This window comes from Falco rusticolus, chromosome 11 (assembly GCF_015220075.1).
Source record: "Falco rusticolus isolate bFalRus1 chromosome 11, bFalRus1.pri, whole genome shotgun sequence".
NCBI classification, from domain to species: Eukaryota; Metazoa; Chordata; class Aves; order Falconiformes; family Falconidae; genus Falco; species Falco rusticolus.
This window is the reverse complement of record NC_051197.1, coordinates 28,737,210-29,014,907: the sequence shown is the minus strand read 5'-3', so window position 1 is coordinate 29,014,907 and position 277,698 is coordinate 28,737,210. Positions and strand designations below refer to the sequence as shown.

Here is a 277,698-nt window from a genome sequence, read left to right as displayed (position 1 = left end):
GCGCGCCTCCCCCCTGGGCTGGGGCCGGCCGGCCGGCCCGCGGGCCCGGGGGACGCGGGGTGCGAGGCTGGGGCCGGGCCGGTCACCTGAAGGCCCAGGGGGCACGGGCTGTGAGGCTGGGGCCGCCTGCCCGGCAGTGGGGGCCCTGCCCTGGGCCCTGCGCCTTGCCCCTGCTGTGGGTCAGCAGGCCCCGGGCCCGCTCTCCTGGCCTGGAGCATGGGGGGAGAGGAGAGCCCATGGGCGTGTTGGTGGCCAGGCATGGCTGGCAGCAGTGGCCTGTCATCGTGTGGCTGCATGTATGCTTTATTCCGTACCTAATTGCTAAACTCTCTTCTTTCAGCTTCTTTAATACTAGCGTAAAGCTCTCCAGGTCAGAGCAGAAGGGTGGAGGTTTCGTCGTGAAGGATAATGGTGCATGGTGCAGTTTACAGGACTTAGGCATTTGGAAGTATTTCTCTCTCCATGCTAGCTACTGTTTCGGCAATGCTTTGGCTGTGTTGCTTCGTCATGGATGAGCCACACCACCACTCAGATGCCCTCACTGCATCACGGAGAACTGACAGGATGGCGACAAATTGGCTTGGTAGGAGCCAGCCAGCTCCCAAGGAGCCATGGCAACCTGTGGCTGGACTAACCTTTGTGTGGCTGTCCTAGGGTGGGGAGGTGAGGAGAAGCTCGTCTCTTGAGCTCCATGAAATTCAGCTTCCTTACATGAAATTCCTAGCGACAAGAACTGTAAGGTCATATTCTACCTTCCCAGGGTCATGAAGTGCTACCAAAATACTATCCATACTGTCACATGCACTCAAACTGCTGCAGTAATAATTCCATCTAAAATAGGGGTGGCTCATCCAGCTGGGCTGGTGTGCACTCTGACACAGGCTGGAGTAAATGGGAGAGAGCAGCATGTGGAGCCAGAAATGCCTTAACTCACTAAATTAATGGACTAAAAACATTGGGGAGATCGGGAATCACAGACAGACTTGCTAATAGCACACAACAAAACAGTTCTTAAAATAGTGCTGGGAACATCTGGGGTGTAGCATGGAGCACACATTGCCAAGTCCGGGGCCTCATATGGGCATGGTTACATGGATGTGAGCAGAGGGTGTGTCTGCAGGATGGATGGTCTTGGGCAGAACTGGCCCACATGGATGAACTCCTCAGTGGAGATATTTTCTGGTCTCATTCCAGCTAGAATTTGCAGGGTTTGACACTTATAAATGGTTTGCCTTGTAAACAAAATATATGTTCTCTGGAGACTGTAGAGAAACAACAAACAAAACTCCCTCGTGCCATTTGCAGTTGCCATGTGAGATAGAACACTCTTTAAAAATCAACAGAAATACTGTTTTTCTTTCCTAATGCCTTTTACTTGCTGATGCTAAAGAACTATCCAGAGGAAGGCCATTAGCATTTTAAAAGAAGATGCCAGTGTCAAGAGACTTATACTTAGTGCACTAAGGAGAATTGGGTTTAAACACTGTTCTGATTCCTCGGTTCTCATGAAATCCCTCATTCTCTCTACCAGCTGCTTGTGTGCATATAGCAGCTCGCTGTGGGTCTCACAGCATGGAACTTATCTGACACACAGAAACATCTTTACTGGGCAAGGAGTCAAGCAGGGGCTTTCTAAAAGGCCTGTTAGAAGGGGAAGAGGGCTACAGCATGGTTACCATTTGCTGTTGTATAATAGTATTTTAAGATTATGCTGTACTCTATGAAAAAAGCATCAAAACCAGTGCCCCAGCATTTCTGGTTGTGTGCTCAACAAGCCATACCCTGAGAGTATACCCCAGCTGGTCCTCTCAACAACATCCGTTATATGGTATCACAGAAACAGGGGACCTGCCCTGGTTGGTGACAGCTCTTTGAGAGCACCTGCTAGAAGGGCAATGGGGATATAAACAAGAAACTCCCCAAACTGAAAATTACTCTTGTGCTACTGAGTCACTGATGACACTGAGCCACACCATTCCTCATTGTTAAAACAGGAGCTACTAAGTATTCACTTCACCAAGTGTCGTGGTTATTAACCATGCAAAGATTACAAAGTGCTTTGGAGAGGTAAAATCTGTTTCATTGCCACCCATTATTATCAGCTGTGATGTTATCAGCTTTCACTTAGTATCAGGAATAGGTTGTTTTTCAGAAGGTAATTTCTTTTGAAGAGGTCTGGCACTGTGCATTAATGAGGCGTCAGTAACAGTTACTGTCCTTACGGTGATTTTGGGCTTCCAGTCAATCTGCCATCTCATGAGCTGTTCGAGTAAGGGATGAAAAGGACCTAGGAACAAAGGCAGCACTGAGGTTGCAGTAATGTACCTGATGTGAAATGTGGTATTTCTAGAAACACTTATGAAGTGACTTTAAATATTCACCGTATATCCATTTCTTGAAGCTTCTTCTAAGCACTGACAATGCATTGCTCCACATCCACGGTGTGCTCCAAAAATCACACAAACAAATAATTGCTGGCTGAGCAGTCTTACGTGCCCAGCATTACATGTCATGAGTGTGCTGCTGTCATCTGCCTGAGGTACAGGTTCTGTGCCAGAAGAAGCCTGTGGACAAGTTGAAGGCTCCTAAGTCTAAGTGTTGAGTCAACTGGGTAGGTTCTGTTTGTAACTTAGGAAAAATTGCCCAGCAGTATTCTGTCGGTGGCTTGAAAATTAATTATGGGAGTATTCTTTGCTCTTCTTCCAGCTCATATACCTTCTGTGTATCACAGCTACACAGAGAAACAGATTTGTGTTAAACATTGGTTGGTATTTAGAATACGGATGGTATTAGTTAAGGTATTTGTTAAGTGCCTGGTACAACAGAGGCCTGATCGAGGCATTTGCAGAGTTCTTGAGAGCAGGGGCTGCGTGTGCGTAACATGTCAGGATTTTTATGCTTTTATTGCAATACCTGAACAAGTTGTGAAGCTCAGGACAGCTCCAACTCCCCTGGGATGTCGGCAAAGCCAATAAGTAATGTCCACTAGATGGCCCGTAGCATTGCTGCTCAGTTCCTTGTAACACCCCCAACTTAACCTGCATGAAAACCAGGCAGCCACTTCTTAGCCTTAATTGAGGGTTCTGATGAAAGACTTTAGGAAAAAAAAAAAAAAAAGAAGAAAGAAAGATTTAAAAATCTGGTAAAGGCTTGTGGCACAAAGTTAATTACTCTGCAATAAACATTGAAAGCTTCTAAATTCTGAGCTATTTCAGAAGAGTGTGTCATTTCTTGGTGCAACCCGTACAAGCACTCACTCTTCCATCTCTGATTGACAGCTCTTAAAATGTACTGTCTGCACCCATCTTTCATGGCGCAATAGGTAGTGTTTCAGTCTTGTCTTAAAAGTTATTTCAGATCATTACTATGATTTAAATTAGAATCTCGAGCAAGATAGCTTGAGGTACTCACATGCCTGTTCAATAAGAGTCTATGAACATAAAAGCTTTCTGGGGAAGTATGGCTTTCTAACAGATTTTGCCCAACAGCACAGAAGGGTTCACGTGCAGCCCTTGACAGATGAAATTTCCTGTCAATAACTGTTCTTTCTTCCACCATAGCTAAAATAAAAACTATACACACACACACACTCCTCCAAACACTGCATCTCACCACCCAACTCAGCCCTTCCCTCAGTGCAACCAACCTTTTCTTAGCTCTTCGATGCTGCTTCAGCATTATCCTCATTCAAACTACCCTTCTGATGCTGCCAGCTACTAGTCTAAACATTGACGCCTACCAGGAGAGCGAGCAAATGAAGGGCTCTGTGTGGAGGCAGGAAAGGGCCTGGGTGTACAGTGTTGTAGCAGAAGAGATGAGTGTGTCTGTGTGTAGAGACAGCCAGCTCACGACAGCATCTCAAGGAGCCTGATTCTTCTTTGATGTGTTTCTATGTTTTTGCATTAGGTATACTGTGTAATTCACCATCGTCACAGATGGTAACTGTGTGGCTGGTCCATGTGTATGTATCTATTAACCGCGAAGAGCAACACATTAACTGTGCTGAGGTTTTGCAGGAAGTATACCCATCATGGTATAACCCATAACCTTCTCACAGCCTCCATCAGAGTAAAGCCAGAGGTGGAGAGACATGGAATAAAAAGATTATAGTACTTATTCAGTCATTGTTTTCCTGTCTGATATATTTCTGTAAGTACTACAGCTGCACCACCCTTCCCAAGCATCTGTTTTAAGGCACAAAAGGTTGTAGAAGAGTATGCTAATAGGAACATTAAGAAGGTTGTTTGTTTGCCTTTTTCCATGGAAAATGTTGCCTCTACCAAACAAAAATGATGACAAGTCTCTGCATCTGCTGGGAATTGCAAATTAGTACTCAGCTTGCACAGTGCGATCACTGATGAAGTACATTTGCTGAGGTAATATGAGGTCCCTTGACAGCCCTGGTGATGATTCAGGCTTTTAGGCATTTGTCTGCAGGTGGGTCAATAGGAGTGTTTTGCCACCAGAGTTCCAGGGTTGCCTTAATTCATGTTTAAGAGCCTAATTTTCTTGGTTCCTAATTTGAAATCTTACTAGCTCATTGGACTGCAAAGGGATTCTCTAGTTCGCAGATGGAAGCTCTTCTTCATGTGTTTTCTTGTTTTCTCTCCCCAAACGGTTTGGAGCCAGAGAGCTGACATTTAGAAAAGGAGAGCAAATGCTTCAGAGCACAATATTATACTGCGGTGCCTCTCCATCAATGCCTACGAGACTGACATTACCCCACCTTACATTCCTCTGGTGACTACTGCACTGTATTTGAATTAGAATAACGACCATGATAGTCCAAAACCGAATGAAGGCTACATTAGCCAGAAAAAAAAAAAATCCTTATCTTTTTTTTTTTTTTTTTTTTTCCGAAGACACGCAGCTAAAATAAGACAGAATCAAAATCATAAAACCATTTAGGTTGGAACAGACCACTAAGACTCCAGACTCAGCAGTGCTTCCTCTCCATGCTCTTTGCCTCATGTGCTAGTTTCCCCTTATACCTCCTTCACCTGTCTTCCTGCCTGCTCACACTGCCGCTCGTGTTCAGAATACTTTGCCAGCCAGTGATTTCCTGACTCCTTCACTTCCTTTTTCTGAATCATACTGAAAACCATGTCTCCAAAAGTTGCCCTTGTTACAATAATTAATCTCTCTGTGATTGCACTCCCGGTATTGTTTCGAGTTGTACACACTTCTGAATTTAGTCTTTGATTTTGTAAGGAAGCCTAAGGGTTCAGCTTCTTGCAGGATTGGTGCTCTGTGCATTGCAAAATAAGGATGGCAGGGAACCAGCCTTGCTTTGGACCACTTTGATAAATGCCCACGTGCCCTGGCCATGAATAGTGTCATGCTCTGTGCAATGGTCCTAAATAATTAAATCACTTTTAAAAGTCAGAGTTTCATCTAAAATACTATTATTGTTTCATTCTGCAAAGTCCAAATAGATTCTTCCTTGGCAGGCTTTTTTATTTAATTATGCAAGATTTGTAAGTGATTACTGTCTTTCAAGTGACATTGTGTTCTTTCCTCACACAGTTATGTAGTATTAAATATCTATGCTTTTCAGCTTCCAGCTTTAATGTTATTTCTTTAAAAAGTGCTCAGTAGTGTGAAACGACTCTAAAGAAAAATGAAATTGTACAACTGAAGCAGGAGAAAGCATCAGGGTTTTGTAAGATATTTCTGTGAACACGTATGTATGTGTGTGTGCACAGAATAGACTGGTACCCAAGACAGCAGCATATACATTTGTAATCAAATCTTACTTAATTTTAAAACTCGTTCCTTCTGTTAAACATGCAAATATTGCCATTCTCTTTGCAAATTCTGCTGCTCTGCTCATTACCAAACCTTTCAGAAAAGACACAAGCCCAAATTTTCCCCTGATCAGGCTCTTAGCGTGTTTTGTGTGGTCTTTATTTAGACTATAAACTTGCTGAAGTAGGAAATGTCTTATAAAAAACAACTACACTGTCTCATTTCACATCCAAATTCTTCTCCCATACCAGCTGTGTGTGTTTGCCTAGCAGCAAGTCTTCTGTTAATGAATGACTTGTTCTCATTAGCTTGTGAGGCTGGATATGTAGCCTGTAGTTTCCACTCATACAGAACAGTGCTCCTTCCCTTGTAGCTTCTGGTAAATCAAACAATGAGATATACAAAGCCTTGTGTCTCTCAGTCTGACCTTTGTACTTGTAATCATTAACTAACATAGAATGCCAAAATAAAGTAACTAGCTGCTGGTTAAATGTATTTAATGTAAGCAGAGTCCTACGGACTGCCTGGCATGGTGATTGTTGCAGGCTTTACCATCGGTTGCCACTTCTAAGCTTTCCTTAGAACAGGGGAAAGTTAATTCCCTGATCAGCAGAGCCAGAGGAGTTGCACTCGCTGCATTTGTTTTGTGAAGCTGAGGTCCAGAGTGGATTCTCTGACACCTCGGAGGTTTTCAAAATGAGGCCCTGAGCAGCCTCATCTAACTTTGGAGCTGGCTTTGCTTTGGGTGAGAGACTGGACTGGATGAACTCCAGTGATCCCTGCCAACCTGAATTCTTACTCTAATAAAAGTTGAGTTCATCTGCAGGTTTCCTCCATTCAGAGCATTAATTAAGACTCTGTCCTCTAATTAGGCCAAATTTTTCACAAAACTAATAGGAACTGACTATTCCTGGAACCTCTGTCTCTCCGTCTGATGTGCACAAAAGTGGCCAACAGGCTCAAAAGTTACCGGGAGGTAAAAGGCAGCTGGGGCAGACAGACAGACACTCCCTTCCCTACAGACATAGGACAACTGTGTAAGATTTGTTTCCTTAAGAAAACCTTTCTTCCCTTTATGTTTGTGCAGAAAACTTGTCAAGTGTGCATCTAATGAGGCCTGAAGTCATGCTACATACTCCCATCTGCAGCCAACCTGAAATAATACCTCCCCAGAGCCAACAGCACATTTCATACAGCTGAGGCATTTACTGTGCAATCTGAACTATGCGGAGAAGTTGAGACATTTAGGAGTGAAACCCGGGCATCTTCTTTCTGATAGTCAGAGATTATATCATTGTGCTCACACAAGCGTATGTTTAAGTCTGCCTGGTGCCTTGTCGGTCTCTACCAGCAGACAGAGGAGTGTGTCTGTTACCTCTCTGTGTTGTCCTCAACTTTCTCATACCCGAGAGTGACAGAAAGGGGAATTTGACCTCAGCGTGCTAGAGACCGCCTGGCTGTCTGCCTTTCCCTTTTTGTCTACTCTTTCTTAGCATGCAGTCACACTACAAAATTACCTTGAGTCATCTGTCCTGGAAGTTTTTCCCATGGGTTGCTTGTGATAAAGGGCAGATGTACTAGGCACATTAATGATCTGTGCTGCTAGGGGAGATGCTGATAGGGTGAGAATCCCCTGTGGATTGTATGTGCTTCTGAGATTTCCGTCCACCTAAGCCGAGTTCACATCCCTCCCTAGCCTCTCTGCTGCAAGGGACGAGTTGTATAGCTTCAGTCCACAAAGCTTGCCTGATCAGCTGAGAGACTCCTTTAGCAGCCATGGCAGCAGATTATTCTGTTTCCTTTTCTCCCAGTTTGCAGAGAACACACCTATCTTCCTCTGCTTTTGGTGGCCCTGGAAAACATTACTTCTGTGCTCTCGGGAAAGAGCTTCAGAGCACTTCTATTTTCTGCCTCACAGGGAAGCAGAAACTGTGAAATTATCAGCATCTTCTGTTTGTATGTTCCCTGGAGCTGTTATACTGCGCAGTCTGAAATAGAGATCCAGCCTCAGGGATTTGCTAATGATGCATTCAGTCTCAGCATGGCACATGCTCATTCCTGGGGAGTTACTGAGTTAGCATTTATAGTTCTACACTTTTCCTCTGAGTAGATGAAACCTTCTGATTTTCCCTCAGCACTGAGGTCTTGTGTGTTGGATTCTCTTCTCATGACACCTTAACTGGAATATCACCAGGAAGCTTTCAGCCTGGATCCTTCCTCCTAAAATCATAGACTACAGTAGCGTCATGCCAGTGATTCTCCCATAACTTGGTGTCTGATCAGCAGGCAACAGTAACATGAGGTCTTGTTAGACACAATTTCAAAATAATAAAACAAAAGATTCCTGTGCTGAAGATAGGTGATTGTTGTGGGCGCTGGAAGCCTGTTGCAGCTGGGTAAATAAGCTCACAAATAGGAAGTAAGGAGCAAGCGGTTGGTGAGGAAAGCACAAGTGGAAAAAACTGTGGGGAGTGAGCGCTGCTGTTTGTTTTGGTGGTGCTAATGTGGGTCCCTACTGGAGAGAAATGGCAGCAGTAAAGGATGAAGTGAATGCACAGGAGGTTTAGCCTGTTCTCTGGTTGGTTTGTCAATGCATGGGTCTCCAGCCACTTTATACAATGAGGGATTTTTTTTGTGTGAGCAAGGGTTGAACTAACAGGAACACTTTTACTATAATTCATATTAACTTGCTAGTGAAGACAATACCTCTCTTGCATGACCTACATGCCTGAACTCAGGATCCCTCTCCTGGGCCTGCCATCTTCAGATTTAAATCCTTTAAACAAGCTCAAGTTTTCATCTCCTCATCCATATTCCCAAAGCATGTAAGCCTCAAGGCACTAGGCCAACAACGGAATAGTGCTGAGCACAAAGATGTTTTTGTAACCACATCAACTCAGCCCCATGCAGATCAACTGCAGCAAACCCTGCAGATTGCTTCACCTCCCAGTGTAGTTCCATTATAATCTCCCATTTTTGCTAGTCCTCAGCTGATAGCAAAAGCTCTTCTTTCAGCTTTGTAACTTTAACTTTTATTGTTTCCACTTTCAGTGAAATGCTGTTGAGAGCTGCTGCAGACTCAGCTGTGACATAGATCTCTCTGAATTCAGGGTTTTGGAAGTGTTCCTTCACGCTTGTCATCTCCTTCACTAAGCAAGCACTGCATTGTACTGTCTGTACATTCTTTACTGCTCCACTTGTTGCTATGGCCAGAAATGCCAAGTTTCAGTCCAATTCTTTTGGGAGACTAGACAGAAATCTGGATTTTCTTTCTCTCTGCTTTGTTCATGCGCCTGGCCCCTGCAGTGTTCTCCGTTACTATCACCCAAAACCTCTTTCCAAGGCAGGAAGGCTGGAAGCCACTGCCCTCTCCAGTCTCTCAACTTGTATTACCAGCAGCAGTCTCTCCTTGGCCTGAATCATTGCAGCAGAGAAGGGAGCACATGGATAGATTCCCTCTCTAGCCAGGTATTTCCAAAATCAGGGAGAAGCAGAATGGAACAGATGGGAAAGGCCTTGAGCAGAGAAGAGGGAAGTTTTTGGCAAGGGAGCTGCAAAGGCATGGCGTTGTCGGTCCATATCAAGCTCGGGAAAGGCTCTCGCAGAAGTGAGAGCAGCAGATCGAGCTGCCTCATTGCCATGGAAACAGCCAAAGAGCTGCCTGGAAAGATTCAGAGATGTCTCCTGCTTGGGACTGCTTTTGGTAGATGTCATCTGTCTTTGCAGAAATTAAAAAACAAGAGTGAAAAGAGGAACTGTCCGACACCGAAAGCTGAAAAAGTGTTTTCTTTCTTGGTTTACAATGGAGAGTCAATATTCCATGGCTTTATGAAGATACGTTTTCGTCTCTGAGAAATATGGCCTGGTTTTGATAGGGGTTATTTTTTCCCCATGTCCTCTTATTTGGGGGGGGGTGTCTTTCACTACAGAGATCGTTACACTTTTGGCATTATAATTATAGCTGCTGTTTTGATGCTTCTAGACTTCTCCATGGTGCTCCCCGTGTGTCTGACAAGCACACTGGCTACCTGCATGATATTTCTCTGTAAGATCTCTCCTTGATGACTCTAAGGATCTTATACTCCCTGGAAAGGCTGATCTGTTCTCACCATAGCACCTCAATGTTGTTTTTCCCCACACCTTTCAAGTCAAATACCTTTCCCACAGCCTCATAATGTTATTTTTGAAGACAGTCTAAAAGATTACAAAAAACATATATATTACAGCTTGTGTATGAAAGCTCTGTACTAAGAACATGCTTCTGTTTTTATAGCTGGAGAGTAGAGAAAGCCGTGGAAGTCTCCCACATTAGACAAGTGGAAAAATTGATTACTGCAGTAGAAAGTTACTAGTCTCTATAACCTGCACTTTGCAAAGTATGGAATAGCTAGGGGTGTATGATTACCTGCAAACAACTGTCCTGGGAATCATCCTGGATCAGTCATTCCATGAGCACTCTCTTCCACATCTGTCAGCAGTCAGCATGTTTATACTGTAACAGATAAATAGCAGACAATGAAATAGTAGAAAATACTGGCTTGCACTGTTTCCTCCATCTAAGCACCTTAGAAGCTATGGAGAGAGCAACAGCAAACCATTTCGTATTTACTTAGGGAAAAGAGAAAGGATGTGCATTTTTATGAAATATGGAGAGGAAGAGATTACTACTACAGAGTAGCAAGCAGTCATTAAACTAGATGTAAAATGTCTACTTTTCCACCTGCTGTGTCTTACCTTCACGAGGAATGGTGCCAGCTCTCTAAAACAGCTGGCAGTTTGTGGAGTCACAAGGAACATGTACAGTTGCTGGTGTAGGAAAGGGAAGGAGACACTGGCCAAGTTCAGTGCTGCGTTTCCACAAAAATATTTAGAAAGTCCTTACGTGCAGGAGAGTCAATACTAGTAATTAGACCTGTTTGTTCTGGAACTAATCTCTCTGAAGTCACTCTTCCAGGGCTGGCTGCACATTTAATGCCATGTGTTCCTGCTGAAACAACTTCAGAAACCCTTTCATTGAGGCAGTTCAATATTTTCATGCAATTTTAATAAGCAGCAGAATATGCTGCAAAATAAATCTGAGATTGGTTTGAGCTGGTGTCACAGGAAGAATGATGGTCACATATAATGTGGTTGGGACCCAGGCAAAATGGTTTCTGTGCCTAACAGAATGAGAAAGCTGGTATGTCGCAGAGGGTAAAGAACAGTTTCAGAAAACACAGCTCAGCCTAGCAGGGTTAGACAGTAGTTATACCTATACAGATTCAATACCGTTCATGATTTGATGTTTAGCCAGATGAGAAGGATCTTTTCCTTTTAAAATATACTGAAGAAATAACCTTCTCATTTTAAACAAACAAAACCCCAACTATTACACCAGCCCAACTGGCAAGATTCGTGCCATTACTTCAAAATGGCAGGGAAAGGAAGAATTATTTGCTTCTCAAAAAATAATGTGAGTTTCCCTTTTCAGGAATGGAATCACAGCAATTACACTGGCTGTCATGCCTCCTGCTTGGTCGTGGCAAGAAGCTCAACACTTGAATTTCTGAGCTTGGAGAGGAAGCCAGCAACCTGCTGGTTGGCAGTAGAGCTTCATTTTTTTAAAAGGATGATCTCAGTTCAGTAGCAAAAAGTGATGTGTTGTTTGGGTAAGGATACCACTGCCCTCTGCCGAGAGAGATGCAATTGTTTCTTTCCAACTGTCATCTGCCAGTGAAACCAGCAACTTCATTGCTTGGAAAGTAACTCCATGAGGGATTGCTCGCTGAAGTCAGAGTTTAATTCCGGCTGCTTCTGTATTTCCTTTGAAGTTTGCTGATCTGAATCTCTTTCACCAAATATTTTGAAAACTCTATGCCTCATTTAAGTAAAGAGGAGCAAGGGTGATTACACAGAAAATCTTGACATGATGATAGCAGGAACTGTGAAAACTTGAACCAGAGTTTTTAAAAAACAATCTTTATGATTTATAAACACTTCAGGAATCCTCAACAACGTGATATCTGCTGGAGCTAGTTTTTTGTTTTCCTGCCAAAATTCAATCATCCGTTATCAGATCAGGCTGAAGTCCTCTACAGTTTCCTAAATATATATAATTTTTTTTAGCTGCAGCACTTGCCTGACTGAGTTTTGGCCTCTTACATCCACACCATTTTTTCTCATTATGCAAAAATGGAAGATCCTATATTACTACATTTAGAACCAGCTTTACATTGTAGATCTAACATTACAGTCATTTGGGTTTTTTTAAAGGAAAAAAATAAGTGAAACATAACGATATTTTTAACCACTTGAGGGAGCTCTTTCATTTACACATTAGGATTTTGGTACTGTGCATACATACTGGGAAATTAAACCCCCTACCTTTAAACAGCTTATTATAGGACATACTACACTTTACTGTAATACATGGAAGTACTGAGGTGCTAGGGTGGCTGAATTTAAATCCCAGATAGAAGTTTTAAAGGAATTAATCATGCTGGTCAATAAATGCAGGCATCAGAAGCAGCCATAGCTACTTACTCCCCAGGCTGACTGACACCAAAAATCTTAATATAGAAAATAAATCAGAGTTACACAGGATTAAAAGTAGGCATTAATCACATCTAGTTTACAGCACTACCAAAAATGACAGAAAGGAACAGGACCAGCCATGGATTTTACAGAGGGGTTGTGAAAGCCTCAACCCTCTGCCTCACCCCCCTTGCTGTCCCCACCTCTCCCTAACCTGCCGGGTACAGGCCCTGCTGCTGCCTACCCAGTGCCTCCCCTGGGCTGCTCAAGCCTCTCAGGCACCATGCAGGTGTCGGTCTGCCCTGGCAGTGCATCAGCCTTATCAGCACAGGCTTTTCTTTATGCTCCCCTGGGCATCATGACAGGTGTGAGGCAGGCTCAGCCACCAGCCGCTTCATCAAGCCTACCTACAGCCACCAGCCCACGTGATGACACGGAATGTGCACACCAGGGCCGTGCAGTGTAATGCAGACTGTTGGGGGGGGGGGGGGGCGTGGAGTGGAGGAGGAGGGAAGGGAGGAAAGAAGAAAAAGGAAGAAAAAGGAAGGGAGGAAAGGAGGAAGGAAAAGAGGGAGGAAGGAAGGAAAAGAAGGAAGGAAGGAAAAGAAGGAAGGAAGGGAGGAAAAGGAAGGAAAGGAAGAGAGAGAGAGAAAGAAAGAGAGAAAGAAAAAGAGAAAGAGAAAGAGAAAGAGAGAAAAAGAAAGAGAGAAAGCGAGAAAGAAGAAAGAAGAAGGAAAGAAGGAAGGAGGGAAGGAAGGAAGGAATGAAGGAAGAAAGGAAGGAAACAACCACTGCTGCAGAAGTCAAGTTTCTGCCTGGCACTCGGTAGCTGAGAGCAAGTGAAGCTGAAGCAAAAAGTTGGGATGCCAGGGCCACAGGTTCCGTCGTCAACAAATGGGAACCACACAGTGGTTCAGCCAGGAGTGCTCAGGAACAGTTGTGGTTAGGCAATTGTTGAGCAATGCAACCTGTAGGATTAAGGTACAACACTCTAGAAAAAAGAAGATTGCAAGCACCGTGGTGACAAGCACAGTAAATGATGTATCTGATGAAACAGCACAGCGATTTGGACCAGCAAAGACAACAGCAGGTGATGGGCGTGAGTGGCAGGAAGCAGAGGCGGCAATGCCTTCTTCCCATTTCTTGTGTAAACGGTGGGAAGAAAGGTAACAAGAGCAGCCACTTTGCTTTTCACACTCAGTGAGCTGCAGGTAAATAGCTTCTAAACAGAAGGTGAGGTAGGCTGTGAAACAGCTCTGCTAGGGAGAAGCAGAGAGAGCAGGGAGGGAGCTCAGTGCCCGTCACACTGTGCTGCTTTGGCCTGGGAGATTTGTCAAGAGGTGCTGATAAAGTCTGGTAGCACCTACCTACAGCCTCTTTAAGAAGAAAAGCAATCTGACTCACTCTGAAGGTTAGGTGCACTTTGCTTTCTGTTAAAGGTATCTCATTTTTCTACCACCCAGAGTTAGGGTTTTACTAATTTGATGAAATAGTAAACTCAACAATTTGCTGAACCTGAGGAAACTTTTGAACGTGGGTCTTTTGTCCTTTTTTTAATTATTTTTTTCTGCTTTTCCAATTGCTCACCGAGCCAATGCTGGCACCACAAGACACTTCAGTGTAAATAGCTAGCACAGCACTTTCAGCATGAGGGCACCAGTGATCATGTATAGCCTGACTTGAGCAGCATTGTGTTAAAATCTACTTCTTAAGAACAGGGGCAAAGTTAACTGAAAATTCCTGGTGCTATCACCCATGCAGCTATTTGCATTTCAGCAATGAGAGCTTTTTTATTCTATCTCTTAATTTTTTCCACAGTTTTCCTATTAAGCAGCATGAAAGATGGGTGATGGGATAATAGTGTGAACACGCTTTGCTAACTACATCAGTTTCAGATTTTCTCACTGAGTGGCTCTGCTCAGAGTCCCCACAGATTATTTAAAACAACTTCTGAACAGTTCCAACAGTTATACATGTAAAAAGAGTATGTCTTGGGTGTATGTTGGTCAAAATAAATCTGTTTTATTAACAGGTCTCATAAGGTGTAATGTAATAGAAATGTTTTAATATCCCATCATAGCTTTGTACCTTGGTTTGGGATGAGCTTTCAAGGTCTGGGTACCTGTCATGAAGTCACATGGAGACATAGCCCTGACACATACTTGCTAGTAGGAAATTAGTGGCTTAGTTGTCCCGAGTTTGGGAAAACTTTCCCATTTACACTGAAATGCAGCTACCAAGAGGTTACTGGAGTTTGTTTGCTGGTGGTGACGTGTTCCTGTGACTCACCGTCTGTCACGAGCCTGTGTCTGCCTCGAGAAAAAGAGAAAGCCAGGGTACAAACCCCAGCCTTTTGCTAGTTTTTGACCCTGGAAGTACGGGCTGGGGCTGGAAGGAGAGCAGGAGACCTCTCCAGCCAGGCCCCTTCTCAGCTCCTTGCCTTACTGGTGAGCTGCAGTTTGTGCTCCCTGGGGTACAACCTGTGAGGGTGAACACCCCCTTGCCACAAGACCCCACTCTTGGGGGGACAGGGGGTGCTACTCAGGCTGGAGGCTCTCCATTTTTATTTCCCTTTACAAATATTTGCCCTTGCTCCCGTACTGAAGCCTGGAGGAAGCGTGTGTTGAGCAACCCTTGTGTTCCCTCTGAAGGACGAGGACAGATAAAGCCTCCGGGCCTCCCAGCCTTGACTTCGGTGTCCTCCGGCTTCCTTGAAATAAGTTTTCCTTGGGCTGCGGGGGTGTGGGTTCCTCAGGGCGAGGGCAGGCCTGCCTGTGGGTGCTGAGGGAGCCCACCCAGGACCTTGGGCTGGGGGTGGAGACCCCCCCACGCCCCCGGGGATGAGGCACAACCTTCCCGCCGCTTTACCTTCCGCCTCTGGAGGAGCAGGATAAGGAGGCGGCCGCCTGACAGGAAAGTGGGGAGGGGGGGAAGGAGGGGGGACACTGAGGGTGGCGGAAGGGAGGGTGGGGTGCGCGCCCCACGTGCGCCTCACGTGCGCCCTCCCACCCGGCTTCCCGCCGCCCCCGCACCGCGCGCCCCCTCCCCCGCGGAACGCCTCCCAGCCAATAGGCGGCGGCGGCGCCGCTTTCTCCCCCCCCCCCTCCCCCCTCCCCCCTGCGCGGTGACGTGCGCGAGCCCCGGGAAGAGGCCCTGGCGCGCGGGCGCGCGGCGGAGGCGGGAAGCGGTCGCGGGGAGCTGGCGCGCGCGGAGGCAGCGGCTCGGTCGCCCTGAGGTGACGCTCCCGTGGGGCGAGGGCGGCCGCCACCCCCCCCTACGGCGCCGGCACCGGTCTGCCCGGCTCCGCGGCAGCGGCTCCGCTCCGTCCCGCCGCCGGCTTTAGGCCCGGCCCGCCCCCAGCGGCACCGGCGTCCCCCCGGCGCGGGGAGGCTGCGGGGGGGCGGCTGTGGCCGGCGCCCTTCGGAGGGCCGGGCGGCTGGAGGGGGGCGGGCAGCGCTCCGCAGGCCACCGGCCGCCCTCAGGGCCTGGGCTGGGGGGGAGGGGGGGTGTCTCTCTGCTGACAGCGGCCACCACCGCGTAACACTTCCGTGCTTGTTTCCAGGGAGTTAGTGAGGAGGGGAACCGACTTCGTGGTCTCGGGTGTGCTGGAGCCTCGGCAGTGCTTTAAGCAGCTTCCATTGTTATCTGCAGCTTTCCGTCTTTTTTTTCTCTTTTTTTTTTTTTTTCCTGCGGAGTGTTTGGCGCGTTGCGGGTGAGCTGTGCAATGACCTTAACTTTGTTTTGGTACCAGCCTAGCTCGTGAAGAGCTCTGCTGATACCGAGGATGTAGCCCGCAGAGTTTGCTATTTAATGTTACCCCCAAGAGCTGAAGAAAAACCTTGGAGATGGGAAGGGTGTTTGGGATAAGTTATTATTTAGCGTAAGCGGTATTGGAGGTAGAAAGTGTGCCCTCACGGTGCTTCCAAGCCTTTTGAAATGCGGTGTACTTCCTATAGGATATTGCTTTTCTCCTAAGGCATGCTAATAATTACCGATGTTTCAAAAGTGAAGATAGAGAAATTCAAGGTTTCTGAGACATTTTATGAGTACCGTAATGCAGTCATGCCTATAGGACCAGGGCGTTTCTGCTGGGAAATCTGATAACAGGATGTGTTTATGGTTCCAGGTGTCCTCCAAGTGCTTGGAGTGGGGTGAGCAGAATGACTGTTCATTAATTTTAAGGAGCGATTTCCTTTTTTTGAAGGGGATGATGAGCATTTTGGAGTTACCCTGGCATTGTGTCATGATTGGTTTAGTTCTAACAGAGATTAGAGGGAGGGTCTAATGCCTTCTGTGCACTGATGTGCTGATAGTTGCTTAGGTACTGTAACATACCTCTCTTCATATGGGAAGTAGACTAGGAAAATGCTTGTTTTCATAAGATTTCCCCTAGCACAGTTCTGGTTTCAGTGTGGAAAATGCTTTGTTGTGATCATTTAGCCTATCTGAATTGAGTAAGTCTTTAAGTTAATTGCTTTTAACTTTTTTTTTCTCACACACATGCTTTTTCTTTCCCTCATCCTGAAACTTTATTTTTAACTCCTTTCTGTTAGCCCTTCAGTGAGATACGCTTAACCACTCTGCACTGGAGAGGAAGGAGTGCCGCCTTCACCTCGCGAAGAAGTTGAAAAGTGTACTAAGAAAAGAGTTAAACTCCGTTAAGAGTTGGAAAAACTGCACCTTTAAGGACAGATGTGGCCCACAAGAACAGCTTAACTTGGATCAGGAGGCAGTGGAGAGGCTCACTAGTGACCTGAGGAATAGCTTGTTAGTGCATGATTTTATAAGGCCGCTCAGTTTCCCCCTCCACTGTTCCATAAACCATACTGTGTGATCAGTGCGATCCATTCTTATCCTTTGATAGGGTTTTGGGCATCTCTCTTGTGTAAGAGCAGAAAGATTGAAATGTTTGCCTGTCCAGGATCTCTATGTAGTTGTAAGACCCAGGTGGGCAAAATGATACTTTGCTCTAGCATGATGCAGCTGTGTCTGTACCTAGAACCTTGTGGGAAGGCTGAGAGGTGGAAGGAGTAATGTCTCCATGACAGTGACTGATTTGTGTTTAAAGGCAAGAGGGTTGCAGCAATAACTGTATACAGAGCTGGTAGGAAGTAGCTATGTCCCACCAGCTACCTTTCTGTGCTGCTGCGTGTAGTTACTGTAGGAAGATTTACCATATTCTTCCCTGGTTCTTTCTCTTATTCACGTGAATGCTTTTTGCATTATGTAAACTCTGACAGTATGAGCTATCAGGTATTGCACAAGGCCAGCTGAGAACTTTGTGACTTGTGGTCTTTTTGTTCAATAGATTGTAGACCTGCTGTGATCTCTTGAGACAGAGCCAAGAGGCAATGCTGCAAGAAATGGTGTTGGTGATTGAATTGGTGATTTGTTGTTTGGTGTTGCAGAAGGTTTTTCCCCACCTATGTGCTGTGGTGCCTGAAAGGAGAATGGGAGACTGTTCTACTAGAAAGACAAACACAAGAAGACTCAGGAAAATGCTTGATCATAGTCTTACTTCCCTTTTGCAGAAGTGCCAGTCTCAGTATTCTGCGGAAATCCATCCTTAAATAATTGTTCTGCTTTCTTAGTTTCTCTAAAAGTGCATGAATTTTCCTTGCCTACTCTAATAGTTTATCTGTGCTGGTGCATGTATTCTGTTCACTAGCACAAAACGTGTATTTAAGAGTTTGTGCTAAGGTGAAAAAATATATCAAAAAGGAAAAGTGTTAGTTTGCAAATGTGGTTACATACATGCCTGTGTGATTTTCTGGAAGTCTGGTTCTGAAAATTGTCCCTGGTTGTAGCTACATCTCTGAGAGCTTATTGAACTTCATGGAGAGCATGTTGGAATGTCACTTTGTGACCAAGTTCTGGTCTTCTCCCCTTTCCATTAATGGAGAATTTTTTTCTTTCAGCCTGGCTGTGGTGCTTCAGGTGTTCCCTACTAGCAGCTCTGTCCCCAGCAGTGACCTTTGTCATTGAATCAGGCGTAGTTCAAACCTGATTCTCTTCCTGTTTTTCCATGGTTTGCAATGCAATTGTTGTCTGGCCAAGCAGAGTACGAGGAAGCTGCTCTTTCAGTAAGAATTGAAAACTTGACAGGAAGGGGCTTGGCTCAGACAAAATAATGCGGGTGATTCTGCATCCTACCAGATCTCTCCAAAGACAAATTTTGCTGTCTAGCTGACTGTCAGAAAGGATTTGTGAGGGCCTTTTAAAGATTTCACAAAGACTTACGTTATTTTAAATACTTGGAGGGTCTGTAGGTAACAGAGGGAGCTGTGGAGAGTCACTTTGGTAGTGGTGGGGGATCTTGCCTGGTTACTTTGTTCCTTTACTGCTTGTAGTAAGGGAGAGGAAGTGTGATCTACAGTAAGTGACTAATACAAGTGCTTTATTTCCCTTACACTTGCTCTGAAGTCATGTGGAGGGAAGAAAGTCTGACTTCAGTGTTAGAAGGCTGTGTAAATTTACTCTTGAACAATGTAAAGAGTAAATATTTTTTTTTTTTCATTAATTATTTGCTGTCCTTTTCTGGTCTAGCTAGGCAACAATGGCAGGTGAAGACTGTGTAAGAAAACGCCAGTCTGGCTCCAATACAACCTGCAAGACCCCTGAGAATGAAGAAACACAGAGGAGACCTGAGACTGAGAGATCATTTCAAAGCTCAAGCAATGGTGAGACTTTTTTGCTCAGGATTAGTTGCATCTCTGGCATGTGATCTCCTCTAAGGTGTGCTCTCTAGCTTATGGCTCTTGCCTCTTTGCTCTTTCATTTCAGCTTTTCTGCTCATAGAAAGGCTGCCAAGGTGGAGCTCCCTGTGTACCAGCTGCACCTCTTCAGCAGGTTTAGGTTGTTTGGAGTGCTGTCCTGCAGAACTTCCCCTCAGGGCTGCACACTGCAGTGCTTACAGGGATCTAGAGTAAAGAAAGTGATTAATTGTCACAGGACAAATGTGTGTCATGAGGAGGAGATGCTTTAATGCTGTAAATGGTGCAAATGCATCTTGAAAACAATTCTGAGTCATCCTGACAAACACTTTTTCTGGGGAGTTCATCTTGCTTCCTTTACAAGCTTAAAGTATGTGGCTCCTTCAAGATTGAATAAAATGGTCTTTAACATACCAGGCTAAGCTGGTGTATCTGTCCTGGCAGACAGATGGAGGTAGAATGGCACAAAGGATGATTCTGTGCTCCTGTGGGCCCTGTTAATGTCAGAACAGCTCCCTTCTATCCAGTCTCAATGTTGGATGCCATAAAATAGAACAATAAAACATTTAGGTTTGTATTCATGTCTGTTGTGGTTACCTTAAAAAAATATGTGGCTTATAGTTGGCTTTGTGGACGGGTCACTGCTGCCTCTGTCCTGTCCCTTGAGCTGCAGGGATGGTTGTGGCAGTATGCGTGGGTTTGCCTGTGGACATTGTGACTGTCTCTAATTCCTGGGTTATGCTATACCACATTCCAGCCAGTGATAAGGAGGTTGGTGATGAAATACAGCTTGTTTCCTTTCTCTTTGGGAGACAGAATAAGTAAAAAGCTTAACTGGTTTATCGCAATGTGCCACATGAGTATAAGTTCCAAACCCAGTATAAGTTCCAAAGTGCCAGTGACTCAGGGAGGTAACTCTTACTGGTATGCTTCAGAATACTGTCGCTATTTCATAGTACTTCCTTCAGCTGAAATGGGAGTTGGGGCAAATTTAAGTTTGGTACAAGTCAGATTTCTTCTTGCAAAAAAACACGTTGGAGAGAAAGCCATCCCACAAACTGTTTAGAGAACGGGGATTTTAAGCTGTTGGTGGTATGATCATTTTAATTGAATCAAATGGGACTGTTCCATTACTGCTGTTTTTAGAAAATTGCATGGAGTTGAGGGCTACTGGGAAACAGTTATGATGAGTTTTGAAGCAGACTTCTACCTTTCTACATATTGAAACACTTTAACTTTTCTGCATGAGTTTGAGTTCTTTCAGGCTCGTGGGTAAAGAGCAAATATAGCTGTGCTAATTAGGACTTGATAGGTGGGTGTGCTTGTCTTTAAGAGCCTTTCATTGTAATACCTCAGATGTGGCATAATGTCACTGCAGGTAAGATACTGTGCGTGCACAGCAAGTAAACATCTCTTGAAAGTGTACCGGGCTTTCATGCATGTACACGTGCCTGGTGGGTTGGCTCAGATCAGTGCAGTCTTGTTTTAATACAGTACAAACTACAGTGAAGGACAGCAAGGACAGTGGGGAGGAATCCTGATTAATGAAGGTGAGGTACCCTCTTATCTTCCAGGGTTGCTGCCAATTCAACAGAAGTGTCAGAAGGACTGAAGCGTTAAGTTCTTGCAGACTTTTTGCTCAGCACAGTGATGGGCACAACAGGAATACTGCAGGGAGGTGGGAGGCATGAGCCTGCCTGACCACATTATAGGCCCAGGAGGAAGATGGTCAGGAATTCCTCCGTATAGGGGGGTTAGATCAGGACCTCTGTGAAACAAAGGTTGAAGCCTTATAAAGTTGAAGTGTTCCCATGTTCCAGATAGTGGCCTTTTGATGTAGTCCAGTGTGCTTGCATAACTTGGTAGGGCTTTCTGTGAAAGCACAGCTGAGGTGGAAGAATTTCTCAAAATCAGTAGCCATAGACTTTCCTCACTTTCTTTTGTCCTAGTTATTCACTTCTGAATAGCTCTTTCTAAGGCATTACTCCTGATGTGTACAAAGGCCGCATAAGGCTAATGATCTGCTGTCTGGCAACTTCCTTTTTATACCATAGCATCTTAACACTGGGTGTTGTGTAGAATTTTAGACAAGATGCATGTGTATTGCAGTCAAGGGACTCTAACCAGGTCAAGACTGTCTCCTGTATGCAAGTATTATTTCTGCAGGAAAACTAAATGACTAATGTGATTTCCCATCCTTAATCCTCCCCGATTAGCAAATGCAATCTGCTTTTTAACTTAAGAGTTAATGTGTCAAGGGCCAATTGTTTCCAGAAGTGTGAACTTTCTACAGAAACTTCTAGGCCATTAATCCTTTCTTCATTAAAACTCAAGTGCATTGGCTGATCTGCTTAGAGGAGTAATTTTAATGCATGTATTGGCTTCAGAGCTACATTAGGTCTGACTCTTGTATAGGTTAGGTTATTGTTTTTCTTGCCTCATCAGTGCTTCTGAAAGCTGTCTCATTTCTTGAGTTCTATGACTGAATAGTTTGTACTCTGGTACCCCCAAATTTTATAGCGATGTGGAAATATTCATAGCTTTGAGATTGCCAGAAGAATTCTGTCTCTTGGTGTGTTTCTATCTTCTAATTATTCACTCTGTAATTTCACTTTGACAGGTCTCATATATCACTTCTTGAATTGTCTCCAGTGTCATAATTAAACAACTAATTTGGTCCTGGCATAGAGTCAACAGGTGATCTAGGCAGCAATAATCCCCTGTCAAAAAAAAAATCAGGCTTATACGTTTTCAGCTGGAGATACATAAAAAATATAAGACTTTTCTGCTTAATGGGATGTTGGTATCGGGCAGTACCAGTTTCAGGAAAAAGTACCTGGAACGAGCATAATAGAAACTGCATGGGCAGACCTTTTAAAGTTAGAGAGGATGTGGCTCTTGAGTGTGCTTCTGAGTGCCTCCAAAATGCTAAGGTGAGACTATCCAAAACAGTGAACTGTTGCCTTTGGAGTCTGCCCTTGTTTCCTCAGAAATCAGAAAAGGATTAAAAGTGTCTCTGAAGAGTAATCTGCAAACAGTCTGTGTGGCATCTTTGGTGTGAGTAAGCCTGTTTGGTAATGCTGATCTTAGAAAGGGGTTGTTATCTTCCAGTGAAGAGGTTACTTTTGATCATTCGCAGTGCAAAAGTTCATGTCGCTGCATGAATTGTGTGTGCGCCTGGTGATAGATGGAGGAGGAGGGAGCCCTGAAACAGGGAGCAATTTGGAAAGCTTTAGGGTTTGCAGTCTGACTCACAGCAGTAATTGTTCATTGTATCAACGGGCTATTTCTTACAGATTAGTGAATTTGGCATGAAGCCACTTGAATTGAGTATCTTGGATGTGTTTCTGGCTGATGGATCAAACAGAGCTGTCTTGTCTGAGACTAGCTAGGTTCTGGTAATTCTAGGTGATCTCATGTTTTGCAACCTGGGGGTTTGGTGAAGGCTGAGCAGTTACTTCTGAAGTGCCTGTGGACGTGGTGGCATGACCTAAGACAACGCTGGTGTTTCTTCCTGCTAGTGAAGAGGCTGTTTGGGTCCCATGTCCCTGCAGAAATGACTTTAAACTGAATTTGTTGCCCAACTGTGGTGCAGTGACCTATGGCCTGTGCATTCTTGAGGCAGATCAGCTGAGCTCTGGAAGCAATCTAGTCATAACTTGCATCTTATCTGCTGAATGGCCAAATAAATAACTGTAAGTAAGAATAAGGCTTATAAGCATTAAATTATTAGCATATGTTGTATATGGAAGACTCCCTCTTCGTGCTGTAGCCACACACTAGGTTGGCTTTAGCATTGCTTTCCTTCAGATAACATCTTCAGTGTTTTTGGAGGGAGCCGTTCAATCCAGGTATCTGACAGTAATGAAATCTTTCTGCCTATGTTGATTTAACATCTTGAATGGCAAGTTGTCTGATCAAGAAATAATGAAGATAGTATTTTCAAACTGAAGATAGTATTTTCAAACTGTTGTAGAGAAGGACAGTGTTGGTACAGTTTGTATCTGTGATTTTCCATGAAGATCCTGAAGCTAAACAGATCCTGACATCCTTAGGGGAAAATGCTTCTGAACTGGGTGGTGTGCTTGGTTGTTTTGAGAAGCATGTCTTTTTTTGGATTTTTTTTTGTTTGTTAGTTTTTTTTAAAGTGTCAATAAACTAAAGCCTGTTTGTGTGCTTTTCCTAGCCTCTCTGTGAAGGGCATTTTTGTCTTGAATGCTGTGCAGGGATTTAGATAGCAGTAGTCTCCCTGGGTTGTTCTGACTGCTCAGTAATGTGCTTACTGCCACAATGCAGGAACAGTTTGAGTGGCAACAGGTTTGAGTGCTGGGCTGCAGGCTGGATAACACTGCACGCAAGCCACAGCATTACTCAAATGACTTATTCCCACTTGTGCCCTCAGTGGTAATTGCAGAGTGTAGCGGTTAAATAAAATGAATGCTTTTAAACACAGTTAATTTTTGAGAGCTTGCTTAGTAGAGTGCTGGTTAGTGTCTCACGTAGAAGCTGTTTTTGTTGGATCCCCAGCTGCAGCACTAACAGATCATACGAATGGGACACTTCTCTAGTCATCTCAAATGTCACTTATCTGTAACATATGCTAGAGTAGGCTGAAAAAAGGACAATGGGATCCTTTAAGAAAGATAGTGTGTAAGTCTTCTGTGAAACCTAAGATGCTCAAGTTTTCAGCAATAAGTGTTGGTTCTCAATCTTCAAGTGATCTTTTGTTATCCTGGTTTCCTATGGAAACAAAGCTTACACTTAAATTGCTCTTTTTCTTTTCTTTTCTCCCCCCGCTCCCCCCACCCCCCTTCTGCCTGTTGAACCTGCTTGGGATTTGGGCTGTGCAGGGCTATTGCATCCTACAAGATCAATGTCTACAAGCCCAAAACAAGTGGTCAGCGAAAGATCTTATCAATGTCTTTGGGAAAGGAGCATGACTCCCATTAAGCTAGAACTTCTCCCTGTGAGTAAAGCTCTTCCAAAGCAAAGCCTGTGAAACTTGCTAGTATTTCATACTAGTCTTCAAAGAAGATTTTCTTCCTTATCACTTTAAATATATTTCCCATTTTCTTAAGGTGTATCCCATCTTGTTTTAAATGCTAAGATGTGTATTTTAATAATATTGCTTGTGTTGTGAAGCCTTGAGTCCATTTTTGTAATGGTGTTGCCTTTGCAATCCCAAAGTGACACAGAGGGATCCAGACTTCATTTTCAGCGTCAAAGAAAAATGAGGATTTGGACTTCTCAGCAGTGCATAATTCCTTTTAGACTCAAAATCACATGATGGTTCTTTTCGTGAATGACCTCACAGAACATTAGTAGCAGCTTGCACAACAGAAGATGAGTGATGCAAGAAGATGATGAGTTTGTGTTCTCTGGCATCTGCCTTGTGAAGCAGCTTGAGTTTATGGGGCAATGCAACACAGCAGAATGAGTTGTTGTTTTGGGGTGGATTTTCTTCTACACAGGACTCTGTTCTGGGAAAGAAGCAACAAGCTTGCAGGTGCTTTTATTTTGTTATAGGTGATGTGTATACTGAAGACACGGAGATATCTTGATTTTAAAGCCTTTTGAAAGATGCTGTGCCTACACACTGGTGTGTGGGTGAATAAAGTGATAGGAGGGACACTGCCTACCATTTAGCAATTGCAGTGTCAGCAGGTCAGAGACTGGTCTCATTTCCTCCAACCATTAGGGCTGTGCATTAGGTATCTGTAAAACTGGTATATCCATCATTAAGGCATTGTAAATCAAAAAGGTTGTTTCATTTCCAAAGTGAGCCACTCCTGGGTAGTTATTATAACTGAGGCTTTGAATGCAAGATCTGACAGGAAATAAATGGTCAAAGCAGTGGTTATTTATTTTTAGCTTAGCTTACAAAGGAAATAGTGTAACCCCTTAAATTTCATGTGTCCTGTCTGTCCTCTTTGGCCATGTTGAACAGCTTCAAGCAAACTTGATAGTGTCTTGAAGGCTCACAGCTGGATAAGAGACACAAATTCTTACCTTTCTACAGGAAAAGGTTGGTTGTGCTTTGAGCTCAGTAGCTCTGTCTGGTCTGCTTTCTAACAGGTAAGTGCAAAGTGGTTCTCGGTGTAGGAGAGGGAGCTGTGAATACAGTTGTGGAGTGGCACAGTGAGGGATTAGAGCCATTGAGATGATACGAACAGGATACAGTTCTGCTGCTTCTGGAAAAACCTGATTTGAATTTTTTTTTTTTAATTTATTGGGGGAGAATCTGTTTGAGACGAGCTGAGTGGGACTGAGCGGGACGAGGGACCCTCTAGCAGTATTTTACACTCAAATTGTTTTCCAAACTGCTGCTGTTCAGCAAGTGTAACAGCATGATGAATTTAAATGCTGAGGTAATTTATTTGTCTTGGAGGTGAGATGCTTAGCAACCAGGAATTCTATTTTTGTAAAAATGGATCTTTGCATGCAGCCAAAAATTCATAGTGTTAAGCAGTTTCCTTGTTTGTTGTTGCATTGCAAGGCTGCTAAGTAATAGGCTGTTGTTGCTGGCCTGTTCTTAAGTCTATAGCTTGTGTAGCAGTTTTTATGGACAAAACCCCCATCTTCTTCCTTGGGTGGGGCAGGGGGAGGAATTTGAACAACTGAGTGTAGTTTCATTGAAGATAGTCTCTTGTTTTCTTGTTTCATTTAACTATTCTCCAATATTGGAATTGGAGTCATCTCTGAAGCAGATCTACCCAAACTTCTTATAACTAATTGCTCATGAGAGCACCTTCAGACCAGTGTTCATCATAGAAGCACTTGCTTCTATTAGAGCAACACACTACATTTTGTGTACATAGGCTGTGCACATAAAAGGAGGACGAGACAAGGAGGCTGTATTATAAACTGTGATATTGCTATGAATCTGTTTTTCTTGTCACACAGCAGCACAACACTGGCACTTCTATGGCAAATCCATTAGCTCATGCTTCCCTGGAAATGTTACTAGGGAATCAGTTCAGAACCTTCTTTTTCTAAAAGTGGTAATGTTGTCTTAGAAACTGAGCGTGCAAGTTGTAATGCTAACCATGTGTTCATGTGTAAGGTACTGTTGTAGCTGTAGTTGCCAAACAACAAGCACAAGGTTTGTTGCTATCTTTAAACCTGACTAGTATTTTGGGGGGTGGATACTGCTGCTTTAATCTTGCTTTTCCTTCACATGCAAGGGTCTGTTTTAAGTATCTTGGGGTGTTCTTATTGAAGAAGTGAAACACCAGCTGGCTTGCGAGCACTCTGTAACCATTGCAGACAAACCTTGTCTTAAAACTCAACTAGTCTGAAGTCTGACTTGTATATGTTGTTTCCCTTGATGTCAGAGGCATCTCAGATGTATGTAGTTCTTTATGCAAAAGAAAGGTGATATTTGAGGCTTTACATATTAGCCAGTGGTATTAGTAATGGTAAAAGTTAGATGATGTTCACAGCATGGTTATACCTGACTGCTTAAGCAATGAAACACATTGAAGAATACAGTCAGACTGATATCTAGTGCTTCTCCTGGGGGATGAAAGGAGTGGGAATAGCCAGGTTTGAACCTTCCAACTTGCCATTTAGTGTTTCTTCAGAGCTGGTTATGGTATTTTACAGGTAGTTGTGACTTGACTGCCTCATCTATTGGCAATGCAGAGACCTACAGACAACATCTAGTTCACTGTGCATAAGATAAAGCTCTGATAAAAGATCAGCACACTTGGATATGACCTTCTAAGGGTTGTTCTAATTGCTGTTTCAAGGCTGAATATGTTTAGGGACCTTGGGAAGATTTGCAGAGTTGCTGATGGAAAACAAAGCTTTTGAAAATCCAACATGTTATCAGCTGTTGACTGCCTTATGCTGGGATCCTAAATGTCTGTTGAAAATACTTCATCATAGCTTATGAATTTCTTTCTTTGTTTTGAACCTCCCTTATTAGAAGCCAGAAGCACTAATGAAAAATCAGTGACTGAGCTACTGTATGTTATGCTCTCTGTGTTTCCAGATATGCAGCTCACATTACTGAAAATGCAAGTGTTAACATATTTGCTTTCTTTCCTTAGGCCGGGTTGATGTTGACCATGTGATAACAAGGAAAATGCAGCTAATAGCAGAAGCTGAGGTAAGTACACTCTAATGCTTGCTTGTGGGGGGGAGTGGGATAATTGACCCTGAACGTCTTTTGGAGAGTCGTGTATTTGGAGCACAAATCCCTATTCAATTATAGCTTGAGTGCAGTGACTCTTATACGGCCCTCTTTCTCTCCTTGCCTTCTCTTCTACTTTGCACGAGAGGGGTAGTATTATCAAATACGTTCTGTTGCACTTGACCCCAATAGGTTGAAGTCCAAAGATAAGAATGAACTTTGAGGCCTGTAAATAAAATGGAACTTCCCTTACCTAACTTTTGGCAGTGTGATTATCAGCTAGCATGCTGGCATATTTGGTTTTTAAAATGCTCTGCGTCCTGCTATCCATTGAATAAAGGGTAGTGTGTAGCCTGTATCCCACAGCTTCTGTCGCTCTGGCTGTAGAGATGACCTTCCTGAGCCTTTGACCCATTCTTTCTGTCAGTGAGCAATATCCTCAAAGAAAACAGCACTGAGTATTTTTAATGTAATCTCTGTCTGAGCTGCCATTGTTTTGAATTATGTTAAGGTGATTTATGCCTAAATTAAATGAAGTTAGCTAACAATGAACTGCACCCTCCTCGTTAACCATTGTTTTGTAGTGTGCATGTTCTTCAGGGCAAATCGTTCTGCTCTCTTGCTTCATTTTATTGCAGAAAATTAATTCCATAGTAAAGATGAAGTAATCTAATTGTGCCAGCCTTATGTGAATATTAGGGAGTATATACTTACAAGGTAGAGAAAAATATCTTGCACCTTTGAGATGTTTTCCTGTTCAAGTCTCTTTTTTTTTTTTTTACCTCTATAGGTGGTGTGTAACTTACAACAGATGTAACTAAAGTGTATTTAAATGTCTTTTGCAAAGGGCATACTGCTTTTTGTGCTGAAACTCCTAAAATTCAGCTCTGAATTTTTTCATACATTGCCTTCTCTGAATAATTCTTAGTGGGGACATGATAGAACAAGCCTGTTATCTTTACTCTCCAAACAAAACAGCTACTGCAAATCACTGTGTTGGCAATAAATGCTTGCAGGAGAACACTCTGACTATTAAGCACATGGAGCTTTGTAAGTTCCAGGGAATGCTAGTTGGTTTCAAGGGAACAGCTTCATCTTGGATTTGTTTCTTCAGGAATGTCTCTTGTTTCTAATTTATTTTGTTTTCCTGGCCACCGGCTTTGAGACATGCTAGTCTGTAGACAAAGTAATATCTTATCTGCAAAGAGAATTGAAGAAAACCAGCAAGGTCAGTGGCACTTCAATTACTGAAGTTTCTCCCAAACCATGGGGAGTTCAGGTTTTAAACCTTAAGTTAGGCAGCTGGCAAGTTTGTTTAAGGTGCCTCAAAGCTACAGTAATAGCTATAAAGCTAAGTAAAAACCTCAATCTACTGCAAAGCTCCTGAGAATTCCTGGATACTTGACCCTTTTGTTGTGTGAACCACTGAACAAAGCTTGGATTGCAGTTTTATGTTTTAGGTGATAGGTATCTGAGGTCTAGACAGTAGTTTGACTTCTGCAGAGTGCTGGTCACTGACACTTCCCACTGATTTAAACTGATTAAAAGGGGTTTGTAGGTGCAAGGTGTTAAGTCATGCGTAGGCTGCCTTTGTGCATCTGCAGTCCAGTCTGAAAATCTAGTCCTTTTGTTCATCCTAAACTCAGTTGAGAATGGTTTGTTAAGTCACTTGGTCAGGGCTGGATTTTGTCATGTTTCAGTGACTGCAATTAGCTGATCTGTTTTAATGAGTAAAATGCTGGAGAACTTTTGCAACTATCTCTTTATAAGCAAGCTACAGGGTTACTTCCCTCAACTTTCTCTGACTTCTCATCAATTATTGGTCAGCTTCTGCCTTTTACAGCATAGCATTCTTTTCATACTTGCCCCCCTTCGTGGTTTTGTAATGACCTGATTCTTTTTTTTAAACTGAATGGTGACAGCTGAGTGCATCTGTCCAGTTCCTTGTCTGAGGCTCCAAGCATGCTTTAGGAAGCTCTTGGTTAAGTGCTCTCCACTGGGGGAAGCTACAATGAGGCTGTTTGTGTATCCATGCCCTGTCATAGTGAAGGCTGGTGGGAGGTGCTTCTTTTAATAACTTTTATTTCTCTGGTGACTGGGTGGAGGGTGCTTGGCTTGCTAAGCACTAACAGTTACTCTGTCAATTGCTCAACTAGATTGCTCTTTGAATGGTCGTAGTAATAGTTGATAATACAGTGCGATATATTGTGCAGTTTTGTTGTACAGAATTACAGTTACTGTAAGGTCTATGCTCTGGTTGTATTTTACTTAATCTAATGAGAACTCATGCCCTGCTCTTCCAATCCAAACACGTGCATATGTTTCTATCAGCCTTGGGGGGTTGTATGAGGGGGAGGCAATCTCAGCAGAGTGCTAACTACAGAGAAAAGGTAGTTTAAGGAAATAATTTCTGTTGAACTCATGCTGAGAGATTAGGTTGAAAAAAGGGGAGAAACTTAAAAAAATACAAAACCAAACCACAGTCAAAAAAGAGTTTTGGTAGGAATGAATAGTGCTTTGTTTGGCATGGAAATTTGAGTGCTCCAAGAGGAGCAGGAATTTCTGCTTGACTTTTTTAGTAGCGATACGTGCATGCCAGAGAGCACCAGTGTCTTCTGTTACAGGTTCTAGTTCTAAAGCACTCAGTGGGGTGTTTTTTTAATCCTGTTCTTGAATTAACAAGTCTCCATTTCTTGCAGAGGCAATCTTCTCTGCCTCCCGAAAAAGCACTATTGAAAAGTAGCCAGCTCCTAAGAGCTTCTGTTTCATTAAGCACTGTTGAAGTTTGTTTATTCTGCACTGACCACTGCTAAATAGGGGGGAAAAAATTTTAAGTTAAATATTAATCTGCTCCTCCTAGTGCAACTTCTGTTTCAAGAGATCTCTCTGGATCTGACCGCTACAAAACAGGAGGAATGTAAAGTTCTGAGGCACCTTGACTTCAGGGTCTTCTGGTTTTATGTGATCTCATTTCACATTGTCTTGTATGTTCTGCCAGAGAGTTAAACTTGCTTACTTGGCTGTTGTCACACGAGACAGTAGCATTTTCTAAGAATATATCCTCTATTAATATATTTTGTTAGTCTACAAGTCTTGCTTCTAGAGAAGACTTTTTAGCTTAGTTTTTTGGGTGATCTGTCGTATAAAATCAATTCAAGCATGCTTGGAAAATGAAGGAGATAACCATGGATGGCAAGTGTCCATCAGTGGAAACAGACTCCTTAAAACATAGCTGTGGAAGGAGGTCTATGTAAGAGGCAAATATATCACTGCTGCAGCTTTTAGCTAACATTTTCTTTTGGTTATCTGGCTTTTCCTTCTTATACCTTGTACCTATTCTTTTTTAGCAAAACCAATGCTGCTGCAGCTTGCTGTGGTATGATAGTTAGGCACTGAAACTTAAAACATGTACTAACAAATAAGCTCAAGTGTCACAAATGCCTTTTTGAGGAAGCATCATTTTTGTGCCTAACTTCCCGACTCTTTCCTTCCCTCCTCAAAAACTGATTTATTGGTTTTGTTACTTGTCTTAAGTAATTAAGCCTTAAAGATTAGAAAGTAGGTAGCAGTCAGGAATTCTGAAGGTTATTGGGGAAACAGAAATGCTTCTTAAGCAGGTATCAGTAGGAAGACTAGTGAAATATGTAGATATTATGGAGGAAAACTTGAACCTTGAATCCGGAGGCAGACGAAAAGTCCCAGGCAAAAGGATGGTCAGACAAATGTTGTTAGCACAGTATGCAATTAGATCTGAAGTAGTTTCTGGAAACTTGCCTGTCTCCTGTGCTGAAGATGGTGGCTATCTGGCAGAGCATTCTCAAAAGGTTTATCGTTTAGGAACTGAGGGGTTAGCCCTTACCCATGCTTCATCACTAGGCTCAAGTGTTGGGGAAACCATTTGGTGTCTGAGGACCTGACATTAAGGAACTGAATTCTTAGAAGTATCATAAATCACTGTCTTCGGTAGAGATCTTAAGAGGTCTTAGGATCTTTAGATTCCCAAAGTTCTCACTGAAATACAGTGAATGCATGATGCATTTTTCTTTGCTTGAGGGAATTAATTTTGAATGCTTTTTTTCTAGTCATAAGAATAAAAAGCCACTGTGCAAATCTCAGGATCCTCTCTGCATATAAAGAGTAAGAGAAATTGCACCACAACATAATGCTATCCAGAGCTCAGTGTAGCACTTTCTGCAGAAACAAGTAACTTGAAACATTTTATCATCAAGTTTCTTCTAAATGTATCTACTTTTTAAAACTGCCTGGGGGGTGGGAAATCAAGTTTTTGAAATTTCATGTTATGAGACTGAATAGCAGATCCAACTGTATTGCAGACAGGAAAATACAGGAATGAATTACACATGCTAGTCTTAAGGCAAGACAAAAAGGATGTGGAAACATCATAGCATTTTAGTCTGCCTTTTGCAGGTGAATTATAGCCCTTGTCTGGATAACTTATTATTGGGAGGGTTAAGCAATGTTTTCCTTTCTAGAAAAGAAACTCTTTATCAGATGAAACAAGCAGTCTTTGACTAGGGTCACCTATGCTTTATCCACAACTCATTATCTCCTTTTTTGCACCCTATCAATGCATTTTTCCAAAAATATGGTAGAGGGGAATGCTCATCTCTGATTTTTCATGAACCCTCTAGACGTCAAGGTCTTTAGTAAACCAGATGCTTCAGAAGTTGCCTTTGTCTATTAAAATGAGAGAAGAAAAATATGAATAGGCTAAAAATGGTGAAATTTTGTCACAACTGGCTGTTAATGGAGAAGATAACTTGTATAAAGTTATCCGAAGAAAAGGGAGTGTAGGAGATTCAAGTGGGATATTTGACCCCATGAGTTCTTGAACTTCAGTCTTGCTGCCTACCAGTTTTGTGTCTCTCACTGCTCAGTCTTAACACTTAACAGTTACCTAGTATTTTGCTTTCATGAAAATTTTCTGTACATTCTGTAACTTCAGTCGTATGTGAAAGTTTTCATCCAAACAGTGGTAGCAGTGGAAGGATAAATTTGGTCCTTCTTCCTGCAGTCATGTCATTGAGATCACTTCTGCATTAATGCATAAGAACATCAAGGATGATTGTTTAGCCACAAGCCTGAAAAGATCTGTTTTCCCCTTAATAATACTATATGGACTAAAAAGTAAATCTTGTTCATGCTTGTTTCGTATGCTAAGGGTGTAACCAGTTAAAATTGAGAAATTTTTCTGGGGCTCATGTATTAAATTTAGTTGAACCTTCTTGGCACCATGAAAAATGTGAAATACCTGCCACTCCAGACCAAAAGCATACCAAGAGCAGTATGTTTACTTTGCTCCTCAGTGTTTTGTCTGATGGAGATGATGAACGTTATTCAAAGTCCTCTGGCCTGAGGTACATGAACAGGCCAGGATAAGCCCCTCATCTTGCCCAAGTTGGTGCCAACTGTAGGCAGATGGTACAGGGATGTCTTCTTGATGCCTTGCACTGTTCTGCTCTGGAATAAAAGGGAATATAAATATTTTATGAAAATGTATCCAGGGAATTAAACAATCTTCTACTCTGTTTTTACTGTCAGCAATTGAAGCCAGCTTTCATGAAGGAAGTGGACAGTCACTTCACAGAGTTTGTGAACAGTTTAGTGGCTAAATCAGCACTCCTGGACTCCTCATCTTCAGCCTCCCTCTTCCCAGCTTCCTGTGCAGAGAAGGAACTGCACAAAGCCAAGTAAGTCAGTTTTAAGCTGTTCGTATAACAAGGTTATGTTTCCTGGAAGCCTTATTTCCGTTCTTGTCTCAAATGTTCTCATCTGTGTTTGCAGGACCTTGAGGGCTCCTCCAGAACATGGGAAGATCTTTACTGCCCGCAGGTCCCTCTTGGAGTGAGTTAACTTCAGATTTTCCATTAAATTGATTGAAAATACTAACTAGCCTTTGCTTTGAGGTACTCTCCCCACCACCACCTGTGGTCTTATGTTCAAACCCATGTGGGCTAATCTGTTTAAGCTTCTCTGTTTTTTCTAGTGCAGTTTGCAGGCTTCCCCAAATGTAAACCTTAATTACAGTCTTCTCAGTACCACTGAGATAATGGCTAATTATCCTTTGTCTGAAGATAAATGGGGGAAATGTCTTGTGTACACTGGCACCTAGACTGTACCTTAACTTCAGCCTCTTGAATTGGGGTGGCAGTGATGTCATCTTGCCTTACTGTGAAACACGTTGAAAGCCAAGTACTGGGGGTGTGATGTGCTGTGTGAATGGCCTGATAGCATTTGGATCTCTCCCTCAGTGAGCTGTTTGAAGTGAGTCACATCAGGACGATCTACCACATGTTCATCGCTCTTCTCATTGTCTTCATCCTCAGCACACTTTTAGTAGACTTCATTGATGAAGGAAGGTAAGAATGCTTTGGAAAGGCAGGGATCAGGGCTGGGAAATACTCGCTTCCAAAGCACCAGAGGTACATGAAACCGCAGAATGGTGCGGAAAGGAGGGGGAATCCTTCCTTGGGATGTTGTTGGAAGCGAGGGTTTTCAATTGGGCATACTTAAAATATGTGATGAAGTCCATTGAAGGGGGGGGAAATGATCCCGTCAGATCCCTTGAGGGGGGATATGGTCCCTTCAAATCTGATAGCTAGATATTAGGAAAAAAATACAGATTGGTGTGTTCTGTGAGAATTATGGCCAGCACGTGCTTAGTTCATCACAAGGCTGGCAAAAGGGAGGGGTCATCATTGAATGTAGACTGCTTTAGTTGAATACCTTTAATGAAATGGTGGCTTTCAGCTGCTTGCGTTGTTTGAAGGGGAACTGTGTTTAGAAAAACTTTAAATACTTGAGCAGTACTTCCGCTGTTTAAAAATGACAGTCCTGGAACGCTGTACTCGTGCTTAAATAAAAATAGAACTTTTTGGTTTTCCTGGGGGAAAAAATGTCAAGGGGATTGGCACAGCCTCTGTTAAGGTTGTGCTTTGCAGGTAGCCAGTTGTGAACAAGATTGTGAAAGACTGCTTTCCTCACACTTGCTTGTTGCTATATATAGTATCTTGGCAAGCTGTATCCCATGTACACAAGTAGGATTACATGTTTATCTTGCCAATTATCTGATTTTCAGTGTGCAAAACTGGAGCTGTATCTTGATGATAATCATTGTCCTTCTTGTCCAAGAGTATAAGAGGCTCGTGCGCTATTGAATATTGTTTAGCTGATCCTGACTTAATAGTGTATGGAAATTGAAGGAGAATAGGCATTTACCCCTAAAATTAACTAATAGGAGCAGAATTATCAGATTACTTAAAAAAAAAAAATCATTGCTGTGTTCTGAGCTAGATCTGATAACTTGGATGCAGTTTACAAGTGAGCCTCCACATGAGAACAAATAAATTGGTATACTCTGTACCACCTTCTTCTGACCTTAGTTCAGAAGAGCTGCTTATGTGTAGGAGTAAGCTTTGGTGACTTTGATAGCCGGTAAGGCTGAACATCCTTTTATTTATGTCGTTACGTTTTAAGCTTGATTAGTGAACTAAGTACCTGGCGCACACCAGTTGGACATACTTGGACTGACCATGCAATGACCCGAAGCCTTTTGGGTGACTTCTAAACTGAATCTATGTGGAATGCCTATAGATTTCAGAAAGCAGAAATTAAATTAGGTTTGAGTGTCAGATATTAAAATACCTCATGACTATAGAGGTAGGGAAAAAGCCTCTTTAGGTGTTAAACTCCTGGAAAGAGCTGATTCTTAATGTGATAGTGGTGATGTCTTGGGAGTGTTCTCCAAAAGCTCTTTTGGACCCTGGTTCAGCAGTAGATCATTTAGTCACATGCTTGTTCTTAGCAGGGATGATCTTGAGCGTGCTCTTAAAGCACATGCTGATCTTAAAGATGTGCTTAAGCCCTTTGGGATTTGAAGGTAAGCTGTGCCTGACAGCGTTGGTGGCATGAGTCCTTAATCTCTTTATTTTCTGATGTGTTTGTGGGTGGTCACTTAAATCTGCCACAGACAGCCCTCTGTTTCTGAGCTGAAAATTGCCACAGTCGCTTCTAGCTGGGCTGTCAGTTATAATCTGGAAGCTTTGCATTTTGTATCCACTTAGTGGAGTAGAAGTATTTCTAATGAAACAATGGACGCTGAGTATTGTCTCTTTCCTTGTGCCTTCTAGGCTGGTCCTGGGATTTGATCTCTTGGTCTTTGTTTTTGGAAAGTTCCCGGTTGTCTTCTGTACTTGGCTGTGCATGTTCTGTGCCACAGTTATCATTCCCTACAACCTTTTTGTCTGGTGGGCCCAAGGCTATTGCAGTTCTTCTCATCGCGTAATCCACACTCTCTTCTATGGGATGTTGTTCACACTGTTCCAAACAGCTGGGCTTGGATTTGGACCAACCTATGTTGCTGTATCATATGCCCTGCCCCCGGCTTCCCGTTTTATTGTAATACTGGAACAGGTAGGTCCCTACTTGGTATCTTTGGATATATTGAATCTTGTTTTCAAAATGGAAAGGGTCCTTTTTCATAAGGAGTCATGTGTTGCTTTTATTCATTAAGTCGGGGCTGTGAATGGAGTTTGTCTTTTGACTTGAAGACAGACTTATATGCAGCAACTCTAATGAGAAAAAGTAGATGGTAAACTTCAGTTTGACCTGGAAACCACTTGGGGTTTTTTGCCTTTTTAAGATTTTACTGTGGGTTTTTTCTGAACGTACTTCAAGGCTGAAATTCCATTTACTTCTAGTTGTCTTGTGGATGTTAAATGGTTAAAACCAGTTTTAAGAAGCTGTTGTGCCATACTTCACAAGGAAGCTGTAACATGCTTTTTTTTTAAAAAAGGAGAAAGTAGGTAGTCAACAAGTGGTTCCTGTTTCCCTTTTTGTCCCTAAGAAGCAACCATCTTTGTCCTGTAGTCTTTAGTGAGAGTGGAATTTTCTTTTTTGGGGGTAGAGGGAGAAAAGTGCAAGAGTGTAGGGGACTGGTCAGACCATCAAATTAAAACAAGGATGGTCAGAGATGAGTGTGAGCCTGAAGAATTAACTTTGGGCTAGCCTTCCTTTTGGTCTTTCAGTATTAAAACCCAAAAAACCCTGCTGGGTAGCTGTGGACTATTTGTGGGTCACCACCTTATTCCAAAGTAGTGATACTTGCTGTCAACATGCCTAACTTCAAGGAGTCAGTTTCAAGGCTTTGAAACATACTGGCCTATTGAATAGGGGTTTTTACCTTCAATTTTAAGTTAATGTTAATTGGTTAGTGGCTTGCTGGTGTTATTTGGAGTCCTCGTGTGTGCTGTGGTCCTGTGAATGTGAATGAGATGTGTTATGGCACTCCTGAGCCATGATTGTTATGGTATGTTTCACCCTGCAGTGTCTTAAATTCATGTCCATTAAACAGGCTTGTGGGCAGAAGCAGCCCTTTCCTTGTAAAAGGGATAAATTGGAGAGAGCCCAAGATGTTGAAGGTGTTGCCTTAAAATGCTTGATCCAGTCTTTGCTGGAAAGTTGGGAAACTGAGAATGTTAAACTGACATTCTCATGGTTTTACAGGTTCGTCTTGTTATGAAGGCTTATTCCTTCATCCGGGAGAACGTACCCAGAGTCCTGTCCTCTGTAAAGGACAAGTCCAGTGAGTAACTTGCCTATTTTGAAAGCAGTGCGTAACCAACTCTTGTTTTCCCTCCATTGCTTTCAGCTGCCCTCATGAATTGGAGAGGTAGGATTTGAATAGATGTTTTTTGATGGGGAGGTCACGAGGCTCTTAGGCTGGCCTTCTGCATCATAATTTCAGCCTGAACCTTTTCATCTGGTATTAGCAATGAGCTAGACTGTTATTCAGGTCTAAGTCATCTCTGTATCTTAGATCTTTCTTCAACAGGACTCCTTATTTCTGCTTTTAAGAGCAAAAGGTGTTCAGAATCTGCCTGCATGCCTCCAGTGCTCTAGCTGAAATGACAGCAATCATAAAAGCATAGAAGCCATTTCAGCAAGGCATGCCAGAGCTGAACATGAGCCCACATGTTGATACAGGCCTTACAGCTTCATCTTCCCTGGGAGAAAAGGGAATGTGCTATCAGGGTGTTAGCACTGCGCTACCTGTTAGTCACCCTCACTTGTTAACTACGCTTCGTGGTGGGGCAATTGCATATGATGGGTCTAGTTTATGTAATTCTCTGCAAATCCCATACTTTTTAGTTCAAGTGAGGTTTTTTGCTGTGTTCTGTGTTGTGAAAGGGTACTGGGGAAACTGAACCATCAGTAAGCAAAGAGATTTCAGAGTGTTTTTTTTTTTCCCCCCTCCCTGCTTCTTCCAGGCACAGTACCTATTCCCAGAATTTCTCAGTACCTGTACTTCCTCTTTGCTCCCACCCTCATCTACAGAGACAAGTATCCCAGGTAATGTGAGCAACACCAATAGAACATGAGTCTAAAAGCTGAAGCCAATGTTAAGCATCCCTAGATGTGTTCTGTTCAATTCATGAGTTAGAGCTGTTGTAAAGATCTGGTTAAATCAGAAACTTGGTTGATAAAAAAGGCAGGACTTGATCATGAAAACTCACTCTAATGCTAGTAGTATTTTGATTTTACAGTTCTGATTTTATTTCTTTGGAAGTGAAACAAATAAAGAACTTGCTACTGAATATCTAGTGGTACGCAGCTCCTGCAGTAGGCTTGTGTGGTGGTTTATGTGGTGCTAATAAGCAGCCCTGTCTCTTGAGTTTGAGGAGGCAGGCTGAAGCCTTTAAAACTGGGAACTGCCAAACTTTTCTATACTTTACTGGGTTGCACTTTGACAGTGTCAAGTCAGCAGTCCTTTACGTGACTATCGGGCAGATCACCACCTCCTACGTAATTGCATAATGCTGCTCTCCAGATACTTTTCCATTTATGGAATTGCTGTAGTTGCCCTGCTGCAGTTGAAAGTGAGGAACAGCAATTTGGGCAGATGTCTCTTGGATGTCAGGAGATTAAGAACTCTGGAATTAAAAACCCATTTTTTTCAGAGTATAGGTCAATAAAATCAATAATTGAAGGGAGGGTTTTGCCGCTTGGAGGTCCTATTTGGATATGACATCATGTGTTCTTTTTCCTAGGAATCCCATGATAAGATGGGGCTATGTGGCTACCAAATTTGCACAGGTGAGTAGTGCAGCTTTCTGAAGAACATGCTTTCAGGGATCTGTGTTGCTGAACAGTTCTCCCTTTGGCGTTAAATCACTCTTTTCCTGGTAAGCCTACACCAAGTGAAGAATGCTTTTCAGTGAACTAAAAAAAAAGAAACAGTGATCTTGCTGCACTGATGACTGTGTCAAAATAAAAAAAATAAATCCTTGCTTAAAGAAGCCTTTAGACTCTATTCTGTACAAAAGCTGCATGTGTGCATGGGGAGAGCAATATCCATGCTCTGACATTTTTCTTTACACTGATGCTCTGTTATGCACTGGCACAGCTACCTGTCTTCAGATATTCAGACTGATTTTGAAATAGTGAGGCCTGAAGTCCGGCTCTTCAGTGCTTATTTGAGCTGAAAGTTGACCTGATCTTTGTGTCTCTGGATGTGAGCTTCAGTAGCTTCTTATGGCTTTGTTTCTGAGTAGTGGCTTTGCATGATTGAAATTTATACTGTCACACAGTGCATGGTTTAAAAACCAGCCAATTAAAAAAAAAAAAAAAACAAAACAACAAAACAAACCAAAAACCCAACCAAATTAAAAATGAAGCATGAAAAGACCTTTGGCTGCTTGCTTTCTGACAAAAGAGGGTGACAAAGCCCACACCTGGCTTACAGCAGTTGGAGTGACTGCAGTAAAGCAGTGACCTGCATTTTGACAACTTCCAGAATGTGGGTTCATGAGCCAGAGAAGGCCTGAGGCGATTTGGCCTGTAAATAGCTCTTTTTTGGGATAAAAGAAACTTAAGCTTTAATACTAGCTTTAACTACAGTAAGTATTTCTTAATTATTTCTGCCCTTGTCTTGGACCTAGATCAGAGGGTACTTTCCCCACTCACTTTGGCATTGGCACAAATCATTTGTCATAACTTCTGAGTTGATAGGACTAGGAGAAACTTAGAGCTGCTGTAGTAGAAAAGACAAGTTGATTTTGCTCCTCAATGTCAACATGCTACACAGATGGCTGTAGCTTACTTTTTGCCTGGACCCTTAGGGAAGTTTATTGGCAGCAATGTAAAATAAATTTTGACTAGTGTTGGCAGCTGCTATTGCTCTCCTAGAGCTGTCAAGTGGTGATGTGTTAATTGTGCATTTCTCATATGGAGTCAGACTTTTCTTTTTTTTTTTTTCCAGGTGCTTGGTTCACTTTTCTATGCCTACTACATTTTCGTGAGACTCTGCATTCCTCTGTTTCACAACAGCAGTCAAGAAACCTTCAATCTTCGAGGGCTGGTCCTCTGCATCTTCAACTCCATTCTGCCAGGTAAGACCTGGATTCATGAGTAACTGTTATCCTCATGGAAGAGGGAGGAGGGAGGGGAAGTGCTTCATATGAGAAGCATTCATGACAGGCAAGTACCAGCCAAGGAGGTCTTGTGGGCAGTCTTCAGCATTATGGTGTTAAACTTTAGAATCGGCAGCACAAAAAAGCCTGGGTTTAAATGTAACAGTATTCAAAATCAAGTCCTAGGCTGTGTGACAGCCTTGCTGCTGCCTTCTGGGGTAAGCATGACCTGGTGTGGTGAGAAACTGAAATACTTTGACATTTTCGTGTAGGTAGGACAAAGCTCATCTGTGTCCATGCCTATAAGAACAGTCTTGACTGCGTTACAGGCTCTTGCCTATAGCTGAGACCAAATGCTACAAAACTGGTCTGAATCTACCTTATTTCTAGGTGTACTGATTCTATTCCTGGTTTTCTTTGCGTTCCTTCACTGTTGGCTCAACGCATTTGCTGAGATGCTGCGCTTTGCAGACAGGATGTTCTACAAGGTAAGAAGCGGGAATTATAGTTTATAAAGGAATATATATATAAAGTTATATATAATGAAAAGGAAAGAGAAGGAAACTGAAGGTTCTTATCAAATAAAGCATCCACAGGGTTTTGTTTGTGTTACGCTGTTAGGGTTTAAGATTGTCGCTGTGCTGTAGAAATTGGATCTGTTCTACTTGGCAGTCTGAATTGTTTTAAAGTAGTATACCCTGTGCACAAAGAGAACTAGCCACCAGAGCTACCCAATAGCTCTGTTAACACTCTATTTAGTTCCTCTGTCATCTCAGTCACTGCAGTTTGGGTCAAAACCAAACTTTGGTATACAGAGTAGAACGTTGAAAATACAATGGGAAGCATTATTTCATGGTGCAGCTTGTTATAACTTATGTTAGCTTGGTTATTATTCTGATCGATATTTTTCAACTTGATATCCCAGGAAAGGCCTACAGAACGTTTTATGCTTAATTAGATTTACAGTCTTTCACTTGTGCTTTCAGGACTGGTGGAATTCCACTTCCTATGCAAACTACTACCGAACCTGGAATGTGGTAGTACACGACTGGCTTTATTACTATGCCTACAGGGACTTCCTTTGGGTGAGTAACAAGCAGATATATTCTTCTGTTTTGTTAATTAAACATTTAACTGCTGGGCAAGACAGTACGTTTGTAAAGATGCGGCATCACTGTGTGTTGAGAAGCACAAAAATGTCTTGCCTCAGCTGTTGCGGGTAGAAAACTGTGCTTTTTAGAGATTTGTTGCTCATTTCCAAGACCTTAATGTGTACAAAATGTGGGTCTGAGTGTAAAGGTTGACTCAACAGTGAACTCATGTTGCACTATTTGGATGAGTTATGGTAGATATTTCATGAGTAGGTCCAACCTGAGTACTTACACAGGAGACCAGAAATATGCCTGAAGAAAACCACCAAAAATCCAAGCTGCTCTGTAAAGCACTTAACATTTCACATATGTTTCTTGGCTGGAGGAAGCCCTTTCTAGCTAAGGTTAAAAAAAAATAATAATAAAATAAATGAGAAAACTGAACTAAACCCACAGCAGAGCAGGTTATAATACTCGGTATTCTTCTCTCTTCCAGTTTTTTGGTAAGAAGTTCAAAGCAGCAGCTATGCTGTCTGTCTTTGCAGTATCAGCTGCTGTGCATGAATATGTTCTGAGCGTCTGCTTTGGCTACTTCTATCCGGTTCTCTTCTGCCTGTTTATGTGCTTTGGAAGTAAGTTCCAGGGAGAGAGTATGTGAGTGGCTTGTGGGTTTTATGGCTTTTTTTTTTTTTTTTTTTAAACAAGCATGCTTTTGCCCTTTTGTTAATGATGCCAGTTATTCTTTAGGCACTAACACACAGAACTGTTTTTTGTCCAAGAGTTGCAGCTGTGAGTCCAAAATTTATGAATGGATTTTTTGCAGCCAAGTAGTTACATATATATGTATATATACATGCACACTGGGTTTGCAGGCTTAGGACTTAGGCAAGCAAGGTATTGATGGAGAGGAAGAGAGCTGTATATGATACACTGCTGTTTATGTGACATGGTACATGCTTTAATAGCACTGCTTCTTCTTTGCTGAGCCTTAGTTGAATTGCTGTATGTCAGCAGTTTGGAAGTCTTCTTTAAAGTCATAGTGTAAGGCAAGTATGGCTTTGCTACTGCAGTGAAGAAGAGAGCCTATTTAGAAGGCAGAGCTCTATTGTTTCATTTTGGATTTTGAGTTAGAAAGCTCTAATAAACTAAGCCTCCTCTGGCAGCACGTCTTGGTCAACAGTGTAACACAAACAATATTGATCCCCAGAGGCATACAGCCGGGCCAGCTTGTCGGCACACTTACTGGAGGTAAATGTCAGCACTGGCTCATAGTATTTGCTCTGCTGCCAAGCACAATCAGATTTTCTTGCACTATATTGAACTCACAGAGCAGTCTTCTTGCTCCAGAGATGAAGTGAAGGGAGGGAAGGAGCCAGTGAAATCAGTTGATCTTTGATTCTTGAATCCTGACTCTCATTTCTGAACGATGCTTCTCATTTCACCTCTTCCCCAGTGGTCTTCAACTTCATCCTTAATGACAGTCGGAAAGGGCCCATCTGGAATGTGATCATGTGGACTTCCCTCTTCCTGGGCCAAGGTGTCATCATTTGCCTCTATAGCCAGGAGTGGTATGCCCGCCAGTATTGTCCTATGGAAAATGTGAGTGACTGGCCTTTCCTAGGGGGTAACGGACCCTGCGGGCAGCTTGTCCTTTCTCGCTTTGGGGACAGCGCAGAAGTTCAATGGCCTGAGCCTCATTCATTAGGAGTTAGGCTTAGAAACTGCTTAACAAAACTGCTTTCATTAGTGCTTACTATGCTGATAGTATTTCATGACTGGAAGCCGAGGGTGTTCTTCCCACACTTCTGCAGCCATAAGCCGCGACTTAAGAGTACGCTAGGCCATTCAGGCTGCGTGCATGGAACCGCAGCCCTTGGCCAGCGAGGTCAGGAGAAACTTCGATGAGGCTCGCAAAAACTGAGCCCGTTGTGCCTCTCCCAGGCTAGGTCGCGTGGCAGTGAGAACTGGTTGCTGTAAATGGCCAGTTTGGAGTTTTGTTGGTGTTACTTTCTGTGACTTGTAACTTATTTTCTTGGCAGCAGATTCTGTTCGATACAAAACTTGTTGCTGTCCTAGTTGATTTCAGCTTTAACCAAAGGTATTCTCAGACAAACTCTAAGTTTGATCCTCCTTAGTTAAGAGTTTACGTTGTAAATGACTGGCTTCTTGATACAATATGCTACTAGGTGCGGCATTCACCTGATGTATAAGACCTGAATGTAAGGTGGGTGGGAGGCAAACGGCTTGTTGCGGCTGTAGCTACACTTCCACAAAGTGTTTAGTGAGGATGAGACTAGGGTTGCAGGGTGTAGGAATGTGGTTTGCCCATTCTTTTCTGTGAGGGACAATTTGACTTCAGGAGACCACACCACAGCTGGTACTGTTGGCCTGTAACTAACTTACTGCCCCTCCTTGTTTTGCAGCTTACGTTCCTGGACTACTTAAAACCACGCTCATGGTCATGTCATATGAAGATGTGAAAATGGTACATTCTGGCCCTGTCCTCGCAGAAAATCAGAGCTGTCCTCCAAGTATTTGGATCAATGACCTAGCTTGCTATGGACTTTTTCTAAGGGAAGTTGTGCCTCCAGGTTATTGGGGAGAAACTGTAATTTTTTTAAACATTACTGAGGCAAACCAGTTGACCTGGATTGCAACAGGCTTCATAGGCAGCATCTACCAGGTGCTGTCCCACTTTGAGCCATTTCCATGCTGGCAAAACATTGAGCTGAAGGTGGAGTCTACTGGAATCCTACTCATCCAGGGGTTCCCCCAAGTTGCTGCTCTTCTGGATGATAGATAGGCTAGTCAGATTTGCTATTAGCTCGTTGCTGGCATCCGTCCATCTTCCTTAGCCATCCCTTTGCAGCGTTTTTTCTCCCTTTCGGTAATGGGATGTCTGCAAAACTTCTGTTCTTTGTGATCCTGGCTGCTGCTATGATGTGGACAAGCAGCGGAGCACCAGGATATCTGCCTCCTTGCTCTGAAGATAGCCAAAGTATTCCTGGATGGCTCTGAACCGCATTCTGTGGATGTTGGCTGCCTGCAGATTTAAAATGGGCAGAGGAAGAGGGGATTGTCGGTTTACTTGTGGCTGCATTGAAGAATCAGGTTCAAACGCAGGGCAGTGTTTGCAGTCTTTATATGTCTTTTTAGACTGAAAATTTATGTTTCCTCTGTATTCATTTAGTTTAGCTGACTTACAGCATTTTTGTTCTTTGAAGGCCCTCGCGACTTGAGGAATAGTTTTTCTTCTAGCTCTTCCTTTCTCTTGCTCCAGATAATCAATTCTTTTAACACAATTAACTTGTAAAAGAGCTTTTGCTGTAATTTGGCAGGTGCTTTAAGGTATACAAGTTAAGGCTTTCTTTAGTGAGGGAAAATTTGAAATACTATGACCCAGCTGTAAGAAAACACAAGCAACTTTACAGGTATGTAGCGCGTTCCCATTTGAAACGGCTCGTCCATTTCAGTACGCCAGCGCGCCTTGGTGCCGCTTGCCAACGTGTGCTGCAGCAGCTTCTGCCGTGGCGGTGGGTGGTGAGGGCTGGCCAGCATCTGGAGTTGGAGCTGCTTTTCCATCTGCCTGTGCCTGCTCTTCCGTCAGTGGGGGCTTCGGGGGAAGGTCGGTTTCCTGGGTGTTGCCCCCTCCTTTCTGAAGAGGTACGACGTCCTCCCATGGCCAGTGATAAAGGCAGAAGCGTTACGTGAATCTGGTGTTCCAACATCTACCATTTGGGCAGAGCCCCGTCGGTTTCCTTGTTCTGTCAGATGCTAAGCACAAAAGTGAATTTCCATGGTAGCTGGGTACATCTCTCTCCAGTTTTACTGGAACTGCACCTCCTGGTACTGGGGAGAGAGAGAAACCTGGTGGAGGTACCTTAACTTTGGTCACAGGGATTTCTGAGTTACTCAGACGTTCTTCATTGGCACTTTCTGGTAACAGCTTTTCCTTGCTGACCTGCAGGCTGGGTATTTGATACCAGCAGTGTTGGGACTGTCTATTGACTTGCCTCCCAACCCACTTAAGGTGACTTTTGAGCTTTTGTTTTTACTAACCTGAGTGAAAAGTAATTTCAGGAAAGGTAGGTGATACGGAAACTCTTGCAGGCTTTCAGTTTTCTGTAGGAAGGAATCCCGCCCCTCAGAAAGGACATTGTGTCAGGTCAGATTTGCCAAAGCCAGTGTTTGCGTGTGTGGCTCTCCTCTTAACAGACCTGCTATTGGAACTTGTCTGCTGAAGCAGTTGGGGTAACTGCAGCGGAAGGGGCTCACATATGTACTCAAACGCGGCAGTGTTCGTGTATAAAATCCCGAGAATAGATTACCTTATCCTCATTCAGTTTGATTTAATCCTAAATCTTTAGCCATACCTTTTGTAGGAGGAAGGGACAGTAGTGCTGGAGCGACTAAGCTTCCTTTTTGAAGAAAAACAAACAAAACCTCCCACCCTTTGGCCAAACAGCTTTGTCACCTCCTTAGTGTAGGATGCAATTCAGCCCAGTACTTCTCGGTTGTGGTGCTCAAAACTTACGTACGGATGTAACTGCACTCAAATAGGGTATGATGGGTTTGTCACTTCAGTGCCTGTGTTGGGTCTTGCCACTGTCTCAGTGTTCTCAAAAGGAGATTAAAAAACAAAGGAGCTAAAATCATGGTGCTTCGTGCCAAGTTTTGGTGTTCCCCTCGCAGCTGGCGCTGGCCTATTCCTAATAAAGAGTATCTGTGTTTACTGTGTCAGCGTCCCCGCTGTTTGAAGCCTGAGGGCTTGAGCATCTGGCGAGCAAAACGCAACCAGAAAGGGACACTCGACTGTTGGAATTAGTCTTAGTTTTTGACAGGTTGAGGTTTTTAGCCTTGTAGATCAAGGCATCTGGCAACCGTGCTGTCAGGGCATTGACAATTGGGATTACTTCTGATTTCACGGGGGTTTAAAATTGCTTTTGAATGTGGGCTTATTTCAGTTTTTTTTCTCAAGAGGACTGGAGGGGAAATGCTAAGTCTTTTGCACATTGCTTGTTTAATTAGTCAATTATACCAGGTTTGTTGGAGTTTCCTTAGGTTGTGAGGGCCGGAGCTAGCAGTATGGTGGTCTGAGCAATCGTGAGGGCGCTAAGGTTCACCGCCTGCCCTTTCCAAGTTCTTAATAATGATCTGTACTGGTTTCTGTGGCGCTCTCCTACGTGAGGTTTGTGCGGCTTGCTTCCAGGGTAGCTCCCTTGATTTTTGTGGCAGGAAGCCTCCAGCTTGGGAGTGGTAGCCAGTACAGCTGCAGCTCCTTGCTCGGTAACATCACAAGAATCGGTGTTAATACGGCGTGTGTCCCACTTGTCAGGCTGGTGACGGTTTGGTCTCAGGAAGACTGAACCTCCGCAGAGTCTCTGTGCCCAGTGTGTCCTTTCTGTTGGGGAATTTTGCTTGCAGCCTTCAGAGGCGAAGCAGTCCTGCACCTGAGCTGCCGTCTCCTGTCCCGGGACAGCCATCCCAGTAAGGCATGTGCTAAGTGCTGTGGTGGGAGGGGGCGGAAATCCTGATGTTTTTTCTTAATAAGGAACAGCACGGGTTACACGCATTGGCCCACCCGCTAAAGGCAAACCCAACGCTTTGAGCTCCCACCTTCAGTGTCGATGGGCTGGAAGAACAGCAGCGCGGGCCTGAGCGAGCCCACACGCTCTGCGGCACCAGGGTTACGAGCTGGCTGCCCGCGGCACCTCGGAGCCGGCGCGTTCAGCCTCCCCTCCTCTCCTCCCCGCGCTTGAGCAGGGCCAAGAAGCCATTGCTGCCCCTCACCAGTGGTGGCAGGGGGGAGGATGGGGCCATATGTGCCCTGGCACCAGCAGTCCCGCATACGCAACCTCTACAGTGTTCTGTCAGGCAGAAGAGCTGTTCATAATCTACTGTATTACAGCAGTTGAAATATATTTTGCTATTAGGGGAAGAAAAAAAATCGCCTTGGCCTGTTTCTTCTCTGAGGCTCCTGATTTTGGGGGGAGTTGCAAGAGGGCGGAGGGGAGCGGGGCTGGGGGCAGAGCAAGATCTGTGGGGTTGCCCTCGGGGGAAGGTGGCGGCTGTGGGGAGATGATGTGGGTCAGAGCCTTGTACGGCTGGGGAGGGGGGGCTTCTTCCAGATCGGGGGGGGGGGGGTGGTGGGGGGGGGGGGGGATGGGGGTTGGGGGGGTGTGCGTGTGTGTGGAGAGCCCTGTGTTTCCATGGCGATGGAGCTGGGGGCGCTGGCAGGTATGGGGGCCACCTCCTCTGCTCTGGGGAGGGGGGAGCTGGCCTGCCTTGGGGGGCTGGGGCCGCCTGCCAGCACGCGTGGAGCGGCCCGAAGGTGGCAGAGCCACCCCTGGGCAGGGGCCGTGAGGCTCGGGGGGAGGGCAGAGGGAGGGAGGGAGGGCCCGAGCCTGGAGGCGGTGGGCAGGGAGGGCGTCTCCTTGGCTGGGTGCGTAGGAAGGAACCCTTCCCCAGGAGCTCCTACGCAAGCCCTTCTTCAGGTCCTAAAAAGCAGCAGAAGATGCCGGTGTGAAATGCCAGCTGAGAGGGGTAGTTGGGGTTTTATAACCTGCTGTCGGCTGTGGCAACCCAGCAAGAGGAAAGGATGTCCTTGGAAGTGCTGGCGAGGAGCACGGGGAGGGAGTTGGTGGCTTTTGGAACAGACCAGAGTGTCTAACCTCTCCCTCCTTAATGCACGTTAAATTGCAGCAACTGACAAATGCGTATCACGTCAATGATTTCTGCCTTTATTTTGGGCCTGAAAAGTCGTTGCCTGCCAAGAACTGAATGTGATACTTTCCAGCTGTGTACCACACGCTCTAAAGTCAAGTCTTGACTGTGTCCTTAAACTGTAGCTGCTGCAGAACGGTGCCATTAATCTTCCCATCCTTTCTGGTGGGAATAGCATGTACTGCCAAACAGAGCTGTTAAAGAGGAAAAAAAAACCCAAAAAACAGTTTTCTTCTGTCAGAAATTTTTAGCAAACTTTTTTTATATTTTCTTTCCAAGAAACCATTTTGCACAGCAAGGCAAGAAGCTACCTGGCAAGACTACTCCTGCGTTATACCTACACCCACAAACGTGTGTCTCGAGGCAAAGAAATGTAGATAAACTAATTAGGAACCGCAGTACACAAGGGTATGGCTGATAAGGAGGTTTAATAACAAAAGCATTTATAAAGGACGATAGATATTGGCAAGGCTTGGGCAGGGGGGAAGGCTTCAGAAGAGGATTCATGGAGATTACGAAACTAATGGAAATAGGATTTTTTTTTTTATTATTGGTAAGATATTACGAAGAAGGAAAAGCAGGAAGATTAATAATTGGAGACCGATACAAATAAATCCCTGGCCCAGTTAGATGTATAAAAGAAGCAATTGTTCCTAATGCAGTTTGTAGGCGGAAAACAGAGCACCCTATGGAGGGTGAGCAAAGCGCTGGGGGCTTCTTCCTCACAGATGTACCTGCTGCCAGGTGCAAGGGGTTTTTCCCTATAAATAATAACAAAAAACCCTGTTAACCCTGTGAAGTACAAATGCAGGTTTAATTCTGTTTCTAGATCATTACTGCAGACTTCCTTGGCTGACCGTTACAATAAAATAAGCGTTCACCGTGCCCACGACCGGAGTGCAGGTTCCTGGACCAAAAGCTGGTGGAAGGAAGCGGAGCGGTGCCTGGCAGGTGGGGCTGGGCTGGGGGCTGGGGGGCTGAACCTCTCACTGTCTGTCCTTCCAGCTTCCCCCTAACACCGGGATGCTTCTCTGGTTACGTTTTGCCTTTATTTAGTGGTGGCGGGTATTTTAGGGCGTTCACATCATTGCAGGAAGCAGACTGCTAGCGACCCGCGGGAAGGGAAATGGCTTCACAGAAACAGGCAGACTGCAGTTGTTCACAGCATCCCTCGGTGTCTGTGCCTGGCAGCTTGGCGCGGTCGTGCAGCCGGTGCTTTATCTCCCATCAGTGGAAAGTGACGTGTCCTGGCCTTCGCCGCAGATCTAACAGCGGCTCAAAGTGGGATTAGCTGCCCGTGGTTTAGATCCGGTGGTCGGGTAGGGGAGCAGACAACCTAGTCACAGGTTTTCTCACCCTGTATTTCATCCTCAGGTTTGCTTTCTCCTTCACCAACAGACTAAATGCTGTTGAAATGGTTGTGTCAGGCTCTTTTCCAGGGATCCCCAAGTGAGGGGCACCTCGAGGATGCTTGGCCCCATCAGGCCTGGTTCTTCCTCCCTGGAGCATAGTTTTGTTCCAGAAGAGGTTTTCCAAAGCCTGACCTGTACCAGCAGTTCTCTCTACAGCCCAGAGCGCTTACGGTCCCCACAAACCACCAAAACCTCAATGGGCTGCAGGGTGAGTGTGTTTCCATCTCCTGCCTTTTTCCGTCCAGAATCATCTCTTCATTGGAGGCACGTGCTCATTCCCTGGGCAAAAGGGAAGTTTGCTAGCCTGCTGAGATAAATTTAATCTTATATTGCATCACCTTTTTGACCACGCCATTTGGTGCAGATCCAAAGTGCTGCGTCGCAGTCCCAACAAAACGTGCCTGCACCCTGGGGCTGCTGCGGAGCCCTCGCCCAGGCTGCTTTGTCCACACCGGTTTCTTTAGCCTCCAGACAAAAATAATGACACGGAGCTTGTTTAGGCAGCCACCCTGACCTCTCCCACTCCTGGCACATTTCTCATTAAGCGGTGATGGCCACGTGTGCCTTGTCTTCAGGGCTGCCTGCAAACCCCAGATCGGCTTTGGCATTATCCTAATCGTCAGAGCAAGTTCTGACACCTGACAGACCACCCTGTCAGTTTGACGGGTGCTGGAAGGTAAGCAAAGGAGGGATAAGGAGCCCAGGGTGATGGAAAGATGTTAGAGCTGGGAACATAGAGCGAGATCTCTCCCTGTGCTGCATAATGCGGATGGATGGATGGACAGGCTGTCCCGTCCGAGTTCGGGATGGAGAGGTTCAAGGGAAAGACATTTTGGGAATAACAAATAGAAGAGTTGCTAAATGAGCAGTGCTTGGAGCCATCCTTCCAAAGGATGCCAGGCTCGCAGGGATGCTCTGTGATCCACGATTAAGAAAAGAAGCTCTTCTGGCTTTAATGGACTTAGCAGGGAATAGACTTATGCTTCGTTGTAAATAAACAACATTTAATGGCACTAGGAAGCAAAACATGTTTTGTTCTTTATCGGACGTTGGATACGTACGTGATAGGGTGTTGGCAGCAGACGTGAAAAATGATCTTTGGCCAGGGACAGGCAACACAAGGTTGATCTGCCTAAAACGCATGATCTGCTCTGTCTGTTTTGGCCCAGAGGCACGAGGCCTGGCCGTGAGCCTGGCCGCAGGCTGAGCAGAGCAAACCCACGTGTAGTTTAGTTGGCAGTAAGGGAACAGCAGGTTGCCTGCGCGGTGGGTCAGTGAACGAGCTCCTCTCCGTTTCAGAGATGTCTCTTACCTGTGTGACATTGCAGTTGGCCAAGAAGCTAAGACAGCAATGACTGGCAGAAGCTCTTTTTCTGAGGGTCATCAGGACCAGAGGAGCAGCCGCGGTAGAGTCCCACATGCTCCTGTGAGTGCTGCCATTCAGGTGTTTCTCTGTGTATCACTGGTTTGGAGAAGGGAGGTCCTCATACACGTGTCCCGGTGTTACCCTGACCCTCAAACTCATCAGCTCTCCTTGTGGCTCCAGCCCGCCGCCCCAGTTTGGTGTTAGTTGTTTCAGTCTGCTTTTGGATGTAAATTGTTTCCATCGGGCTCTGGATGCATGGAGCGGGAAAGGGAAGAGCAACATGAAAAGCTGCTACGTGAGCTTCGCTCTCCTGGCTGCCAAACCTGTGTCCTCTGTGGGAAGGAACCAAGAGTCTGCGCACATCTTTCATGTTGGTGTTTGGTGCTCTCCCTCTTTTCCACCCCCAATGAGCAACCTTAGCAGGTAGGCTGGTTCCTGAGGAATTTCACATCGTGAAGAACAGGGGAGTTTTGCCCCTGAAGTACTTCGATGGGTGAGTGATTTCTGGCATAGAAGGGTTTCTCCTCAGCTGTTCAGAGTGGAGAGATAAAGTGACAAGAGGCTGAGGATGCTGCCCAGATACTCCCCTTGCTGGTGGGGAGTGTATAAAAGGGGTGGTTGTGCAAATCCCATGCTAACGACCAGGCTGTAGTTCATCCTGCAGAGCAAGGATGGTGTCCGTGTCGTGTGGGTGTGTGTCCCAGTTTTTCAGACTATGAGTTTTGAATTGACTTTACTCAGCCTTGCCCAAAAAAAAGCTACTCGAGACTCCCCTTGAGTAACTTAATAAATTTAAAAGAGGTTATTTCTCATTGTTCAAGGATTAAAATACTAAGATTAGGAGTGAAATCCTCACAGCTTCTTTGCCAACATGATGTAAGAGAACATCATATTATTTCAATGGTCTCCTCTGGCTGGGTGTGAACTGGATATGTGGTGATTTTCTGGTCACTTCTTGGCCAAGTACCATGAGAGGGAGAAGGTTCCTACAAGATTTCTGTTGTTAGTGGCAAGAAGAAGGAGTTCCAGCTGGGAGAAGAGCTGCAGGAGCTCCGATTCTCACCTTAGGCTCTGGATGCTCCCACTGAAGAGCAGCCCTGTAGACTCTTCTCTACCTCTTCAACCTTCATCAGCTTGTACATGGGCCAAAGAGACTGAAGGAGAGAGCGGGATCCCTTAGCTAGTGCTGGGAGGATTGCTTGGGAACAGAGTTCTAGCGTTTGTGTTTTTCAGTAAATACACAACACTGCTTGAGGACCATGAAAAGAAACTGCAGCTGTTACAATCCATGTAAGTACCACCCTGCTTGGAGCTGTTGTTGGGAGAAAATGGCTGTTTGAATTTAATTTGTTGGGGAAAATATCATAACGTGTTATATAGAACAATGATGTGTCTCTCTCTGGTCTGTCAGGAAACCTTCTGGGAGGTTGGAGGTCATCCAGCTGATGGAGGCGATGGACAGCATGTTGGAAAAAGCTGGAGCAGACAAGCTAATCAGAGTGACGAGACCTTCAGAGGTGGATAACTCACTTGTACCCAGAGAACTTTCTTGTACCCAGAAAAATAACATCTTGTTTTCCCTGGTGTTTATCCCTGTTGTGTTTAAGGTGCCTGCCAGGCACTAGTTTCTGCCCAAGCCAGCTGTCTGTAGGTCTTGTCATAACCAGGGGGTTCCTTTCCTGAGCTTCTCTTCACCTTCATCTGATCCATGCAGAATAAACAGTTAGCTTGCTGGTCTAGGAAGTTACATTTCTGGCAAAAATGCCAGCAAGGAATGCATTTGGCATTATTACTGTGGAGGAATGAAGGCAGTAGCTGTCTCATCCCTTCATTGGGAGGCAGGCCACTGTGTTACGATACGGGCCATTGGAAACCTTCATACACCTAAAAAGCAGATGTCAAAGAAGATCTGGGCCTTGCCTTGCCTTATTTTCTGTTATTCTTGCACGGTGATGGAGAAGGATTTTTGAAAAATGTAGAGCATTGCCTCCACAGGAGCTCCAGCTGGAATTAGTGGAGAAGATCCCAGGGATGTTGATGGGAGGGTAGTCAGGACAGGACATAACATGCTTGAAAACCAACCTGTAAATGCATGCAGGGTGGCTCTTTCCCTTCCCCTTCCTACCTTTAGCAGTGTTTTGCCCTCAAAGGAAAACCTGCTTCAGGAGAAATGAGAGATCTGTGCTGATCTGCTGTTAAAGGAGCAGGCTGGCCAGGCTCTGCAAGGCTGTGGTGTTTCTCACCTCTTTTGCCAGCTGTACAACGTGCTGGAGCTGTTGAAGGCAGAGCAGAACATCTACAACATCATTTCCCATGAGCTGATTCAGCAGGTCAGTGTGGACCGCATGGAGAGACGACAGCTGCTTTCGAAGCTCGGGTCATCGATAGCCAACCCTAAAGCCCCTATTGATTCACGGCAGTGTCCCCTCGGGAGCAGCATTAGCCATTGCCCGTCGTTCCTGATGTCCTCGCCCAGCAAAGCTGGCCCGTCGCAATGGAATTGGCGTGGCCTCTGATGCCAGGACTGAAATAGAATCCCCCTGCCTGGTTAATGACTGGGGCTAACGAACCTCTGTCAGGTAACCTGGAGCTTGGAGCTGGTGGCACTTGATGTTGTGGGCATCTTCTGGGTGTGACATTCAGGGGAAGTTTTCACATGTAGAATAGCTGGTACTTCCCTCACAGCCAGGGTTCCCATGCTCAGATTACCGCAATTTGTAGCAATTAAATTGTTCCAGAGTGTTTAAGATCTCCAAACACTCAAAAATTACCTCCTAAATAGCTTCCTGTGCACTGAAAGGAAAAGGTCTCCAGCTGGCATAAGAGAGATCTGTACTCTCAGGTAAATACCTTTTTTGACTCATTTTACTGTAGGCAGAGGTAGGTGAGCCTCCTAGAGCGGATTCCTGAACAGATGAAGACCCTCTACAAAAAATGATGGCACAGCAGATGATGGACAGACGTATTAGAGAAGAACTACATTGTTTTAAAGAATCTGTTGGACAGCTGGCCAGGTCTGAATTCTGCCTGACCCTAAGAAATTACCTCTATGCCCTAAGCTTAGTCCACTGATTTTGTTCAGTTTTCTAGTCTTCCTCCCACAGGGCCAGGAAGGCAGTGTTATGATTTGAAGCAGAGCTACAATGACCATACTTGAGCCTCCTCATGCTCTCACTGCACCCTCTTAGTGCCGGATAACGTCAAAGCCACCTCCTTTCCTCAGCACGCTGAAGGTGTGCTGCTGGTGGGGGACCACAGAAAGGAGTTGTTGACGTAACATGTGTGCATGGGAGGAGGAGGTCTTCAGGGTGCCTTGCACCCCTGTGTGAGGTGACTGTGTTGGAGGAAGAACGCCGCTCTGCATGATAGCGTGGAGCCCACCACCACCACTTGCCAGAGCAGAGACCTTTGGGTTGGGGTAAGTTGCATTAAGGCTGTTCCCTGCTGTTTCAGCGAGCTGTGTGAGGTACAGGAACATGACCAGAAAGTGACCAAAGAAGCAGAAGCAGCTCAAGAGGAGCTAGCTGCAGCCATGCAGGAGGCTAAGACAAATGCAAAGTAAGTTGCTTTCAAGGCTGAGGTTGGGAGATCTCTGCAGTGTGCTGGTATCATTCTCACGGCGCTGCTGGAAGCAGAGATGAGGACAGGTTTCCTTCTGGGGAAAGAGTGCTTTGCTGTTTATGACAGATGCCGTTATTTTGCTGTAAGTCCTAAATGCCTCAAAGGGATAGAAAGCTTTCTAGTCTTAAAAATGATAGAAACCGTTTCTAGTCTTAAGTCATGAAAGTTGCATTTATTGCTCAGGGCTGGCACTCCCTTTTCTTCCCCCCACATTCACAGCCAGTGAGCCCTGCATAGTCCAGCAGAGCTGCTTTTGTGAACTGCTGACGGGGCTGTGGACATCTTCAGATACCTAACAAATCACAGATGTAGGTGGGTGGTATCAGAGTTGTGGTGAGTGAGTAGGCGCACAGATTTACTTCCAAGAATCCCATGTCATGAAGAAAACGGCTAGTCTAGTCCCAGCAGGGATCTGTGTTCATACTGATTGGAAACTGGCAACGGGAGTGCCAACAGAAAGGTGTGTAGAGGCTCGGGAAAAGGGCCTGTGGATTTGCCGGCTGTGCGGGAGGTGTGCGAGGGAGGAAGAGGAAATATCTAAGAAAACCTTTAGGAACTGGGAGAAGGACAGTGAATATGAATGAGAAACACAGGTGTGCATATGTCATTGTCCTTCTTTTCTTCTAGCCTTGTGGAAGAGCATCGGGAGTTATACGAGTTACAGAGAAGACGACTGAAAGAGCAGGTTCTGCTGCTCGCTCAAGAGAGACATGGAGCTCAGCTGCGTATGACCTGGCTCTGAAGGTAGGTGTGGGAGATCAGTGATACGCAGAAACGCGTGAAACATCGCAGCTAGCGGTCTTGTTTCAAGGGCAGATTTCATCCCAAAGAGCATTTTTATTTAATACAGTTGGGCAGTAGCACATCTCATACTGCCCTGACCTCATTCCTGAGATCTGCTTTATTTCACATGTGGGTTTGTTTTAATGGAAACCAGTTGATTCACATAGCAATTTTGGTACAGATCTCCAAGTTCTGTGCAGGAAGAACTTCTGTGAAATTAATATTTTCATTGGGAAATGGGTTTGACGAAAGAGTTTCCTATTTCCCCATAATTTAGAATATTGTACCCAGATTCCTTACAATTCCTCACGAAATATCATTCTTGGTTAATTGTGTGCTTCCTTGTTTGTGAGTCCCCCTTGTTTGGGATCTCTTACTTTATCTCATTCAATTTAAAATCTGTTAGCAAGAACTTCTGGGACTGAGAGATCAGGGATTTAATTGTAAAGAAAGTGGACTCAGCTGCTTGAGCTCCATTTCATTGGTGGCAAAACTCCTGTGTTACTGTCAGGTGCCTCTCAGAAGAAAACAGGGCAACAAATAATAATAATAATGGGGTGGGTTTTTTCCCCAGATAATAGACAGAAACCAGCTTACATTGGTTTGCAGGCTCCATATTAGTGGAAAGACACTGACCAACATTTTCAAGCATTTCATAGTCCTCTTGGCCTCAAAGGTAAGGACCTGCCTGTGATGGGTGCCTGTTCAAAGTGCGTGTATGTGTCTTTTATGTAGCTCTGAGCTTCTCAGTAAAGCATTCGGTACTTTGGCTGTTATTTGAACTCTTGAATTTTGGTCTAGCTTCAAATGAGCATTAAAATTGGAATGACTTCATTCTCTCTCTGCTTTTCGCTCTTTACTCCATGTCCCCTTTACCTCAAACTACTCTTTTTTTTCCCTGTGTTTCCCTTTTTTTGTCTGTGGCTTTCTTCCCTCTCCCCATTCCATGCCCACAAAACCAAAACAGGTCCAGGCTAGTGTAATTTTGGCCTCATAGGTATGGGGCTGCCTGCGTGGTCTCTCAGTAGCAAACAAGCAACAAGGAGTCGAGTGCTCAGTTCTGGCATGTCCACAGGGGCACTGAGCCACCCTGGTCCTGTCTCAAAGGGTTTGTGAGGGCTGTGCTGTGGAACTACAGATGTTTCCCAGATCTCCGATATGTACGTATCTCAAAATAGCTGGGGCAAAGGGAGAATTCCTCCGACTCAGATCAAAAGAATCACAACAACAGTTCCCTTTTCCCACCCTCTTGCCCAACGCCTGCAGGACACGGGAGACCTGGCTGATCTGTAGGAAGAGACCGAGCAGTTCAGGGAGAGGTTGGGTCACGTCAGAGCAGAAACAGAGTGTTCAGAGAAGTCCAGCCAGGGAAAACTGCAAATTGTCTGCAGTAGCTTCAACAGGCAGCTTCAATACTTCCATAGCAGTGACATGTGAGTGGCTCCAAAGGGAGCAGTTAATACCCTCAACCTTTGCCTTGTGACAGTAGGTCTCACTGGACCAATGCAAAGTGCGCATTGGCTCCCAAGTGTAGTGAGTTTTGGTAGGATCTGCAATTCGCATGCCCCTCACTGCTCTACTTTTCTGCTTGACGTGTTTATTTTGGTAATCAGGTCCCCAACGGCAACTCTAAAGTGATGCTGTGGCTTTGTGGTTGAATTCAGTGGAGCAGGGATTGCCCCCTCCTGCTGCAAACCAGAGTGTCCTTTTTGCAGCTGTCATTGCCATAACAGAATTCCTCTGTTTAGTTTGGTTCCTTTTAACTTGAGTGCACAGGCACAGAGCGTTCAAGTTAAACTTGAGTGTTACACAGTTTCTTTCATGTACAGATACAAGACTCTGAGGCACATGAGGCTCAGACTCCGCCTTTCTCCGTGTTAAGGTGTTTTTGTTGGTTCGTTGTGATATGTTAAATAAAACGAAGCATAAATACAAACACAAAATGCAGAAATATACAGTGTGTGCATTAACAGAAGACATCACTTTATAGATTTCAGTCATAGAGTTAATAAAGTCTGAATTTTGTATATGTGCTTGAATTTGATTTTCATCTTTGCTAGAAGTAACGTATTTTCTTAACTGATGCCCAGTGTTTATGTTACGTTGCATGAGAGAACAAGACTCCCTGGCTGAATAGGGCCTTGTGGTTTTTACTCCTTTTTCAAGTTACAATTTGTATCACAAACTTGGTATGCCTAGAGTATGTATCTTGACTCTTAGTTTTACCTTGGCTACTAAAGGAGTTTTTTCTCTCAGCTCTCATCCCTTCTTTCCCTCTGCTTTAGCTCCTCTCTCATGAATGAAAAGCTACTGGATGAAATCCTACAAGACATAAAGAACTTGATAAATGTAAGATTTTGGGGTTGGACATATTATTGAGTGGTATCTGCTTAGCAGATTACCATGTGTTAGCTGAGCCCCAGTGGGCAGCTATGCCCATCTCAAATGTGAACGAAAACACAAGAGCTCAAATTATTTGTGCTGAAGCTTAAGCTATGAGTCTACACATGAGAAGTTATTGTTGACTGATACCATCGTTCAGCCAGTGCATTAAACATAGTCGTGCATTTGAGCACCATCTGCCCAGCAGCTCTGGTGACTGATAAATCATATTAATCCATAGAAATGCTCAGAATTGTCACCAGTAAGTTTCCAATTTATTGTGCTCTCTACTCGCTGTGATATCTCTGTGCTTATGGATTCCTCACTTACTTGATTTCCATCACCTTTCTGTCACAGCCAAGGGGTGGTCCAACTTCTGGGGGCAGGGCAAGTTTGCTCCTTTTCTTTCAGATGCTCAAAGGAGACCTAGAGCAGTAAGGAGGGGAGGCGTACCTAAGAAAGACTGAAAGTCTGAGGAGCGCTGCCAGCCTGCAGGAACACTGGACGGAGCTGGGACAGACAATGCGGAATCGCCACCGGGACTTGGCTGGAGCACTGCCTCCACAGCACACTGCCCTGCAAGAAATAAACCAAAGGGCATGTGAACTACCAGCAGTACAAGATAAGGATAAATGGGGATAATGGTAAGGAATCACTGATTTTGCAGTTCAGTCTTTCCTTGGGGATGCCAGGAAAGTAGCAGGTAGTAAAGGACCAGTTGACATAATCTGTACTGGGCTTTTCCAAAGCTAAAGTCTGACCCCTAGATATGTGCTGGGAATCAAGAGCGTTCAAGGGATAAACTCCAAGCAACTCAACTCACAGTCACACATAAAAAGAATATCTGAAATTTTAAATGCAATACAGTGCAAAGATCACACAATGCAGATATGGCACAGGGAAGTCATATGTTATGTTCAGAGGGAGTGTGGGCAGTTTGTGATTATGTGGATAATTTATGGAAAAGAAAATAAATGTAAAAGGAAAGAATGGGTGTTGAAAATGTAACGTAAAACCATTTCGAAGATCATTAACCAGATAACACTGTCTCAGAGGGTAATACTTGTTTTTATTACCTTATCACTAATGCAAAGTTATCTTAATCTAGATATCGCATTATTCTGATAATGAAATATGTAAACAAGTGTTTTCTGTGCTGATATAAAGTTACCATGTCCTGTGTAAGATAACAAATAATTGTTGGGTAATTTGCAACTAGCCTTCTCAACCTTTGCCTCTGCAAGACCTTAACTAATTTCTGATTTCAGAATTGTTTCATCTCTGATTTTTTTTGATCAGCTTATTTCCTTTTAGCAGACTAAAACTAAGCCAAACGTGCTGTCCAGAACTGCTACTCATGTTTGCTAAGCTTCTTCTCACACTGTCATTTTATTCTTTCACTTGGGGTTATTCTGTGCTTTTCCCTACCTTTTCTTATGCTACATATTGTATTTCAGCCTACTGAAGCAGCTGAGATAGAATGATAAGTCTGTTCATCCTTAAAAGACAGCTAAAGGAAATTAATATTCCCAGTAGCTCTCATTAGGAAGTGAGAGAAAGGAGGAGCGGGGCCATAACTGGCCAGACATCAGCATGGCAAAAAGTTCACAGCAGATGTCAGAAGCCTCAATAATCGTGATCAGAACAGAGGGCTAGGCAGCACAGCAGACATCTCATCCAGAATTGCTTCAGCCAGTAAAGTCCAGAAAAAGCAATTTTAGATTATTTTAACAAAGGCTTTGGGAACTGGAGCATGGGAAAAGTATTCCCTTGATCCATACAAGGCAGCGTATTTTGAATGGCTTGGATTCATTTTTGTATTGTAATGTAATGGCCTTTCAGTAGAAAAGACATTCTCTTTACATTGCATCTTTGGTTAGAAACAGTGGAAATAAAAGAGATTATAATGAATAGGTAAGAGACAATACTGAGAACATGGTAATTTTATCCTGTAAGGCAATGGCATTCAGTTACCTGAAGTATTTATTATCTTCTAAGATCTGATTACCTGGTCTCAAGAAGCGTATGCCAGAAATACAAAGGGTTTGGTATTTGATGACAAGGATTAGAGATGGAGAGAGAACAATATGTGAGATTGTTTTAGATAGGAGGTAAAAGAAAGGACTTACATGCGATTTATAAGGTCTGGCTTAAGCCTTTGCTATTCAGTCTTTCTTGATCACTTCTTAAAGCCTTCACAGTGTGAAGCACTCACTTTTTTGTGAGAGCAAGATGGTTTTGACTCTGGAATTCGCACTTGAGACTAGAGCAACTTCTCCAGTGAGCTCCAGTTAGGTCTTCTCTTTTGCTGGGGATTTGATGATGTTTGTAAGATAAAGGCAATGACACAGCCAACCTTCCCAAAGCAAGCTGCCATTTAATAATGATCCAGAATACTCTAAAGGCTAACACAGCCAAACGACATATAAGTGATGAGAAGTGGCTGTTCTCCTTCATCCCATGCCCTCCTGAGGCCTCTTCTTTCCTCTGAAGCTGATGCTACATGGCAGGAAAATTTAATATCATTCCTGTCACTTGTCCTTGCCCTCCTGGTTGCTAAAAACAAATGCCTGGTTGTGGAGCTCCCATCGTGTGCCCTAAAAGACTTCACCCTGCAGAGGGTAACCTCCTCCTCTTCTTACCAGGCTGGACAATCCAACACTGCTTCATTGCACTTCAAACGGAGCCATGCATCAAAATCATTGAAATAGTAAAAAAATCATCACCACCACCATGGTCTTAACATGCCATCCTTGCTAGAAGATGTCATGGAGGCCAGGACCTCAGCAGGATTTAAAGAAAATTTAAACATTGGATATCAAGAGCAAGCATTGTTACATTTCAAGCATATTCCCCAACAAATGGAGAATATCCATCAGCATGTGCCAGAGGAGTGAATGAACAAGTAATTTACTACCTTGTCCAGGCACCTGGCACATCTGTGCATACTGCACCACCTGCGTCTTTGAAGGACAGGATTGTAACTGCAAAGCCATTTTAAAAAGAGTTATATTAAGCCTTTACGCAACGAGAGATCCAAATCTGCAGAGACAAGAAGGAAAATCAGGGCTTCAAATCAAACTCATTTTCTTTCAGCTTGCTTTGAATTCAGTGCTTACTAAACAGCTCATTCTTAGTCCCAAGTGTAGCCACTTCCCATGTAGGCTGTTCATCCCTCTTGGCATCCCTCTTTGGATCCAGCTCTGTTTTAGTTGGCTGAAAGAATGATAATTAAAGGTTTGTATTTTCTTTCCCTGCAGGCACAGCTAGGTTTTTGACAGCTTTGGTGAGAAGTATGGAAGATTGGTTATTCAAGGTGCAAAAGCTGAAGCGAGGTTCTGGCACGCACGAAGCTGAGCTGCAGGCATTTTATCACAAGATCCCTGCGTGCCTGGCCCAGGTGGATGCAGTGATGAGCTGTATAGGCTCCAGCCAGGTGCGTGAAGCTCAGTGTGATAAGAAATTGCATTTCTTGTAAGGACAGAGGTGTTAATTGTGTCTGGGCTGGCCTTGTACATTAAACTACACTCATAAAAAAAGAGAAACGTCCTTTTGTGGGGACTCTGGCATGGGAAACTGGCAGTGGGATAAATACGATCATCTGAAGTGTAAAAATGCTTGGTGACTGCCTTTCATTTGCTTTGATTTGGCAATATCTGTGGAAACAGTTGGTGGCTTCAGTATCGCTCCTGGAACATCACTGTCTCCCTCAGAACTGCCACCTGCTTGGGAAATCTTGACATTTGAAGAAAACCCAAAATATGTGATTCATTTACAGTCAGATTTGTGGGGGTGTGTTCCTTTTCATGGTGCTCCATTGTCTTTGGTAAATATCATCAAGACATAAATCATTTGCAGAGCACATGCATAACGTATAAGTAAGAGATGACTTGCAAATGCCAAATTTGCCCACAATTGCAGCATTAACAAACAAGCCTGCGTCAGGTTTCCAGCATACGGTGTACCAAAATATATTGTTTTCCTCGAGCTGGGAAGCAAAAGATGTCTTTGAGACAGGAGATCCTCGGGTCTGATGCACTAGAGATCACTGTTTCTGGATTTGTTTTTCTTTTCAGGGTGGTACCTGGAGGACTTTTTCAGATGATTCAGCAATGGGTTCTGTCCATGAATAATGTGGTTGAGAAGAACATCATGCATCTTAATGAAAACGTAAGCACAAGCCTGAAACTGCTGGGGATAAAAGCACTATATCTAGTATTCAGTCTTTCCCTTTAATTTCCACCTCACCAAAACACGGTTGTGAGGAACGCTTCTTTCTCTTTTGACACCTTCTTTCCTGTTTGAGTTGTGGCTTTTGTCTTCTAGCCAACAGAGCAGAGGAGAACTCCTCTAAATATAGCTGTAAGGTCTCCATACAGTCTATGAACACCATTTTGTTGTTTCATCTTTAGCAAGCATTTCCTCTGGAATAACAGTGATATTTCCTGTTCAGAGAGCTGGCTGTGGCTGCTGGCTCTCGGGTTTTAGTTCTTTCTCCCAGGACTGTAGACTAGAAGCCCTCACTATGCGTTTTTTTTTATATGTTCCTTAAGCGTGGTGTGCGATTTGTGGTTTGTCACTGAATTCCAGACACGAGAGTGTGCCACGCAGCATATGATCCTAAACAAGAACTGGGAGAAGGATAGATCCATAGTAGAAAAAGATGTGTTCATAACGGGAATCAATATGAGAGAAAAAATGGTACAAATAAGTGTTTCTGTCTTTAGGTCAGTTTGCAAATTGAATTAGGGAGGACATTGACTTACATGAAATACACTGACTTCAGACTGCTTGGCAAGACCAGTCATTTATTACATTTGCTCTGATATTTTGTGCAGGTGATCGAACTGCACAGAAACCTGACCCTGTGGCTGGTGGATTGGCTGAGACACATGACAGCAGAATGCTTGTCCCGTGAGCGTCCCCAGCCAGAAGACTCAGACACTGAGACAGATGAGAAGCTCAGACTTCTGAGGGCTCATAAGCTTCAGCATCGAGCTGAAGAGCTGGTTGTGGACATGGCAGACTGGCTGGTTCTATAATCAGGTAGCAACAGACATTTTCAATTTAATCTAAGGGGTTTTGTCGTGGTTTAACCCCAGCTGGCAACTAAGTACCACACAGCTGCTCGCTCACTTCTCCCCCCCTCAGCAGGATGGTGAGGAGAATCGGGTAAAAGTTGTGGGTTAAGAACAATTTAATAGTTGAAATAAAATGAAATATGTAAAAATTGTAATGAAAAGGAGGGAGAAAGGGAAAGGAATAAAACCCAAAGGAAAAAAACCCCAAGTGATGCACAATACAGTTGCTCACCACCTGCTGACTGATGCCCAGCCAGTCCCTGATCAGCAATCAGTGGCCCCCAGCCAGCTCCCCCCGGTTTATATACCGAGCGTGATGTTCTGTGGTATGGAATAGCCCTTTGGCTAGTGCAGGTCAGCTGGGCTGGCTCTGCTCCTTCTCGGCTTCTTGTGCCCTGTGTCTCCCTGGCAGAGCATGGGAAACTTGAACAGTCCTTGATTTACAGTAAGCACTACTTGGCAACAACTAAAACATCAGTGTGTTATCAACATTATTTTCATACCAAATCCAAAACACAGCATCGTACCAGCTACTGAGAAGAAAATTAACTCTATCCCAGCTGAAACCCAGACAGAGTTTTCTCAAGAAAAAATGTGTAGTGTGCCGAGAGATTGATCACGGCAACAGATCCCATCAATTTGGTTGTCCTTGGATCATCCTAGGTCTTAAATGGCCTTAGTGGAATTTGTAGGGAGCCTAGTAAGATAGGAACACCTAAAGACAATGGCAGTTCCTGCTTTATACCTAGTACTGCTATAAAATACACTAGCATCGGTGACTGCATGGACTCTGCCCATGCCTCTGAGGCTGCCCGGCGGAGGATGCACAGGCAGTGCAGGCAGAGTCTGCAGCCCAGGTCACCTGGAGCAAAGCCTCCACCTGATGCAGGATCTGTGCTCACACATCCTCTGTGGGTTAAAACAGCACTGGTGTGGACAAGCTGTCACTGTGTGAGTGGGGCAGGTGAGGATTGCTCTTCTGAAGGCTTCTCTAGTGCACAGGTCTACAGATAGCTCCTGTGCCTTGCTGACGGCAATGGGCTCCTGACTGAAGGATCTTCTCCAGCATAAATGATTCTAGGATTCTAAGCGTTTGAGGGCACTCCTGCAGAGCTGATGACATTCTGCATCTTTGCAGCTGCTGTCACGAGATTGTCAATGCAATTGTTCGAAAGAAACGGTCAGAGGCAGATTTAGAAGCTGATTTTGAGCTGGAGGAGCTGAATAAGATCAAGGTGAAAGGTGCCTGTGTCTCCAGCTGTCTAGGTCTGGGGGTAGATTAAACTGTATTTACTTTGTAAGAGGTAGAGAAAAACGTACGTCAGGGTTTTAAAGAGGAGGAAGACTCCTGCTACTCCAGTGGATTACCCTGCTCCCCCAAGTTCCCTACTGACTCCACAGTCCCGGAAAGCAGATAAACCTGGGTCAGGTCATGTTCAGCTTTAATATTTTTGTTGCCCTGTTTCAGGGTACATATGTAAAGGCTCTCCTGCGAGATTTATTCCATATGAGTGGCAGTAGATTCACCTCTGGTTCAAAGCTTGTCAGAGCCATGTACATCCAGACTTGAGTGGTGCTTAGGAGCTCCTGGAGGTGCTTGGTGCAATATACTTTTATACAGACATGGCTGAAAATTTTTGCAGTCAACTGACCTACCTGCCATCTCCTTATTCTACACTTGCATGTAAAGCTCTTAATCGCTACCACTGTTGTCACCAGTGTTTAGCTGAGCTTCACATGCGCTTTAGGAATGTGAAAGGTAGACCCTTCCTGAAGCCCAAGGCTTCCCTGAGCACAGGGCAAGTGGTGTTACTTCAAGGAATTTAAGAAGCCTCTCTGCAGGGATTGAAAATACTTGTGTTTCTGTTCTGTGTTACCTTAGTGAGCGGAAAAGTTGACCCCTGGGATTTACACTCATTTCTCCCCACGTGGGCTGGGGCGATGGCTATGATAGACATGTTCTACACTGGCCTGAGGAGGAGCTTGTTGAAGGACATAGTTGATGGGAGTGATTAGCTGGTGACAGATGCCGTATCTGAAAGCTTGGTGAAATGTGTCTTCCTTTTCCTTTGTATGGTGAGGATGGAACGGTCCAGGTAGGCCCCTTCCCTTAAATAGACAGAAAGGTGGAATTATTTAACTGACTGAATGAATAGGGTAACAGCTATTTTTTTGTGCTAAATAATCCCTGGATAATCATTTTCTGTTATGTTTTCCCAGACTGAGTGCTGTAATTGGATTGAAGCATGTAGTCTCCTCCTTTCAGAAGTTAAAGGCTTTCCAGTCTCCTTTCTGGATTTAGAAGAACTGAGAAACCTCTTTGGATCAGAGGTATATGCAGACTGCATTTGCTGCTCTAGGTCGGACCTGTTTGGATGAAGGTCTGCTTCAAAACTTTTCCTTAAGGAAGGAGCTACAGTTTCGTTTGAGGGAAGGTTTCACATGGAGACCTGCATACACGCAAAGCTGTAGTTAGAACTGTGAGGTGTTATGACTGTAAACTGGTCAAAAATGACAGTGCTGCTTGTGAGGGCAGGTGTAAGGCAAAACCAGAGCTTCAGTGGAGCTAAGAGATTTTACCCCACTGGTAGATCAGTTCCCAATGGTGCATAATTGCTTTTGTTTCTCCCATTAGGGTGAATTTTGGCTAGAATCTTGGTGGTTGCATTGTCCAGGAGATCAGGCTGAACTTTTAGTGACTAGATGGATGTCTGAGACTGCCTGTGACAATTACATGTGTTGTGTTACCGTTGGCCTGGCATTGGTCTGCTTTCATACAAAACAGGTTGAATTCGGATGACGAGGAAAGGGCTTTAGAATTATTGTCTCGAGCAATTTGTTTGCATCAGTTCTGAGCTCAGCCTCCAAGGAAAGCAATGCTGTTCGTGACTTGTGTACAGCCAGTGCTGTAGCTCATGTGCTGCTCCTCTTTTTCTCCCTGCCGCGGCCTATGGAAAGCAGATATGCCACAGGGGATCCTGCTTATGTAATGTTCAGTAATTAGCATATTCACTTGTGATTTGAATTATATTCATACTCAGGACCTCCTGGGTGGCTGGACTCCAAGTCTAAATACATGCAAGAGAAAGTCACAGACCAGCTGGCTTTGCCTAGGTTATTTGGATGGTTAAAGGGAGCATGCTACTAACCCGATCCTTAGGGTGCCTTGCAGGAATTGCAGTTGAAGCATAAGGACACTGTCATTTCTTCAACTAAGAGTGAGCTTGAAGCTGACGATGCCAACAGCAATAGGAAACCCGTAACAGAGGAAGAACCATTAGAAGTAAAGGAGGAGATTGCTATTATGCAGGTGACTGTAGTAGCTGCAATACACTACTTTCTAGCAGGGCCTTTTTATTTATTGCTCAGTGTATGCAATGTGAAACATGGCCTTACAGCTGCCTTGCATGCCACTAGGCTAGCAGGATCTCCTATTTCTTGTTTCTTTTCTCTCAGCAGCAGCCAGGTGCTGGTATGGAGTATCTGATTGAAGACAATGAAGCCACTGCAGACATGATACATGGGGCGTGACTCCAACATCCACCTGAAATCTCTGAAATCGGACATCATTTCAGTTACAGGGGTAGGAGTCTCCACCACAGCAATGGCTTTAGCCTGTTGGCAGAGATTTGGAGCTGGGTTTTACCTGTCTACTCAGACTCTGTTAATGAGACCCCGTTTAACACTTGTCAGACCTGCTGGGGCCGTGCAAGGTGCTGTGTTCTCTCAGATTCCTCTATTCTTGCAACTTTTAAATAATCATTAGCACAGTTAGCACAGCTGAAATTTGTCCTCATGACATTACTGCCATGGCCCCAGGACTTTCATGAGACCAGTAACAGGTGATGTGTGTAGTCTGAACCAGGACTATCTGCAGAAACTGGGATGGTGAAAATGTTTTGGTGCTAAGCACGTGGGAGAACCTGGAGAGGCTTCAGTGATTCAGGGAGATCTCACAACAACAGGGAAGCAAGAAATTCAGGTTGTGTTGGCCTCCTAGGTCCTTATTTTCTCCATTTGCCTGTGGGATGGTGCTCTTTGATAAAGTTGCTCATCAGAAGTCATAGGGCCTGCCTTCTGCAGTCATCCCCTGGCCAGTCAGTCATCCAGAGTGAAGCCCAGAGGTACAGGAATTGTGGATCTTTAGCAAACTGTCACTGGATGGTCCTACTCCTTAAGTGTGCTGCATTGCTGCATGTGCCTTGCCCTTCATGCTTTAGTTCAGAGTGCCAGTGGGAGATGCAGGAGCATTTCTTTATGAACTTTGATTTGTTTTACAGAAATGAATCACTGGAAATCACGATTATGTTCCAAAGCTTAGAGAAGGAGCTTTTCCATGGTTACTTTTACAGAAAAACCCTGTTTGTATTCTTCAGATGAAGAAAACTGACTTATGCCTGTTGGACCCTGTGAGGAGCTACCTCTTTCTGTTTTCTGAACATCATTTTGGGGGGTTTTTTGCTCCTGGTCAGGCCACAGCCATCTCCAACCTCTGTAAGCTAGTGAATACACCAGCCAACTCAAGACTATGAACCAGTAAGAGTTTTGTGTCAGAGCCAGAAAAGAATTTTAGTCTATTTTTAATGCCAAGATCAGTTCAGTGCCTGAAGTAGCCTCAAGTTTTATGTGTTTTGCTGATAGAGAGCTCTTGTCTATGTTGTGCACTAAGACACCAGCACCAAACCAGGCACATGCTGCAGATGAAATGTGGCATTGTTGGTTTCACATTCACTTATAGAAGGTTTTGCTGTTCCCAACTAGACAGAGATAGCTGCCACCAGGTCATCGACTCCCTTTTCTCAGAAAGAGTTTGAGGCCCTGGCAGTGCTGGAACATCTGCAAGTGCAGCTCCTGTGAGTACTGGGCCTGTGCTAGAGATATGGGCAGGCAAGGTTTCATCCCAGGCAAGTGCCTGTTCTGCTCTCTGATAAGGTTCTGCTTCATCCAATATCTATTGGCTTAGTTCTGTGATTCCTTCCATTCTGATTGTCTCAGGCCATTGAGTGTGTTTTACATTAGCTGAAGGCATGACCCACATCAGCTCTCCTTCATCTGTGTGCAGATTTTCAGTTTTGTGTACACGAGGTCCATTGCAGAGGTACTCATGATGGTTTTCTGCAAGACTTGTTAATACTTCGGGTCCTGTTAGCACTTGCAGAGTGTTATGCGAATGCAGTTAGCCCTTTCAGGGCCTGCTAGTGTCCAGGAGCTTGGCAGGTAGAGCCATGCAATGTTGTGCCTACATGTGGGGAACCCAATGAAGGGACATCCAAGTGTCTCCATGCAGAATCACATCGAGGTTTGTCTTTGGTAATGACTTCTTCCATGCCTAAGCAGGCTCGGACGCTCTGAATTACATTCCCTTACACTTCTTTTTTCGTCTGTGAGCTTGCATTATCCAGGGTAACCCCATCTCATTAGCCTTGCTAGTAGATTTGACTGTGTTCTGTATATAACCTTGCACAGTAAAGATCAGCATCTCACCCTTTGCTGGCAAACACTGAGTTTTAAAATTAATTCACTTTGCAGGATTTACATAGATGTGCCATGAAGTCCTTTATAGATCTTTTAACAATGTCCTTCTCTGAAACCATAAATGTGTTTTACAGAGTCAGTCAACCCCACTGAGTGCTTCAGATATCTAAATCTTTTTTTAGGTATCCTGCCTGCAGCTGCTTAGATTTCAGGTTTCAGCATTATCTATGCTTCTGTGTTTCAGAGAAACAGAGATCCGTGCTCAGAATGCAGAGGAGAGATCTGAAGGTCTTGAAGAAAAGCTGGAAGAAGCTCTGCAGAGAATCAAAGAGCTAGAGTGTGAGCTGGAGAAAGAGGGGAAAGTCATCCCAGAAGCAGCACACCAAGAAGGACAAGGTCAGGAGAATCAATATTCTGAACACTCTCCCAGGCTCAGAGAGGGAAGCAGTCTTTGAGGACACCTCATTCGTCTCCTGTTTAGTACAGGGCCCTCTCCTCCTGGGCACATCCTAGGATTGTTGTCAAGCAAGGAGGCTTTTAACATGGTTCTAGATCAGGGCAGAAAGAACTGCTGAACATGGTCAGTTTTTTGAGAGGAAGTAATTTTGTTTGATTTTGACATATGACACAGGGTCTATATCTAGGAGATCACTGTAATTGACTTCATCTTCCTTGTGAGTGTTCCCTGTGTTTAGGATCACTGATTTTGGGGTAGAAAAGAAATAATGTTTGAGGTCCCTTCACTCTCAGAGGCCACAAATCTTTTGTGTTTATAGCACCAGACACTCTTGCTGTCTCCAGGAGGTATGTGAATACTGCTGACCTACTGATCTCGCCCTTATGATGTGGCAGTGAGTTCCTTAGGTTGCGTGTTTGTTTTGGATGAAAGCATTTCCTTGTGTCCTTTCTCAACTGGATCCACACAGATATAAGATACGAAGAAGGAGAAAGAATTGGAATTAAAACTTCTTTCCTTAGTCCTTCATTGTGTCCTGTCTCTTTGACATCGAAGCTAGAGGAGAGGCTAATTTGTTTGTTAAGGATGTGATGCCCTGGGAAGATTTTAACTCTGGTGTTTTTATTAGCTATGGTTTGTTGTTTTGTTTTTCTTTCAGAAAAATGTTTCCAAGAAAGTGTCTTAGAAGTCAGGGCCTGCTCAAGTCCCAAAGTTTCTACCTCTGGCCAGTCTGAGACATCCAGAAAAAGCAAGCATTAAAGAACAGCAATGCTTTAGTAGTTTCTTAGTGCCCATTCATAGTAACATTTCACCCCGATCCACTGCTGTTACTCCTTACCTACTACCCCAGCATTTCCGTGCCATCCCAGCATTTATGCTGTTCTTCTAGCTGGCTTTTACTGCTTCCAGATCTGTCTTGCTTGTCCTTTACCTCCTCCCACAGCTCTTTACAGCATGTCTTCCTTGTAATACCATTGCTGCCTCAGCTTTCTCTACCCACATCTCTCCTGCCTGTGCATCCTCCTGCCCTCCCCTTCCCTGGTGCTTGCCTCCTGTGTTCGTCAGTCTCTTCTTGCTGCTGTATCTCATTCTGCCTCACCCCTCTTGGATCATGCAAGTCAGTCATTTGCACCTCTTTCCTCTGGTTATCAAGGCTTGTTTTTCTCAGTGCCAGCATGGCCTGGTTGTGTGTCTGATAATGGGTACTTCCTTCATCCTCTCGGCTTCAGGTGATCCAGTTACCAGCTGAATGGTCAAGAAGAAATTGTACAGAAGTGTATGGACAGATTTTTGTTAGTCTTTGAATCTTCTTTTGGAGGTTTTGTCCTTTTTCAGAAAGCCTGAAGCTGTGCATGATCCTAAAGGCTTTTCTTAAATTGCTGCTACAGGAGAAGTGCCTCTAACCAGGGTCACAAAACCAGACTTCAGATGATGCCAGTTTACCTGCTTAGTGCACTGGGATGGCATTTATACACTTCATCTACTTGTGGTTTCTGTGTTTGGCATCTGAGCCCCCTGGCTGCCCATCCACAGTACCCCTACAGCCTCAACAGGCCAAACTGCCCAGTGAGGTGGCCACCCAGGACTTCTACCTCTGTCACGTCCCCAGCCCGGGGCAGTCTGTATAGTCCTAAACCTCTGCAAGGCCAGCAGAGCTGCCTGGGTTCGGCAGGGCTCTGCAATTTGACCCAGTCTCAGCTTGGAAGAGCAGGCAGTGAAACTGTCAGGAATTACATCAGTTCAGACAACCCCTGCCAACTCCCTCAGAGTAAATTCTATTTTGGAAACACCATATATCACTAATCGTGAAGTACATTTTTAAATGATGTTTTCCTTCTGCAAGGTTTTTGCATGTAGGTAAAATGACAAGTTTCTGCCAGCTCTGTATATGTAAGAGAGAGAAGATCCTGCTGGAACAAGGCGTGTTCTTTAGAACTGATGCTCTTAGCTATAATTTGCACTGTATGTCTCTTGACACTCATTTCTCAGATTAAGTGTCGCTCCTTTGAGACATTATCTGTGGAGATGTTGGTCCTCGATGTGCCAAGGAATCTTGATCCATATAAATATGGATCGTTTTACACTGAGTTAGAAATGCAGCCAGAGAAGTGTTCAGAGAAAGAATCATCTGCAGCTCAGTCTGTGTAGCATTACATCCTTTTGCCCTAGGTTGGGAAACAGGGGCCTGTTCCAGCAGCATGAGAAATAACCAGGACCAGCTTTAGAGAAGTAACTACACAGCTCATGTTCGCCAGTGGAAGATTAGAGCTGTTCCACCTCCCAGAGCTAGTTTTCCCTGAGTGGATCGCTGCTGAGACCTATTACAGACACACGGGCAGGAGCCACGGCCATTGTGCCACCCTTCCTGCAGTGGCAGAATGACTCAGATGGGAGGGTACGCCTCGGATTCTTGTGTGATCACTGAGAAGTTCACAGGTGGGTTGTTCCCACTCCCCAGCCACTTGTAAGAGGACTGGTTTGCTGGGTGTCCTTGCTGTAAAAAGACCAGCAAATACTTGTAGAGCAAGTATTATGGGAGCACTGAGTGTTGAGGAGGGGACTCCAGGGAGCTGAAGGGGCCGATTAAATACAGAATACGTGGTACTTACTAGAAGTGGGATCCTTGTCTTTTGTAGCAGCATTAAGCCTGTACGTACAGGCCATCCTCGTGACACAGCGGCATTTAACAGAAATGCTACTGATATATGCCAATGTGCATGAGTGTTTGCCAGCAGGCAAAGAGGGACTGAACAAATGAGTGAAAACACAAGAGTGAGCAACTGGCTGGGTAACCCCTGCTAGGCTTGTGCATGATGGCCAACTACTGTGTAGGCAGTTAAGAGAAGGGCCACCAAGTGCCCTCTATCTTGGCCTCTACAGGCCACCACCGGCAGAAGGTATGTCCTGGGAATGGCTGTGCAGGGGAGGTCTGTGCTGAAGTGCGAGGAAATGCTGCAGGTCAAGTAAAAGGGCAGGAGCAGAGCTGACAGCCAGCCAAAGGGCAGCAGCATCAGAGAAACCGAGTGCAGCGGTAGTTCCTTTGACAGTGCTCTGTATCTTTGCTAAGGGAAAGGATTGCAGTATCTGTAGGTTCCCGGCCATTTCAAATAGCTTTTGGCAGGAAAGATACATAGGAGTTTGGAGGACTTTCTCTGTTCCTTCCCTGGGTACGGAGATTACCAAGGCAGCTGCAGCAGGCAAAAGTATTACTGTTCTCGAGGCTCTTGGCTGGCTTTTCCCCAGTGCTGCTGGATTCCCCCTTGTCAGCTCAGTGGGAGTTGGTTAAAGGGATCACCGCTAAAATGTTTAAATGCCCACAAGTTCAGACCTTGTCCTGCCTCACCCCCCAGTGGAACTGAGCAGCAGCACAGCCTGCCTTTCCTCAGCTCAGCTGACGTGCCTTGCAGGGAAGTGCCAAGACTTAAAGGCTGGCTTGTCCTCCTCTTCCTTTTCCTCCTAATTTAGAACTAGGGCTAAATACCTTGGCTGCCTGTGTGTGCACGTAGGCGCGCACGGGTGGTGACTGAAACCCCACATCCAGGACTTAGTCCACGGGACTCAGCTCTCTCCCTTGTTGCAGAGCCACTAGGCTGGCAGCACCCACCAACCCGCCTGCGTGCTGAGCCGCTTCCTGTTCCCCCACCGACTGTCGGGCTCCCACCCTCGCCTGCCTGGCTCTTCGGGGGGACAGGGGAGCATTTAAGTACCTAGGGGCTAGCCTGTCCTTCCTGCCGAGGTGATGGGGCAAGGTGATCAGAGCGCAGGGCCCAGGCCCCAAGTGCCTCTGGCCCTGTGAAGGGGAAGGGATGATACCCCACTTCCTTCAACCCCCTGCTCACACACATGCCAGCCCTGCTCCTTTTACTCCATATTTTTCCCTTTCCAAAACAAGAAGAGGCTTCTTCCATGTACATCCCACTTTATATTACAGGCCTGGGCTGTCTTCCCTCCTGCCTCCAGACCAGGACCTGCTGGTGGGCTGCCAATAGTCCACCCTTCTTGCGCCTCTCTGAGCAGGACTGACCAGGGGCAGTGTGGCAACCATTTCTGGGACAGCTCTTAGAGCATGGGTGAGTCCTTCTTGTCTTTGGGGCTTTCTGGGAGCTTTATGGTGCCTGTGAGGTGGCTGCTCGCTGCCGGAGGACTGTGGGTAGCCGGAGAGACCAGGTTCATGGCATCCAAAGGCAAGGGCAAGATGAAAGCAGCAGGTTTCTCTGCAGTAAGGGAGTGCAGTGCATGGAGGTAACGGAGCTGAGCAGCCGCAGGGGTGCTGGACAGGATCTCAGCTGCCATCCGCAGGGACTCAGAAGCAGCCTTTTCCCCCTCAGCAGCAATCACCTGCCAAGCAGGAGAATAAGGGTTTCTGTGAGGCTGGGAGTAAGGAGCATGGACTTAAGGGGCATGAAATTCCCAGAGACGGTGTGATTATAACAGTTCTGCTCTCTGAAGACCATGGTATGTACTAGACGTCTTGGTACCCCCAAAAGTTTGGGAATTCATGTCTAACTTGTTTTTTACTAGGCCCATCAGGGCTCATAGTTGGGCATACCTTTGCTGCAAAAGCATGGGAGAGGGCAGCCCCTGGGCTAGCATTGTGGGAGGGGTGCTGGACACCAACCTTATCCAGGCTTTTGCACAGCTCAGTGCCAAGGGATGGAGACCAGCCTGGGCTGAGCAGGGTGCAGGGAACATGACAGTGGTGACAGCCCGGCACTGGGCTTCTAGGGAAGAGTGAAACCCTGAGGAAGAGATCCCTATGGGAGTCACAGTGGGCCTGGGGATAACTCCAGACCTCTGTGTGTGTCTGTGTCCTACCTGGAGACCAGATACCAGATCTGGAATTCCACTGGGCTGGCCCAGGCTCTTGCTGCATCTCCCTTTGCTAGACACAGCTCTTGAACAGGAATTAAAGGAAACATATCTCACCAGAGCTGTATCCTTGTGGGGCATGCCCCAGGGACCTCAAACCAGAGGTGTGAAAGGAAAGAGGGGGGCTTTAGAAGGAGATGAGAAGTATTCAGAGTTGGCATACCCGCACTTTGGCCTGTCTCTGGGCCTCCGCTTCCACAGCCAGGGATTGCCGGACTTCAGCAGGCAGCTGCACGTTGTTGCTGTGGTAGTAAAGGACAGGGATTAGCTGGGCTCTAGGTTCTCCTGGCAGCACTGGATGGTCAATCGGGCTTGGAATGGGCTCATCAGTCACTCTCTGCAGAGCAGTTCACACATGCTCTTTGTTCCCTGGGTGTCCCTCTCCATGCATCTCATTTTAGCCTTGTACTACCATTCCCATTCTTCTTTTCCAGCCTCGTGTTCTAATGATCATGCTTGCATGAACACTAGGCAGCAGAGACATCTCTTTGTGCCTCTGAGGCCTGAAGTCTAAGCTCACTCTTTGTGAGACAGCAGAGAATCCGCTGGGTAGACTGCTCTCGAGACAGGCACAGGAATTTCCTTCTGTTCATAGATTTACTCATGCACTGCTTGGCTCTCTCTTCCATGGCCCTCTATGGGACGAGCCAGTCCCACCTTTCTGCATGGGCTTCCGAATGATGAGCCCATCCCTACCAGTGCTAGCACCCCGAGGCCTTTGATCTAGGGTGGGGCACAGAGAGTTTGGTGCCTGCTGCACCTCTTGGGCTGGCAGAACTGGGTGCAAACTCTGCCTGCAGCAGCAGTGAAATCGTGATGAGATCCCGGCTAAGGATCCTGCCCTGGCTGTTAGTGCAGGAGCAAGCACAGCCCTCATGTGGAAGTTCTACGTGAGGCAGAGGCTGAAAGGGAAATATAGGACAGGGAAAATAGGAAGGCGAGAGGTGAGGCTCTGCCTTCTGCAGAATAGCTGCAGGGAGAGAGCCAGAGGCAAAGCAGGAAGAGGAGCAGGCAGCAGAACAGGTACTTGCAAAGGGCCAGGGAAGTCCCCTCTACCAGCAGTTCCTACCTACATTTCTGTTCTCTCCACTTTGATCCCCCAGCAGCCTGTGACCGCATCCAAAGCCACCTGTGAAGAGGAATAATTTTAGAGCATGGGGAGAACACCAGCCCTGGCCTAGGCCCCTTACAGGGAGTAAGACAGTGCAGGGACATTAATTTAAGGAATTTAACTGCAGGACTGTAAGGCAGATTTATTAGTTTTTGTGTGCTATTATGTGAGGTCCTCAGAAATAAAATTACTTCCCTTACTTCTGATTTGTGTTTGCCTCAGGGATTTAGCACAATTTAACTAGCCCATATAGGTTCAAGTGTGGAACCAATTCAGCTCCATAGGAATCATTCAGTTCCTGACTGGTGTCATCTTGTATGTGTGTCATGGCCACAAAGAACTGCTACTGGATATCCCATGTGTACTGGGTTTATGGCAACTCACTCGGGCTGCAGAATATATTCTGTCTGCTGCTCACCATAGCCACATGTGGGGGCCCACACTGTATATCCTTCACCTAAAGCGATCAGTGTCAAAAAAATAAACAGAAGGAAAATTTCCCATTTTTCTGTGAAGGAAACACATGTTGTTACTGCACCCTTCTGCAAACCGGTGTCTGTGATTTTGAGGGGCTGATGACCTGAGCTGCTTTGTGGAGCCTCATTTCACCCCTTGCTCTGATGCCTCCCCCCTGCAGAAGCACCTTTATCTCCTGGCTGATGCTTTTCCTCTCCAAGAGAAGTTCAGAAAAAGCTCGATGTGCCAGGAGGCGTTTTGTGGTTGTCTGCACCAGCAGCTGGATGGCACTGGAGATGCTGGTCAGGGTGGTGAGGAGAAGAGAGGCATTCTCCAACCGGTAGTAGCAGACAGCATCTATCTCCAAGGTAACCATGTCTTTGGTCACCACCTAAGCAGAAGACATTAGGGGAGATGGAGCTGGTTCTGACAACTCTAAGGTAGCACGGAAAGCACACAAGACAGTGAAGCCTATCCAGACAGTTAAGTCTTTGTAGTTTCCACCTCTGCTACTGACTGACCTTGGGCAAAGGATATAACCTCTAGATCTCAGTTTCCTGAGCAGCATCTTTGTGTCTGTCTCCTCAGTACAGCTGCTGAGCTAGAGACTGTGAGTAGGTCATAACACTGCGTTTCCCTGCACACAGCTGCCTGGTCCATTCCTGTTCTGAGAGCATAGGCTGTGTCCTGAGGTGTGTGCTCGGTTATTGTATCTCCAGAAGGATTTGCTGCACACCACGGGGGTGAGCCTGGAGATGCTATCCCACAAGGACTGTCCCACTGGCAACACAGCAGAACAAACAACATATCCCAAAAGGAGAGGAGGGGCTGTGGCTAGGGACATTGCAGGTGCAAGGGTTAGAAACAAGGGTTCAGCCCTTTCTTCCTCCCAGGCTTATACAGGAGCAGAGTACCACCCTTATATTGTTGTAAGATCTTAGTCTGAGCTTCTGTCCCTGCTGCAGACACTCCTCAGTGTGGTAAGTAAAAGAATCAGGTCCCGTATCTCTGGCCCAGCAACTCTCTGTTGGTCTGTATTACCACTACAGCATGTCAAACTGAATGGGATTAAAAGCAGTAGTTTTAAAAGAGAAGAAAATTCACTCTGGTGAATTTTTAGCCTTCCCTTTCTGAGGTGTTTGAGATGTTTTTTCAGACTTTTCTACCTAGAAATGAAGGCTAGAAGCATAAGGTATAATAATGTTAGAGACATCCAAAAAATTAATAGAGAGAGGGGGTGTCAGCCATACCTGATGGAAGGGGATCTCCAGGGTTTTGAGGCGGAGGTCTATCTTGTGGTATGTATCCAGACAGGGAAGGAAAAAGAAAAGGCCTGTGGGAGGAAGAGAAAGGCAGCTAGTGATCATCAGAACCACAGAAATTGCCTCTCCTGCTTTGGAGAACAGGGGAGGGTTTGGCATGCAGAACTACAAAGGAACAGTAATACATGGGCTCAAATTCTGAGTCTGCTTCTGTGATGGGAAAAGCCATTAGGCCCTTAAGAGGAAGGGAGCAAAGACATCCCATCTGCTATCTGGCCATGCCTGCTTGAAGGGCATTGGCATGCAAGCTCTGGTAGAGCATGAGGAAAAGGAGCAACATGGTTGTGGGGAGCTCAGTAAACACCTTACCAGGCCCTTTGGCTCTGCCGGGAAGGAGATGCCCAAGTCGGAAAACGATGGCTCTTTCATACTCCCGCACTACCTGCAGAGGGAAACAAAAGCTAGGCTGGAGAGGAAGGTGTAGGGCTGGGGAAAGGGGGACTCTCCAGCATGGAGGAAGTCTGTTCTGGGAAAGCCCTGCAAAGTGAGGATTTCAGCAGGTATGAGCTGGTGGCATCACCTCTTACTGAGTCCCTTTACCCTAGCAAAGAACCTGCCCAGAACTACTGGCTGGCCTAGTGTGTGAGCAGCCCACAAGCAGCCCTGCGACGGCCCGAGATTTGTCAAGAGCAGCCTGTGTGAGAGCTGCCCAGGGTTTCCTGGGATGAAGCCAGCCAGCAGCCTGCTTCCTTATAGCCTGGCCAGATGTGAACACCCTGAGCTAAAATTTTCCATGTTGGTTGTTTTCCTGCAAGGGAACCTTGTATGTATACGCACACATGTGTAAGATCTGGGCCATAATACTGATGCTTTTGTTGATAACAATATGTACATGAAATTTCCTGAGAAGTGGAAATCAAAATATGCCTACTTGTAGCCATGCTATAAATCTGAGAAAAGGGGAGGAAGAGGGAAAATGCACTATTAACTGAGAGATCGATCTCTCGTAACATTTTTAATTCAAAACCTATTTACCCTGCTGCTGCAATGCAGCCATCTCTGGGCTGAGTAGGCTAAGGGTTGTGTTTGAAAGTGAATGGATTCACAATTTGTTTTAAAAAAAAGAGGAACTGAAGCCCCAGCCTGTTGATACTGCAGCAGGAGTATCTGACAAGCAGTGGCTGGACCCTTGTGCAGCCCTCAGCTGCAGCAACTTGATAAAGGATAAGTCAAAATTAATGATGAGCTGAAAAAGTGTAAACAGGACCTTAGACCAAAACAGCTTTATGCTCATGTCTGACGCAGGCTGAACCAGTGAGTTACATCCACATCAGACAGCAAATATTAAATCTAGAGAGGGCCCACGACTATTCTCACCTTCAGGCAGAACCAGACAGAAATGGGGAAGGTCATTATGATGAACAGGAAAGACAAGATGGTCAGAAGCCACTCACAGATGCCCAGACCAGGAGACTTTGCACCTAGGGAAAAATCCAACATGACTGTGTTAGGAGAGGACTGCTCCCAAAATACCGATGGCCTGACAAGTGCCTGCACAGATAAGCTTCATTGTTGTCCTTTGCATAGACCCGGTGTATGACCCATTTGGCTCTCTCTGGAGCTGGGTTAAAGAACACCTCCCTGCCCCAGGTGACCAGGAGGTGCTAGGATAGACCGATAGTGTCTGTCTCTGCTTTACTGGCAGAAACTGAGCCATGCTTCTCCATAGTGCTTTGACTAGAGAGCAGCCTTTAGCTTGAAGGCCTGTGGCTACCAAGCCATGTTGAAAGGCTTGGAATGACCAGCTTGCTTGGCTGAGCTGGGATCCCAGAAGCTTATCTGGAAAGATAAGCTAATGGCAAAGAGAAAGATTCTAAATAAGAGGTAGCTTTCAGCATGCACAGTCTGAAGTGCCCTTCCCTGTCAGAGTATCTCAGGTCGTTTTGGAATAGGATTTTAGTCACATCCCAGCCCCCCAACGCAGTGAGACCAAGCCACCGGTGCTGCTGAAATCTCCCTGTGCTCTACAGCGGTCACACCAAAGTGCCAGAGGCCGACTGAGGTGGTCAGCCCCAGGTGAATATTACCTGCTACATCTCCCCCAAAGTGAGTGTGGGTCATCTTGCTCTGGGTGCCCTTTGTTGTGCTCCTGCCTGAGGGAAAATCTTCAGGTATGGCATGCAAATAGATAGATCAAAATAGATACACTGCACTGCAGTCCTTTGGGCTATGAACTGGCATGAGGGCTAACTCCATCCACCTACAGAAGGGCAAGCGAGAAAAGGAAGAGAATAGAACATGAATAGAACTGGGGAGTAGCAAGCTGAAGCGTGAAGGATACTGGGGATGTAACTGGGTATTGCAAAGTTCATTGCTGTGCTAAACAGTGCTGCTCAGCCTGCAGTACTGACTGCAGCAGCTGGCTGGGAGGCTGGCTGGAGTCTCCCATATCCTGTCCTAAGGAAAACCATGACTGTGCAAGGTAGGTGTGATGACACCACGCAGAAAGCGGAGTTATACTGTGACCCACACAGGGTCAAAAAGTCCATAGCTTTCCGTCCCCTTCCCTTCTATAAGCCATACCTTCCTGTTGCTGCTCGCTGTCCAGCAACGCCATTGCTTCCATTTCTTCATCAGATATCACATCATCCACGTCCACCACTGTGGACGTGTGCACCCTACCATCGGTCCCTGTGGTGCTCTTGATCTCCTTTGCTTTCTCCTGCTTTATGTCTCCCCTTCCTTTGCCAGCTTCTCTGCTGCTCTCCCTCTTCTCTCGTTTGCTTGGTGTAGCGGAGGACTCTCTCCGTCTCCTATGAGACTCCCTGGAAGAGCTCCGAGACCTCTTATCCATCCTCATCTATGTCGAGGAGCTTGCAGCTGCCTGTGGGAGTAGGATGAATTCGCGCTTGAATTTATTGCTGCAGGCAGGAAAACCAGGCAGAGGAGGAGAGAAGGGGAGGTGTCAGATCAATGAGACTTGTTTCAAGTTTACCACAGGCTTGTCAGACATAATGGACAGTGAAGTGAGCAAGCTGTTTCCCAGCTGCTCTGCTCTCATTACACACTGCTGTGGAGATGGGAAGGAAGGGTGGACCTGGACAGGGTGGACTCCAGGAGGACATTCTGTGTGCATCTTCCTGCCTTTAGAAATAAAATACCATCAGAAGCCCTCAGATGATAAAAATCATGTAGATGGTTTCAGCAAAGCTGTTGAAAAGCAACCTAAAAGTTACTGCCACACATGTGGCTCCAAAGATCTCCAATGGTGAAAGTGGCCCAGAACAATAAACACGAGGGTGAAAAACTTTTACTGGGGAGACCAGTGGCTTACTCAGGAGTGTTTGGAGGGGGTGTTGCAGAGAATGACTGGGTGCATAGCATCTCACACTGGTCTGCTCTCTAGACACCCTCTGGCTGGCACAGCAGAGGGACATTGGCAGCAAACCCGCTCTCTAGGGTTACTTCACATTTTATCAGGGAGGGAGATTAGCTAGTCTCAGTTCAGCCATGAACTTTCCTGAATGGGTGCAAAGTGTGGAGGCCATTGCAGGGTTAGAGCTCTTGCATCTAAATTGTCAGTGTTTGTGTCTGAATGCCTCCCTAGTTTTCTGCAGCAGGAGCATGGCAGAGCAAACATAGGAGCTTTTCCTTCTCATGCCATTCAGCCTGTGGTGACATTTGCAGAAACATCTGCAAAAAGACACTTTTTAAGTCTTTTAAAGTAACTGACTATACTAAGGAAACCAGCACCTGGCTAGAAATCGAACTACAGCAATACAAGGCTGGAACATAAACCAGTGACTTCCCTGTCAATGGGACAGTGCTGAGCTCAGGGATGCCTGGTCTCTGGTGTGGAGGAGCGACTGAGGGAGCCAGGAAGCTCCCTGGGGAGGTGCTGCTCTTGTTTTTTCATGGATTCCTGTTTTATTGGAGACTTGTGGCCTGCCCGCAGTCAGGATATTGCAGGCAGGGAGGGCAGGAGCACCAGCTCCCTGCTTTCTCTGCTCTGTCATGCTGAGTGCCTTGTCAGCAGGTCACTGCAGAAGGGAGGGATGGAGAGGCTAATGGCAGAGAAAAGCTGGGTGAAGATGAGGTGTATTTAACAGTCATACAGTGTTTGTATTTGCGTTGGAAGTGCTCCAGAACCCTTTTTCGCTTTGTGTTTATCACTTGGTCAAGGTGAAGCAGGGGAAGCTGGTCTCCAGCTGCCAAAGGGCCTGTGGCATTGTAAGCAGCAGCTCGGATCTGGTTTTGGCCGGGCAGCACGGATGCTGGTGGATTTCTTGTCAAAAGCACCATGGCATATTTAACACCCACAAACCTGCAGCTCTCTTAGTTTGTCTGACAATTAATTTGACCAGCAGATCCCAACTCCTCTGTCCCCAGGGGATGTTTTTGGCCACTACCTCAGGACAAGAGCAATACTTTGAAAGCACGTGCTGATGGTTTGCAATCTTTACCATCCCAAAATCCACCGCCTTGCCCCCCTTGTCACACTGAAACGTGTGGAAATCACCCACACGGCTGAGCAGGTTTCTCCAGTGTCTGTGAACCCTTAGGAAATGGCCATCACAACCCAGTTTACCACATGCTTTGGCCTTGGGAAAGTCACTCGGTGTCTCCACTGTGGATTTTCCTCTCAGATGGAACTCAAAAACACAAGACTATTCTTAATAACGTTGGCATTTGGGTTCAAACATTGCTACCTCAAATCGGTCCTTTCTTTTTTTTGTCCCACGGCTCTTCCACGACGCTCTAACTTTGGCTGCTGGAAGGGAAAACACCCCTGACACTCTTACTGAGGAGAAGGCAGAGGCGGCAGCCCCGGGGCCCCCTCAGCGGCCCAGCCCGGCCCGCCCCGGCGGAGGGCGCTGGGAGACCCGCGGCCGCCGCCGCCACAGTGGCCCCGCGGCCGCGGCGGGAGGGGAGGGGGGAGGGGGGGTGGAGCGGCCCCGCCCTCGCGCTCGGGAAAGGCGGGAAAGGCGGCGCGCAGGCGCGGTGGGGCTGCCGGGGCGGGATGGCGGGGTGCGTGAGGGCGGCGGCCCGCCGGGGTCCCGGGCTGGGGGTGAGGGGTACGGGAGTCTCCTCAGGGGGTGGTGACCCTGCTGAGGCAGAGGTCTGGGTTTCTAGGGACGCAGGGATCCCTGTGAGGAGCAGTGAGCCTGGGGGGGACCCTCAGACAGCAGGGATCTCCGTGGGGCGGCAGGGTGTGTGGAGAGCCCTCCCTGGGGCAGGGGTCTGGAGGCGCGCTGGGCTTTGGGGGTGCGGTGCTTGGAAGGGCTGTCACCTCACGGGGACAGGCAGCAAATGCAGGCTGAGTCGGCTGGGGACCAGGGGTGCTGGGGGGTGGCAGCTCGAGGGGTGCAGGCAAGGAAATACAGGGGCTGGTAGGCAGTAGCTGTGGTGAGTGTGGCTTGCAGCCCTCTCCCCCCAAGAGCTTTCAGCAGCTAAGTGGTAAAAAGGCTTTTGCCTGTATTTGAGTAGCTGTGGTACTGAAATTTGGAAGTGAATGGACTCACGATTTGTTTTTAAAAAAGAGGACTGAAGCCCCAGCCTGCTGATACTGCAGCAGGAGTATCTGACAAGCAGTGGTTGGACCCTTGTGCAGCCCTCAGCTGCAGAAACATCTGATAAAGGTTAAGTCAAAATTAATGATGAGCTGAAATTTTTAAAAGATTTTTAAATTGTCTTTTGCTTGCTTTTGTCTCCCCTGTAGTGCGGACACTTCGAAGCAGGTGCAGCTTATGGAGTTGCTGAAGAAGGAGGTGAGATCACTGCTAGTGGCTGCCAAAGAGGGCTTAACCCCGAGGCAGCTGGAGCAGGAGTACATAGCCATGATTGGCAGACCTCTCCCTCTACGTGACCTGGGCTTCCAATCCACCTTGGAGCTGGTGTCAAATATGCCTGAAGTTGTCAGAGTCTGTCCTTATGAGAAAGGCACTTTTATCCTCAAAGGTGAGGTTTTGTTTCCTTATAGATGGAGGAGTTGTTTGCAACCACATACTGGTATGAAGTGATGCCCCAAAACAGGATGTGCAGGATGAATTCCCAGAGCAGTTGGTCACATATCTCGTTATTCTTTTTCTCCTTATAGCTCTGTTTAATTTCTTGTCTTTGATGTTTCTTCTTGTATTTTGATCTGCCTTTTAATGCTTTTCTGCTCTTTTGTCCTGAAGAAGCACACAGGCTTCTAGTTATTTTTTGATGTTTTGCATTCTGCACTTAGTTCAGAAACTACAGTAACGTTTCTTACGTGTACACTAGAAATGGTAAGCATCACCTTTCCTGTAAACAGACTGCTGCAGGAGCCAAAAACAGGGAAGGGGCGCCTCAGGAAAGGCTGTAAATGTTTCCATACCTGACCCCATGGGAGGTTCAGTCTGTATCAAAAAACCTAACGCTTTCCTTTTCTTTGGGGAGGAGCTGTGGAAACAAATGACAGGTGCGAAGAGTTGATTAGGAGGGGTGAAATTGAGTGCTACAGTAGGACAAGAAAAAGTTGTTTAAAAGTGAGGAAAAGACCTGGGCTGCTCTCCAGAGAGACCTTGCCTGGGCAGGTGGGTGCCCTATAGTGAGTGTTTACTGTGATTCCAGCTGAGGGGAGCAATGTGCCGTTTATTGTTTTACCAACAAAATGTGCAGCAGCTGGGTTTCCTCTTGTTGTCCTGTATCCAAGAATTTGACCTACCTTCCTACTTGGATCTGGATTTATAGGTATGAGGGTGGAAATTGATTGTTGGCTGTTAAAAATGGTTCAGGCCAGTTTGCAAAAGGAGAGGAAAACTTGTTGCCCTGCTGGAAATCAGCCACGATTTAATGTGATTGCTTTTGAAGGAGACACCTGCTTCTGAAAAGGGATGAGGGAGGGAAGCAGAAAGAAAGGGAAGGAGACTTGCCTGTGTAGAGCTTTTAATGATTCGTTGTTTCAGTAGTCTAACAGCTTTATTTCTTTTTGTTCTAGCCATTGCAGATGAGACCACCAAAGCGATTGCCAGACTGGTTGCCAGACAGAGGAAAAGTGCTAGGGCACGGAAGAGTGTTGCTGCGAGGGCACATGCTGCTTCTCCCTGTAATAAACCACAGAGTTTCCCTCGGAGGGGCAGAGCTCCTGTCCTGCCAGCAAGAGTGAAGGCTGAGCTGCAGGATCTGCTGAGTTCCTCACCGCTTTTGCTCTTGGACTTTGATAAGGCCTTCTTCAGACGCTTTGGCCGGGCATTCCAGTACACAAAATATGGATTTTTATCCATGTTTGATGTCCTCAGAAGTGTGTCTGATATCATTGTGGTTGAACAGACAAGAGCAGGTTCCTTGCTGACCCTGAAGAAGTACCTGGCAAGTGAGAAAGAGAAAGAGGTACCACAAGGTGAGGCGTGTGTTATTTAACTGTGTTCCTGAGTGTGTTGTTAAGCATGTAGCTCTCGCAAGCACGATGGCCAAGCAGCTGTGTTTCAAGTGAATGTCACTGTGCTTCCAGCTGCTGTAGTAGCCCCAGTTCCCCTAGGTTTTGACACAGAAGGGTGGTGGGGTGCTGCGGAAGCAGCTGTCACAAGGCAGTTGTGTTGGTAACAGAGAGCTTAACTGGAAGTTTTCTGCAGGTTGCCGCCATTTTTTGGTGTGAGGTGAAAGAAGGGACGTTTAGCTTGTTCAGAGTATGGACTTCTTGAATGTGTGTGTGTGTGACTGGAATTTCTAGTAATTCTAGAAAAATGTCTGTTCTGCAGGCTGGTAAAGCCTTTCCAATGCACTTTTTGAGACTGAAGGTTTAGTCCTCGTCTGAACAGCACAGCTACGATGTTCCACAAAACAAAACAGAAGAGGCTGTGGACATCCTCAGTGCTCCCTTAACGGGAGCTATGAGAGAAAGCAGAAAATCACATACAGTTCCTGCCAAATTCCTGACTTTCCTGGGAGTTCATTTTAGCATCATTCTAGCAATTAACCCTTAGCATGCTTACAAGAGCAAGTGTGTTTTGGTTTGGTTTCTTTTACTAATACAGTGAAGGAAGCCTCTCAAGTGAAGCTGTGTGCCTGTGGTGACTCTGAATGCTCCAAGAGATGAGGAAAACAGCACCAGTGCTTTCAGACTTTCATTTTCAGATGTCTTCTCTTTGTACTTAATATGTAACACTGCATTAGTCCAACAAAGAATTAACAGCCAGATTAATGTCTTTGCAGCAGTACCTGCAGTTGAGAAGCCCCCCAGCCAGGGGACAGAGAACTTCTGCCTGACAGCAGAAGAGAAGTCTGAGCCAGTGGAAACACAAGCGGTAGATTTGGGTGATGGCCTCAAACAAGTAAGCGGCTGGACAAGCAATCTGTAGCTTTTTCATGTCTTAATCCAGGGGTTAATAATTTTTTTTCTTTTTTACTGCTTTTATTTGTGGTGTTGATGAACTGCTGCTTCCAAAAATTTTTGTAGCTGTTTTCAGATGAGTCTGGAGGTGACAGACTCATACTGACCTGGTATGTAGCTTTATATGCCATCCAAACTAGGTCTTTTTCTGGTTTCTTGCTGGTCTTGAGAACTATGTTGCACATCATCTGAGGTCAGTTAGGTATAAGCTTGCTCCCTGATAAGAGTGGTGATACATTTTGGTGTGCTTTCTTGAAACTGGACTTAAATAACTTAATCTGAGGCCAGCTGTGTGGAAATTTCCCCTGCTGCAGTAGTCAGGGCTTGAGTGTCTAGCAGAGCTGGGCAGTGGTTCTCAGAAACCTTAATTCCTGCAGTCTCAGCTCTGCTATTTGGTTGGACTTTGAAAATTTTGATTTTGTTTGTTTAGCACTGTATTTTTAGAAAGGGATGGAGAAGAACAGTACAGAGGCTCTGAACTGCCAAACTGGATTGGGAGAATTTTTTGTCCCCCCTCCTTTTTTTTTTTTTCTTTTGAGCATCTTTAGGCCTTCTTGGGAAAATCCTCCTACTGAGAGTTATTCCCTCTGCCAAGCTTGTCTTGTGGCTGTATGCAACTGCACAGTTGGAGCACATAGGTAGGGAAAGGGTCCTAGGAATTCTTCCTGACTTTGGTGTTTTGTGTACTAATGAACTTGGAAGCCTGGGCTTTGCATGGCACTTCATAAAACATACCCTTTAGAGATTTTGGGCAGGCTGTTCTGATCCTTGAAAGAAAAAATTTGGTTTTGGTGTGATGAAGTCCACAGGGAATTCCCCTAGATTAAACTTGTGGGAAGGATGAGAAAGGGGGAATATGGTCCAGGTAGCCCCAGATACTTGTTCTTGCTTATTACAGAGGAAGCCTGTTTAAAGGTCCTTGCAGGGTAAGTCTTGGAGGGTGTTTGTACAACTAGTGTTTGTCATGAAACACCAAGTTTGCCATTTTATTTAAAAAATGCTCTAAAGAGGAGGAAGGCAGGTTGGAATGTGTTAGTTTGGGTATACGGTGAACACTTTTTCATAAGGATGCCGCAAGGTGGAGGGGAAAGATGCAAACTGATAGTTACTCTGCTGCAAGGTATCCAAGTATCCGGTTACAAGAGACTAATAGTGGAATTGTTATGAGGGAAAAGGGCTGAGTCAATCTGCTCAGCCCTGAGAAGGCTGAAGTATATAGAGCTGCTGCTCTCAGCAGCTTTTTCTCATTGCCCTGAGCAGAGGAAAGGATGTCATCCACACCATCTGACGGCTGCCAGTTCAGCTTAGGGCGAGGAGTTAGCCAGTCTTGTAAGCCATACCTCTTGTAAGCCTAGTTTTGTAGTGTGTTCTCTTGGTTTATCCTTTTGTTGCTGCTTTTGTGAACACGTTTTTAAGTAGATGTCTTCTATGTCTTTCAAAGAAATGTCAGTTGTCACCACCAGTGTTTGAGCTATATGATACAGATCATTTGTGCCCTTAACAGTCTGATACGAAGAGCATTCTCAGGGCAAAACTGGCCCTTAGAAATGCTGCTATTCACAGGCAATTCTTAGAGGAAATCCATGAAACACAAGGGGGTTTTAGAGGTGATGCTGCTGCTCAGGCAAGAACTCCCTCGGTTGCTTTTTAACTCAAAAATATTAACTCCACTGTTTAACTCAATATTTTAGTCAAAATTTTTAACTCGGGAAAAAAAAATCCAAGGGCATTAGCCCTTGCTCAGTCTGTGGAAGGAGAGACTCTTATGTGCTGGTTTTAAACACAGTTAAAAGAGCCAGTATTGCAAAACCCCATTGTTTGTGGTTGAATTTAGCCATATAAACAACAGGGGTGTGCTGGCAGACAAACTTCCCATACATTGCCTGGTGTCTAATACAGTGATAACTTGTAGCATATTCATGATGAGTAAAACTGAAACAGTTTTGAGTTCTGATCATTGAAGGAGTGCTGGGGTTTGGCACAAAAGAAAGCTCTTGAGGCAGTGAAGGTAGCTGATGTCTGATTAAGGTTCCCATCCACACTAGTTCAAGAGAAATAATGGTTTTAGTAGTTAAAGAATAATGCAAAATTATTCTTTTGTATAATTTGTCTAGAGTGAGAAAATACACAATTTGTAGGTTTTGTTTGTGTTTATCCTTGGGGAAATAGCTCTAGTGTGAAAGTGAGATGTATTTGTGCCTTCTGTCACTTTTGAAACATTTTCAGATTAAGAGTTTTGTTGGTTCAGTCATGTACCCTTTCATGGTCGTGGAATATAGAAATAGCATCTTTTGGGTAAAATCCAACAAACAGGTGGGTTGTGTTTGGTTTGGGTTTTTATGGTGCGGGTTTTTGTTTTGTTTTAGCCATAGCCATTCAATACGTTTGTCTAAATGTGTGACAAGACTTCAATTCCTCTCCTTTATTCCTTGCAAGAATACGAGCAAGGTATTTTTGTTGTACCCCTCTTCACACTGGAGGGAAGGAAGAGAGAGCATGAAAATGAAGGCTGCTATCACAGGGAAAGTTTTAATCCAAGTTTGCCAGTTTGTTGGGATTCTCTGATAATCAGTAATTCACAGGTCCCCAGGAGAGCAGAACGTTTTTTTACCTTAATGGAAAGGCCAGTTATGTGTATTCAGTGCATGACAAGACATGTGAGTGCCACCTTCCTCTTATCCCTTTGTAGCTTCAAGATTTGGAGCAGTCCCTGCTAGACAAGTTGATAATGACTCCAGAAATCCCTCCAGATGCTGTTCAGGACAAAAGCCTTTGCAGTTTACCACCACTGGAGAGAAGGTGCCTGGTGGGAGTCTCTGTGGAATTCATCATCTCTCCTAGCCAATTCTACATCCACATCTGCAGCAGGGAAACATCTGATAAACTGCAGGATATGATGTTTGAGATGAGGTGCGGACGTGCTGTGCTGATTCACTATTACTATGCACTGTGTGTGTGTTTGTGCCGAGGGAGCAGGGCACCCAGCTGTTAGTGATGGGCACTGCTGGCTTGATTACTTGAAATGGAGATGCCAGTGCTGTACTGAAACACATACTCATAATGCTTACCTGTTCCTTTTAACTAGCAAGCAGTAAGTACGATTAATAGCATTTCATGGTAGTTTGGCTGTGTCCTAGACAGTCCTAAACTTTAACAGCCTGGAAAGGTTATGGAGAGGAACTTATTAGCGTTCCTTTGCACCTCTCTATTGTCTGTGCTATTGTTGCTAATGTGCTCAGTTAAGGCTTTTACTTCCATCTCCAGTGCTTTCCAAAAAGCACAGGTACTAGGCCTTTGTCATACCTATATTTGAAAGCAAAACCCCATCAGTGTCTGTGTCAGTTACATTATGCATTTGGGATACTATTCCACCACAACAGTGCTGCAGTTGCTGTTAATTGTGTGCCAGAGTAATTGCTTGATGTCTGTGGGGCACATGTAAGTGATTGCAGCCTCTGTATACAGATCCTCTGTGAGTCAGTACTCCAGAACCTGGTTTAAAGAAGTACCGACATGTCAAGGTAATGTTAAAAATTAATGACTAGAAAGACTGTCTTTAGTCTCTGATTAATCCCCGTTAATCATCTTTTTGTGTGACCCCAAGAATATAATTCAAACTTTAAAAGTTTGGGTTGGCATTTTTTATGGTCATTTCAGTTTAAGTGTCGCAGAACAGAGATGTAAAGAATCTATTAAAACAATTCCTGAGTAACAATACCATGGGAACTTTGAGAAATCAGGAACTATACGAAGCCCTGTTTATTTTGTGTTCATCTCCTGCATCCTACCAAGCACAGTTTCTCTTTATGGTCTTTTGCAGACAGTGTTACTCAAATAAACTTGTTTCTGATCGTTATATCATGCCTGAATCTTCAGTACAACCTGGACAGCTTTGCTGCGTAACTGACTCAGAATGGTGGTACCGTGTTGTCATCCACTGTGTAGTCAATGATAAAGAAGTAGAGGTGTTCTACCCAGATTATGGAAACCTCAAAATTGTCCAAAAGTCTCGGCTGAGATTCCTCAAGTAAGTAAATTACACATAGGTGACAATTGCAGAATGGGTGAGGGTGGAAGAGACCTCTGGAGGTCATCCTGTCCAACCTCCCTCCCAGAGCAGACTGCCCAGGACCATGTCGAGACAGGTTTTGAATGTCTCCAAGGGTGGAGACTCTGCAGCCTCTCTGGCCAACCTGTCCCACTGCTTGGTCACCCTCATGGTAAAAACTCTGCTTTCCAGCTGGTCAGCCCCTAGCATATCATGGTGCATGGTGGTGTTCCTCCCCAAGTGCGAGTCTTTGTTGAACTTCATGAGGCTCCTGTCTGCCCATTTCTCTGTCCTGTTGAGGTCCCTCTGAATGGTGGTGTGACCCTCTGGTGTATCGGTCACTCCTCCCAGTTTTGTATCATCAGCAGTGTTGCTGAGGGTAGACTTTTCCTCCATCATCCAGATTGTTAATGAAGATGTTGAACAATATTGGATGCAGCATTGACTGGGTGGGGTACACCACTAGTTTGTGGCCTCCAACTAGACTGATCACGACCACTGATCACTCTCTGGGCCTGGCCCTTCAATCAGTTCTCTATCTACCTCCCTGTTTATTCATCCAGCCCATACTTCATTAGCTTCTCTGTGAGTATCTTGCAGGACACGGTGCCAAAAGCCTGACAGAAGTCAGGGTAAACAATAGCCACTGCTCTCCCCTCACCTACCAAGCCAGTTGTGTCATTGTAGAAGGTAGTCAGGCTGGTTAAGCATGACTTCACCTTGGTGAATCCGTGCTGGCTACTCCCAGTCACCTTCTTGTCCTTCGTGGGCCTGGAAACGGTTCCCAGGATTAATTCTCCTTCCCAGCGATCAAGATGAGGCTGGCTGGCCTGTCTTTCTTCAGAAAGATATCTCGGCATGTAGTTTCCCAGAAAGGATCTTGGGTTTTATTTCGTAATGGTGCCTTGCAGGCATTTCCTTGCTTACATGCTAATGCTTGAGGTGACATTTAAGACCTGCTTTGCTGATCGCTCTGGGCCCTTTGCTCATCAGCCTTGTCTATCATTCCCTCACAGGGACTCTGGTCTAAATCCTTTCTTATTGCTGCCGTCGCTCCTCAGTGTTTCCTCTTTCTGCTACTTTGGGGCAAGCTCCATGACCCTTCCAGGGTTCTGTGAATGGATGTAGGCATCCTGAATAAACATTAGTCCAGGTGGGATGTGTTTGCAGTGTCAAAGGTAGCTGTTCTCTGCAATTCAGTACCTTTTCCATATTTGCTTCTTCCCCCTCATTTGCCTCTTTTTATACCTGGCCATTTGCATTCTTTGGTTCAAAAGTCATTGTACTCTGTCCATAACTTTGTAATCATGAGGGGTTTTGATGGGAAGGTGCTTGGGCAAAGGAAGGCTTAAGTTGTTGCTGCTGGTTTTGCTGTGCCCAATCTCTGGCTATGGAGTGTTTTCAAAAGCTGCTGTTGGGTTTCAGTAGTAAGTACAAAATCCAATATCTGTGCCTGTATTCTAAGCTGATTTTAAAACCCAGAAGAGGAGGAAGTTCTGCTCTTCTGCCTGGTTTTGCCTTTTTTAATTTTCTTTTTCTTTCTTTAATGGTGATGGCTTTGTTTTGTATTGTAGGTGGTGCTACCTGAAGTTCCCTGCTCAGGCAATCCCATGTTCCTTGGCATGGGTAAAGCCCGTGGAGGTATGTGTTCACATGCAGTTTCATTTATTGACATATATATGAGAGCTATAAAGTAGAGGTTGGTTTTTTCTCCTGATAAAGAGCAAACATTTGGATTAATTCAGGTTCTATTGATGTTTACAGCAGAATTGCTGCTGTTAATGTTCAGCAGAGGATGACTGCTTAAGACTCTTATCTCTGCAAATGATTTCCCTTCTACTGTTTTCCTTGTGATCGGAGTATTCTTGCTTGTATTGCTGCACAAACTTGTTTCTTCCCCTGCCAGTAGTTTTCCAGAGTCCTTCTGAAGCCTTGGTAGCTCCAGCTCTCTGATCTAAAAAAATTCTTCAGTGACAGAGCTTTAAGTGAGATGGTTTGATGCAACAGTGTAGACAAAGAATTATAGAAGTCGTAAGAAAGTTCCTCTGTGCTGGGAAACCTCTTGGTCAAGAAGCCTGAGAAATACAGTCTCTGAAGTAAGGCATGTGAGCAGAGTTGCTGCTTCTGTGTTTTAAAGATATTATTTTAAAAGTTATTTCCGCAGTTTTTTGAGGCTTAAAGAATCAGTTTTCATTGCAATGAGGCTTAGCAGCTCCTTAAAAACTTCTGACACTTTTAACATTTATAATCATATGATTCCAGGAATTAAAAACAAAACCCAAATAACTGTATTTTAGGCAATTGTGATAAAATCACTGGTGAATGCCATCGAACCATGTTTGGAAAAAGGTATTTAGGGTGAAAGGGGGGCTTTTTGGGCTTTGGGTAGCTAGATTTCATTCTGTGCTGCGAAGCCTGTCTGCCTAACTGCTGTATTTGTCTCCCTAGCCTAATAGACATAGCTTAATTGCCTTTCTGACAAATGCCCACAAGGGAAAGTCGCAGGCGGTGGATGTTGTTCTGTTCATAGGAACTTTACCTTCCTGTTTCTTCTCCAGGGTACATGGTCCAGTGCAGCAACTCTGCTATTCAAGGAGCTGTGTAGCTCCAAGCTTCTTGTGGGCATCGTGGATGAGTATGTGAATGGCATTTTGTATCTCTTCCTGTGTGACACGTCCACCGAAGAGGATGTCTACTTCCACTGTGTCTTGCAGGATGGGGGATGCGCTCGTGTCTGCAGAGAGAACCTCCCTTCGCAGGTGAGGAGGAAGGAGTGTGCTGCTGAAAGGGAGGGCAGGGAAAGGATCGATTGGGCACGTGTAATAGGAAGATCTTTAGCTTGAAGCAAGTAGTTTTGTGAAAAGCAATACTAGTATTCCCTGCTTTCCTGTAACTTACTGTTTTGTGACTGCATCCCACAGTGTCTGACTCTATGGTGAGAGCTGGCTTTTTTGTAAGGTGGAATCTGACGATGCAGCAGAGATGTTCTGGTTCAGTAGAATGAATTATTTTCATCCTTAGCTTGCTAGTATTACAGATTCATCGGGAGCTGACACACAGCTTGTATAAATAACATGAAAAAGTAAAATAGCTATGGATGTTCTGAGCATAAGGCCAAACTGAGCTGGAATTGAGAGGCTGTTAAGAGATGTGTCAGTTACTTCACTACCCATTGTTAATTCAGCCAGTTTTGTTAGTCATAAGTTGAGGCCCCAGATTCATCCAAACAATTAATGAGAGCAAGTTGATTAGGTTTTATTGTCTGCCCCTGCCGCTATGTAGCACTACTTTAAGTCAGTTGAGTGAGGAACAGGATAGTTGAATAAATTATTTTGGCCTTGTCTACCCTAGGCATTGAGGATTGGTTTTGCCGTTAACAAACTGAATTATGGAAATGGTCTTGGTTTAAAAAGTCTCTTACTTTGCCAGTGAAAAGTACAACGTAACCATGATAGATTGCACATTGTGCCTTGGACAGACATTCAAGTTGTAAGCCAGCGCAGAGAGCATTTACGATTTAGGCCCATCTGTGTTGTTATCTGAATGTCTCGGCTCAGTTTCAGTAAGAACCACGTGGATACGAAAACCCTTAGAAAGGTACTGCCATGATATTGTATCTCAGCAGAAAGTCAGGCTTTACAGCCTGGAGCTTGTATCTTGTTTTATTCAATAGATGCAGAATGCATGTTTTGGCAGGATTAGACCCTAGGATTGTATTTTTGGGTGTGTCCAATTTTGGGAGGAGGGAGGGTATTGCTGAGTTACTTATTGCTGGAGGGAGAGGAGTTGGTTTTTATGGTTAAGACAATTCCCGCCAGCATTTGCACCTAACTTGTGGGTGGTGTGCTTCCTCATAAACCTTATTAGGAATTTCCTGAATCCTTTTTATTCTTTGTGGTAGTTACAACATGGTTTTCTTGACTATACTGGGTGGTTTTTTTGTTTGTTCCTAGGAATTCGAGGAACTGAATCCTTCAGCCTTGTACGTTCAGCCCAGTGGAAAGCAGGAGAATGCTGAACCGGTGGACCCAGACATTTGCTTGCAGCAGGAATCTCTAGCTGCAGATAGTGAAATAGCAACCTCAGCGCTGGGTGAGGATGAACTGTGTGACCAGGTGGGAGTTCAGCTGTGGTGTAGCTATCATTCAGTGAAATTGGCTCCAGGGGTCAGTAGACATGTAATGGTTTAGTCCCGTGCAGGTTTTTTGTGGAGTTGGTTGGGTATTTTGAAGACTTGTTTTTCACTTCTTTAAAAAGCAAGAGGAACCACGATATAAAAGTGTGCACCATAAAAGCATCTCTAGCTGCTTGTCCTCTGATCCCTTTGCAGGCTTCAGGGAGTCTGTGCTCAGTGATTTCTGTAACCTCCCTCATGCACCATAATTTTTCAGCTGGAGAGAGAATGGACTCTGAGAACTTAGACCAGTTCCAGATCCTCTAGATCAGTTTGATGTAGCACTTTCATGTTTTGCACCCCCAGGAGCCAAGAAGTGGTTTGTTTTCCCTCTCACATCTCGGGTTTGGCAAAGGATGTGTAATAACTCAGGGTATCATTTCAATGTGGGAAAAGACCAGAAGAACTAGTGGTATATTATTTCCATTAAAGGTCTTTCAGGTAAGTTTAGAATAAGCAAGCGATTTGCAATCCTGGTTGTTGCAGGGGGTTAGGCTACCGTATACAACTACGGCTTGTTACCTTAAAACCCAGGTCTTAAGGGCAAACTACTGTGGTACTGTTAGAAACGCCAGGAACACTTGTCTACTCTCTCGCTCTACTTTTCTGTGTTATTTAAATGGTAGTATTTTAATGACACACTTTACTACAGGGGCCAAAGCACCTCTCAAGTAAGTGTCAGCTGTTGAAGTGTTCAGCTGTGGGCCTGCTCTGAGGCTGCTTTTCTGACATTTCTCAAATAAAAGCTAGTGCAATGTTCGTAGCCTGTAAAGCAGTCATTTTACCTAGGTTTTGTTTTAGCCAACTGCAATTCTGTGATAGAGAAGCTCTAAATAAGCTGTATATCTTGGATAGTAATGTCTGTGCACTGTTGATACATCATCTGAACTGAAGGACGCAAACCAGGAGCTTTAGGTATGTGGAAGAAATTAGTGTGACGAAGACTGCAAATCTGAGTTTACTGTGATTTATTTTTTTTAATGGAAAAAATCTGGAGAGTACCCTAACTAGTTAACTGTAGCAAGATCCATTTCTGTAAATGTCAGATGTAGCTGGTGATTGGGAGACTAGAGGAGTGTAAATGCTTCCAGGTTTTCTTACGTCTGATTTCAAGAGTCTTATTAGAATCCTTTTCCAGAAACCACGGTCCTCTAGATCTCATTGTGTAAGACTAAATGTTTCCTTCTCTGCTGTTCTGTTTAGCTGTCAAAAATGTTTCCTTCTCTTCCTGAGTGCATCACTAACATGAACATCGGTGACTGTTATGAAATGGCTCAAAGTGTTTTGAACTGGAATGAAATGTGTCTAATACAACACTTGTTACAGTTAGGTAGCATTTTCTGGCAACTCCTTTTAAGCAGTGGGTAACTCCCTTTGCCTTGTCCAATCTTAGATTTGCCTAGTCAGGATTAACGACTCCCCCCCCCCCCCCCCTTAAGTGCAGAATGGCTGGACACTGTGTTGTATCAGCTCTGCTACATTAAGACACTTATCCATGGTAAAATTTCTTAAAGGCAGCAAGCAATAACCAGAAAATACTGTTTGAATAAAACTGTACTTCCCAAGTGATAAGTTTTACTGTGGAGGAGAGGAGTCAAAATCACAGTTAGTTTCTTGGTCACATTATTTCCTGTCCTTCCATGTTCTTTCTGTCCTTTCTACTTAGCCCAGACTTCTCCGGATAGAAATGTTAAAACTCTGAGCAGAACAGGAAAGCTCCTTGGCATTTCTCTCTCAGTTAATCTCCCAAGTGTTATCATCTGATGGCTCTGTAATTCACTCCAGTGTGTCCTGCTTTCTTCTACCCATGCTAGCTATACTTTTTCCTGGTTTGTCCATCTCCTTAGCAACTACACCTGTCTACTAAGAAGGAAATATGGGATGTGTGGCCACTTTTGGATGAAGCGAGCATGACAAGAACAGCAGACCAAGACCCTGAACTTGGACAGGAGGATACAAACAAAACTTCTACAGAGCTTATGGCAGTGGTTAAGGTAAGGGCATTTCTCTCAGCTATTGCTGTGAAGAGGGGTTGTTCTTGGTTTTAGATTATTTGAATAACCATTTGATTGCTTTGACATGTTTGGTTGGTTTTTTTTAAAAGTGACTGGCAAAGAAAGAACTGGCTGTTAGCATGGACTCAGAGCTATACATTTTGCTCTTTCCTGTTTCTGGTGTTATTGGTGATTCACTAGGCCTTCACTGACACATCAAGGTGGTGTGGAAACAAGACTGTTTGAGCACTTTATAGATCAAACATGGCCCTTCTTCATTCCTCTATTTCCCCTGCATTCACAGTCCAGAGGGTTACTGGGAGTTATTGTGGGGCTGCTCTGGGCCATGCAGAGTCTTCCTCTTCCCGAGTTAGGAGGGTGTGTTTGGAAGGGCTGCGTTTTAGGCTGTGCTTTGAGGCATTGTGTGGTGCTGGTGTTGTGAGATTGCTTCTTAAGTAGTAGTTGATGATGAGTCTAGCAGGGCCTGCAGCGTGGCATTTTGCAAACACTGTGCTCTGGGTTCAGCAGGGAGCCAGTATCACTCAGGATTTGTTGAGACCCAGAAGGCAGTGCAGAGCTGGAAATGTGAGTATGCCTTTCTAGAGTTACAGTTTCTCTTGCTTATTACAAGAGTTATACAGTTAACTCTTTCTAGAAGGATGAGGGGGAAGTTGGTTCTCAGATAGTCTAGAGCAGCACTGGAAGAATCAGTGTGTCTGAGGGATGTTACCTGAAAGGCGTGGAGAGAAAGTAAGCTGGGAAAAGAGACTTTGAGAGAGTGGGCGAAGAGGAAAGATTCTGGTAGCAAGTGCAGGGCTAAAGTACGATGAGATTAGATGAGATGGAAGCAAGTAGGTAGATAGCTATAGGGTCCTTGTGAGATGACTTAAATGCTCCCCTGCAAGTATTAAACTATGTGAGTTTCAAAGCACCGGAGTTTCCTAGCTGGATCAGAAAAGTCTTGTGTCCCTGGCTGTGATCCCTGTTACAGTCTTTAGAAGAAGTGACAAGAATTTCTATTGAGGAAGACTGTGGGATGAAAAAATAATCCTGCCTACAGCTGTCAGGGCGAGAAAAAAGGCACCAGTCAGCTAGTTATGAGGACAGACAGGAGGATTTCCTTTCTCTGATTCCTGCTCATCTCCTGACCTCAGGGTTTTGTGGCACTTGCAGCATCACTAAATGGTATTCCCTCCTTTTCAGTTTTCACTGCCCATGATTACCTTTTCAGTGGTGGTGTTCTTAATTGTGTAAATCAGAAGGAAGAGTTGATACTGGATATCTGTTCTCATTTGCTTCTTCTGTAAACTGAACAGTCTCCTGTTATAATTCTTTCCATCCCAGCTTTTCCCAGTGCCAGCAGACGTTTTTATGTCCACCCTTGCACGCTGTCTGTTTCTGCTTTGTTCTGGAGTGGCAGTGACACTGCCTGTCTGCCAACAAGGATAGCGTGGGTGGCAAGAGGAGATAATCCTCTTCCAATCTTGTTCTTGTCCTAACATACCTAACACAGTATTTTTTTTAATACTTGTGAGGCAGAGGTTTTCAGTGGAATGGTGGTATCAAGCTGAGTAGCTGGTTAATTAGACTCCAGTGATGCCTGTCAAATTCTGTCTTGGCATCCTGTCAGCACTGACTTCCTGCTGCCCAGCCACGTAGCTGTCCTCGCTGCTTCAGAAGTGCCTCATGGTTCACTTGTGAGGGACAATTTAAACTGCTTAAATCTGCTTGTGTAAAACCAATTGGTTTGTTCTGGGCTAATCCTCTAAACACTCTCACAAATGGGTGAAGCACTTCTGGATGATGATTCACTCCTTCTAAAGATGGATGCCTTTCTTCTGCTGCCTGGACAACAGAAGAAACCTAGAGAGCAAGCACCTAATTTTTTAACAGCTACAGTTGGGCAAGGTGAATTGCTGCTTGTCTGTAGTTTCACAATTTTTCTCCTCCATACTGAGTTAACAAATACAAACATTGGCTTTAGTACAAACATAGCCTGTCTGTGGCTGAGACATGGGTGATCATCCCTGAAACTTAAGTTTCATTTGTATTTTTAAGGAAAAATGCAGAGGGACTTCCTCTGACTCTGTTCCTGCTCCCTTGCAGAAACTCCCTCTGTCCCTCTCATCATTTGTTCAGCGTGGGGCTGCTGAGAGATGAGCCAGCTGTTATTCTTTCCTAAGACATGGTGATTTGTATCTTGTAATAATGTCACTTTTCAGCTTGCTGTGCAGGAAAAGCTGCCCTTTGGCCAAGGTTGTGAATAACTAGTTTTTGGTTGTTTGGGGTTTTTTTCTTATATTGTTTTTTAAATCATCCAGTTGCTGACATTTCAGTTCTTTGTGAACTTTAAGAGATAATAAAGATTAAGGCAGCTAATGAACAGAGGGAGTGTGCACTAATCATACCCTCTCCTGAGTTTTTTGAATACATTTGCAGGCACCTCATGTTCTTGGAGAGTCTTCACTGCCTGCTGTCTTATTCAAGTCAGTGGAAGACTTCTATACGGCCTTTATCTGCGCCAGACAACCAGCAGAAAAGAGCCAAGATGACACAGATCAGATAGAAAGATTTTCCAACAAGGCCCAACTTCGTGAAGCTGTACATCCCTCTGTTCTGCTTATGGCAATGCCATTTATACTGGACAACCGTAACGGTACGAATAGATTTGTCAGTAAAAGTTAACACAGCAGCAGGCTGAGCAGTCTGTTACTGTGCTATGAGTCTTGCAGTCACTGTTGGCTGTCCTAAGACCGGTGCTGCTACTTTGCTAGAACAGATGAAAATGTTGGTGTTTCTTGGGATGGAGATGCAACAATAACAAATAGCTGGATGCAGTACATTGGTTTGACCTTTGTGCAGCAAAATGGGTTTCTAAATGCTTAATGGGAACAAATGAATTGAAGATTATTTCTTTTTGTCTTTTCAAGACTGCTGCTGCTTTCATGCAGAAGTCTTTGTTTCTCTGCTCCATAAGTTAGCCTGTGTTTATTTCATACTGAGAGTCTCTCCATCTCCCAACTGAAAGGGGCAAAAGCATTTTTTTAAATCTCATAAGGTCCCTGCGTGGGTGTCAGTCTTCCATCTTTCCAATGGTGAAAGTATTTACAACACCCATTCGAGAGCTGCTTGATTTACGAAGTAGATCAAGTGACTTGCCAAAGGCAGTGCCAGTTTGTGCCTTGGAACAGAGCTGTCTGCTGTCTGTCTGGAGTGGAGGCCCAGTTCTCCAGGCAGGGGCTACTCAATTCATGTCTGATTTGCCTGCCTCTGGGGAAATGGTGGTGAGCACTGGGAGGAGAGAGAGAGGCTCTTTCTTGGATTATACCATGCCAGGCTCATCAGATAGGTGTGCAGTAGAAAGTCCTCTTGCCATGACCTCGTGAAGCCTAGGCAAAAGGGTTTTTAAACTGGAGCTCTTAGAATTGCCAGTGTAGATACCGTCTTTCTTTTCTGTGTTCCCTCCTTATGCAGATGAAGAGAAAATGAAGAATAAAGACCTTCCCGGGAGTCTTGCAGTTGGCCTGTGTGCTGCCCGTGGGCTGTATGACCAAGGGCCGTCTTGGAAACTGTATGTCCCTCCTACCACACTGTCTGCAGTGGTGGCAGCTGCACGCTTAGCCACTTCCAGTGACTACTTCCAATGGCTCCCCAGCCTGAGAAAGAAGGTGTGAAAAGAGGGGAGAAGATGAAGCAGCTGCCAGGGAAGGTTGCCTCGAGCAGCAAAGGCCTTCTGTATGACCATGCTGTCATTTTCTTTGTTCAGGAACATTTAATCCCTTGAAAAACCTAGTCTGACATCTTCTATAGATGTGCCCAGTACATGGGATGTTACTTTTACTTTCAGGAAAATATTTTGTTTTGTTGTACTGATTTATTGCTCTTTAATGTAATGTTTCAGGAAAACACCTGAGTGTCACATTGTGTTATATATCTTCTAAGTTTAGGAGAGGGAAACTGGCTACCTGTCCCTCCCTCCTTCAGTACTCGGTAAGTTTTGGTATTGGGTGGGGGAGATGGTTTTGGTTTTTAACACAGTGGATGCTCTACACACGCTGCTGTTAGGAGAGAGAGCTGGTTGTATCCCAGCTCAGGCCTCAATCCCTGGAAGCGCTGGTAACTTGCAAAATGAAACCTCCTTCCCCAAGAAGGTGCTCTGATTTGTTGGTGAATTAGGATGCCACATGTATGAAGTGTCAGGAATCCCATGTTACAGGCACTGAATTAAATAAATCTGTAAAGAACCCAGTGAGAGGAAGCTTGAAGCGTGATGCTGGCCTTGTTTATGTAGCTCCTTGCTGTGGCAAGAAATCCTCTTGGGCTTAAGTCTAACGCAGAGAAGAGCTGTGAAAGTACAAGTGTCCTGGTTGTGAGTGCTGGCGTTCTGCTGGCTTGCTGGTGCCTAGACTGTTCCCTCAGATCTTTGGGGGCTTCGAGGGCCGCCCTGTGCCCACCTGCAAACATGCCAGAGGTATGCTTCGCTGCAGGCCACCAAGAAAAGCTCAAGATAGCATTTAACATTAATACTGGACTGAATAAAAGCCCACCATAAGAAGTGTGATTGGACTAGGTCGTTAAAGCTCTCTTCCAACCCAAACCTTTCAGTGATTCTACGACTATTTTAATTTCAGCAGTTAGGAGTGGGTTTGGATGTGAAAGGACTAAAAGAGAGAGAGGGAGGAAGAAAATCTTGGGCTCGTTAGGAAATGACTACACGTTGCAGAGGCACAGAGATACGGAGCTGTGGCTCGAGCAGGGGCTGTAGAACCCGCGGGGAGGCTCAGAGGGTGCCTGACTTCTCTGGTCCCATGTGCAGGCCGGGGGTGGCACCGCACGCGTTTGTCACCTCACGTCGGGGTCAACTGGAACAGAACTGTGGCTGCTCAGAGCTGTCTGGGTGAGGCAGCGCTTCTCCCTGACGCCATCCCCTTTTGGGTTTGGGGAGGTGAGAACTGGGGCTGGGGTGGGGTGTCCCGAGGAGACACCCCCCCCCACGTCCTCCCTGCCTGTCCCCGGCTGCGGTGGGGGCCGATGGGCTGGAGGAGCAGTCACCCTGTCCCTGCTGCTGCCGGGTCACTGCTAGGTGGCAGCCGAGGCCAGCTCTCGCCGGCTTGGCTCCCTTCAGCCTAAAAATCCTCTTTGGGGGAGGGTGGGGGAGGTGAGGAGCTGAAGAAGACCCTGCTGGGTGGGCAGCACCCTCCTGCTCGGCTGGGGCCGCCCCCTGCTCCCTGCCTGGGGCACGACAGATCCCACGGCTGCAGGGAGGTGTAACGGGGGTGGGCGGGCTTTTGGGGATGGGCCCCACCGCTGCTCTTGGTGTGGGCTGTCCCAAGAAACTGGGGACGGGGAGATGCTGGGGGGTCTGGAAGTGGGGGTGTGTGGACACCAGGAGCTTACACGTGTGCAGAAGGGGAGCGGGCAAATTCGTGGGAGGGAGCCAGCAAGGGTGAGCGGTATCAAGGCATCCACTGTGACTTCGGAGCTCCCTAATCTGCCGGTTTCTGAAGGGAGGGAGCATATTCTGGGCTGTCAGCACTGCGCGTCGCCGTTTCTGCACGCTCTCCCTGGGTACCTGCCGGAGGTGGGGCACAGGGCTTTTCTGCCATCCCATGTACCTTTTCTGATGCTTAACTGGTCAGGATAATTTTTTTTTCTTATGAATTTTTGCCATTTGCTCCCCTGCTCTGGGGTGACCTGGGCTGATCTTCCCAGCTGCATGGTGGCATCTCCCTTCCCAGAGCAGCTTGGATCACATTTTTCATGCCCAGCAGGTCCCTGTTTGTAGATTTTTGTTGCTTAAGGCAGTGGAAAAAGAGACAGGCACCTCAGGGACTGGAAAGTGATGCCGTGTTCCTGTCTGCGCGCCGGTGCTGAGCAGGAGGGGAGGAGAGGTGGCTGCGCCAGGCAGCAGGGTAAACCTGAGCGAACTGTGACGTTTGGAGGGGTCCAACCCCACAGAGGTGTCTGATGAAGAGGAGGAAGATGTTCCGCCCTGTGACAGTCTTGTCTCTGCAGGCATTGAATCCCTCCTGGAGCGGCTGGGGGTCCCCCCAGTCCTCCTCGAGAAACATTTCCTTGGGGCACTGGGAGCCCTTTCACTGGAGTGCCCAGTGTGGGCGTGCAACGGCATCCCGCTCCTCCACAGGAGAGCAGCGTGGGGTGGAGCCGCTTTCCTCTCCATTGCCCCCAGTTTCCACCCTCCCCATAGCTATGGGGCAGCGGCGCTGCCAGCAGAGGTTATCGACTGGGAGTCCCCGTGAGAGAAGACCAAAATGTTTAGAGCAAATTAAAAATTGAAAGGCAACGCAGCTCTGCAGCTCTCCCTAAAAGCTGAGGTTAAGCAAAAAAAGAGCAAGGTGTGTGCTCCGGGGACTTGCTAATGGACTTGGGTGATGTGAGGGGTCTGGGGTCAGCCCTGCCGGGTGGATGGAGCCTGGGCAGCCGGCTCTCCCCGCTGCTGGGATGGTGGGAAGTGGGTGCTGGCATTTCAGTGGTGGGAACGTGGGGTCCCCTTGGCTGGGGCCATGCACATGAGAATGGAGCCAGACTGGACCAACTTGAAGGACCCTGGTGCCCCCAGGGTGCGGGAGGGACTGGAAAGGGTAGGGAGTGATGCCCTGGGCAAGGATTTTGTTTTGGGAGAGGGAGGTGGTTTCTGGAAGAGTTTAGCAGGGTGTCTGAGCAGCTGCCTGGCCGTGGCTGTAACCAGGTGCTCCGAGTTGCAAGCGGGCTGTCAGAAAGCGTTCGGCTGGCGGGGAGGGGGCCAGAGGGTGACAGCTCGCTTTGGATGAGCAAAGCGCCGTGGAAGCGGCCCAACGCCTCCCTGCAGCGTGCGGCCGGGCTTGGCAGGAGCTGGGGTGGGGTACCCGGGCTGTGTGCCGGGACACACGGGGTCCCAGGCTGGCCCCTGTGGTGGCTGCTGTCGCTGCGGCTGGTGCTGTCTCAGCGTGGTTGAAATTTTCCAGATCGTTGCATCAGCCTGTCCCCTTCCCGTCCCGCTGTGCTTTTGGGTTGACCCATGCTTTGCAAAGTGGGGTTCAATTCAGTAATTCATTTGGTCTTAAAAACCCAAATCGAGCGCTTCTGACCCCAAAAACCTTTGTCTTTTTATTTTTAGATGTTTTTTTCAGATGGAAATTGAATCTTTTCCTGGTTTGGGGAGGATAAAAGTGCACTCAACCCTGCATCAGATTGCTTCACTTGACCCACAAGTAAATGCTTTTCTTTCCTCTGACCTGGAAGGATTTATTTTTCTTTCCATTTGGCAAGAAAAAGGAAAAAGCCAATTCTCGGTACGGGTCACTGCAAAACAAGGTCTGGAGCTGGAGCTAGCTTTTCAGCCTGAGCACTGTGCCAAAACCCATCAGCTCTTCCCACCACTCCTGAGCACATGCACCGGTCCCTGGAGTGGCTCCCTTTTTCTTGCAGTAAAAAGTCCCACTTTGCTCTGCACTTTGCTGGGAGCAAACAACTACCAGGCAGGAGAACAGCCTCTGGGTTTCAGATGAGTGGAGATGAGGATGGTGCTTGTGTGTTGCTGGCTTTTTGGAGGGTGACTAAGCAGCCACCCCAATGATGGTTCAGGCAAGCTAACTGCCACTTCATCTCTGCAAAAGCCCGTTTGGGGGAGATGCTGAGATATTCCTGCTTGCAGGAAGGAGGGTGGAAGGAGACCTGGGGCAGCAATGCTGCTGGAGCATCCCTCGGGTGGGCAATGGGTCAGTGCTGCCTTTTAGTATAACCAGGGGCTGTGCTCTGGGGTGGACGGGGCTCGGTGCTGGCCGCAAGGGTCTGTGCACACCCCCTCCCACAGAAACAGGGGCTGTGGGTGTCCACCTAAGCACCCACTCGCATCCAAGTGAGGACTCCCGTCTCCTGCCCGCCTTGGACCTGCCTGCTTGGGTGGTTTCCAGCACCAGTGGCACCGCTCCAAGTGCAGTGACCCAAAGGAGAGGGAGAAGGGGGGGGGCGGGGCTTGCAGGTGCTGTTTGGTGCCTTGAGCTCACAGGCAGCAAGAGGAAGGGGCGAGCAGCGCATGGCGTGGGCTGCTCTGCATCCAACGTTTAGGGCAATAGAAGTACCAGCCCACAGGGACCAGTTGGAACTGGGGCTGTTGCTGGTGAAACCCTTGCTGCTGGTGGGGAGAGACTGGCTCCTTTCCACTGGTGATGGGTTGGCAGGGCCAGCGAGGAGGACTTGGGGCGAGCAGCACTCCCCCAGCCCCTGCTGCCCTCACCCTGCCTGCGTGTGGGTTCTTCATCCCCTCCCCACTGCCAGGAGGATTCTTTTCTGGTTCAGCTCTTCCAAAGCAGAAGCTGATTGCAGAGGGGTTGCGATCTCACTTGTGCTTTTAATCCCACTGCTGTCAAGCTCCATTAGGAGGTTTGGCATCATCTTGCTACCTCTGGGGCTGGGCCGCCGCTCGCCCAGCCTGAAATGAGGACAAGCCTGGGCTACACTGGAGCAGGCAGGGGCCGAGGAGGCAGGGATGGTCTAGGGGCCATGGCTGTCTGCGCTGCTCTCCCCAAAGCTTCCAGCTGCTGGGGGGGCTGCAAGCTGGTGTGAGACCAGCTCATCTTGGTGGCCTGGTCGCTTTGGGAGTGGGATGCAGAGAAGTTGGGATGGCAGCAAGTGGCATTCCCCGGGCATTGAGGGTGTTCGAAAACCTTTCGGGCACTGCAGCCTCAGCATGTGCTTTTCTCCACGCAAGGAGCGTGGCTGCGTTTCAGTAACCTGCTGGCGACCTCCCCCTGCTCCCATCGCAGCACATGTGGCTGTTCACGCTGCATGCAGCCGGGCATCCCTTCCCGTGCTGCCGCATGCAGCTCCCAGCGCCTCCCTGGGAGGTAAAACAGCCGGAGAAGGCACTTGCGGGATGGGGAGCTAATGGGCCAGAAACTGGGGCTGAGCATCCTTCCCAGTCTCCAGTCTCGCAAAATGGGCTGCGCAGCTCGGCAGTGGGAGGTGAAGGTGCTGTCGCTCATCCCCCCTGTTGGCCACTGATGGTCTGTGAGCACCTCTGGGGGTTTCCAGGGTGCCAGAGCTCCAGGCTGCGGGGAGGCTGGGGGCTCCCCGAGGACCAGCCAGCTCATCGTCGCTCTTCTGAGCTTGCTCAACAGCAGTTTTGCAGCCCCGTCTGCCTGTGGGCTTGCAGCTATGTGGGAAGGAGTTGATGTATGACAAGAGCACGATGAAGGGCAGGGAAGATGTGAATACAGAGAGCCGGAGCCCTAAAGGTGCCTGGGGACCGGCCGGGTGGTTGTCAGAGTAACATCTCGGTGTTCCCGACCTCCCTGCCAGCTGTGCCTGAGGAGGGGAGAGCTGGGCTGGCCTGCCCGAGGCTCGGCAGGCTCTGCTGTGTCGAGTGTGACTGGAGGGTGGCTGGAGGGTGACTCTGAGAGGCTTCTGGGCAGCCAGGGAGGAGAAAACCTGCCAGGGGCTGCCACCACAGTGGGGTCTTCATTGCTGTGTTGTGCTGGAGTGTAGGGGTGCTGATGCAGGTTGGGTCAGAGCAGCACCTCTGCACCCCCTGCCCCTTGCTGCTGGCCCCTGAGCTTTTTTCTGGCCAGCACACGAGCCTGGCTTTGTCCCCGTGGGTTTGCCACTGCTGTGTGGCATGGATGGCCCCTGGCTGATCTCCGGGAGGATCCTCCAACCAGCCGTGGGGCTTGTGTTACCATGAGCCCAGAGAAGCGATCTGTGTGCGCGTGGTAAGGTCACACTTGGCTGGAAAGAGTTAACTTTCTGCTCTGTTCTTCATTCCCACTCCTCTGAGCATCACCCAAACTCACCCTGGGACCAACAGACTGGGGTGGGCTTGTCCCCATGCCCAGCGTTGGCCCCGCTCAGAGCCGGCTGAACCGCAGGTCCCACAGGGCATGTTTTCCCTACAAACCCAACGCCACGGCTGTGCCCGCAGCGAGCGATGAGCCTCTGCCAAGCAGGGCTGTGGCTTGGCAGGCGCAGAGACCCCTCTGCCGATCGATGTGCCGGGCTGCCCGAGGAAGTCCCGGGCTTGCCTGAGAGCCGACGGGCATCACCTCCCCGCAGCCCCTCTCCCCTAACCAGGGGCTCTTCCCTGGGCACTGGGACAGGGTGAAACCCACGAGGGCAGCTTCTCCTTGCTGGAGAGCCCCAGCTTGCTCGCACGGTGCAGCGTTTCCTTCCCAGTGCTGGCAAAACCTGCTTGGCTCCGTCAGATATTCAGGCTTCATGTTTGTGGGAGGGCAGAAGGGAATGATGTGGTTTGTTGCTGCACCACTAGTGATGGGGAGAGCAGCAGCTCTTTCCCCGTGGGACCCCAGTGTTGGTCAGGTAGAATCCTGCCTCCCCACGGGCGCTGGGCAAAGGGGGGTGAAAATCAACAGTGTTTTTTTAATTTCTCCAAGTTTTCCACGGATGCTGCCATTCTCAGGGCCATCCCAGTGGGTACAGCGGATGTTCTTCCTTCCAGTGTCGCCCCCTTTCCCACTTTTTATCCCAAACTTCCCAGCCCCCCTGCAAGGAAGCCTGCTCCCTTTGTATGGCTCATGCTGTGTCTCCCGGGGAGGATGAACCTGGAGGGATGTGTTTACCCAGCTCAGGGAAAACATCCCACTTTTTGGCTGAACAGTCCAAAATGTGACATGGGACGTTTTCCCCACATCTCAACTATCTCAGGGTAAGTAAAGGGCACCCACAGCCCTTGGCAGGGCTTAGGAGCACATGGATAAAGCTCCATGTTGCACGTTTGCCGCTAAACAAGGAAAATAACAAAGACAGATGGTGAGCAGCAAACGGCTCCTTAACTGCCTTAACTGGGCACTTAAAAATCACAGCACGGGGTGAAAAAAAAGATCTTTCCTGACTGCTCCATATGTGACTTTTAAGTGGCTCATAAATCTGTAAAAGCATCCCTGGCCCGGGGCTGCTCACGCCTGCTGCGCCAATCCCAGGCACCGTGATGCTTCCCGGGTGCCTCGCTCTGCACGTGCCGCTGCTCATGCTGCCGACATCGCGAGGGCCCCTTGGCACTGGGGATGTGCAAGACTCGGGCATCTCGTGGGCTGCACGCGTTTCCCCGCCGTAGCTTCATGTGCTGCCTCTTGATCCCCCTGGGTCCTGGCGCTGCGTCCCGTGCCGCCGGGATGGGGGTACTGAGCTGGCTGGAGGAGGGAAGCTGGAATGGCTCTGGCTCCCAGGCTGGTGCTTGGGGAGCGTGGCAGGTGAGTGCTATCCTGCTGCCTAATTGCACCCCAGGCTGCAAACGGCCCCCCGTCCTGCCCCCAAAAAGGGAGAGGGGGAACGTCGTTGCATCTCTGGATGTAAAATACGCAAGGGCTGAGCAGAAACAGATGCCATTGCGGAAGGCAGCCCTGTGTGTCTCCTGTGCACTGAGGGCATCCTCCCAGCTGGGAGCTTCTAGGTGGCCACATGTGATGAGGAAGGATTATTTTTATTTTTATTTGAGGGAGCGCAACCTCCCTTGACCAGCTCTCGGGAGAGCAACCATTCACCCTGTTAAATGGGCGCGCAGGCACCGCAGCAGGTCTCTCCTCCAGCTTGCTGAGATGAGGGGGGTCCGTGCAGTCCCCTAAACATATCAGATTTGGGGGTGCACAGCTGTGCAGAGACCTCCTGTGACACTGATGCATGGGTTGCAGGATGGGCGCATCCCTGGCTGCATCCCTTTGGTAATGGGGAGAGGTCAGGGCTACTGGGCAGCTCCTGCTGAGTGTTCCTTGTGGGGATGGGCTCGTTTTCCAGTGCTTGTGCAGGCAAAATCGAACCTACCGAGGTGTATAATGACTAATCCACATCTGTCGGGAGTGTGCTGCGGAGGGGAAAGCTGCACATTAACCCTGTGCTCCCCAGAGCCCTCCCCAGGGAGCGGGCAGGCTTGGGAGGCTGCGGTGATCTGTTCCCAGGGCCACGTTTTGGGGGAAGAAAGTGCAATGAAGGCATCACAGCGTCACTCTGAGATGCTGTAACCAGCTCCGTGCATGCTTCTACCCCTGCAACCAGAAACTCAGGAGGGCTGAAGGTTGCTCTGGCTAACTCCCAAGGTCTTTTCCATGCGCTAATGCCCCCGTTTACAGCCCAGGAAGCCTGTTCTTGAGTGCACAAGGCAACTAGATAGCTTCAAACCCATGAGGAGCAGGCTGGATGCTGGCGAGGATGGCATTCTGCACTGTCAGGCTTTTCCTGATTGATACAGTCGCCTCAGGCTCTGCTAAAAATGAAAATAAAAGCAAGATCCAGCATACAGCAAAATAAATCCCCATGCCAGCAGCCGTGGGTTCAGCCTCTGAGCATCCTCCGGCATCAGCGTTTTGGGCGGATGGAAACGATTGCCTGAACAGGAAGGAAATTATTGATGTGCCAAAGTGCAGGGGTGTAAGGTTTAATAACACAAGGGCAGCCGTCAGCACCAGGCTTCATGCACTGTCCACATCTCTGCAGCATGGCTGTGTCTGTGTGTGCGCGCACGTGGAAGGCTGGCAGGGTTTGCATGTGCAGATATTGCTGCAGGACCTGAACGAAGATTCACTGCATTATTTAGCTGAACGTTCACCCTAACAGCTAAGAGAGCGGAGTATCAGTGTGCAGTGGCAAAGTCTGCGGGCTTAGATTTTTTGCAAGAGAGGAAAACCAGAAGGGGATAAAAGAATTTTATGGTTTTGTTTTAAAACTAGTCAGTAAAATCCTTTTCAGTGCTGGGAAGAAGGAATCTCCTAAAACCCACACGAGCTTCCCAGGCTGATAGGAGTTTAGCTGCAATACTTAAAAGCTTTCAAGTCAGTTGTACGCATGGGTACCGCAGTGTCTGGGGGCAGCGGAGGGTGAGAAGCTGGCAGGTTTATGATCCCGAATGGCCAGGGTGGGTGTGCAGCCAGGGCGTGAGCAGGCTGAGCTGCATGTGATGCCCCAGGGAGAGCAGACACCGAGGTGCCAGTGAGGCAGGGGTGCTTTGCAGGGGCTTTGTGTCCCCCTTGCCCCAAAAGAAACTGAAACAAGAACTTGGAAAAGTGTTTTGGATCAAACTGCTCCTCAATGTGTCAGCAGCGCTAACCCCAAGCATTCCAAATGTGCCAGCTGGGCTTCTCAAACCCTGAATTTTATTTAAAACCACATTGACTGAAAAGAACAACTTTGGGTTTAATTTTCTTCCCTGCTGCGGAGCATCTGGCGCTCCCATTTCTGAGTTTTTCCCAGCCACCACGAAGGCGGGAATCCCACCTTTTGTGTTCTGTTTGGTCACCCATGCACTGCTTTAAAAACTAATGCAATGACGATAGGAAACATGGCTTCGGGGCAAAAAATGAGACGGGCAGCAAAATCACATGAGCTGATAACCCTGCTCGCCGGAGCGATGCTGCTTCACGTTTGTTTTGTTCGGATTTTCCGCAGCACTTGCCTGCTTTGGGCCAGAGCCACGGGGGTGATGGGGGAGCGCAGTCTGGATCTGGGCAACCTCAGCCCAGCATTACCAAGTGACTCCTTAATCCCACAGAAACTCTTTTCCACATCCATTCATGGAAACGGTGAAATGCCAGTTCCTGAATTAGCCATAATAATGCCTCCTGTGGCCCTGGCAGTGCTTTCCAAGGGGAGAAGCAGCAATCCCTGCATCCTGGGCTGTCATCACCTCCTCGCATCCTGCCCAGAGCAGCCCAAGAAATGACCTTCTCACTTCTCCTGGCCTCCTCCTCCTCCGTCCTCACCTGGATGTCTCTAATTCACATCCCTTCAGCAGCTCTGGAGCCCACCTAAGGAAAAACGCATCTCTACTAGCCGCCACAGAAATACTCCGCGTGCTCGCTTTTCTTGCTCAGTGCTTCTCCATGTTTACCAGCCCTCTGATGTGCTGGAGTCGGTAATGCGGATTTCTGTATCGGCAGGGGAATAGGGAGGCTTCCCCCGCCGGCCCAGGCTGCAAGCGGCCGTACATGTGCGCCGCGCAGCCGGCAGGCGCTCGGATCCTGCGGCACAGAGGGTAAGTGCTGTGACAGGAGCCACTTATCTCGCCTTTGCATTTCATAATTCGTCCCGCCCTTTTGCAAAAGGCACAAAGCTGTTAGCATCCAAACGAGTGTTTATTTCCTCCTGGCTCAGCTCTGCCACCGGATCCCGGGGAGAAAGCGGGTCGGGCTCCTGGCACCGGCAGCAAGCAGCTGCAAGGGCTGGGCTGGAACACTGGGGAGAGCAATCCGTGCCCAACGGGATGCCCTGGCTGATGGCAAGGGTGATGGAGGAGAAGGTGGAGGGTGTTTTCTCCCCAGCTTTGGAGCTTGCTCTACAGGGAGGAAAAGTGTCGGTGGTGTCCCTTGCTTAGAAATGGAGAAACTGAGGCACAGGAGGCTTCAACTGAGTCACTGTAGCAGAGGTCTTGCATTAATCCTGCCCAGCTGCGCTGCCTCGCAGCGGCTCTTGTGCCCTGTAGAGACCAAAATCAGGCAAAAATAGGTGAACACACATTTCTCCTTGCACAGTAACCCTCAAGCTCACAGCAGTCAGCTGGTGGTGCAAGGCATGAGATTCAATTATCTTTATCGTAGCTCGCAGACGAGAGCAGCTCTCTTGTTTGGGAAGGTGATGCCAGCTGCAAGCTGTACCTTCTCCAGCTTAAATTCTTGGTTTGGAGCTTCAAAGCTTCCCAGCAGCTGGAAACACTTACTGGGGGCAGCACCTTTCTGTGTGCTTGTGTTTGTGCCTCCCTGGTGTCAGCGTGTGCTTGGGGCCAGGCAGCGATGAAGCCGACGTAGGTACAAAGGTGGCTCTGTTTTACAAGCAGTTGTGGGGAGGGGGGCAAACTTGTCTGAAAAATAGCGGGTCGGCTTGGCATCTCCCCCCTGGCCCCAGCTCAGCCCTCTGGCAGCGGTGTGATGGGTTTTGCCCCTGGCTGTTCGCAGTGCCAGACCCCTGCCTGTGCTGGCGGCCAGGAGCTGTCATTACCTGGGACACGGTGGGATGGATCCAGCAGGAGCCACAGCCTCCGGACCCCAGCATGGGGCTGAGGCGGGGACACCGATGGGGCTGGGGGGCTTGGGGGGGGGGGGGCTGCAGGGCTGGATTTGGGGATGCTGCAGGTTTGATAGTGCCTGGGGTGCTGCAGGACTTCGCTTTGGGGGTGCCCTGGGAGTACCCGGGAGTTTGGGGTTGCGCAGGGAATGCTGCCGATGTGTGCCCTCCCCCCCCCCCCGGTGTACGCTGGGGGGCTGCCCCCCTGTGCTCCCCACCGTGGGGCAGGCTTCTGGGGAGTCGGGGGGGGCCGTGGCCCGGCGCCCCCAGCCTGGCTGCTCGGCGGGGGAGTTTCGGGAGCAAAGACGCGTCTGCGCCCCCCTGCAGCGAGCGGCGGGGGCCGGGGGCGGTGCGGGCTGGGGGCGGGGGCTGGGGGCCGGGGGTCGGGTTCGGTGCGAGCTGGGGGCGGTGCGGGCCGGGGGCGGTGCTGGGGGCGGCAGCCCCGGCCCCGGGCAAACTCCTCCCCCGCTCGCCTCCCCCCCGGCCGGCCGGACCCGCCTCGGCTCCCCGCTCCGGTGGCGGTCCCTCTCCCGCTCTGTATGCTCGCCGCCGTCGTGGCCACCGGTACCGCCCCCGGCCCCCCCCGCGCCCCCCGCCCGCCAGCCGCTGCCGCCGGACCCGGCTCCGCCGCTGCCCGCTGCCGCCCGGCCCGGGCACCCAGGTAGGGCCGGGGCGCCCCCCGCCCCCCCCGGCACCGCGGCTCTGCAGGGGGTCGGGGAAGAGGAAGGCGCCCGCCTGACTTGGGGGCCGCGGAGGGAAGGGTCCCGGGCGGTGGGGGCTGCGGGCCGGGGTGCCCGTGGGATGCGCTCACATCCCGGGGCTGCGCCGAGCCCCGCGCCGCAGCCTCGCCCGGCCGAAGCCCCGGGGCTGGGGGTCCCTGCGGGGCCCTGACGGCGGGTCCCTGGGTTACGTGGTCCAGCTCCGCGCTGAGCTGGGCTCTCAAGTCACCGGTAACTCTGGTGGCCGGCGGGTGGGTCGCGCTGAGTTTGCTGTCACCAAAGCCCGCGGCCAAGTTCGGCGAGTCCCGCGCCCGCGGCGCTGCCTCTGGTCCCTCGCTGGTGGCCCGAGAAAGCCCCAACCTGGCCAGCAAACCTCCCCGCGGGAATGGTGGCTGCCTTTGCTGGAGTGGAGGAAATCAAATCCTTTTGTTTCTTCCGAAGGATCTCTGTTTTATCTCTGGCCATGCTGCGGTAATTAAAGGAGACCTGTGCTCGAGTGGTTTGCCTGGCTTTTGTTGGCTCCTAAGGTTATCCTGGAGGATTTTATTCCCTCCAAAAGGGCATGTGGAAACATCTAGTGTTTTCAGCTGGATTTCGGTTGTGTGCTATCGATTGTCTCTCCAGCAGAGAAATTTTCTGAGGTGTGGTGGAATATTCCACCCCGACCACGGTTTGTATTACCGGCCCTTTAGGGGTTTGTGCCTTTCCTTGCCTACCCCCTCGTCGAGTTTCCCCGTGATGCTGTTTGTGGGGTACTGGGTGTACTGGGGCTGCTGGTTGGCATTCGGTGTTGTCCCCATGGGATGCAACGGGCTCTAACTTGGGCTTTGCCAGGGTTGGGGATAAAAGGATTTTCCTAGGAAGGGTTTTTTCACCTGTTGAAAAGCCAAGAGGGGAAAGCAGCAGCAGGCTGGCATTCTCCCTGTTATGCTGGACATCAGATCAGTGAGTCTGATCCCATTCCAGCACTGTCTGCGCTGGGATGTGAGATCTTCTCCCATCTCTTTCCAAAGAACTGGATTTCAGCCCAGCTGCAGGCCTGAGGACAGCCGGCTCCAGAGCCCTGCTTAGGCGAGGTAGCCCGGCCCCACTCTGCTCCAGCTGGGAAGACCCTTAACAGGGTGGGAATCAGGCACACGGGATATTCCACTTGTCAAACCTTCCTCTCCGGAGAAGCGCCGAGCATCCTCCAGCCATTTTACGTGGGAGCATTCGGGTGCACGGACTGACGGGAGATGCAGGCAGCTGCCTGTCTGCCGGGAAGCGTTGGGATGGGGCGTTCGGAGGAGCTCAGCTCCCGGCTGGAGCAGGATCACCCACCTTAACCACAGGCAAGAATGGGAAACAAGAGCTGCTCCCCTTTCTGGGGGCCGCTTTGTGGTCATGCCTCAAATCCAGTAGCCCCTAGGGCAAGTTGTGAACAGAAATAAGGTCAGGCCGTGGTGTTCCCGGTGTTCCCTGCCTCGGTTTCCTCCCCCTTCTCCCCCTCCAGCCCCCGTCCCTGCCGCCCCCCATCCCTCCTGGCATCTCTGCCTGCCTGACCTTCCCCATCGCTGCTTTCCCACCAGGATGAAATATTTATTGAGGCTCCGTTACCCTTGTTTTCTTGAAAGCGAGTTTCACACTTCATTTGCAGGAGACATTAAGAGATTTCACAGCGGGTTTTCCTTCTCGCTGGGCGCATGCAATGGTGTGTGCGTGACCATCCCAACCGGCCCCGCTCCTGCCTGGTCGGGCAGCACAGGCTGGGTGAGGTGGAGCATCTCGAACAACGGCAGAGTCTGTGTCCCCACCGTGTGATAAACCAGCCAGGGATGAAATAGCTGCTCTGAAATCCAGTGAAGAGTTCAGGTCTGCAGAGCTGACCCATCCGTGCCTGGCTGCGCTGCACCTCCTCGCCCCGGCTGGGATGCAGTGGGCGAAAGGAGTGTGAGTGGTCCCATAAAGCAACCATGAGTGAGATTTTCCCGTGGCTTTATGGAAAAGTCGCTCCTGGACCTGATGCTGGAGTGACTCCGCTTGGATTTACCCCAGGTGGCAGGGTAGGGGTCAGGCGCTGTGTCCCTGGGTTGGGAGCGATGTGCAGCTCCAGCTTTCCCTGGATCTGCACAGCCCGTGGGCTGCGGTCCGGGATCCTGCCGGACGGGCCGTCCCGCAGGGATGATTTGCCGTTGGCTTGGAAAGCAGAGCTGCGGTGGGGACCCACGCCTGTCCCACGGGGTGGCTGTCCCCAGGCAGGCTGTTCTGCCACAACATGGGGTCAGGATCCTTGCAGGTACCGCGGGTATCCGAATCGCGGAGTGGGAAAGGGGGCCCATGGCTTCCCCCCCGCAGTGTGGGGCAGCTTTCCGGGGGGAGAAGGCTGCAGGCCGATAGCCACTGAGCTGCTCTGGCTGGGGGGGTGAGAAGGGTGGGATGGGCTCTCCAGCGTGCGCCCCAGGGATGGGGATCCCTGGGGGTCAGGGCAGCTGTAAGCTTCCGTCCCCATGGGTGACGTGGCTGTCACTGGGTCTGCATCCCAGCGGCAAGGAGGGGGTACGTGGGCAGAACCAGCTGGGGCACCCCAAAAAGCAGAAGAGGCAGAGCCCGGAGCTCCTAGTGGGTGGTGGCAGGAGCAGGGGTTTACCTGCAGGGCAGGTGGTGGGATTTTAGCTGGTTTGCCTCCAAGCTGGCTGGTTTGTAGTTCTCCCCCACCCTGGCTGGCCCTGCAGCAGGAGCAGCTTGTCCCTTCCCTGTGCCATGTCCCGCTCTCTGCTGGGGCAACCTGCGATGATCCCACTGTGGGGTCTTTAAAAGCACAGGGGAGTTAAAAACACATGTCCTTAAGGCTGGGAGATTGCCCCCTGCCCCAAAATAGCTGCCGGCCTGAGGCCCTGCAGATGGGCATCAGGCTCAGGGATAGGTCACATCTCCTCCCTGGAGCTCAGGGATGAGCAGCTGGTGGCAGCCGTAGCATTGGGCAGACAGAGGCAAATGAAGACAAGAACAGAGACTTTTCCGGGTTGTTTTTTGGATCCCGACCACAAAGCCATGCCGCTCCAGAGCCAGCACCTGGCTCTGCTGTCTGGCCCCACCGAAAAGAGACAGTCTGTCTGCCTTGTGCTTTCGGGGAGGCTTTGAGAGCCCTCCTGCCTGTAGTACTGCCGCACGTGGGAGGCTCCTCTCTCTGTATTGCTGCCTGAATGCAATTAGGCTTTAATGAGTCATTAAAATAAATCTCTGTTTCTACTCCAAGCGAACATGCTGGGGGGATGCTGACAGTCGGAGCAGCAGGTCTTGCATCATGCAGAGCAAGAGGCTGCGCTTCCCCGTGCCCTCCTCCCCAGGGCTGGGCCACCACACCCTCCATCTCCCTTTCCCACTGAAAAAAGGACATTTCCCAACCCAACCAGGTGGGAGTGGGGTTAAATTACAGCCAGCCCGAGGGTTGGTTTTTTTGGTTGGTTTGGGGTTTTTTTGGAGAAGGGGTGGTCTGAGGGTGGTCTGCTCCCTGATGCTGGAGGGCACCAGCCCGGCTGGAAGTGGGCAGAGATGTAACTAGCCCCGGTTCTTGGCTCCTGGGTTGTTAAAGATGCCGACAGCTGTTGGCCGTGTCCTTTTTAACCCAGATCTGGATCTGATGGGCAGCTGGGGGAGATCTCAGCTGGCCCTGTGGCTGGAGGGAGATGGACGTGAGGCGAGCACCACAACATGGAAGGGAAAGTATGGTGCATCACTGCCAGACATCCATAGGGTTTTCCTGGCTGTAAATAGGAGCCAAGAGGAATGCTGGTGGCTCCTCAACTCGTGGGCAGAGGCAAGGTTTATCTTCCTTCATTCCACCTAACTGGTAGATGGTCCAGTTACCCCTAACGATGTCTTTGCTAATTTAATCCCTCCACAGTGGCTGCCTTGCTGGCACGCTAGCGGGCGGAAGGGCAGATGCCGGCAGGACACAGGGGGACGTCCCCTGTGTGTCCCCAGGGAGCAGCATCCCTCAAACACACAGTCACTGTTTCAGCCACCGGCCCCATCGCGTTATCCAGGCTGCGGGAGGGCACGAGTTACAACCAGGGGTTGAGCAGGAGAATTTATTTTTTATTTGCTTTACTAAAATAAAATATATTGGGTAACGCTGAGGCATGACAGAGCCACCCTGGCACAATTTGGGTGGCATTGCCCAAGCGTCCCATGCTGGGGGGGCTGAAGCTGATGGGATTACAGAGGCTCTACCTCAGCCAGAGCTTTTCCTCTGCACTTTGCTTTTGGGAGCAGAGCTGGCTGCTGCAGGGAAAGGTTTTGCACAAGTCGTGTTTCATACATCAGGCTGGGAGGAACTGGGACAGGGCAGCAAGTACAGTTCCGGGTGGGAATTGGGAAACCGGGCAGAGAATCTTCACGGGCGTGATGGAACTGAGGTGGAAAGGGTGAGATGGCGCCAATGTCCAGGGCAAGGATGTAGATAACAAAGTGGTGCCTTGTAGGAGAAGCTGGCCTGGGGGTTGTTTCAAAGAAAGCCAGTGAGAAGCTGGCTAAATGAAAAAAAATCTGTAGTGAGAAACTCACTGCCGTGCTCGGTTGGATCTTGTCGGGGATGCTCTGAACTGTGTTGCACAATGCTTCCGCTGGGATTGATCCTCCTCTTTCAATATGCACCCGGGACGAAGATGCATTTGATGTCACCAAGTCCCCCGGTGGGATTAGCCCCACTGAGAGCAGAAGCACGCACCTTCCTGTGATGGAGCAGCAAGAAAATCAAACTGGGAAGATTGTATCTCCACAGGGTGTGTTTGCAGCCCCGGGAGGACGGAAGGATCCGGCCGAGGTCATCATTTCCTTGCCCTGATGGGAGGAGCCTGCTGGTGTGAAAATAAATGGGTGCCGAGGAGGTAAAGGTTTCATCCTGGAGCAACGAGGGTGCTGGAGAATGAAGAGCAGGAGATCCTTGAAGGGAGGCTGGCTCCATCATGCTGCCAGGGAGGGTCTCCAGGCTGCGGGATCTGCAGGATCCTGATCCATCCCCTGGACCTTCCCCTGCCCTGAGGCCTTGGTGTGGAATGGCTGGAGGCTGAGCACTTTTGAAGAGGTCCCTGCTGCCGCATTTTGCTTTGCCTTTCCCTGGGCCACTGCTGGGAGCCGCTGGTGGATGCAGGGGAAATACTTGTGCCGTGGTGGTGCTTTTAGCACAGGGTTCAACCAGCTGTGGTGTACCTGCGCTGGTGCGATGAGCTTATGCAGACACCAAGGGTGACACTGGGCTGGAAGCAAACAACCTTTCCTGCTCCTTTCCATGCTCACAAGGATCCCTGTCCTGTGCTGTACGCTGTAAACACCCAGGCGCTGCAGTGGCAGAGGGATTTGGGTGCAAATCAGACCCAAGTCCTTGCTGTCTGGGGCCGTGTCCCCCAGGGATCCGTGGTACAGCAGGATCCCGCCTGGGCTCTGGCTCTCCGCTGGCTGTGGCCATAGGCTTGGTCCCGAGCACGTGTGTGTCACAAAACGGTCTGGCTTTTTGGCGAGGGTCGGTGTCGCCCAGGGCACACCCAGCATTCTGGCTCTCCACAGCCTCGCTGCGCTCCCGGCGCGGTGGCTGCTGCTGCAGCTGCTCGTCAGAGGGGCTATTTGGGTGCTGGGAGGGATGGTGCCCGCAGCAGGGATGCTGGCCAGGTCCTGGCTGGCTCTGGAGAGCCCGCGGGGATCTGACGTGCAGGATAATCTCAAAAGCCCTTCTCTGTGCAACTTGGCTTGATGCCGCCAGTTTTGTCCCTGGTTATTTTGGGACCGGAGCGGAGCAGCTCCCTGGCACGTATACCTGGGGCTTGGCTGCGGCTTTTGGCAGGAGCAGCCTCGGGAGGGACCCTGGGCGCAGTGGCAGGCGATGAGCCATGTGGGTCAGACCAGGGACGTTTCCCTCCTGCATTCCACCGTGGGCTGCCCGTGTCCGATGCCTTCCCCGTGGTGGGTGCCGTGGCTCCCAGCTGGGCTGGTCGGGGAGCCAGCTGAGCAAATGCAGGGGGTAGGAGACACGTGGGAGGATGAGGAGGGAGGTGTCATTTTCATGTTCCTGCCCTGTGTTTTAAGCCCTCCTGTGATGAGGAGGGGTGGCAAGGGGGTGTAAATTATAGAAGGACTTGCCTAGATCCAGGTGTAGCCCTGGCCGTGCCGTGGGCTTTGCAATATCGCCTTGATGTGTGTGCTTGGCAGGGACAGGATGGGGTGACGGTCCCTTCTGTGTCCCTCCGTGCCTCCGCGTGGCTCCAGTTAATCCACGCAGGCAGGCGAGACAGGATCTGAATAGTCGCTTAAGGAGATAAAGAGCAGATGAAGTGCCCAAGTAACGAGATACTGGTGTAATCTGTACGCGAGATGTCCCAAGCTGCAAGGCTGCCCTTCCTCCCAAAGTCTGTGAAGTGCCGGGAAGTCTCGCTGGGACAGGGATGTGGATGTGCTGTGGGTCCCAGGATGTGCCAGGGCTTCACACACCCGGCGCTGCCACGGCCAGAGGTCGGAGGGGGATGCCTGGTCCTATGCGGCTGTAAAGGCAACTGCTGCTGGCAGGGAAGGTCTCCTGGGCTCATGCAGGGCAGGATGAGGCCCGGCATGGGAGGGAGCGAAGCTAGGTTGGCAAGAAGCTGGTTTTTGGCAGACTCTGACGGCCGGGAGAGGTAATGTCCTGGGCTCGGTAGGTCGGGAGCACAGTGTTAGCGGTGCCCTTCGAGCCCGCCCAGGAGCTGGGGTCTGGCTGGCAGCTTCCACCCTTGAAGCGGTTTGATTTTTTGTTAACGGCAATTAACATCTTGCCTTTTCCACAAAGCTTTTGCAAGAGCTGGTTTCCAAACCTTGTTGGTATTTCTTCCTTCCCATCTCTCAGCTGGGCAGGAGCGAGGCAGGGAGCCCCAGCGAGCTGGTGCGGGTGGTGGAGGGAAAGCAAGGGCAGGCTTGCGGCAGGGCACGGGGTTTTCGGTTTTGATGACTGACTGCAAATTGCCAGAGCCTCAGCTGGGGGATGGTGTCACCTCTGCGACCTGGCTGTCCTTGCAGTGGCCAGGAGCAGGGTGCTGGCGGCGCTTTCCCCTGCAAAACTCCCTCGCCAAACCCCGGGTGTCTCAAGGCACCAAAGGGATCGTGGCGTGAAAAAGCCTCGAGTAGGAAACGGGTCACACAAAACGCCCTTTCTGCTGGTAAGAGCCTTGTGTGGTGTTCGCTGCAGCAGGCTGAAACCAGCGTTTTCCCAACAGCTGCTGGGGTTCCTGTCCCTGGGCTGGTCCAGTCTCAAATGTAACCAGGCAGAGCCAGCCTCGGAGCTCAGCACCACTCCCGGCGGTGGGATTGCTGCGGGGGGGGAACGGGCTTGCTCCAGTCACCCGGTGTCAAGGTCAATTTTTATGCCTTAAAGATGCTTTTTCCTCAATCTATGTATTAACATATTAATATCCTATTATTAGCTTATCAAAAATCAGGGCTGGCCCCATCCTGCCCCCACCCCCCTCCCTGAAATGATGGGGCTTAAGCAAGCTTATGTTTGAGGGCAAATGAAAGCAACAATTTGTAACTCCAAAAAATAATGTTTACAGAGCCTAGGGTGGGCACGGGTTCTGCCCCCTGCTGACCCCCATGGATTCGTTAATTAAGAGTTTAAAGGCTTCCAGGTGCCTCAGTGGTTTGGGAGCTGGGCAAGAAGCCCGCGGGCGAGGGCTGGGTGCAGCCCTCCACATCCTCTTACATCCCGTGTTGCCATCGTTCTTTGGGTGAAAATTCAGCTGGGCTTGGCACATTTCGGAGCCGGGGGGCTCTCCTTGTTTCTCCTCCTCCACAGCTTGGCCGGTCCCCTTACGCCTTGCAGTGCAGAGCATCTGACATGCAAGGAGTTTGCAAGGCCTCAGCCTCCCTATGCACCCATCCTGCCCCATGGCTGGGGGAGTTGTGCTGCTCATGTCCTCGTCCCTCGCTGAGGTTTGTGACTGTGGGTTAATCCACCCAAATCCTGCTGGGCTGAGCCCGTGCCGGGCAGGCCACAGCCGCCCGGGAGCTGCCCTGTTGTTTGCTGCTGTAATCTGTTTTGCAAAGGCAGCCCCTGATGCTGTTTTTTTCCAATTAGGCCCTGGGAGATGATTCTGGTGAGGCAGCGGCTGGGCTAATTTACCAGGCAGACATTTCATTGAATTAGCCCGTGAGCTGCAGAGCAAAACCAGGAGAGCAGAGCCCTGGCTGGGGCAGGACTCACCAGCGAGGTTCGGCGTGATGCTGACGGCAAAGAGCCGTGCTGTGCCCAGCCTAGAACCCGCTCCCCAGCTCTGGTGTTGGTGCCTGGCCCTGGTCGGATGGTGGGGCTGAGCTGGGGGCTGGTGGGACGCGCAGGGTGAGGAAGGACGGGAGTTTCTCAGCTGGGCTGAGAGTGCTGGCAGCTGGCAAAATCCTCACCGCCGACTTGCAAACCGTGCAAATCTGCTATGGACGTCATTGGAGGAGAATAAATATAGAAGCCTGAGATGCTACCCGTTCCCAGAGTCACTTTTCAGGCCGTAACTTTGCGCTGGGAGGCAACATCAATTAAAGAAAATGTATCTCTGCAGCAAGCAGTTTTGCACGCCTGCCCGGAGGAGTTCGATACAGCTGGGGACCCTCCCTCCATTGGGGACAGCGTGACACCGCTGCCTAGCATCTCGGATCGCTTCCCGAAAGCCAGGGAGGGGCAGGGAGGGCAATACAGCCCCACTCTTATAAATCCTGATTTTATTCAGCAACAGTTTATGTGCCAGAGTGTCCCCACGCCCACCCTTGGGCTGTAGCCCCCTCTCCCGAGCCGCCCAGGAGCAGGTGAGCGCCGAGGCATCTGCTCAGCGTGGGGTATCTAAATATTTAAACATCTCTCAACTCCCTTTTTAAGCTAGAAGGAGACACGGGGCTGTGCCCCGGGGAGTTCAGCTTGTGCGTCCCCCCCACGATGCCCCTGCATCCACCCCGTCCCGCTGCAGGAGCCGCGGGGCAAGGCTCACAGTGCGGGATGGGGTGGTGGGACCGTGCGGTGCCCGAGCCTGGGGGAGCTGAGCCAGGGGAGCCCAAAATGCCCATTTCCCGGCAGGTTTGGATGTGCTTGGGGAGGGCAGCTGGAAAATGGATGCGGACAGACCCCCAGCAGCAGCGGTGTGGCTGCTGGGGCCATTGCACGGCCCGTGCGAGGGCTGTAAAAGGCTGTTGCAGTTGTCCTGCCCATTTCTGGGCACATTTACCTTCTAGTTGCCAAGTCCACAATTAGTCCTGAGTCTGGGGCTCTTGGTCCTTCCCAGGGAGGTGTTCCATTCCCTTCTGTGTGCCTACAGAAGGGAGCTGTGGGTTAGAGAGGGCTGTTTTATAGGCACAAATGAGCTGCTAGGCTGCTGGTGAGCAGGATTCAGGGAGGGGAAGGGTAGAAAGTTCCTTCTCTCTGAAAGCATCACCTCCAAAGAGGTAGGGAAAGGCAGCGCTTCACTTCTGGTTTGTTTTAATTTTTTTTTTTTTTTTTTTTTTTTCATTTTAACATTCACTGTTTTAATAAGGAAGAGCGCGGCTCCTGAGCAGAGCCGGTGAAAGACTGGTCCCAGCAGCCCCAGGGATGGGAATACCAGAGATGGGGCACGTGCAAGCGCAGCCGCCCACCAGGCAGCACCAGCCAGACACGTGGCTCTTGGAGGTGACCAAAGGGTCCCCAGGGCCGGTCCCTCCCTGCCCAGGGTCGTTTTCTGAGGCCGCCTGCTCGCTCCAAACCTCTGGCTAATTGGATGCTGCTCTCCGAGCTCTAAATCAAATCACGGCTCCCATGAAATGAAGTTTTCTGGATGCGAACGGCCGCCTGCATCATCCATCACTGCCCAGCTCACGGCACGTCCCTCTCGGGGGGTCGGGGAAGATCAACATTTGCTTTCTCCAGCCACCCACGGTCAGCCTCTCCCCATTAAGGGTGGCAGCTGGGGGGGTGAGAACCCCACCAAAGGCTGCCTCGTGTGCCCCCCCACCCCACCCCCAGCGCCCCTCGCTCCTGGCAGTGTTTCAGTGCAGTTGGGTGGCGGGCACAGGAGCCGAGCGTGTCGGTCTCTGTTATTAGCTTTGTGTCGGGTCCCCTGATGGATGGAGATATTAGCTGGGTTATGGTCCTATTGATTTCTCAGGCAGGGTTTTTTTTTTTTCCCCTTTGTTTCGTGGGCGAGGGAGGCTCGAGGAAGAAATCCAATGCGTGCCTGCCTTTTGGCTTCGTACAGGAACTTTCCAAGAGCTGAAAATCAATTTTCAGCAGGCAGGGTCCTGCAGATCACCGCAGCGGAGTGAGGAGGGGGGGTGGGTTTGGGGGGAACCCCCACGGTGCCTGCCGGCAGCGAGGGGCCGGGGCAGAGTTGGGCAGGTCTCGTCTGGAAGCTGCCACCTCTCTCTGTCAATTAGGGCCACGTGGCAAGCAGGTAATTAGATCTCCTCGGCTGCAACCGGCTGGCACTTCGGCCCTATCAATTAGCCTTGCTCTGGACGAGGCACAGAGGGACGCGGGGGCCAGTAATGAAATGTGGTTGTGCCAGGCATTGCTGGAGGGTGAGGGTGATGGGTGCCCCCACTTCTTGGGTGCAGGTCTCTTGCTTTTGCTGAAATTGCAGGTTTCAGGCGTGGGATCATCCTTTCCTGGCGGTCTGGCTTTACCCACCTTTGCAGCACCCACCTTTCCTGCCAGTCTCCCTAAAAAAGTGATTTATTTACCCCCGCTGTAGGGACAGAGGTGTCATCGGCAGGGATGGGGACACTGGGTGGCCCCCTTGGGCAGGGGAGACAAGCTGACAGTGATGGATTTTTCTCCTTGTCTTCCCTCTCAGGGCCGCCGGCATCTCCCTGTGGCCATGCAGTGCTGCCTGTCCTGCCTGGCCACCCCAGGGCCAGCGTGACCTTGACACCCTGCCTGTCCTTTTCTGGGTAGGTGCCTGGGGGTGGCGGGGGTGCCTGGGGGGGTCCCTAGGGCTTGCCTGCCCCAGAAGGGATGGAGGGCCAGAGCTCCTTTCCCAGCGGCACCTCAAACACTGGCTGCTTGCGCGATGATGCATCCGCCTCCCCCATAATTAATCTTAAAGAGGAAAAGTCCAAGTGCTGACTAAGCCAGGCCTTCGCCCTGTGAAGCTGCGTGATTCACGAGCTGCTGTTGGTAGCACAGCCTTGGCCAGCAGAGCGTTCCTCTGAGCTTGGAAAACTTCTCCCTTCCCTGCTCCAAATTAAAGAAAATAATCGTAATTATAACAATAATACTAATTGCCATCATCATCACATCAGCGTCAGCATCTGCAGGACCTAAAATGCTTTTTGCACTGTGCAGGCTGCCAGGGGCGCAGGCACACGCTGAGCCCCATCCCCACAGGACACGAAGCAGGGCTTCCCGCCGGTCCCGAATGGAGGCAGATTCTCGGGAAGCAGGGAAACGCGGGTGGGTGCAAGGGGTGCTGTCGGGCCACAGCTGACCTCTCCCTCCGCTTCTTCCAGGTCCAACGCCTCCGTCACTGAACGTAAGTAGCCCCCCAGTCCCATGGCAGCGGGGGAGCGGTGGGGGATGCTCGGCTTGTGCCAAGCTGACGTTAGATGCGTCGGTGCCCAGCAGGCGCCCAGCAGGGTGCATGTTTGGGGCTCAGACTGCCAGAGTTGTGGAGTTCAAAGGCTCCCCTTTGGCTTTTCCTGGTGGGAACCCAGGTTTGCTTCTGCGTTTTGAAGCAGAGGCTGTATTTTCCGCTGGGATGGTGGAAGTCGGCCCTTTTTGCTCAGCAGGGGGGAGGGCTGAGGGGGACACTGCAGGGTGGTTCCCAAAGACCCCAAGCCAGAGACAACGATGGCGGCGAGGGGACGTGATGCTGCGTCACAGGTGTCCTTGCACTAAGAGGAGAAGAATGATGCTGGGTGCTAGTTTTCCAATTGGGGAGGGAGGAACAGGGATGCAGTATTTTGAGATGCTTCATGAGCATCTTGCCTGTGATACGATGACGAAGCCACGCCAGGTGCTTTTGACGTCCTGGGGTGACGTGTGTGGCCCTGCCTTTCAGAGTTTGATGGAGAATCGGTCGGATGACAGCGGGAACTGTTGTTATCACCGGGGGAATCCTAGCGACGGTGATCCTACTGTGCATCATTGCCGTGCTCTGCTACTGTAGGCTACAGGTGAGCGCCGCAGCTGTCTGTCCCCTGTCTGGCCACGGACCCCAGCAGCGTGGCAGCTCCTCAGGCTCCTGCTGCAGGAGGGGTCTCGAAGGGGAGTTCTTGTCTGTCTGTGGTGGGCAGGGAGTTGAAACCCCCTTTCCCCCAAGGTGCTGCAGTTATGTCCTTTCCTCCTCCGGGCCCAGGGTGTTCCCCTAAGGCTTCTGAGTCTCTGCAGTGCTTGGTAATTGAGGTGTAGGCTTGGCTGGCTTTGCGATACCAGATGGAGATTTTTATGTTTTATTCCACCACCACCACCACCACCACCACCCCCACCCTGTAAATTAAACGAGGAGGCTTTCAACAACAGCTAGCTACAACCTCCTGCTTTTTAAAAGTTAATGTGAAGTCTGTGCCATGCAGCAGTGCCTGTGTGATGAAAAGCACAGCGGTTACTCGGAGGAGTCTCTAACTGGCACGGGAAAACCTCCTCTCCACTCCCAGCGAGGTTTGCAAGGGGAAGGTGGGTTCCCCAGCAGCACGCTGGGATCCAGGCTTTGTCTGGCTTCTGGTGCTTTGCAGGACCTGGGTTCTGATGGAGCAGAGCAGCCAGGAGCTGGCGGAGGGCTTCTCTGGCAGGGGGACGAGGGGAGCGGGGAGGGGGCAGGGCTGGCTGTGAAGGCAAATCTGCCCGCCAGCTGCTCCGCTTCCCCTCACACAGCCCCGTCCCTTCCCTGCAGTACTACTGCTGCAAGAAAGATGACTCCGCTGAGGAAGAGGAGGAGGAGGAGGAGGAAGAGGAAGAGCCCGACCTTCCCACACACTCGCACCTCGGCATGTGCAACGCCTGCAGCTCCCGCATGGTGGACGGCCAGGGCAGCCCCGCGCCCCCCCTCAGCGAGCTCAACCACCACGGGGCTCACAACTACTGCCCGACCTGCTCCCCCTACGGCTCCCCCTTTTACATCCAGACTCCTGACATGGTGCGCAACGGGGGCGAGAGGGTCACCTACGCCCCCGCGTGCTACAAGGAGATGGGGCCGCCCATCAACATGGCCACCCTGCAAAGCTACCCGGTGAGCCGCCACGGCCTCCTCCGCGAGAGCTTCCCGAACCCGCGGGCTATCAGCACGGAGGTGTAGTCACCATTGCCACTAGCACAGGGTGTCCCCAGCCGGCGCATGCTCGAGGGACAGGGCTTTTCACTTGTCTTTTTTTTTGGGGGGGGGGCTCCTGCAGAGAGGACCCCATAAGCCCAGCCTGAGACCAGCACGGTCCTCCTGCTGAACTGCCCGGCACGGCTAAGCTGTACGGGCGAGAAGATGAGAGAGACCTCAAAGGGCGACGTTAAACCGGCCACCTCTGAACCCATCGTAAGTGTCATTATTATTCTACTCTATCTCCTGAAGGGACTTGTCTAACGAGGGCTATGTACAGTACAACCTAATTTAATTACCCCCAGCTTCCCGAGCCCAGAGGGAGGCCTTTGGGGTCCCCACGCGGCCACCCGAGGCGATGCCCGCGCCTCCGGCACACGGGCGATGCGTGACCACCCACCAGCCGCTGCCCTGGCAAATCCCGCTGCTGAGCTGGGACCGGCAGCGCTCCTCAGCCATGGGAAAGCAAAGAAGGGAAGATGCGGATCGTCCTGTTCCCCTCGTACCGTGTTCGTAGCCGCTAGCCGTTAGCTGTTCTGTTTAAGCTAGGACACCGTCTGCCACCTGCTTCGGCCTTCGCACATGCTGAAGAAGTTCAGGACGTGAGTTTAGATCACTTCTGGGGGAGGCAAAGCTGCTCCCAAAACCGCTCACCCACGCAAACAGGCACAGGCTGATCCTTCTGCAGCCGAAGCCCCCACCTCTTCTACTCTTCACAAGCTTTCTTAGGAGCGATTTTAACTTGGACCCGTAAAAATGGCAAGATTTCACCTACGGGAAGAACGACATCCCTAAAGAACTGCAGTTTGGGTCACCTTCAGCTTGCAAAGCCCTACCCGGGCAGCCAGAGGAAGGTTGGCTTTAGGACGGCTTTTGCTTTCAACAGCAACAGCAGAGACCACCGGGTCCTGTCTCCTCCTCGGCAGGGCCCGTGACCTCCCATGGGAGAATGATGCTCAGGTGGTTGGGGTCCCCCCCTCTTTGCCTTTTGGAAGACAAGGGTGCAAGACCCAAACCTGGGTTGACCGGCTCTGCAGCTGCTAATGACAGCCAGTGACTCTGCCTTCTGCAAAAATGAATGTGGGAAAGTTCCTTCTTCCTCCATAAATCAAATTAGGTGAAAAATTACTAAAAGGACATCATCATTCACAGGCACTTCCATAGCAACCGGTGCAGGACCGCTCAGCTGAGTGCTTCCCATTCATGGCAGGGAAGAGGGACCCGGCCAGCACCCATCCCCGCAGCCCTGTGGATGCTGTTGGAGGCAATGGCAGGTGACGTTTGCCATGCCTTTGCGATGTAGGGTATGACTGCTCAGAAATGCGAGTGGTGGGGTTTTGTTTTATCACCACTGCTATTTAGAAATCATCCTGCTGCTCACGGAAGGATCTGGACTTAACCTCCCCCATTCACGCACAGAAAAAGTAGGTTTCAGCATAGAGGCGCACGAGCCTCAAGCATCTACGTTATCGGGCAAAAGGCTAATGTACACTTCGGACCTGCTCATGCCTTGGCACCTCTGCTGAAACTACGCAAAGAAAAGGAGCCAGACAAACGCCAAACGTGGTGATGGTCCTTGTAACCAAACACCTTGCCCCAGCCTGCATTTTACACAGCCTTTTGAGCAAACATTACGCACCATCTACCCCACCTCTGGCCCAGAAAGACATTGTATTTCCATTATCCTGAGACTTAGTCTAGCTGCATCACTTTGAGAGTCTCCTTCCATTCTCCAAATAGTGATTGCAGCTTTTAAATGTCCTCTCACATTAAGGGCAGGCAGGAGGGAAGATGACAGTTAGCAGCAGCAAAGCTCTCTGGATCCCACTGGCCGACAGTCCGTAGCTCCTACTGCTTCCCATCCAGCCCTTACTCCTCCCTGAAAATATTGTAACTGGAACAAAAATCTTGTCTAACTCAGTAAATCCCGTCCTTTCCCACTAGAACATCTGCTCAGCTAGGTCTCATCCTGCTGGGAGCCACGAGAAGTTAATGCCTCGGCGCGATCTGCAGGCTGCTGCCCGCACTGCTCTGCCAGACGGCCCTGCGATGCCATCCCCTCAAAGGGCACAGAGCCAGCTCACGGGCACCGCGGCTCCCGGCATCCAGCTCTACCTCTTGGCACGTAGCAAGGCTTCCCACCACAACGGCAGCACATGCCAGGCCATGACCTCCGGAGGGTGGGAATAACACAGGGGGCTTTTGCTTCTGTGGCTCACCCTTCTGGTGAAAGGAAGGCCACGGTATCGTCATCTTCATCACGTGCAAATTACGTGTGACCTGTCGCTGGCTAATGAGGTGCCAAGGCTGGCCAGGCAGTTCCAGAGTAGCTGGCTGGCCAGGACAAGGGTTTGCCTCATGGCCAACACAATGCCCTGGGTCTGGCACGGCTACAGAGAAACGGCAGAGTCTGAGAGGGCTGGAAACACGGGACGTGCAAGCATGGGTTAGAAGGCTTGGGGGATGGCGGTGGAACAGGACGCGGTAGGGGCAGGGATCCCAGATTTTTTCCACTTCAGGTTTCTCCTGTTACTATTCTCTGTCTTTGTTGCTCAGCTGTGGGTCCAAATTCAATGTCAGAAATAAATGAGGACTTTGAAATACAAAACAGGAGTGGTTTCTGTTCTTTGGCAGGCAACACAAAATGGGGTTTATCCGGCGCTGCCTGGAAGCTGTACTGGCACAAGGACTTTTCCTCCCCAACCCCCCTGCTCCTACTTCTGTTCCTCTTGTGTCCCTCCTCCTTTGCCTCTGGCCTAGGTACATGCATCCCCAAACCCCAATTTTATAGTTTAGTTCTTTATTGCGACACAGAATTTTTTGGTGTTTTGGAAATCGCCCTTGTAGTAGCAAAATCTGCAGGGCAGGGCAGAGAGACAGCTGCTGTCGTCTGCACACCACCACCTCCAACTAGAGCTCTTCAGAGATGATGGCAGCAGAAACAGGCTTTCCCAACTCACTTCTCAGTAGCTTTCTAGGAACTGATGGTTTGTCTTGTGTAAAATCCTCTTGGTGAAGAGGGAACAGTGATGACCAAGTCCTAGGACTCCTTCCTCGCTGAGCAGGCTGGTCTACAGGGACTGGCTCCACAGCCAAGCCAAGTGGGGTGGCTTCAAGTGGTAAAGTCTGGCTCGAGAAGGCTCTTGCCCCTGAACTTGGGAGGGAATTACGGCACGGCAGCAGTCAGGGTGACTTGAGCCGACATGACCAGCAGCAAGCCTTCCTGTAGTACCAGTGAGAGCACAGCTTTACTTTTAGCACCAGCACGCAGTTGGCCGTCGCTTTGTCTTCACAGTCTTCTTCTGGGGAACAGAAGCATCCATGGAAGGGGTTAAAAAGGACACGTGCTTCCCCAGCAGGTAGCTGGGCAGAGCAAAGGGCTCCCAAGGGCTCCTCTCCCTCCCTGCCCGTCCAGGCTCACCTGGTGCCTCTGTGGGGCACGGCTGGAGCTGGCACGTCTGCCTGGCTTCTGGCTTGGAAGTGGGGTCACAGCCCTGAGCCAGCGCTTCCCCCTGGTAACACTTCACCTCACGCAGCCGCACGCCAGTGCCACACGTCTTGCTGCACTATCAGCATCGAGAGAGAGAGGAAAGGGATCATGAGAAGCTTTTTTAAAAATTCTTCTATAGTTCCCAAGTTCTTTCCTCCAGTGAGGCCTCCCAGTCCCTGCTTTGGAGATTCTTGAGAAGGTCTGGGTCAAATCGCACACTGATCTCAAACTTGTGGTCTTTTTATTGCTGGAGCAGAGCCTCCACGAGCTGGGGGTTGGGGCAGAGCAAGGGAGCATTTCATCTCTTCAGTGCAACTCGGAATTGTTTTTGCTTTGAGTGCTGATGCTGTGACAGAAGATGCAAAAAATGGCTGCTGCGAGCCAGGCCCAGCTTCCCCTGTCCTCCCACTCCCTAAATGCTCTCCGGTTAAAACCAAAGGAAAGCAGGGAAAGACAGAACATTGACTCCTGGCAGAGGAGGGGACAGGGCTGTATCCTGTAGGCCTGCAGTGTGGTGGGTGCTCTCGCTTGAAGCACTAATCCACATGCTATAAGGATTTTTCTAGCTTGTGTGTGCCAGTTCCTCCACCTGCTGCCTGGTCTGCAGAAGAGCAGAGCTCGTGGTCCCATCCAGACCTAACAAAGCCCTCAGCAGAACAGGCTGCTAGAAAGCCTCAGGTCCACCAACTCTACCAAGCAGGATTATGAGACCTCCTCTCTCCATTCCCCACCACTCCAAGCCCTACCTGAGACCAGGAGGTAGTGAACCATGTTGAACATGGCCTCCTGAAACAGGCAGCTTGTTCCTCAGGTTTCTGAGAGGCTTCACAGCGCTTCTCGGGGTACTCCCTGTACACACCATTCTCCAGGCCCGCACACAAGACGACCCGGGTCTTCATCCCTCGCCCACAGCTGGCATCACACTGGAAAGAGAACATAACAGCCAGGTAACAAACGATGCTCATCAGCTGCAGAGCTTCAAGTAAGATGGCATCCTGCTCACAAGCAAGCTGCTTAATGCCTGTGCTAGCATCAGCCTAACAGAGGCAGTGCTGCCCAGGTTACAGGAGCAATGAGTGTCTGCAAAGGAGCTGAAGTTCTTCGGGAGCAGGGACAGAAGATGGTAATTAGTGTTTAGCCAGCACCAAGGATGCTGAATTCACCTTGGCTGGCCTTGAGAGCAGCTACCACAAGGGACCTGGAGCAGCCAAAGTAAGACTACAAGAAGCTGTTTCTGTCTTATTTTATGTGTTATCTATGTTCTCAAAAACTACGTAGTATATCTACGTAGCAACCTACATCTCGGAGTACTGACAAACTGGTGGGCCCAAGGGGACCAAACTGGTGCACTGCAGGTGATTTGCATGGACGAGCACTGCTGAGCTCAGAGCTACGTGGGCTTAGCTGGGAGGACCCAGTCTCTCAGGACACCACCAAGAGAAGCAGCAGGAGGCAGGATCTGATTCTAGCTCAGCTCTGCTTCCTAATGTCCACAAAGGCAATTGACAGTTTGAGATTTCACTGCTTTGTACCCTTCTTCACCACGGCAGGGCCGGCACAGCTGGCTTGCATCCACCCTTAGTCATCCTGTGAACTCAGAGCTGATCAGCTGAGAGAACACAGCCAAGGCAAAGAAGCTGGCACACGTAAAGGTGGAGAGCTCAGCTGCTCTTTCAGAGTTCAGGTGAGTTTAATAGCCTGCACACAGCTGAAAAACTGCACTGCAGTGTTGTGTGTGACCCACACCACAGGCCAGAGCAGGAGAAGGTTATGGAACTGCCATAGGTCCCCAGGTTTAACCCCAGTGCTGGAAGGAGACTCAGCTGAATGTAGTCAACAGCTATAAAGGGTAGTACACTGAAAACAGAGGTTTAGCTATGGTTAGAGAGGAGAGGGCTTGGCTGGTTTTCTAAGGAACCTTCTTCCTTAGCGCTTTGTGAATCCATAGTTTGCTGAAGACTTTGAAGACAAAGCCCAAGCCCCACAACTGACTGGATGCTTTCTTCTGGGTGCTCTGGGATTTGGATCAGCTTCTATCTGGAAGCCTAAAGCCTCTAGGCCTTGAGCAGCGGAAGGAGAGTAAGCAGGCTGGCAGAGACTGTTTGGTAGAGCAGGGTACCTGGACCACGTTCGCTGGACTCCAAGTCCTGAGGCAAGTATACAGTTATGGGCTGGATGTGACTTCCAGGGCAGGGATCTGGGCTGTTGGTTCAGGTTTACCTCCAGCTATTATTTATTAGAAATTAAGCTGGTTTTGCTGAGTCTTTCCCTTTAACAGTGGGACCGAAACCTTGCAAGGGGTGAGTGCAGGTTCTGGACAAAGAGCTCTGCTGAGGTGTCTGTAGCTGCCAGCTGGGAGCCAGAGGTGGGACAGGAGGATGGTTTCCTTGGGACATTGGTGCCCTCCCACGGACGTCCCTGGGAAGGCAGCAAATGCCACAAACTTCGAGGTGACCTCCAGGGTATGGGCAGACAAGTGTGGGTATTCGTTACTCCATCCCCCTTTCTAAAAGGAGCTAGGACCGGGGTACAGCTCCGTGGCTGGAGGCTGCACCATACAACCTTGCTCTGTCAGGACAGCGAGGCTCCCACCATCTCCAGTGGGATGTAGGGTAGGAAGGAGGGCTGAGAACACAGCGCTGGGCTTGGCTTTACCTGGTCCCACTCTTGCTCCACCCAGTGTGCGGGGCAGTTCTTGTCTCCACAGGGATGGACAGCCAGGGGCTTGGTGGCTGGGTCACACTGCGAGTTGGAGATCACCTTGCCCTCCAGGTTGCGACACGCGATGAAGCGGCTCATGCGTCCTTCACCACACGAACCTGAGCACTTGGAGGAATAAAGGGCTTTTAGACAATCAGAAAGGAGGAAGGCAGAGGACTCGGAATCAGTGGTGCTCGAAGACCTGAATCCAGAGCCTAAATCTGCCAGTGGGACCGATACTGGACCCCAGGGGTCTTTAGAGATACATTTGGTCAGGGACTTGCAGGTGCCCTGAGCTTCCCAGGTTGTTGAATGGAGCTCAGCTCACAGCTAACCAAAATTTACAGTACAGAGAAGCAAAAATAGAGATTATTCCAGTTTCTTTAGCTTAGCCTCTGCCAGAAGAAAATCAAAAGAGAGCACCAACATGACCGCTCATCTGCTCCCTCGGGCCAGCCTTGCACCCTGGCACTGGGCGCAAGGAGCAGCAGACCCCCTGGACTCACCGGGCCCCAGTCTGAAGCAGTCCAGCGGCGGTCGCAGGGTGGGCCTGTGCACGCCTTCTCACCGCTGGGCTTCCGCGACTCATCACAGAGCGGTGCTTCCACCGAGCAGCGCACCTCCCGCTTCATCGTCCCTTGCGTGCCACACCGGGCCGAGCACTGCAATGGGCATCCAGAGTCAGCGCTGGGGCTCGGAAGCCGAGAACAACGGGGACAAGCAAAGACGAGGGAGGCAGCTATGCCTCCTCCTGTTTTCCTCCTGCTGCACTAGGGAAAAGGGGAAAGGCCCCAGCAGGGACAGAAATAGGCGGGTCTGTCTCTGCTGCTTATTTACTTTGGGTCCTAGAGCTCCAGTGCTCTAAGATGCTGATGCCTGGACTACTGTTCAAAGTCACTGGGCCACTAGCCTAGTCCCAAGCAGGCTGTGGAAAGTCAATAAAAGGGATTCAGACTGGGGTTTAGGTTCTCTATCTCCACGCCACTGTTTTCCCATTCACCCTTTGTTAGCACCACACAGCCATCTAGATCCTCTGGAAGGAGGCAAAGCCTCTCACTGGCAGGGCTTTCATTTGGTCAATGTCCTGCTTGGGAGGTGACCTTAGAGAAAACGTTTTGCAATGGCCTTTGTCTGCTGAGCAGTGCCAGAACGGGGGAACCGTGGGTAAAGGCGGTCCCTGTTTCACCAGGATGCAGTTGGCCAGGGCCTTTCTTGGCGCCCAACATCTGCCAGCCACCTTCCCCCAGGCCCCAGCCCAGCCCTAGCTGCTTACCTGCATGAGCAAAGCTCCCCTGCTGCCTACCTCAGACCACTCGGAGAGCTCCCACTGGGGCCCACAGGCCTTGTTCTTGCAGGCTTTCTTCTCCATGGGCCTGGCCAACCCAGCTGCCTCACAGAGGTCATCGTAAACGGAGCTGTCAAAGCCTGGAGCCAGCATCTTCCAGCAGCGCACAGTGCGGTACTGATAGCCCTCACCACAGGTTCTGGAGCATTCGCTCCACCGGCTGGTCTCCCACCTCCACGAGCGGTCCCCAGGAGAGAGAAAGCACAAAGGAAAACCCAGGTAAGGGGGACAAGGGACACGGGGTGGCTGGGGAGTGCATGCATGCCTGGGAGTCCCTCATCCAGTAGCTGCTGCTATGAATCTGCTCATCGTGTATATGTCTGTTAAGGCGATGCTGGTCTCGAAAGCAGCTTTGCCCTTAGCAGGCAATTCAGACAGCAAATTCCTTCCACCGTTTTGCTTACAAGGCAATACAGGGGCTTAGCTGTTTAAGTGTATCTTCCAGCCCAGAAATATGTTGTCCCTGTGGACAGCTGATGTCGTTTCCACTCACCTAGGCTGGCAATCTCTCCCTGTGCAAAATTCGTGAGTAGGTTCTGGTCGGGTTAGGGCATCGCAGTAAGTTTCATCCACTTCCACCCCATCGTACCGGACACACATCGCATAGGAGGTACTGATACCTGCTGGGCAATCAAGACCCTCTCTTGGTCAGGCTCCATCAAATCCAAAAGCCTCCTCCCACCATGATTAAATTACTGGAGTGTTCACTACATCTGAAACTCTACCTGCCATTTAAAAAAAAATACCACTATTCTCTCTATCAACCGCCAAAAAGGACCTCACATGGTCAGTCACTTGAAGCCAAACCTACCTGAAGTGCACGTGGAGCTGCATGGGGCATAAGCTGAGACTTTCCACCGATACATGTCAGCCAAGCTGATGTCGTCATGGCCCACGGGGCTCACATCAAACTCATTGCTGTGGAAAAAGAAGGTGGCATGAGCTACATATGAAAAACTGCTGCAGACGTAACATACAGTGAAATTCCTCCTTGCTGACTTTGAAGATAGGAAGAAACCCAGCATTTGTCTATCTCCTCTACCTTGGGCAAGATAGATCACTGACAAACAGAGTGTAAAGCCTTGATCCGCCTCCTGAATTCAACTAGCAAGACCTTGATAGCTATGGATCAGCATCCCTCTGAGAGGAGGCATCATTCATAGTGAGTCTTGTGTATATTATGGTCTCTCAACCATCACGGGTGACCTCAGCCTCAGTTCATACTATCACCTTGAGACATACGATGTTAGGTTGGAAAGGGGAGCTCAAGCAAGGTCCCTCTTAGTATCATATAATGTCGTGGGGAGACTTCACATGTGGCTTGCCAGAAATGTTTAAAAGTTGGCCTTCAGTCTCCTGCCAAATGTTTACTCAAGTTACAGCAGCCTCAGAAGCTTATGTGCCCACAGGAATAGGACAGAAGGGGCATGATGTGGTGGTAAATGTGTGTTTATGACATGCTATGGACTCCTGACCTTTACAATCACATCGGTGTTGACCTCACGGGTCCTTCAGCCCCCATTTAAAAGGAACCCTTAGAGGCAGGGGGACCTGAAATACGTTCTGGGAGCTCAGTGTCAGGCCAGCTGTGACAATCAGTCTTTGGAGTAGAAACCACTGGTCAAGCATCTGCCATGGATAGACACTGGTGAATGGGGACATCAAGAACAGCAGTGAGGCTACCAGAGGACTGGCTTGACCCCCCCCCTCCCCAGCTAACCAATGCTCCTGTTTTGCCCAGGAAATCAAGTGCCACCTTTCAGTGCCAGGGGCTTGCAGAGGCTCTGCCTGGCTGATGTCCGCGGTTGGGCTGGCACCTAGCAGAGGGCTCTCCACAGATGCCATCATGCTGTAGTTGGCTGCTTCCCCCTGACTCCCAGCAAATGCCTCCACCTTCAAGTCCTCCAGTGAGTTCTTACGGGCCGGCGCTTTGTGGAGACCCTGTGGCCACCAGGCAGCTGTGGTCCATGGTCCTGCTGTGGAGTTCCTCGGGGCCAGCCTAGCTGCCAGGTGCTGCAGCTCCCTACAGAAGGCAGTGTTGTGCGGGTCTCGGTGGCACAGTCGCCTGAAAAGACGAAGCCTGGAGGATGCTATGCGGCTGTTCTCCGAGAGCTCAGATCTCCTCATGCTGTAGGGTACAGCTGTGCTGATGGAAATCTGATTGAACCTGAGAGCTGGAAGGAAAATACAGGGATGCTTTAATTATACCGGGTGGCTTATACTTCAGCTTGTGGTATTTATCAAAGCAAAAACCATTCAGCATTTGGCCTCAAAATCATAAATTGCCACCAGGGTGCACCAACCAACAGACCTTAACCATCCTGACCAACCTCACACACGCTGTCCATTGCTCAGGAGCTCCATTTAAGCTCAGGCCTGGGCTTTCAGTCCTGGCCTGAGCGATGTTGCAGGGGTACTTTGCTCCTGAATTGTTTGGCTTTTCCAAACAGACCTCAGATCTATCTTGTCACCTTGCTTTCACCTGATGGCCACAGGACTGTTGCGAGAACCTGCTGCTGTCACTGGCCTGCTTGCCAAGCTCGGGTGCTGTGGCACCACCCTGCCTGATCTGTATTGTGGCCACTCTCTCCCAGCTCCCTTTCTCTGACGGAGCTTCTGGCCCTTGCTGCTCCCTGACAGCCTCTACCCCACTATTTAACTCCCTCTCACCCACCCTGATGGTATAGCCACTTTACATTTCAAGACCAGCATGGGATGTCCGCTTTCAATGAATAAAACGGGACAGAAGGAAAAACAAAGCAACCAACCCAGCTCTGTTTCTCTACCAACTGCTGCTGCTTCCACCTCTTCTTCCTCTCCTGCTGTGTTTGCATCGTAGACCTGTCTTATCTGGAAGTCATACTTCTTCTCTTCACCTTGTTCCCAGCCCCAGTCCCGAGTTTGGCTGGTGGAGTTGGTCTGGAAGAAGTGCGGGTGACCAAAGCCTAAATCATCATGCCCTTCTCTTAGAGGAAGCTGTTCACTGGTGTCATCTGGTGACAGGGAGAGCCACGTGGCATTGAAGTCCTGGGCAGCTCTGGAGTTGGCTGGAACGGGATGGTTCTGGCTGGTCTCTGGTAGCTGATGATAGAGAGGTCTGCCTACAGCAGGGGCTACTGTTCGGAGAGATGGTGTCCGTGGTACAGTATAGTCATAAGTTATGTGTGGCATTTTCCCATTGAAGTTATAGTACTGGAGAAAACAGAGAAAGAAAAGAAAACTGTTTTTATTTTAAGGACATGTGTCTCCCAGAGACCTCTTCTAGCCACATTCATTTTGTGATGGATGTTAAGGTGACATCTTCATGAATCCAAGAGGAAACACCCCCACCCCCCCCCCCCAAGTCAATATCTGGATTCCTCAGCCACCTACAGATTCAGGTTTGGCTTGGGAATCAAGTTAATATTCCCTTTGTCTGAGGGAGGCTCACAACAATTTTGGGACAGGCAAGACAGGAAAGCCTAAAACTAGCTCCTCGCATACCATGGCATTCAGAGACTGGTTAGTGGGCCCGTGAGCTATGATATACTCCAGTCCATCCGAGTTCAGGCTCGAGGGCCGCCGGTACTTGAAGATCGTGCCAGCTACCCTGAAGTTCTGGGGGTTGTCAATGGCTGAGTTGCCGTTGAAGAAGAAATGCCCAGATTCATCTGCAAGTGCTTAAAAGAGAAAGAAAACTGATTAATGTGATGCTTGTGCAAAATACCGGGGCTGCACCGGCACCGAGAGGAAACAGCTCATGACTGAGAAAAGCCCAGTAGAAAAAGAACTGCAGGCCCTCCAGCATTCGTCTTCTGCGTCAGGTCAGAACAGCGATGTTCAATGCCTGCTGCTTTCATTTCCCTTGCCAACAAGAGAATAAATGTCTTTACAACAAGGACTGCCCATAGTGAGCTTGGTTTCCAAATGTCCCTCCTGCTGCTGGAGATGCAGTAGCCTTGGTTTATGGAGAGATTAAGTGCCCCTGTGCTACCCTGAAGGAAACATTCACAGACAGATCTCTCGCAGCACAGAGCTCTCCTCCCACCTCCCAGACAGCTGAACTGGGATGTCCACATCCAGCTGGTCCCTCTGCTTACCTAGGATGTTTTCTGTTTTCCTGCGCTCAATGATGAGGATGTCCGTGGCACCAGCAGGGATGTTGGTGATGAACACGTAACCTGAGGAACAGAACAGAGGGTGAGGACACCCTGAGGCAGAATTAAAACATCTGGGTAGGAAAAGCAGTTCGTGGGACGAGTGCGTATGTAGGAGGGCAGTGCTGCCCTTCAGGGGCAGGACACCAAGGACATAAAAGTACGTTGCACCACTCTGTGAGCTCTAATCCCAGCTGCCCTCTGAAGTCCCATTACAGATCACCATGACAGGTCTCTAAGGCTCAGTGAGCACTGCTGGGTTTGGAGTCAGGAAGGAACTGCACTAGTGTAACCGTCTGGCTTTAGATGTGTGGATGAATGTGCTCTTTCTGGCAAGAGCACACAAAAAGCTTAATAGTGATCAGGGCTGACGTTGAACAGAGGATGGGAGAGACCACCTGCAGCGCTGCATTCACCTCTGGGGCCCCTAACATGAGAAGGACATGGACCTGTTGAGGCAGGTCCAGGGGAGGCCACGAAGATGCTCAGGGGGCTGGAGCCCCCCTGCTACGGAGACGGGCTGGGAGAGCTGGGGTTGCTCGGCCTGGGGAAGCGAAGGCTCTGGGGAGACCTTCCAGCAGCACCAGTGCCTGGTGGGGCCGGCGGGGCAGCTGGGGACGGGCTTTTACACGGGCATGGAGTGATAGGACAAAGGGTAATGGTTTCAAGATGAAGGAGGGTAGATGTAGACTAGATACTAGTAAGAAATTCTTTACTGCGAGGGTGGCAAGACACTGGAAGGGGCTGCCCAGAGCAGCTGTGGGTGCCCCATCCCTGGAAGTGCTCAAGGCCAGGTTGGACGGGGCTTGGAGCAACATGGTCTAGTGGAAGGTGTCCCTGCCCACGGCAGGGGGCTGGAACTAGGTCATCTTTAAGGTCCCTTCCAACCCAAACCATTCTATGATTTGTGTACCACTGGTCCCCTCAGCTCTGGACTCAACAGAATTGGTCTCAGGTAGCATAAAAATTGACCTTTAAAGGGAGAGAAAATAAGCAGGCTCTTGAAGTTGTGTGGTTTGGCAGCTAGTCTTTCCTGCGAGAAATGCAGGTCTTGTCTGTTCTGTTAGATTTTAGGACTGAAACGGGAGGCCAAAACTGTACCTGTACTGCTAGAGGAGCTAGCACCATTAGACCTGCTCTGGAAAAGGACCTGAGTACTTTTCTAGTCTGGTGTCTGCAGAGAGTGAGGCAGACTAGTGAAACAACAACAGTGTAAAATGATGTTCTAAAACACCCTCAAACCACGGTTAATTAATTACTAATGAGCATACCACAGTCTATGCCTTCTGTGGGTGGAAAAATGGGCCATGAGGTTGCAAGGGATGAACTTAAGCCCAGTTTCAGAGGCACTGTCCCTCAGCTGCGCCAACCACAGGACTGGGGAAAGCAGGAGACTAAGTGCAGGCTGAAACAAACACTGTGACCCTCATCACAGGAGCTTAAGTTTCAAATGACCACATAGCACAAATAAAAGAAGATTCATTGATCTCTTCACATTATCTGAGGTGAGCAAGATGCCAAAATCAATAGGAACAAATAGATCCCCAGCTGCTTCCCATCATAAAACCGTGAAGGGAAACCTTACCAGCCTAATATACAGCACATCAAACCAATCTCCTGTGATGATTAAGTGAAAAGGGCAAAATACAGGCATTTAAGCAGGGGTGGCACTCTTCAGTCTTTTCCACCAAGCAGCTGGGAAACTCCTACCCGCATTCAAGCCAGTCACCCTTCATGCCAGCTGGTGGTAAGAAGTAGCAGGTGAAGTCTCCAGACTGTGGTAGCAGGGAGTACCTATCTGTGAGAGTGCCTTTCGGAAGCTGCCCGAGACACGGTGGCAAGTGCTGCCGTCCCCTCCACACACCCTGCATCTGTCCATCGTCCGGGGTGAGTACAGGCTCCCATCGCACCCAACCGGCTGCAAAGAATAAAACAAGAGAGTGTTTTCTGAGACCAGCTTATCTCCACAGGTCAGGGTCTTTTCAAGGAAATGCTACCATGCTCTCTTGATGAGGCTGGGGAGGGGAATGTAGGTTAGCTTGGAGTAGAGTAAGAAATGAATTCAACAGCAGCAGAAATCCACCTGTGTGACTTGTGACCACCTACACTGTGCCCCTGAACCTGGGGCAGGAGCTTGGGCGTGTAGGTGAATGGAGTAAGACTCAGGTAAGATGTTTTGGTTCCTCCTGTCTCCGTATTTGGGCCAATCGTTCTCACTGAAACGATGACATACAACATCACTCTCCAGGAGATGCTGCATCAAAGGCAGGCCTTTCTGAGGCTGTAAGGCACCTCTTTGTAAAACTAGATACACCCACCCTTCATCCTGCCATATGAGGTGAAAAATGAGATCTAAGATTTCTTAATTTTTTCTTTAAATTGGATGACCATAAACAAATGTGGAATCCTAGTCTTCTCTGTGCTGGGAGGAAACTGCTGCCACTCAGTGGGAACATGTGGATGTATACAATTCCCTCTGTGTGAACCTCTCTGCTCTCCTCTAGCCTACAGGCATTCAAGACTGAATGTAATCACCCCATGCCAGGCCTCAGTTTCAATTCCTTGCTGGGACTCCTGGCCTTGTAATGCCCAGGAGGTCCAGTCACACACTTACGCTCCCAGTTTCTGTACTGCTTCCTCCCACAGCCTCACCTCACACTTCCCATTGATGCAGACCCCTTGATAGGTCCTGTCCTTGCAGGAGGTACCATCCTGTGCTCGGGCCATCAGCTGCCTCTCTCCACTCCGGGTGGTGCATTGGAGGTCACATGGCTTGTTGGAGATACTGGTGTAGTCATCTAAATGGACAGAGGCGGAAAGTCACCAGGCAGATCAAAGTGCTCAGAGAAGGACAGCGAGGAAGGGGACTTTCCTCTTATCCATACTGATGGTTTGATGTCACATTGGATGCTCTTGTTGCTTGATGTGAGACCCCCAAGGCTAGTTTGTAGTAGTAAAGGGGTCATGGTATGAGGCTGCAGCTGGGGACCATGCCTAGCAGAAATACTTCCTGCTGGCAAACCCTCTTCCTTGCCGTACCCTCTCCCCTTTGCGATGCCATCCCCTGAGCCAGACATGGGAATCTGTGTCAGCAGATCCCAGGCCACACATAAACGTACAAGAGCAAGCAAGACCTGTAAGAGAGGCACTGACTGCGTGGGGCTGTGGCCAGCTACACCCCATTCAGCTGAGCAACTGAAGCTAGAGGTGCAGATGCTCTATGTCCCCTTGGCAGCTAATGGAAAGATAAAACCAGATGGGTCCAGAAAGAGGGTAGTATATTAGGTGAGCTCAATCTGGGCCTCAAGGGACAACTGGCAACCCAAGTGAAGCAATAATCTGTCTCGCCTGTGCAGGAAATGGATGGGCATCCTGTTCAGAACAACCCACCACCAACCCAGTGGGAAGCATGCTGGGTGAGAGAGGCAGCCAAAATGGTAGAAGGCACAAAGAGCGTGAACACCCACTCTGCCAAGATGACTGCTGGTTAGCCAAGACAACTCAGAGAAGCCTGTGTCCTGTCTGCCCACCAATGCTTGCTGATGTAGGATCCAAAACAGGAGCAATGTGGTGAGAGAGGAGGCCTGGCTGGGTGGAGCAGTTCTGTGAAGAGACAGGGAACGATTTCTCCAAAGCAGGGAGCATAGGGAAGCACTTCCAGACCAGCCAGGAGCATCCATCCCTTGTCCCCTGGGACCTTCCCCTTCTCCTGTGTCTGAGAAGATCCTGTGGGTGTTTTCTCACCCTGATCCCTTGTGTGAAGCTGTGAAAACCCACCTGGATAGAGAGGCATCCAGTGGTAGTAGCGCTTCCCAAAGGCTTTGGCATTGAAACTGGAGCACTGCTGCTGTTTGAAGCTTGCTGTGTTGGCTGGGCAGGGCTATGGAGGGAATAAATGTGATCAAAAGCTCCCTGTGTCACAGCCATGACTGTGACAGCTGCTTGTCCCTGCTGCATCCTTGGAGAATGAAAATGCATTGCCCACCCTGGAAGGAATCGGTGATGGACTCTGAGGTGCTGTAACACAGGTAGAAAGGCCAGGCCTCCATTGTCGGGGGCCTCTCAGACAGCTGTATTTAACAGTCCCACAAAAATTCCTTCCAGCAAAGGGAAAAGCGTACTGGAAAAACTTTGTCCCTGGTTCCACCCCAGAAAAAAAACATTTTTATATCCTTTTCCCCCACCTCTCAGTCTCAGAGAGTAGAGCCCATCTCCCATGTCTTCAAAGGCACACCATCAACCATGCCAGGAGCAGATCATACCCCTTGTCTGCACTCCTATGGACCAGTCACGCCCTGAGTGCTGGTGCTCTTGCAGCTCCAGGTGTGACCCCCTGAGTCCCACATCACCCAGTGAGGAGCAGTCAGTACTGGAAGTGGTTCTCACCTGCTGCTGGCACAGTTGGTAGTGTCTGGCTTGACCAACACACATGGTGGTGTTTGTTCCCTGGGGCATATGGAGCCTGCAAAGCAGAAAGAATGAGTTGGAGGTCGGTGAAGTACTAAGGTACTGAGATGACCAAGAAGCCAGGCCTGCCTTAAGGGGGAGAAGCAGGGCAGGCATTTTATCAGAGCAGAACTTTCTGAATCTACACTAGCCAACATCTCTGAAACGCATTTTCAGTGCTTTTAGGTGGACTGTGATTTCAGGCCGTTCTCATTTCAGGGCAGGTTGAGCAGGCAGGGACCAATTCCAGCATCACCACCTCTGTCCCCCTTCATTTCTGAGCTCCAAAAGGGTTGATGTGACAAAAGGACAACAGACACTGATGATCCATCACTCCCATGGAAGCGCCCAGGATTTGCAGTGACCAGGGGAGTTGACTTTGGGATTCACTGTGCAGTAGGCAGACAGATGGCACCTCTCATGGAGGAGACATGGAGGAGACTGGCCACCTTAACAGATTAGCAGGAAAGGCTTGCTGCAGACAATGGACCAAAACCATGGGAATTTCTCAACACTTGATGCTTTAGCTCTGGCCATAGACAGAGGGAGAATGGCCAAGACCATAGATTAAGGGAATGTGGCCTGTGTAATGATGAGCAACAGACAATGTGTTAACAGTATTGGGAACTTAGGATGCACTGTGTAATGAAGAACCCCGCAGACATATTCAGTCTGGACTGGCTATAGGTACTGCAGCTCCCGTCCAGAGCAATGCTCTACATGATGGAGGCAAAGCCTAAATTTTCACCAAAAGGCTTGAAAACTGCCACCTCTTTCAGCTGAAGCAGTGGCTGCCAGCAGACTCAGGCAGAAGTTGTTTCATGGGCATACCTGGCTCACACTTAAGCTGTTCTCCTTAAAGCTCCAAACCCTTTTGGCTGGATTTTACATTGGACTTTTTTTAAAAAATTCAGACTTGATCCCTGGAGTAAAACGCCACAGCAAAGCCCTCCCCTCTCCGGCTGTGGAGTCAAGGGTACAGCAGATGCCAGATGGAGAGAAAAAGGGCTCCCTCCCACCCTCCATTTCCCACTGCTTTCCCATGATGGCCACAGGATGCTGGGGAGGAGGAGTAGCAGAGACATTGGCAAGCCCAGTTAGCAGGGAGGCCACATCCAGACGGAAGGTACCACTGCACATCTGAACCCTCACCACGCTGTCAACCAGCCCACATAAAAGAAGTTTTTCTTCTGCAGGAAAGAGAGCAGGTTGGGGGCCCTGGCTTGAGCCTCCTCCGCTCAGGAGTGCATTCACGCAGAAGAGAAAGAGGCCAAGTGTGGGGGGCAGTGTGGGGTGGGCAGCCCCCGTGGGCTTGCTGTGCTGCAGGATGCCGGCTCTCATTAACATTTCAGGAGCCTGGAGTAGCTGGTTAGTGAGGTGCTAGAGGAGGAGGAGGAGGGCTTGGTGGCAAGGTGACCTGGAGGGGACAGTGGGAGTTCAGGCAGCTGAAGTTCCCCAGCTCTCCCCACGCCCACAAAGCCAGTCCAACTGATACCAGGACTGTAGCAGCTGTAGGGGACAAATGTAGCTGTAGGGGACAAATGGAGATGCTGTCAGGTGACAGCCAAATAAATGACAGAGGGAAAAAAACTTGCAAGCTCTGCAGGGAATAAAGAGGAGAAATTGCTGAGACGTAGCTGAGCTGGCTGCTGCCAGGCGTAAATCAAGTCCCCGTAAGGTGTCTGGGAATAGGTACCCACATCCGTAGCACAGGAACTGGCTACAAATCAGGGTTAGGTTGGTCAGAGCAGCGACAGTTAAGTGAGGGTTTGTGAAGGAAAGGGGAAGAGGAGCAGAGCTAGCCTTCTCCAGCCCATGACCCTGTCACCTTCAAGACTCCTACAGACCCCAAGAGAGGACCAACCCCTTGCTCCCCATCAGATGAGCCCGGCTGAGTGGGTGACATGTTGAGGGGCCCTGTCGCCTGCCCCCTGCAGCATGCTCCTCCCTCGTCAGCCCTCACCACCACCACCACCGCTTGCTCACCGCCAAACCTGTGGGCAACAGCCACCTTCCTTTCCAAAGGGCCACAGAAAAGGGAACCGCTGACCCTGCAAACCCTGAAGGTTCGGCCCCAAAACGCAGGCTGGGGACACCTCGTTTGCCCTCTGCCACTTAAGATCTGGCCAAGGGCTCAGGCTGGGACACAACTCACCTCTGTCGCAAACAGTGCCTCTCCCGGGACATCACACCTCCCCCGCAGGACCGGGAGCAGGTGGACCAGGAGCTCCACTCTCCCCACCACTTGGTGACTTCTTCATCCCAGGGGCCAGCTCCATCTGCTGCCTCACTACTGTCCTGACAGAAACAGAGCATGGTTAGCTGGAGAACCTGGCTCCTCCCCACCCCAGGCAGAGAAAGGCCTTCCAAAGGCAGCTCCCCCAAGGACCATGTCACCTGGATGCCTTCTAAATGGGCAGCTCTAGGACAACTGTGGCAGGATAAGGCCCCTATGACTCAAAATTCAAAATTCTCTCCAAGACTGGGTTATGCATGGGAAGAAGGGTGCCTCTGGGATCTCATGACAGAGAAGGGCTGTTGGGTTGGACATGTGTGACAGTAGCGCCGGCTGCAGCCTGACCCCACAGCATTGCTCCCAGCCTGGGTCGGACAGGGCAGCAGCTCACAGCTCATTGCCATCCCTGCCTGGGACGGACACACGGTGAGGAGAGAAGAGGAAAAGCTGCAGCGCTTGGCCGTTCGGAGGCCTGCCTGCAGGGAAGCTGGGGGTACACATCTGTCACTTCACTGGAACTGCATTTCAACGAATAAACTTTTCTTTGTGACCAGATCAGCTCAGATCCAAGCTCCTCACTCTCCAATCCTCACAAAAGTAATTTTCAAGGGTGCTTCAGAACCAGAGCCTCCTGCAGTTGTTGTTGTCCCCTCTCCCCATGCATCCCACTATGCTCCAAGGAGGATTGCTCCCTCTCCCAGCATGCCTTGCTGGGGCTGAGCCTTTAAATTTGACAAACCTGAGCTCTTCTGGCCCCAATGTGGTCACTGCAGCAGGCTGCTGTCGGCTGTGCCTCCACAATTCCCAGCAGGTAAGGGATTCTGTGTTTTAGCTGGGTTGTTGGGTTTTTTCTTTCAATATTTTCCCATTTAGTGTCCAATGGCCTGAAAGCTCCCAGGGACTTTGGCAAACTAGCCAGTGCAGGAACTAACTTGCTGTTTACTGAAATACAGCTGTGAGTAGCATTGAATGCAGCAATGAGTTTAACACAGGACAGTGACTAGAAGCTAGATATGCTGACAGCGCTTCAGTTCTAGTAGAAGAAAATAAGTAATTTTTATGTGTGTGAAGTCTGCTATGTTAAAGTAAGGGCTCAGGGAAGTTTTATCCGTGCTATTATTAGCAAAACATGCTAGTTTGTGGCAGTGGCTGATAGTCCTGTTGCAAAGAACTGGTCTGCAAAGCCTAACTGATGGATCTGAGAGAAAACTCAGCAGGGATTGCTCATCACTAAATGTGCTCTGTTCACTTTTTTGGTTGACTGTCCCTTGGCTTTATGCTTTTTCACGGTGGTGTAATAAAGCCAAAGCGTTCTTAATCTTGTGTAATTCCTGCCTGAGAACTTGTTGTTTCTACAGCATCTGCCAAAAGAACATCCACTGGGCAAAGGAGATGCAGCTGGTTTTATGCAAATGTTTTTAACTTGTAAATCAGTGTGGTTGAAATGCACATAATGCCTCTTCTTGGTGATAGCCAGGCCATGTTGAAAGTAACCTACCCTGCTGCAAAAAAGCACCATGTTACCTGGTGCTTTACTCTCTAGTGATTACAGTAGTTAATTTTGAAAACAATACAACAAAACTTTTTGTTGTACTTTAGGTTCTGGCTGGAGCTGACTTGCCTGACAGGGAGAAAATGCTGCAGCCAGCAGCTCAGTTGCTCAAGTGAAAAACAAAATTTAAAATAAACAGACATGTTTTCAAAAATACCTCCTCCTCTTCTTCCAAGATCATCCTATTTCTTGTTAGAATTTTTGTCTGCCTGTATAATTATCAGACTGTAAATGGAAATGCTGGCTATGCAGCTTCTGCATTTACAAAGGAAAGAAACCAAAGGCCTCTTATTGTACGTATTTTCCACTAAAATCTTCTGTGACCCCTTCTGTGCTTCTCTGTGATAAGCATCTCAAGGCCTGTGGAGACAGAGCTCTTCACAACTGTGGGGAAGGGGCATGACAATGATTTATCCAGTGCCTGTTCGGAGAGCTCAGCACAATGCAGATTCTTGCATGGCTGGGGTAATAATCAAAGCTGGTGTCTTATCAGACAGAGTAATTAGTTACACCAGGCACATGGACTGCCTGGAGGGAAGGCATGTGGACCAAAAGCTGCAGTATTTACATAGCTTTTTCCCCAGGTAGCAATAAAAATCTGTGTATATGTAACCCACAAGATAGTTCTGCTCCAGAGATCTTACAATTCAAATAGCTGAGACTGGGCAGAAGGGAAACGGGTGAAGGGGAGTGAAATAGCCTGTTCTACCGACCTACCCCTGGACATGGAAAAGACTGTGTGTGTTTGGAATGGTAGAAAGTTGCAGGCTCCTTTTCAGGGTTACTGCTCTAGGGAGTTTTGCCTGGACGTAAGGAGACTTGGCATGTGATGGCAGAGCTGAGGTCTGGGGAAGATCAGCATCTCTGCCTTTGTGCGTCTCTTTCTTATGATTAGAACAGGATCCGTGCCTCTCTGCACTGTGACTTTCAGGAATGACAGGAGCCCAAATGAGGATTTATTGAAGGGTGCTAGTCAAAGAGACTTTTTTTAAAAAAACATAAAATGTGTTCCCCTATATCCATAAGCCCTGTTCCTGCTTCCTCTCTGCACTGAAGGAATCAATCACTTTTTAAGTAGATTGATTTGGCGCTCAGGTTTTCCATGACCAAGCTCCCTTGCCAGTCCTTGCCTAGGAGCATTTATTTTCTTGTGTAAGCAAGGACAACGCTGAGCCGTCCCCTTGGCCAGTGAGACTTAAAGCATGACTGCATCCAAGTCCTAGGCCTGGCGACGTGGAGGGGGAACTTCAGGTATCTAGAGCTGGGGCATCTGATTCCAATCTGTGCTGAATTTATTATATTGTCAGAAATAAATCTGCATTAACCATGACACACAAATGGTTCTTGTTTTTAATTTGAGATACTTGCATTTTCCAGATAATAAGGACTGTAGGAAAGGCTCCAGATTAGATTAGCTCCTAGTTTTTACCAAGCCCCTCTGCAAATCTCAAGAGTTATCTTCTGACCGAGTGAATCTTCCCTGCCCCCTCCTTGCAGAGGAAATCAAAGGGGCTTTACAAAAACTATTTTACACTTTCCTGGTTATAGGCGCTGCTGGAGCTGCTCTTATTTGTGCTCTGCTGCAGAATCACAGAAACAGGGCAGGCTAGAAATGCACATAGGCCCAGACTTTATAATGCTGGTTCTGCCTGGGCTTGGATGAGGGCTCTACTTAAAGGAGGTAAGAGGATCAGGCACAATTCCTTAGGTGATGAGGAATATGAGGCCTAAAATTTACATCCTTAGAATAGACCATACTCCAGTTCAGCCAGGTGCTCTCCACAAGAATCTCCCCCGAGGCATCTGTGGCTTGGCACAGGGTGATTATGTAGCTGCAGCTCTTCCTCTCTGAAGCTAACCAGGTTATTCCTGTGCCTCTACCACTGAGTAGGTGAGGGTTGCCCTCCCCTCCCCTCGTTGGAGGGGCCAGAGCTTTGAACCCCAACCTGCAGGGAACTTTTCAAGGATAAAATATCTGTCTCCAGATCTGTCAATATGAATGACAGAAAAATCAGTCTCTAAGCCAGCATCACTGAAAGCTTTTTCTGTCTAACCCAAGACCCAGCAGCTGCCTCCCCTCTCCCCCCTGCCAAACAAAGGCTGCCACAAACAAAATGCTTCAGCCCTGCGAAGAAGGGGGGGGCCTGGACTGACATCCTATCGGATTTCCAGGCGGTCTTTCTGAAGAGCTGAAAGGGATAAAATAAATTCTCCGCTGACTCGCTGTCATGCTCTGGATCAGCTCTGAGCTATGCTGGGTTTCCCAGAAACCTGGGAATAACTGCAATTACCGTGTCAGTGGCTCAGCCTCCTGCGTTGCTTATTGTTGTGCCTAATCTTGAGATTCATTAGAGCCTGGGTTCTGGAAAAAAGCTGTCTGGGAAGAGAGACCACAAACATGCCTGTCTAGTTCCCTTAATAGAGGAGCTTGTGGGGGTTGGGGGTAGGGGAGGCTCTTGTTGCAGCCTGGCATGCCTTAAGGGCTGGCCCACCACTGAAGGGCACAGTAGCTGTTATAAACTGTTCTGCTCGACCCTCTCTGAGCTTGTAAGACTACTAGAAATGGCAGCTGAAAATGAAATAAATTCTTTACAGATCTTTTCCGAGGCCATTAACTGCATGTCCTCTACCAAAAATTTCCACAATCCCTTTGCTTAAGGGCTTCTTTCCATACTACTTACTGAAATACTAAGTAGGTTCAGATGTCTTAATGCCTGGAATGGATGTCAGATTGTTATCTGGAAATGAATGACCACGCTCAGCTCCCCTGGTTTGGACACCCCATGTCATTCTCTAACTAAAGCTGTGGTGACAGACTTTACCACAGCCCTGAAAAAAAACAGTAGCATTTGCAATGATGTCCCGATGTTTTACAAAAGAATTGGTGTTTGTGTAAAGCTATTTCTCACCCTGTCATTGTTTTATCCTGTTTGGGTAGTCTAGATAGTTTGTATGACAGATTCAATGCTGGAAGCAGACAAACCCCCAAATTTTCCTTGGAAAAGTCAAAACAAGGTATTTGAGGAGTTTTCTGTGAGGGGAAGGTATCCTGAGGTAAAATGAGCAATGCAGAATAATTTTTATGGGATCAGGAAGAACATTAATCTGAGGAGAAGTGGTAGTTTGCTAAATATGTGATATTGCAGCAGATAAGTAACAGAAATCTGAACATATAATGAGGTGCAGATGAGAAGCAAATTAGAAAACCAGTGAACAGAAGCCAGTGGAGAACTATCAAGCACTGTTCATCATCCTGCTGTGACAGAAAGCTCACAGGCAAGTGCTGTATGTCATTACAAAACACTTCATCCAAGCCAGTTAGGTCATTCCCTTCAAGTGGGATTAACACTTGAAGGCAAGCTGGTTGAAAGGATGGAAATCTGTGAAGGGGTAGAAGGGAGTAACAGGCAGTGTGCATGACAGGCGTGTCTACCATCAGGTTTTTCAGAGGCACTGAATGCAGTTAGTCCCACGTAGGAAGGTATTTGCTTACCCCTTCTAAGTACTGAGGCTTTCTATGACACTTTGTATAATCGTGTTGTATATAGAAAACGGGACAGTAAGAGGAACTGCAGGTTAATCCCCCAATGACCATTCTGTGCACTGTCTTACACCAGAGATACCAATCAATAGCAGCAACACAACTTGCACTACTCAATCCTTGATCAGAGTGCTCTGCAGGGATCTCCTGGAGCGCGGGAGTCCTCAGGGCAGACCTGGCAACAGTGCTGGTGTAGCTTTGTCCTGGGGAGGGCTGAGCAGCCCTCCTCCCAGCCCCGGATGCCCTCGACTTAGGCACTGTATAAACACAGTTGCTAGGGGTAGGGAGAACCGCCAGCAGCCAGGGCTTGTGTACACATGTTGATGAAGGAGTCCATCCAGGTCAGCCCTATGCGAAGGACTTCACATCCGTTTAGCCTGACCTGGCTTGCTCTACCTGAAGCTTCTCTCCGACTTATCCCTACAGTTAAGGGGTAAACAGAACAGGCAGCAGAAGCACGTGAAGGTAAAAACCAAGTGAAAATGGGACACTTGAGCTTTAAACTTAAGACAACCCCAGAACAGGAGCTGCTGCTGCTCCTCAAACCTGGGTCATCTGCCATAAATCTGTGGTGTCTGGTCTTCTCAGTGTTTAAGATGGCTCATGTGAGATTTCTTCACCCCAGCCACGGGGAATCTGGGGTGGGAAACACAACCCAAACCCCTCTTCCTTTAGCAGGGCAGAATCTCTTTAGCCGCAAAGAAATCCGGCTGGGTTCCCCTCGGGGAAACAGAGCACGGAGCCACAAAGCACACAGTGACCCGTGAAGGCAGGGGCACAGCCGGTGCCCTGCGAGCTGGGATTTCTGCCTCCCCTGCCACAATATGGGGGGTGATTCTCCCATTCCAGGCCTTGGGAAAGGAAAGGGGGCTGGCGGAGGGGCTTTGGTGCTGCTGCGGAACAAGTGCCGTGAGGAGGGCCAGGCTGTGGAGGGCCTTTGTGGAGATGATCTTCATCTCTTCAAGCAGAGATGAGGGGAGTGTGGGGCACCCCACAGCTCGTGGAGAAAGCAGCTGCCCAAACCCACGCCTGGGGTGGCGGGAGGGAGAGGGAAGAAGGAAATCTGTTTGTTTTCAGTCCTAAACTGGGGTCAGCCCTCTGGTAGGGATGGACGTGGGGGGCACACTGGGGCGAACCCCCAGCCAGGAAAGGCCCTGCTCCCCCACGGCCCTTCTGGTGATGCCGGGCAGCCCCCCCAAGCACCCTCACCCCCCACCCCCCGGCCTTTTGTCGTGCCAGGCCGCCGGGGAGCGGGCACAGCGCCTGGTCCTCGGGGCACACGTGTGGGACGCTGGGCAAAACCCCCCACTCCAGCACCTCACGACTGAAGGGGGGGGGGGGGGGCGACAGCGGGGGGACCCCCACGTCCTGGCTACCCCCTGCAGGAACCAGAACCCTGCAGGGCCAGGGGGGCGAGGGGCCGCCACTCCCCTGAGGCGACCACCCGCTCCCTGGGCCGGGCCGCCCTGCCCCGGTGCAGGCCCGGGGGGGCAGCGACCGGCCCCGCCGGCTCGGGGCGCCCCTTCTGGCCCCGGCCCCACCGCGGCGCCCTGAAGGGAGGGAAGGGGGGGGAGAGGGGAGGCTCCGCCGCCGCGGGCCCACCCGCCGCCGCTTACCTTAGCGCCGAGGGGGGCGGCGGCGGCGCTGAGGAGCAGGAGGAGGAGGCGGAGGCAGCGGGGAGCGGCGGCCATGCCGCGCTGCTGCTGCAGCCGCCGCGGAGGAGGCGGCGAGGCGGCGCGGCGGCCCACCAGCGGCGGTAGCAGGAGCAGCCGCCGCCGGAGCGCGGCCCGGCATGGCTGAGGGAGTTAATGACTTTACAACCTGCCGGGTGGCGGGCGGCGACCCGCGGCGCGGCCGTTCGGCGGGGGCTGGGGCGGGGAGGGGGGGGGCGGGCGCGCCTCAGGCCCCGCCGCCCCGGGGCTCGGCCCCGCGTCCCGCCCGCGAGCTGTGTGGGGCCGGGCGGGCTGCGCCTGCCCCCTCGCACCGCCCTGCCTGCGGCCGCCGCCGCCCGGCCCTTCCCCAGCCGCTCTCGCCACCTTAAGCGGCTCTTACGGAGCCCCCCAGGGGGCGGCGGCGGGAGGCGGCGAGCGGGCCCGCGGGCTGCCCCCCTCCCACACCCGCAAACCCCGGGCTGCCCCGCCAGGCCCTCCGGCTGCTCCCTGCTGCACAAAGGCCGCTTGCTGCCATCTTCCCTGCCATTCCCGGGCGAGCTCTGTGTCTCGGTGCACACCTTTGGGGCAGAGGGGCTCCGGGACGGGGGGCAGCTGGCGCTGGGAGAGCTGCTCCGGCTGGCACCACGGGCAGCCGTGCCCGTGCCATGAGCAAGCCCCATGGCCTGGCCTGGCCTGGCCCGTCCTGGTGGAGGACATGTTTGCGCAGAGGCCGTGCTTCCTTAGGTCACGCACCAAAGCCCGAGCCGCCTGGGAATGTTGTTCTCGGCCGGCTCAGTCTGTGCGCCCTGTCTTTGGGCAGTAATTGCAAAAAATGCACGTTGTGAATCACCTTGATTTTGCTTGAACTTCTTCGCAGCAGCTGGTACTCTGTTCAAGGCCTTCTCCAAAAACCTAGTGGCACCTCAGCAGCCCCCATGAGCTCCCGGAGACATTCCAGGCTAAAGAGACCTGGCAATTCCCATCTCCAGGCACTGCCTGCAGGCTGGCACGCTGTGATACCCAGCTGTGCAATGTCAGGGGAATGAATCTGCATGCCTGGCACCCTCCCTGCTCCTTTCAGGATCCCCCCTTGCCACACTTGTGATCAGAAGGCAGCTCTTGGATGGCTGGATTTGATGATCCTAAAGGTCTTTTCTAACCTAGAAGGCTCTATGATGCTGTGCTGTGAGCCTCTGTGCCGGCATGCCTTGGCCCTGCCGGGAGCTGGCTGCTGTGAGCCATGGACAGAGACTGTGCAAAAATGGCACCAGGTGCCCCCAGCCCATGGCGGGCCTCTGGGGAGCGGCGTCTTCTGCCTGCCAGATATGGGAAGGGGATCTGAGCCCTCTGCACCTCTCCCACAGCGAGGGTTTCAGCCTCAAGGTGGAGGGAGGGGAGAGGAATGATGGAGGGATGTCAGCAGGGGGGAGCAATGGAGGGGAGAGGAATGATGGAGGGATGTCAGCGGGGGGAGCAACCAGGCACCCCTGATCAAAGCTGTTTGCCAGCAGGCGGGGGGGCGAGGGGAGGAGGGAGGCGATGTGCTTCTGACCTGTCAAGAGACAATGAGCGTGAGGAGCACTGACAAATAACATGGCTGTGCCATGAGCTGCCTTCTACAAAGGTGGGGGGTGGGGAGAGCTTCAAAGTCAATTCTTGACTTTCCTGCCCTGCTGCAGCCCTGTGTAATGTCCCTCTGGAGCCAGCTCCAGCCTGGCAGATAAGGAAAGCTGTGGAGAGGCACAGAGATGGGGCAGAGGCTGTGCCTAAGAAGAAAAGGGTGGCTGGCTCCGACTGAGCGAGGCAGTCAGCAGCAGTGCGGGTTTGACGTGAGTTTCAGTGCGTCTGATCATCTTCAGCGCCTCTCAAAGCCAGTGTCTGGGCAGGAGCCCTGGGAGGTGCCAGCTGGCTGTTGAGCGCCGCTTGGTGCAGAGATAATTTGGGGAGGGGGATCGGCATGTGAGGCACTAAGGGAGCGTGACGGGGTAAATCCAGGTGGCCTGTGATGCTTTCCCCTCCAGGGCCCCTCCGTGCCCCCTCTCTCCTGACCTTTCGTGCTAGTCCTGCTCTCATCCCACAGGCGCAACTTCTGAGCCTCTTTTGCTCGCAGAGGTGGTGCAAGTGCGGCGTGGAAGGCAGCAAGGCAATGGTAAAATGCTGCTTGCCATCTTACATCCTGAGTTTAAGCAGTGTGGCTGTTTTCCTTTAGAGGAGATTTTGAATACTCTCAGTCAGTGTGGGCATAAGGGTATGCAAGGTAAAGGTTCCCTTGTAGTCTTGAGGACTCATAACCCCCCACCCCCAGTATATCCTGGTAACCAGTGTATGGAAGGGTTTGATACTGCTATTGAACTGACTAGTACATTTAAAACCTTGCTAATAAACCCATCACTAGCCACTGCAAACAGCTTCCAGTTTTATAATAATTTCTAATCTGCCTTTTCCAATTTGTTGTTTGTTTGGTTTTTTTTCCTACTGTCTTTATTTAGACCATAAAGTTGCCACTTTCTAACTGGGCCAGCTGGTTCTGCTGTGGACTGTATGATGTGCATGGGCAGGCTGAGTTCTGCATGTGCAGCAGCCCTTTGTGGTTTTGCATTCAGCCCTACCATTACAAAAGGCTTTTTCCCAGTTGCTTCCCAGTTTCATATGCCCTGTTAACAGAAAGTAGGTCTGTATTATAGGATTCACAAGGTTGAGGATCTCCCCCTTATTAGCACCCAAGAGCAGAGCTACATTGTTTCATCCTAACAGTCTTTTCATAACCAGAACTGAGCTGGGGCCAGCCAGTGTGTATCGTTGTAGGTGCCGGCCACATTCAAACACATGGGCTGCTCACACGGGACTGATTTCGTACTCATCCCTTGCCTTCTGGAAGCTGCCTGGGATTATTTCAACTTCTTATTCCATTGGATTGGGTTTCATCAGCCAGCTGTTTCTCTGAAAAGCTTCCAAACACAATCAGGAGAGAAATCAAAACATATTGCCTCTGGAAGGGAGGACTGGTGTTTATGGCTGCTGTTGCAGCAGCTCCTGCAGGACTGGAGTAGACCACTCTCTAACACAGAAACAGGATTGTTTAGATTGGAAAAGACCTTTAAGATCATCAAGTCCAATTGTTAACCCAGGACTGCCAAGCCTACCACTAACCCATGTCCCCAGGTGCCACATCTGCACATCTTTTAGATATCTCCAGGGGTGGTGACTCTGCCACCTCCCTGGGCAGCCTGTTCCAGTGCCTGACCACCCTTTCAGTGCAGACATTTTTCCTAATACCCCATCTAAACCTGCTCTGGCACAGCTTGAGGCTGTTTTCTGTTGTCCTGGTACTCGTTAAATGGGAGAAGAGACCGACCCCCACCTGGCTACACCCTCCTGTCAGGCAGCTGTAGGGAGCGATCAGGTCCCCCCTGAGCCCCCTCCTCTCCAGGCTGAACCCCCCCAGCTCCCCCAGCCGCCCCCCCCAGCCTGGTGCCCTGGCCCCTTCCCCAGCCCCTGCCCGGTTCTGGACACGCTCCAGCCCCTCAATGTCCCTCTTGTCGTGAGGGGCCCGACACTGACCCCAGGGTTCGAGGTGCCGCCTCCCCAGTGCCGGGTGTGGGGGGCCGGTCACAGCCCCGCTCCTGCTGGCCACGCTGTTTCTGGTACAAGCCAGGATGCCACTGGCATGCACATGACCTGAAGGGCTTTATTCTTCTCACAACTTGCAGATGTCACAGATGGCAGCCGTCTTCCCATGGAGAAAGTCCTGGGATCATAATTATAGAGGTTGAGAGTTTAGAAAAACACATGTGAGAGACTGGCCTGGAGCTAAAGGTCCCTGCACAGCTCTTCATTTCTCTCTCTGTGTGCATGTGCTTTTCTCCCGTTGACCAAGCTGCTGGAGGGAGCCTGTCTTTCAGGGTGTTGCACTGGGTTTTCAGTCCATCCCTCTGGCCAAACAGTCCCAGTAACTTGTCTGGCTTTACCTGGTGCTTGCCCCAGCACAGGTGCCCCTCCCTGGCCCCAGGAGCAGAAACAACAACTGGACTTTACTCTCCCTCTGAGGAGGAACCTGTGTGCTCCATGGCTCCCCTCTGCAGACACAGGCTCTGACCAGGGAAATGGCTTGGCTTCCTTTCTGCTGCTCTGAGCAGGAGCTCAGCTGTGTTAACATAAAGAGAACAGTGGCTTCATTCAGCTCGAGCTGTAATTGTGGGAAGAGGCTCCTTTGCGGAGATCACCATAACCCAAAACTGCTTCCCAGAGATGCCTGAGTGGTCCCTGGGCTGCTGGGGCAGAGGATGGAGCAGACCTCAATGTGATCTGGGGAAGCTGTTTCCATCCCTTGTGTCAAACCATGCTGCTGCCTTTGCTCTGGCTCCAAGAGGATCCTCAACTCTTGAGTGGCCTCACGAGGGATCTGCAAAGCCCTCTCCTCAGCCTGAGCATAACCAGGCAGCCCAGCCAAAGCAGGCAGAGCCCAGCAGGAGGTCTGCTTAGGGCTTAGCCCCCTCCCTGTGCAGGGAACACACTTGCAAGCTGTATTCTTCAAGCTTTTTCATTGCAGGCTCTTGGGTCTGCATCCCACAGGCTGAGGCCAAGCTCCTTTGTTCAGCTCATTGTACGGCTGCGTCCCCTGAAGAGGCGAAAGGGGGAAATAAAAACAGTTTTAAGCTCCCAGTGTCTGCAAATCTCTTTTACAACGGAGGTTTTGCAGGCCTAAAAGTGACCCCCAGGGGACCAGCCCTGTGGCGGAGCCTGCCCATGCATAGAGCTGCGGGAGGGTTAAGCTGTAGACGAGCTCCCAGAGGTTAAAGCTTAACAGGAGAGATGAGGCTCAGCTGGGTTCTCTACCTGTCTCTTTGCATCCTGCCTCCTTCCAGCTTAGCACATGCTGGTGCAAAGGGGTGAAAAGAGATGTGGCACGATGTGCCTGTCACAGGGACAGGGATGCTGCAGGCAGAGCAGGGTGGCATGCCAAGCCTGCGCAGTGCACACTCACATGTATAATCAGCGCTAATTTGGTGGTGGAGCAGTCCAGACTGGCCTTCCAGAACTGGTTTTGCCCCTTGGTCGAGTTGCTATGTAATTTTCAAGGTAATTTTTAGGGTTGCTGAGCACCCTGTGGCAGCATATCCTTCCCTGCAGAACTACTGCTGCAGAGAGCGGGACTGGAAAAAAAAAAGGGAGGGGGGCACATTGTTCAATAAGTCAAGTAGAATAAGAATCATTTATTTATTGGTTTGTAGTTGAGGAATTGAAAAATGATTTAGCTGTAGCATTGACGTAATGGCAGGCAACTGATAAGCTCCTGCCAAATCCATGGCCTTGCCGTGCTTGGGTGACATGTGCACGCGCAGAAAGAGACGCTCCCGGAGAGATCATGAACCAGGGGTGGGGGGACAGCTGATGGGTGCTTGGGAGGAATCATTTACCTGTGATGCTGCTGTGCTGGACCATGTCCTGCTCCATCCTGGTCTTGTGCTGACCTGTCACAGCCGTCGGAGAGCTGATGGAAAGGGGGAGCTTTGGCTCCTCCGGAGCTGCCGTGGGTGTATCCGCTCTTGGCTGTGCCCCACGTCCTCTGTGTCACCCAGCAGTGTCCCTCACCGGGGGCTCTGCAGCCACTGCACCCATGCCCCATGCCAGAGCACAGCATTTCTGAATTAACTCACAGCCTAGGAAGAAGGGAACCTGAATCCCTGGCTGGGAGAAACCTCGCTGGGGGTCCAGTTGTCCTGCCTGAAGTGACCCCAGGGCCAGCCAGCTGGGGTGCGGGAGGAAGGGGACAGTGTGGAGATGCTGCAGCTTGGCACGGTGGGTGGGAAGGTTGGCCTTGCACCTCTGCGCTGGCGTCTCTCCCTTTTGGGGAGGCACTGCTCAGCCATTTAGGGGACTCACAGGAGGCTCTTGATTGGTATGTATTAAAGATCTTTAATTTGAACGGGCTGCAGATATAGCCCCAAAGTTTTAACGGAGAGGTGCAGTCACTGCTGAGCAGCCTCTGGACTTGGTTTCCCTGCTTCTCTTCAACAGCAAGCACCACTCCCACTCTCAGTTCAGCCTGATTTTTGGAGCAGGTACAAGCATGATGATGCTATTTGCCAGCGCAGATCATGATGACCACATCATCTAGGGAGAAACCACCGTGCACCCTTCTGCCTAGAGACACTCTTGGAGCTTGCTCAGCTACTTTCTTTGGACTTGCTTTTGAATTCATGTGCAAAACTGAAAAAGCAGCCTGGTTTTGGCATCCAGCAGTCACTGCACCTGGTGACACCGGATTTTCATCTGAATCTTTGGGCTAGGACCAAATCTTGTCCTCTTGCATCAGGCAACAGGAGATGAGTGATTACTTCTGGCAATTGATCACATGAACATCTATGTGAAAAGAGATGCCAATGTTATGAGTATTTAGGTTGCCAGGGCCTGGACAGGGACTGAAGAAAATCTGGAATAAAAGGGGAAATCCTCTTTCTTTCTTTTTTTTTTTTTTTTTTAATCCCCATCCCTCTGTTTAGGCCAGAGCTAGGAAAAATAATTCACCATGAACATAAAAATTTGTGTGTGCTGAGGTGTTGTGACATTGGGTGGAACTGGTCTGATCAAGGGTGTTGAAATGAGAAATACTTGCTTTCTGTATTTCTAAAATATTTCAGTTGTCAGTGGACTTTGGTTTAATTATTATAATTAAGCATTATGCAAAACTCAGTATGTTTCAGTCTGGGTTGAATTCAGCAGCTGTTTGCGGGTTTTTGGTTATAGTTGTGCCGTAGTTGAAAAAACTGCAAATGTTTGCCCCCAACAACTGAGAAAAAGGTTGTTTGGAGTTTTTCTGGAAAAAACAAATATTCGCTTTGCACAACTACAGCCCTGACCTAAATAAAACTTTGCCCAATATGATGATCTCTTTTGCTTAATGAAATGAAAATAGCTAGGGAAAAAAACGCCAACAGAATACAGAAAGACTCTAGTATCACTTCAAAGACTGCTGGGTTTTATTTATTTTTAAATAGAAGTCTTGTTTCAGAAGCAAGCAGATATTTTGTCTTTAAAAGGTCATAAAAACATTTCTGTATTAGAACAGCTTGGGTGAATGATGCTTACAGCGACGTGCCCAAGCAGCGTGAAGTTGCCCTTGCAGCCTTGGCTATGCGTTACAAACACAGTACATAAAACTGAGAGCAAGATGAAGTTAAAATACAGGATTCCCTCAAGATACTGGCATAACATGGTTAAGGCTCTGCTGGTTCTTACACCAGCGCCCATTCTGGACTGTGCAGGGCAGAAGCAGTATTTTCTGTTACCAAAGTAGTGTATAGCAATAAAAAGGAGGGAGGGGAGGAAGCAACCCATATCTTGTGTAAAACCATGCCCTGGGCTGCCATTGCCAATGCTGGACTCCAGCAGGTAATTCTCACATCTAGCCCAGTGTCTGACACAGTTAAAACCGCTGTGGTCTTGTCTTCATGTCCCCAGCCAACCAAAAAAGTCTGTTCTTTGATTAGGACATGAACAAATTACCCCCTCCTCTTCCTTCATTTTGTGCCCTCCTCCAAGTTAATGGCCACAAATCTCCTGAGACAGGTCAAGGCACACAGCAGGAGGAAAGAAGAGGCAGGTTGTGGTTTTGGGGTGCAAGGCTGGGCCTCAGCTGAGACATCAGTGGGGCAGGTCAGGAAGGCACCGCTGGCAGGAGACCCGGCCAACACCGAGGTCCGATTTCTGTAAGAAGCACTCAGATGTGCTGCTTGTAAAAATACTGTAGTGTTCTCGATTCGTGTCTTCTTTGGATAGAGAGCCTGGCTCTGCAAGGCCCCAGTCTGTGCTGCTTATATAAATAAGCCATGTTCCGCTACAGCTGCTCCCTCTCTGGCAGGCAGCACCATAGGCACACAGGACTGACACCCGGGGCTGACAGGATGTTATAAATGCTGTAACCCACACCCATCCCCTAGGTGTTCCCCGAGATGGCTGCTCTGCCCCAAAGCATCTGCAGAAATGCAGTGTGCAGGGGCACCACAGTATTTCCAGGACCCAGATTTCTCTTCCTGGGGTGCAGAACAGAAGGCATGGTAAGAAACCAACGTGCTTTGTTGAAGATTTTTAGTGTTAACGCCAGAGATTTTGTCTTCACCAGCTAATCCCAGCCCTGCTCTTCAGCATACGCCAGAGCACCAGCTACCTGGCAGGGCAGGGACCTGGTGTGCAACCCTATGCGGTTTGAAATAAATATCACTATTAACATCTACATTCATCAATTAAAGTTAGCTGGGGAGAGGCAGGCAGACGGCTTCTTGCCCTACACACCGACCAGAGATCTGGGTGAAGAGCAGTCTGTCAGGTAGGACCAAAGCTGACACATCAGCCTGGAGAGACAGGCATAGCCTTGTGCTGGTGGCAAAGGGATCAAGAGCTGACTTTTTTTTTTTTTTTTTTTACAGAAGTAGCATTAAGTTAAACTATTATTCTTTTACCTCCCTTGAGGCTTCACACTATCAGAGCAAGGTGGTTTCTGTCTCTTTGCTTTCTGGTTTTGGAGTTTATTCTCTGGCATGTGGGATCCCCCCACTTCAGAGACATGTTTACGTGCTGACAACCTGAAATTTCTTGTAATTGATGTTTAGGGGATTTCTGAATTGCAGGTGTATTTGAACACCCTATATCTAGGATCTGGTCTTTGGGGGGGTGTCAGTCAGTCTGTGTAAGTGGGACTCCTATCAGGACTGACCGGTCAAACCCTTGCCTAGCAAACTGGTTTTCTTTTTGAAGCTTGCTTTCAGGATGTTGGGCTTTGGGGAATTTGACCTTGCTGTGTTCCAGTGGCTCTCTGCAAAGAGAGAGAAATCTTCTAGATAAAGCAAGTTAGGAGACTGATGTATATGACATCAGCAAACTGAGGGGTAGGGAGAAATGAAAGAGCTACAGAACTGAAGTATCTTTCTGGCATACTAGTTCTGAACATTTCTGTATCTCCTGATAGAAATGCTACCTGCAATGTCCTGTTTTCCCTTCTGCCTCCCCACACAGAGATGTTCTCCCATGCAATTAGCCATCTAAAATACCCACTCTTCCCCTCTGCCAGAAGGAAGCGTGTCATCTATTACCTCCAGGGCTCAGCTGGCCAAATGGCCTTGGATCAGCTTGTACCTGTCAAACTCTTCCCAGGAAGGCAGGAGAAACAAATTGGAGAGAAATAGCACTGGTTGTGCCTCCGCCCGCACCGGAGTCAGCCAGGACTGTCTTTCCAAGCCTTCCTGGGGCTCTGGCAGCCTTTGCCCCTAGGGTTTGGTGTGGACACGGCAGCCCCCCTTCTCGATGCTCTGCACCGGGTGGATCGGTAGGACCAGGTGGGAGATGCGGCTCCACAGCCCGCTCAGCTTGTCAGAGTCCATGCGGTCATAGGAGCTGGGGGTCCTGGTGAACTTGGCCCAGAGGAAGTCACGGACCCTCTCTTCCACCTGCTGGAGGGTGATGTGTGTCTCCAGCATCTCCTCCTCTAGCAGCACGGTCAGCAGCAGGGCCACGTCCTTGAAAGCAGCCCTTTCGTGGTCACAGTACTTGTAGAAGATGAGGGTGGCCCCTGCCGGCAGCAGCTCGAAGCGGTGTATCACCGCAGCACGGCCCCCAGCCTGGAAAGCTTCGCTCAGGTCTGAGTCCACCTCCAGCTTAGCCTGGTCACTCTGGAGCCTGGATTTATCTGTGCCGTCGATCTGGACGGTGCTGGCATGCAGGGCAGCCGAGTAGGTGTTGGCCACGTGGGTGCTAAGGCATCGCAAGGTCCGCTCACCCTTGCGGGCAGCTGTGAAGATGATGATGGCTGGCTGCGTGTGGTGGGATGCATTGAGGTGCTTTTGAAGGAACTTGCGCCCGCGACGCCACAGGTGGGGACTCTGGCCCGGAAACCTGTCCTCAAGCTGATTGAACTGGGACAGGAATGCCTCCACTGTGGGGTTCTTGGGGGCTTGCTGGGAATCAGTTGGGATGCTGAAGCAGAATACGCAGAAGGCGAGCAGTAGGAGGCTCATGACGACAAGCCCTGTTGAGCAGGGGAGAGACCCAAGATGAGGAAGAGAAGTCAATCCCAAGTGACCTGCAGTGATATGCTGGAAAGTATCTACAGGGGCTCTTTTCCTGTTCTCAGACCTTCCCCCCTACACTAGGAAAGCGGTTCAGGTTGGCACATTCTCAGGGGGCCCGGGAACCATGAAGACTCTGCTTGCTCCATGTTGTGAGAGCCATGCTCCTACACACCATGCGGGGGGGCTACAGCTCCAGAGATGGAGGCAAGGCTACAGCTTTGTGGTGGTGCAAAATTTCCTGAGGAAATTGCAGCTGGCCACAAGCTTTTCTTCGTGGCCATTCAGAGCACCTACGTCCACATAGGGAGGTGCCTAACCCAGCTAAAGTGTTGTGTTCACTGCCTTCCTCCTAGCTGTGCTACCACACTTCTGCCCAGAAAAGGACAGCGAGGTCCAGACACAACTGCTTGAGCCCTCTCCATGGCAAAGCAGAGTCTGTTTTGACCAGGAGAAATGCGTGGTGCAGGTGAGCATCACGGCTCCTGCTTGGGGCCCCATGACACAGAGGGGGACTGGGAAGGGGGACCATCAGCGTAGGAGCCTCAGAGCTCCCAGGACATGTCAGGGTACTCCCAGCACGCTGAACACAGTGTGCCTGCTTTTGGGGCTGGAGAGCTGTAGGGAAACCTGCTACTATAGGCTCAAGCTGAGCCTATTTTTAAGGGGATGTTTTTTCCCCTCAAACCCTCACAAAAGGCTGTGAAAGGTCCTGAGAGAGAAGAAGAATTAAATGTGCTTCATTACTTGTTCCTGGAGGATCAGTGCCTTCTGGTCGATGAATAACATGCAAGGGAAGCTTCTTTTCCTCACCTTTCAGCAAGAAGGACCCTTTGGCCTTCTCCTGATCTGTGTTTTGGGTGATGACGTTCTGCAAACAGGACTGAGCGTCTGGCTTTGGGGCTGTGCGCCCTACAGTAAGAGAAAGAAATGCGCGACTCACTGTTGAGAGAACAGGTGAATTGAGCTGTAATAAGAAAAGCAAGAGCTGCCAAGAGCTTCCAGCTGAAGAAAAGGGTCAGAGGTGAATACTGCTTTGGGTTAATGCTGCTTTGAGTCTTGGATCTCTCTGCTTTTTGGGCAGGGGAAGGAGAAGGACAATGCAGAGTACAGAGTGGTTTCGTACCTTCCAAAGCAGGACAGCAGCCAAAGGAGAGAGAGGGAGAGAAGCCAATTAATTTCTTATACCTTCTTTCCTGCTCAACTCCTGCTTAACAATAGGCACTAGAGATGTCACTGTACTACTTCCTTAATGCCGATAGAAAGTGTAGGCATGTGCATGATGGAAGAACAGCAGTGTGCAGCCACCAGCTCACCTTTAGACCCACGTCTGTTCCTTAACGTGCCTTGGGATCCACTCTCCTGTGTTTCTTGCTCTGTGTGCTCTTCTGGCTCCCAGTCCAGGAGAGGGGCACTGGTGCCCTTCTCTTCCAAGAAGCCCTTGGTGATATCTTCTGTGGCAGCCTCATCCAAATGAGTTGTTTTACTGTCAGAGCTTGGTGACTTGCTTGTTGATGAAGCATCTTCCTCTGCTGTGTAGGAGCTTTCACACTGCCTGCTTGTCTCAGGGTCCTGTGTTTCCTGGTGGACAGGGCTGTCTCCTTTGCTGCCCATTTTACCGTGGGCCACCGTGGCTGTGGGGAATAAAATTCGCAGACCTACACTTAGTCTCTTTCAACACAAGAACCAAAAACCCTTTCTCCTCCGCCTCCTCTAAGCAAAGGCTCAGGTTATCAGCATTTTGGAAATGCTGCACACAGGGATGGGGAGAGACTCACGTTCAATCAAGTCATCTTCTTCCTGGGATCTTTCTGAGACACCATCTCTCGTCTTCCCAGATTCTTCCAGTGATACTTCAGTTTCCTGGGGAACATTCTCCTCTGCCGTGAGGACAGCTAAATCTGACAGCATCGTCTCTCCTCCATCAACAGTAGCTGATTTACACACCAAAGAGTTGTCCTCTGGTTTGCAGGAGGTCTCAGGCCACTGGCTTGTCACCTGGTGCTCAGGGGTTTCATGGGTGGGCTCTTGGTGCACTGGAAGCTCTGCTGTGCTCTCCACCTCGTCTTGGACTGGCCCAGCTGTTGGGATGGGAGTTCACAAGCTCAGCTAGCCATACAGGAGTCAAGAATATGCCTCACCACCACCCTGTAAAACTCCCAGTTCTTGCATTTCAGACACATCTACCCCCAGTGAGATGGAGGTGAGAAAAAGTGAGAAAACTCATGGGTCAAGATCAAGACAGCTGAATAGGTGAAGGAAAGGCAGGGGGGAAATCACAAGCAATGCAGAGGCAATCGCTCACCACTTCCTGCAAGTGGGCTCATGCGAGGCCAGTCTCCAAGCACTGGCCACCTTAGAAGCCAGCCCCCTCTTCCTTTTCTCCTGTACCCCAGTTTTCATTGCTGACATGATGTTATACCATATGCAATAACCCTTTGCCCACCTTGGGTCTCTGCCACATCTTCCATCCACCCCAGATTGTTTGCTTGGCAGAGGGAGAGGGGGCAAAAAAGAGAAAGCCTTGATGCTGTGCCAGCACTGCTCAGCAAGAGCCATAACACTGCTGTGTTATCAACACTTTTTTTTTTTTTTTTTTTTTTTTAAAGCCACAAATCCAAACCACGGCACTGTACAGGCTGCTATGACAAAGTTAACTCTACTCCAGCCTACGGCCCATGCTGTCCTATCTTGGGTGGGCAGGCAATTCTTTTAATTAAGTGGTAGGATATATTACCACAGCTTCCACAGATGGTGGGTTTTCCTAGGCTGGTAAATTACAGTGATGGACTTTGAAGAATTTCAAGAATTTCTATGGCTGTTGTTGAGTACTGGCCAGAAGAGTTATGCCAACACACGTCAAGCATCTGTCAAAATGTAAATGTAAGCTTTGCTTGTGCTCCTTCTCTGCTCCTGTTCTGGAGCTGCTTTCCCAAAGAGCTATGGTAGAGTATAATTAAAAACAAACACTGGAGCATAATTCAACAGAAAAAATTTGAGGCTGAATATAAGTGTTTGCAATGTATTCTGAATCTTACAAAACCCAACAGCGCACCTCAAATTTCAGGTGCTCTTTGTGCAAAATTATTTATGAATGACCAAGCACTACAATGACAGAAATGATTCTGCTAAAATTAGAATAAAGACTGACAAAAATGGCAAGGAACTCCCTACTAATTTGAAAATGGAGAAAGAAGCTGCACTTGTCATGTGTCAGAACATGTCCTTCAGAGCATGATTCTTACATTCCTTGCTGCTGATTGTTATGGGAATGCTTCTGACTGCCAAGGACGAATCTGAGCTGGTTATGGCATCACAGTATCACTGAAATACTTGTACTTTAAATACTTGTCTTAAGAAGGTACCTGGAGAATGTAAGTACTTGGTAGAAACTAAAATAAGAGGAACCTGCTATTCAAGCTAGGCACAAACAGTACTCCTTGCCCTGCCTCTTCCAGAGGTTTCCCATCTGCAGGTGGTGGAAAACTGGCTTATTATTTAAGCATCTCTATGGGGGAAGCACTGGGATGTAGGGAAGAAAGCTCTCCCAGCTTGGAGCTCCATCTTTACCCTTCCCTGTGCTGACATCCTGGACACAGAGTCTAAACCTGTTGCTGACAGGCATCCAAGACTGAAAGTAATTTGTTAATCTTTCACCCTTCAAAACGAGATAGCAACTTGTTTTTCCTGGCCTGGAAAAGAGCAGATTCATTTATTTTTTATTTTTGTTTTGGTTAGGTTTCCCATGTCACTATTGAAATCTTCTTGCAAAGGGATTTTCCTAGTAGATGGAGTAAGCACAGGATTCACTTACCTCCTGACAGATCCACGCTTGGATTCTCTTCCATTTTCTTTCTTTCTTTCCTGGAGCTCTGGCTTCTGCACCGTTCTGTCCCACTTTCTCCTTTGGTCATAAAGAGATGTCTGTACCTTCCTGCAGTTCGAGCTGCTGACCAAGTGCTATACCTGCCACAGGCACCATCCTGTCTTGGTCTTGGGACTTGCAACTAAACGTCCATAAACCTGAGAAGCAGAAACACAGGAGTGGTGATTCATGGTGAAGGAGGCTCCTCCCTCCGTGATGACCAAGGTGGTGTGAAAATAGGTGGATGCCACAGATAAGGGTGAACCTTCAGCCCAAGGGCTGTTAGCTGTCTTGCTTCCCAGCAGGCTACAAGCAGTTCAAGAGCTAACGCAAACTGCGGTTTTCTTGGGACAAGCCAGGGGGGTGAGGCACAGTTTTCTCATCTGGATGGACTCCTGTGGGCTCAGCTGTGCTCCAGGATGGCAGGCCTGGGGGCATCTGGGCTCGGCAGGCTGCCCCACATGCTTTCGGGCACCTGGTATCTCACAGCTGGGTCAACACAGATCCATGAGCCCGTTCCACCCAAGCTTCTTTCTGCCTCCTGCATGTCAAACTGGGAGACGATGGTGCTGGAAGGTGAAGCTGCTGGCAGAAACACCACCTGGCTCCTGTGCAGCAGCGCTACCCCCACCCGATCTCGCACCCATCTGAGGGGGCACTTTCCCCCCCTTTGCTAAAGTGCTTTGGGACCAAATGGCTGCACAGCTGTAACCCCAGAAAGTTGGTGGCTTTCACAAGCGCAACGCCTACCCACGGAAAACTGGGCGGCATGGAAAACTCCCAAGAAACTTTCCCTGCTGGAGAGAGGTTTGTGCGGATTTCCGTACAAAAATCTCAAGCCCAGCCTTCCCAGCAGCTCTTCCAGCCTAGGGGGGCACCTTCCCCCACCCGCACTGTCTCTACAGCTGAGTTTCTTGCCAAATGCAAGCTTTGGAGGTGGGGGGGGTATAATTGCTGCTCTCTGCCCCGGACTCTCGTCCCTCCCCACCCTGTGCTGTTCCCTCTGGTGACGCTCTGGCAGAAGAAGGAAGTCAGAGGAACAAAGTGGCTTGCGGAGTCGGATGCTTACCCAGGTCGGTTTGGAGCTGGTCCAGGCGGCAAAGTGAAGCAGAGGGGTGGCAAGGGGGGCCCAGCGCTGGCCTCTCCGTTTGCCCTTCCCACAGGCCTTTTGGCTCTGCTGGTGGCAGGACAGCCGGTGCCCCCACACCCTTAATCCTCCACTGTCAACGTGACAGTGAACTCTGCTCTTCCAAGGGTGCGCAGCAGGCTGCTGGGAGCTGTAGTTTTCCTTCCCTCCTCCTCACCAAAGGCGGGCGGCTTTTCCCCAGGGGACAGCAGTCATTCTTGGGAGCGTGCAGGAATCGGGAACGTCGGGTTTTTGGCTGTATTTCTGAAACTCTCCGGTCGTGCAGCATTTCCTTCAGGCAAACTGGGTGGCCGGCAGCTTCCTGCATTAAATAACAGCGTTGCACGTTTAAACAACGAAATGACAGTGAGGAGGGAACTGTTTTCAGAGTTGATTTATGAAGATGAAAAATACCACAAGAAAAACAACCTGAACATGTAGCCAGCAAACCCCAGATTTCGGAAACGTAACACTATGTAAGTGCTGGGAGGCGGGGGGGCCACAGGCTGTGAAATGGAGCGTCGTTAGCATCAGCCTGGAGGACAAGGGATGGGGAGCCCCCCCAGCGTTCCCCTTCCAGTGTGGTCCAGAGATGCAACGGGGGAGGTCAGAGAGAGTGTGTACAGCTGCCACTGGCCTCATCTGGACAACGATTTTCAAAAAAAATGATCTGCCTTGCCTGTGCCTGCACAGGGTACAGTCCAACCCCTTCCCTATTCCCACCCACCTGCGGCACGTTCCATGGGAAGCAGCAGCACGGAGCAGGGCATGACGAGGGAAAGGCATCGGTGCAAGGAGCCGCAGCGCAGAGACCACAACCGCTCTCAAACTCAGTGTGCAGCCTCTTTGCTAAGAGGAGCTTCCCAGAGGAGCCCAGCAGCAAACAGCTGAGACGAAGCACAGGGAAAGGCAACCAAAACGGTGCCAGTACAGAGCAGGCACCAAGTGGCTGGGACTCCTCAATTTGGAGAGCAGAAGGCTGAAGGGGACAATTTGACTAATGTGTTCACTAAACCCGCCAATGCTCCAGCCCAGCAGGTGAAAGAGGTGAGTGTGTGACAAAATCAGGGGCAGCTCCAGGCTGTGTGCGTTGAGAACCCAGTTAGGGAAAAGCAGCTTGGCAGGTGAATGAATCCATGGGCCCAGGATGTGAAGTCAGGCACCATCACAAAACTGTTACAAAAATGCATGTTGGCGTTGGGTACGGTTGCTTTTCTGCCCTTAGCATTCACAAAGTCATGGGATGGGAGCTAGGATAGAGAATCGTAACTTAACAGGTATGGTCTTTTTTAAACTCAGGTTTGAGGGAGGGTTTCATTGAAATAGGAACAACATTTTATTTTTCACTGCGGAAGAATCACCAGTGACCATGTGAATTGTAAAGGCCATGCTATGTAAGTATTTACACAAGGTAATCATTTAGTAACTTTCTTTGGCAACTTGCAAATAAAGTGATGCTACCTGTAGCTGTAGTTCATCCAGGTCAGAAATCATGAGCCAGTGACCAGCAGGGCGGTCGGGCTGTACTTTGAAACCTCCCGATGCAACATTTGTTACATCCCCTCTTATTTTTCCTTGAGAAAGCATTCTTCAGTGTCCGTGTTCTGCTTTTACACCTTGAAAGAATGGCACTTAACATGGTATTCAGTGCTGGCACCCAAGGAGGTATGCATAATACATCTCAGGAATATTAGCTTGCTTCTGGGTGAGACTGCAACAGGTACAGTGGGCAAGTGCAGCATTAAAATCGTTTTTCTTTTGAAATGTATGCAGACAAGGTAGCGGCAGAAGCGAAGGCTGAATGGCACGTCCCTCACCCTGCCTGCTTGTTTGAGCGCACAGAACTACTTCATTTCAGTACAGGTACTCCATTTGTGACCCAGTCAAACCAGTAACGTTGCCAATGTGAGCGTGTGTGTTCTGGAGCACCGTAGGAGATGCTGTCCTTACGGATGCCTTTTCCAGTACGTAGGAATCGCTCAGAATTTGTAAGAGGGGCTCGGCCGCTGGTTTCCAAACGGGCCTTGGAGCGTGGCTGCCCCGCTCAGTCAGCACCGGCGCGGCGCTCCCCGAAAGCGCTCCCGCAGCTCCAGGCCTGGCCCCGCGGAGCAGACTGGCCACAGGCGGCCGCGCAGCGCCGCCACCGCCCCCCCCAGCGGGCCCCCGGCAGCGGGGGGCGGGGAGCCCCCGCCCGGCTCGGGGCACGGCCCAGCTGCCCGCTCCGGCACGCCAGAGGCCGCGCCCGGGGCCGCCCGAGGCGCGGGGACCCGCCGCCCGCCCGCCCCGGCCCCTCAGGTGCGGGAAGAGGAGGCGGCCGGGCCACCGGCGGGAGCACGGCAGCGGGCCAAGGCCCGTCCGGAGGGCTCGCTGGGCCCGCCCGGAGGGCTCGGTGTTCCCGGCCTCCCCGCAGGGGCCCGGGGCTGGCCGCTCCCCGCTGCCCGGCGGGAGGGGGCCGAGGGAAGGCCGGACGGCGGCCCCGCTCCCTCAGCGGGGGGGGGCGGCGGGGCGCGCGGGCCATGGCGGGCCTCCCGCCGTACCACGTGACGCCGCGGCGCCCCCTCCGCGCGCAGGCGGCGGCGCACGGCCAGGCGGCGGAAGCGGCGGGCGCTGGGCCCGCCCCGCGGCGGCGCCGGCGGGAAGTGAGGTTCGCGGAGCCGCCCCCGCCGCGGGAAAGCGGCAGCTTCGGTCCGGCGTGGCGCGGAGAGGCGGCGGTGGGCCGGGGTGGGGGGCGGCGGGCGGCGGCCAGGATGGTGGGGGGTAGCGAGGGGCAGGCGCCGCCGGACGCCCCCGAGCTGAAGCGCAGGCGGAAGAGCCCCCGGTTGGCGGCGGCGGCGCGGGCGGAGGAGGCCGAGGCGGAGGCTGAGGCCGAGCTCGGCCCCGGCGGGGCGCTGGAGGGTGAGCGGCGCGGGCGGGCGCGTGTAGCGCCCCGCGGCGGATCCCGCGGTTGAGGGTGCGGGGAGCGACGTGAAACGGCGGGCGGGCAGGCTGGCCCCCAGGGGGAGGCGGGGGGCGGCCCGGGACAGGGGGTGGGGACGGGCCCGAGGCGGGGGCGCCCTCCGGCTGGGAGCACGGGGGTGCCCCGCGGGGAGCGCAGGAGCGTGGTTCGCTGCCCCTGGAAGGCTGTCAGGCCCGGTGGGCTGGAACGGAACCGCCGGGCCCCGCCGCGCCTTGCAGCTGTTTCTTGTTGCAGGAGCCGAGCACCCCTTCGGGACCCCGGAGCCCTTGACCCGACCCCCGATAAGGGCGCGCAGGTCGCCAGGTGGGTCCGAGCGCGGGGGGGTTACAGCGCGCGCAGCTCCGGGGGGACGGGGCCTGCGGGGCTCAGGCCTGCAGGCGGGGACATCCCACCGCCGTGGCCGTTCCCTGCGGCGGACCGGAGGAATGCTGCTCCATCTTCCCGAAGGTCGGGGCGTGCGGAGCATGCTGGAGCCCTTAGCGGCCTGTTTTACCCCGATGGTGGTGAAACACCAACCCAGGACCTTGTCACAGCACGAAAATGGGTGATACCTGACGTTGCTAACACCGCTTTGCTTTCAAAGGCTGGATTTAAATACGGTACCTGGAACTGCAAAACCAGCTCGCTTTGAGGCTGTGCTGTGTGCAGTGGGCAGCATCACTTATGAGGAGCTGCATAACTGAGGCTGCTCCAAGCGTATATCCATACTTGCTTCCCAGCGCCGGGCTGGGCAGGCTGATGCATTATCTCTGTGTGGCACCTTCTTCTTTCTTTAGTTGATGAAAACTGCATCCTCCTCAAAACTTTAGAGAGATGCTAACTTTGTGTAATGCAATCATGTGGCTTTAGCCTGGTGTTCCACCAGAAAACCGCAAGCAAGCTGTTTCCTTCCCTTTTAGTTTCTTGGTCTATTTTGAGTTGAGAATGGGGCAACTCGCAGATGGATGAGTTGGCCCAGCCCAAGACTCTCTCCCATCCTGTCCATATTCTCGCAACAGGGCTGTCTCCAAGCTTTTGTTGCAGCTGCAGCACATGCCCTTAATGACGTGGCACTGCCCTTAAAAAGGGCTGCCAGTGCTGTGCTTCAGAAGCAGAATGTCCAGGAGGTGTGGAAAAACCTTATCTCGAGGGAGGAAGAGAGGCTATGAGTATTTCTTTTGGCAAAGTACAAAGGTAAAGCTGTGGGAAGCTGTTGCTCCCAAACAATGGCATAACGTGTGGGGTATTTTCAATGTGGCTGGGCTGCTTTAGGAGGTGCAGCTGAGTGTTGGCTTTTTTTAATGTAGACACCTCTAAAAATGAGGTTGTGGGGAGAAGTGTGCTCCCCCCACCTCCCTGCACTCTTAACAGTGGTATTTGATCATAGTCATGACAGGTGTAAAAGTATAATGTTTAGAGATGCTAATGCTTCCTACAGAAATGAAGGAGCAATTTCCCTCCCCGCAGTCCTCCCACCTGTAGCTATACAGCATTGGTTTCTTGTCTGCTGAGTTTAGGGGAATGCAGGGTCTATGAGGTGGCGGGACAAGCAGGCTGGATTTTTATAAGGATGTAATTGCTATCCTTCTCTGAGAGCAGAATGGAAGCAAAACCACAACTAGAGAAACCAGTTTCTGGCTTCTGCTTAGAGGTTTTTTTAAAATAGAGATTAGGAAACTTGCTTCTAGAGCTACAAAGCTTTGAGAGCCTACAAACCCTGCCTCGAATCAAGGCATCTTCTGGATCAGTGAGCTAAAGATACAGACTGGCAATCTCTGTTGAAATTGTCTTAAAATATGCCAGTAGAGTATATGATTGTAGGAGTTAAAGGCAGGCACTAGGTGGTTTTGGCACTCGAGTTTGTGCTGTCTGCAATGGCTGTGGGATGTTGCAGCAGGTGTGTCGAAGGCTTATCTCTGTGATGGAAGAGGTTGAACCTGCAGGGTTCAATCAATATGTACTAGACTTCATAGAACAAGTTCCAAGGTGTTAAAATAGTAGCTTTATATTTTGGTTTATAAACGTGTAGTTTATGGACTCGCTGATTTTGAATCCCTTTGACTACACCAGTGTATGGAATGGGGATAGTCAGATCATCAGTGTCTCTTGGCAGGTGGCTGGCTTGCAAATTTCAGGTGGATTGGAAAATCCTCACTAGCTGCCAGGGAGGCAGGAATGATCCTTTGGGTAGGAGGCTTAAGGCCTTGTAAGGAAAGAACAGGCCTGTCTGGAATGGAATTTGTGTTTATATGTATTTCTAGGAAAGTTCAACTTGATAAAGGGGGAGTTTCCTTTTCTCTGTGGGGGATGCCATGTGTGCTGTCTGCTTGCACTAATACTCCCTGTTGGCGATACCCGGTGTTACAGAAGGTGCTGGTTCACAAGCTGTGTTTGTGTGAGAAACAAAGTTGTGTGTATTTAAATCTTTCCTTTTTATGTTAGCTTTTAAGGACGCTTTGAGAGACATGGGGTATTGATTGATGCAAAGAAGGGGGCAGGAATGAAATGCGTGGACTGCATAAGTAGCCCTCTTTAGATTCATAGATCTTTCTGGTCTTGTGATTACTAGCTGCTGCTACTAAGGAGATTTTCTTTGCAAAACCTCAATACGTTATGGGTATGTTGTTTGGCATTCCTGAAGCTCAAGTAATTTGGTGAGGATCTTCATCCTTAGCTTGGTGAGAAATAGATCACTCAACAGCTTTTTACGATGGTTTTGAAAATACAGTATCCACCCTGCTATGTGCAAATACTTTACGGTTGTACATGTGACTTAATAGCTTAGTTTAAAACTTGCATTTTTCTCTCCTGTTTGTGTTTTTTGTTTGTTTTTTTTTTCTCCTTTGTGTGCTTCACATACACTGGTGTGCTAAAACTGCCAGAACCTATTAGAAAAAGGTTGTTTTCTTTTCTTGAAGTAAAATTAATCAACACTAGGTGGCAAGCTGTGTGTTGCCCTCATATGTACAGTAAAAGAGCTGCAGAAGAAACACATTAAACCCTGGGAGAACCCAGTTCTGTTAAACGAATACAGGGGCTCAGTGTGAATGTTACAGAGAAGTTTTACCAATTGTATTCTTCCCTTTACCATTTCCTCTGCTTATGCCCTTCAGCTTGATGGCTGCATTGTGGTCTGTGTTCCACAGCTGCACTACAGCTTTGTTCCGTACCAGAACCTTTTCTGGGCAAACGTGTGATTGTACTTTATCCTTTGAAACTTCTTTTCCTGGTGTTCTGCTTTTGACTGCCTTTCCAGCCCCGACCTTTGCTCTGTGACTCTTATCATCTTACAGGGCTTTACCCTTTCTAATTAGTAACATTGACTAAGTTGGGGCTCAGCATCTGAATGGCTGCGAAATTTGGCAAACAGTGTAAAGGTGCTGCTTTAGATTATTTCCAGCTATCTGAGAGGATTAAATTAGGAGCTTAGGTGTCCTAAATTGCCATTATGGCTAATGAGAGAAAGAGACCCAGCTAAAGGATAGCTTGGATTACATAAAAAGGGACTTAAGTTCTATATTTGCTTCTCTCTCTTTTCCCCTCTGTCTGTGGAAGACAGCGCAATTATTGTTTGTGAGTTGTGTTCCCAAAGCTGTGGAGGAAATTCTCTTTACTCCCACATTTGTGTATTTACTGGTTTACACTGAATCCTTTTAGTGTAAGGTGTTTCTTGGTCCGTTTGGTGTCTTGATACCTGGGTTTCTTTCCAAGTGTGTTTAAGCCAACGGCTCCTAAAAATAATTTAAAAAAAGGTTTGTGGTTGTGTAGACAGCTATGTTTGTAGTGAACTCAAATTTACCATAACCTTTTCGAGTCTTAGTTGCTTTTAGTTATATTTTAAGAAAGTAACTCTTGGGAGATCGCAACATAAATCACTGATTTAGATCATGTATGTTCTGAAACTTTGTCTTCATCCTTCAATTTTATGATGATATGAGCACAAATATATATGCACCTACACTAATCCTCTTTTTCTTTTTTATCTGTTTTGCCTCCTAACAGACAGTTCTTCAATTTGTTTTGTTCCAGAGAGTCCAGTAAATGAAAAAGCAGAGGCTTATGACAGTAACGAACCCGAGAAACCAGCAGAGTATCAACCTAACATTTATACGCTGTTAAAAGGTAACAACACTAGTTTTATCAGTACCTTTTCCATGATGTAACAAATGGTTGCTTAAATGTGTTAAATTGCATTCTTTCAGTTCTGTTACAAAAGGGGAGTTGTTAAGTTGAAATCGGAATGGATGAAGAAGTTGGTGTGTTTTTTGGAAAAAAAAAAAAATATTTCAGGGTGTGCTCCTGCCCATGAATTAGATTAAAACTGATTGTAGTATGACAGTCATCTGCTGTGATGTAAAACCTTAAAAGTTCAAGAAAGCAATGTTTTAAACTTTGATAAATACATAGCTGTTTGGTTTTTTGAAAAGCAAATGAAAAAGATGAGTTGCATCATACCTGCTTCAAAAACTGTTATGAAAGTGGGTCTTTAATTGCCTCAGGCAAAGCAAAACAAAACTGTTCTTTTTCTAAACGGATGAGTTACTTTTGACTTTAGCAGGGGGAACAAGTGATTTCAAAGTGAGAGAGCACTTCTGTTCATTGCTCGGGAGATTTTTCTCGATGTGTGTTCCAGAAGCGATAGGGAAATACGAGGAAGAAAATACAGGATACTTTTTAGCCTAGGAGAAGGTAGATGTGTTATTACAGGTGGTTTGAATACATCTGAACAGATACGCTATATAAGGGAGATTTTTAGGAGAAGCTGGTGACTGGTTAGAGAGTAAGGTTGGGGCTTGCATGAATTTGGTCAGTAGCAGTCCTAATCACACAGTGTTTCTGGGGGAGCACTGACAGCAGCTGTGAGTGCAGGCTGACAGAACACAGGCGTGAACCAGGTAGCAGAGATGTGCACAAGAACATGTCGGTGTCAGCCTGCTGTTTGCCGGCAGCACACACAGGCATTTTGCTCAGGCAGTTCAGAACATGCCTGTGTTTGCTGGAGTCCCTCTGGTCTGAGAGCAGTTGTTGTTAAGGTGGTAGTTTTACACTGTTTATTTTTGGGTTTCCATCCTGCCGAATAGTTTCGGTTTCACAAGTGACAAAACTTGTACCCTCCGTTATCAACCAATTAGTGCTGCTAATTTCCCATCCTTTGCATTTTGTCATTGTCACATCATTATTTTTTTAAAGGAAAAATAGGAAGGATAAATTTGTGTCATATTGGGAAAAGCAGGTTGAAGGGCCAAATTAAGCTCCTCCTATTAGATAATAGTAGCTTTCTCCACCTACAGAGGGGTCCAAGAGGCTGGTCTGTGGTGCAGGTTTGGTTTGGCAGCACAGCGTATACTCCTTCCCTAATAACCTTTGAAGATTTCACAGAAAGAGCTAAAAGCACTATGGCTTGTCTGTCTTATTCTGACCTCTGATGTGATAACAGAGTTCTTTCATTTGTGCTTTGGTTTCAGAAAGAAAAGCTGACTTCCTTGAGAAAAATCAAGAGCACTACCACTCAGCTACATCACAGAGTAAGTTGAAAAATAGTTAGTCTTTCCCTCTAATTAAATGAAAAATACAGAATTAAGGTTTTTCTCGTGCCCTGGGGGACACTGTCTGGGAAGGCTGAAAGGGACCCAGGAGGCAGATCCAAATGGAAGCTGGAGAAGGCAGCAATTCCAGAGCCCTTCCATGAGGTTATTCAACTGACTGACCGCATAAAATGACCCACTTGGTGGGGTTTTTTTTGGCTGGGTTAGGAAATGAAGTTGACTCATGGGACAATCAGTAAGTGCAGAGCATGTACTAGTGGCATTGTCAGGGTGAGCTGAGGAAGGGAACAAAACCACCTTTTGGTTGCAGTAAATGTTAAATTAGTTTGAACACATCACCTTCCCTTCTAGCCTTTCCCTGGGTAATGGTGGCCTGCTGTGACTGAATTAGTTGTCATACTCCTGGAGAGGAGCAGCATTTTTCTTTGCTGGCAAACTCCAGTCGGGTCGTGTAACGACCAGTTCTTTGTGTTTCAGATTTTTGTATTTGTTGTTGGCTTTTTTTGGCAGTTTTGTTGCTTGAGTGTTTTTTTTCCTCTTGGAAGAGTAGTTGAAAGAAGAGGAAAAATTGTTCTGAATTCTTAGTAGCCTTCTGCTCTTAATGTCTGGGCATTTGTTTCTATCTTGAACAGGTTTAGATAAACAGAATCTTGTAAAACAGAATTCAGTCTGGAGAACCTGGGGGCATTGGAGTTTGGGGTTTTTTTGTTTTGGTTTTTTTGGGGGGTTGGGGGGGTGGTTGTTTGTTGGGGTTTTTATTAAACCACAGTGCCTTCCGGAAGAGAAGCTTGTCTTGTGGTAGCTGCACATCTGTGAAATGCCTTTGAAAAATGAATTGATGCAGGGAGTTCTCGCTCCTCTGGTACTTTTTCCTCTGCTGTACCAGAGGTAATAGACGCTGCAGAAGTGACCAGTTCTGTATTGAGTGAGAGCTCTGGAGAATCACTTGAAACTCTGAAAGCTCTAAGGTGTCTGCAGAAGTTATGCCTTTTGAGTTAGGCGAGACAAATAATTTGCTTGGCCTTCATGCAGATTGTGTTGTAAATAAGGCAAGATTGTTAGGTAGGATAGGATCTGTTTTTAAGCTGTTTATTGAATACTTTTTCCTTCAGGGTACGAATCACAGCTGTCTCCTAAATATGAAATCTAGTCTTTGCAAACAGGACTACATTGTAAAACATTATAGAATTAGGTGATTTTAATCTGTTAACTATTACAAGACTTATTTAAGCGTAGCCAGTTACAAGCTCCATGTCTGTGCTGTATCTCAGAGTGGGGGGTTGAAATTACAGAATAGTGTAGCTTGTTAAGCTAGTTAAGCTCCAGCTTAAACCAGAGCTGCTTTTAGCACCTTCTGCAATTACATTCATACAGAAACAAAGTCACAGAATTTATTTTAGTGTTCTTGAAATAACTACTGCAGGGTGTGTTTGTTCAATTTATTCTCAATAGTGCCATTGACAGTGTCCTGATTTGGTTATATATTATTAAAGAGCCTTCAGCTTTGAACCAGTTGCTGTAATTCACAAGGAGCCAGAAATTCTTGTGTCTTTTTAATTAACTGAATGCAGAAAACATGCTGACCAGTAATTGCACTGTATATATTCATACTGGTCTCTTGGGAAAAGTTGTTCATAACACTCTCCTTATGGATAATGTCTTATACTTTGCTGTCTGAGCCCATTTAAATAAATAGACCAAAAGTAGAAATTGAAATTAGAAGCTGAAAGCTTGCATTTTTATTTAAGAGCACAATTCATCCCAAGAAACTGACTGCTGGTGAAGCAGGACTCTGACCCAAGCTAGATGGAAAGGGGTTATGAGACTGTGCCGCTTTGGTTTTGCTGCTTATGCCTTGCATCGTGGTGTTTTTCCAATATGTGTGTTAATTGAGCTTCCATTTTTCTGTCCCTCAAATTCTGGAGCAAAATCAGGAATTAATTGAGACATAGTATCCTTGTGCAGAAAACAGGTTGTTAAATCTTTGCTATTTTGTCATCTTGTCACTTGAAATGCCTGTTTTTTATTAGCGTAACTTCTCAAGAGTTAGAAGTCCTCGGGGATGATCTGTGATAGGTTGGGGACTTGTGTTTGTTGTGCAGGATTGTCAAGATGGCTTAAGAACTGACATTTGGCAAATAGCGTAGATAGAGAGTTGGTCTGCCAGTTGAGTGGGACTTCCAATAGTGGTGAACATGTCCTTTTCCATGTTCAAGACTAGCCTTGCTTGAACACAATGATGCAGAAAGGAACAGAAAGCCTCATACTTGATACAGCCCTACCCAGGATGGGGTTGCAGCCTCCTTTGCTCCTACTTAGCAGGACAGTGTTTGCTTCAACAAGGTGTTAGGTGAGGGTGCTTTGTTAACCTTCGTGTAACCTTGGTAGACTTTTGTATGTAAAAGCATAACTAAGAATAGCTTTTTGTTGAAAATAATGCAGTTTGGTGATTTCATCTCCCTGCAAAATTCTCTGCTGGAAGATTGCTTATAATTGTTGTCTTAGTATTTTTCTCATATTCCTTTCTCAATCTCTTTAACAGGAAGAAGTAAATTTCGAGATCAGTCCGGAATAAGGAAAGAGTCGCAGCCTTTAGCCAGAAGTAAGACTTCTGCTTTCACTTCTATTTCACACTTGTGTTACATTTAACCATTTTCATGCCTGTTCAAATATTAGATTTCCTGGTAGCTGGTGTTAAACAGGGGGTCCTTGCCAGAGCAGATGACTTGCTTGCTAGGGCATGTGTTTTCAGCATGAAGGATGTGTTGTCTGATAGGTAACATTTCCACTTGAATTGAAGGTCTTCCATCTGTAGTGTTTACAAGACTTGCTTCAAGGTTAAGACTGGAGCAGGCCTAGTGGTGTTCTTATTTAACAGGTGTTGTCCTGATAAAAGTTAGGATATGAAAAGGTAGCATAAGGTGTACAGTTCTTTCCTGTACCCAGGGAGATTAGTGTATTTTGTCACTAATTTTACTGGGAACAGAATCAAGCCTTACAGAATCAGACTTGTTTAGGTTGGAAAAGACCTTGAAGATCATGTCCAGCTGTTAGCCCAGCACTGCCAAGCCCAGCACTAACTCATGTCCCCAAGTGCCACATCTGCACATCTTTTAGATATCTCCAGGGGTGGTGACTCAGCCACGTCCCTGGGCAGCCTGTTCCAGTGCCTGACCACCCTTTCAGTGCAGACATTTTTCCTAATATCCCATCTAAACCTGCTCTGGCACAGCTTGAGGCTGTTTTCTGTTGACTGGGCCTGATCTCCTGGTCATCCTGTACGTGCTGCATGGTGGCACTCAGGATGAGTTGCTCCATAACCTTCCCTGACACCGAGGTCAGGCCGATAGGCCTGTAGTTCCCTGGATCCTCATTCCAGCCCTTCTTGTAGATGGGTGTCACATTTGCTAACCTCCAGTCAATTGGGACTTTGCCATTTAACTGGGACGACTGATAAATGATTGGAAGTGGCTCAATGAGCACTTCTACCATCTCCCTCAGTACCCTTGGGTGGATCTCATCCGTCCCCATAGACTTGTGTGTGTCTTAGTGGTGCAGCAGGTCACTGACTGTTTCCCCTTGGATTATGGGGCCTTCATTCTGCTCCCCATCCCTGTCTTCCAGCTCAGGGGCTTGGGTAAAACAACTGAAGAACAACTGGTCTTAGTATTACAGGCTGAAGCAAAGAAGGCATTAATTACCTCAGCCTTTTCCTCATTCTTTGTCACTGCTTCCCCCTGCATCCAATAAAGGACGGAGACTCTCCTCAGCCCTCGTTTTGTTGCTGATGTATTTATAGAAAGTTTTTTTCTTTTATGGCATTTATGCCTGTACCAGATCAAACAAGTGTTAATTTAATTGAAATACAAAACCAAATCAAAATATCTGATATTCTGTATTAATCTTGTGCACTGTTTGCTGTGTGTATGCTTTGTGAAGCTGACCAATCCAAAGATCACAAACATTTTCTGATAGTGTTGATCACCAGTGTTTGAGATGCAAAGACTGCTGCAGAAATTATTTTTATCCTTATGGGGATAGGAAGGAGAAACAACAACACAGAAACCATTCTGGTGATGCCAGGTTTTGTATAGGGCTTTTTCTGCAGAGCCTAAATGTAGGGAAAAGCTTGATGTTTTTCAGAACTGTTTTAAGCTCTTAGTTTGGATTTGATTAAATAGAATATTGATAAACTTTCAGAAGAGCTCCTTTTTCAGAAGAATGTCCAATTTCTTAGTCAATCTAAAGTGTGTAAAAATGTCCTTTTTTAATGCTGTCACTTCATTAAGTTGCTAAATAAGTTCCAAGTTCTTGCTTTTCTCTTTAAAACTAGAACATCATCTTTCTGCTTTTCAACTAATGTACCAGTAGCTTGAGAGTGGGATGAGTTCATTGATTTCTACTGTTTTGTCTTATTTTCCTCTCACTAGTCGACTTCTGATTCCTTTTAAAACATTTTCTTCCTGTTTGCTGCTCTTTTCCATAGGTCACAGTGAATCGCAGGGTGGATTTCACAAGAGCTGGACTTGGTTACTGGTTCTGTTAATTAGTGTTCCATTGTTTTATTTCATCTGGAGTGGAGTTCCACGTCTTCTAGATGCAACTTTGTCAAGTAGAGATACTCAAATTCTGCAAGCGTTTCGGGCCCGGATGAAGAAACTACAAAATACTTACCAAAGTCAGGATCCCAGTCTGTGGAAAAGAACCCATGTGTTGCTTGAGAAGCACCTTAACGCTTCCCACCTGCATTTGGAGCCAGCCATTTTACTGTTTACAGCTGGCCAAGAAGCTGAGAAAGCACTGAGGTGCCTAAGTAATGAGATTGCTGATGCGATGGCCTTCTCCCAGGATGCTACTACAATCAAAATTAATGGGGAAGACAAAGCCATATTGGATAGTGACATTGTCAAGCTGGAGGTAGATAATGAGCTCAGCTCTGGGTTCAGAGAAGGCAAGAAAGTAGCAGTGGTGCATCGATTTGAGTTACTGCCTGCAGGCTCCACCCTGATCTTTTACAAGTACTGTGACCATGAAAATGCGGCATTTAAGGATGTGGCTCTTCTACTTACAGTTCTCCTGGATGAGCAGTCGCTTAGAAAGAGCCTCACCTTGCAAGAAGTGGAGGAGAAAGTCCGGGATTTCCTCTGGGCGAAGTTTACTGGTTCAGATGTCGCTAGTTCTTATAATAGCATGGACACAGATAAGCTGAGTGGACTGTGGAGCCGTATATCTCATCTTGTGTTGCCTGTTTGGCCTGAAAAAGACCTCCCTGTGGAGGGATGCACATAAAAGTTATTGCAGAGGGCTCAGGAAAGGAGGAGGACAGAAAATGTATGTAAGGGAAGAACTTACTGTGGTTGCTGAGGTCAGGCAGCATACAGTCCTTTCTATGCAGAGAAATACCACCAAGTGGCAGGGTTGTTTCTGCTAAAGTAACTGGGACTTCTCTAAATCAACTGCAGAATGTAAGCAAGGAACTTGCTGGTTGTTGGTAAGTTGTGTTCAGCGACTTATTCAGGCTTGGTGTCCTGGAGCTGGAATTAAGTCTCTACTAGTGCAGAACCACTCACTTGCTTCTGAAGCTTATTTGGTGTACTGTTGCTATGAGGATCCTTTTCTGGTGGTGCATAAAGCTGGTATGGCGTTTAAGAAGGTAATAGTATGCAAAAACATCACCTTCATCTGCTAGAATTCCTTACTTTTAACATAAGAAAAAACATAAACTGAAAATTATGATAGGTGTGAATCTAAGCACAAGCTTTTTCTTGGTCCATCCGATCACAACATAGATGTCAGCTGTCTCTGGTGGCTTCTAGAAATGGCAAAATTGCTTGAAAGGTTTGTGACTTGTAGAGAACCTTTCAGCAAGTGTTTCTTCCTTAAAGGAGCCTGCCCCAAACAGTTCTGGAGAGGAGGAAAGCTGAGGTACAAAGGATTGTTTAATGTTAGTAGTACTGATGTCAGTTAAATAATCCCTCAGCACCTCTTCGCCTTGCTGCTTCTAGGAACTCTTTGACAAAGTTTGGCAAGTCTTAAAATTTTGGGAGGAGTGATAAAATGTCAGCCGTGTATGTACTATCTCCTTTCCAAACAAAAGTTTAGGAAGACATAGGTTATTTCACATTTTAATAAGATAATTATTTTTGATCAAAATAATTTATTTGTGGTACTTGGTACCCTAGAAAAATAACCTTTCTTCATGTGTCTGCATATAACCAGTTGCTTGCTGTATAAGCTTCTAGTGAAGAACAGATTTGCAATGCATGTTTTTAAAATACATTTTTTCTAGTGTGCCTCATGCTGAGAATCACTCACACACCAGACTAAAAACATGTACTTGTTTCTATTTTAAGTGTTTAGCGTAAAGAAATAAGAGAATTGCAGCACTTCCATTTTATTGCTGTTACCGTATGCTCTTGAACTATTGGTCTGTGTGCATTTGGTTGTATTGAGTATGAAGGAATGTGTGAAGACTGCTCTCAAATTAATGGGATGTTTTCTTGTAACAGCTGAGAGGTTAGTGACTCTCAGACCCATCCTTTATGCACAAGCCCCTTGAGCTGTCCTGTTGCAAAAAGTCCTTCTTAACCAGGAAAACCTCTTGAGGTGCTGGAGTTTCTGGCTTCTTTGTGCAAGGAGAGGTTTGGGGTGTTAAGTGGAATGGATCAAAACTACCTTAAGCATATAAAAACGCAGTTCGAGAGACATGAAGCTGTGGTCACTTCAACCAGAGGTGGATTTGTGCTAACTACTGAGAGCTAGTAGTGGACAGTGCTTTTTATTTTAATGGGAAGAAATGTCAACAGTAAAAAGACATGGAAGTGCTGCTGTTCTGGATGTTTAAGAATAGCTCAGGAAGGAAAAGATGGCATTTACATTTTGGACATTTCACTGGACAAATGTTTTTTTAAGAAAACAACTGTGACTTATTTCCAAGTATGTCCTGATAGCATATTTGTTTGTATATTATGTAAACTATTTTAGTAATCATTAAAAATAAATATGTTTGTTTTATAAGCTGTTTTTAAGATGTCAGTTGAATTTTAAGTGGTCAGACTTTTATTTTGTACATGTTTAACATTGTTTCTTTTGCCTTTGACCAAATACACACACCTAAAATGTACAACCTTTTCCAAAATTTAAGAAACTTGAGTGGAGTGGTAGATACTGAGATGCAGATGCATTTATTTGATAATATCAGGGCTTTTCTCTAACAGGGAACACTTCAGGAAATTGTAACAATTCTGAATTGTCTTTTACTTGGTGTTCTTGTACTAATTCCTCAGTTCTGATTTCAGCTGGAACTAATGATAAGATATGGTTCACTTGCTTCATTAGTCTGATACGAGAGTCAGCAGCTGACAAAAGGGATGACTTCATTCTTGTTCCACTCCTAGCTGCGTGTTCCTGTACCTCTGCTGGTGCAAACTAGTGCACTGTGAACTGGCTGGAGGGAGAGTCTCACTGCAAACGAGCTTAGGAAAAAAGTATGTAACGAGCAGAAGTGGCAACCACAAAAAAAGACAAAGTGGTGACATGAAGGCAGGAGAGTCCATGCTGTTATACAAGTAAAACACGTAATCCAGGTTATTTTCTGTTTCTAAAACTGCGCCCCCCGCCCCCCGATTATGGGGTATTAAAGAGCTATGTACCCGTTTTAAGAAAAAGTAGGAGGGTGCCTGGAAACTAAAGATATAAAGTTCTATGTAATGTAGACAAAGGAGAATCGCGCTGCTTTTTTTTGTTAACTGTAGGGAAAGATAAATCCGAAGCAAATTGGTATATGCAGTAGTCCCTTCTGGAGGATGGGAAAGGCTCAGGATTAGAAGACTGTTCCTGGTCTAGAACTAGTAGGTCCTTCTTGTAGCTGTTTGTGGCTTTGTCCTTTAAAGGCTGTCATTAAATGTCCACAGGTACTTAATGCAGATCTCATTAAGTAACTCCTCCTCAGCCAGAGGTGAAGAGTAATGTCTGTCTGTGTTGCTCACAGGCAGCTGATTACTATCCTCCTTGTATAATTATTTCATTGCCTGCAGTAAGCATAGCCATTTGATGTTTTCTAAACTGTAAAATACTTTGGCTTCTTCTAGGGAAATCTCACATCTGAAGTTGAACTGTCACTAAGTGTCAGCAGATCAGCAAATTGGTCTTTGACAACAAAAATGTGCTTACATAGACAAAGGCACCAGGTCTGGCCTTGGGACTCAAAAGGGGATGTTTCTTGTTCTGTGGCCTTACAAGGTACAAACTTTGGGCAGAACATAATCTTTGGGGAGCCAAACCAGCTACACATCAATTTGCAGACAAAATTTCCAGCACTCTGCAAATTGAACTGGAAAACGCAGTCAGACTGCTCCTTGCGTTGCCAGCAGACAGACCCCTGTAGCTGGCCAAAGCCCCCTTGCAGATAGCCATCCCAGGTGGAAGGTGGAGCGTGGCCCCTCTCCTGCTGTTGCCTTTGAGCACCTGGGAGGTGGCAATACCTGTATTTCCTCAGCAGTGGTTGTCCTGAAAGGCACCCAGAACAATGCGCAGCCCTGTCTGTTGTTACCTTGTCTCTCACACCCTGCTCTGAGTCATGTTGCACTGAGCAGTGGAGTTTCGAGCATGCTAAGCGGGTTCGTTAAAAGGACTAATTTTTTTTTCATGCCAACAAAAGCATTTTATAATTTTTCACAAATTAAAAAGTTGTGGTTTTCATCTCTATTTCTGAAAAGTAGGTTTGTTTTGAAGTAATAAAAGATTCAGCTCAAACTGAGTGTAAAAGGCCAGGTGAGCTCCATGTTAAGGTAGGCATAAAAGTATTTGCTATACAGAATGCAGCTATATGCACCATCTGCGGTGCAATCGCCAGCATGCTTTATTTGGGGGAATAAAGAATCTGGGTTTGGAGGTGTGTAATGATACATAAACAACTTGCCAGATGCTGTGCTAGGACTGTGTAGCACAGCTGGAAAACTGAGAACAAATCTGAAGTGATCCCTTTATTTTATAAGCCTGAATCATGTAAGAACAATTTTCATGCATTGTTTCTGCTGTAAGACAAACTGCAGAGTTGTAGGAGTATGGAGCAGGAGGTGGGGGTTGGATCCCGTAGTCCTCACAGCTGTCCTGTGTCTTGTTTTATTGTCAGCTCCTGACAGTTGGATTTATAACTGAAGGACTGAACAACCTCATTCCATGTCCAACAGGTGGAAGCACCCTTCCCCAAATTCCTCCATGGCTCTCGGGAGCCATGTCAGTCAAGGAAAGGAGGGGGGGAGTCTGGGGGGCTTGAGCCGATCTTTTGGCTGCAATAGCCAGCTGCCCCTTTCTAATTTTAGAAGGGGTGCGCAAGAGTAGTATGGAGTGGAAAACTTTCCAAACCTCTCTCTGAAAGCTGCAATAACCAAGTTAGCGTAAGATGAGATTGTGGCTCTTTACTTCTAACTTAGTATCTGTCTCCATCCTCTACTTTCAGTGCTTGGGCAGGGCTTGCTGCAGTTATCTCCGTTCCTTCGCTATTTAATGAGCAGTTCATCAAACTGGAGTGTGTTCCGTTCTTTTTCTCTCAGGTGGGGCTGTTTGAAGGTAAAAGTTTATTTCTAATCTTGAAGAATTTCACAAGATGATTGCATTTTCTGTAAGAATGTCTTTCTCTTTTCGTGTGATGTTTGCCTATCAGACCTTTCTGCTCATTGGTAGGGACTCTTTGGAAAGTTTTACAATTCAGTTCCACTGGCAGATACAGAGAATAAATATAAGCCGTATAGAAGTAAAACCAGTAGACAAACATTCCTTTTTAACTTCAACTGAAAACAAATGATTTTGATGTTTGAGAAAATCCTAATGTGATGTTTGCCTGAAGATGAAAAGGAGGAGCATGAAACTAGATTAACTGCTTCCAAGCAGAAAAGAGAAACTATGTTTAAAAGCATAATTAAAGAGGTAGGTGCATTACTAAAGTGCTGAATAATTTAAATAGGTTGCCAATCCAGCAATATTAAGCAGTGAATTTAAGCAAATGCTAGGTGATGACGGGGAATGTAGTAATGTAATTTGCCCTAGTCTGCAATCAGGGCTTCCACAGACTGTAGTAATACTGTTTTCATTGTCTGAAATTGTCATGATTATTATTATTATTACTTACAGTCTTCTCCTGTGTTTGTGAGGAGATTTGCTCTTTGACAACTCTGGAGGGAATTAGGCCCTACTTCCCACTTTTTCCCATTGGAGCTGTGCTCATCTTTTGGTATTCAAGTACTTTTTCCCTTATCAGGCAAAACAAAATAGTTTTCAAAGGTTTAAGCACTGACATGTCAACCTTACATTTTGTTTCAAAGGAGGTATGCTGACGCTGGAAAATATACTCTGTAATTAATTTGGTTCTTTTACATACACAAACTAAGGTTAAATGTGTATCCTGTAATTGTGACATGATTAAGTTCTGCATTGCCTAAGCTTCACAGCTGTAATGGTCTCTTGGTGTTTAGGGTGTTTTCATATGGTGTTCCCTTACTGAAATAATTTATATGCAAAGTGTTGACCATTCACTAGAGGGGAGGCTATGTAAAAATTGTTTAATCTTTTTTGGTTAAGAAAAAAAAAGCCTCAGTAGTTTTAGTGATTCTTTAGTAGTTGGGTAGATAACTCTCCACCCCCGTGCTCCCCCAAGAAATTGGGCATCTGTAGTCAGTTGTGCTAATGACTGAAAACCAGACTCTGGTGAAGCTGTAGACAAACCCTGAAGGAGACATTCCCAAAATAACTGTAGGAAGAATATTTTTTTTTCCTATTCTAACAACTTCCCTTCTTCAGTGGAAATAATTTTGTTATAGCTGGATAACATCTTAAACCTATTTTTGAAATGTGGGTGGCTTTAATGCGTCTTCGGGGTGGAATCTGCAACAGAAAGTAGTATCCTAACAAACTCTTTGGGGTTTGTAATGACTGTTAAAAGGGAAATTAAGCTGGTGGTAGTCATCTCTGAAGTTTTGCAAATGTTGTTTATTTAAACTTAAATTTGGCAACTGGGAACCTGTAATTGGAGCCACTTTCATTTGGGAGAAAAGAAAGATTATTTTTATAAAGATGACTTAGTTATGAATACAAATGACTAAAAAGTGGTGCCCTAGTTTCGACTGAAGCTGCTTCGGGAATGCCAGCATCAGCGCTGGCACTGCTCTGCAGCTGAGGTTTAATAAACATTGCAAAGTCCCGTTCTTGCATCCAAACCCAGAGCTCTGCCACGGCTCTTTATTTTGATATCATTTGCATGTGGACTGAACCGGCAAGTCAAGCCTGCACAGCCGTCGGGGGGAAGGAAATAAAAAAAAAAAGCTTTGAGGAACATACTGGCAAACCCCTGCGGGGCTCAGGGAGGTTTGCCAGGGCCCGAACCTCCCCAGCCCCTGAGGTGACAGGGGGGAAGCCGGGCCCCGTGAAAGGTGCGCTGGGCCGGCGCCGCCTTCAGCCCTCCCCGCCACCCCGGCTGCACCAGCGGCGCCGGGCTCCGCTCCTCAGCGGGATAGGCTGCTCCCCGGGGGCGCCGCCGCCGGCCGCCCCGCTGCTCGGCTGGGAGGCCGCGCTTCAGCCAGCATGGCCGCGGGCGAGGGGGAGCGGCGTCGCGCCGCCATGTTGGGAAGGTCCGCGGCAGGGCCAGTTCTCGCGAGACTTGGCCGCTCGCTCCCGCCCTGCCCCGCGCCGCCGCTCTCGCCGCCGCTGCCGCTCCGTGTCAGTTGCTGGCCGGTAATGGCGACGGGCTGGCGCCGCTGAGGGGGCTGCGCGCCGGCGGTCAGCGGAGCCGAGTTCGGGGCGCCGCCAGCTCCCGCCGCCCTGCTGTCTGCTTCTGCGGGATGTGCCGGGACCTGCCCCCGGGGCAGCGGGCGTCGATCGCCGCCACGACCAGGTGAGGAGGCTCCCCCGCGCCGCCGCCGCCCCAGGCCGCGCTCGGCCCGGCGCCGCCGGCCGTTGCTGTCCCGTGAGGGGCCGGGGCGGGGCCGGGTTCGGCTGCTGGCGGGGGCTCGGCGGCCCGGGGTGCCGGCGGCCCAGGTGCCGGCGGTGCTGCCGGCTGTCACTTGGCTCGGCCTCCGCTGGTGCCGCCGCCGGGCTCCGCCGCCCTCTGCCTCACCCGCCTCAGCCTTGAAGTCTCTTTCCTCTTCCAGTTTTAACTTGTTTTCTCCTGCTGGTTATATCAGGGGTGGCGGAGGAAGGCGGAGGGTCGGGCAGCTCTGGTTCCACTGTTGTCGCCTTGTATGGGAAAACCGCCGGAACCAGGCTTTTCGGGGGAGCCGCGCCGGCTCGGCTCGCTGTCCGCCCCCAGCGCTGCCCCGGGCCGCGCCGGGCCCCCCTCGGCAGCCGCCCCGCTGGACTGCGCCGGGCTTGCGACGGCGCTTTTAAAGTTTAAATGTGTAGAGGGCACGGGGGGCTTCCTGCCCTTGGGCTGGGGCTGGCTGGGCTGCGGAGGAGGACTGGGATCGCTTGGTGTCAGCCCGCTAAAAGTGCGTCTTTGCATCCTTGGGTAGCATCTGCCCCGAGTGCTTTGTGACTTTGTTGTCATTTCATCTTGGCTGTTGTTGGCGTGAAGGTTTTTATGCTAGTGTGACTGTGGCTTTTTCTTCTGTGGGTGCAGTTTTCTGTGGTACAAAGCCTACTGTTGATGTATTTCTTCTGGAATAGTTTATCTGTCTTTGTCTTTGGATATAAGCTCTATCTCAGTGAGCAAGCGTCTCCTGGCACGTCACGTACATACATGCACATAGGGGTTTATGTGTTAAACAGCTTCATTGTGTAGATGAACCATCCAGTGTCTTGCAATTGAAAATTTACAACTTCGCTCAGTTCTGCATTTTTATCATCTTAAATTCCTTCACAGTGCCTGAGAGCATACAGGCTTGAAAACTCATTCAAGAGCCTACAGCGACCAAAAGTATACTACTTGTGGGACAGGCATGCTGGAGCTGTAGACAGTCGGGTGCTTGATTGTTGTTTTGCATGTGAGCTCAGAATGTTCTGTCGGTCTGTCTGCATGGACAGGCTCAGTTACGTGAACTGCTTGCTCTTTCATACAGTTCTGGTTGCTACAACAGTTTCATTAGGTCATGCTTTAGATAATTAAATGCAACTGAGGGTGTGGCCACGCAAACACTGTAAACTGTTGAAGGCTTCAGTTTCTGTGACGCTACCTTAAACAAAGGTATGCTGCATCCACTAAATAGAGCAACTTAATTTATGTAGCAATGACACATTTCTACAAGGGGCCATGGTACTGCGGAAATTATACTGCTGATTGGTGTAGGTCTGGTAGACTCCCTAGGCTAGGTGTAGTGTTAACTGAAGGAATGTGATTTTAAAACTATAAAAACACTTTGTGTGGATTTGCTTTACTAAGCTTACTAAGCTTTGGTGCATAGCTTAAGTTTGCCACTGTAACACTGGAAAGACTTTACAGATATAACAGTCCCAGTGTGGATGGTGTCGTTCATGTCTTCAGATAACTTGATCAGCAATTTGTGCCACCATAGTAAAAGCATACCTTAAATAGGTAAGACTTTAATCTTGGAATTGCTGCATTTACTCTAAAGGTTTTATTGGCTTGCGTATACTGAACTTTCTGTGTCTCCTTGCACCTTCCACTAGACATACTGCTGGTTTCTGCTGAGAAAGTTATGTCAAACACACCTGTGGATAAAGTCGTTAACGTGATTAGTCTCGTTTACTTTAGTGTGCCCAGATGAGGCTGTAGTCCTGTTAACATCTTTAAAGTTAGGCATGTGTTTGACATCAGGAGCGTTAGTATGCATAGCCCTCGAGCTATTTTATATTGCTGTATCAGTGGCGGTTAGGTGAAGTCGTACAACATAAGGTGAGTGAGCATGATGTGCTGTTGCTGCTTCTCTTCCCCCACTTTGACCAGTTCTGGCATTGATTGTGCAGCAACCTGACTCAGTTTGGTAAACTGGTAGAAAACCAACCCAACAAAAAAAAGAGTGAATAATTTTCTGCTGGGTTAGTGAGCTGGACTGGCTTGTGATGCAATCAGATGAGCACTGCATCTATCACAGAGGAGTCACAAGTTTGCTGGGGAAGGTGGGGAGGAATATATGCATTCCTTCATCACTGCCAAGTTGTTCAATCTCAACTCTACCTTAGAAATTTACATCAGGAGCATGACTTTTTTTTATCAGTACAGCAATGCTGTTTGAACTGGCTACTAATGTACATGAACTAATATAATTAATGCTATTCAAACCCGTCTAGGGTGTATTAATAGGAGAACAGGTATAGTGGTTTAATAAAAATAACAGAAGGGTTTTGGTAGTTGAGTGCAGAAAGAAAACCTTTCCAGTATAGTTAATATATTAGGCACATGGCTGGATCACAACGAGTATAAAATTTATCCATAGAACAGATGCAAGTGCTTGGAAGATACATATATCTTTCTCATTGTGCTATTGATGTAATAGACTTCAACGGACTACTGGATTGAGAATAAACTTACTTGTATGCATAAGTTTGAAACCTTTATCAATATACTGGGGAAAGAATAGAGCAAATAAATTAACTAATCAATTATGCGATGTCAGTTGAAACTTACTGAATGCTAACAAAAATTCTGGTGTGTTTTAGCTTCGGAAGAACACTCCTCACTGATGGCAGAATTTCACACTTAGTTCGATCCATGGCAAAAGAGTGTAAAAGCTTAAAAAAAGTTTTTCTCTGATATTTTCCAGTCATTAACATGATGTGTTATGATTGCTAATAGCAAAATACATTAGGTGGAAGTATGCTGAAACAGAAAAGTCTGGATTTAGGGTTTAGTCACTTTAAAGCTTTTAATGGGATAGAATTATTTAAATATGAGAAAATATTTTATTGCTGTTTTTAGCTAGTTCAAGGAAGTGTCTTCTCAGCAGAGTCCTGGTATCAGTCTTTGTAATTCCAGGTCAGAGACACAGCTGGTGGTCACTGTTCACCTTGTCATGGGGTTTTGGTTTGTTGTTTTTTTTTTTCTTTTCACATCTCATGTCATTGAGAAGTTTTTCAGACACTACTTCTGAATGCAATTTCAAAGCGAAGGTGTCAAACTTGAGTGAGTGACATTTGGCATATTTTCCCTGAAGTTTTCATGCACTTTATTCTGATTTGACGAAAAAATAGCCATCAGTCTGTAGTTGACACAGATGCAGATAAAGTTGCTGCTCTGCTTGTATGTGCTTGGTATTGTTGAGCAGTGGAAAGCTGTTGTCTTAGACTCCCAAAATTGGCAGGTCTGGTTCTTGTACTTGGCTGAGAGGATTGCTTGTGAGTTCCATGAAGATTCCTCCGAGTGGACTGTTCCTTGTGAGCTGATACAGGACTTGAAGAATTTGAGCATATTTTGCTGAATGGATTTATTATGGGCTGCAAGAATTGAAATCTTCTACTGTGCAGTTTCTAGTAACTGGAGATGGGACCGAGTGAACTTTTGTTTTGAAGGCCAAGGAAACAAATGCAGGAGTGTTTTATTTGCTCTTGAAATGAGGGTATGTTGCTTATTTTCTTTTCCTTCATAAATGCTAAGGTCTTTGAAGTCAAAGAAAATACAGAACTTCTGAATGGACAGGCAAACCCTTGTGTGCATCTCCTTAATAAACAGATGCATTATCTGTGCCTTTGTACTCAATTTCTTCGTGAACAATGAATCGAGTTTCACTAGCTGTCACAACATTCATTTCAATAGGTTTCCTCAGAGTACCTCCTAGCACGTGATGTAGCAGCGTAAGACATTCAATGCATTTTACTTTCAGTAAAACTGCTAATCCATTTTTAGTGCCAGGGGTTTTTTTCATCACTTTTGCATCACTTGTGATGCATCAGAGACACTTCTGCGCAAGTTGCCATGTCATCTTGTGGCAGAATGGCATTGTAAATGTCCATCCTCATGTACAGTTGGAGAGAATCAGATTGAGAAATGTTTCATTTATAGAAAAAAAATATATATAAAAAATATATAATATAAACTCACTATAGTTTGGATGCAAATTTAGCAGCTGGCTAATGCCAGTGATTTAATCTTACAGCTCTAGGAAACATATTTGTATTTTTCTTCTGTATTTTCTGACATTTGATGGGTGTATGACTGTTGATGTAATTTATCTTCCTGGTTAACAGTTAGAGGTAGTGACATGTGCTTTGAAATTCTTTATTACTTTTCTGTTTGCATGTGTGTTGTATCTTGATGGCTCATTTTTTTTAATAGTACCTCAATATCCCTAAAAGCTTTTAAAATGGTTTTCTAGCTTAAGACAGATCAAATTTTGTTGGTGTGTTTCTTTCACTTTTGAAGCTTTTTTTGGTTTTACTTACTGTTTTCCAAAATCATAGTGATTGGAATGTGAGTTCTGGTATATTTACTGTTTGCATTATGAGACAAAATACTGCGTATTATCAAAACTTTTACTTATTCAGAGTAGCTAACATGCAAAAGCTCCTTGCGAATTGTTGATGTTTGTTACTTCAGATTTGTCTTGCATCAATTTTACGTAATTGTGTCCATTGTCTTTACATACAGCCCCACTCTTGGGGTGCAGCGTAGTCTGGACCGGTAAAATATTTCTAAGTCAAATAGAATTAGCAGCCGGTCAGATTAAATACCAGAAAAACTACCTTTAAAGGCACTCCAAATAGTTTGAACTCACTGACTTTTTAGCTCAGCACCGCTTAAAAATCCTGAGAAGAAAAATCCCCAGCTTTGTAGTAGAAACAGTTTTGGAGGAGCAAAACAGAGATTACAGACTTGAAATCCTGTGGTAGAGAAGTGTTAAGATGAAGATTGTGTCTGTGAAGCATCGTGCAGTTGGAGCTGTACTTGAATTTTGAATATTAACTTCCTTTAAGAACCTTTGCCCCTGAAATACATTTCATTTGAAGGCTTATTATATAAATGAACATTGAAAAAGGGTGGGGGAAGGACCCACCTGATTCTGCTGAGTCGGCTAGAGATTCAGGAGATGTGGCACTTTTTTGACAAATATCTCACGTATTTGTTTGTTGTGCTGGAACTTGTCCTCAGTCCTGAGGAAGGTCAGCAAATCACCTGCATCTAATTGCATTGAGAGACAAAATTTTCTCAAAACATGTTGAGGCCAAAAAACCCCACAACCCAGTATGTTACTGATATATTAAAAACATTTTAAAAGCCCATAAACATAACCAAAAAAAAAAGTCTTAAAACAACATATTATGGATATTTTTAGCTCTTATTTAAGTGGGATAATGCAGTATGGTAAAGGCTTGGATTCCAGAAAAATGAGTAGGTAAAGGTATTTGTATTCCAGACTCAAGCATATCATCATAAATTGTATTCTGTGGTATTTGAGAAGACATGGAAAGTGTTTCTGGCATCTTTAAATAGAAATTCCATCACTTTCAGTGGGCTGGCTCAGAAAAATAGTTTGCTTGACTAAGGTCTGATTGTGTCTGTCCACCTGTGTGTGTCTGTTACTGCCAGTAATGCAGAGCTGTAGCTGCACAGGCAGAGCTCCGGAGGGTCTTTAAGATTCAGAAGTCAACTTTCAATTATTTGTATGTGGAAATGTAAAATATTTTTGTAAACAGGAAAAAAACATCCCTAAAACCTTTTATTTGTCTCAGCCCATTTCCCCTGTGGACAAGTTGTCTGCCCTGTGTGAGTCATGGGTGCAATAGGATACATGGTAGCGGGGTGTATGGACTCCTGTGTTGCCCTTGAGCTCCAGTGGTATCTCCACTGGTAAGAAGAAGGTGATGGGAATGGTTCTTGTTTTCCCCAGTGCCACTCGCTCTCCTTGAGGTAAAGGCAGTAGCAGCTTCAGGCATTTGTTTTAGGGGAACAACCATGGTTTATGATACGCAGCAGCAGCTAGTACAGGACTGGGACTGATCCAGCTGTTCCCCAGTGTTTCCATTCCTTCTCATTCTGCTTGCATGGGGGTTGTAGCTCATGGTATGACGTAGTGGTTACGTTCTTTTTGCTTTAATAGTTTTATCTATTGTCAGACCTTACCAGATTCCCAGTCCACGTTGCTTTACCACATAATCCCATTGACTTTCTGCCTGAATAAGGCATGAGAGACCAAGGCATAAAGAAAGGGAAAGATGGTTTCTTTTATTGGCACTGCTGCCTTATTGCTGGCCTCTGCACTGTGAACCCATTTCGTAGGAAAACCTGCCTCTTTGGGGATTAAACACCTAAGAATATCCCATAGAAGTAAATACTAAGAATTCATTTCTTTCTCTACTCTTAGCAAAGCTTCATCTTTTCTTTAGTGGTATCCCTTGTGTTTTTATAGCAAACAAATTATTGTGGAATACTGTTCCTTATGCATACTGGGGTTTTTTTTCATAACCGCAAAATGTTAGTGAGAATAACGCTGGGTGATCTCTTGCTCACATTCTCTGCCTTCTCTGAAACTCTGATTCAGTTTCCTCTCCTGTTTCTGTGCCATGACTTCCGAGTTTCCTCTTTCCTTTTTTTACTGAGGCTATGCTACTAAAAAAAAAAATCATACTAAGGATACTTGGAAAAACTTTACTATTGGACCAATATACCATTTTCTTCCTTCTTGCCACTCTCTTATGCTGGTTCTTCAAAAGCTCATTCTGTTTCTCTCTCCTTCCTGTCTTTCTCTTCCTTTTTATATCCTGCTTCTCTCCCTGTTTTTCATCTCTTCACATTTTTATTTACCTTTGCTAAGTGCCTTCTACTTCCATAATCTCTCAATTCCTTTTGTCCTCTTAACTATGTTGACTTGTTATTTTGTTATCCATTGTACTTTTCAATGCCATCCTTGGTATATTTGGTAGTAAATGTAGGGCTGGTTTCTCATCTTTTTTATTTGGCAGTGGTTTTTCTTTTTGTTTCAGTTTCCTCCTTCCTGGTGCCTTCCCATGCACTTTCTGATCTGTCTGTTCTCATCGGTGCCTTCCCATAGGAACAGTGTTTGCAGAAGAGAGTGGTTATCATGTCCCCTGTCCACACACAGTGCCCCCACCCCTAGTTTCTTCCAGGAATTTGGAGTATATCCTTTCTTTGCTAGTTTCCTCTTAGGTCTTTATCTGCAGCAGTTCTGCTGTGCCTTCTGTTGTGTATTTTTTTTTTTTGTTTTGTCTTATACACATGTGTAGAGAATGAGATGGGCACTTGGCGTGGGATTGTAATGTCAGAACATAATGGTATTTGTGTCTTAGCCCTTCACCCAAGACAAGGGTTGGCAAACCAGCCTTGAATGAACCTATGTAGTATGTCTGTCTCTACCAGCCAGCAATCAAATAACCAGGAGATCGGTTTTGCCAATTCCCCAGTCCACTTTTTTTCAAAAAACCTGCAGATAACCTTTTGCCATCACTGCTTTCTCCCCAGAAGTTCTTCGGCATTTCATCCATTGAGCTCAATCTCTTCTTTAAGATCTATATTAAAAAGTGATGGATCATTTAGTTTGGTAAAAAAAATCTTTTTGAAGCAGTCATTTCAGAATGTAATTTTTACAATGTGTTTCTTCTTAAAGTTTTTCATGGGACATTGTGACAAATTTTGTATTGATGTAAAATGTATTTTTAAAAGAATTTAAACTTCCTTTGCATAAATTTTTAATTTTAGTATTATTCTCCGATCAATATTTGTTTCAGTGTATTTTAGTGTTTAACTGGTCGACTACGCTGCATACAAGTCCTATAGACAGACATGGTACTGTGTCTTGATTTATTTCTTTTTTCTCCCCCAGCCCCTGGCTGTACCCTTGATAGCGTTAAAGTGTCTTTACTGTCTGGTTTAACTTTTGCAGAGGCAGAGTATTGAATTATACAAGTACTTGTTTTTTGTAGGGTACTGCATATTCATGTAAGCTATAGCAATAGAAAGAAGTTCTTCTAGTAGTCTGTAGGAATTGAAAGGTTGATGGGAATCAACATAATTTGTAGATACGTTTTGGAAAGCTGATAAATTTCTCCCACCCTTCCAAAGGAGGGAGAGGGGGACATCTAAAACCCAAACCCTTACACTTACAAAGATTACATTGCGATTGCAAACTACTGTGGTGTTGCCTTCCTGAAACTGTAGACAGCTCCAGAATGCTCTGTTCTTAGATGTCTTTTTTTCAAACAGCAGCAACCTGAGTTAAGCAAAACTGCTCGTTGGATCTCAGCTGGCTGCACTGATGCCAATAAGAGTCGCATTGTACGCTCGGAGCCGGCACTGCAGGTATTTGTTAGGAGAAATAAAGCAGGATGCTTTGTGATTACTTTGTGGCTTGTACAGAAGGGAGGAGAGGTTGAGTGGCCTTTCCTAGAGGGATGTCATATACTTTTGAACCGAGGCATTGAGACAGAATTATTGACCGTTGTGATCGTCAGCAGACATCTGAGTTGTTAGCAGAACTAAGGTGTTCTCAGAAGTGTGTTCACTGTTTGTCTGACTTACGTTCTGTTCAGCTTAGGTAAAGTGTTAACTGCTTTTACTTGATTGTCAGGGTGAAAGGTATAACAAGCAATTTCAGACTTTTTTAATTAATCTGGTACTTTTCATAGAGAGTTAGGGAATACATAGAGATATTACAATCCTACATTCACAGGGCATCATAAAATAAACTATATAGATCTCTGTGTGTGTAATAATAATTCTAGTCCCTGACTAAGTTCTCCTGTCTGTCCTAGTAATTGTAATGATAAGAAGAAATCCCATGCAATTACGTGAAGAGGGATACTTAATCCCTTAAGAAACAGTTGCTGGCCCAGAAGTTCCCTTATGCTAAATTTACATATTAAGCAGGATTTGTTATGTTTGTGTTATGGCAAGAAACTGATAGTGGTACAGTAGGACATTTTCAGCGGCTCTCAGAATCTGTTCTTTATGGGAAGTTCCGGCATATCTGTTAGTGTTTGGTCTGCTACAAATGTAGAAAACAGCTTTTTGCTCCAGTGATGGAGAAGAGCAATTAGATGATTTCCAGGGCAGGGCGGTGTTGTGGTTTAGAGCATGAATGATGTGAGGCACAAAGCTGCAGTTCTGCATGAATGAGCTCTGCAGCACCTGCCCTAGAAGCAGAATTTTCTAACTTCTATTGGCTCGCTGCCTATAACTAGATTCTTAAAAACCAAAACACCCCCCACTTCTTTCTATAATTTCTGCATTATTGTGGACTTCAATAATATGTGTGTGTGTTTCTGTATGTGCACATATAAGCTCACATACCTTTTCCACGCTCTTTTGAACATATATTTGGATTCTTTAAAGATTAAAGTGAGAACTGAAGGTCTTTTAAAGCCCTGTGTTCTTGTTATTCTTGGGGCATAAGAACAGTTTTGTGGGATAACTTGCTGCCATAAATACAGGCTATGTGACTGAATTTGAGAACCAAACTTCACTGTTGGTCAGTGCAAGTATCCTTAAAACCATATATGATAAAAATCCTTGTCAAAATAGACAGGCAATGATCTGTTCCAGTAATTAGTACCCAATGTTCAGTTTGTGGGATATTTGGTCACCTTTTATCAAAAGAATGACCTTTATATTTGAATGCCCTTTTGTGTGGCACACTATATAGGGAAATGAAAGCAAAATAAATTTTCAGACATTAAGAAAATTAAGGAAAATGATATCTGGGAGTGCATGAGAGAAGAAAATGTGCCTTTATGGCTCTTTCAGACATCCAGAACTTCCTGTATGAATTCTGTGGTCATCTAATTTTTCTTTCCCTAACAGAGAAATGTCCTCAGACTGTTGTGAAGACAGCTCAGTAAATGTGCCACCAGATAGGAGGTCCTTGGTGAGAAGGTAGTGGCAGTATGACTAATCAGAGTTCTTGCTGGCTGTATGAGCTCCTCTTCGCTCTCTTAAACTTACTTTTCTTCTTACATAGCACTTTAAAGTCTGTTACAACTTTACATATGATAGCCCATCTTTTGCAATGAAAGTAATGAGAAATAACTATTTGCATAGATTACCTGCCTTTTCTTTTAAAAATTATATTTCCTGATTGAGTAGCTTTTCTTTTTTTTTTTTTTTTTTTTTTTTTTTTTTTAATCTCCTTTATAAAAAAACTCCTTTGGTAATAGCGGCTGCCTGGTTTGTTACTCAGAGTTCACGCTTTTTCAGTTTCACTGTGAGTCTTGCCTTTGAAGTTCACAGGAAAACAATGGCAGCTCCAGTCCTGTCTGTCTTTCCTGGCTGTAGTGTCCTGCTGCACCGTTCTGTTCTGCCTTTTCCTTTAGCAGGGATAGGTGACACATTCATCTGTCATTGCCAGAACTGGGTATTTTTGCCAAACGTTTGTAGGTTCAAGCCATGCAGTGCTGCCTCTGTTACCCCTTCATGTGCAGTATTTCAGTGTGGTCATCTTCAGACTTGCTGGAATACTCGCGGCTGTGATCTAAATTCTGGGTTTCCTTTTATCAAGCTCACTCTTCTTTGTAACAAGTAAGAACAAAAGCAAACCCTTCTGTATCCACAGAATTACATGGTTTCTGAAAAACTGCAAGTTGTAAACACGTTTGTGATTTGGTGCCCATTTTCTGATCTTGTTCATGATGTGTTTTTGAAATCATATGAGTTGAACGTTCATCTTAGTGATCAAGGTTATGTTCTCTTTAGCATAAGATACATTGGTTCTCACTTTATACTTCTTTGATTCTTACATGACTATTTTTTTGTAGCTAAATTGACACAATGTGGAGCAACAAGTCAAATGAGGTGCCTCTACAAAATCCAAGACATAACCAAAACAAGGATGCTACCAGAGGTATGGACTTTCTCTGTTCTATTGTCTTGTTTGTGAAGATGTTTTATCATGAGTTGTTTGAAACTTTGGGGAGCTTTTATAGAAAGCATTCTCCTGCCTCAATTTGAAAGCTAAGACCATGTGTTATATGGCTTCTTTTTTTGCAGGGGTAGCAGTTTCATGCTTTGGTCTGCAGAGTATTTGCTGATCTGCATTAGGAATTGCCAGCCTATGGTATGGTTGCCAAGATGGCACAGAGACAGATTTATTTTTTTTTTCTGGGTGCTGTAAAGGAAGAACAGTGCAGGAACAGAAACTGGGAGCTGTAGGCTCTTGAAAGAAGTGAGGAAGAGCCTGAGAGGCAGTTCCTCCTGACTCTTCTTCCTCAGTTCCAAAGTGGTGAAGAGCTGAAGACACTTGAATAGCAGCAGTACATTCCCACTAAGGTGACTTGCAGCACTTTTGTCTCCCTGAACTGGAGAGATCCTGTTAGCTTTTTACTGTCATGATTACTCTGTAATTTGGGAAAGGAGGGGGCAAAAAAAAAATTATAGTGCATCCCTGAGAGGAAGAAAGCTGTGGTCTACAGAGCAGCTGAGTCTCATGTTAAGTCTGTGGTTCAAGATCAGTCTTATGATCTACACTATGACAAAACTGGACTCCAGAAGTTATTTTGAAGGTAGAGACAGATTATATATCTGTATCTGTAAGAAGACATTATTGCTGATTGTTTCCTGTCATACGTTCAGTTTCTTCTAAAACTATGTACCTTGTGGAACTGAGGTGTTCTGTAGACATGAATCACCATCTCCTGAAGTCAAAGCAAAGCTGTTTCTGTGCTACTTCCTTGACCCTCTTCCTTTCTGGTGTTGCATTTTACCTCAAATGAAATGGGAAGGTTTTTTACTATCAAGAAAAGGGGTTTTTTTTCAAATTTTTTTTTAAACTTTAGTACTACTACTCTCCATGGTTCTGATGCATAGTAAGGTTTTGGACGTTGCATTGTGTAAACTATTAGATTGGAAGAAACCCATTAGAAACCAAAAGAAGAGGGGAACTGAGGAAGTAAATATTTTTAGAAGAAAATGCTGCTGCATCCTACTGAACTAGCTTGCACATAGGGCACATGATATGTGTTTAGATTAAAAGGCTGAAGCTGATTAGTGCCTCCTGCTTGTTCTTTGCAAACATTGCTTCTATTTTATTTCTAGGGTGTACAGTTCAAAAAGATTACTATTCAAAATTCACGTGTTCAAAGCTTGATTTTTGAGTGGAGCCTTTCAGTGACCATGTATTCATGCTTAGTTTACTGAAGAAGAAAATGGAAGGGGAAAAGAAATAGTTAAACTATAGTCTAATGGGAAAACATAAGATATTGGTGTTGGGGTAGATAACCAGCTTTACTTTATCTTCTAAATATCTTCTATAATTTGTGGTAGATTTGCTTTCAACTGTAATAATGCATTCAACCTAATCTAGTGAACTCATTACATTTTACATTAAATACTTTATTGCTCTGTTAAGATGAGTCTTGACTAATAATAGCCTCTTATAGAGAAGATTTACAGGCTGAACTGAGTCATGCAAAGAACTTGATTAGTGAGCCCATGGAAATTGTTTTGAAGCAATGTTTTATTTCATTGTTTTCCATGTACTAATGAGAAATTTATTTCTTTGTTTCTGCCCTGTAAGATCTAACCGCAGCATGGGCTACTTTTTCGCAGACTAAGGCTGCTGTAAGTACTGATTTTTTTTTTTCATTTTTTTTTTTTTCCTTACTCCTTTTCAAATCAGTTAATGGCTACAAAAGCTGTAACCAAAGTATTATTTTGCTCGGTGATTGTTAAACAAGTTGAAAATAGGGCAAGCAGTTGGAGTACATGCATGCTGAACATGGTTGCATCTTGGAAAAAGTTTTCTACATACAGCAGAAGAAATTTTTGCCATGGCAAGCTTAGTCTTGAGTGTAGTAAAATGTGCAAAGCCTTGAGCGTAATATTACCTTTCTGTTTAAGAAAGAGGTGACTTCTCATTTTTCTGAACACTTGAAAAAACTGTTCTCTCCTGCTTACCCAAACCAGTCAGAAATTGGGACACCACTAGTGTATTTCATAATTTTCCGTCTTTGAGCACTGGAATTGCTGTCTTTCTGTGGGAAGTAGATGCTTAAGATACCATACTAGTTCCTAAAACCTGGCCTCAGTGAAGCCAAGCAGCTTGTTTCTTTGGGGAATTCAGCTCTTTCCTATAGCCTTGTCCTGTCTTTTTTTAATAGCTGAGCATTGGTGTGGGGTTTTACATGTGGAATCTGGTACCATGCTCTCTTTTGAAAAGAGTATTATAGAATTTATTCCAAGTGGAATTAATATTTCATTCAGGCCAAGCATTAAGACTCTGAATGGCATGTTTTTATTCTTTTTTTCACAACAGCCTACTTACAGAAACAACAGTATGCAACAAAACCTGATTTAGATAACCTTTTTAAACAAAACTTCATAATCTGAGGTAGTTTCTGGCCATAAGGCCATACAGTTTTGCAGCATCAGCCTTGTGAAGTTGCTTTTGCCTGCAGTTTTATTCTTCTTGAAAATGGGGGGAAATTGGTCATCTTAGGGGGAAAAAAACCCTGTAGCTTAAAAATTGAAAGCAATATTCTAACTTAACATTATGTTCAAATTCTAGCTGCGTCATATAGAGAACAAGTTGGAAATAGCTCCCACCAGCACAGCTGTATTTGATTCTGTCATGGACGCCAAGAAGCCCTCTGCTAGCAGTAGCAGGAAAATAAGCAGAAAGGGTAATGTATTGTTGCGGACATGGCGTGTAAGGCAGGGGGAAGCCACTGTATTCTGGGGAAACTTGATTTCTCATCCCTGCCCGTAAATTGTCTCCTGCTAATGATCTTTTTTTGTGAAACACTAATTGCCCAGGAGAAAATAATGTTTTCTTCCCTTAGCTTAGGAAGGACGGTGTGCTATCATAGCCACTTGGTTAGAGGCAGTGAGAGAACTCTCCCCCACTGTGAGTGAGCAGTGCTTATCCCATTCCATTACCATGTTTTTGTGGCGGTTTTGGGTAACGGTTGTAGATGCCTATGTTTACACTGGGCTAGCTGTTTATTTTTTTTAATGTTTGACAACTGTTGTGCCCTAATAGAATGCTAAATCTGATGCTTCCTTGATTTCATTTAAGGAGAGCATTTGCTTGTAAGAAATAAGCCCTTATTTTAAATACTATGTAGAGCATTCTGGTAGCGTGCCACTGGAGAACAGACAGATCGACCTCTAGTGGCAACACAGTCAACTTTCACAAATGTAATTACTTAAAATTAATGTTTAAGCATTATTATTTCTCTTTAAATATGCCCATTGTTTCAAGCACTTACCACTTTGCTCCTAGTTGTTGAAATCAGGTTGTTGAAAAAGAGAAGGAGTACTTAAAATGCTATTTTGGAGTCCTGCTCAAATCTAAGAAAAACTGTGTTCTTAATTGTTAAGCCCCAAGAGCTTTCTCTTTCTGGAGAGATGGGTACATAGAGGATTCTTTGATTTCTGCTTCAGCTTCCCGGTCCTCCAGCCAAAATAAATCAAGCAAGGAGAAGTCCTCACGGAGCCCTCTTCGAGTGACCACTCTTGAAAGCAATGTGAAAAAAAGCAATCGTGTGGAATTTCGTGAACCGTTGGCTTCATACAGGTTAGTGCTGGGGCAGCTGACAAAGAAAAAATATGCTAAGATCAGAGTTAAGCGAATAGTGATGATTTTGACAACTCATCAAAAATTGATTTGATTCCTCCCCTCTGCCAGCCACATGAGCAGCATGTGATGTTGGACAGAAGTGTCTTCCTTTTTAAAAAATGTTACAAATTTATTTTTTGTTTAGTGAATATGAGTTTACTAAGTCCAGAGTGTTGAAATGGAGCCAGATCATCAAGATGATGTGGCTGTGGCCTCAGAGATTATCAAGATGATGTGGCTGTGGCTTCAGTGGCCTGATAGGTTTGATAGGTATTTAGTTTCAGTAATAAGGACCAAAAAGAGTGCTTCCTCATGCTTTTCCAGCATTGTTTCATTAGTTCTTCAGCACATGTTCCCAAATGTATTACCATAAGACACTGTAGAGCAAAACCATCTAGTACTAAGGATGCAGTTGGCTTTTGTGTGTGTGAGAAACTCAAATATGAACAGCTGTATTAAGGGGAAAGAGTGGTACAGAATATTGCAGGCCATAGAATGTGGTGTGGCGTGTGAGCAATGAAGGAACGTGTGGAAAGCCTGTTTTTCCTAGCCTGCATTAAGTACTGTAGTGGATATAAGGGGCCTCAAAAGCTTTCAAAAAGAAAGAGAACCTGCAGCAGAAATAAACTAGTTATAACTTGCTGTAATATCAGAGCCTAGAAGACTTGTACCATAACTTCCTCAATTCCTTGTGTTCTATATGTAGCGTGTGTTCTTCACACAGGCATCCCTGATGAGTAGCTTGGTTGGGTTAGTAATAGGTTTTTATTGGATTCTAATGCATACTTTGCATTTTTTTCTGAATGTTGCCCCAGTGAAGTCAAATTGCTGTTGACCTGATTAGAGTGGAGTTGGAAGAGTGTGGTTTTGTTTTTGTTTTGGTTTTGGTTTTTTTTAATTCCACTACATATCTATTAATGATTGTTATCCTAACCTCTTAAGTTTTGGGCTGGGTAATCTTGGGTCAGTTTTGTTAACTGAACAGCTGTGTTGTCTACCTGATCTGGAATAACTTGCATACATCAGTTATTTGACTTAAAAACATGTAGTAAATCTTACAGGCTTCAGGAGAAGAAGAAAATGAGAGCAGCTAGACTTGTGTCATTATATCCAGTCAAAAAGAATAGCCTTCTTACAGGAAGAAGTGTGTGTGGTATTGGGGGAGATAAATTTGGGGATTAACATCAGAGCTGCTATGTTAACACGTTATTCATTCTCTGAGAACAGCCTGTAGTCGATGCTTAAAGTGTGCATAGGAAAACAAAAGCAGATAATGGGTAGAACAATCTGTGTGTGTATTTATATACATTTTTGGTGAAATTCTGTGCAAATAAACCACTCAACTTTTATGTTGATTTGTAATGATTACTACACTATATAACAGGAGTGTGCTACTAGAGAAAGAGAGGTAGACGGTTTTGCAAGTAAAATGCTATGACCTGGCTTAAATGAGTTCTTTAAACATACTTGCTGAAGAAGCAAGCCAAGTAGCTTAGCTGCCGGATTTTCACATCTTCAGCACTTCTTTGGTAAAAATGTTAAATACATTTTTGCCCTAACAACATATGTACCATGAGTCTGTTCAAATATAGAGACTTTTTCTGTGAAAAAATGCTAAGAGAGCCTTAGTTTGTTGAATTATAAGCTTTCAGTAAGCTTTACATTTGTTGCAATACAGACAGTTCACTCTGAAATTCTTGTCAGGGGCTTGCCTTTTTAATGCTAAATACAGGGCAGGGTTTTTTGGTGCAGTTTATTTGTTTTCTCAGCTAGTTAATGTGCTGTCAAGGAGCTCTGCATGTGTGCATTGGTTTGTTTTAGAGGACATATTAATTATGCTTAAGTTTTACACTTGGGTTTTATTTAAATCTTCTTTAAACTGAAGGGTGACATTGCTGCTTGCTGATTTTCTACATGCCCTAATTTCAGCTCTTCAACTTTATATATAGTCCTGTTCAGACAGAGACTGCAAAGAACAAAATTTTGAACAGAAACCTCTTTCAGTTTTGTCAGACTTGCATTGTTAAATGTGCGGTGATCAAAATTTAAAAGAACTTGCCTTTAAAGTGGAGGCAAAGTGTAGGAAGTAATTCTTTTGGTTAACAAACATGTTGAGTTGAAAGGTACCACAGTTTTGTTTCTGGTGGTGACTGTTTCTTTTTCCTTCCGTTACATCAGGGATACATACAGTTCTCTACCTTACCACGGTTCTAGTCAACTTGAGGCCAAGCAGCTGCTCTCTACTTTGGACTTCAGTGAAGCAGAAGGGAAGACTGAAACAACAGGCCATATGATATATGACCGAGATGAGCGGGATCTACACAGCAGAGATTTTGAAAGCCCATGTTCTGCTGCAGATGAGACTGTTGTTAGATATTTGAATGACAGACCAGCAGTTGATGCCTTGCAGAATAATGAGGCATTTCTTAAGGTTGCAACACCTCCACGATTGGAAGATGAAAAAAGTAGTGGCTCCAGAGGAGATGAGAGTAGCACTAAAACTCCTCAGAGTAACACATCCCAGGACTGTGAACTAAAAGCATCTTCCCCTTCTGCCACGAGTACTTCTAGTGCTCATAGGCTGGAAATCTTGAAACGGCGTCAGCATGATGCTAAGTTGGAGAAACTGAAGGAGCGGATTCGAAAGCAGTGGGAGCATTCTGAAGAGCTAGTTGGCAGAGGACAGCACTCGGGGTATGCTGAGCAACCTGTTGTGATCACAAACATGGAGAGTGCAGTGACTCCCAAAGTCAGGAAAGTGGCAGTTGCACCTGCCGCTCCATCATACAGAGGTACGGAGGTGCAGGACCCCTCCCTGTTGGTTATATGTGGTGAAGGAGCAGAGTTCAATTCATTGAGCAACATGTCAGAGTATGGATGTGACTCATAGCTGTGTTTGGGCAGTACAGGAGTGGATAGCATGGTTTGATTACAGGACAAGAAGGAAAATAAATTCTTGCCAGTTTACAGAAGTGTGGATTCTTTCGAAACTCTTCCTGTCTCTTCTTACAACTTACTGTAGAAAAGAAGCTTGCTGTATTCGTGTTTGTGTTTATTTCAATATGTTTTTTTATGATATCAGAGCTTAATAACATTGTATTGGCTGAGAAAGCCTTTCACGTTTTGAATAACCTGTTCTTCACCCAGTCCACTGTTTTCCAACTGTGAGCAGGTGGCAGACTGGTATATTGCTTTCTTACCATTAGAAATTCAAGTAATTCCTTTCTTACTTGGCAGTTTCCCACCCCTTCCACCCTGAAAAACTTTATTTACATTTTACACAGTTATGTTAAACTCTTAAATTGTTTACTTTCAGGTTTCAATCCTGCCGAAACAAAGATTCGCGCTCCAGATGGAAAGATCTGGCATGAGGAAGAATTTCACATTAGTCGGGAGCTGTACAGAGATATAGCACTCCAGTTAAAGGGTGAGACTCAAACTGAGTTAAGTCACACAACCTTCTCTTAAGAGGCAGAGAAATATATTTCGTCAAAGTCTGCAAAGTCATGGAAACAAAAAAATTGAAGCAATGAGTGTTAAATTATTGTACTTCTCTCCACAGAAGTAACTTGAACACTAAAACAAAAAGATCCTTCTGCCCATTCTCTCATTAAAATGCTTTTAATAGAAAATCAATACTGAAAAGAAGCAAATTATGGCTTTTCTTTGAAACAGAAAAAGAAAAAAAAGTCTTCATTAGAACAATCTTTGTTTAATTTTGTAACATCTCTATACATGTTTGCATGAATGAATGCAATTTCCTTTTTAGAAAGACAAAACCACATTGGATTTTGATGAAACCTGTATTATCTCATGGGAACAACTTAGATTTTTGAGGGGTTTGCCATTTTTTAACACCATGAAAGTGGTATGTGCACCATATACAGTATAATGAAGCCTGAATTCTACTTCCTTCAATATGGTGTTAACAAATTGTCAGTCCTGAAGCTTCTGTGGGAATTGTTAGTGGTTTAGTTGGAATGTATGGGAATCTAAAGGGGAGATGGGGGGCATGTGCTGTGGAAAGTGGAGTACGTAGCCTGCAGTAAAGGGGTATGCCTTCAGCTATGTGTGATGGTGAGATTATATGTCATTAGGTTGGTTTAATATCTCTGAACTTGTAGAACTTTTATTGCTTTATGTCAAAATTATCCAAATCTTGAAGTTCTTGGAGAAATTTGTGTCCCAGATATTTGTACACATGGACGTTTTTAGACATCTTACCTCGATTCCCTGAGGAGGGGGAGAACAGGTAGACCAGAAGATTTAAGAACCCTTTTAAATAATTTAGATTTTATTTCCTCTACAGCTCTTTTACCTTCAGTATTACAAGGCTTGGGTAGGATATGGGAGGGGTGACTGTAACTTGCAGGGGTAAATTAACAGAACGTTGCTTTTGGGGTTTATTCCACATGAAGGTGTAGGAGAGAATGTTGAATGTTAAAAGCTTAGAAAACTGTTACTTATTCCTCTTTGCTTAACGGTCTTTTGAAAAAACATTAAATACCATTGTTGCAAAATGGCAACACAGGAAGAAAGATCTTTTTTTAGGTGATGAGCTCATTTAGCAACACAGTATTCTGATGCTTAAAACTATGAGCAAAGACAATTAAAAAATACTGTGTTTGCTTGACTGATGTGCTGCTAGAAGACCAAAACAGTAATATATGCTTTATGTTTTCCAATGTACTGCTCCAAAACCCAGCCTTTATTAATTTTTCATCTAGAAAACTGTAATACCATTGGTAGCTCTTTTCTCTGGGTGATCTAGGGTGGCATGCCCAAGTGTGCTTTTTGATTTGTTATGCTGGTTACAGCAGAGGGCTGTAAGATTGAATTGCTTTTGACTGACTGGGTTGGGGGAGGGGGAGGAGATCAGGTGAATAAAAAAAGAAGAGAATGGAAAATAAAATCCCCAGAGCACCGCTAGCTTTGCAGCTTAAGTGTTTGCATATTAAAAATAACTTTTCTCATTGGTTGAAATGTCTAAGACCAGAGGAAAATGCGATGAGATTGTAAATCTGTAGGTGTCTTTGTATGTTGATAGTATAGTGGCTGGTATGGAAATTATTAGATTCCAGTTTTCTTTTGCTTGTACAGCTTGACAAGGTACTGAGGAATTTTTCTGGAATCACTCATTAAAAAAGTTTAGAAAGAAGAGCTGCTGCTTTTCAGTAAAATTGTTTGGCAAATACGCCATTCAGCATCAGTCCATGAAAGTAATGCCAGATTTCTAAGACTTTCAATGCACACTAGCATTTTAATTATTTTTTTTAAGTTTTGACAAGCATAATATAAATGACTCATGAGCTCTTTATAGAAATCCAGATTTTTGAAAAGTTTCGTTGAAGAGGTCCAGTTAAAAAGGTACTTGGATCATGTGTTCAGTGGACTTTTGTCTGCAAAAGGAAGGAGCTGCGTGTATATGTTCACCTGGACTCCTGTCCATAGAACAGCTGTTGTGGAACATGTCTCCTTTCTGACCTGAAAAGGTTATATTGAATAGCTGATTCCAAGTGATCAAATGCTGGTGCTGCATGTAACACGTACTGTAAATGTATTTTTAGATTGTCAGACACTATCTATCCATGTGTTAATTCTATATTAAAGTTACAGTGTGTGGAGTTTCAGGTGTGTATGGTCAGCTGTATCAAAATTGTTCTGTGCTCTCTAGTGCTAAAATAAGCTATAAGATAATTTAGTAATCTACAGAAGCTTTGTTTTTTACTGCAACAAGATTTTACGTGTAAGCGTAGACCATACAGAATGTCTATCTTTATTTAGTAATTAGGCTGAAGGATATTGTGTGGACCCTGAACTTCCAGTAATTCTGTCTTAAAGATGTTTGGGATTTGCCATACTAGAACAAATTGCTGTAATACCAACAGAGTGAGCGGGAAGCAGCCTGCGGTTTCCTGGAACTAGGAAGGAGATGTTTGTCACTGAAGGAGGTGAGGAGGCAGGGCAGATTTCTGAAAATGCAGTCGCCGAGGCCTCTAGTACTTGATGCGTTGGTTGTCTTCCCTGTGCTTGTTGTCAGCCTCAAAGATGACTGGAAAATTTGTAAGGAAAGGATATTAAGGGGGAGAAAGTCTCTTAAAATGCTGTTCCCACATCCTGTAATATGGCCTGTTGTTCTGTCTCTGATACTTGCTATGGGCATCCATCAGAGAGTGGATTCAGCTGAAATTAGGGGCTGTAAAAGTTAGTATTGGCAGATACTTACCTAAATAAAGCTTCACATCTATCTGTGGAGAGGGTTGCCTCCTGGTTGTTTTAGGTTCTTTGACCACATTCTTTATGGAAGAGGAGCAAGAAAAGAGTGGTGGTAGTGGCCGTGAAGTTCCTTATCTACAGTTTGCTTTTGGGATTAAGAAAAGAGCATCTTCAAGCCATGTAAACTAAAATGCTAGAATAAGTCTTTGAGATGTCCAGTGTAGAGTGCTGAGACTGATTATACAGCTTGTCTATGCTTTGTGCCTTAGACAGCTAGGAAGCCCACTCAGTGGGATGGTGATTGAGCCACATCTCAGGTTTTGGTTTGCCCTAACTTGAAAACATGGGAAAATATTACTTTATCTTTGGTAAGTGTTCCTGGCCTCTCTAAAGTGTAAAACCCAGTTGTGTTGTGAATGAGGGCTTAAGTGATACAGAATAGTTCTGCATCACTGGGTGAATTCTGCGACGAGTTTTGCAGAAAGTAGAGCACGTGGGTGTCCTGTCTTTCATGCTTTAGCATGGAGGCAACGAGTGAATGTGCTGTCATGCGTTAATGCGGAAGCAGCAGCTCGTGTGTTTCAGGAGTGAAGGAACTATGTGTTCTTGTGGAACATTAATGCAGTAAAATGTAGTATCTATAGTAGAAGAGAACCAACAATTGTTCCTGTCAAACTGTCAACATATCTTTTAAAATTGAAAATGAACTTTGTAAAGTTACATTATGGTGGTGCTGTGACTTCACTGTGTTCCAGTGTGTAGGTAAACAGCACTTGATTCAAAATTTTCGTGCTATGAGGATTTTGAAATGCTGGACCAGGAGTAATTAATCTCAAAATAAAATTCACCAAGTCTCCCAGATTATATAGTGTTTCTCTGAGTTCTGTTTTTTCAAGGTAAATGTTGAAGCAAACTTGTTATTCTATGTGCTTTCCTGTGGAATATCACTTACCAGCTTTTGTTTGTTTTTAGAGCATTCAACAGTGAAAGGAATACCTAGTGAGAGAAACAAAGAGAAAAAAGCAACCAGACCAGTACGGAAAGTGCAAAAACTGACACAGTTGTCAATTTCAGAGTCCAAGCAAGGTGACTATCTCTGCTTAGAGGGAAGGCTGTCTCATGCCCTTCAGAGATTAGTTTTGTCTCAAGAAATTAAAAATTTTAAAGCCTATTGCTTGCAAAGTCTTCTCAGATGTGCAACAGTGCTGTTGTAGTGTGCTTATAGACTGTATGCACCACTGGGGATATGTATGGTGTTACTGATTGGTTGGCTGTGCGTGCTTTTTTTGGTTTAGTTATCTGCTTTTCCACTTGCTGTGTGCACCTTACGGAAGCTGCTGAAGTATGTTGTTTCTCGGTGGGGGGGACACGACAGGTATCCTTAGGTACCTCTCAGCCCAACACAGACAAAAAGCAGTGATAGCTCTGTTCATTCTGGATCCTCCTCCTGTTTTGGTTATGTTGAAGCTGGTTAATGCTTGCTCTACCACTCAGGGAGTAATGCTGAGAGGAGGAGTGGAGATGATGTTAAAAAACTGTGCCAGTGGGACTTGCTGAGTTGCTGTCCTCTGCGAGGAGGGGTACAGTGAAGGCTGTTCTCTTGTACAATTTCTCAACGGAGAAGCAGAGAACAGGACGTCCTTCTGGCTCTTCTCTGGCTATTGTTGTTCTACACGCTGTGTCAAGTTGGTGCTGTTCCACACCTTCAGTTCTGGCTTGACCCCTTCCTAACATTTTCACTTAGTGAAAGAGTGTAAAAACATGTTCCCCAGCAAGTCTTACAAATCTTGATATTATAAAGAAATATTGATTTATTTTGCCAGTTAAGAATTTTTTACTTTCACTGTTGTCTGACATTTGTGCTGTCTATTAAATAAAAGTATTTAGAGATGACGATGTGAACAGGTTGCTGTAGAGCAGTGCCTTGTAGGAGAAAATGAAATGAACTGCTTGTGCAATTCTGTCAGTACTTCTTAGTTTTCCAGTAATGCTAATTTCTGATACTGTGTGTAGCAAAAGAATTAGGGATACTTCCACATCTGCTTTATATTTGGTTTTAATTTTCATACAAAGTAAGGAGTTATGACTGCAGTTGCACTACAGAGCTTATTTTTTTTCTTTAAACACATGCAAGGTTAGGCATCTCTCGTACCTTTTAAGGTTTTCTATCTCTCCTTACACACAGTGACCCATAATTGGCAAACACTTTTTGAAGAAAAAATACTGCTTTAAAAAATTGTTACAGACAATTTTTTTAGAGCGTGAATATGCGTTTCTGCATGTTGTAAATCATTAGGCTGCATGTGAGTATTTTGCGGTAGTGATTAAAAGTAAGTGATAAATATGGATTTGTTCCTTCCCGTGCTGATCAATTCACACTTAAGGAACTACACTAAACTAACTTACATACTTGTGAGAGTTCCAAGTGAGAAAGGAGCACAGATTGCTTCAAGTTTAAATGGCAATGGTTATTCTCCATAATGGATTAAATGTGAGGAGAATGATGGCCTGAAATCCCTAGAAGATAAAAAACAGATCGAAGTGGCATATCCGTGATGGTCCATCCTCCTCCAGTCACAGCAGTAAGAAACTGCTTAACATAGCCAAGGCTATAAATAGCCACAGCTCATGTTCTGCTCTGTTAGCGTGTTTTAGTTCAAACAGCTGTCTTGAAATGGAAGATGAGACTTTACACCACCTTTTTAAATGCACACAGAAGTAATTGAGAACAGTGACTTGGGCAAGAGAACCCCTTTGGCTGATAAGTCTCTTTCAAAGAGGCTTGTAGTGACATGTTTCAAGTGACAGATTTATAAAATACTTGGATAATTTACAATGCAAGCAAAGAGTACTGTTAGTAAATGGATGAATAGTGGGCTGCAGACTTCTGACTGAACAGATTTCCTCCTCCTGCTTTAAAATAACAAACAGAAAAGGGACTGGGGGGACTGAGTACTGGGATTGTCAAACCACTGTCTGTCTGCTGTCCTGAATTTCACCTGAAGTTGCTTTGTTACCATGTCTTCAATGTCCTGTTGGGCCCAGAGCGCAATCCCTGTTTGTGTGGCTGTAGTATTTTCATGCTGCAGTGTCTGGGTTTGTTCAGGCAGTGCTGTCAGAGGTAGAACCTGAAACTGAGTAATTAGAAATCGACTGCAAATTGTGTATTCAACTTAGGTACTTTCCTAGCAATAAAATATTGCTGAATGGTCTGACGGGTTATTAATAATTTTCTTTTTTTATATGATGCTTTTCTCCAAAGCTCTTTAAGGTCATTATTTCAAAGAAAAAAAAAATAATATTAGAAGTTAGTGAAATGCAAGGTGAGTTGAATAAACCTAGTGTTTAATCTGACCAATATTAGGTAAAGATGCCACTGTACTCAGTTTTTATAATTTAAGTATGTGCAGGATGATAAAAATAATACTAATAACATTTTAATTGGGTTTCTGTCACCTGCAAGGTAGTCTGCTCTTGCTTTAAGTATCACCTAATAGGGTTTATCTTAACTATTTTCAGTCATGGTACAGAAATCCCAGCTAGAGGACAGTGAGCTAGCATTGGCGTAGAACAACTGCTGCTTGGCATATTTTAATGTCCTCACAAGACACCTATCTCAGCAATTAATTACCCATAAACATCTCTAAAGTATAGGGGCTTTTCCTAGAATACCAGCTAAATATTCTTTTAATATGAAGGTGAATTGTTATTTATCTTCCACCTTTATTTTTTCTTATTATTACAACATTTTAGATCCTTTTATCTTTTTTTCTTATTCCCCCTCCTTGAGTGGAGATGAACAACTTCTCAGTTACTGTACAAATATTTCGCTTCTCCCCACTAACATTTGCTTATATGTTTCAGACTTGCGTAACCCTTTTTCCTTTTTTAAGTCAATCTTTGTAGGGCTTTAATGTGCTACAGTATGTGTTGGATTTTTATGTTGTGGTGCATAGGCATGAAACACTGGTAGTTGTGCGAGTCAGCTGTTGAGTGTCTTCATGGTACATCACCATTATGACTGTTTGGTGCGACTGCAGCCATACCATTTACACAGAACTAAATGGCACAGAAATGATTAATGCTTGCAATAAATACTTTTTTGATATGTTGCAACATCCATCTAGAGCTTGACTTTTATTTAATGCTTATTGTGCAGGTGGAAACTATGTAATAAATGCATCCTCCTGGCGGGAGGGACAAAAGCTAGTAAAAAAGATACTGGGTGCAGCTCCCAGAATAGAACAGGACAGAAGAGCTGTATCTAGTGACAGAACAGGACGAGAGAGCGCTGCCAAGTCTGGTAAGTTGCACTTTTTATCACTGGACTTTTTTAATTATACTTTATTATATAACGCTACATGTCTGCAGAATAAAGTAGACTTGTGAGATAGAATGTAAGTGGTCTCTTATTAAAATAACTCCTATTTTTAACCTGGAGTTTGAGGGGGGAAATGGGGGGAGATTTTTTCACATCCATGGTTGGGATGCTTAACCTCTTCCTGGGTGGATTATCAGCTTTTCTTGGTGTCATGGGAAGCCTGCCCTGCACATGTCACTTGAGGGGCAGTACGTGCTGCAAAGGTGCTCAGGAGCTCTGGAAAAGCTGGGGAATAGGTTGCAACCAAAAAAATGGATCACCTGCAATCTGTCTTTGCCTCTTGAAGCTAGTGGGGAAAAGAGTGGCTAGCAGTGGTCCACAAGTCAGATGAATTTTCCAGATGTGCTGCATATAATGCAGAAGCTATGGTTGGGGATCGCTGCTGTACAGGAATTGTGTTTCTTCCAGCTATATCACATCATTCATGTGCATCATAAATCTTCACTGATTTTTCCACCAGCCCTTTTCAGAATTTATCCAGAATCTCAGACAGGGCAAGTAAGGGGCAGTGGTAGCTGCTGTACTTCTTATCACTGTGAGGTGGTGCAGCTGGCAAGAGTATAAAGGGTGTGAGCTCAGTCTAAGCAAAGGCTGCTGTAATCGGACTGTGACACTGAGTGAAAGCACATTTAGAGTGACATCTGCACTTCTCCCTCATCCTCACTTTTTCAGCTGTTTCGGTGATGGCATTTAATTTTCCAAATTTGATTTTTACTTGAAACATTTGACAAGTCTTATTCTTTAGCAGGCTGTATTGGAAGGACAGGTTCAGATTCCAGGCTGGATATTACCCATAAAACCTCTTCAAGAAGTTCTCAAAGGTCGAGAAGTAAAGTACGGTCTGAGAATAATCTGAAGAAACTGGAGGCTGCTCTTCCAGATGATAACCAAGAACATCATGCCTCTGTAAATAAGGACTTCCTACCCATGGAGATACGTGGAATTCTCGATGACTTGCAGTTGGATTCCATGAGTATAAAGCAAGAGAAAGATGTGGAAAAGCAGAATCAGAAATCTGGTTTGCCTTCTCAAAATGCCAGGAGCCACAGTCCAACCAAAAGGAAACCGGACAAGGTAGCTGCCAGTGAGGAGCCTCAGGTGATCTCTAAGAAACGTCACTATGATACAGATGAGGTTCGTCAGTACATCATCAGGCAGCAAGAGGAGAGGAAGAAGAAGCAGAATGAAGAGAAGAAAGCACAAAAAGAGGCAACAGAACAGAAGAACAAAAGGCTCCAAGAGCTCTACAGAAAGCAGAAAGAGGCTTTCACTAAAGTGAAGAATGTGCCACCTCCTGAGCCTTCAGCAGCCAAACGGTTACAGGAAACCTATTCTAAACTATTGCTGGAACATACGCTTTTAGAAGAGCCACCTCAGCTGCCTACGGTGCAGGAAACACAGGTACAGCTGATTCACTAACTTAATGTGTTGCAGTTGATGGCAGGAGTAGGAGGTCACATGTTTAGGAAGGTCATGAGTTGTCCTGGTCTGGTTATCATTTAAGAAGGATACAAAGAAAACTAGCTTTTCCTGAAACATAGTGGTTTTGATCTGGACCCTCCTTGCCAGTGGCCACTTTTCAGCAGAGCAAGGCCTCCTGCAAAGGTGATTGAGATAATCTTTGTGTTATGAATAGTAGCAGAATTCTGGATATTAGCTAACAGCAGCTATAAAGGTTGGCTCTTAAGAAAACTTTAAACATGAGTCAAACTGTGATTTGAAGAGCTTTCTCTGAAGTTGCTTTCAGTGGATGAACTTCAGCAGCAGTGGGTTAAATAATTTTGCTAATCGTGAACTGAAAGAAGATTAATATATGGTAAAAGACTAATAGCAAGTTGATGTGTTCAGCTGAACTAGTTCAGTATGGGAGCAAAGCTTTTTCCCCAGTATATTCTGCTGAGGCAAAACCATAAATGTCTTGTGTTTTAAGTCTTTGCCTTGTCAGAGGGATGTGGTACTACGCTGAGAAATGTAAGCCTTTTCAATTTTAATGAGACAAGAGCTTCTAAACTCCTACAGGCTTTAGCAAATGCATTTTTCTGGTTGTCTTCATTTCTAGCCCAGACCTGGTTATCAACCATCTGGGGAATCCGACAAGGAAAACAAGGCTCAGGAGCGTCCTCCTAGTGCGTCTTCAAGTAGTGACATGTCGCTTTCAGAACCGCAGCAGCCGCTACTGAGGTGAGCTGTTGTGGGCCTTTTGAGAGAGAGGAAAATACTCCAGTCTTCATCTCTGATAGTTGATAATAGACTACGTTCTTCAGTTCATGTTCTAGTGAGAATAACTGTCTTTATGGCAACTGTGACGTTTCCTCACAGTTACGAGGAAGCTGATGCAGAAAAGCAGATGAAAATTTTGGATATGGGTATTTAGTGAGTCTGTAACTAAGTAAAGTGAGTGGTGGTTGCTGTTAATCTTTTGCTGGCATCAAGGGGATGTGCATTTCATACTGGGAGACTTTTCCTCTGCCATTGCCATCGGGCAAGAGAAGCTGATCATACGAATACATCTGTTGATTTTTATTATTTGCTTTGTTCAATATTTCTATTTATTCTATTGTCTTGGATTCAGGCCTTTAGTTACTGTCTCCAAAGTACCAAAACCCTCTGCTTCTGCTTGGAAACTAGCCTTTCCCGATTTTCTTCCATGCTGCTTTTCCCCATTTTTAGTTGTTCAGTGTATTGTCAAAGTTTCTCTTACTGTAAGACAAGGTGTCTAACCAAACACTTAAATATAAGGAACTAAAAATGACAGTTTCTTGCACATCCTTAGTATTCAATGTGCAAGTGTGTCTTCGTTTTTAGTTACATACTGAATGTCTGCTTCTTAAATACATACTTGCTTCATTATCTGTACCTTAACTTGGTCAAATCCATGCAGACTTTGTAAATTCAATGAGACCTGTTTCCTTTCTGGAAAAAGTTCAAGGAAGCACTAGGGATGCTATGTAGTACTGTGCTTAGAATAGGCTGCTAAACCGTATGGCAGTAAATATTGTTAGTGTAACATGGTAAGGAAAAAACATGTAGGTGCTAATAGTAGGGAAGAGATGAGACTTAAAGGGCTGCATAAGTTATTTGAAGAACCTCATAGTAAGCAACAGGTTTTTTGTGAGGGACTTTACAGGTTTCCTAGTATTCAGAATATGTGCAAGTGATGTTAGTGAAGGAACATCTCTGCAGAACTCCTGTCATGCAAGAGTGAGCTCTCTGAAAATAAGAAAAGATGTCTTGAAGAACTTCAAACATCCTTGTATTTCCAGTCCTCTTTTTGTTTGTTTCTCTTGACTATCCTAAGTGACAGCTCCAGTGAAACATGGGCTGGGTTAAACTGGAGGGGGAAGGCTGGAGCTAAGAAATTCCAAAGAAAAAAAAAAGTTTCCTCCCTTTGGAAGTCAGGAAACTTTTGGAAAAGTCTTACTGCTGCTGCTGAAAACACTCAGCTTGTTACCACCCTAAAACACACAGTACACCATAAACGGCAAATCACATTTGGAATGTGCTGGACGTTTTTTAAATAACATTCTGTAACTGTTTGCAGTCCCATTCCCTGCCCCTCTGATTCCACAAAAAAGTATTTCTTCCTGTAAAATACAGTAGGGGCAATGATACTTTCGTCTAAAACTTGTATAAATCATCAACTTAAGTGCTGACTTTTCATTTCAGGAGTGATTTGATGGAGCCTCCATGGGTACAGCCAGACAGGTTGAGCCCGAGAGTCCAGCTCTCTCACCCGCAAGCTCTTATGGGCTCAGCTGGAGGCCCTTGCTCCCAGCACTGGAGTATGGAGCAGATAGACCTTTTGTCAAAGGAGTGTGATGCGATGTTGGCAGGCAGGAGGACTCATGCTGCACCTGCGGGATCGCTGACCCTGATGCCTCAGCCATACCTGAATTCATCTGCTGCACAGCAGAATCTCTTAGTAAAACCTACTGCTAACCAATATAAGAGCAAATTAGATCGGATTGAAGCTTTGAGAGCTACAGCTGCTTCCCTTTCTAGCAGAATTGAAAGTGAAGCCAAAAAGTTGGCTGGGGCTGGTATCAATTATGGTACCATGTGGAACTCGGGCCATGAATTTATGCAAGAAAACCAGGATGATGGGCGGTGGGCAAAGGTTGTGAGTCCTCCTGTGAGAGAGGAAAATGAAGATGCTTTTGCAGCCAGAATTCAAAAAATGTTGGGTACCTGTGTGTCTCATACAGCCTTTGATGACAGCCTTCCTGGGGTAGGCAACCTTAGTGAATTTAAAAAACTCCCTGAGACGATCAGGCCTCATACTGATGCAGTCAGCCTTGTAATGAGGTCCCCCACTGCTAACAGGCGTGAAGAGGTACTAGGGCACTTATCTAAAAGGCAGAGTGACTCCCCAGGGCGTGAAAACCAGGCTTACACTCTGAATAAAGCTGCAATTCCTCATGAGTCCAGCATCGAATCCATCAGTGAAGGGCCTCTCCTGAGTGACGGAGGCCTCTCTGAAGAGGAGGGAGGCCAGCACAAACAGTTGCCACTGAAGATGCTGGAGACGTTGCAAGAGAAGGATTTCTGCATTCGGGAGAGAAATGCTTTTGAGCCCATAAAGGAGTTTCAGAAAGCAGCTGAGAAGTATTTGCCACTTTTCGCTCAGACAAGTGGCACACACAGCAAGGGACCATGGGAGGAACTGGCGAAGGGAAGCCCCCACAGTGTCATCAACATCTTTGCGAAAAGTTACCAGCTTCATGGAAAAGGTAAAAATGGAAAAATTTCTCAAAGCTCTTGTAAATTGCTGCTCTCCAGTGTTACTACTCCTTACACTTTATACTTCGCAGGTTAGGAATGTGCTTTTGGATGTCTCAAACATGAATCTGTGTAAGGTTTTCTCACTTTACTTTGGGATGATAAGTTATTTCCTCCTGCCTTCTTGTCTAAGGTAAAAAAGAGAAGGAAAAAACCCCGTACTTTTCAACTGGAAGAAGGTTATTTTTGTATTAGATTGCTCTGTATTTCTAGATCAATAACCAGTTCATATACTGGGCTACATGTATTAAGGACAGCCGTAGTTATGGAATTGTGAATGTAAAGTTTACATTTATTTTATCAAAAATTGCATACTAAATCTGAATTTCCCAGAACGCGTTTGGAAATGGTTCTGTCCTCCATGGAGGACAGATCCTCTGGATTGGAATGCGCATCCTTCCACTTTTATATGCACTCCAGATCATCTGTTATAACACATCATTCCTCTTTCAGTTAAGGCAGGAAGATGTATGCTTTATGCAGCACTTGTGTTACGGCTTAAACGAGTGCTTGCATGTATCCTGGTTTCTCCCTACACAAGAATAATACGGCTTTACTGTATTGTTAGAAACGTAACTTCAGTGGCTGAACCATGTGGACTTTCCTTTTGCATCTTTGCTCATATGAGTTACTTGATACTGTCTCAAAGTAGTGCAATAATTAGAGCTCCAGTAACAATATTGGATTTTGAAAAGGTAAGGTTTTGGTGTATCAGTAGGGAAAGTCTCTTGCTTAAATGAGCCTGTTTCAGGTGTTGGTGTCTTAGGGCATGCTTGACAAGTGCCTCATGCAGGACACTTCATTTGATTTTTGTATTTTGTACAATTTTATTCTTCATTTTATGAGTACTGTTCCTGTTGCCTTGAGTTCCTCATTTGGAGGAGGAATATTTTCGGAGAAGTTGATTTTTATCTTGTGCTTTTTCTTGATTCTTTTTTCCTTTATTTCCCTTAAAGATGATTGCATTTAAATTTTCTGCAGATGGCTCTACTCACAAGCACTGCGCTCTTCAAGAACGTTTTAGCTGGAGTGTGTTAATGGAGTATTCAATAATTTACAAGAAGAGGAAGACTGCATGTTGTGTTGCTAAAACTGCCATGGGATGGCTGTACTGTTGTTCTCCTGATGTTTGTGTGTTTGAAAGGAAGTCTATGTAACTCATGGTTGGGAGCATTTTAATTCCTGCAGCTTTATTACCTGCTTGATGCACATTTGCATTTGTCTTTTTTTTTTTTTTTTTTTGTCTTTTCACTTCTTTATCCACACTTCAGTGTTCGATGAAAGGTCGAATGGAGGGGCTGCCCTTCTGCGCCCTTTACTGCCTGCCATGAGCCCTCCAGAGAGTGTGGTTTCTTACGAAGATGATTTTGCCTCATCGCAAGGAAGTGGCACTTTAACAGAAAAAAAGATGGCACGTGACTTCAGGTAACTGTGTGTTAGGCTTCTTGTAAAAAATCAAAATGTAGAATTTGACAGAACATAATTAATACAAAATTTCACAATATGCTGGGTATCTTATGCTATGCTGTATTGTAATACTAGCCAAAGTGATGAGGTATTTCCTTGGGACCTTGCAGTTAATATAATAACCAGCATGACTGAAGTATTCCTGTTCTCTCTCTAATTTTTGTTGTTCTTCAGTCTGGCTGGGTAACTTTAGGTGAGGTTCTTACCCTTTGTAGTCAGGTGAAAATGAGTTCTCCAACTTGTGTGGCTGCTATAATGCTCAGCTAGTCAGTCATTGTAATTTAGAAAAGGGAAAAGATACCTGAAGGTGTTAAAAAATCTTCGGTACTTCAGAATTTTATAAAAAGCCTATGATTGCTTTCAGTGAGGGTTCAGTAATGCTTAGTAATAGATACATAAATTGTCTGTAAGAACTTCTAAAACCTTTTGTTCAGACAAAAATTTGAAGACTGGAAATCCTAGACTCTTCATATGACTGCTGAATTCATGTGGCTTCCTGAATTTTCTAACACCTCTTTTTTGGTAGTGAGATATACCTACGTCTTTTGGGCATCCTGGGGGAGGTCACAAGTACTGTGTTTATACTGGTGATACTTCACCTCAGAAGAAAGGAAGGTAAAAGGCACTTTCCACACTGAAACCATGTTGGTTGCAAGAAATGGTTTCTTTCAGATTAAACTTCTTGATAGGTCTTCTGTTGGTATTTAGTATATGATGCATTACCCTCTTTTTTGCAAATTCTTTGTAATCCTTTATGGAAAATCACTCATGTATGTGTCAATTGATGATATCTACGTGCCCAGAGATGATCTATAATTCAGTCATACTTGGAGTCCTTCTTATGTTGTTCAAGCCTGTAGCTAAATTGCTCGTAAGAGTTAGTGTTGGGGAGGATGGTTGTTACCCATCTTTTACTGTTTCATGTTACTGGAAGCATGTTTCATTATGTTCAATATCATGCTAAACTTCCTCGTGTTTTAGCTATCACAGTTTTTAATCTCAAAATCGATGCTTTTCAAGATGGGCTAATTAGTTTTATCTGTCTGTCTCTAAAGTGTGGTGGATTTCTTGTGTACAATGTAATGTGGGAGTTGGAAGTCCTTCACCACTGTCCATGTGCTCCTTTTTAGTGTTGCTGGCAGCAGCAGTTCAAGCATGCAGGAGGAAGTTCTGAGCAGGAAGTCTCCCCACGAACCTCGATCTGTAGAACTTGCTTCTCAGCATTCATCTGGACCACGGTCTGCAGCCTCTTCTCGCTCATCTGCTTCCTCTAAAAAGAGAGGGAAAAAGGAACGTAAGTGCTGTACTTGACTGTAGGGTTTTGGGTTTGTGGCAGGTTTTTTGTTGAAGGAGGTTTTAGGGTTTTCTTGTCATGAAAATTGCAGTCCTACTTATCTGGAAACTGTTATCTAATAGCGATAGTATGATTTATTTATTCCTCCAGTAATTCCTTCCTAAATTCTTTTTGACTCTGATTATTCTCTGACCTTAAAATAAAATAATCTAAAATTAAATAAGCAAGAGGTTGTTAACAGCATTGAAAAGTTTTCTTTTCCTAAACCAGCCTTCTAACAAATTAGTTAGTTTTAATATCATGTGAGAACTATCCTCAGATTCTGTACTGAGGAAATTCCAGTAGGCTGCTGAGAAATCAGAGTTCGGGCCACATTTATGAAAGCAACAACAAGTTTGCCTGTATGCTTCATCTTTGGATCAAAGGCAGTTTTTATAAGCGCACAAATTAATAAATACACTTATTCCTATGGTAACTTGTATATTACAAAACCATGGAGAAACTTGAGATTTGGTATACTCTCACTAGATCAGCAGTGGATAACAAGAAAAAGTTAGGTTTAAAGCCAATAAAAGGATGAGAAAAATAGGATTGGCAATTCCAAATAATCTCTTTTCCTCTTTTTTCAAAACTCTCTAGCTTACCCAAAGAAAGCTAGGCTTTATTCTGGTTATCAGTATCGAGAAGTCAAATGTGTATTTTCTTTAGATTAACAGATAGTGTGCTGAAATGAAAGCTGAATGACAGTTTTGTTGGCACTGGACACAATATGCAGAAGAGAACTTGATCTCCTGCTGGAAGCTGCCAAATTTATGTTTCTTGCTTGTTGGATTTGTAGACTTCTCACTCAAAGGCATCTTTAATTGAGGAAAAAAATTCTCAATTATTTGTTTTGGGGCTCTTGATGGTCAGGTAGTCATAAATAGAATACCAAATGTAAACCTTAGGCAATGTTGTTATTTCTTAGGGTTGGACTCTTTCAATGGAAGTTCTCACCACTTTTCTGCGGAAGAAGATAAAAGGCTTTCTGAATTAGACTGGGGAACCCAACAAGCAAAAAAATCCTTATCAAATAGCAGAATTTCTAGTAAAGATCATGAGCAGAGCCCAGATACAGACAGCACACTGGAAAACTTGTCTGGACACTCCCTGATGAGGTAACATGAACATTATAAGACTGTATGCAAATATAAGCTTGGTAGCCTTATGGCATGTTATCAAAAATGGCACTGTATTTGGATGTGCAAAGGGAGAGTAACAGAAATGATCAAATGTTAGTAAGATGGCAATGCAGAAAATGTTTTTTTTAATGACATTCAAATTTTTTTCTCTTTTTTTCTTCATTTTTAAGTGAAATTAAATTTTTCATATTTTAAATACAAAAGCCTAAAGTAGGTGGCTGTACTAAGAGAAAATACAAAACAGTGATTCCTTTCCAAATGACTCCTCTGTTTTTGTAAGGATAACTGGCTGATACAGGTGTCTTGTCAGGTTCAGTACCTTAAGCATTGAAATACAGTTTTCATTTTCCACTTCTCAAGTGGTATGTAAGAAGGGAGGAGCAGAGTGGGGGAGGAGGGAGGAATAGCTGGTCAACCTATTAAGTTATCTTGCCCTTTTCAGTGGGATCCACAGACATTTTTGGCTACGCTTGTGTTCAGCTAATATTCATAAGCCTATGCAGCTCTGTGAGTTGATGCTTTTTGAGAGGTGAACTAATCCTCAGAAAAGAGTGTAGACTTATGTGGGTGACTTTCACTGATAATCCAGTATTGGATTTGAAAGGTCCTGTGACCTCCCAAGATGTGCCAAGTAAAGCAAAACATCTTCCTAAGGGATTTAAGAAGCCGCTGTTAATCTTCTTTGGCTTAATAAAATTGGAATATTAGATTTAAGAAGTGTCTGCATTATTTTCTGTGTGTTTAAAAGAAGAGATGTCTTTAATTTTCTCTTGAGCAGTGTTGCTGTAGTATTTTACTAACTGTTTAAGTGAAGTTTTGGCCTTCAAGCATTTCATTGCATTTTAAGTGAAAGAGATCGAGACTCAGGGCAATGGCTTATCTCATTCAGATGCATCCACATGCTGATAGTAACCTGTTTACTGTTTAAAAATACTGTTCATTGTATTCTGGTACCAAGTTATTGCCCTAATATCCTGTGAGTAGAAGCTCTTCACTCAGCCTCTCAAAACAGATGTGTGAATGCACATGCAGATGAGCGCATCCTGACTTTCTCATGCCAGGTTCCTAACAGGAGGCATTGAAACTGTTTGTCTGGCCCTGAAGAACATGTAGATATGATGTTAATATTTTTTCTGTGTGTGTATGTGTGTGTCCCTGTGCTAACTAGGTTTAATACTTGGCGGGGGGGGGGGGGGGGGGGGGGGGGGCGGGGGAATAGGGTGCTCTAGAAACTTAACCTGAAACTGGGATATAGGTACAAAACCCATCTCATGAGCCCATTTCCTAAAGGCAGACTGGGCCTGTGCAAACAATAGAAGACTGTATCTTTTGCATGGATCTGTTTGGTGTGTATTAGTGGAAGAACTAGGTTATTGCTTTATTGTCTTATCAAATGGCTGGACTTAGGTGAATATTGACTCCTTCTCTTGTTTTGCTGCCAGTTTCTCAGATAAGGGAAGATCCCAGAAGACACCGACTTCTTCCCCATCTCCTGGTTCCCAAAAAATGTTGCAGTTTGATTCTATAGGCAATACAGCTGAAAGAGTCAAGTCACCTGCTGGCTTTTCTGGAAGTACAGCGTCAGGGCTGAAGCCTAATGTAGCCTTCCCCGACTTGAGTCTGGGGACTAGCAGGTCTGCAGCAGGAGCAGCCTCAGCGAGTGGTGAGTTGTTTTGGTAAAACCATACCACTCCCAGAGCAGGGGAGGGGTGGGTTTCCCCCTTTATTTTTTGATGTGGGGCACTAAAGTCTGTGGAAGTTGACTGTTAAGTTTTATCCTGCAGGATGTATGCGCTTCTCCCCTGCTGGTCTTCAGCATCGTTTGTCAGCAGAATTGAACTACCTCAGTGCTATTGAGGAGTCTGTACGACAGCTTACTGATGCAGAACGAGTACGAGGCATATCACTTGCCCAGCAGGAGAGTGTTTCTTTGGCTCAAATTCTGAAGGTAATGGAAAAATACTTCCTTGTCTTAACCTTCCTTTAACCTTCCTTTTTTTATTTTGCAAGAAAATCAATCAAATTAGGGCAAGTTACGCTTTCCTTAGCAATGCAGAGAAATCATGATGGGTGCGACGGGGCATCTTTGATGTCCAATTTGTAGGATTAATGCCTATTATCTTTCTTATTTTAAGTTGACACCAAGAAACTGGTGACTCTAGATTGTGTCACTAATGTACCATTAGTGGGAATTGCTGCTTTGGTTGTGTACTTCAGTAAAATGAAAATTTTATTTTGGGTCCCAGTGCCATGCAGTGTAGTTGTTCAGGCAGGATCATTTGTCTTACTCCATTAAAAGGATATTTTTGGTTGAAATTTCTTTACGTTGACAAGATTGCTTGTTCTAGTTTGTTGAGTTAATTGGTCTTTAAGTCCTCTTTCTTTCTACACTGTGGTGGAAGAGTATGAGGAATATGCATTATTTACCGTCTGCGTAAGAAGGGAGTGTCAGTTGGTAGGCTGAAAATTTTACTTTAGCAGAAGAGGCACCACCAGTAGAGTAGGTCTAGATCTTTCAGAGGTGGATGCAGCAAGTGGCTAAGGCAAAAAAGGTCTTTTCGTGTAACCTGCATGATTAAAACTTGTTTTTCTGATCCGTAGGCACAGCAGCAGCGCCATGAACGGGACTTAGCTCTTTTGAAAATCAAGGCTGAACAAGAAGCTCTAGAAAGTCAGAGACAACTGGACGAGGCAAGGCAGAAGGCAGCTCAGGTAATGCTGCCCTTCAAAAAATGTGGAGTGTATAACAGGCAAAATGCTGTAAGTAAATTCATGCCTACAAGTATTCTTAATTTGAAGCTGTAAACATCATGAAAGTGCTGAAGGGGTTTAACATAGCTGAAAAGAGCTCTTAGGGGCCAATTTCAAACTTTTCTTCATGTAGGTTTTGAGACATAAAGCTGTAGTTATTATAACTAGAGAATTCTGAGGAGCTGAACTGGCTGTGTTTTCTGCATAGGTCCATGCAGAGTCACTGCAGCAACTGGTCCAGTCACGGCAGGAGGCTGTACAAGAGACCCCCTGCAAGGCTGCAACCAAGCAGGCAGGAACTGTACTTGGCACTGCAGATGCTCCTCACCAGATTCGTGAGGTAAGGTCCTGAGTGAAAGAAAAAAGCTGTTATAGTTTCAGTATTATTTTGGATACTTTTATGCCTCTATGTTATGTTCAGTGTCAGTGCAACTTAACGTGACAAATGATAGGACTTTAAAGGAGCTTTTCTGACATCATTACTTAGAAGTCCGTCAGCAGCCTTAAATCCATGTTCACTATTCTTATGATCTTCCAGTTAATGAACTGTTAAGAAGCTTGTTCTTCCAGGGTAGATTGATGGAAGTGAACACATCAGCTTGAATTTGTAAGAGTTGCGCTCCACCGGGGGTTGATCCTGTATCTATTTCATATGCAAATCAAATTGGAAAAGCAGGGAAATAACAATTTTGCTTACTTCTGAAGGTAGGGGACCAAAAAATAAAAACAAAATAAGGAAGGGGGAGATCCTCAGCAGAGCTCTTAACTTGATACAGAGTTTCAAGGCTTTTTGAGTGTCTGTTCTTGTGGTATACAGAATATTTATTAGTTGTCTGTTTTGTACATTGGTTTATCAGTTTGCATATTTGTTGTTCCCTGTTCGTAGCAGCTGCTTCACTTATAGGTAAAAAACACAGTTTTAAAAAAAACCAACTAATTCAAACCCACAGAAGAAATGCTTTTGCTTCTTCCTAGTTTAGCAGTCATTAGGATTAGGGTTAGGGATGGAGTGGAGAAGGCTGATGAGTGGGAACGTAACTGTTCACAGTTTACACACATGATGGTGCTTAGCAAGGCTGGTTTTATGATGGGTAATGGGACTGTAGAATAATACTGATATACTTGTTCTAGGCTTTGAAACGTGAAGTTTAAATAATTTTTGAATGGACAAGAATGGGTTAGGTTAAAGAAGCAGAAAAGCTCGGCCATCTCAGATACATGTAGTAGTTGTTGGTAGTAGGTAGTGAGGTCTTGGATAAAGACAAATATTTGTAGTTTATAGAGCTGAAGTGGGTAGAAACCAATTAAGAAACAAAGTAGAAGAAACGGAGACAGCTTTTATTTGGTATAGAGTTTTAATTGCTTGGCTTGCTTTATGTTTGAAGTCCAAGAGTAAGTGGAGCAGTTGATGAGGACCTGGTCAGTGGTGATGGGCTAGCAGAGTAGCTTTTCCATCCATGTTCAGAAATGACTTCTGATATTCAGTTGAAAAAACATTTATTTGAACTGGAATGCAGCAATGGAAATGCCAGTTACCAATGTGCTAGGAATATTTTTGGATGTACTCTGTAATTGTTTATGTGTAAAGGAATGGAGTTTTATCTTCTGCAAAAGAGATAATGTAGCATGCTACTATACAAGTTTGTTTGCTTAAGAGTTGACTGTCGTAGTAATGAAGGAGAAAACAGTGGGTGATGTATACAGACAATCCAATTTAAAAAAATACTACTTGTTTCTATAAAATTTGTATATGTTAATTGAAGAGTTAACAAAGAAACTCACTATGTGTATTGGAAGTTATTGAAATACAGGTTATTCCTACCTTTAATACCAACCAGAGTTCCCTGCTCTGCAAGACACAAACCCTTGAACAAGAAGAAAAATACTAAATTCTAAAGCTTCTGAAAACCAGTGTTATCTGCTGTGGTTTCTGAAGTTTTTGGCAGTCACTGTGTACCTGACTAGAAACATACATTAAAAAGGATAATTTATGGCTATCCATTTATTTTAATGCTGCCAGTTTTAGACCTGACAGTTTGCATGGTATTGGAACTTAAACTTGTTGCTTCCTTTGGAGTGGAAAGAATACTTCTTGCTCTTTGGGCAAGATACACTTCAAATGAAGAAGAAAACATTGTTTCTGCCATTTGTGTGTTTTGGGTTTATTTTAAATTAATTCTAATGGTAAGTCGGAATGTTTTATTATGTAGGAGTCATTCTACTTATCAGAGTTTGGTTAAGTTGATTACAATGATATAAGTAGTATCTTGCATGTTTCATGTCAATAACTGCACTCTTCATAAGTTAAAGAATATGTATTTAAAGAGCAATAAGCACCTCCTACAACCAAAATTGACATGTATGTTATTACAAATCATCTTAAAACCATGTCTTACACGTTCCATAAATGCCTGTAAATTTGTTCAGTAAATTGCCTGTGAGAGTGAATATTCTCTCTTTCAAAAACATTTTGATGCTGATAAGCTCATTGTATTTCTTTGATTTTTATTGTGCTCAGATGACAGAGTTAGCACGAACCCAGATCTCAGATCCTGTGAGTGCTCCAGCTGCTCCAGTCACCACCTTGTTTGACCACCAGCGACAGCATCATTCAGAGTTCATGAAACAACTGAGAGCTCTTACTGATACGAACAGGTTTTGCCTAATGTTTCACATCTTGGGAAGGGGGAAGTAAAAATTGTTAGGTTTTGCTTCACCTATTCTTGAAGAAAATTTTAAGATGTTCTGAGTGAGAATTTAAGAAGAGTTTAGATTCCGTCTTTATGGCCTTAATGGTGTATGCCAGAGGTGACATTAACTGATTCTGTGAAGCTCTATATAGAAGAGCAGAAAAAGATGTTCTAAATGTTTTGTGGAATAATGTAACTAGTCTAAGCTGTGATCTTTTCAGGAATTTATAGTAAACTGATGAAAGCTTGTGAAAACTCTATTATTCTTTGGTTTAAGACAATGCAGATTTGCCCAAAATGCTTTTCTTTCTCAGGAAATGTGAGTCTGGTGCCATATCACAAGGTAAAGAGGAGACGGGTGACTCAAAACAGACATACTCACCAATGTTTGATAGTTATTCAGAATCCTCAAGGTCAAAGGTTCATGATCAGAGGTAAGAAGACTTTAGATTACACAGGGGTTTTTTTGCTATAAATAAGACTAAAGTACAAAGGACTATCAAAATTCCTTCCAATATTTTTTTTAAAAAGAGGGAAAGTCAATATTAAACCTTTCCAACAAGTAAAGTTGCCTTATATTCCAGAGCTTGAAGGTTTACATGCCTACCAGAATATGCTTTGTCTTTTTAATTAGAAGTCCTACCACACTGTGGTCAGCAGTGTAATGGTATATTGCGTGTTAGTATCTTCAGTTTTGTATTTGTTCCAGTTGGACACTTTTCTCTTTCGTAACGTAGGAATAGTTGAGTTCCACATGTACTTTCTCATTCAGCTGAATTAGCAAGAGTCTAGCAAGCCAGTGAAGGGAAAAGGTTTTTCTGTATATCTGGAATACAGTGTCCAGTTTTGAGCTCCTTGGTAAAGAGCAGACATTGACATGCTGGCACAAGTCTGGTGGGGAACCACCAAGATGGTTAGGAGGCTGGAGTCTGTGATGTAAAAGAGAGGCTGAAGGAACTGAGCTAACTTAACCTAGAAAAGAGAAGGCTTGAGGGTGCATTGATCTAGTTGCAGTATCTTAAAGGTGGGTCGTTAGGTAAAACAAGGCTAGACTCTTCTTGGAGGTGCACAGTGAGATGACAAAAGGCAATGGTGACGGACTGCAGAAAGGGGAAAATCATTGGGGAAAAAAAAAGTGCTCCCTGTGAGAGTGGTCAAACACCAATGGGGGTGTAGGGAGGTTATGGGATCCTCTGTCCTTGCAGGTGTTCAGAACTTGGGATGTGGCCTTGGCTTTGATTGGATGTAATACCCTCAGAAATTGTTGGGCTGAGACGATTCTGATTTCTGTGCTGTGGCCTACTTACATACTTATATTGTGTCACCTTTGTAACCTAAAAGTCACTTTAAGTCTCTGTTTATCTGAGTCTTTTTCCCTGTCCCAAATACGCGCATTTTGTGCCCTTCACATTTTTTTCGGTATCTTTTTGAAATGGGCTAGAATGAAAATGCGGTGCAGGCACCTGTAGAGCTGCCTACTCTAACGTGCATTACTTTCTGTTCTGTTCTTTGTGTATCTGGCCATTTTGTTAGGGGTTTGTTTTTTCTTCACTGCTGCTTTGCACTGGCTTGAGATTTTACATGAAAGGCCTGGAGTATTGCTTGTCTGAGGTTTAGATTTGACTCATTTCTGCTGTTGCTTTCCAGTATCTTGCCTGTGTTTAATACTGAATTTTAGCTTTTTGTTTCCTTTTCGCTTACGTGATCTAGTTAGGTCCTGTGAAGTTTCTCACAGCCCTTCTCTGATCTTGACCAGCTGGAATGATTTTATCCTCTGTAGTTCTTCTGATTTAAAACAATATCACTGTCTCACTCTTACTTTAAAAAAATGTAAGGAGAGATGTTTGCAATGTTTTATCATCAGTACTCATTGCCAGGTAGAGGGTGTGCCTACCTACAAACCACTTGCATCCTGAGGTAGAATAAAAATAACAAGTTCCATTGTCAATCAGCAGCTTGATGAGGCTTGGAATTTTGAAGTAGCTAAGCTGCGCTTTAAAAACAAAGCCAAACCCTCTGCATGCCAATTATTGCTGGGATGTTAATCATGGTATTTACAGTAGTAATGTAATATAAATATTTTGAAACGTGCAAAGTAATGTTTAAAAAACCATATCTCTTGATAACACAGTAGTACCAGCAGCCGCCAAGAGAGTCCTTCAGTTCCTTCTTCGAAGGAGAATGAGAAAAAACTTTCCCGTCGTGAAAAGATAACTAGCAGTATTGAAGAGCAGGCTCATACTGGTGTGGACGATTCCTTGCCAAGTGATAGTATTTTATCACTGCCAGATGAAAAAGGTTAGCTGTATTGTTTGTGTGTGATGAATGTGAAGGTATTGAGAGGGGGAGGGAGATGCTGTTTCAGAATTAGTTTGTGAAATAAATGAGGGAATATGGGTGGAGAAAGTAGAGCCCCAGGGGAATCGGTAGCCTCTTAAGAGGTAACAGAGGATGGCACAGTGAGATGGGAACCTTTGAAATCCTACACATCTGAGTGGTGGAGTCTGTGGGTTATTCTGCTTTCTGCTGTGCTAGTTATAGCCAGATGTTCGCTTGCTGAATACACAGGCTGAATGCCAGCTGTTTCAGCAGTCCCAGAAATGTGTTTACACCTGTGTCCAGAAGTCTGTTAGGCCTTTTGAAGCTAGATAACAGTGTTTCATGATGTCTTCGAACTCATGGTCACTCTTTTCTAAAAACACCAATTTTTCTGCATTAGTTATCTTCCTGTCTTTCTTGCCCCCGTAACCTCACTGAGATGAGAGAGTTAAAACTGCATTCATGATACATACCTGAGCATAAAACCACTTCTCTGATTTCTCCCTTAGATTCTGCTTCTGTTGCAACAGAGTATTCCCTGAAATTTGATGAGTCCATGACAGAGGATGAGATTGAGGAAAAGTCATTTCGGTCTTTGCTGCCCTCTGAGAGTCATCGCAGAAATAACTTGGAGAAGAAACGGGGTAATCGTGATGATTCTGATGAGGAAGTCTCCCCAGAGAAAACAGCTCTGTCATCTATCAAGGTGGGTTAAGCAACCATAGTTAAGGTAAATTAACTGAACTGAAATAGTTAAGCTGATGAGCTTCAAGTGAGCCATTTGTAGTTGTCTTTACAAACTTTAGGACTCTTTTCTCCTTGTGGTTCTCTGAGCATCTCAAAGCTTAGAGTTGTGTGAATCATGCTGTATGTCACTGTTCTACACATGTGATGACTTGACTTACGAAACAGTCCATCCAGGCCTCTACCTGTTCACTTGCGGCTTTGGAGGAGTGACTTTTTGAGGCAGGTTATAAAAGCCCAGTGGATTAAGTCTTCCTACTATGCTTACACGCAGCTAGGAAGTACAAGAAGATGCTCTCTGGCCCAAGAAGGGATATCCCAAAACTGTCATGCAGCCCAGGGCAGAAAAAGCTGGTCTGCACAAAGCTCAGGTGTAAGAGGGGAAGCTGGTTTTCCTCTGTTTTTGTGTGTGTGTGTGTACATGCACACTTCGTAATTGAAAAAAGCCTTGGAATTTCTGTGTTACCAAAACATGCCAAATTTGTCTTGCCTTCTAGGACCTAAGCATGCCATTCTCAGGGGGGCAAGATAGTTTCTCTAAATTTACTATGGAGATGGTAAGACAGTATATGAAAGAGGAGGAAATGAGAGCAGCTCATCAGTCCTCACTGCTTCGGCTCCGGGAGAAGGCTCTGAAAGAGAAGACCAAGGCTGAATTAGCTTGGCTGGAACACCAGAAGAAGTAAGGCAGCTCTGATGCTGACTGACCCTTTTCTTACACTTTTACTTGAATTTTTTTTGTAAGATTTTGCTTCCAGCTCACCTCTCCCTTATAAAGTATCAATAGTTGAACTAATCTGACATCAGTAATCTATACAAATGTTATTGTCACTTGGAAAGAACAGAACCCAGTTTGTAAGTGTGCTTTGATGTTTACATTGAATATGGTCTGATAAAAGAGAATTTTCTTGAAACAGCAGAAGGTCAGATATTTGTCAGTCAGAGAAGGTAGTCCCAGCCATTAATCTGCAAGTCTTAACTCAAGAAGCTGTGACACCGTCAAAGAGACCTCCATTAGCTTGTTGTCTGTCTGAGGTTGTTTTGGTTGACTCAGGCCAAATTTTGTGAATCTGGATGTGTGTTGTACTTCATGATTTGTTTCCAGCCTAACATATACTTTGTCCTGAAATGCTACTTGCAGTACTGAGTGATACTACTGAACAGTGGTGGCCAGATTTAACCAATAATACTTTTCCGTGGTCACTCTGCATTGTTCACCAGACGTTTTCTTCTAATTTCTTGTCATTATGGCTTTGACAAAGGATTGTGAGGTAGTGACTACCCAAGTGACCTTCCTTGGGACAGGACTTGCTCAAATGGTGAGCATGCTGCCTCTCCAGAGTTTCTACCCATTTATGTGACATCTCATTTCACCTGACCTTTTAACTGTGCATGTCTAACTACACAGTACAAAATATTCCACTATAGAATATGCTAACAATTAAATACAGGCATATACTCTTCTGCAAGTTAGGAAGAGTCAACTTTTTTTTTTTTACTTTAAAGAGTAAAATGCTCGTGGTTGTGCACTTTTTCCTTATTTAATCCTTTCCTCCAAACTATTTGCAGGCATTTGCGAGACAAGGGAGAGGATGATAAGATGCCTCCTATTCGAAAGAGGCAGCGTGGTCTGCTGCTCAGATTACAGCAGGAAAAGGTAACTGATGCCCTCTAGGAAAATCCTGTTGAAACCCCCGTATAGCCATTAAACATTTCAGACACTGTAAAAGCTAAGAATTGAGAGCTCCATACCAGGCTTTTGGATAGGAAGCTAGCAGTATTTCTTACCAGTAAGTTTTATTCACGTTTCTGTAGTACTTAACACTTCGTTTTAAAGGGTCCTTCTGTATCAATAATCTCACTGGTTGAGACTTTAAAGTATGCATAGATCTGTTCTTTGCTGCTGAAGTCCAGGCTAGTTACTTCATCATGTAATTGCAGTAATTTTAAACCCATAGCGGACACTGTGGCAGCTTTAGAGTGTGTTCTTGAAAGCTGTCTGTCACAATTCTTATGCTTAATCTTTCATACCTAAAAGGCAGAAATTAAGCGTCTTCAAGAGGCTAACAAGGCTGCTCGGAAAGAGAGACAGCTGATCCTTAAACAGCAGGCAGAAATAGAACGAATCCGTCAGACTACAATGAAACTGCAGGAAAAACTAAAGTCTGCAGGAGAAAACAAGCTGGTAAGTGTTCAGTACAGAAGCTGGAGTCCTGCCTCTCTGATCGTGGTGTTTGACTTCAGTGTTTAGAGGAATGGAAAGTTAAGAGATTAGAGCTATCACTTGGAAGTTTTGTCTGCCTCAAACGATCTCATCCTCTTTATCTCAGCAATTTTGTGTTTAATTTCTTTGAAGTATTGTTTAAGGAAATGTATTTGGAGTAGTTATAAAATGTTTTGCTTTAACTGTGCAGTAGATGGTGTTTGTTAATTCTCAAGCTTAACTAATGACTTCGAGAACATCAGTATTTTGATGCTTAGATCTCTTAGGCTCTGATTTTGTTTGATTATTTATCAGACCCCAAAGAACTAAATGTTAGCACTAAACCCAAAATTGCTGCTTTGTGTGTATGTTAGTGTCACTACACTAAGTTTCTTGCATCTCCATTACGAGATGGCAAGATGGGATTTTGTAACTGTCTGCCTTCTTACAGAATTTTGAGGAGACACAAGTTGAACAGTAGTAGTAGTATAGAAAGGATTGGTTTCCTGTTTAGGTAACTAAATTCTGCTGGACTTTTTTGTTCTAGATACAGTTAAGGGAGAACTTAAATTACAGGGGGAAAGGGTGTACTAAAATACTTTATGTCAAATTAAAAGGAAGTGGGAAAATGAAGTTAAATCTGCAGGTGGACAAACTTACCTGAAGTAGTATTTGATGTAATTTGGGGAGAAGGTGAATTAACACAATTTTTAAGATGATTGTAAAATAACTATTCTTACTTTTAGTGTTGCTTTTTTTTTTTATTAACAATTGCAGGAACTTCACAGCGAGGATGACACCAAGCAGAGCAATGGTTCCAGCCCACTTCCAACTGATGCAGAAACACGGAGCCCTTCCCCAATCTCCATCTCCAGCAGTGAGACTAGTAGCATTATGCAGAAACTTAAAAAAATGCGCAGCAGAATGGATGAAAAGTAACTTTTTTTTTCTTATGCAAAAGTTTACTGTTTTTAATAGAACGAGTTTGGCCAGTATCTGCACTAAAATGACCGTCAGAAAAATTAGAGGTGTTGATGACCACATGCATTTTGATCTGAGTTGCCTGAAAAATAGTTGATTGGAAGCATTAATAGAACAATATTAATCTTTGAATATAATACTTTAAAGGCTATGATTCTTGCATGAATACTGAGATTCGAATGTTGTTAGCTGGCAAACTGTATAGTCAAGGGTTTGCTGTAGAAGACTGGAGGAAATAATTAAGTTTATGTGCAGTTTCAGTGTTTGAAAACTAAGACTGGATCTCTTGATTTGACCTGTTAAATTGTTTTGAATCAAAAATTGTTTCTGCATTTTTTCAGAGTAGGAATTACTTTGTCTGCACTAAACATCCCAAGTGCCTTATGAGGATGTGCTCATTAGTTTGAAGCCTTAAATTCTTATTTGAGACTAATCCATTAAAAATCTGGCCTCTGCCAGTTTCCACAAGAAATAGTCTTCACTTAAACAATTTTTTTGAACTTATAACCAAAGTAGGTGACTATGTTGTAGTCCTTATGGGTGTTCTTTGTAATGTTTTTTTTTTCTTGAGACTCCTAACGCAGCTGGATAAAACATCAAAAAGCAAGCACTTCCACTTGTAAAGGCAAGCTGTCTGTGACTCCTTAGCACCCTATTTGGTTGAAATCATTAGAGAAACACATTTCCAACACTTGCATGTATTTGTATATGATGCAGATAAAAACCAGTAGTAGTAAGGGAGGATTTGGTGTAAATAGGAAAAAACCAAAAACACGTTTTAGTTACATGGTCCTCATGTTCTAGCCTGAATTGATTGCTGTTTTATTCAAACTCTTCTGGTAAGGTCCGGTAAACTGAACAGCCAAAATCACAAATTATTTCAAGTTTCTGAAGTGTCGTATTTCCAAAATGAAATTCTTAGCATTTCAAGTCACATGAAAACCACCACATCGTTATGGCAGCGTACTTTTTCTCAAAGTATGTTTTGAGGTTGGGAAATGGCTTAAGATGAGGGCTTCAAAGGGATGTACTCTGTAGGCCATGTTGACTTCTTGCAACAAAATTTTTCTTCTGATCCTATATTTTTTGTTTAAAAGAGGGTCTTTGTCTTATATTTTCCACCCAAGCTTCAACATAGAAAATTTCAAGTGGTGATACAAAACCAAGCTACAGCTTATGACTTTTGAAATATAGTAATACTATAAGGGATGACAGATGCACAGGAAGTCTTGAATATAAAAGTGTCACTTTTTTCCAGGTAGTGGTTTTGTCAGTATTGTTTTTGAAATCTTATTTTTTCAAAGTACCTTCATTTCTGAGCAACACTTATGATTGCAGAAAGATTTACATATTAATAAATAAATGTTCTTAGTATTACAAGGGATAGTAGTAGGTACGAAGTATGTTCTACCCTTAAAGATATTTTAATTGTCAGTTTAAAATACTGCTCACTTTTCAAAAGGTGGATAGCAGGAGTTGAGCTGAAACAATTGCTTTTAGGCAGAACGAGTGGGAATTGTGTGTGATGTAACATATGTGGCCATGTATTTTTATTTTCACAGTTTTGTCTTGGATTGCTGCATATGTTCAAAGGAAGTACCATTTTCTGTAAACATAAATGATTTTCTAGAACTTGATCTTCCTAATTCTATAGCTTTTGCACACCTTTTGCAGGTATTGTGATAGCAATAGCAGTACTTATGGATTGAAAACCAGTGCCAACTTTGTATTTTTTTTTCATGTCCTTTTTGTAAAACCCGTAAGAATAATATTAACATAATAGTGAGACATTTTGGTTTGGATGTAATGATGGGAAGCTGCCATTTGAAGGGAATCAGGCTGTGAGATACGGCAAAAGGAGAGAAGCTGAATAACGAGTGAAGTACGAAGGAACTAGAGGAAGGAATTGGGAAAGCCTGCTATGCTGGATTTGCTGTACTCCGTAGCAAGGCAGAAATCCTTTGGCTTCCTTACTTATGAGGCAGCTTTAATATTTCTCTTCTGCTGAAAGGGGAATGGAAGAATAGTTCTGTTTTAATTTAATTGATGAGTCTGTGTAGACTGCATGGAACAGGAGCATGCTCTGTCAAAGAGAATTAACCACTTTCCCCTTGATTTTGTTGTATATGCAACTTTAATGATAATCCATGCAACAGAAGAACTGATGAAATGCTCATTTTCTTTTGCTTTTCTTTAATATGCTGCTTAGCTTGCATTGTAGTTGATAGAGCTATATGGAGCATGGTGTTTTTCTGTAACTGATAATTCATTAGGAATTAGCTTAAAATAGTATTTTTTCAGGAAATACCATTTTAAGCACAGCTGTAAGTTTATATAGATTTTTTGAAAACGATAGGCATTATCTTTCTGCAGTTAGTACTAAAAATGAAAGAGGCAATATGTGAGTGTTCTGAGACCAAATCTGCACTTGGTTGCAAAAAATTAAATAGCAGCTAGGAGTTGAATTATGGGTGTATGTACACAGGCTTTTCTTGGAATTGCTCATGTTTTAAAAATACAATACAAAAAAATATATCTCACTTTTTTTTTTTTTTTGTCCCTTTCACTGGTGCTTACCTTTGGAGAAGTATTTTTATTGAGGTTTCACCAGGTGAACGAAAATGTGTTTAAAGTTTCAGGCTAGCAATGTTGTTCATATCGCAAAACCAGCATGCTGTTTAATGCTAATATTATCAGCAGTTAGAATAGCAGGAGTTGCAAAAAGATCATGTTGAGATATTTTAACCAGTGCATGTGGAATTCTGCATCCAAGTAATAAAACTCCTTCCAAAATTTAAAGAAAAATACAGCATTGTGAAAGTGGCTTGCCTTAATTAACAGAAAATGAAGTGTTGTAAGTGTGTGTATTCTATTACCTTACGCATAACAGTGTATAGTTTTTCTGCTTCAGATGTTGGGTAATAACTATACAATGTTAAATGCAATTAATTTTAAAGTTCTTTGCTAGATGCTATCCTTTTCTCGTTCTTTCTGCCTTTTTTGCTATCTTAGTTTTAAACTCTTCCTCCTTATTTTGTAGACACTGCTCTCCTGTTCACTACTTCTTCTCTGTCTTTACGTCTCACCACTGGGCCTCTCTCAGTGTCTGTTTTCCCAACCTCCACCCCAAATTCCAGCTGTATATCTACAACCAATTGGTCAGGTAACTGTATCTTTCTCAAGTGATAGACTCTTTGATAGAGCATGCTCTGTTCAGTCCCAGAAAGTCAAGAAGTTCTTCCCCAGTGAACATTTTTGACCCTTTCCTCACTGTTCCCAAATCTTTGTTAATGACATAGACAGTGGGATTGGGTGCCCCCTCAGCAGGTTTGCAGGCAACCCCAAGCTGGGTGGTGTAGTTGGCTCACTAGAGGGAAGGGGTGCCCTCCAGAGAGTCCTTGGAAAGCTTGAGGCATGGACCAGTGTGAACCTTATGAAGGTCAGTCAACAAGGCCAAGTGCAAGGTCCTGCAACTCGATCCGGGCAATCTCCAGTGTCAGTATAGACCGAGGGATGAGTGGATTGAGAGCAGCTCTGCCGAGAAGGACTTAGGGATGCTGGTGGACAAAAAATGGGATGTGAGCTGGGAATGTGCACTTGCAGTCATATCCTGGGCAGGAAGTGCAGTGAGCAGGTAGAGGGAGGTGATGTTCCCCCTCTACTCTGCTCTCGTGAGACCCCATCTGGAGTACTGCGTTCAGCTCTGGGGTCCCCAGTGTAAGAAAGGCATGGGCCTGTTGGAGTGTGTCCAGAGGAGGCCATGAAAATTGTCAGAGGGATGGAACTCCTCATCTGTAAAGACAGGCTGAGAGAATTGGGGGTGTTCAGTCTGGGAAACAGAAGGTTCTGGGGAAACCTTATTGTGGCTTTTCAGTATATAAAGTGAGCTTGCAGGAGAAACAGAGACACCTCTTACCAGTGCCTGTAGCAACAGGAGAAGGGATAGCAATTTTAGACTGAGAGAGGGTAGATCTAGGTTAAATATAAGGAAGAAACTTTTTATGAAGAGAGTGGTGAGACAGTGAACCATGTTTCCCAGAGAAGTTGTGGATGCCCCGTCCCTGGAAGTGTTCAAGGTCAGACTGGACAGGGCTTTGAACAACCCGATCTAGTAAAAGATGTCCCACTTGGTAGTAGTGGGGATGGACTAGATGATCTTTAAGGTCCCTTCTAACCCAAGGTATTCTGTGATTCTCATCTCTTATTCCCACTGTGTTCTGAGTGGCAGGTGGACAGTTTGCTTTGCTCCCACTGTCTGGTCACTACCTCAGAATAGCTGTTGAAACTGTCTGGTTTGGGTTTTAAGTCTGTATACCTTGGATATACATGTAAAAGTACATGTTAGAACAACAGGTTAATGCTTCCAGGTTAATATTTGGAATGCATGTATAAAATGTGTGACGTTAGCACCAGAGAAATAGACTTTGAAATCATGCTGGTGTAGTCTGAGTGCTGCTGCTTCCTCTTTACTCCCCCAGATATAAAGCTTCATAGATGCCAGATGTAGTTTTGCACTTTTTTTTTCTGTAAAGGTGCTCCTGGTTTTGAGGATGAATGGGTACCCTTGGCGTTGCAACTGGAACCCTCTAGACTGTAGTAAATATTAGGGCAGTGCATATACTACCTTGTGGCTCCAACCTTTCAAACCCCAGGGTTACAAAAGGGTCTGCATCTTTAGCCGTGCTGTTTCAATCCTCCTCTTCCTATAGGCTGAATATTGGAACCCACTTTCTCTCCCATCACTTCTGTTGACTTATCTTTCTTACTAAGTAGTATTTGTGTGGTGATTCGTTTAATGGTCATTTAGTTAATTCTCCTCTTTGTGGTCTTCCGGGTTAATTCATTTGACATCTGCTTTTGAGGAGTCCTGCTCTTTTGAATCTCTTTATTTCAGTCTTTCTCTTGCGTTTTACTTCAACTGGACTTGCCTCCCTCAAGATCCAGTAAACTGTGAAGATCCAGACATTCTGATGAAATCAAGCTGTAGGTGAAGGAAGAAGAAAAAGTTGCCTTCTGCACTGAAATCATTGTGATAATGACCTCCATAATGACTTCCAAACCCATGATCTGCCAGACTAATTGGAATTGATGTGTATCTGAAAGTAAGAGTTGATAAATCTGGTAGTGCTGGTGAAAGACACAACATAAGCATGACTGTCCCTGTCATGTTTGTAATGCAGTTAGTGTTTGTAGTCTGGTTTCTTAATGTTATTAATCTGTTGGTTTTGCCTAAGAATAGACAGTGTTTGGTGTTTGTCTATAGAAAGTGATAAAGTAATGCACAAAGTAACAGAATCTGTCAGCTTGAAGGTGGCAGGTGTCCCAGAGACTCTTGACGTGCTTCTACTTTTCACTTGGTCTTTTTTTGACCATAGGAAAGAAGATTGTAGGCATGTTTTACTGGCTTCTGAAACCTTGATCTTCACATCATAAATTGTACACCTTATCTGAATCTTAGAGAAGGACTTATCTGAATCTTAATCTTTCTGATCAAGTGCCAGCTCACTTTTCCAGGGAACAGAATGAAAACTAAGTGAGCAAACAAGAAATGTCCCTTAGCAGGCAAGACTTGCAGAGCAGCCAGTTGGTTATTCCAGCCTCTGTAAATAAAAGGGTTTTTTTAAACACGAGAGATTAAAAGGCACAAATGAAATTATTATCTGCTTTGCCGCTTAAAAATCTTGATGCTAAGTGTTTAGGATGACTTGAAAATTACAGATTATAAGAGCATTTGCAAAGCAAAACATCACAAGTCTTAGAAGACTGCCTTTTTAGGCACCACACCTTCTGTAGCAATGACAATGTTTGCCACTCTAGCTGGCAAACCATTTATTTTCTACAGAGTGATTCTATCGTATCTTAAAAATGGCAGCACAGGAGATGAATGGATTGATATACACTCTTCTCTAGACTTGGCATGTTAGAGGTAGTATGTACAATTGATGTTGAACTTGCTTATCTTTTTCTGCTATTTGCATTTACTGTCCTAAAGGTTAAATGCTATGATCTTGGTTACTTCCATGTTTATAAATGAGATACAGTTGTTCAGGAGCTGGCAAACAGAACGAATATATGCACATAAACTTACACCTACCAATTTCTATAAGAATTCCCTCATGTCTGTGGTTTCATGGATAACCTAAGAAATCTTTGTCAGAAAGAAAATATCTGCTAATTTTCAGCATGAGCTTTACTTTTTATTTATTCTTAAACTAGTAGCCAGGCATGTTAGTAGCTGGGAAAAAACAGTCCTGCATCCTTATTCTCTTGATGCTTTCAGCTCACAATTAGCATTCCCAGTTATCCATAGAGATGATGCTTAAAGGAACAAGGATAAAAGCTCCAGTAATTCAGGAGAACTATTAATACTGAATCACCTTCTCTTATAATTATGTATTTGGAAAGAACTGTGGGGCAACTGGGCAACTTAAATTTTTCTGTTACTGGGATTAGCAAAAAGAAAGGTTCATTTTTCAAACAGTCGCTGCTTTCTTGAGGGTTCCAGTTTAATACCACAGGTACTTTTGATGTCCTGAAATTGGGAATTTACCCCTGTCCATTTCAGTGAATAGTTAGTAACACTTTTAATGATTTTGAAGATCTTTAAAACGTAAGCAGTATGTTTACATTATGTTGTAGACTTTACTTTCTGCAAAGACAAAAACTCTTGTCTACTTGCATGGATTTTTTTTCAGCAGCCCATCAGAAGTCTAGGGGATAGTAGTTAGTATGGATATTGTGCTAGAAAACAATTTGAATAGCTATAATTCTGCGAGTTGTGGCAATAGAGCATTTGAGTATCAGGACCTTTGAGTGTGGTTGGCTGTTTTCCCATTGTCTTCTGCTCTGCCTGTCAGGTTCCTAACTAAGCGAGAACAGAAGCTGATGCAGCGTCGGCAACATGCTGAAGAATTGTTGGAGTGGAAACGCCGCCTGGATGCAGAGGAAGCAGAAATACGACGGATAGAAAAGCAGGCTCTAGCTGCCTGGGACAAAGAGCTGCTCAAAACCAAAATCACCAAGAAAGAGCTGGGGGATCAGAGAACTGAGCCCAAAGGTAATAGGAAGTGGGGGGAAGTGATGCAAATGACAAGAGTAAAGTATAATTTGACACAACGATTTCTTAGGTTTGCACTTTCTTCCTTTTTTGATGTTTTGGTGGTGGTTCTTCTCTGGACACTTAGAATTTTGATTTCTGCACTCTTTACTGCCTCCTGTTGCCTTGTTCTTTTATTTTACACCTTAGTTAAATATGTATTCCTCCTTTGCTGTATATCTTCTCAAGTAAGCAGTGCAGCATAGGCCCATCAGATGTTTCGGCATACAGTTGAAACTATTCCTGTCTTTCCAAACAAAAATATTGCGTGATATTTTGCTGATCATTTTTTGAACTTTATTAAAACCATTTTCCCCTGTAGTGCTCGAAGTGTCTATCCTCTTAGCCTTATGTTGGTGAGGATGGTTCTTACCAGCAGCCGCTTTCCCCTTGTCTATGTTTTAAAAAAATTGAAAGCATTTTTTTTCTTTCCTCTGTTGTTAATGCAACATAACTGTTTGAAATGTGCAACTGAGCTAAAGTGTGCTGGAATGTGATTAGTGTAAATGATGCTGTTGTGAGGGAAAATAAGTTCCCAGATGTTGGGAGCTACATCTTCACTGTTTGGTCTTAAGTGGACCATACTTTCAGCATGAAGCACAGAGAACTGGATTGTGGTGGGAGAAAATAATGAAACTTCAGGAATTGTTCTAGAAACAATCAATTTTCCTTTTTTCCCCACTTTGCTGAAAGCAGGCAGCATGTCCTTTGAATGTGCAAAGGGAATTCAGAATTACGCCCTATTACACTTGTTACGGAAAACAGTCACATGGATTTTAGGCATTGTAAGACATTTTAGAGGTGATGTCTGTATGAGTCAGTGAGTTCCAATGAACAAAAATTCAGCATGAATGCTGAGTTCTCATCAACAGATGAGAAAATAGCACTTGCTTTCTATTATTTGTATCTACCAGTAAGCATTGGAGCACAGCCCTGCTTCAGAATTTCCTCTCCCCAGCCCTTGCTCAAATATTGCATAGTTCTCCATGGCTGCCTCAGTAATGCTGTGACTCCTGCGGAATTCAGTAAACAGGAGTATTGAAAACCCAACTTATTATTTTACTTGTTGCCATTTGAGAGAGTCATGATGAAATCATAACATTAAAATGTTTTCTGTAACTACTGTAAAGGAAGCAATCAATTCTAAATTCAAGATCTGGCTTGCAGATTATATGCTCCTCCATGACTTCTTAAGACTAATAGTGACTCTTGCTGGTGTATGGTCAACTGGAAGGACAGGTTTCCCTAACAATCTTTTTGGAGTGTGTTGTCTGGAAAATCCTAGAATATCTCAAAAAACTCTTTATTTTAGACATTCAGTGATCACTAAGAATGTTTGGCAGTCTTAAATCATAGTTCTCTGGTAAACGTGCTTGTTCTTGCTAAATATTCCACCCTCGGTGTCTAGGTGAGTGAAGTAACTCTTGCCAATTCGACATGTGCTGGTAGTAGTTGCTGCTTTCTATGCAGGCAGCAGTATCTCTGAAGGCGTGTAAGTCAGTGCAAGTTCTTACACACTTTGGTTTTTCTCTCATTGAATCTAAGAAACAGCTAGCGAAGAAGAGTCTCCAGTGCCTTCTTGCTCTCATCTGAACAGTGAAAGCTCTATCCCAGAAGATCTTGGCAGTCTAGCTGCTGAGTCTGTCCCATCAGAGACTATGTGCCACAGACAGCCAGAAAGCCCAGATCAAAGTACAAATAATGAGGAAATGGTTTATTCTGAAGAGTTCAAGTCCTCTGTCTCACCTGGCAAACTTGTGAGTGAGCTTTTTGTGCTGTATATATTCTTACACTTGTAAAATCCCAGTTATCAGAGATTATTAGCTGTGTTTGCAGTGCCATTTTACATTACTGTGAATGAACATTGTGATCAGATATGTTCTTTGAAGTCTTAAGGAAAAACTGCTTCAGCATAGGGTTTAGATATTTTTAAACTTGTGGGTAGTCTTGCAAAATGTTTTGTGTATGTCACGTAGGTATGCAGTATTAAGTGGTAGAACACTGACCCAGTTTACCAGTGTGAATTACCTGTAGGCTAGCTTGTTACCATTGTATAAATTCTTTGAGGCCATGGAAACTATGCTCTGTTTTTCCGCTTTGCTTTATTTGGAAGTAATGTATCCCAGGGCATATAGGAAGAGGCAGAGCTGCAACCTCATGCACAATCCTTTGGGTTTCAGATTATGTCTGCTTGCTAGCTAATGCTGCCTTATTATTGTATACCAACTGTTATTTGTACTTGGTTGTTAATTTCGACAAGTTTCTCATCCCGGTAACTTTGCCCAGTGAGACAGAAAATGCACTGTCTGTGGGGTTAAAGAGCTGCTCATCTAGACTTATTACAAGTATTTTCTTGGAAAGTTTGCTGAGAAGGTAGTGAGGTAAAAGATGTAATATGTTCCAGAGGTTGTGTTCAAGGTGTGTGGTATAATGTTGAAGCAGTAAGCAGCATTTTGGAAGAATATTTGCTCTTAGATTTTTTTGCCTGGCCTCAGAGAAATAGTGCTCTGTTGTTTTAGTGATTTAGGTTGTCATCTTGCATCCCGTGCATGAAATGGTCCTTTTGCTTTCACCAATACGTTGTACTAGGAGTTCCTATTGCGGTAGCTGTTACCAAATAAGATTACATGAACTGTATCGAACACCTGTGAGTCAGAAGCATGTCAGTTCACTCAGGTGGTAATAAGCAATCTAAGCAGGTTTACTGAAGTCTAGGTTCTAAGAAAGGAGTCAGCTATTGCTGCTCTTGGTATTTTTGTTTCATATAGCAAACTAAGGTTAAATTATTCTTAAGATAGTTGGATAGGTACCACTGGTTATGAGATGTTCTCTAGTCATGCTGTTCTTTCCTTGTAACTAGCTTCTGATGACGATGATCTGCTTTCAGACAGAGCTTTACAAGCAGTTACTTACTTGTCCTTTTCTTTTCCCATAGTCTCCTCCCAAAAGCAGCGTATCTGTATCAAAGCAAGATTCCAGCAAAAGCAGCCATAGAACTGCAGGACAGCTACGTTCACCTGTAAAGTCTCAACAGATATCTCACAACTGGTCTGATGAATCTCTATCTATGACACAGTCAGGTAAGTGTAATACCCGCTTGGGTTTAAGTTGCTTTTTCAAAGCTTTTGCTTTTAACAAGTGAACTTGAAATGCAGACATAGATGTGGGGAGGCAGACAGAAATTCCTAGAAATTGCCAAGGTTTGGGATTTTGTGGGAGTATTTTCCCGTGATGTAATTTAATCTCTTCAGCTTAAGAAGGTCTTAATGTGTAAGAAGGTCTATATATTATCTCTTCTTTTAGAAGTCTTTGATTTCAAATGCTGAAGAAAAGGTATACGAGGTGGGAAGCTGATCAGGATGGTGCTGGTTTCACAATAAATCATTCCATTATAAAGAGATGAATCTTCCAAGCTGCTGAGTAGTTATGTTGTCATTGCTATGTCAGTCCAATTAATGCGTAGACAAGATCGTCAAAGATGAAAGCATGTGCAGATCTTTCCCTTATGAGTTGATCAAGAAAAGCTATAATTACATAATGGTCACTTACTATTTGGGAGGAGTTTGTAATTACAGTGGCATCATAAAGTACTCCTGATTAGCTAGTGAGATTCCATTCTTTTTGTTCTCCTTATTTGGGTTTTTGTGTTCGGTGTTTTGTTGGGTTTTTTTTTTTAAGTTCTGTAAATGGTTAACAACAGTTGTTAATGGAAAAAGAATACGGTAGTTTGATTGTATTTACTGGCTGTTGTTGATGATTAAATCCTTCATTATGGTGGTTTGTTGTCTTGAGAAATTAGATTGATTAGCAAAATGTCCAGCTGTTCCTGCTGGCTGACCAAGTGAGACTGGTGACTTTCTAGCGTGTTCAGTCCGGCAATTGGCGTTTGTAAGCATCCAAGCCTTTTGGTCCAGAAAACATTATAGGTAATATTGAGCGTTAGAAAAGCAAACCAGTGAAAATCCTTCTCTTAGGAGCTCTGCAGCGCTGCTATAGAAGAGGAAGGGAGACATCAGCTGCAGGGAGGAGCGCCAGTAAGACTATGTCAGATAAATATTTTTAAGAGTTTTTGGTACTTAATTGTGGTAGCACCGATGTGGAACAAGGATCTTGTTTCACACTATGTTGATATACATTTAAAACAAGGAACAAGTAGACATAATCAGGTGGGCGGAAAAGAACAAGTAATGAGATGCTGAGTCAGCTTCTCTATAAACTTGTTACAGCAGAAGTAATGAAAGTAGTAGAGTTACGGTAGAATGGGGTTGTCATGCCGGGAACGGATCTGAGTATCGGGGGACAATGTATCAAGGGAAAAGAGGTAAAACATCATCAATAGTACTGGAAGACCAGGTTGCATGAAGTTCTGAGGATGGAGAGGAATGGAGAAGATCTTATAGATGTTAATAAGGATAACGATTAAGAAAAAAATTGTTGGGGTGGAAGGTAGCTACAGTCAGTAATGGCATCATAGGAGGATCTGTAAAATTGAAGTTGGAGCAAAGATATGTCAAGAAGTTTTGTATAAGCTATTATTGAGTAGTCCCCCACATGTCTAAGCTCAACTCTACTCCCATTCACCCTAAATAAGTTGTCATCCTGAGGCCTGACAACAGTGAAAATCTCTGTGTTGTTCAAATTGACTTTTTTCCAACTGTTGACCAGTCAGCTCTCCATTTCATAGATTTATTTAGGTGGCAGAAAATCTAAAAGGGCCAGAAACCTATATTTGTTTTGGAGCCCACTCTTCTAAGTGATATTCTCATCAGTGAAGCATACCCTGTAGCTCAAAACCGTATATTGTGATTGTAAACAAGTATTTCAGATCTATTTGTGTTATGCATCTTTAAGTTGTCATATTCTTAAATATGTCAGAAAAAAATTTCTGCAGCAGCTGACTTGATAAGCAGTTAATGAGGTAGTAGCATAAACATGGGCAGTTGATACCAACAAGTTTGGCAACAAGTTTCTTCTAGGTAACAAGCCTTTCTCTTCTAAATTAAATAGGATGCAGCACTTTTTCATATCCCACTTTAAGAACCTGTCTATGTTAAAATGAACACGTTGACATTGAAATCATTGATATTTTGTATTTACTAAACAACTATTTATTGCTTTGCATGGAGCTGTTTTGTAAGGTGCAAGTTTACAAAGACTAAAACTAAACTTTTTCAGAAACCACATCTGATCAAAGTGACATTGAAGGACGAATCAGGGCCCTGAAAGATGAACTACGGAAAAGGAAGTCTGTGGTTTACCAGCTGAAAAAGGAACAGAAAAAGAGACAAAAGGAGAGACTGAAGGCCCAGGAAGCCAGTTTGATCAAACAACTGGAGGTTAGAAACAGTAGGAAGAAGGGCAAAGTAAAAGACTGTTAGCCTTGGATAGATCATTATAGTATGGATGGTATTGGCAGAATATTGTATCAACAGCTGTGACAGACACATTACTGTGATATAAGTGTGACTGTGTTCTGGCTATTTAATTGTTTTCAATAATGAACCAGAGCCTTGAGGCATAAATGCCATTCCCCTTTAAAATGTATATCTTTAATGGGCTACTAGTAGCATTCAGGGGTCTTATCTATGTTTATAGGCATCAGTATCCTAGCTTGGATGAAAGAATGATGCTTATGTAATTTGTTTTTGAAAGTAAATTATTAAAATTTCTAGGATTCACAACTGTAGAGCTTTAGGAAGTTAAATAGATGGCTTTACAGAGAAACCAAGTGTATCCTTTATTCATTTAATGGTTTGGATTGCTGGATTGTAGTTGTGGTTTAGCAGACTAACAGCCGTAATTGTTTTACATGTGCAGTCGTATGATGAGTTTATCAAGAAGACTGAAGCAGAGCTGAGCCAAGATCTGGAGGCATCACCAACAGCCAAACCTCAGATTAAAACTCCATCCTCAGCTGCTGCTGAAAAACCAAAGATCAAGGCACCACCGCTCCATAGGTAACTGGGATGTCTTCTTCTTTTTTACATTATTCTGAAACTGTGATGAATGCTGTTTTAGCGGGGACCATGAGTGCAAGGAAAGTTGGTAAGTGCTCTTCCTTCAAGCACTGGACAGTGGCAGTATCCTGTTGACCTATTCGCTGGTCTCGCCAGACCCAAAACAGGTACAGTGTACTGTCCTTGTAGGCATACGCATCTCACTTTTGTCCTGCCCAGCCTTTCAGGTCCCGTTTTCAAGTTCTTTCTGAACAATCGTTTTCAGTTGTGCAAGAATTGTGCCAAATGGTTGTATGGATTGCAGACGTAAATGAATTTTTTTCCCCATTTTGGTCACTCATGCGTGCCACAGTGTGAGGCAAACCATTCAGCTTTGCAACTTAAATCTGGTTTAGATCTCAGGTTTTAAAAGGTGGAGAATTTCTACACTCCAGTGTATTTTGAAGTGTTTCCTTTTCTCCAGCAGATGGTGCGATTTTAGTGCATTCAAGTAAAAAAAAAAAGGTTTCTTCTTATTCTTTTTTTCTTTTTTTCTTTTTTTTTTTGGTTTCAAAAAAGGCTAAAGTTTGATTAGTCTTTTAAAAAATTAGTTTCCTGGACTTGCCAAAGCCTCCCCTCTGTCCCCATTCCTATTTTCTAAGGTCACGGTATGTTGACCAACTGCTTATGTTATCATTCATGTGGTATTATAATTATAGAGGCTTGTATTTCTATTTTTATTTACTAAAAAAAAAAAAAAACAACAAAGAAAACCCCAATATACTCTGGTTTAACCATGATTCATGCAATTTGATTTTTCAAATTTAGGCCTGAGACAGCTAAAAACTGGAAATCACTGGCTGAATCAGAGCGATCCAGAGCATCTTTGGAATCCATTTCAGAACATGCAGGTATGTAACTGGAAGATTCTGTACTACAGGTTAAAATCATGAAGTCTGACTGTTTTAAAATTCTTTAATTTTTACCTTCTTGATTCAAGAAGAGGTTTTAAGAGATGGTGCAGACTTTTATCTGTAATGATCAAGCTATTTTTTTTGCTATTTTTATTTAGTAGGCTTCTTCTTTTGCTGTTTCTTGTATATTCAGTGTTTAGTTTTACCCTTGCTGAGGTTTGTGTGAAACCCAAGTTAAGTGACAGCTTTTTTTCTCCCTTCTATTTTTTATTCTTTTTTCACTTGAAGAAAGTAAGAAAACCAGAAATCATGAAGAATTTAGGAACAGGGGTGGTTTTCTTTAGATACTTTTCAATATTACGCTGTTGATCATTGTCTATTCATTATCTGCACTTCTATTCTTGGTTACATTTGCGGCTTGCAAACAAATAACTTGCCTTGGGCTTAGTATTTTATGGTGTTATGAAATACTGGTACAAGGAACAGAATTGGAAGGAAAGTGTTAGCACCCTGGAACTGTGTGAATGTTGCTTGTGTTCATAGGACAGCTAGATATACATGTTTCCAAGGCACCAGTTTGTATCTTCTTTTAGCATAGAAACCTTGAGGTTAGTTTTGTTGCCTGTGGTTGCAGTTTTCAATAAAACAACGCAGGCTGTACGATCTGCTATAATTCACTGTTTATTTTCCTTCAAGATGCTGTATCATCAAGGACTGAGGAATCTGTGCCTGTGCACACCAAGAAGGTGGCTGTGACAGATATTCATGCTTCTGGAACATCTTCCTCGGTTTTGATGTCACCGAGAAGTTCCAGAGCAGAATCTGGTGATTCCTTAGATAATGTACCTTCATCATCTCTTTTCAAAGATGTGAAAGACATCAGCAGAATATCGCATGGGTCAATGAACAATGTGGCAAATGCATCCAGTGATGAGGCTGCCTTCAGTCATAAATCTGAGATACAGGAAGACTTGGAATACATAAAGTCAGAGGAATATGAGATTGAAGGTTCTCATGTTAAACCTTTGGAGAGTTCTGATGTCTTGTTGACATTAGATAAAGAGCAGGAGAGCTCACAGGACTTCCTTCCAAAGAAAGTCCTCTGTTCGGAAGACAAGCACTCTCAGAAGGAACTGTTTGGTTTGGCTGTGGAAAGTCTTGATGGTACAGAAGAAATCTTAGAACACAGACTGGTAGATAAAGAAGCCGTAAGTGGCCCAAGTGTAGAAGAGTCTTCTCGCAAGCTCAGCAGATCTGCAGAGGAGAAAGGTTACCTGCTTTCAGAACAACCCTTTAGTCAGAAAGAGCCATCATACCTTGAAGACTTTGAAGGATCCTCCTCCAGAAAACGGGCATCAATTGAAGAAACGTTTCCTGGGGAGCATTACAAAGATGACTTCGAAGCATCTCTTCTCTCCCCTAATGGGGAGTCACTGAGAGAGTGGTCGCAGCACACACAGACCAGCAGAAGTAGATCCACCAGCCTCGGCAGTGATGGCGAAATCAGTGAATGCCTCAGCGACAGGTCTCTCTCTCTCTCTGGCAGCATGCATTCAGAGAGGTTATTAGAACTTAAGTCCCCAACAGAACTTATAAAAAACACTGAACGCAGAGATGTGGAGCAAGAACAGTCCCCTGCTGGATCACCACTGTGGGCCTCTGTTTTGGTCATGGAAGAAACAGATAGTTTGTTGAATTTCAACATTGGTGATAGAGTACTTGTGAGTAAAGTCCAACCTGGAACATTGCGATTCAAGGGTCTGACTAAATTTGCCAAAGGATTTTGGGCTGGCGTGGAGTTGGATAAACCTGAAGGGAACAATAATGGAACTTATGATGGTATTAAATATTTTGATTGCAAAGAAAAGCATGGTATTTTTGCTCCTCCTCAAAAAATCTCTCACATTACAGGAAGTATTGATAGCCATTTAGACACAAACAAGGATGAAGACTCATTGTTCGATGATAGACTGGAGAAGCAACACAAAGCAGAGCAGAAAGACAGAGGGAGTTCCAAACCTGGCAAAGAGGATGAAAGCCAGGGCAGAGATGCAGCAGAGAACTATCCCCAGGATAAAGCTCCTGCAGACACAGCTGTTTCAGAAGCCTCAGCTGAAGAGAGGGTTGATGAGGAGTTGTCTTCTAAAGCAAACAGCATAAAGGAGACTTGTGTAGCTACTGAATCATTTGCCCAAGAACAGTCAGTGGTGGATTATCTGAAGCATGCTGTAAAAGAGGAGACCAGCCTTGCTTCTCGCACTCCTAGTGTTGTGGATGAGATTTCCACTGTTCAGTTGGATGACATCCCAGATTTCCTTTCTGAAAAACTGGAGAAGCAGAAGACACTGGGAGAAGAGTGTGCTGAAAAATTAGATGATCTCTCTCCTGGAGTTGTGGAGAAGCCTGCAACACCACTTCTGGATTTGCTGACAAAAGAAAAGAACCAGTTAGAAGCACAGCTTAGACTACCGCTTAGAGAGGAAGAAAAGTCAAAAGACCAACTGGAAAAAGTCAGTTTGCTGACAGACAGTCTACTTAGAGATTTTGTGAAAGACACAGTTAATCAGTTACAGCATATAAAGAAGGTCAGGAATGAGAAAATCCAGCTCAGCAACCAGGAGCTCTGTGATGTGAAGGAGGATTCCAGTCCCCCATGCCAGCACGTAGAAAAGCAGATTCCTGACGGACTGAATAACTTTTTTCTGAGTTGCAATTTGGAAGATGAAAGAGAAGAACTCTCCTCTCCAGACATGTGTCCCAGACCAGTAAGTAGCAAACCGATGTTAAGAGTTGATTGTTCCTTTGACTGATGATGATTGAATCTGAGGAATGCTGTGTGGCACCAGTTTGTTTTTTCCCAAGTTCTGTTGAGTGATGTGGAGATTGCCTGTACGTATGTCTTACATGTTTGTTCTTGTGTATCCCAGGTCATGGATCGTTTTGATAGCCCTACAGGCTGAAAGTTGCGTTTTGGCACATGAAAGTGAAAAATACTTCTTTTAGGTTGCATTCTGCTTACATGTTCAATTTGTATTTAAGCCTTACCTTCAATTTTATTTTAAAAACGGCAAAATCCGGTAGGCTGTAAACTTACCTCTGTCTATTTTTGATACGAAATAATCGTCCTCAAACATAATTAGTTGCTATGGATGTCATTAAGTTGTCAGGGTGTTCTATCCACTGAACTAATATATCGTGAGTAGTAGAAGTTCAAGCTTCCTCAGAACAGCCATTAATGATACAGGTACAGGACATGGCCTTTCTGCTGAAGATCCCAGTAAACCTGTCTGCTTTGCCATTGATCTCAGTATATTATCATCACAGAAAACTTCAGCCCATTTCACCAGTAATAGCACCACTCAGTCACTAAAACAGCCATCGCCTGCTAAAAGCTTTTAAGCACTTGATTTAGATCTGAGACTGCTGGTAAGTGAAGTGAAAAGCTGTATGTCATATTATCAGTTTTTAAACCACTCAGCCTTTCATAAACAGTTAAACAGTAGACAGGCAGTAGGCAGGAGGCAGAGTCTTTTAAGCTCTGTAGGAACACTCTGAAAGCATTCATCGGGAGTGATAGAAACCTCAAGTATTTGAATCAAAACGTTTCTAATTTCACTGTGGGCTCTTTACAATTTTTCTGAGTGTTTGTGCATGTATTGCCAATTACATCAGTAGAGCATTCTAAAATCTGAGTTGGACAATGGTGTGATGCCACTTTTGTATTTACTCTGTGGCTCTTAATTCACAGGAGAGTCCAGTGTTTGGTGCCAGTGGTCAGGAAGAGCTTGCCAAGAGACTGGCAGAGCTGGAGCTCAATCAGGAGTTCCTGAGTGTGCTGGGAGATGACCAGGACTGGTTTGATGAGGACTATGGTCTGAGTTCCCGTAAGGTCCAGCAGAAGCAAGCTGAGGAGCCAGCAGTGCTGCCCAAGGTGGAACCGCAGAAAGTGCCAACAAAGCCATGTGAGGAGCCTTTGGCGGTCCCTCATACTGCGGTGGAGGTGGAAGGTATGGTGCATGCAGCAGCTGAGGAACTCTGGAAACTGAAAGAACTGGGTCGTGATCTGCAAAGTTTCAACCTTCATACAGATCTTAGCAGTACTCTTAAAGAGCAGGACACAGACACGATAAACAAGCAGGTTTATAAAAAGGTACAGTCTTCAGGCATTTTGTTCTTGCACTTTGAATGTTTACCATGAACAACAGAAGCCTTAAGTTTTACTTCTTTCTTTGTTAAGGTGGTATTTGATTTGACAAGAGAGATCTTCGGGGAGATCTTTGCTGAGGATCCTAATCTAAATCAGCCTATTTGGATGAAACCGTGTAGGATCGCATCTGCTTACTTTCGCCGAGTAAAAGATCCAAATGATCTGGATGAAATCAAGGTAGGAAGATACCTTTGTTGTGCAGGAGAAGTGAGATGAAAAATATTGTACTGGCACTTGCCTGGGTGTTAAATGATCAGAACAGGTGTATCCAGCAAGAGATGAGTTGGGAAGAGAAATGAGATTACTAACCTGAAAGGGAGTTTGTCAAAATGGTCTTTTTTACTCAACAGGTTGCCCTCCCTGTCCTTTTGGCTGGTACTGGTTGCTTTTAAACCTTAGTCCTCTATGCAGAACTGCCAGGATGACCTTGATCTTATAAAATTGGTATGCTGACAGACTGCTGCTTTAGCAGATTTCAGTGGAACTCGGTACGAGTATATTGGCATAGATCCATAGGTTCCATGGTAGGGTTGGGCCAAATGGGATGAGCTGGATTTTGTACTCAGACACACTTGTGCCAGCCTCACTGAGGACAGAGTTGCCCAGAGGGACCCACAATTTGACAGGTGAGGGCATTATATTTGGCAAGCCAGAGGACGTCTCTGTTACTGGTGCTAGTGCTGAAGAAAGGACAAAATGCCAAAAGTTAGAGCCTGACTGGACCTAGGTGAAACTTGCAGTGCTGGACATTTGGAAGGAAACTGTCTGCCTGAAAGCGTTCAACAAAGAACCTCCCATACAGCTCATCAGGAAACAGATGAAGATTCCCACCTGTACTGTTTCTTCTGAAACTGGTGGGAGGGTTGACTGTATTTTTTATTAACCCACTGAAGATACAGCATGTTAACTGTTGAGAAAAGACGGAAATAGTGTCTAGATCACTGTGTTGACAAGATTTTCAGCAGCGTGTGGCAGGGGAGAGCAGGGACGCAGGACAAGGACACCAAACTCCAACCCCGCTTTTCTTTAATAGGGTCCCATAAAATGAATTCTTCTGTTTGCTGTACTGTTTTGATTGAAAGTTTCTGTTCTCAAGATTGTTACAGCAGTGGGTATCTTTCCCCACCCCACTTCTGGATTCAGTAATTGTTTTGCCTGTGTAATGCTGCCTCAAAGACTTTCACTGTAGCTTTCATGCATACACCAAATGTCTCTTGGCTAAACAGAAGGCTGTTATGCATTCTATAATGTGATGTTTTAGGGTAGGTACTTTGTGCATACATTTTATTTCTTAGCTCAAATGTGATAAATCTCACCTTTACTGTTCTGTAGAGCTTCATTGCAGCTGAAGTACTGAAGTTGTTCAGCCTGAGAAAGGAGCCTAATCACAAAACAGATTGGCAGAAGATGATGAAATTTGGGCGGAAGAAACGAGACAGAGTGGATCATATACTGGTCAGTGGATGAAAATAAACAATCATGTCAGATCCTGTCCATCAGACTGAACTGTGATATATGATTCTATTTTTCAGTATTCGATCATGCTGTTTAATGAGTAAAAGTGCACATGAGAGCTTGATAGAAGGTGTTTAATTTTAGAGAGCACCCTGTTGACAAAAAGAGAAGTTGAGTGCCAGTGAAGTGAGGCAATTTGAGCGAATTCACTGTTCATGCCTACTGATTTGACTGGACTATAAATTTGCCCACTCCCAAAAGTTTAAAGCATGAATTTACAGAAGGAAACACTGAAATATTTGGCTGAAAGAGGAAATGTTTTCTTTGGGAAGGGAATAGGTTTTTCCTCTTACTTTAATTTGAAATGTTTTTATTTTGAAGTAGTATTGTTTAATTGGAGACAGTAATATTCAGAACTTAATAGCCCAGATTGCTAACCAGATTCAACCAAAAGGTTGCAGAAGTCATTGGGTTAGAACAGCAAAGACTCTGAAAAGACAGTATGGGACAGGATAGTCACTAGTACAAGGTAACTGGTCTGGCAGACGGTACCCACAGCCGAGCTTTTCCTCTAGTGCTTTACGTGAACTAGTGAATGCAGCTGCGACTGGGGCAAAGGCAGTTCAGTATTAAAACTGCAAAATAGAGCATGTCTGGCTGTGTACTAGTTTTTGAAAGTTACTTGTTGGCTTGTATTGCAGGATGATTAACATCTTTATTGGCTATAATGATAGTGAAGGTTCTTCTTGGGAATATGAGTTGTCATTAACACCGTGCTTCACTTAATTATACCTGAAATTGATTCCACACACGCGCACATATAAGTAACTTCGAGTCATGGGTCGTGTGGTCTTTTAATTGCCCATCAGTGGAAGGTTTCCAATGCAGGCTTTTTCCCAGGGGTTTAATTGTGTGTAAATAGAATATCTATGCATAGGACCTCCTGTATGTCTGGGATATGGAGGCTGTTAAAGCATGAACAAAAAAGTCTTATGTTTAGATCCCTGAGAGAATAGCACAACTATTATGTCTGTGTACCAATATCCTAATTTCTTTGAACCATGCTTGGAAAGAAAGATCCCTGACTGGAAAAAAATTGTTCTAGTTGAAGGCATCCAAAGTGCTTTAGGTGGAACATATTTGAAGTTCAGACGATCTGATCTGCAATTTACATGCAGACCCAGACATCAAAGATTAATGGAGCTCTGACAAGTTTGGCTTAATAAATAATGTGTTTAATTTTATTTTGTTCTCACAAGAATATGGTAATAAAATTTTAGCCAAAGGCTGGGAATAACTCTGTGAAGGTTGCAGCATGCCATGCTTTAGGAATAAGGCAGTCTCAGTGGCATTGCTAACAAATTTATACTGTAATGTGAGACACTATCAGAGAAACTTCTAACTAAAAACCTAAGGGAGATAGCATTCAATTTCTTTAACCTTTGCTTTATTAAAATCTCTATAAAACATGAAGTATCTGGATAGCTTTCTCTGTCTCCTAGTCAGCCTCCAACTTCTGTTAAGGTTGTGAGTTCTGTGGTAATGCAAATCCAAGGTCCTAAGTGGATATACAGGTCTGTGCAAGATCTGCCATCTAACCTAGTAACTCACGGTGTAGCCCTAAACTGAGAGGTCAGGTTTGGAATTTTCCAAATTTTGGTAAAAGTATATTCAAGTTGTACAACACAGCAATTTCCTGAAAGAGAAATGAAGACTTTTTTTGGTAGGTTTAGGTGCTGTAGATGCTTCTTTAGAAATCACAATCAAAAATGCTTTGTTCAAGTTTTTGTGAAGATTCAGCCAACACACACCTCTTGCAGTGTGCAGGGGGTGTCATGTGGGTACGTGCGTGAGCTGATTGATTCTCTGCATTCTTTTGCTGCTTACAAAGACTGTTAAAGTAAAACATGATCTTTTTAAAACGAGTAAACATTCTTAGGCTTCTGTTATTTGGATGTAAACCTTGAACACAGATCCTTCCCATTTTCTTCATTTCCCCTTCAGTTAAAACTAACCTTTTGAAGGCAAACATCCTTTAATAGTTTTCTGTTGAGACAACTTTGTATTTTTAGTGGCTTCAGTGAGAGTACTGACACATCTGACTGTCCAATACTCTGACCCAGGAGCTAAGCATGACTTTATTTCTTCTGAAGGCACAGAAGCAAATGCCAGGCTATTCTACCCAGCTTACTCTCTCCTTGATTATTTCTGGATGCATCCTTCTGGGATTATCATACTAAACCCAATTCCCAGTGATTCTTGTCTCCACCAAAGGTTCAGCCTTGTAGGGAAGGAGCCATGGCAGTAGGAGCAGCCTGCGCTGCATGGGTGCTCTCTGTCATGCTGGGTCCTGTGGGTAACTGCAATCAGCTGTCTCACCTGCTGGGATTTAAGGAGAGAACGGGAATGGGTTAGTCCTTTGCCTCCTTGGTCTGCATTGATCTTTGTTGATTCACCCAGTCACTGCATCTAGTTGCATTTCCACTTTTGTCTGTGCTTCCCAGCATTGACACTAATATAGTTAGCCATGGTTTTCTGCCAGTGGGGAAACCCCATCTTCTTCTCCTCCTTTTTTGCAGCACTGTTAACTTTGAGCAGGCATCTCTGTCCTCAGAAAGCATTTGTATTGGGATTTCTTAAGAGATTTCTGATCTGCTGGATAGTTGCCCCAGTTATTAACATTCACAGCAAATCTTGGCTTTCAGTAACCAAGTACGGGAGATTCACATTTATAAAAAGCTGCTTTGTTTAAAGACAGGGTAAAGGAATATTTAGGTGTTTTCTTTCTTCTTATGTCCCTTGGTGTTGCCACCTTTATCACATGTATACAGTCTGTCCTTTGTGGGAAAATCTCCAATGTACAGGTAGGCTGAGGTGCTGCATTTCAGTACATCAGGGCTGCCTGCACCTTTCAAACCTTTCAAAACCTCTTTTTAAGCTACAGCCAGAACCCTCCTATCTCCTTATTTAAGTTCGGGTGCTAACAATAGACTGTTTCCACTACTTTTTTTTTTTTTTTTTTTCCCTTTTTTCCCACTTGGGCCTCCAGCCAGAACTCCCTGTGCTCATCTGTGTGCATGAGGCTAGAACAAACTCTGCCATTGCTTTCCTTGCCACCCCCTCTTCTCTTTTATCTAGAACTTGAGTAAAGCAAAGCTCCCGTGATACTGCCAGACCTATGTGTTTAGTTTTCACGCCTGAGAAGCCTGCCAACAGAGTGCTGAAAAGTACTTGATCTTCTGACCTGTTGACTTAACAGCTAGAATGTTTCTCTCCGTGCAGAAACTCTGCAACAAAGAAAAACTGTTCCTATCAAGCTGGCTTCATCAGAAAGCCCACTTCAATGGCACCAGAGATCTGAACCCAAGGGGAGCATAACAGTAACAAGAGAATCAAAGCCTGTTTGTGTGTGGAGTCGTGCGTCTTAAGATTTCCAGGCACTCAGAGCGAAGGGCTGTGACAGTGCACCTGCCTGCATATCTCTTACCGATGTTTTTCCAAGGCGCTAGTTTCTATCTGGATTTTTATTCTTTTCAGTCTCCCAGATGATCTGGTGACTCCTTAAATGTAGTTTATTTTGCAGATATTCATGGATTTGGATGGGAACTTCCAGAAAACAAAACTTACTCTCTAAAGTTTCCTTCAGATTGTAATTTTTTTAATTGTTGTTTTTGGGTATCATGACATTTATTGGATGGCCAGCAGGTTCACACTACCTTGTTATATCCTGATTTTTCTTTTGTGTGCATGCCCCCTTCTTTCTTCCTGTGTTTAAAAAAAAAATATGCATACAGAAAAAAGCACACAGAAAAAAATCATACCTCACAGCCTTCTGCATTGTGTCACTATTTATCTTTTCCTGTAGCATGAAATTCAGTTTCATTAAAACAGTTCTTGTCCTGATTTTGCCCAAATGCAGTTTCCCTCTGGTACAGAGAACTTACTTCCTGATATCAAATGTGTGTGTGAAATTTTACTTTTGCCATGAGAATGGGCAAGAACTTAAATTCTGTGTGTGTCCTGAGGACAGTGTAAAGCCCACTTCCATGAAAGCCACGATAGTTGCTGAACATAAGCAAACTGTCTCCGTTGCTTACAAGCAGTTTGTGGTAATACAACAAATGGATCAAACCTTTCCCAGACAAAGGAGTGCAACTGCCTTCCTTTCCCAGACAAAGGAGTGCAACTGCCTTGGCTCGGATATCTGCAGCAAGGGCTGCAAAGCAGTACGGCAGTTTCCACGTGTGTTCTGAATATATTATAAACAACACTTGCCTGCAGCTGCAGCTTGCACATTTTCTGAGTTTTACAAAAGTATGCTCAAGGAAGTCCTCCTAATGCCAACGGAAATTGTGCACTGTGCCTCTGAGAAAGAGGGGAATGATAGAGGCAAGAGAAAATTAATAACTGATACTGGTTTTCTTTCTTCATCTTTCTGCTGCTATTTAACATCCAGCCTGGATCAAGTTACCTTCTCCTCTCCTGTTTACTTGCACTTCTTTATACCACGTACCTCTTTTTCCTCCTGGAACACAGTAAAGGAACTGGCCCATCACGTTGTTCCAGGTGAGACGGAATAAACAGCAGCTTATTAGTGTGGATCTGGATATTGGGGGTTGTTTAAGGGCCAGTTTGATCAGAGCTTTTAATCTGCTTGATTATTTTACTCTCTTGCTTCCCCCCAACCCCAATGTTAGGTTCACTAGGTGTCGACTTGGCTTCCCAGCAGCAAGGTCGCTGCTGGCCTGGGAGGGTCACGCAGAAAATGGCATCAGCTGGTATTGTGCAGCTGCTCCTGGTTACTAGTCTTGGACATCATTGATCAAGGTCCCTGGGCATCCCTCACCCAGTGTTTTGTCTTCACCCACCTCCTTCCTTTCCAGATTATTCCCTCCAACCAGGATCTTAACCTTCTCCCTCTAGGCCCCATGTTTACTTTCCCAGACCACTTCTGCTTTTTGGGAACCCTGTTTTATTGGCACCACCTCTTCTTTTCATACCCTTGTCTCTTGCTTTTCCTCACCTAAATAGTCTGTGATGCAGACACACAACACATGATGGGCCTCGAAATCAGTGCTTTTATCTTATGCCTCTTTATTGATGGGTTTATCAAAATTTACAACCAGGTTGCAGGCAGCACACTTCTGCTTGAGAGTTCAGAAGTCTGTTTCAGACATTCACCCCACACACAGACTTACACCCAGTTACCAGCTGCTTGCTAGCATTCAATTTAAATTATTTTTCACCTACAAAACTGGTTCAAAGTTTGATTGCCAATATTGCGGCTTCTTCCTTATTAGTAAGAAGCATAATGAAACCATTAACGCCTCATCTTTGAAAGCTGTATGGGAAAAGAGGGCTGTGCCAAAGAGGACTGCTTGGTGTGGTAGCACAGGGCTTTGTAAGCATGGAATGTGACCTTTCCAAAGCTGTTTGCAGGATGAGATCCCTGCCCCTCTCCCCAAGCTCTCTTAAGGGAGGGAGAAAGGAGCTGTCAGACTGAAACCCTACGTATAACTGAGGCCTTATGAATGGCTACAAACCCCGAAGCCGTGCCGGTTCCCTGGGGTTCCCGCAGCAGCCTGTTCTTGGGCTTCACACTGTGTTTGAGTTATTATCATTATGCCACAGAAGCTGTCATCTTCAAGAGAGACAAGTTTCTGGGCAGTTCAGCTTCAGGCAAAAGGGAGGAAGAGAGGGGACTGGGGCTATAGCTCTTCTACTCTCTTTAGATAACAACACTATTACATATTGATACTGCATTGGTGGATTTTCAGTATGGTTTAACCTTGTTTTAGCAGTGTCTAGCTGTCTGGCCCACTTGTCTAAGTGGACACTGTAGATGTGTATTGAGTTCAGTGTAGGATTTATGGTCAGAACTTTCTGTTGAAGCTGAGCAGAGAAAGAGTTTTCAACAGGTTTTCTTTGTTATTTTAAATATGAGCGATGCTTGCACCCACTCCTCCTTTTCTCAAAAGCTTGAGCTTCGTTAGGATGTGTCTGTAATACTGAAATGGTCACTAAAACAAATTCTAATAAGCTTAATCGGAGATGTTCGTTTTGGAGAGACTGTTGGTAAGACTTGATTTGCTGAATGAAATTATATATTTCTGTCTGTTACTAAAACACCTATTTGCCAGCGACAAGCAAAACATGATTTTGCTTGTCAACAGTTTAGGAATAGAGGGAAATAAATACTCTTGAGTTATGCTTGTGGATGTAATGGTACAAAATTCCATTTGTAGTAATGCAGTCAAATCCAATGAAGCATGGAGTATTCTCTGCGAATGAGTGTAATACTATCATTCAACACTTGCCGGTGTTTTGTCTTCCTATACTGAACTGGAGAAGTTAGTTATTTCCTTTAGATTTTCTAATTCTTATTCAAATAAATGGAACAGCAGTATAGTCTTTTCTTTTTCTCCTTCCCCTGTTCAAGGCTTTTGCATGATTTCTGCCCAGTTTAAGCTGCATGGAATCAGCTTCTTGCAAATACATAATTTGGGACTTTTTAAATGGAGCTTCTGCTCTTGGCCAAGGGTATCCCATTAGCTGAGTTCTTTCATGTGTAACACTTGTGCAGTAATATGAAATCCTTTAAAATGGATACTACGGTGAAAGGTGGAAAACACTCAAACAGTGAACATTTAGCCTGGTTCAAATAGATTGGTGTTCATTTTGCTATTCCAAGCGTTTCCTGTAATCTCTTACAAAGACAGATAGGTTGTTGGCAGATGCACGCTGTTCTGGACTCTTTCTGGAACTTTGCAGAGGATGTTATCCTAGAGCAACAGAATTGTAATGCTTGTATTGTCTTTTCCTTTTCACCCTCCAAGGTGCAGGAACTTCATGAGGAAGAAGCGCAGTGGGTGAACTACGATGAGGATGAACTGTCTGTAAAGATGCAGTTGGCAGATGGGATCTTCGAGGCCTTAATCAGAGACACTGTTGATGTACTGAACCAGATAAATGAGAAACAGCGGCGATTACTGCTTGTCTGACAGTGCTGAAAAAAATTACAGCTGTGTAACCACTGAGTCACGGGCCTTTGTGACTCCCGATGTACTCTCCACCCTGCGAGCGCTGCTGCTGGACTTGCACACATTGGGTTTAAAGGCAGTTCAGATGTGATTAAAGGAACCTGGATCTGTGTCGGCTGCCACTAGAGACCTCGCACCGGATTTATTGTTTGGAACAAGCTGATCCCTCACTCGAGGCTGTATTGCAGAATGCTCAAGACTGTTCGTGTGCCAATGCAGTTATGCCACATAACTGTCAGCAGCTGTCTGGGGCCCTGGCCTGGGGCTTTGCCATGTTCAGCTTGTCTCTGAGAGGGCTGGGTTAAGTTGGGCTGTTGGCTGTTTTGCTGGAATGGCTGTTAGCCATCAGTACTTGACTTGTCTTTAGAAATGTGAGTAATTCGGAGAAGAAACAGTTTGGTCAGGTTTTAGTCATAAATGGAGACTTACTGTACTGAACAGTGTTACAATCTTAACACCTCTTCTCCTGCAGCCCTAACAATGTGCATCAGTTTCTTCTGCTCCAGAGCCCGTTTAATTCCCTTCTTTGTGAAGTTGGTTTTCAGCTTTCTTCTGTGGTGTGGTATCAAGTATGGTGCCAGCCAGTCCGGGGAAATCGGATGATGTTGCTTTCTGCATTCAAGTAAAGAATTCTTGCTGCTTTTCATATGTAACTTGCTTCAGTCCCGAGGTGGAGCAAGATAAAGGCCGCCTAATGTCAAGTGTGAAAGATGAGCCCGTGCACAACTTTCCTCCTACTGTGTAGCACTTCTCTTCCTGGAGCACCAGCTGCTCCCAGATAATGGATACTCAGGATTTTCTCAGGCATGGAGACATGAGACATGCAGGAATGGAAAACGTTTCCTCACAAAAATTTGGCCTTCAATCCCTCAGCTTCCGCCATTACTGTCACCTAATACATTGGGAGAAGCTGTTACTTGAACAATTTAGAGAACAGAGTGTATTCACCAAAGAAAGCGGTGTCCAGTGCTTGACTGTCTGCATGTTTTCTGCTTGTGGGGTTTTTATTTATTTTCAGATAATTTATTAAGTGGGCTATAGGAGAGCGTCCTGTGCCGCTGGCTGACCTGTCTTATGTTTTGAGACAGCCGAACTTGAGAAAGCATCTGTTCTGGAAAATTCCAGAGCCCTGTATTCTTTGCACAAAACTTGCAGCTTCTTGAGGCAGGTATGGGGCAGGGAAAGTAAGAAAGAACCAAACCTCAGTGACCAGGGGTGGGATGCAAATGCAGGACTAGGAGTGGAGCTTCACCACGCTTAGTTCAGAGACAATGGAGAGTTGAGAGGGCTGTGCTGAAAAATGATGTGAAACTTCCCTGCTCCATCTGTTTCCTTCCTTTGCCAGAAATTCTAGGCCATGGGCAGCTGTTACGTGGTTGATTTGGTGCTGGGTTCAACTGCGGTGTCCTTCTGCTGAGTGCTCATTCTTAACCTGTCCATCCCATTCCTGTGTTTTTGTTGGAGGAATGCAGACAATCTGGGGTTGAACGTTGATGCCTTAATAGTGGATGTCCCTGCTTGTTAACCTGGGACAAGACCCGGAGGAGAGTCAGATTCTTCAGACACACCAGAGTGCAGAAAGACGCTTTGAAGCCCTCACAGGTGCCCCAAAGATTCTGCGGCCCACAACAGGCGTGGCGGGGAGATCTTTACCATTTCGTTATCTGCTTGGTTCTTGGGCTTCCTGCTATGCATACCTCTGCTACTGCTCCATTTTGTTTTCTCTTTTCCACCTTTTTTTTTTTTTTTTTAAAGGTATCGTTGGAATATTTGCATTTTGCACAACGACACACAGCTGGTAATTCTTCAGGGAGAGCACTGGGAAATGTTGGATTTGTCAGAGGTCCATGCAGATTCTCAGATGTAGTATTGCCAGCACCTCACTTGTGAGTTAATGGTGAGCCATATTCATGGGAGCTTAATGAGTAGAAGGACAAGGAGGAGGTAATGGTGTATAGGAACACCTCCAGCAGGCACATGCGCATTTGTCCTGCAGTCGTGGCCCTTCTGGCTGGCTGGAAGTCAAATGGTCTCGGTGAAGCATTGTTCAGCTTTTTTTCCTCAGTGATTCACTTGTCCACGTAAAATGTTACGATGCTGAACCAGGAAACTGTTGAATGCTTAAGAAAGAAGCAAATTAAAGCTGCTGCATTTAACCAGCATGGTGTCACTGATTGGGTCACCACCTCAGACTCCCTTTCCTGGGTGTATCTTTTTCAATAGCAAGGATTGCTATTTTTATAGGTAGCAATTACAGAAAGAAGGCAGAAACCTGCAGCGTAGGTTTGTAGCTGGAGTATCTGAGAAACAAAGTTAGTTTCTGTTCTGTAGGTTCTGTGGCTGATGTTAAGAAGGTTGCCCTGCGCCCCCGAGGCTTTTTGGCTGTTTTGCAGGGCTGGCATGGCTTTTCTGGTCTGTCCACCAGCAAGGAGAAGGTTGTATGGTTGGCCTGCCAAGGTACCAGGGACCATCGGACGTCATACGCCTGTTGTCTTGCTGGTTTGGATAGCACTAGTTTAGTACCCTCAACAGAAGTAGTAACTATTTTTACAGCTGTTTGGGCACAAGGAAGCTGAGCCAAAGTAATGGCTTCGTTCCTTTGCAAACGTCCCCATTTATTTTTGGAGGCAATCCTTGCTAGGAGCAACCCTAAAAAGACTTGAACATACGTGAATATCTTCTCAGTACCTCAGAGTGTGTTGAGTTGTGTTGCTTTGAGTTGAGTGCATACTCAAAACCTGGAGTGTCTCGAGTACTTGTGGACTGATGATTACAGCAATGAAGCAATGGTCTGTCTGGGTTTCAGCTTGTAACGAGGAGGTATGGGGAAGCCTGGAGCCTCACAAACAGAGGCTGAATTCTCAGTTTCCTCTCCCCAGCCTTCTCACTGTAAGAACAAGATTATATTCCTGGGTCCTGGTAATCTTGGTGCAACCACGTTAGAAGATTCAAGGCTGAGACGTTTTTTCTGAGGCCCGTAAGCTGTTTAGGGCTGTGGCTGTCATCACTGGGGAGGGATCTCGGTGCCAGGTGGGAAAGCCCAGGCTTGTGAGGACAAGGAGCGCAAGTACCTCTCTCTCAGCAGGATGCTCCCTGAGCCGAGCTGTGGAATATCAGTATTTCTGCCTTTCAGAAAAGGCTTGTTGCTCACAAGGTGGAATGAGGGATTGAAAAATCCCATCTTGTTCACTTTCCTTTCTTGAAAAAGTGGCCTTAGCTTTTTGCAATACTTGAATTAGTGTGTACCTGCAGAAGATCTTCAGTAGCACAGTGATAGAGACCTTTTAAGTGACTATTCTGCGAGGAACTGCGTGCAGTTCTGATTTTCATATCCCTTAGCTACCTTAATAATATTAGGAAAATAAAGTACTTTTCAGCAGAGAAACAGTTGAATCTTATAAGGTATTTAGTGCATCTGAAGTGTTTACAAATCAACTAAAATGGAGAAAAGCAAACTATTGAACTTATTTGTAATTTAAACATTAAATGCAAAATTATATACAGATGAAAGAAATACTGTAATTAACTTGCATTTACTAGTTTTTTCCTTGACTTTGCAGAGCCTTTTGATATACACTTGCAAAGCCGCCTTTTGGGAGGCTCCATCTCCCTGTGTACTGTGTTGTGGAGATGCTGAAAAGAAACCCGTTTACTGTGTATGTGTAAATAACCTGGTAACTTGGTTTTTGGGCCAGTTTCAGCTAACGTTCACATCCAGAGCAGCTTTGCACAGTAGACAGACCCAAGGGTGCGGAAGGGTTTGGGGGTTTTTTTGTAATTAAGAACTGTAAAATAACCAGGGTAGTCCCTGTGTACACCAGTGTAAATATCTTTGGTAACTGAAATGTACTTTAAGAGAACAAAATCTGTAAATAAACTGATTTATAAATTAATCTTGTTTCCTAGTTCTTTATAAAATGGAGTTTTATAATTACCCAAATGGTTGCAAAAATTCTGACAGTGTCCTGGAGATTTGTCCCTTGTACATTCCCCTTTCTGTCTGATGCTGTACTTGGGATGCCAATCACAGTCCACAAAATCCCATTAGAGTTGCCTTAATTATAACCATGACATTATTAGAATTTCCTTACTGTTAAAGGTGAATGTTGACAAAAGCAAAACATAAAATAGCATTGCGTAATCATTGCAGGAGCACGCTGCATCGTCTGCAGGAGAAAAATTACTCCTTGCGCAAGTTTGGTTAAAATAGGTTTTAAAAACTCACTGTTTATACCGTTTGGGGGTGGAACTATCTTTATGCTAAGCAACAGTTTTGGAATTAAATTCTTCAGAGCCTCGGTCTTGTTTTGGATTCCTCCATTAGGCTTGTAAATTGTTACAGCTCTGTAGAGCTGCTGTTACCGGCACCGATCACTTCTTCACTGAGGGGGCAGGCGTTGCTGCCTGGAAACTGTATGTATTGGTGGAACATTCCTAAATCTTTGCTGTTTCCTTTCCAGGAGAAGAAAACAAACCAACCACCCAACCTCACTTTAACATGTGAAAGGTCCCGGAGCTGTGTAAGAGGACAGCTGAACACTTGCAGTGCCAAACCACAGGTGTGCGGGCACATGGCAAATGCATGGCAGCATGAAATGTGTAAGGCCAGAAGCACGTGTGTTTATGGGGCCTCCTCAATGCCTACAGCAGCTGCTGCTCCTGCACCTCTGCTCTGTTTTGGTGCCATTTATTAAGGTACAGCCCAGCAGAATAGGCTTTGCTTTCCATTTACTACAGATGTCTACAAAACCCAGTGCTGGTCTTTCCAGCTTGGAGGATCCTCACCACTCTTCTCTGCCTGGGAGAGGCGTATGCGTTAAATGGGAGGGAACCTGTGTGAACAAAACCATTGCAAAGGTGTTGCTCTGTGCTGAGCAGTTTGTTTGTTCTTTGCTTTTCCTTAACAGAGGTACCTCATCATGGAGAAGGACTTGCTGCGCTTGGACTTACATTATGGAAGCAGCTTTGCTGCAGTCCGGTGGTGCCAGTGTGCAGTGGTAGTCCTCAGTGGAGAGTGCCGGGAACGCTATCCACAGCCCTTGTACAGATGGAGAAGCGCGTCACAGCCCTCTGAGCTCGGGGCTGAACTGGCCAAAGCGCGGCGGTGGGCCGTTTGATGTCCAAAGAGCCGAGACAGAGTGGTGCTGCAGCCTCTGCGCTCTCATTACCAAGCAGCAGGACAGCATCCGTGTCATTGCTTTCCTCACCCTGCAGCGATTTTACTCCCAGAGTCCTGTATTTTTGGACAGCAATCTACTTGCATCCATCCCTGGAAGTGGCTTAGAGTACATTGCGCGTTGAAAATAGAGCAATTCATCTGTGCTACCCTGGCTAAAGAACTGGCTTTGCTTTAAAACGGCTGGAGCAGTGGGAACGTTGCCACAGTGCCCTGGTGAGTGACACAGCAAACTGCTGCATTGCTACTGCTGTCCTTGCCCGGGATGGCCACTAATCAGCTTGGTGAAGGCTCTAATTTCCTCATTTGCAAATCTATGTTGCTTCACTTTGGCACTGACTTTCTACGGTGGTGTTTGTGCAACTCTTCCCAGAACCCTCGGAGCGCAGTTGCCTTCAACAGCCATTTCACCCGTGGACCTGGTGAAACTCCCGGGTTGGGCAACATCAGGCAGCCGCCTTTCTGCTGGCACGGTGCATCGAGTGGGGCTGTGTTGGTGCCTCCCTGCCTGGGTGCCACCTGCTCCCAGGTGCCTCACCGCTCCTAAAATGCCTGGCAGAGCTCTGGAGCACTTGAAATGTTGACTCTGCTCCAGACATCGCTGCTCCCTGTCTAGCACAAGGGCTTCTGCAATGTCCAGGCTCTCGTTAAGCCAGCCCTCAGAAGAAAAGGAGCCTGTGGGGAGCTGCTGAACACCAGCGGCTCTCATCAGCGTACAGGAAGGAGAGGAGGGGGGCTGCCCAGCCGCTGGCACCCAGCCCAGAGCACGGGCCGTTGGTGGGCCGGAATGCAGATGAGATGTAATAGAGTTTGAAAGCACAGGGCGCTCTCCAGGATGCGGGTCCTGTCGGGAGGGGGGGGGGGGGGGGAGGGAGAGGCACCCTGCAAGGTCTGCAGACTGGAGCAAACAAAACCCATAGCCTCAGCCCTGCTCCTTCCTGCCTCCTCCTGAATAAGATTCTGCAGAAATTTGGGGAAATGGAGGAGGATAGAACTGTCGGGGCAGCAGCTCAATTCAGGAGGGTGAGGGTTGGGTAGGAGCAGGGCATAGGGAGGGCACTTGGGGCGAAAATGCCTTCTTTTGCCAGCCAAGTGTGCTGTGTGAGGATGGCCTGGAGCAGATCTGGTTGGTTCCTGCTCTGAATGTTTCTCTTGGCCCTGGTTTTCTAGCCCTTTGCTCCAGCGGTGCAAGACCTGCTGTGTCCCTTGGGCTCCGATGTTGGTTTCAGGTGGCTTTGTCTTGCAGACTCCCTCGTCTGTCACTGCCCCATGAAATCTAGGGCTTTGTCTGTGAGTTTGCTGGAGGTGGAATTAATGCCAGCCCTGGGGGGCTGTCCCAGGGATTTTATTTGCTTTTATTCCAGAAAAATAAAGGTGGCTGCAGGGGATCCTATCCTTCATGTTGCTTGGCTTGAGGGGCTCACCAAGGAGCCTGGTACAGTGTCCATGTCCCGCTGCACTACTCTGCAGAGGTGATGGAGCCAGTGCTGCTCAGTGAACCTGCGGCTGGGCACACCAGTCCTTGGTAGGTGAGCCCTTGCTTATGTTGCGGGACTACTGTCACAGCAAGAGAGGAGTGCTCCGTTGTCATCCGTGTGGCATTCTCAGTTTCATGCGCTGCAATTAAACCAGCTGCCAAATAGTGATGTGGCAAATCTGGGCGGTGTGGCCTCCTCTGATCTGCTCCTGGAAGCTGGGCAGATGAGCTGGAGTGGAAAACATCTGCTCTGTGTATCCTGGGTCACGATGATGATTTATGACTTTAAGTAGATCTTAAATTTGCGGGTAAAACGTTTCCTACCCAGACATACCAAAGACAGCAGCAGTTCCTCCCAGTCCCCCCAGGTACCCCCGAACAGAGCAAGGACAGCGTCACTGCTGTGACTGCCTGCTCTCCCGAGCAGGGATGAATCAGCAGAGGGTGAGTAGCAGAAAGGGGCTGGTACTGCTGTAGTCTCTGTCTGCAGACACAAACTACGTGAACACATTCATCACATCCTGAGAATGCACCCCAGATTTTCTTTCATGCCTGTTGTCATTACAGGCTAGTTGGGCTTGAAAGGTAGAAACCAACTGTATCCAGCTAAGCCTGTCTCGTGTAGTCAGCAATTCCCAGCTCCCAGGGGGGCTACAAGGGGCTTTCCTGGTCTTCATAGGTGTCAGCCCGAAGAGCTGATGCAGGGTGTGGGAAGCAGCTGGGGTTCACATCCATTCCGCGTGTTACTCCCTGTCTCGGCAGAGCCACGGAAGCTGGCAGGTTTATCGTGCAGGTGCTGCCGAAGGTCTTGTCTGAAACTGTGTCTCAAAGGAGGTGTGACTAGTGCCACCAGTGGAAAAGTGCCACCTGGACTGGAGCGTTCCAGCTGACTTGAGCTGGCTGGGAGGTGGCAGGGGACACAATTCTCACTCACCCTCTGAGGCTGTTTGAAGATGCTGATCGGGGAAATGAGTTTTTTTCTTTTATTTGGAGGAAGACCACACTTTAAGCGGTGCTGTGCTCCAGATTGAGGAGGGCTTCACTGAGTCCATCAGTCCCATCTTGTGACTGGAAGGAGAGGGAAATGGTCAAGCCTCCTCTGCAACTGGTATTTCTGAAACGCTCACGGGGGAGTTGCATGTAAACTTCTCTGAACAGCCTCTGAAATGCCAGGGCCGGGTGACGGGGTTGCCATGATTGTATCATGAGTCTTGCATTGGTTGCGTGTTTTTCTTGGAGTCAGTTCCTGGAATCACACAATTAGGTAGGAACGTGTTCTTTAATTTTCAAGGAAGAAAGTCCATTTCAGGATCTCCCTGTCCTGGAACCTTCACAACTAAAGGGAAGTGAGAAGGTCTGGGATCAGCTTACCTGACCATTTTGAGCTCGGTGTTTTGCAGTCAGATTCATGCTTTTAAAAAAAGGACAGTAAAAGCTTTTCTTCATTTTCTGAAGTGCATTCCTTTCCAGCACTTCAAGGGCTGAATACATAAAACCCCAACCGCTCTTTCCTCGCCTTGTCTCTAACCCAGCACAGAGTAGTCAGGGTAACCCTTTGTGTCTGTGAAAATGATCCATTTTGGGTGCACAAAACAAGTTCTGCAGGGCTTAAATAATTTTGGGAAGATCTTGGCGGCCTTTGAGGCTCTCAGCCTGCTGGTGTTGCCCACACCTCATTGACTTCAAGGAGATTCCTTTTGGCTGCTGGTCTGGGAAAGGAGATTTGAGAGCTGATGAGCTTAATGAGCTAAAGCCACCGCTCAGCTGCTGCTTGGGGACCTTGTCTGGCATGGGAACGCCTGCAGTGGTCCTTAGCCTGTGGCCTTGCTACGTAGGCATGAAGCACAACTCTTCCCAAAGTTAAGGATCCCAAGGTGGGTGCTGAAGGCGTTGCTGTGCGGCGCAACTGAAAACCACGGAGGTTCCTAAAGGTGCCACAAGTGCCTAAAAGATGGGCTCTGGGGCGGGCTGGGGGCTCAGCAGCCAGGCATTAGGGACATCCAGCCCCCAGCCCCTGTACTTTGCTGCCCGCAGGTTCTGCTAGCAGCGAGGGGGTGCAAAGCAAGAGTGGACGATAGGGCAGGCAGCACTGGGAGGGCATTTCTAAAACCTCCCTAGACTTACACAGCTTCTTGCCTTTTTTTTTTTTTTCCCCCTAATTCATCTTAGTTATTCTCAAATCCATCTTAAAATGGGTTGCTTGAAAATGTCTGCTTCATCTTCGGCTTTCCGTGCCCGTGCTCTGTCTCGGGGCATTCTGCAGTAAAAATCTGGCTCTTCCCAGTTTGAGATGGAAGAAAAGCCCCATCTCTTGCTTCGCAGCAATGTTATAAGGAAAAAAGGTTTTCTGGGCAAGCCCGTGCCTGGAAAGCCCCACACCCTGCCGCTGCAGAAGGCTGTTCCCTGGGGAGGTGTGGGGACTGGGAATGCCAGCATGGCAGCAGGGCCATTGGTGGCACCCGCAGCCCTGGCTGTCCCGGAGCAGCCGGAAGCAGGAGCATCCTCACCCCAGGGCTTTGGCGGATGAGCAATGGCATGGCTCACCTCGGAAGGAGCCCGAGCCCCAGGGAGCGGGCTCTGGTTGGTCTCCCTTTGGGTTAAGATGGCGCTTTTGCAAGGATTCAAGGAATTTGGGCACCCTGGGAGGGAGGGGTGAGCTGGATGGGGAGGATGCTGGCAATTATGCCGGTGCTGAGCGCCTCCCCTTTGCTGTGATAAACTAATCAAGCTGACGAGCCCTTAAAATAAGGACTTTAGCCCAGGGTAAAATAACGGTGATGAACATCCTTAAACACAGGGATTTTTTGTCTTTTAATCACCAGCTGGATGAAGACACGTTGTGGCAGGGTCAGGGGCGGTGGGGACGGCAGGGACCACCTTCAGAGCAGCGCTGGCGGCCGGGCTGTGCCTCTTCCCGCCCGGTTGGACAGCAAGGTGTGATAATCCCTTAAGCATTTAATTACAGCGGGCAGGGCTGGGGCAGCCATCCTCTGCCCCATTTGCACCAGCTGGGACGCGCGGATGATGCGTGGCAGCGATCCCACAAATGTTGTGTCCGACGGGCTCTGTCCCCCCAGGCTGAGCTGTCGGGGAGCCCTGCAGCACCCCGGAGCTGTGCCCTGCGGGGGGGTCCTGCCTCCCCCCTTCCCGCCACCTCAAGGCTTGGCAGTGGCAGGCTTGTTTTTCTAGCATGGCAAGTCTGCATCAAATACCTAGGTGGGGCGCAGGGTGGCTAATGGCCTGCCCGGGGACCGAGCCAGCAGCCAGCCCACAGCAGCCATGGGCACCCCAGTGCCGGGGACCTGGCCCCGGGGGTGGGGGTGGGGTGGGGGCTGGTTTCAGGGCCCTGCCCCCCCCGCCGTGGGTGCCCGGGCTCCTGGGCAGCGGGCACCTTCTGTGTCTGGCAACCGGTGACATAGGAACATGAGCGGTGGCAGGGCCGGGATGTGGGGCTGCCCGGGCAGAGCACTGAGGTTTTGGGGTGGAAGAGCTGGATTTTGGGGGCCTCACTGGGTACCTTTGTGGCGTATCGCTGGCAGGGTTGGGGTGAGGCCTCTGGGGTCCCCGTGGCCTGCGGGGTATCCCGGCAGGCGCTGCCCGGTGACACCGGCTGACATCGGGGCGTCCCACCCTGCTGCCCCCCCGGCTGGCGGCTCTCTCGGGGGGGGCGTAATGGTGGCTCTGGGGCCTCAGCCAGCCGCCGCCGCCCTTCAGCGCTTTATGGGCGGTCGGTGGCTTGACGCCCCCCGCGCTCCCGTGGACGGGTGGCGCTGCGGCCGCCCCCCGCATCACGCCGCGGGGGAAGCCCGGGGCGTCCCCACTGTTACGCGGGGGCGCTGCGGGGGAGCGGCGCTGTGCGCCCGACAGGGGGCGCCGCTCTGCGGGCGGCCTCGGCCCCGCCCCCTGCCCGCCCCTCGGTGGGCGGGGCGTGCGGGCGGCCCTAAAGGCGGCGGGCGGCGGCGGGCGGCCTGGCGGGCGATGTGGCGGCGGCGGCGGGCGCGGGGGGGCGGCGGGGGGGGCGGCTGGTGGCCGGCGGTGCTGGCGCTGGTGCTGGCGCTGGCGCTGCCGGGGGCGCGGTCCCGCCAGCTGTACTCGCCCGCTGACCCGCTGGAGCTGCTGGGGCCGGGGGCGGAGGGGCGGCTACTGGGCTCCCCCAGCGCCTGGGCCGTCGAGTTCTTCGCCTCCTGGTGCGGGCACTGCGTCCACTTCGCGCCCACATGGCGGGCCCTGGCCCACGACCTCCGCGGTGAGTTCGGCCCTGTGCCCCGCTGCCCCTTCCCCGCGTCTCTGCCTGCCCTGCCGGCACCCCGAAACCCTCCCTGTGTCCTTCATCTGCTGCGCGTGGGCCCCCCCGTACCCCCGTTTCTGGCTTCTCCTATCAGCACCCCATTTAATCCTTCATGTCTCTGCCCCCGTGTCCTCACCAGCACCCTTAAATCCCCCCTGCATCCCTGTCTGCTCTCCTGTCAGCACCCCTAAATCTTCCCTGTGCCCCTGCAGTGCTCTGAAATCCCTCCTGCATCGCTGTCCTTTTGTTGTGTCGTCGTCATCCCCGTCAGTGCTCTTCAGTCCTCCCTGCATCCCTGGTCCCGCATCCCTGGTCCTGTCGGCACCTGCGCATCCCCAATGCACCCTCCCCACCCGCATCATTCAGCTCTCTGTGCCCTCCCTTCCACCAGCCCCCCTGAAGCCCCCTGTGCCCCAGCCCCCCCTGAAGTTTCAGCCTGCTAGGAAGGCCCAGGCGCCCCCCCCCCCACCATGACCAGGCATGGCTTAGCAGCATCCTTGGAGCCCCCTTTGCTTGGGAGAAGCTCAACCTGAGCCTGCCTCAGGCACTGGGGGTCCTGCTGCCACCCCCAGACCCTCCCTTAGCCCCACTCCTCCGTGGTGCTGGCAGGGCGCTGCGGCCAGGCTGATCCCAGCTGGTTTGTTCCTGGCTTTGACCTTGGTGCCTGGCCTGGCTGGTGCTCAGCCCCGCCTGGGGACCTGCATGCCCTGCTGCCAAGCTCCTTGCCCCGCCGGGGCTCATCCTGCCTCCCTCAGCACCCTGGGGTGCCCACGGCTTCTCCCTGTTACTGCGTTAATTGATAGAGCGCGGTCGCTGCCAGGTGAGTCAGGGCACTGGCCGGGGCAGACATCCCGTCCCTCCCAGGGGATTCCGTCCCTCCCAGGGGATGCCGTCAGTGCTCCCCCATGGGGCAGGATGTGAGGAATGGGGTGCGTGCCCAGGCCCTGCGGGGGAATGCCGGCTCTCCTGGCCCCTCTCCAAACCGGGGTTCCGCCAGGGCTCCCCGCTCTGCAGGCTGGACTGCGGGTGGGATGCCCGTGGAGGCTGGGCAGGGAAGCCACCCCCACGCCACTCGGCATCTTCACCGCTGTTCCCACGCGTGGGTTTTCACAGGAATGGGCTGGATGGGGAGTATGCTGGGGTGACCTGTGGGTGCCACGTGCTGATGAGTCTAGGAGTGTTCCTGGCTCCCTGCAGCAGGGCTTGGCAGCCAGCCCTCCCAGTACTACTGGTGCCAGGGCAGTGGGAAGCAGGTCACCTGCAACACAGGACAGTCCCAGTGGGTCCCCACCTCCAGCAGGCTCCTACCGAGGGTGGCATGGGCTTCATCCGTGTGCTGGTACCATGTCCTTCCCCATCCCGCTCAAAGGAGAGGCTGGACGCTCTCCAGCTTTTGTCCCTTACTCTAAAAAGAAGCCATTTCAGAGCTTTTATCTCCATTTTGCTACAGGCTTTCAGATCCCGCTGCTTGAAATGCCTGCATGCCCCATTTTCTTGGTTTCTACTTTACTCCAGGGACCTGCTGTTCCTCCCCGGGGAGGTGGTGGTGGGAGCTGCAGAGGGGGAGCGGATGCTCGGCACCTGGGCAGGCTCTGCCGCGGTGCCCCGGATACTGGTTTTGGGTTGTTCCCTCTCAGTTATCGATTGTGCTCTTGGTCTGGGGTGAGACGAGCTGGAGCCCGTGTTCCTTGCTCGCCCCCAGCCGCGGTTAGCTGTCCCTCCTCTTCTGGCAGCTTTGTCCCGCTGGGGCAGAGGCTGGGCAGGCAGAACCGGACAGGCAGGCAGCCGCGGGCAGAGCTGCCTGCACTCCAGCCCCGGCGAGGGCAGGGTGTGCGAAGCCTGGTCCCGCCTCACACGGCTTTCCCTGTGCTCCTGCCACCCCAGAAGTAGGGCACCAAACGCCAGCGCGGACCGTAGCTTTGGGTGTTGTGGGGCTTGGAAACCATCGGTTGGCCTCCTGCGAGGTGAGAGCGGTGATTTGGGGGCTGCAGAGGGGCTGAGCTAAGCTGACCGCATCCTGTCTCTGCAGAGTGGAGGCCTGCGGTGATGCTGGCAGCCATCGACTGTGCTGATGAGGCCAACCAGAAAGTGTGCGCCGATTTTGGGATAACAGGCTTCCCCACGCTGAAGGTAAGGGCTGTGTGTACCGGGTACTTGCCTGGTTTCCCTGGGCTTTGCCTGTTGGCCTGTCGCTCTCTTGCTCAATCAGACGAACGGTGCTATTGCATCAAAACATTCCCTTTGGGGCTTTACAGGCTGGAGCTGTTCTGTCCTTCCCCAAAACATAGCTGCGGCTGGGCTGCAGGCTGCCCAACTGCTGGGTGATGTAGGAACAAGGAAGGGGAAAGACAAAACGCTGCTTCGTGGTGAAACGTAGAAGCCAGATCCCTCCCAGGAGAGGGGAGAGTCTGAAACCTGGATGGGAAATGCCTGGGAAAGTCTGCTGAAGGGCAGAGAGCAGCTGCAGGTGCAGGTTTTGGAGGAGGGCACAGGGATGCTGCGGGAGGCAGCACAGGGCTCTCCTGGGAGCCTCCTGCGGCAGCTGGAAAGGTGCAGTCCCTCCTCTTGGGCCCATGCCTGGCCTCTTAGTTGTGTCAATATGCTCTTTCACAGTATTTCCCACTGCAAACAGAGCATTTCTCCAACACAAACAATAAAGCCAAAGCACCCCAGGTGCAGGCAGCAAAAGCCAGGATCGGCTTGAGATAGAACAAGGGGGATAAGCGTTGCATCAGATAACGTCCTCAGTTACAATTTACAGGCTCAGCCCAAGGTGGGGTCAGATCTTATAGAGTTTACTGTGTAGACTGGCTTGTGCCCTGGAGTCTCACCAAGCACCCACTGCCTGTGGGACATGGACTGAAACATCTCCCAGGGCAAGGAGCCGTGCTGATGTGGTGGTGCCAAGAAGTCACTTGCTTCGCATCCCCTGTCCCTGCCAAACACCTTTTGCAAACAGCCCGCACGCCTGGCCCAGCCTGCAAAGCAAACAGTTGTCTGATGCAACCTGGTTTCGCTGCTGGGGCTGTATCATGGGCACTAGGGCTACTGTGGGAAGCCAGGAGTGGGAAAAAAACCCTCCTCTTGCTTTGTGGGAGCTCTGGAGTAAGGAGACGGTGGGTTGCAGGACTGGGAAGGTCCTGGCTGCCTCCCTGGGACCCCTGGAGGCACCTGCCCTGCTGCCTGCCAGCGCTCAGCCCTAGGCTGGACATGGCTCCCAGCCCCTGCCTACATCCCTCCCCTCCAAGGATGCCCCACAAGATGGGGCTTGGCCAGGAGCTCCCTTTGCTGTGGCTGGTGTCAGTTAACAAGTTGTAACATCACAGGGAAACTGAGGCAGAGCTGGCCCAGGAGGAGCCTCTGCTTCTGCCCGCTGAGCTGCACTGCTTCCCTGTCCTAGTCCAAACACATTCCAATGTCCCTTCGTGTTGGGTTTTTTTCCCTTTCAGTTCTTCAGAGCTTTTAGCAAGAAAGCAGAGGATGGGATAAGGATTACCAGTGAGTATTCAGAGCCACAGGGTTTATTTACCCCAGGTGGTGCGAGTGGCCCTGCTGCCCGCACCCGCTATGCATTGGGAGCTCGGGGAGTCCAGGGGAGCGGCTCAGGGCAGCTCCCCTCAGCTCAGGCCATGGGAGCAGCTTCCCCAGGACTAACCCCTTGGCATCCTGCCACCCTGCAGATCCCAGTGCCACCGTCGAGGACCTGCGCCATGCCATCATCGCCAACCTTGAGCAGAGCCAGGACGCCTGGCCGCCCGCCTGTCCTCCGCTGGAGCCAGCAAGGTAGGGGCGGGGTGATGGGGGGGTGGCTGTGGCGGCCTGTGTCCCATGGAGAGCAGGTTTCTGGGGAAATCCTGAGCCAAAAGTGACCATGGAGCAGCCCCTGCATCACCCAGGTCGGCGCGGATGACTTGGCCAGGCCAGAGCCATTTATATGGCCCAGGTGAGACAGGCCATGTTGTTGCATCTCCCTAACAAACCTGCTCGTCAGCCTTAATTAGAGCAAGCGGTGCCTGGGCTGGGGACATGGCAGCGCCGTGCCATGCGAGTGAGGCTGTTACTGTTAACAGCTTTGTCCTGCCCAGAGAAAGGGTTTTCTTGGTTCAGTACAAATTTATTGGGATCTGGGTTGTCTTTGCCAGGCACAGGCAGTTGCTCCGCTGTCCCAGGGGAGCGTTTGGCTTTCCCAAAGCGATGGTTGAGCACGTGCTTCAGGTCTCCAGTGCCTTCATGTCCTAGCCAAAAAACCAACAGCCTCAGTTCAAGTTCATTGCTGCCTTTTTCCCGGGGTGACTGTGCAGCTCCCTCCTGCCCTGCCCGTGCTTTGTTTTCTGCCTCCTTAGCTAATCCTTGCAGGATTTCTCAAAGCTTGTGAACCGGAGCAGAAAATTGGGTTGGAATCTTCAGCGGGGAGGAATTGCCTGCTGGGTAGGGCTGAACGTGCAGTGGCATCCCCTGCCAAATCCCAGCAGACAAGGGCTGAACTTTCAGGCAGGAGGGCAGAGCATCGGGCTGGTACTGAGGCACCCGCTGCCATCTTCTTCTCTCTTGTAGTGCGGAGGAGGTTCGCACCTTCTTCCAGAGGAACAAGGAGCAGTACCTGGCTCTGATCTTTGAGAAGAGCAATTCCTTCGTGGGCAGAGAGGTGAGTACAGCTGCGTTTATCCCCCATTTCTCTTGAATCCTGTATCCCCAGTGCCCAATAACTCCTGGGTGCCTTTGGCAGTGGAGTCCTCTCCCAGCAGCCCCCCTGGTGAGCGTGCATGCTGCTTTGCAGGTGCAAAGTGTTACACAGCGTGCTAAATAGCCCTGCTGCATCCCCGGTGGGGCTGGCAGTCCCCCTGCCCTCCCTTCTGACCCTGGGGCTACTGGGCTTGCAGGTGGTGCTGGACATGCTGCAGTACGAGAACGTGGCAGTGAGGAGGGTGCTGAGCAGCGAGGAGGAGCTTGTGGAGAAGTTCGGTGTCACCACCTTCCCCTCCGGCTACCTGCTCCTCCGCAATGGCTCCTTCTCCCGCCTGCCAGTGTGAGTGGGGGAGATGGCAGGGTGGCTCTGGGGACCCCGGCAGGGTGCCAGCCTTGTGCCCCATCTTTGCACTTTCCTTTGTAATTGTGAGAGACAGTGACTGGGTTGGTCAGGCTGGCAGGGGGCAAGGGGCTGCTGGTGGGCACGGAACAGGGCTGCCAGCCCTACCTGGAGCTGGGAAAATGGCTTGTGACCAAGCCATCCCTTGGCCACATCGGCCTGGAGGTGGCACGGCACAGCTGCCTGGGGCTCAGCTCTGCTCTGGGCTGCGTACCAGGACACCCACTGCCAGGGCAGGGGGAGAGTACGGACCACCCTGCGTTCATTCCCCAGGTCCAAGTTGCCGGTCCAGCTAAGCCTTTGGTCTCCTTTGCTTCCTACTTGGGGCCAGGGGCTGTTTGGGAGGGAGGAGGGTCTAGTTCATGGCTTCTCCTTCCTTGCAGGCACACGGAGGCACGCTCCTTCTACACCTATTACCTGCGCGCGCTCTCGGGCGTCACCCGTGGCTCCTACAAGCTGAACACAACCGTCAGCGCTTCCAACGAGACCACCCCATCCCAGCCAAAGCATGCTGACCGGTCAGCCCCCCCCCACCTTCATCATTTTGGGGCTGTGGGAGGAGGCTGAGGCTTGTGAGAGGAGGAGGTGGCCTGGCCATGGGTGGGCAACGGGCTAGGATGGTGTCTTTCCCCTGGGAAAACCCCCAAATTGTGGCTGGGTGCCTGCGGGTGTGGATTACCGGGCTGATGGACTATGGTGTTGTGCTGCCCTCCCCAGCTCCAAGTTGTACATGGCTGACTTGGAGTCCACACTGCACTACTCGCTGCGGGTGGAGGCTGCCCGCCCTGCCACGCTGTCAGGAGCCCAGCTGGCTGCCTTCAAGTGCTACGTGGCCACACTGGTGAAGGTGAGGAGCTTTTGGTGTCAGGAGAGGAACTGCCTGTGCCTCCACGTAGCTATTTATAAGGTGAAATGCAAAGGCAGGGTGCGGGCCACCACATCCCAGCAATCCCAGGTAGTGAAGCGTGGCGGTCTTGGACATGAACCCCATGTCCTGGTGCTCAGCGTGTCCCACGGCTTCTGTGGGGCTGTCCCCATCCCCTTGGATCTCCAAAGTCAGCCCAGAGTCGCAATGGGAGCCATGAGCAGGTGCTGGAGAGTTTCAGGCAAGATGTGGAGTGCAGGTATTGGTGGGCAGAGCAGGATCGGTGCTTGCAGGTGTTGAGGTAGTAGGTCTTTTCAGAAGAGATGCTGTCACCCGCTGTCAGAGATGATGATCTGCCTGACTTGCATGCTCAGCTCGGGGAGCTGATCACCGTGGGCTCCTTTGATAATCCAGGAAAAGGACTCCCACTCTGAGTCAAGCTCTGGAAGAGCCTAACTTAAGGTCTCCTTTTGCCTTCTCTGTTGGGCTTGGTGAAACTGAGGTGTGTAGGAGCTTTAAGCCAGCAGGAGCAGGGCAGTTTAATTTTGTGGTGTGCTGGAGTGCTGTGTTTGGCTGAGGTTTCCACCACTGGAGTTGCAGGAGCCCTGTCCCCATCCCTGTTGCAGCCCAGGCTCCTTGGCAGACCTTTGCCTGGCCATGCCTGCCGCCTTTGCTCCCTCCTTTGCTACCCAGGGTCTCACACTCAGTTTGGACAAGCCCTCGCTGATATGTGAGACACCCCCTGCACCCACCCCTGCCTGCTCTCCCCTTCAGAGTGCTCCAAAGGTGAGCCTCTGGTGCAACGAATCTGAAGTCCTCAGCTCAAGAGCTTCATGTGGCTCTTCCTCCCCTTGTCCCCAGCAGCAGTGGTTTTAGTTGATCAGCTTTTAATTCTTCCTGCAAACCTTCCCCTCGCTGGCCGAGAGCGATCCGTGGCACCGGAGCCAGCAAGGAGGCAAAGCTGCATCCCTACCGTGGGCAGGAGGCCCCGGAGCCGTGGGTGGTGGGTGCTGGGTGGGTGCCGGTGCATCCCTGAGGGTGCCGGTGCATCCCTGAGGATGCCGAGCTGGCGTTGCCGTTGCCGCACTCATCCACGGGACGGAGCAGCATCCCCAGGATTGCTGCCAGCCCAGCAGGGCTCAGGCTGGGGGAGCTCAGCCAGCGGGTCCCAGCCTTAACTGTTCCATTCCCAAGAGGTATTTAAGGCAAGGAGGGAGGAAAAATCCTAAGGCGGAAAGAACTGGTGCCTGGAAAGCAGGGAATCGCAGGGCAAAGCCTCCTGCCGAAGGAGCCCCGGGGGGACTGTGTTTTCCAGCAGAAATACCGAGTCACAGGTGAATTTCCCTGTGAAACGGGGACTTTCGGTGTGATTCCCCACGGGCCTGGGGAGACTCAGCTCAGACTTGGCAAAACGCTCCTTTGTTTGCTTGTCCCTCTGTCCATCCGTGGGTCAGTGACACGCACTGGCAGGCTGCCCCCTCTCCCCGGGGTGTCTGCGGTTTTAAAGTGCGGCTGCTAATCGGCTTTGAGCTGACTTATGGTCAGAGTGGCTTTTTGCCTCCCTCAGATGGGGCCGAGGTTCAGAGCCTGAACACGGACACGGGGGTCTCGCTGCTGGAGGGGGGGGACATGCCGCAGCCCCCAGCCCCTCGGGGGGAGGGCACCAAAACCTTGCCAGGACTGCGCTGCCCTCCAGCACACGCTGCCATAGAGGATGCTCGTGCTGCCCAGCGCCTGTCCCAGTGAGGGTGAGCTGGGGGTGCTGGTGGGCTGCTCCCATCGCAAGGTCTGGGTTTTCTCACCCCTCTCCTCCCCTGCAGTACTTCCCTGGGCGCCCCTGCGTGCAGACCTACCTGCAGTCCCTGGATGGATGGCTGAGGAACTGGACGGAGCCCGAGCTGCCCCGCAGCGCCTTGAAGGAGGCCATGAAGAATAACAGAGATGTAAGATGCCCACGGGGACCCTGGCCCCCACTTTCCTCACCCCTGCCCTTGTCCCCCAACCTGCATTATCTGCCAGCTCCATCATGCTGTGTCCATCCGTCCACCAGGCCTCCCACCCCGCTGTGCTCCCCACTAACGTGACCTGGGTGGGCTGCCAGGGCAGCGAACCCCACTTCCGTGGCTACCCCTGTGGGCTCTGGACCATCTTCCACCTGCTGACCATCCAGGCTGCCCAGAGCGGCCCTGACAAAGGTATTGGCATCCCTGAGGGGATGAGGGGCTCGGGGAGGGGGTGTCCAGGTGGCTGTGGCACGGGCAGGGAAGCTGCGTGCGGGCAAAGGTTTGTTTCCCCTCTTCTTCCTTGTGCCACCAGGCAGGTTTGCAGGGGGGACACGAGCCGTGGAGTTGGGGTACAGGGTTGCCACCTCAGCCGTGGGACCGTGGTGGTGGCACTGTGGGGTCCTGACTTGCTCTCCCGTGTCCCCCGTCCCCCCCACCCCACCCCGTCCTCTGCCTCTCCCCAGAGCTACCACTGGAGGTGCTGGGCACCTTGCGCTGCTACGTCCAGCACTTCTTCGGCTGCCAGGAGTGTGCCCAGCACTTCGAGGCCATGGCGGCCGAGTCCATGGACCAGGTGGCTGGCCGGGAGGAGGCTGCCCTCTGGCTCTGGTCCCACCACAACAAGGTCAACGCTCGCCTGGCGGGTAAGGGGGGCCACAAGGAGGGGAGCCACAAGGAGGGGAGCCGGGGTGGCTTCCCAAGGGAAAAGGGGAGGGGAGGTAGAGGAGCATCCCTCCTTCTGGATGGAGGTGGCAAATAGCTGCATTAGGGTGCAGCACTGAGGACATCCTGTTGTCATCGTGCCCCATCACAGGGGACAGCAGCTAGTCATGCAGCTTCAGACTGCCCTGGAGATGTGGTTGGGTCTTACACGTTCCCCAGGAGGAGCTTCCCAAAGCCGCCACGTGCCCTTGGAGGATCCCTCCTCCCGAGACTGCTTCTCCAAATGTCCCCATCACCCTCCCCAGCTGCTGGATGCTCTGGGGTGTTTATAGCGGTACAGGGGGAGGGCTGCATTGCCTGTCCCCTCTAACCCAGTCACCGGCTCGGGTCCCTGCAGGAGGTGATACAGAGGACCCCAAGTTCCCCAAGCTGCAGTGGCCTCCACCGGACATGTGTCCCCAGTGCCACAAGGAGGAGCGGGGGGTGCACGCCTGGGATGAGCCAGCCGTGCTCACCTTCCTCAAGGCGCACTTCTCCCCTGCCAACATCTACCTGGACTATACTGAGGCCGACCCCATCCCCGTGGCTGGGGAGAGGATCAGCACCAGGCTGAGCACCGAGGGCCCTCGAGAGGAGAGGGAGGAGGAGGAGGAAAAGGAGACAGAAGGTGAGACGAGAGCTCCGGGGCGACTGGGCTCCCCTGAGCCGCGGCGCCCCAGCATTGTGCGGCTGAACCCCAAGCTGCGGGAGGTGGGAGAGGACATCGTGGACCTGGACTCCTTCAGCGAGCAGCACTTCAAGAGCCAGGCGCTGCGAGCGGCGGCCGGCCGACGCCGGCGGCTCAGCAAGCGGGACACCATCGCCCTGCCCCAGGATGCCGGGGCGGGTCGGGAGCACCGGCGGGCTACTGGTGTCCTGGTCCGGGAGGAGGAGGAGGCTGGGGAGGGTGTGCGGAGGAGCCCCTGGCTGCGGGTGCTCGGCTTGGGCTTTTCCCGCCTGGACATCAGCCTCTGCGTCGCTCTCTACTTCCTCTCCTCCATGTGCCTGCTGGGCATGTACACCTTCTTCCGACTCCGCACCCGCTCCCGCAAAGGCCGCCCCGGCTTCCCCATGGCCTGAGAGCGGTTGTAGGGGGCCAGGGGCTGCCCCCAGGGTGGGTGGGCTGCTGAGCCAGAGACACCCCCAGGACAGCATCGTGTCCCCCGGCGGGAAGCGGTTTGGTGCGTCCCCCTGGGAGCTGCCCCACTCGCAGCAGTCACCTCACCCAGGGTGGGGGGCTCTTCTGGGGGGGAGAAGGAGGTGTCAGAGCTCCCCCCCCCTCAGGGCATGGTGCCGTGGTTTCGGGTGTGCGGGAGCTGGGACGTCGACAGCAGTTTGGGTCTCAGCACCCAGCTGCCTTCAGGAGCTCCCCAGTGCTGGGCTGGTTTCAAAGAAGGAAGCCCAGTCCCGTGCTGGGAGCAGCCCTTTGGGGTCAAACCACTAGTGAGGCCAGGAGGGTGGGGGTGTAGCTCCCCAAAAAGCGGGTGCGCCCTGGCAGGCATGGGTTCAGCTGCATTTTATGTGTATGCCGCCTGTTTTGAGATGTGGACCGGGCCCCCCCCCCCCGCCCCATGCTTCCTCACCCCTCCCCATGCTGTTGCTCACTCTCTGCTTGTCTTAGTGGAATAAATTATTTTTGCCAACGCCAGCCCCGCTGTGTTGGCTGGTCTCTGCTGTGCCGGCACACCGGGGCAGCACCTCCTCTCCCTGCTGTCCCCCCACCCCTGGCTGATCCCACTTGGGCCTCCCCCATCACCCCAGGAAGAGCACTGGCTTAATTTAAATCCTTGAAATAATTTCAGTTGTTATTATTGTACATTTTATCCTGCTTTTTGCTCCTGGATGCATCTGCCCCCCTAGACAGCCGGCATGTCCTCACGGTTGAGGTGGCCCATGGTTTGTCCTGGGGCACAGGGTGATGGGGAGGGAGCCTGGGGGGCCCAGGAAGCAGCTGGAAAATAGTTGACACGAGCCACGGAGCTGCAGTTCGGTGCTGGTCCAGAGCAGGGATTCACACGCGAGCATCCCCGCATCCCCCTGGGGACGGAGACCTCTGCGGGTGTGGGCCCCCTGTGCCTGTCCCCGATTCTCTCTGCCCTTTTATCCTTGTTAGGAATCATTAAGGAAAATGGTTGTTTTCCAGAGCCGGGGCCGGGGCCATCTGCTCTCCCGGCGCTGCCTA

At 46.8% G+C, this 277,698-nt stretch overlaps 10 protein-coding genes across 22 annotated transcripts; 7 read left to right on the top strand and 3 right to left on the bottom strand.

Annotated features, from left to right (window-relative positions):
• Nucleotides 1-15,392: 15,392 nt before the first annotated feature.
• SOAT1 (sterol O-acyltransferase 1) lies at nt 15,393-46,580 on the top strand. Of its 3 annotated transcripts, none has more exons than XM_037404120.1 (16): nt 15,393-15,496; nt 18,808-18,941; nt 27,029-27,087; nt 32,674-32,822; nt 32,917-32,976; nt 33,384-33,491; nt 35,262-35,544; nt 36,637-36,715; nt 37,401-37,482; nt 38,181-38,226; nt 39,392-39,521; nt 39,933-40,030; nt 40,529-40,627; nt 41,130-41,265; nt 42,087-42,232; nt 43,057-46,580. In XM_037404120.1, exons 2-16 carry the CDS (start codon nt 18,818-18,820, stop codon nt 43,111-43,113), a joined length of 1,656 nt encoding a protein of 551 aa, XP_037260017.1. In that variant the 5' UTR covers nt 15,393-15,496; nt 18,808-18,817; the 3' UTR covers nt 43,114-46,580. The 3 variants fall into 3 exon arrangements, with proteins under 3 accessions (XP_037260017.1, XP_037260019.1, XP_037260018.1); XM_037404122.1 differs by having other exon boundaries at nt 15,406-15,496; nt 18,812-18,941; XM_037404121.1 differs by lacking the exon at nt 15,393-15,496 and adding an exon at nt 15,786-15,973.
• Nucleotides 46,581-46,848: 268 nt separating this feature from the next.
• AXDND1 (axonemal dynein light chain domain containing 1) lies at nt 46,849-68,692 on the top strand. The gene is given in 30 exon segments (XM_037404431.1): nt 46,849-46,870; nt 48,807-48,976; nt 49,344-49,444; nt 50,068-50,198; nt 50,546-50,627; nt 51,368-51,424; nt 51,546-51,651; nt 52,390-52,511; nt 53,009-53,061; nt 53,064-53,148; nt 53,588-53,692; nt 54,383-54,462; nt 54,465-54,499; nt 55,113-55,214; nt 55,805-55,971; nt 56,824-56,887; nt 57,332-57,525; nt 57,527-57,564; nt 60,181-60,394; nt 60,997-61,090; nt 61,759-61,939; nt 61,942-61,966; nt 63,140-63,236; nt 64,222-64,332; nt 65,174-65,311; nt 65,458-65,516; nt 65,518-65,584; nt 66,763-66,854; nt 67,721-67,872; nt 68,592-68,692. Coding segments are annotated over 30 exon segments (3,045 nt in total).
• Nucleotides 68,693-71,992: 3,300 nt separating this feature from the next.
• On the bottom strand, nt 71,993-78,491 carry NPHS2 (NPHS2 stomatin family member, podocin). The gene is made up of 8 exons (XM_037404571.1): nt 78,215-78,491; nt 77,009-77,112; nt 76,001-76,073; nt 75,620-75,702; nt 74,557-74,760; nt 73,876-73,931; nt 72,966-73,044; nt 71,993-72,271 (listed from the first exon to the last, which is right to left on the bottom strand). Exons 1-8 carry the CDS (start codon nt 78,489-78,491, stop codon nt 71,993-71,995), a joined length of 1,155 nt encoding a protein of 384 aa, XP_037260468.1.
• Nucleotides 78,492-80,651: 2,160 nt separating this feature from the next.
• TDRD5 (tudor domain containing 5) lies at nt 80,652-98,494 on the top strand. The gene is made up of 12 exons (XM_037404430.1): nt 80,652-80,659; nt 81,351-81,589; nt 82,596-82,997; nt 83,810-83,928; nt 86,677-86,897; nt 87,808-88,014; nt 89,610-89,676; nt 90,594-90,794; nt 91,989-92,150; nt 94,057-94,203; nt 96,643-96,859; nt 97,678-98,494. Exons 1-12 carry the CDS (start codon nt 80,652-80,654, stop codon nt 97,875-97,877), a joined length of 2,190 nt encoding a protein of 729 aa, XP_037260327.1. The 3' UTR covers nt 97,878-98,494.
• A 22,199-nt stretch (nt 98,495-120,693) lies between these two features.
• FAM163A (family with sequence similarity 163 member A) lies at nt 120,694-125,837 on the top strand. Of its 2 annotated transcripts, none has more exons than XM_037403486.1 (4): nt 120,694-120,830; nt 121,389-121,411; nt 121,940-122,054; nt 122,771-125,837. In XM_037403486.1, exons 3-4 carry the CDS (start codon nt 121,962-121,964, stop codon nt 123,170-123,172), a joined length of 495 nt encoding a protein of 164 aa, XP_037259383.1. In that variant the 5' UTR covers nt 120,694-120,830; nt 121,389-121,411; nt 121,940-121,961; the 3' UTR covers nt 123,173-125,837. The 2 variants fall into 2 exon arrangements, with proteins under 2 accessions (XP_037259383.1, XP_037259382.1); XM_037403485.1 differs by having other exon boundaries at nt 121,225-121,411.
• Nucleotides 125,838-125,976: 139 nt separating this feature from the next.
• LOC119155697 (ADAMTS-like protein 2) lies at nt 125,977-148,416 on the bottom strand. 2 transcript variants are annotated; one of them, XM_037404621.1, is made up of 18 exons: nt 148,250-148,416; nt 141,460-141,602; nt 139,245-139,320; nt 138,636-138,738; nt 137,511-137,656; nt 136,653-136,776; nt 134,802-134,882; nt 134,206-134,381; nt 133,491-133,914; nt 132,479-132,896; nt 131,534-131,640; nt 131,216-131,345; nt 130,681-130,894; nt 129,884-130,039; nt 129,333-129,503; nt 127,424-127,600; nt 126,609-126,753; nt 125,977-126,489 (listed from the first exon to the last, which is right to left on the bottom strand). In XM_037404621.1, exons 1-18 carry the CDS (start codon nt 148,322-148,324, stop codon nt 126,371-126,373), a joined length of 2,985 nt encoding a protein of 994 aa, XP_037260518.1. In that variant the 5' UTR covers nt 148,325-148,416; the 3' UTR covers nt 125,977-126,370. The 2 variants fall into 2 exon arrangements, with proteins under 2 accessions (XP_037260518.1, XP_037260519.1); XM_037404622.1 differs by lacking the exons at nt 139,245-139,320; nt 141,460-141,602; nt 148,250-148,416 and adding an exon at nt 138,326-138,461 and having other exon boundaries at nt 138,636-138,740.
• An 8,254-nt stretch (nt 148,417-156,670) lies between these two features.
• LOC119155364 (torsin-1A-interacting protein 2-like) lies at nt 156,671-163,808 on the bottom strand. 2 transcript variants are annotated; one of them, XM_037403930.1, is made up of 6 exons: nt 163,281-163,808; nt 162,161-162,369; nt 160,125-160,427; nt 159,663-159,980; nt 159,094-159,258; nt 156,671-158,306 (listed from the first exon to the last, which is right to left on the bottom strand). In XM_037403930.1, exons 2-6 carry the CDS (start codon nt 162,258-162,260, stop codon nt 157,549-157,551), a joined length of 1,644 nt encoding a protein of 547 aa, XP_037259827.1. In that variant the 5' UTR covers nt 162,261-162,369; nt 163,281-163,808; the 3' UTR covers nt 156,671-157,548. The 2 variants fall into 2 exon arrangements, with proteins under 2 accessions (XP_037259827.1, XP_037259828.1); XM_037403931.1 differs by having other exon boundaries at nt 159,160-159,258.
• A 2,045-nt stretch (nt 163,809-165,853) lies between these two features.
• Nucleotides 165,854-178,859, top strand: LOC119155599 (torsin-1A-interacting protein 1-like). Its single transcript, XM_037404429.1, has 6 exons — nt 165,854-166,232; nt 166,528-166,596; nt 170,275-170,394; nt 171,738-171,797; nt 174,361-174,420; nt 176,305-178,859. The coding sequence occupies exons 1-6, from the start codon at nt 165,854-165,856 to the stop codon at nt 177,105-177,107; spliced, it is 1,491 nt and encodes a 496-aa protein (XP_037260326.1). The 3' UTR covers nt 177,108-178,859.
• A 4,652-nt stretch (nt 178,860-183,511) lies between these two features.
• On the top strand, nt 183,512-259,812 carry CEP350 (centrosomal protein 350). Of its 7 annotated transcripts, XM_037403503.1 has the most exons (40): nt 183,512-183,705; nt 191,920-192,015; nt 194,466-194,551; nt 196,223-196,266; nt 197,213-197,327; nt 198,091-198,223; nt 200,444-201,057; nt 201,582-201,692; nt 205,454-205,567; nt 208,641-208,784; nt 209,608-210,263; nt 210,922-211,043; nt 212,529-213,592; nt 214,913-215,066; nt 216,239-216,402; nt 217,370-217,559; nt 219,026-219,246; nt 219,368-219,531; nt 220,185-220,343; nt 220,543-220,674; nt 222,853-222,989; nt 223,339-223,458; nt 225,156-225,322; nt 225,853-226,049; nt 226,585-226,769; nt 227,657-227,744; nt 228,126-228,272; nt 229,068-229,225; nt 232,312-232,434; nt 236,129-236,328; nt 237,913-238,124; nt 239,303-239,447; nt 241,543-241,703; nt 242,185-242,324; nt 243,132-243,214; nt 243,914-245,982; nt 246,966-247,367; nt 247,455-247,601; nt 248,757-248,879; nt 255,716-259,812. In XM_037403503.1, exons 3-40 carry the CDS (start codon nt 194,479-194,481, stop codon nt 255,878-255,880), a joined length of 9,543 nt encoding a protein of 3,180 aa, XP_037259400.1. In that variant the 5' UTR covers nt 183,512-183,705; nt 191,920-192,015; nt 194,466-194,478; the 3' UTR covers nt 255,881-259,812. The 7 variants fall into 7 exon arrangements, with proteins under 7 accessions (XP_037259400.1, XP_037259404.1, XP_037259401.1 ...); XM_037403507.1 differs by lacking the exon at nt 191,920-192,015 and having other exon boundaries at nt 209,611-210,263; nt 220,185-220,295; XM_037403504.1 differs by lacking the exon at nt 191,920-192,015 and having other exon boundaries at nt 209,611-210,263.
• QSOX1 (quiescin sulfhydryl oxidase 1) lies at nt 257,725-277,164 on the top strand. Of its 2 annotated transcripts, XM_037403511.1 has the most exons (14): nt 257,725-257,816; nt 260,380-260,614; nt 260,827-261,311; nt 268,890-268,990; nt 270,310-270,358; nt 270,541-270,643; nt 271,415-271,505; nt 271,741-271,886; nt 272,330-272,464; nt 272,664-272,793; nt 274,632-274,754; nt 274,862-275,006; nt 275,279-275,458; nt 275,875-277,164. In XM_037403511.1, the coding sequence occupies exons 4-14, from the start codon at nt 268,907-268,909 to the stop codon at nt 276,594-276,596; spliced, it is 1,908 nt and encodes a 635-aa protein (XP_037259408.1). In that variant the 5' UTR covers nt 257,725-257,816; nt 260,380-260,614; nt 260,827-261,311; nt 268,890-268,906; the 3' UTR covers nt 276,597-277,164. The 2 variants fall into 2 exon arrangements, with proteins under 2 accessions (XP_037259408.1, XP_037259407.1); XM_037403510.1 differs by lacking the exons at nt 257,725-257,816; nt 260,380-260,614; nt 260,827-261,311 and adding an exon at nt 266,524-266,818.
• Nucleotides 277,165-277,698: the final 534 nt, after the last annotated feature.

What these genes read in the sequence shown, in the direction of transcription:
- SOAT1 (XM_037404120.1), top strand. Translation starts at nt 18,818, where the DNA reads ATGGCAGGTGAAGACTGTGTAAGAAAACGCCAGTCTGGCTCCAATACA. An exon ending in ATTTCAAAGCTCAAGCAATG is followed by an intron (nt 18,942 to 27,028) that starts GTGAGACTTTTT and finishes TTCTTTCCTTAG; the next exon opens with GCCGGGTTGATGTTGACCAT. An exon ending in CCTGTTTATGTGCTTTGGAA is followed by an intron (nt 41,266 to 42,086) that starts GTAAGTTCCAGG and finishes CCTCTTCCCCAG; the next exon opens with TGGTCTTCAACTTCATCCTT.
- LOC119155364 (XM_037403930.1), bottom strand. Translation starts at nt 162,260, where the DNA reads ATGACCAAAGGAGAAAGTGGGACAGAACGGTGCAGAAGCCAGAGCTCC. An exon ending in AAGCGTGGATCTGTCAGGAG is followed by an intron (nt 160,428 to 162,160) that starts GTAAGTGAATCC and finishes CCATCCCAACAG; the next exon opens with CTGGGCCAGTCCAAGACGAG. An exon ending in GAACAGACGTGGGTCTAAAG is followed by an intron (nt 159,259 to 159,662) that starts GTGAGCTGGTGG and finishes CTCTTACTGTAG; the next exon opens with GGCGCACAGCCCCAAAGCCA.
- LOC119155599 (XM_037404429.1), top strand. Translation starts at nt 165,854, where the DNA reads ATGGCGGGCCTCCCGCCGTACCACGTGACGCCGCGGCGCCCCCTCCGC. An exon ending in CATTTATACGCTGTTAAAAG is followed by an intron (nt 170,395 to 171,737) that starts GTAACAACACTA and finishes CTTTGGTTTCAG; the next exon opens with AAAGAAAAGCTGACTTCCTT. An exon ending in CCACTCAGCTACATCACAGA is followed by an intron (nt 171,798 to 174,360) that starts GTAAGTTGAAAA and finishes TCTCTTTAACAG; the next exon opens with GAAGAAGTAAATTTCGAGAT.
- NPHS2 (XM_037404571.1), bottom strand. Translation starts at nt 78,491, where the DNA reads ATGAGGATGGATAAGAGGTCTCGGAGCTCTTCCAGGGAGTCTCATAGG. An exon ending in CGGCAGAGCCAAAGGGCCTG is followed by an intron (nt 75,703 to 76,000) that starts GTAAGGTGTTTA and finishes TTCCTCCCACAG; the next exon opens with GCCTTTTCTTTTTCCTTCCC. An exon ending in TGGAGATCCCCTTCCATCAG is followed by an intron (nt 74,761 to 75,619) that starts GTATGGCTGACA and finishes TCTTCTGCTTAG; the next exon opens with GTGGTGACCAAAGACATGGT.
- FAM163A (XM_037403486.1), top strand. Translation starts at nt 121,962, where the DNA reads ATGACAGCGGGAACTGTTGTTATCACCGGGGGAATCCTAGCGACGGTG. An exon ending in TCTGCTACTGTAGGCTACAG is followed by an intron (nt 122,055 to 122,770) that starts GTGAGCGCCGCA and finishes CCTTCCCTGCAG; the next exon opens with TACTACTGCTGCAAGAAAGA.
- QSOX1 (XM_037403510.1), top strand. Translation starts at nt 266,551, where the DNA reads ATGTGGCGGCGGCGGCGGGCGCGGGGGGGCGGCGGGGGGGGCGGCTGG. An exon ending in CCTCCGCTGGAGCCAGCAAG is followed by an intron (nt 270,644 to 271,414) that starts GTAGGGGCGGGG and finishes TCTCTCTTGTAG; the next exon opens with TGCGGAGGAGGTTCGCACCT. An exon ending in CCATGAAGAATAACAGAGAT is followed by an intron (nt 274,755 to 274,861) that starts GTAAGATGCCCA and finishes TCCGTCCACCAG; the next exon opens with GCCTCCCACCCCGCTGTGCT.
- CEP350 (XM_037403502.1), top strand. Translation starts at nt 194,479, where the DNA reads ATGTGGAGCAACAAGTCAAATGAGGTGCCTCTACAAAATCCAAGACAT. An exon ending in CTCCTCACCAGATTCGTGAG is followed by an intron (nt 220,675 to 222,852) that starts GTAAGGTCCTGA and finishes TATTGTGCTCAG; the next exon opens with ATGACAGAGTTAGCACGAAC. An exon ending in ACAGAGTGGATCATATACTG is followed by an intron (nt 248,880 to 255,715) that starts GTCAGTGGATGA and finishes TCACCCTCCAAG; the next exon opens with GTGCAGGAACTTCATGAGGA.
- LOC119155697 (XM_037404621.1), bottom strand. Translation starts at nt 148,324, where the DNA reads ATGGCCGCCGCTCCCCGCTGCCTCCGCCTCCTCCTCCTGCTCCTCAGC. An exon ending in ACCAACTGTGCCAGCAGCAG is followed by an intron (nt 138,739 to 139,244) that starts GTGAGAACCACT and finishes TTCCCTCCATAG; the next exon opens with CCCTGCCCAGCCAACACAGC. An exon ending in TGGAGCAAGAGTGGGACCAG is followed by an intron (nt 127,601 to 129,332) that starts GTAAAGCCAAGC and finishes TTCTCTTTCCAG; the next exon opens with TGTGATGCCAGCTGTGGGCG.
- TDRD5 (XM_037404430.1), top strand. An exon ending in AGAGAAAGAGGTACCACAAG is followed by an intron (nt 82,998 to 83,809) that starts GTGAGGCGTGTG and finishes ATGTCTTTGCAG; the next exon opens with CAGTACCTGCAGTTGAGAAG. An exon ending in AGGATGAACTGTGTGACCAG is followed by an intron (nt 92,151 to 94,056) that starts GTGGGAGTTCAG and finishes CCATCTCCTTAG; the next exon opens with CAACTACACCTGTCTACTAA.